Raw genomic sequence first — 230,707 nt, 5'->3', positions numbered from 1 at the left:
ACAGCAGCTCATACTAGACGGTTAAATATCATTTGCCACTTATTGGCCCACCTACCCAACTGATTTAGATCCTGTTTTTCTTGTTATTTATTTAAGATATACAGCATATTAACAGGCTCTTTTAGCCCATGAGCCCATGCCACTCAATTACTCCCGATTGACCTACACCCCAGGTACATTTTGAATGGGGGGTGGAAACTGGAGCCCCTGGGGAAAACTCACACAGACATGGGAAGAACGTACAAACTCCTTACAGACAGCACGGGATTTGAACCAGTCCCGATCGCTGGCGCTGTAACAGTGTTGTGCTAACCAATAAGTTAACCATACTGTGTTGTCAACTTACATATCGTTCCTCACTGTCCACACCACCAACTTTTATGTCATCTGCAAATTTACTAATCTACATTTCTTTGGCTTGGCTTCGCGGACAAAGATTTATGGAGGGGGTAAAAAGTCCATGTCAGCTGCAGGCTCGTTTGTGGCTGACAAGTCCGATGCGTTTACAGCATTGTTATCTATACTAACAATTTGGATGGCAAACAGCAAGAAACAGAAGAGTTCCTGTCAGGACCAGGGAGAGATATTATAAATGTTGTTGTGTCTCTGTGGACCTAGATAGACAAAGTTTAAAAAAATATTCCTGGCCCAGGACTTCCCATCTTCTATATATGATCCTCTAATGTCCTTATGACGTTTCTTGTAGTAGTAGGCACTGTCCAAAGCAGCCATTCTCAATGGGGGCCCATCACTCTGGAGACCACAGCACATTTAAGTAAAAACCTTTGTTTCCCCTCTTCACGTTACATAAATATTTTTTTTGTTTTTATGTAGTTGGAAGGAGATAATTTCAGAAGAAACTGTGACAGATTATGTTGTGTTTGTATTGATTATAGTAGGTCACATACAAACACTTTAAAACAGATCTTATTTAAAATACTGGAGCTTTGCTCATATTAGACAGGCCAATTCCAAGAGCCTTTGCAAAAGCTTTGGAGAGTGCCCAAGAGACTTCACTAATGGATTATTATTTACAAAAAGGCAACAGATGAAGGAACTTGTCGGAGGCGCAGGCTGTCTGGGGGGAACATGCTGTTCTAAGAGGATCATGTGGTTTTGTAAGCAGAGAGAGTAAAGCAGGCTTTTTCTCAGAGAGAGGAATTTTACCATCAGCAGCAACAGCTGAGACTGGAACAGGAAAAACTGGCAAGCTTGTGAAAAACTCCATTTGGAAGATGGGTTGTGAGTGCTAAGTTCAGCCTGGTCAAAACCCTTGTGGTTCATGCAAGAGGAGAGGATTGGTTGCCTAATGTTTCACTTGAAATAAAAAGGAACTTTTAAAGTGTGATCCTGTTATCGTGTTTAAATATAATTAAAAACAACTTTTGTTTAAGTAACCATTTATGTTGATGAATATCTATTAATGGTGGGTTTTGGAGTCGTCTAGGCTCGTAACAAAACCAAAGTGACTGCTTCACAGGAAAGGGATAAAATCAGCCAGTCTCGCAGCATCCATAGGAAAAAAAGGGCTCAGGCCTGGAACATCATTAATATATCTTTGCTTCTTATGGACACTTCGAAACTGGCTGAGTCCCTCCAGCATTTCTGTGTGTTTCACTTATAGGGAAGGAGGCCCATAAACGTTGAGCGGAGTCCTTATGGGGCCATAGCAAAAAAAGATTGAGAATGGCTGATCCAAAGTACTTATACCAGTCGACAAGAAAGTCCAGAATACTGCTCAAGTTCTTTGGTACCCAGCTGTAGAAATCTCATGAGACCCCCTCTCCTGGATTAACTTGCTGCCAGAAAACTGCTGTTACAGCCCCGGCCATGGCTCACAGTCAGTAGTTAAGATATGCATTCACAGCTGATCTTGAAATTTGACCACAAAGATTAAAAAGGCCTCATGCACATGATTTCCCTTTTCCAACATGATCTGCAATGAAACAACTTCAACAGGGGATCAATAGATTTCTCTCCTCTAGATCCCAATAAGTAAGAACATCTCCACAATCTCTATCAGTACCGGAGCACCACAGGGCTGCATTCTTAGCCCCCTGCTCTACTCACTTACACCTATGACTGTGTGCCTTGTTGTGACAACACTATCTACAAATTTGTTGATACCGCAGTTAGTAGGTTACATAAAAAGGAGTGATGAGTTAGCATACACATGGGAGATTTAAAACTTGGTCGAGTGATATACTAACAGGAGCTGATTGTGGACTTTAGGAAGGGAAATCTAGAGATATATGATCTAGTGATCATTGGGGGATCAGAGTTGGGGAGGGTGAGCAAATTTAAATTCCTGTGAGTCACTATCAAGGACGACCTTTCCTGGGCCCAGCACATTCATGACATAGTGAAGCACATCGGTGCCTCTACTTCCTCAGGAGTTTGCAGATGTCTAGTATGACATCGGAAACCTTGGCAAACTTCTACAGTGGAAAGGATGTTGACTGGCTGCATCACAGCCTGGTATGGGGACACCAATACTTCTGAGGGGAAAACCCTTCAATAGGTATGGATGCAGCCCAGCACATCACAGGAAAACTCTTCCCACGATCGAGAAAATCTATTTGGAACGCTGCTGATGGAGAACAGCAGCAATCATCAAGGATCCACACCTCGCAGGACATGCTCTATTTTTGCTGCTGCTAACAGGAAACAACCTTCGTAGCACCAGGTTCAGGAACAGTTGCTACCCCTCCCCCATCAGACTCCTAATCTGACAATGAACCTAAACTTTGAACTTTGGTGTCCAGTAACAGAGGTGTCATGAAGCTGGCTGAATAAATAGACTGAAGAATTCTCATGGAACAAAATGAAGTAAAAAGAGTTCATTTTATTTAACTTATTACATCATCAGAAAAACTAAGATCAGGTCATACACATGGAATTAAAGTACAAATAAATATTAAACATTAATATTATAAATTAATCTTTGTTAAATATTTTTCCAAAGGAATGACAATCACATATTTATACTTTCAAACCAGGAAGGTTTTCTCAACTGTAGATTTGCTAGAACATAGCATTTCACAAACTCATCTGAAGCTCAAGATTTATCATTTTACAGGAAAAGCATAAAAAATATTTACATTTAATTATTAAGTTGACTGCATCAGACAAGAAAATGCAAGCAATATTTTATTGGAGAAAAAAAAGAGTATAATTTATAACAAATAGTAGATTTATACATTTAACTGCCCATGGTTTCCATTCTATAGATTAACGATGATAAATTCCGATAGCTACATCATTATTAAAACAGTACCCTCACTGATACATCTGCCTGTCTTCCAAATGTTGTCAGAGAAATCCAACGGAAATTTCTTAAGTTTACTGATTGCCGATTTATTCAAATTAATTCTACTAGTTCAACAGGTTAATACACATTAAATGACAAGTTATCCATTAAAACAATTAATCATCACACACCACCTTCAGCATGTTGGAAATTTTTGCACAATCGCACTTGATTACGTCTTTCAAAAAACTAAAATGTTAAATACAGTTCTAGAAGTAGCACTTCATAATATATCCCTGAAGGTAAGCATGGAACTAAAAACTAAAAGAGTAATGTTATTGATTAGGAATAGTTGAGATGGCTCAATACCTCAAAAACATAAATTAAATTTATATCATTTTTAAAAATGAAATAAAATTGTGTTACTTTGATAGCTTTAACTTGCACAAACTTTGCTCTTTTTAATTACATAAATGAGGTCTGTCGTTTTGCAATTTTGTTACTAAAATATTTTAGAAATAGTGGAAATAACCGTTAAGATTAGAAAACACAATGAAAGGAATTTTCTCTTGCACTGATCAACCTGTGAACTTTCTCCCATTGACTTTAATGGTTAAAGATTTTAAGGCTTGCAAGCTTAAAACCATGAATTACAGGTAATATTATTTGTACAGAAAAACCTGCTTAGTTCAGCTTACTGAAAAATTCATTTAAAACTGGATCAAGAATTAATCTAGTGTTGGCACTTAATCCAGAAATTCTGCACACACTGGGGAGATAGTCATTATACTCAATCTATTCTACAGCAATTTATTTATTTGTAAAAACAGTAAACAATGTTTGACAGTACTAAAACTGCGCCAGTAGTGATGATACATTTTTCTGATGGTGCATGAGGTCACTTATCATGAGGTCAATGGAACAAACCCAAATGTTCTCACTGTATGGTGAGCATTGAATTAAAAACCAAAGAATGAATGTTTTGATATTGAGTGGCCTCCAACCACAACAAAAAGTGTTTAGACTGAAAAATATAACAGAAGGCTCTTCATGCACTAAAAGGCACTGTACCTTTCTTGTTCATATTCTACCTTAATGTCAAACAAATTAGGAGAGAAAAAAAAACAATGGCATTAATGAACAACAGCTCAAATTCCAGTTTTATTAAAATAATGGAAAAGTCCAGCCCAGAGGAGGTCACCACACAGCAGCTTTAAAATTCAATGAACCATGTAATACGGTGTGTGCTGAAAGTACAAACTGAATTTAAATGTCATTCTCATTTACCTTCAATAACATCAAAGCAGCAGGAGACTGATCAGCTCTTTGTCCATTACTGCATGCAGAGCTGCTAACTCTTTGAAGTAGCGTCCACTTCTGGGGCAGCTTTTGTTCTTACTCCTGCGCAACAAGCACATCGCCAGATTGCTTAAAGCAGAATTGCTTATTTACAATGACGAGTCCTGTCACATTTTATTAATGCAAAGGGGGTTGGGCATTACGATGTGAAAATTGTACAGCGTGAATGTCTCCAGAATGACTCTCTTCTAATATTTTTTTTAGTCGATCAGGCGCTTGTTGGGTTTGGAACTTGGATCCTACCTTTGCATTACTGAGATATACGAAACCTCATGGAAACAAAAGAGAAAGTTATTTATTAGTATTCTTGTCAATACAATATTAAACCTAATAACTGCAGAAACATCATCATATAGGTATGGAAGTAGCAAAGTCTTCTAATCTTTGACCTACTCTATTGGAAAATGGACCATGCCATGTTATTCACAAGCTGAATACTCAACTCGGAAAAATCAATAAAAATGTGCCTTGCTATAAAACCCATATAAAAACTACAAAAAAGCTACCTTACAAAAATGCCCAAACTGATTTCTTGCTTTCCTATTGTTTTCTATTATTTTTTGAAAGTATAATTTATTGAGTCGCCTTAAAACACCCAAAGACACAATTCTAGCTTCACTCATCAACACAATGAGCTTTTCCTGTTGAAATATTCCAGGAAGAAAGTGACTCTGATTAATTCAACCTATCAATTCATTTTTACAACTACACTAACTCTCTCTTCAAATACTAACCCTCCACACATCCCACAATGTACCTTCTGTTTTACAGTTTTGTATTGAATAATTTTAGGTTCATGAAACAAATCTCCAATGAAAATGGAAATGCAAAAGGCCAAAGTTGGTTTCAGAGAACTGTATAAGCAGACTACAAACAAAATAGGCCAACAGGTCGATTAGTACAAGAGCTGACATCGGGTAAAGCAAAATAACAGAGAACTGAACTTAGTTAGGTTTTGCATATGGTAATAGAACAAAGTTATTCTAATACACGCTGACCCCACAAATCATTTAACTTGAATAAGATTATCTGCTTTAATGATGTTTATTGAGTACAATAGTCAGGACATGAGAGATAATTCCAAATAACATTATTGGATGTTATAGATCCACCTGAAATGTTTAGCATCACATTCTCAAAAGAGCATCTCCACAAATTCTATCGTCATGCAATACTCATGAAGTGATACCTAACGTTCTTCTTATCAGGTATCTGGGGGAAGTCTTGAAGCTAAAACATTTTGACACCAGTATACAGTGGGAACCCGCGAGACCTTTAAAAAGGAAAAGTCAGTATATTTTTTTTTCATTGTAAAAGTAGCTCATATATTAAGGAGAGTGTATAGAATAAATGAGATCAATCACAAGGAGCTACAGGTCCAAACCAGTACTTCAAATTTATGTTTCGGATAGGCAGTAAATTCTTTGCACTGGCTAACTAGTTTTTGGCTAGAATATTTAGTTACGTTGTTTACAAAGTTACATTAAAAATATTTACCATCCCTTCATCTTGAAAGGACCTATAGTTTACATGAGTATATAACTGAGGCCTCGTGATTTTGGTTCACCCATCCTTCCAGAGACCTGCAGGATTTTGAAGAGGGAGGGTTGGTAGTATTTTCCCAGTGCCTCGTATGCCTGAAGGAGGTCATCCAAAACTCAGGAAGATTAGGGAAAGGCAGGGATCATCACTGCTTGATAAATCAGCCATTTTGTACTAGGCCTGAGGTCTTGTTCTTCAAATATTCCTTTCCATAACAGACAAAGGTGGCATTGAAGGCAATGTTGCATTTCATGGTTCTTATCTTCTGAGAAGTAGCCCCGAAGATTGAGGAAGAGGCCCACCTTTTCCCACTTTACAGTTGGACGGCTTTATGTTGCAGCAGTGGGGAAGGGGGAGAGGTGTTTGTTTTTGCAGATGTTGAGTGTAAGGTCTATTCTCTCATATGCTTCGGTGAACCAATCAACATTGTCTCGGCACTTGGCCTCCAACCATGCAACAAGCATTGGCTGCACACTGCACTGATGCTTGGGTGATATTCCTCCATGTCATCACTCCATTCTTAAACTCTCCATCCTTCTAAACTACCACCCTACTTACAGTCATGTCCCCTTTTTGACAACTCCTTCAAACTTTCTGTTCTACCCCAACTGCTCTTTACCAAAGACACAAATATTTTATATTCATCTGATTAACTTTCACTCCACTTCTTTTTCGATCTGACTGCAGTATTAACATGTCTCACAAAATAATCTTTGTCTAAATCCTTTCTACTTTCCAAATTGGTGGAAGTTCCCCTCTCTGGGTTTAGTTTCCATTTATCCAGTCATAATCAGATAATCACCTGCAAGTTGTTCAAGTTGAATGGGCAACAAAAATTGTTTCATACCAATCTGACACTTTCTGTGCAAATTCAACTTGAACAGTTATCTCAAACACAATTTTAACAAATAAATATAACAAAAATACAGCACTATATAAAAAATGTAACAAATGTCCAATGGCACCTGACCATGCTATTGCACCAAATCTTTGGCTACAGTGAGCTCTTCTGGTAAAAATAGGTATTGCTAGCCTATGCAAAAAGTCCAGTAAAGCCCAGTAAAACCAGTGTCAGTACTTGGCAGTCACTGCAACCACCCATTTTAAAAAGTAGACGCATAATTTTTCTTTCATTAAAAAAAATTCCTTAATTTTACAGTTTTATTACGAGGTTCAAATATAAATACTTCAAAGATTACAGTAGCTTTGTATGACACAGAAGAACTGTTGCAAAGGATGAGCAAGGAAATCCAGTTACTTAGTCCGAATTTACATCTCGTTATGATGTAACAATGCAAAGTACCTGTAGTTGCCTATTCATAGCCTTTGATAGTAAAAGGATTTAATGATATTAGATACATATTTATCAAATGACTTAACTGCAAAATGTACTAAATTATATTGATCAACAAAGTCACTTGCTTTCTGCCTTCGATTATAACTAACAATTACAATATTGTTCTGCAATTACTAGAACATCCAGCTATCTTAACACTGGAATGAAACAGGCGCTCTTGTTCTTGGGATCCTAAAAAATTTCAAAAGACAGTCAATTATCAAAAAGACAAAAAAAAATTATTCCATAGAATTAGCTTAATTCTGGTTTAATAGCAACATCTTTTTGCCATTCACATTCTCAAATATACAAGGAATGACTCGTGTTGCCTGACAGAAATATTTAAAATTAATTATTTGATGTTCTGACAGGATAAAGCATAAGTTCAACTGCAAAGCAGAATAACAATGGTAAAGAAATGTTTGGCCCCCCCAAGAATAACTTGGGACACTTAGGATTGTTTGCACAATTGGATATCATTCTCAAAAACACTTCTATTTCACCTTTTATAAAACATGTTAAACAGTGGTACAATCACTTTTGTAGTGACCTGTTGAGTTTAGGGATACAAGTTCTCTGGACTCCAACTCCAACTGCACACCTCATTCATCCGATAGTGGGATATTCAAATAAATGTTTCTGAATTAAGTATTAAGCTCAGGTGGAAAAGCAGAAATAAATTAATGACATCTCATACTTTCCAGGATGCTGTTAATTACCAAATAATGTAGTTCCAATTATTTTTGCTTGATATACAAATGGATATACAGATGGATTTCTCAAGAAAATAAAAGATCTGTCATACCTCATTGATTATTCGTCCCAAGTTCTCCTGACATCGGAATGGTTTCCTATACTCGTATAAATATAGCATTATTTCAGATCAAATGGTCTATTAATTATTATCTATTATAAAATTATACTGATTATGAGAGTTAAAAAAAACAGTAAGCACTGACTTTGATCCATTCAATTTGCAGTAATGCAGAGCTCTGGGGGGGTCTGACAATCCACCTCTTGGGCAGAAAATAGGTAAATAAACGGAATTCAACCCATCCTATTCCCCTGAGGCAAGTTTAATGAGGAGTCAGGCTAAAGTTCTTGAAATGTTGAGGCTTGTTTGCAAAAGTGGTTTCAGTAAGTAAGGATAGTAATTAAGTTTGTGATCTCCCCATTGACTCCTTTTTGAATTTAAGACCAGCTTAGATTACTATCTCTTCTCAATGAAAGATATTAAGATCATAATGTATTGCTCTTAGAAATGTAGGTGTAAATCTATGAAAGATGCAACAAAATGAAATACTCATCTCGACCTGAATAGCTGGTTGAAGCTAGATGATCCTTTCTATTACTAATTCTTATTTTTGTAATCCAACAGACTATTTCATGCGGATTTCAAATTAGTGACTGCCATTTGTACATAATTCTATAATGGAAAGATACCAACTGTTTTTCACATTAACAAATTGAGGGAAGTGTAATAACCTAATTTTTGAACAACATTTAAGAAATTAAAACCAAAAACAAAAATAGAGATGCAATAACATTTGTATTCTTACCTATCTATTTTTATTTCCACAGTGACTGTGAATTGTGCCTCACTATCAGGCAGATATGTGGAAGGAATGATCACATAATTTCCTTCTGTCAGACTGCAAAGCTGGGTTACTTCTTGTGTATATCGATGAGGGACACAATTCACTACTGGCTCCTTAAGCTGACAAGATACTTGATTTATATTGTTAGTGTTGTGGACCTGTGCAAAATAAGCAAAACATATGAAAGACAGCATCAGTGATTAATATTAAAGCTTCAGAAAACAAAGAGGAAATTGTCGCTTACTCCACAATAAGACCACAAAAAATATAATGGGTATCAATGGTGCAGATCTCCATAGATATTAAATAAAGTAAGTTTTGAAAGAATTATAGATAAATTATTCAATGTAGCCCTGATCAGAATTGCCAGAAAGCTGGCTGGCAACACAACAGCTGTAATTTCTGATGCCAACGAAACAAACATTTTTATTGTAATTAACTTGAATTTGGGATGGGATGGAAATAAACATTTTATCCTAGATTCCTAACACTGGCAACCTCCAAAAACTGGCACTTTTATCCGGTAATGAAAATGACCGCCTGGCTCCTAGCGCCCCCCACCCCCATGTCCATCAGTCGCCCCCGCCCCAGTCGGATGTCCCCCTGCCTGCCCCAGCTGTCTGTCGGTCACCGCCCCCCTGCCCCCAGCCATCTGTCACCCCCTCCCCCATCTAACTCCCAATGCAGCAGCAGGGGTACAGTGCTGCTAAGCCCGGAGTTCACTTGTGGTGGCAGCTGGCGACAGCTCAATGAGGGAGCAATGGCCATCTTCCTTCCCCATAATTCCCTGGCAGAGCGGTTCCAGCTGCATTGGGGATTATGGGGAAGGAAGATGGTCATTCTCCCTCACTCCGCCAGCCGCTGCTTTTCTCCCACTGGGTGCTCAGGGCTGGGAGTCGACTTTCCATCGAAGTGAAGTGAGGGCACCCACGGGGTAGGGGATGGGGGTGACAGGGACAGGGTTCTGAGCCAGTTTTATTCTGGTCTTACTTTCAAATTTAAAAAAAAAACATGCTAGTGATATTATGGCGTTTTATGGTCTTTATTTGTCCAAATTCATTTCACACCCCGCACCCCCATTTTGTGCATTTTTGCACGATTTTGAAGCATTGCATTTGCTTAAAGGGGCTGCCATTTTAAAATTATTCTGAAATCTGGAAGACTCCAAATAACGGCAGGTGTCCAGTCCCGAAAATCCTGCATATAAGGTTAGGCACCTGCATTGGAAAAATGAGGCAAAGTCATGATTAAGGTAAACATTAGTGTTATTCATTGAGAGTTCACCAGAGTTGAAGATGACTTACTTCTACTTTAGTTCTGTGGGCTCTGAAGTGACCACAATTCCAAAGCAGGACTTACTCATTCTACTACAAGTGAAAGAAGTGGAGCTTGACTGAGTGGGTTGGGTGATTTGGTTATTGCATGCTCATTTCACTGTTTGTGGAATGAAGGATTCAAGAGCACAGTGTCTCCCCAAATATTTTAACAGTCAATCCTACCCTTCTTGGGCCAGTGATTGCTGTGCCAGAGGAGGAGTTGCATTTTTTTTAACCCCAAAGTGGTCTTGGGGAGTCTTTAAAGTGCCTTTTCTGTCCTACTGAGAACTTGCTTGCTGTGACAGAACTTGGAATAGAGCGATTGCTTTAAAATGCCAAACATGCAGAAGTTGTAGCCTGTCCAGCAGAGCTCCATGACTATGATCTGAACTTCCTTTATGAGGTTGGTGACTTGGGAAAGGATGCTGACATTGGATATGTGGAGCAAGTACAGGAACCTCTCCTCCACTGCTCTTTTGTGAAAATTATGGTGTGTCCTTTTAGACTTGAGGACATTAAACTGAGGGAGATATATTGGGAAAAACAAATATGGATGCGAGTATAGATTTCATTGTGAACATGAGTGTTGGCGGTAACTGAATGAAGAGAAGGACAGATACAGTGGTGTCCCACTCACTGAACTAATCTATATAATTGGGAATTAGCATTAATGTTAAAATTTGTTGATCCCTGGTCTCTCTCTTCCTATATCTGTAATCTCCCAATGTATTAAACCAATCAAAAGTCATGGCTAATCAGGCCAAGTTTTAGAAATATATTTTCATAATGCCAACTTATTTTCAATGAGGAAAAGGCGATAGAGTTAGTGTAGCAGTTAACACCAGCGACTGGGGTTCGAATTTGCTGTTGTCTGTAAGGAGTTTGCATGTTCTCCCTGAGTCTGTGTGGGTTTCTTCCGGGTGCTCCGGTTTCCTCCCACTCTTCAAAAACATACCAGGGTTGTAGGTCAATTGGGCAGCATGGGCCTGTGGGCTGAAAGGGCCCACATTACAGTATGTGCTGTATGTCTAAATTTAAATATAAAAAAAAGCAAATAGGCAGTAAAGATGCATCTGATCAATACTGATGCTCAATAAGCAAATCAAAATAATAGCAATATCAATGCAAAGATACCAGTAATAAATGCAAACAAACTGATGTCTATTCAAAAACAAAACCTTGTTTTTCTTGAAAAATTTCAAAGAATTTATAATTTTCTGTAGAAATACTTAGCAATTTTCTTTTACCAATTTCATTTGGTATTGTTCGGAGGGATTACTTTCAATCAATGATGCATTCAATTCTGATCCACGGCCTCTTTTCCAGCCTCATGTAAACAATATTACCTGATAAACATGGAATCCTATTGGCAGAAACTGTCCATCAAAATATTCCTGGCACAGTGTTATTCTAACGTTTCCAGTGCCAGTACTGGAGAAGACTGAAAATGACAAATGTGGATTAGTGCTGTATGTTGGGAAGTTCCTGCTTCCACCGGCACTCTTTCCTTCCATCCATGAGTCTGTGAAATGTATTATCTCCCATTCCCCTTCAGCATTTTCCCCAAACTTGGCAAGTGGATGAGATGCTTTCACGGCACTATGAATAGAAAGCATTTTATGAATATTACTTTTTAATGCCATCATGAATAATGATACATGCAAAACAGGACAAGTTGTTGTGAATTCATATCCCACTTGTTAAAAATAAATAAAATTTACATTTCCTTCCATTTCTCCATTAAAATCCATTTTGGCGGCACGGTTAGCGCAACACTATTACAGCGCCAGCAACCTGGACTGCACTCCAGCACAGTCTGTAAGGAGTTTGTACATTCTTCTCATGTCTGAATGGGTTTCCTCCAGATGCACATATGGAGGAGGGGGGTTGTAGGTTAATTGGGGTATTTAAGCTGCATGGGCTCATTGGCCGGAAGGACCTGTTAATGTTCTGTTTATCTAAATTTAAACCATCAAAAGATTGCTAATCTGCATTAGTTTGCCATAATTCTGGAGTTGACACATTTAAAAAATAAGAACTGGCCTGACACATTTATCTTTCATAATCAATATAATTAAGTCCTTTAATTCAGTTTCAAAAATACCAAATCAGCCCATTCTGAAGAGAAGTTGAATTTGATTTTTTCTTTTAAAATCCACCTACATAGTTTATAAAATACACAATTATTCCACCCCTGCTATTTTATGTCTGTGTAAATGGCTCTCTGTGTTCTTACCTCAGTGAAATTTTGGATGTGGAAAATGCACGTAGTAGAAATTCTCCATCTTCATCTTTCATGAACGTACTGGGGATTACTAGGTAGTAGCCAGGTGCAAGATCGCAATGCAGCTTTGCTTCTCTGTCATACATATGGCATTCTGTTGCAATTGTGGGTGGTTTGGCTACGGTTTTTTGCAAATTAAATCGCTTTTTATCCACCTAAAATATCACAGAGAACAGAAAATCAAAGCTTTTCTGCTGCACTCAAGTACAGTGGGCAGTTCTGGTTGCCACATGATAGGAAGGATACCATTGCACTGAAGAGAGGACTCAGCAGGATGTTGTCTGGATTGGAGGACTTCAGTTATGGGAAGAAATTGGATAGGCTCTGCTTATTTGTCCTGGAGCAAAGGAGGCTGAGGGTGACCTGATACAAGAATATGAGAGGCATAAAGTGGGTAAGGTAGATGTTTTTTTCCCCCCCATGGTAGGAATATCAAAAGGAGGATATAGTTTAAGGTGAAAGAAAAGTGTTTTAAAGGGAATGAGAGGAATATGTTTCCCCTCTCCCCCCCCCCCCAAAAAAAAGAGTAATTGATATCTGGAACGCAAAACTGAGGAGATGGTGAAATCTGATGCAATCATGGTGTTTAAATAGCATTTAGACAAATAAATAACATATGGAAGATTAGCGTCCCAGTGTGGGCAAATGGGATCAGCGCTGGTGATATAGCATGGACTTGGTAAACCAAAGTATTTGTTCCTGTCCAAATATAATTCCATGACTCAAAGTCAAGAAAGTTATTTTCATTTTGTGACTCTTATCAACTTATATACAGCAAATTTAAATTTGATTTCAAATCTTCAGGCAGGAGCATTTTATTGTTGCAGATTATGCCATACAGTAAGAATAAATGACCAAAATGTCCAATACATATTTATGACTGGCATGAACCATTTAGTTTGAGCTGCAAGTACCTTCCACACGTGCAGTCCTATTGCATGGTAACAGTTCTGTTGGAGGACATCAGTGATGAACCTTTTGTTATCTAGACAATGTATAGGAGTATCCCGAGTCCGAAGAGTCTTGCCATTTTTATTGCCCGAATCATACTTTTTTTGTAAAATTGTGATCACTATTTCACCTGGATCCAGAATTCGCAGCCAGAATTTCGGATTACTGCAGAAACTGCTGTTATTGCGGCAACCACCAGCAGACTGACCTTTGACCCAGCCTCCTGAAATTTGTAGTGTATGGCACAAACTTTTACCTATACAAAAAAAGAGAATACTAAAAACAAACACGGTCATTTGCACGATAAAACAAAATAAAAGTGTGCGTCAATAAATTGATCATACACATAGTTTGTACAGGGGCACTCACTGCAGACGAGCTCCTTTTACTGATCTATTAATGGTATTATTGCAAAATATTTACACAACTGTCATCACAGTATTTACATAGAACAGAATATTTGACTAATAATTTGCATTCATTTAAATATTTTCATCATTCTTAATGCTAATTATTAAACAGAAGATGATTTCACCCATTATACTGATGCCATCTCTTATAGATATACAATTTGTGACATTGACTCTGCAATACTAACCTGTCAGATAATCACTTGCAAACATTTAAAGGTATAATTTGTGACACCAGCAAAGATATATCCTACAAGAAGAGTAACGACTCTTAAGACGAGGATGAGCCAACAATTGCTAACTAAGGAAGTTAAAGAATTTGATAGGTTGAAAGAAAAATCTTATATTAGTGGTTGACTTTGAGTCTTTGATAAATCAGAATTCAGAAAAGGACTAAAAATAATCTAAAATAAACCATGAGGGCAAATTAGCAAGAAATGACATTAAAAGCTAATTTAAATATGCAAAGAAAAAAGTCAAACTGAATATAGGACCCTTTGAGAATGAAACTGGGAGTAAAAAGTATGACCTAGAGTTTAATCAAATATTTTTCCTGTCTTTTACACAAAAAAGTATCAGAGATATCTCATCAACACTTAAAAGTACAGAGGGTGGAACTAAAACATCATCTCTTTTACTGGCAAATAAGTATTGTGCAACTATTGAGGCTAAAGACTACCAAGTCCCCAAGAACAGATGCTTGGATCCTAAAAGTAGTGAGAGAGATAGTGGATGCAGTGGTTGCAATCTTCCATTTTTTTTTTAAATTAAGCTCATGGTCCAGAGAGTAGCACAACAATCATTGCCCTTCTGCATTCTTTGGAGCCATGTAAAGCTAAAGTAGGCTAATCAACATATAGAAAAAAAAAATCAGCAAATCTGCCACTGTAAAATCCTCCAAACCCATTGACAGGAAAAGCGAAATAATGTCTATGTCCATTCCCAAGCCGACATCAAGACTGTTCTCACTCAAATAGATCAGGTGAAGGGCCACTATGTCCATACGTCCAATGCCAGTCCCCCAAAACAAGCTCTCTATTCTGAGCTCCAACACAGCCAGATATTCCAATGAGGAGAAAAAAAAAATGTTCTTGAAGCCTTCTTGAAAATACCACATCCTCACCAACTCATAGGAGCCTCCAAGCCTATGAGCAATCATGATGTAGAATCTGAGAAGTCATTTCGTACCCTGAATTTCAGCAGGTAGCACGCAATAGTCAAATGCAAATAGAAGGCACCAGTAACAAACTTAACAACCCACCCGTCCACCTTATCAAAGACCACCTGCCTCCACTATGACTGGGGTGCAGTGAAAGAAAATATATTCAGTCCTGAAGACTTGGTGGGAATAAGTCTGAAATGACATTTAAGCAGCAATGTTTTTCCACATTCAGACCTGCATAGCTCTCTGTAATGTAACCATATTCATGAAATGTGCTATGAGGCTTTTAAAGAGTTTGGTGATAAGACTTAAAGCAACTTATTGGGATTTATTTCTATTTTTTAATGACCTATTAGGAGTTTCAGATGGCTTGGTGGCAGCTTTCTATAAATGTCTTTGTTTTTAGTTCCGCACACTAACATTCAACTGGTTGCATCTCTGAAAATGGTTTCTACAACCTTAAACTGCTTCAGCATTAGCACATGTCCACATTTGGTGAATCAACAGATCTAATTAATGACCTCTGAGGTCAGTCTCAAAGATACGACATGGGAAAATATATTGAAATACTTGATCTTTACAAAACTGGCAATGAATTAAATATCTAAACCTACCTGTTAAAAGGCTGAGGAGGTATCCTTCCGGATTTATAGGATAACCAACCGTCACCTCATCAAATTCATTTAAAAACTCTTGTTCCTCCACCCAGAACTCTCCTTCCTCCGCCAAGGACTGCAACTGTGCAGCCACAGCTACGTCAATTTTGTTCCAACCATCACCACTATTAAAAATAGCACACATTTTTAATCAGGACATACTTACAATAAACCCTTGGTGAATTGCATTTAATTTTAAAGTGTAGTATCTAGAAAGTGTAAATGAGATGGAGGGTTTAAAAGAATTTGAATACCTGTAACCAATGTGATTCAATTTCAACTATCATTGAAACTCTGTACTTTTAACTAATATTTGAGTTGATTGTATTTAGTCAATCAGATTATAAAAATCCTGCACCTGTAATGGGCGGCATTGTTAGCACAATACTGTTACAGCACAAGCGACCTGGGCTCGTATCTGTAAGGAGTTTGTACGTTCTCCCCATGTCTGTGTGGGTTCCCTCTGGGTACCCTGGTTTCCTCTTTCTCTTCAAAACATACTGGGGTTGTAGGTCAATTTGGGTCTAAATTTAAACATTTTAAAAATGGGAAGGGATAATAATTGCAGAAGAATTGGAAACTGGGCAAGTGATAGTCTGAACACTAAGTATTATGCTCTGTTGAATAGCATGAGTACATGCTGTTCAGTGTAGATAGAACAGCTTTCAAAGTTCTATGGCTATAGGAATGGATAGGGGTCTGTAGGGAAAAGAAATTCCAATTCTGGTTCTGAACCTACTAAATCAAGCAGAACAGTTCAGGTTGTCAATTATGTACTTAAAGAAGGGAGGGGAATGGAGACAGTTGCTACTTTGGAAGGAAAAGATAAATTATCTATTTTCTTTACAGTAGTCCAGTGAAATTAATTCCTTCGCTTATCAAATCATTCACTTTCAGGTCATTTTCTTGGGTGGGTTTTAGCCCAGCAGAGCTTTCACTAATTGTAGAACATTTAGTTTTCACCAGGAATCACAGCAAACATCAAACAACTCAAGCCTTAGTAAGTGCTACTGATCACCTTTGTTTTACAAATACAAATTAACTGCCTTCAGGTTATATTGATAAGCAGGAAATATAATTTAAACCTAGAGATTCCACGACAATTCATAATTTTTCGGTGCAGAAATCATAATGTCAATAGAAATCACTCAAATATTCTCTAAATATTAGTCAAGTTATTGTATTTACTGCAGAATGATTTGCATCAGTCAGTTGAGTCTTTGACAATAGTCTACTGGCTTTAATAAACAGTAGCTTACGACGAAAAAAAATCAGGTTCCACACAAGTACTGACTGCTGATTACGGTTGTAATCTCCCAGCATGCCATGCTGGGAGAGTTCAGGAGTGAATATGGCTTATAGTGGTACTAGAAAATGGGCTAAAAACTTATTTTACTCTATTATTTCAAATTTCAGCTGATATGATTCACATTTTCAAACTGTATTCAGATTCGGAAAGAAAGAGAATAAAATTAAAACACTGAATATCAGGAGTAGAATTTTCCAAAGAAGCTATTAGAGTGTCAAATACTGAAGGAGGAAGATCATCGCCTACATGACATGAGATTTCAGCTCTCAATGGAAGCTCATCAAGTACCCCAGTAGTTCAAAGGTCATTTGATAATTTAGAAATCTTTGCAAAGAATATGTGAATAATCATACTCTTATCATGCTTGATTTGCTTTAAATACATCAATAAATTCTGTCATTAAAGCACTAAAGTTGTCAGGCATATAATATTTAATTTGATTATAAGTGTCGATGAGAAGCAATTGCTTCAACCAATATGTAAAGATTCTACTCTGCTGGTAAAATGACAGATTATGATGGTGGTTGCAGTACCTTGTGGCTTCAGAAGCTTGATTTGCACTATTAGTGAAACTGGTAATGTTTTTGGAGACTATTAATAGTCTCCCAGAGTTATGTCAGAACAAGGGTGCAAAATGAGATGAAGTAAACCTTCAATAAAATCTTACTACAGGTACATGATCCTTCATCCGGACATCTAAAATCCGGAAAGCTCCAAAACCCAGTAAGTGGGGAGAGAGGCAGCCAGCGCTTGGGGGAGGCGGCTGAGGGACTGGCGCTTGGGGGAGACGACCAGGCGGCTGAGGGACCGGCACTTGGGAAGATGGCCAGGTGACTGGAAGGGGGTGAGGGTGGATATGGCAGCACAATTCAGGTGGGCTTTCCGAAATCTGGAAAAATCCAAAATTCGGAACACACTGTCCCCCAAGGGTTCCGGCTAAAGGATCGTGTACCTGTACTGAGTATCCCCAGAAGAGCTTGTCAAGATGAGGCTCAAATGTGCTCAACCACACGATATTCAAAATAAAGCCCTCGTGCTCTAACTTGATTATTGTCAATAATGTTTTTAAGCAGATTGCACGATAATTACCTTTGATGGGCTGAAGTAGCATTGAAATGAAATGAAAGGCAAAAACAGCTCCACTGAGCTCATATCATTTGAAAGACAATATTAATGGTGTTACCCTTCCTGCCAGGAGCCATTCCAACATCTTCTATCCCACAAGTTTCTTATCCTTAGCAAACTGACCACATCATCTTTGAGTCCACTAATGTTCTTCATATCTACAACAATGAAGGCATGAAATTCTGCGTGTTCATTGGATCCTGGAGGTCAAATAGCATAAAATCATATTATACACAAATTAATTTATGCCAATCATCACATTGGTTTATCACAATATAACTCTGGTTATTTTCCATTTTTTGCAACTTGTGGCTTTACCTTTTGTGGACCCATGAACGGAGCAGCTTATAAAGCTTTTATCTATCAAATCCTTCATCAACTCAAATGTTGATTTTTCAGAGAAACTGACATGATTATTCTTCTCATTGTTTTTTCTATAATTCTTTAGAGTCCATCGATCAACCAGGCCTCCTGTGACGTCTACCAGAGCTTCAGCCACTTGTCCAGCCCAAAGCTTTTCATAGCAACCATGGAATCTTTGAAAAGAGCAATAACTACCTTTATCAATGTCCTCACCAAATACAATGCAATTTAAATTCATCTTATGTTTGAATTATAGACACAAAATACTTTAAAAACAGTAAACAAATTGCTGATGGATAAAGATTGGTCAAATTTTACCTCAACAGTTAAAAGAATCTAGCTTCAGGCTTTCAAGTCATTAACAAGACAAGGATTTTTAAAACACCCATGTTCAGATTCATCTTACACATCAATAGATCTTGTTCATCGAGGTGGTTGGTGGGGCCAACAGATAAACTGTTCTTTGACCATAAAGCCGAGCTCAATAAATCAATGAGAAATTGAAAAAAAAGTGAGAGTGAAAAAAAGAAAAGGAACAGAGGAATTACTTTTTAATAAGAGCACAGGGTTCAGAAATAGCAAAGGCAGCCAAGAAGCCTCGAAGATAAGGAACACTTCCCTTAACAAAGACAAAATAAATAAAATTCAAAGATGTTAAAATTGCACATTTTGGCCAAAAATGACCATAAGCCAGTGTGTAAATAGTTCAATACATCGGTGCAAGTTTTGGCTTAATACTCAGGTAAAATTAGTGAAGAGCAAATTCAGTGAACCAGTTTGGCATCCGTCCCATTTTATCCAGTAAGACTATACTTGACTCATTGTAAACTATCCCTTTATACTGAGCACACGACTGCTGCTTGTATTCCCTCATCAGGGCATTCTGATGCATGCATGATATCTGGCTAGTCCCCATGTCATAAGATTCTTTATTCTAACAAATAGCTCACTAAAACAAGCATTCCTCTGGTTTACAAGAATTACAATAACTCGAAAAGCTGGAGTACAATGTTATTTTCTCATTTATATAATGAATGAAAACAATGCATATATGGAGAAAATGCAAATAGAAATATGAATTTTTTGAGAAGTGCAGTGAAATGTCACAATTAAACATTACTTTAGATCACTTAAAATTCCTTACTTGGCATATGCTTTTTCCAATAATGGTAACCAAAACACCTCTTCAGAGCGACAAGAAGAAAGCCAGAGCCTACGACCGATACATGGCAACCGATTGTCTATTATAACCTCAACCCATTGTCCAAACTTCCAAAATCTACATTTTAAACATCCTGATTGCATCCACAAATCCTGGCCTGGGGGTATTACCTGGGTTATACATAAAGAGGTTAAGATGTAGCAAAAACAAAGGTAAAAAAAATAATGTTACCAACATTGTATAGTAAAACTCCCGTTATCTGGAATTCAAGCAACCAGCCAAAAAATAAGCACAGAAAATTAATAGGTAAAAAAATATGTAAATTTAAAATTGGCACCCCACCGTGGTTAGTTCACCAATCACACAACATACAATCTAAAGCAACTGGAAAATTCATTTATCCAGCATCTACCAATCCCCACAAGTGCCAGATACTGGGGGTTTTGCTGTATTATTAAAAGTTGAGTGAGGTCTTTAAGGGTAAAATGATTTAATCACAGCAGTCTGGGATGTTAGTTATCTCCCCATCTCCCATATTTTCTTAATTAATGTCTATGCTTTCACTGATAAAATAATGCCCACGACATCACTGTCTGTCTAAACTCGGGCCATTCTATTTCTTCCAGCATGTCCTGGGTACAGTCTGCCATTGGCTATCTGGCTCCCAGCTAATTGATGCGATTCTATTATTGTCACATAATTCTACATTTAGAATGCAACATACATGAAATTCTTTAACTTTTGTCTGCCATAAGGCAGACAGAGTCGTCACTTTGTCCAGCGCTCCCTCACAGAAACCTACAGCATCTGATGTTTTTAGGTGGTTTCCCCTCCAAGTCCTGAGCCAGCTTAGCATCCAAGATCAGACAATCTTAGGTGTATTCAGGCTCTTGGGTGCTGAAGACTGTGTCCCTCTTCACTAACTGTCATGTTTTGACAGCCAATGAACGTCCAGGACATTCACAAGCATTCAAAATCATTTGGGGCCTGTTTAAAAACAATATTAAATTAATAAACATTTTGGAAGTTACAACACTGAAAAGTGCAGAGACACAAATGGATATATACACATAAAAATTTCAATGTATTTCAAAATATGAATTTAAATCAAATCCTCAAATCACCTACCTAACCCAGAACAAGCTCAGTGGGCACATTTCCCTCTGTGAATGCTGGGAAATCTGCAGATGCTGGCTTGGGTCCATTGGTCCATTCAGCCTAGCACTCGGCTAGGCTGAAAATTCCACATCAGCCTCTATTCATGAATAGCTAGTTATGGGCCTATCTGCCATCATGTTTAGCAAGATATCACCAGTAAGTTTCTTTATAAGAGATTGCAAACTACTGGCAGGACCCAGTCTGATAGCATATGTATCATGGGAAATTTTTTAAATTTAGACATTCAGCCCACAAGTCCATACTGCCCAATTTACACCAACTTAACCTACATCCCCAGTACGTTTTGGAGGGAACCAGAGTCCCCGATGAAAACCCACGCAGACATGGAGCGAACGTACAAACTCCTTACAGACAGCGTAGGTTGCAAACCCCAGTTCTGATCACTGGTACCGTAAAGGCTTTGCGCTAACTGCTACCCTAACCATGCCACCCTACCTTCTCTCTGGTGACTGACAAATGTGGAATGCTGTCCATATTCTACGAATGAAGTGGAAATCTCGGTCATCTCAAAGGCATTCTGGGCCTTTTTAAAGAGCTTCAAAAGCTAACGACACAAGGCATTTCCTGGCAATTCAACTTTATGATATTTCCGATCAATATTAAAACATATGCCATACAAATAAGTAATTAAATTTGGATGGACTTGCAGGAAATTTGAATGGTTTCTAAGCTAATTGTGTATTCTTTAAGGTTAAGTCAATTCTGGTTTCAATAAATTATCTAAAAATATCTTCCTCCTGTTTTTAGACCAAGCAGTAGCTCTGTGTAAGCTTGTATTTCTGTCAACACTAAGTGAAACAGCAAGGAAGCTACAAAAGTGCTCATTGAATAAGCGGGAACAAGTAATGGCACATCACCAATTTCAAATTAGAAAAGGAAAAATCAATGCAAGATACATTGGGTAAAGTTTCATGATTTTATCTCAAAGAATTTTGTTTGACAACCATGCATTTTGCACTGAAACATGAAATTTTAGACAGAAAATATGATCACTGAATGCACAGACCATTATGATCTATATTATTAGTTGAATTTTAATGATGAAATGTCATTGGAAACATTTATTGTAAATTCAAAAGAGCAAAATTAGAACTATTTTTAAAACTAATTATATAATGCCTGCACTATACAAGGGGTTCTGTATCAGTAAGAGACATAATTACCATATATACTTGTGTAAAAGTTGATCTCATGTAAAAGTCGACCACCTATTTTTGGTCAAAAAATCTTGAATTTTCCTCATCTCTCATGTAAAAGTCAACCCCAGTTCTTCACCTGTACATAAACATCACGAAGAGGAAATGAATGGCTTAGGATGACGAAACTATTTGTAAATCCCAATCACTTACACTGTAACAGTGTGTGCTAACCATTACCCCTACTGTGGTGCCCTAAGCCATTTTTTATGTTAAATTTAAGGATACTGTATCTGAGGGGCTGAAATTCACAATAGAATCCACAATCCCATATCAGTAGCAGAAGTCCAAATGATCTCTAAACAAATAAAAAGCAAAAACATAATGAATTAAAACAATAATACAGAGTGAGAGCTTACTTGTCCCTCAAGCAAATGCCAAATTGCAGTGTGACATGGATGCGTGGTGACATTGGTAATCGATTGTGAATTTCAACATTATGCAAAAATTATGTCAGGGCAATGATTTGACCTCTGTAGCATTTACACTCTCTCAACTGCTTCAGCATATCCATGCTGTAAAATTGCATTTCACAAACCACCACTCTCTCCCCCCCACCCCCCATTACATGCCTGCAGTCAAAAAGCAATCCCCTCTTGTTATAAGGGTGAATCACACCTCCCTCTCTGGTTTCAGCGTCAATAGTAAAGACACTAATGAGATGCTGTGAGGATGCCCATTAGGAAGCAGAATTGATTTTAAAGGGATAGAAAATAAAACTGTTGACATCAAACAATTGGAGGCAAACACACATTTCCTAGCATTTTCAGTTATGCCCTAAAACTGTGAACGCTTTAGAGGAATAAACATAATGATAAAAATCGGCAAGAATTCTCTAGCGCTTGCATTTACAAATAGTTTCGTCATCCTAAGCCATTCATTTCCTCTTCGTGATGTTTATGTACAGGTGAAGAACTGGGGTTGACTTTTACATGAGAGATGAGGAAAATTCAAGATTTTTTGACAAAAAATAGGTGGTCGACTTTTACATGAGATCAACTTTTACACAAGTATATATGGCAATTATGTCTCTTACTGATACAGAACCCCTTGTATAGTGCAGGCATTATATAATTAGTTTTAAAAATAGTTCTAATTTTGCTCTTTTGAATTTACATTAAATGTTTCCAATGACATTTACATTTAATTTCATCATTAAAATCCAACTAATAATATAGATCATAATGGTCTGTGCATTCAGTGATCATATTTTCTGTCTAAAATTTCAGGTTTGTCTGTGAGGAATTTGTACGTTCTCCCCATATCTGTGTGTGTTTTTCCCAGGGGCTCCAGTTTCCTTCCACCTTCCGGGATTGTATGTCAATTGGGTGTAATTGGGCAACATGGGCTTGAAGGCCAAAAGGGTCTGTTACCATTTGTATATCCAAATTTAAATTTAAAAAAAATTCTTAAATTTAACTTTTACTCGAGTATATATAGTGCTTAGCTGAGTTGGTAAGACAAATTCTACATTTCACTGGATAGAGAAGAAACACAGTGAGTAGGCACTTATGACCACAGGAAACCTTAAACTACTCTGCAGCTAAGTAAGTATTTTTAGAAGGGAATACGACAGACTTGCAGTAAACAATCAGCGGGCGAGTGAAAAAGGACAAAGCAGAGAGAGGAAGCATGTTAGTTTTATGCACAGATGTTGGGTGCGTGGCAGATAGCACAAAGAGGGTACTTGATAGAGTGAGGCCAGGCAAGATTGATGAGTTGATAAGCCGTTGATGAAACTTCTCAGTTAACAGGATAACCAAGGGACATGATGCTTGATTAACAGAAACAAGTTTTTCAACTCTATCAAATAGTTTATTGTCACATCTACTGAGATGCAGTGGAAAATGTCAGCCCCTGTTTAGATATAATAGCGAGTACAAAATTAAAAATACAGAGTGTTACAGAACAAAATTTATTAAAACAATGCATGGGTAATTTTATTAATGGGAGGCCGGTTCAAAAGTCCAAGAGCAGTAGGGACAAAACTGATCTTCAATTGTGTGGTGTGTACTCTCAAACTTCTACCCACTGGTGGAAGGAGAAGAGAGTGTAACTGGGGTAGGATAGGTCTTTTAATATATTGGCTGCTTTCCTGAGAAATGTAAAATGTAGACAGTAAATTGTGGTGCTAGGGAGAGCAGTTCCTGTGGTGCACCCATAAAATTTGATGAGGCATCGAATTACTTTAGGCTTCTTAGGAATTAGAAGTGCTGGCGTGATTTCTTGGCTGTAAAGTGGTTGGACCAAACAGACGGTTGGTGACATTCACACCAAGAAACTTAAAGCTACACTGTGTACATTCAAGAGGGAAATGTATGTGTGTATTTTGGTTAATATGGTTCATAGTGTGAAAAATAAAAAATATTAAAAAAAAGAAACTTAAAGCTGTCTACCATCTCGACTTCAACGTCATTAATGAGTAAATGCTTCACTTGCTGACATTGTTGTCCTGTAACTCTCAATGTGTATTCAAATTTCAAACTTTGTCAAGCTCTAACCTGATCCCCGATAACATCTGACAGCCAGGAATGTCACAAAGCACATTCCAATAGACAGATCTTATATCTCAGCCATATTACCATTGTCACATGACCTCTCACGATTGAGACTGTGAACTGGATAGTAGAGGCAGCGTGTAAACTTGTGGTGGCACTCACTTAATGGGCCAGTCACAAGAATGTGTCACTTTAATTCTCCACCCTATTTCCACAACAGCTTCCTGCAGTGTTTTAACAAGGTCCAACATAAACTTGAGGAACAGTAAATCATCTCCAGATGAGCGCACTGTAGGGTACCTTGACTCAAAAATTAATTGAACAAGTTCAAGTCACTTACTTTCTCTGAAAGTATCAGAACGGACTAGTTCTGCTGCAAGTCATCTAAATAAAGCATTGGCTTTATTTTCTCTTTCTACCACCATAGCCTGGCCTGCTGGACATTTACTATTGGTCTGCACTTCACAGCTTCGACATGTTCCAATGCCTGTCACTTGTTTCTCTTTTTAATCACGTGCATTGAAGAGTCTGAAATTTTACTTGAAGAATCTGTATGGCCTGTTGATTGTTTCAACCATGTTCTGTTTTCATTTCAAATTTCAAGCAACTGTAGTTTTCTTGATTTTTACTTTTGAAGGGTTGACACTTACAGGCCAGCATGACAACATGGGGCAGCATGGTTAGTAAGCAACTGAGGTACAAATCTGTCTCTCTCTGCAAGGAGCTTGTACGTTCTCCTCATGTTGGTTAGTGCAACACTATTACAACACCAGCAACTGAGGTACAAATCTGTCGTTCTCCTCATGTCTGCATGGGTTTCCTTCGGGTGCTCCAGTTTCCCCCCACCCTTCATAAAACGTATCCGGGTTGTAGGACAATTGGGTGTAATTGGCCAGCATGGGCTTGTGGGCCAAAAGGGCCCATTACCATGCTGCATGACAAAATTTTAAAAATTAAAACTAATGTTCCCATGGCAAAGTAGTAACCATATAATCTTTTGTAAGGGGATAGGTGTACAGATCAGAGAACGAAAAAAAAACAAAATGCTTCTCTTTTCATCTTCAAGATTAACCACATCCACCCCTGAAGTTAGATATCTGATATGAGAAAAAGACCCTCTAATAAATAAAACATCCTTCAATTCTGGCTTGAACTATCAGCTTTATTATTTTAGGACTGAACCACGCCGTGGAAGAATGATGGTAGAGAATGACCCTCGTATACACTTGTTCTTTTGTTATTTTTAAATAATTCACCTCCATCCACCACCTGTGGCATTCAAACGTTTTGGAAAAAATGAAGTCCAGGTGCCTTGCAGCATTAACCTATTATTAGATTTCAAATTAAAAAATGCAGCATCTCAAATAGAGATTTATCCCCAGTCCAAAAATAGCTGTCGTAGCAGAAGGGGCAGTCTGGTTGGTGTAGTAGTTAGCGCAATGCCTTTACAGTGCCAGTGATTGGGACCAGAGTTTGTATCCTGCACTGACTGTAAGGAATTTGTACGTTCTCCCCATGTCTGTGTGGGACATGGGGAGGGGTCCAGGGGTTCCGGTTTCCTCCTACCATTCAAAACGTACTGGAGGGTTCAGGTTAATGGTGTGTAAAATGGGCATCACAGACTCATGGGCCAAAAAGACCTGTTACTGTGCTATATGACTGTGATAGTACAGATCTATCACCAATGTACATAGTGTATATAGTTACTGTATCTAGACTGTGCTTACAGCGATTGGCTGAGAGCTAAGCCACACCTATTGTTTGGGCCTTAAAGGGTTGTGTCCCTAGCCAGGTCGGATCATTCCGGACTGGTCGGCCACCTGTGAAGAGCTCCGGTCTTTTGCTAATAAAAGCCTTGGTTTGGATCAACAAGTCTTTGGTTCTTTCGACGAGCTCTACAATTTTATTAGCAAAAAGAATTTTTTTGAAAGTGATGGAGCGTTTAACTCGGCCAGAAAAACTTGATATCGACCCACAGTCAGCTACAGCCTTCAAAGCCTTTAACTTCTGGCTGCTGAACTTTGAAAACTTCCTGAGATTCATTCAGGTAGAGGAGGATAACCAGCGTCTAACAGCATTGCTGTCTATGGTGTCCTTGAGAGTCTACGAGAACATCCAGGATGAGACCACTTACACCGCAGCCATAAAGGTACTGAAAGGACTGTATGATCAACCGGTGAACAGAGTTCATGCCCGGCTCATGCTTGCGTCGAGGAAGCAACAGCCCGGCGAGTCCAGCAGGGCATATTTACAAGTATTAAAGGCATTGGGCAAGGACTGTAACTGTGTGGACAAAACTGCTGCCGAGATCACTAGCGACCTCGTCCGGGATGCCTATGTGGCCGGGCTCCGATCGAACGAAGTGAGGCTGCGTTTGCTCGAACAAGGGGTAGAAAAACTAGAGGACGTGGCCCGGATTGCAATCACAATGGAGGATGCAGCCTTAAAGTCCACCGAGCTCTCTAGGGACTGGACCCCTCGTTCTGATGTGAGTAGAGTGCCCTTCTACCCTACCACCCCCCGAGTTACTGACGGCCTGTCAGCTGCTGCTACCCTGCCCCCTGCGAACCCAAAATGTTATTTCTGCGGGAGGGACAAGCACAGCAGGTCCCAGTGCCCAGCAAGAAAAGCCAGGTGCCAGAAGTGCCTTAAAAACGGCCACTTTGCTGCAGTCTGTAGGTCTAAAATGGCCGCCAGCAAACACAGTGCCTCGTGTGAAGCTCAACCGCCACTATCCCATTCAAACTCTTCTTCCCCAGAGCTCTCGTCCAATGAGAGCGAGGGCTCCCCTGCACGGCAACGCCTGACGTCACGGAGACGCCGAACCCGGAAGGGGCAACCCACCGTCGCAACCATGGTGATGGCCTGCCTCTCGCCCCCGTGCGGAACACTTGACACTACCGCCGCTGCTGCCGCCGCCACAACCACCCCCGGGGCCGACGCTACCGCCGCTGCTGCCGCCGCCGCCACGGACACCCCCAGGGCCGACGCTACCGCCGCTGCTGCCGCCGCCACGGACACCCCCGGGGCCGACGCTACCGCCGCTGCTGCCGCCGCCACAGCCACCGCCACAGCCACCCCCGGGGCCGACGCTACCGCCGCTGCTGCCGCCGCCGCCACGGACACCCCCGGGGCCGACGCTACCGCCGCTGCTGCCGCCGCCACGGACACCCCCGGGGCCGACGCTACAGCCGCTGCTGCCGCCGCCACGGACACCCCCGGGGCCGACGCTACCACCGCTGCTGCCGCCGCCACAGACACCCCCGGGGCCGACGCTACCGCCGCCGCAGCCACCCCCGCGGCCAACCAGGTGTTCACCCTAGCGTCCATCGCTGACGACCGCCAGGGCCCGACCGCCGATCGCGAGCAACTACAAACCCCACTACTTACCATTCACCCGCCACAACAGCACTTCCGGGAGGTTCTCCAACCTGCTCCTCGAGCGTTGACTACGTCATCCCGTTGCGTGACGTCATCCCGTTGCGTGACGTCATCGCGCAAAACTCGCCTGTCAACTGCTTCAATAACATTAAACCAGCAATGCTCTCATCCCCTCACCAGAGCAATGGAACTGATTAAAGTGCATGGACACTACACCAATTGCTTATTTGACTCTGGGTCAACTGACAGTTTTATCCAGCCAGATCTGGCCCTCCGTTGGGGACTTGACATTATCCCCACTACCCAGAGGATCTCATTAGCGACGAGGTCGCACTCGACTGGGATAAAGGGGTATTGCATTGCCACGCTGGAAGTACAGGGCGTGACGGTCACCCACTTTAAATTATTCGTCCTTCCCCAATTGTGCGCCCCAGTGTTGCTGGGATTAGACTTCCAGTGTCAGTTCCAAACGGTGTCCCTACACTTTGGGGGACCCCACGCCCCCCTCTCGGTCTGCCATCGCCCCACTCCCGAAGCACCCGAGCAACCCGCCCCCGTGCCCCGGGGCCAATCCTGCGGCCTTTCCACACTCCGGATTGCCCCGCCAGCACTCTTCGCAAACCTCACCCCTGGCTGGAAGCCTGTGGCCACCAAAAGTCGGCAATATAGTTACGAAAACAGGCAATTCATTAGGAGTGAGGTGCGTAGATTGCTGGATGAGGGCATCATCGAACCCAGTTCAAGCCCCTGGAGAGCCCAGGTGGTGGTTGTCAAGAATGGGGAAAAACTACGGATGGTGGTCGACTATAGCCAGACCATTAACCGCTTCACACTCCTGGATGCGTACCCCCTGCCACGCATCACGGATGTGGTGAACCAGATCACCCGGTACTGCATTTTCTCCACTATTGACCTACGTTCGGCCTACCACCAGCTCCCGATCCGCTGCGAGGACCGACCATTCACGGCCTTTGAAGCGAATGGGCGGCTATATCAATTTCTCAGGGTACCATTCGGGGTCACAAATGGTGTCTCGGTCTTCCAGCGGGAAATGGACAGGATGGTGGACCAGAACGGGCTAACCGCTACCTTCCCGTATCTGGACAATATCACCATCTGCGGCCACGACATGCAGGACCATGACGCCAACCTAGACAAATTTCTTCAAACTGCCCGTCAGCTAAACCTGACTTACAATTTGGACAAGTGTGTTTTCCGGACCACACGACTCGCTATTCTAGGTTGTGTGGTGGAAAACGGGATAGTCATGCCAGATCCTGACCGCATGCGTCCCTTAATGGACTTACCCCCCCCACATACCCAGAAAGCTCTCAAACGCTGCCTGGGCCTTTTCTCGTATTATGCCCAATGGGTTCCAAACTACGCCGACAAGGCACGTCCTCTTATCAAGACCACCTCTTTTCCCCTCTCGACCGAAGCCACAGCGGCTTTCGATCGAATCAAATCTGACATCGCTGCTGCGACGCTGCACGCGATCGATGAGTCTGTCCCGTTTCAAGTCGAGAGCGATGCATCCGACTTCGCCCTGGCAGCCACCTTGAACCAGGCCGGTCGGCCTGTAGCCTTCTTCTCCAGAACCCTCCAGGGTCCGGAGAGTAGACACTCCTCGATCGAGAAGGAGGCCCAGGCCATAGTTGAAGCGGTACGTCGTTGGAGACATTACCTCGCTGGGAGGCGCTTTACACTGTTGACTGATCAATGCGCGGTCTCCTTCATGTTCAGCAACACCCAGCGTGGTAAGATAAAAAACGACAAAATCGCCAGATGGAGAATCGAACTCTCCACCTTTAACTATGACATCCTGTACCGGCCTGGTAAGCTCAACGACCCGCCTGACGCGCTCTCCAGGGGGACGTGCGCCAGCATACAGATGGACAGACTACGGAAACTCCATGAGGCGCTCTGTCATCCAGGGGTCACTAGGTTTGCTCACTTTGTCAAGGCGCGCAACTTACCCTACACAGTTGAGGAGATCCGCTCCATGACCCGAGCCTGTTCGGTGTGCGCCGAATGCAAGCCCCACTTCTTCCGTCCGGATAACTCCCACGTCATCAAAGCCACCCGCCCTTCGAGCGTCTTAGCGTAGACTTTAAGGGACCCCTACCGTCGACCAACCGTAATACCTACATCCTTACGGCCATCGACGAATACTCCCGCTTCCCATTCGCTGTGGCCTGCCCAGACACCACTGCCACCTCAGTGATACAGGCCCTTCACAGTATTTTCACCATCTTCGGGTACCCCAATTCCATCCACAGTGATAGGGGGTCCTCATTCATGAGTGCAGAGCTGCAACAGTACCTTCTGGAGTGTGGTATTGCTTCAAGCAGGACCACGAGCTATAACCCACGCGGTAATGGCCAGGTCGAGAGGGAGAATGCCACCATATGGAGAGCGGTTACACTGGCTCTCCGGTCTAAAGGTCTCCCCACCTCTCACTGGCAGGAGGTTCTCACTAGTGCCTTACACTCCATCCGCTCCCTCCTATGTACTGCAACAAATGCCACCCCCCACGAAAGGATGTTCCTTTTCCCGAGGAAATCCGAATCGGGAACCACTGTACCGGCATGGCTCACCGTCCCTGGCCCTGTCCTTTTGCGACGCCACGTCCGGCACTCAAAGAACGACCCCTTGGTCGACCGAGTGACTCTACTCCACGCGAACCCACATTACGCATACGTGGAGTTCCCAGACGGGCGGGAGGACACTGTTTCGGTGCGGGACCTAGCTCAGGACGCGGTAGACCCAGCAAACCCCCCAACTCCTTATGCTCCAGGCCCCGTGCCGCAACAGAAGGACCAACAGCACCCCAATGACTCGGGCCACCCTGCCGACAAAACGACTGGGGAATTGAGCGACGGAGCAGTCGCACCCGATGAGCCCGCTGGCGACACCACTCCAGCGACCCCAATCCCGGAACCACGGCGGTCACGCCGGATGGTCAGACCCCCTGACCGCTACAGTCCTTGACCTACCCCTTCCTTTTCATTCTCTCCCTCGTTTTTGTTTTTTTTTTCCAGGGTCAATTCTCCAAGAAGGGGTGAATGTGATAGTACAGATCTATCACCAATGTACATAGTGTATATAGTTACTGTATCTAGACTGTGCTTACAGCGATTGGCTGAGAGCTAAGCCACACCTATTGTTTGGGCCTTAAAGGGTTGTGTCCCTAGCCAGGTCGGATCATTCCGGACTGGTCGGCCACCTGTGAAGAGCTCCGGTCTTTTGCTAATAAAAGCCTTGGTTTGGATCAACAAGTCTTTGGTTCTTTCGACGAGCTCTACAATGACTAAATTTTTAAAAATTAAAATCGCAAGTGAATGTTTTACATTCATTTTATCAATATCAAAATTTGCTTTATATGCCTTCAACTGAAGTACCTTTTCTAACAGCAGTCTGTTTTTCTGCAAAGCTTCACAAGCACATAAGAACCAGCAATCTCCCAAAAGGCCTTGCTTGATCTGTCCATCCTGCACTTTGTCAGGAAATAATTTAGCAGATTTGGAAATTTCCTAAAAATTCAATAAATCAAACAAAAGATCAATTCAGCAGAGGATTTAGACTCTAACTCATGCAGAAAAAAATCTGTTCGTTGTTTCTTAAAAACTTGCACAATAAATTAATGCAGGTTCAGGATTAGATTAGAATTAAGATCATTCACAGTTCAAAAGGGTTATGTCATTCAGGTATTCCAAAAATAAGCATTGTACTTGGTCAATTACAGTGTTATAAGGTCACCCTCATGAACATAAGCCCCTGTCTTTCCAGTTCAAGTGTTTCATTCATTTTCATTCTCCTGATAATCCCATAACTCTTGCAAAATCGTTTTGTAGATATACTGTACTACTTTCCTTTCTCAAGTTCCTGCTGAATCTGCCCCAAGCATCCCAACTCAGAGTACTTTCCTCCATCGTCACGGATTCATTTGCCAATTCTGTTTGCGGAACAGAAAGAGCTTACCTTGATTTACACTAACAAAACGTTTTATGAATTTGAACATGAATAAATTATTCTTAATCGTTTCAACTGTATGAGATCAACTACAGCTTCCCTCATTTTATCACATGTTGAAATGTCTCATTCTAGTGCTCAAATTTGAATACTCCACATGATACAAACTCAAATGATTTATAAAGTTTCGTATAAGTTTCTCCTTTTCTTGTTATATTTGCTTCTTTTTATTGAAGCATACTGCTTTAATGGTTTTATCAACTTATCTTGCCATCTTCAAGTACCTCAGTGTTTGAAGCCAAATCTCTGTTCCTGCTCTCCTTGATGGTGCCATTTAATTTTATTCATTTTTCCTTCTTTGTCTCCTTCTAGTAAAGGATGTTATCAGCTATTCCACCCATCTGTCCACAATCTCTTCAAATACACTGCAATCCTCCTTTATATTTGTCTCAGCAGGCAGCACAATTAACGCAATGCCATACAATGCCAGTGACCTAGGTTCAAATATGGCACTATCAGTGGAAGGACTCTGTATGTTCTCCCTCTGTCTGCATGGGTTTCCTCCAACCTTTCAAAAATGTACAGGAATTTAGGTTAACTGGTCTTTTTGGGGGACGTGGATTTGTAGGATAGAAGGCCCTGTTACTGTGCTGTTTCTCTAAATTTTACATTTTTATCTATTGAATATTAATTTCTGCACGTACATGGGTGAGGATGGCGAGAGATCTATCAATAGCACAGTATAATTAAATTCTTTCGATGTTCTGCAGAGAAAAGTATCACAAACATTACAATTTTAAACTTTTCTCCATTTTCTAGGGGAAAGTGTATTCAACTTTCATAATATTCACAGATTTTATCTGATCTGAAACAGTTATTATGCAATAACATACAAAATAATACTATAGTATATTTAAAAGTCTAAAAAAATTATTTGCATGTAAGCAATGTAACCAGCCAACTGCAAGCCTTTAAAAGCATTCATGAAGCATTTTCAAAGCAAAGAGATTCACACCTGTGGTCGCAACCATGTAATTTTCTCACTGAATTTGGCAATGGGTGTAGAATAACTGGAAAAAAGAGATGTGTTTGTAGCAGGGAAGTCAGGATCTTCAAACTGCAAATTCTTTATGGTCTCCATTTCCAAAATTATTATCACAGAAGCTTTCACACATATTCAAAGAAGTCTCAGTAGAATGTGATTTTAGTTTAGTCAGTTTCTTCTTTCAACTGGATTCAAAATCAGAACATTATAAGGTTAGTGGTAGAAACATTTAATGTAATATTTTTCAAATATGGATGAATGAGTAGAAAACATATCACAATGGTAATTCACAAGGCAGCAATGGATGAGAATACCTATTTTGCTCATTTTAGCTTAACCATCTTGAAAGAGCAATAATATCCCTCTGTTTTAGATAAATAATTCCACAATTATCATCTCAGCTATATATCAAAGCCGCACCTACCTTTTTCATCTTGCATCTTTCAGGTGTGACAGAAAATCTGGATCATTGACCCCAAATATTATTCCCTTCAATAGAGTGTATTACTGAATGATGAGGCAGAATGACTTGGTACAGGGATCTCTACAGCAGAAGCCTCAACTTAGGTTAGTTTTACTGTCTAAAATCCTCTGTGATTTGTTTTAGTTGAACACATTAACTTGTACCAAGAACTGGAGAAAGTTTGAAATGTTTATATTTTTTAATGTTTGCATTGTGCATGTGGGTACAAATGTAGAATGTTGTAGTTATAATGTTAAACATGTGCAATTACGAAGGGATGAATGGTGGAAGAGTTGTGCAGAGTGGTCAGGGAAAATAGGCTAAAGAAAAGGTCAACAGATGAGTAGTGGCAGATATTTAAACATTACTATTTCATAAGACAAGTATTTATTCCGAGGAGAAAAAGGCTTGATGAGGAAAATTAATTACTGTGGTTAACAAAGGAAGTTAAAGAATGTACTAAACCAAAAATTAAACTAGTGGGAGATAAGAGAATGGAGAATTTTTCAGGATCCAGCAGTGGAGATCTAAGAGGGGAAACAAAATCTGAGGGAACAGATAAATATTAAAGGAAGAAGATATATATATATGTAAAGAGGGTAGCCAAAGTAAGGGTCACAATTTTTACAGTTAAAGACACTGCAAACATCCTAAAGATGAAAAGTGGACTAAGTTTAAGTAGGGGGGGGTTGGAAAAGGTAGGTGGCACCAAGTAAAGGAAGTGGCTGCCAAGATAGTTAGAACCAATAGATGAACATTTTCAAAAGTCAAAGGATCATTAAGGTATCAGTAGATTGTGAAACCACAAATGTGATGCCCTAGTTCAAGAGTGAGGGAGAGAAAAAGTAGGAAACTGTAGGGTGGTTAACAGCTGTTGTTGGTGAGATATCAAAGCCTATTATCATGAAAGAAATTTTAAAAAAGCTAAATACAAACATGATTTAATGAAAGGGATATCGTGCTTGACAAATTTGCTGCTCTTTGAGGATACTTATTAGAGGGAAACCTATTAGAGGTGCAATCTATTAGAAGACATTCAATATGGTTCCAATAAAAGGCTAGTGCATAATACAAGAGCTCGTGGTGTTAGAGGAAGTATGCTACCTTGGAATGAAAGCTGGTTATCACATTGAAGATAGAGTCAGAATTTGTTGATCTTTTTCAGACTAGAAAGATGCAATGAGGATCACTCCTTGGACTTCAACAATTATTGACATGGTAGAGAGGGCACAGTTGAAGCATCCACGATTCCAAAAATTATGAAAATAGCGGGCAAAATATTCTGCAATGAATATGCTATTATCCAGAATTCAAGTAACCGGCAGCCTGAAGTAACCATCAAAAAAAAAATTACAAACATTTAAAATTGGTGCCCCTGACCAGTTAGTTTCCCAATAATGCAACGTGCAATCTCAAGAAGATTGAATTGAAGGCAAAAAAAACACATGGTTAATGGCAGGATTCTTATCCAAGTGGATCTTTGGATCCAATTCCATAGATCCCCCAAGGTGATAGGGGCTTGGAATACATTACTGGGGTTGATGGTGGAGGATGATACAATTAGGATATTTTAAAAACTCTTCGAGAGGCACATGGATGAAAAAAAATGGAGAATTATGAGTTGAGGAAGATGGAAGGGTTGATTGATATGGGGTAAATTTGTATCAACACAGCACAACATCAAGGGCTGAAAGGCCTGTTGTAAGGGTTAAAAAAGCAGATGCTGCAAGAAGTATGTGAAAACATTGTTGATATACTCCATAGAAACATTTCCTTAGCCAAAGTCTCTTTCTCTCTCTGTTTTAAGATAAAGTTTAGTTTTGATTTTCTTTTGTAAAGATGGAAGGTCTTGGAATAGGCCGAAAACTTTTACTGACCATTTTAAGTATCTTTTTAAGCATAATTGAATCATATAACAAAGTTGTAATAATGTAGTAACTCAAATAAGGTTTAATAAACCTTGGAAAACTCCATTCAACTTTGGTACAGATCTTTTTTCAACAAGTCATAAACAAGATAGTTGTAACATTTAGTCAATAAAAGAGGAACTATTGACTCATTTGTCAATGACAAGTTGGAAATTGGATTTGGAATTCGGACTAGATCGATTTGGCTTTGTTTAGAGCATTTTGAACAAGAAGGCACGATCATTGACAGCATTACCAAGGCTAATGAAGAAATGGTAAGCCTTACTAAAGGCTTTGAGGACTGTTTTGGTTTTGGAGTCATTGTTGTGAATGTTTGATATCTGAGTGCGAAGGTCGGCTGATTGGATAAGATGGCAGCTTTCGCTGAAGCTGCTGCACCTAAGGAGCCTATGTGTCGAGAAGATGAAGAAAAAGGAACTTGTAGAAGAGTTGCAAAGGCAGCAATTAGATGCAAGTGGAAACAAAGCAAGGCTAAAAGAGGAAATAGAAAAGCAGAAAGTTTCAGCTGCAGGGATAACGGGTCCCACAGAATTACTGGGAAAAAAAACATTAATAGAAACAAAGATCCGCCACAAGGAAATGGCTGAAACTGTGCCACAAGAAAGTGGTGAGGAGGACAGGCAATCCAAATTAGAGACAAAGTCAGATATTAAGGCAACAACTGACTTATAGAATGAAATAGGATCTAAGTATAGTGTATCAAATGCTGCAAGCAGGGTAGGTAAGAGGAATTCTACATCAGGCTTCAGTGTTTCTGCACGCGTAAAGATTAAGGCTGATATGGCAGCTCTTGAAGCAAAAAATAATTCCTTCTAGATAAATTTGACTTAGAAGAACAGAAGAGACAAAAGGAGCAGCAATTGTTTCAATATAGATATGCCTTTGAAGATCAGGAGGAGCAGTTAAGGGAGGCAACAGAAGATGCATGATCAGGCCAGGCCAAAGACACGAGAGGGCTCAGTGGTATCTGCTGCTCGAATTAAATTATCTGAAGTGTCACATTTTGAGGAAGGACAACAGAAAAAGAAAATATTTAATACCACTGCTACAGTCACAAGACATACTTGGTCATGAACAAGGCAGGTTAAGGCATGGTGCTGAGCCAGTGCTAGTCACAAGACGTGCTTGGTCCTTAGCTAGACAGGTTAAGACATGGTGGTGCCAGATCACAAACCCCAAATATGACCCCATTGGACAGAGACGCAAGCCGAATGCCATCTTGTGAAACAGAATACCACTGGCTCTCGGCATGTAATAGATATCTGGGTGATCAAAATGGCAAGATGAAATAGTTGCATCATTAATTCCCTCTTCTCTGCCCAAGAGAAAGATTCCAGTTTTTGATGGTGACCCAGTTGAATTCCAAGCATTTATGAAAAGCTTTGAATGCAGTATTGAAATGAAGTCTCAAAAATCAGAGGGATGTTTATATTATTTGCAGCAGTTCACGAGTGGACAACCATGAGGTCTTGTAAAGAGTTGCCAATATATGGCTCCGAATGAAGGATTCAAACAGGCTAAGTCGTTACTAAAGAAGCATTTTGGGAAAAAGTATAAAATTTCTACAGCTTATGTACAGGAGGCCCTTTCATGGTCATCAATAAGACCGTATGACGCAAAGGGTTTACAATCTTAAGCTCTCTAAGCGGATGTTGCGACGCCATGACAGAGATTGACCATCTTCGAGAGCTTGACATACCTAATAATATGGTAATCATTACAAATAAATTACCCTTCCAAATGAGAGAACTATGGAGGTCAAGTTGATGAATACCAAAAATGAAACTATGTGACACCTACTTTTAAGGATTTGGTTGAGTTCATTGAAGGGCAAGTGGACGTTATCATGGATCCAATATATGGAATTGTCAAAGGTACTCAGTTAGTAAAGAAGTTGAGAAGTTCAAATTGTATCCTCAAAACCAGAATTTTTAGTAAGTACATTTACCACCTCACTGACCGTGGAGGATAAAGAAATTATGGAAAGTGAAAGTTTGCCTGTTGAGAAGAAAGGCTTGTTCTGTAAAGATAAGCATGATTTGGAAAAGTCTTCACAGATGGAAAAGTTGATAAAATTGCTTTTTGAAGGAAAATGGAGTACGTTTTGACTGCCTGTGTAAAGGATACATTAGCAAAAAGTGACTCAGCTGCGAAATATGTAGTCAAAAGCATCCCAAAATGCTACACATCTTCCAGGAAAAGAAGAATACAGAAAAGGAACAAGAAAAACAGATGAAAGCAGTGCTGAGGCTTCAGTGTTGACAAAATGGTCTTGCTGGGGCCAGTGAAAATAAGCAGAAAGCTTTGATAATTGACTTTCACTTTCTTTTGAATACTTAACCGATATATACTACTATATTTGAGGTTTTTTTCCCTTGTAATGGTCATTATTATTATTTTTTAAATATAGTGATTAGGGGCCAGTATTGTAAGGGTTAAAAATGCAGATGCTGCAAGAAGTCAGTGATATTCTTTTCAGTGTCTCCCCAGAAACATTTTCAGAGACAAGGTCTTGCTCTCTGTGTTTTAAGATAAAGTTCATTTTTTATTTTCTTCCGTTCTGCGAAGATGGAGGGTCTTGGAGTCGACCGAAAACTTTTATTGACCGTTTTATGTATAGGGTTAGGGTTAGGAAAATATTTAACAAAGTTGTAATAACCCAATTAAGGTTTAATAAACCTTGGAAAACTCAATTCAACTTGCACTGATCTCTGTATTTTATTTTAATGATAAGGAAGTGTGATAAGGTCGGCACTTCCATGACTGAGAGTCTTGAACAGTCAGTCTCAGTGACAAGGTGGTTGTGTCAAACTTTATCTCTCCATCAGTGAATCTTTGAAATTCCCCCACCCAGAGATGAGTGCAATCTGAATCAAAAGAGAGGCTGAAGGACAAATGTGGAACCTGCACACAAGAGATGAGGCTCATATTCCATTGGCAAGGCATGCCTGATGGGGGTCAGGTGGGCTACTGTATCATTTCACTTCAAGGCAACAGGTAGCCGTGCCTCCGCCCTGATTACTGTAACATTGTAACCATTCTCTTCAGCCTGCGATATCCAATAGCCGCCTACTCCGTGTGCTGTCTGGTGCGAGACCGTCTGCGGGGGCAGCAAATGAGCCTTCGTCGCATTTTGCAGGGTTTATTGCAAAGGGAAATGCTCTTTCGGTGAAAACATTTTCAGGAATGTTCTTAATTTGTCCCGTTTTTTTCCCCCTCCAGTGAACGCTGCTTTGGGGACGCATTGAATTGCGCTCAGAGAAGAGCTTCGGAACCCCATCAGCCTTGGCTCGCTTGTTGCCCGCCCCCCGTCGGCTTCCATTCACTCGAGCGCCGGGGATACGGGGCCCGGGTTCCCCGCCCAGCCACCCCAGTGTTCGGTAGGTGTCAAGGCAAACATGCTAATGCAATGGAGGTGCCGAATGTGGAACACAAACCCCGTTACCTGAGGCAGCGGGCCACTGCGTGCAAACGCCGCTCCGCCTGAGCCGAGCTTCCTTGGCTGGGCGGACGTGATCATCGATGCTGAGATGGAGCCTCCGCGATGCCCTCAGTCGCCCCGCCTGTTGACTCTGCCCACAGCCAGTGGCTCTCAATGCTGATGCTGTGGGAACACTGGAACATAGATAGCACTGAACTTCCAAGAGCAATTCATCTAAAAAAAACTTTTTTGAGGGTTAGTCACTACTGTAATTAGAAAATGTGGCATCTAATTTGTGGACAGCAAGTAGCAGTGAGCTCACCTAGAGGGCCAAAAACAGTTTAAATCTAAACACAGGCATTCAAACCCATTCGAGGCGACAAGTGCTCATTCTAGTAACGTTATAAAAAGTTTTTTGAACCCACCCCACAAATTTAAGATGTCCAAACTCCATTCGAGTTAAAATTATCAGTTCAATGTTCTTGGATCAAGTCTGGGGCAGGTTCAGTGAACCAGTCTGAGGAATTGTAGCAAGTTTGTGCTCTGCCACAAAACTCGAAGCCAATGTGGGAATACAATCACCAAACCCTCAGCTTGGGACTCGAGTTTGCATGGGTATCCCAAACATGGTCCAATTGTGGGAACTGTGGGTTACTCCCAGTTGGACGTGGCTCAATTGACTTCTACTTTTTGAGATAAATTTCCTGTGCATTATCAAAATTATTTTCACATCACTGAGGGAGGAGGTGAGATCTGTCTGATACCTGACTGCAGCTGCATTGTTGCAATTACTATTTTAAATGTAAACATACACGGTAACAGGCCATTTCGACCCACAAGTCTGTTCCGCCCAACTTAAACCCAATGAACCCCGTACATTTCGAAGGGTGGGAGGAAACTGAAGTCCCCAGGAAAAACCTATGCAGACACAGGGAGAACATACAAACTTCTTACAGAGCATGGGATTCAAACCCTTGTCTCAATCACTGCCTCAATAAGAGAGTTGTGCTAACTGCTACCCAATAATGCCACCACTATTTTACAAGAGAAAGGGTTTAAGGCAGCTGATGGACTTCAGAAGTCTTTCTGCTTCTGAGAAACTGATAGAAAACCCATTTAGTTGAATAACCTGGAGAATGATATTCTTTTATTTTCAGCCTCCATTTTGTGATCATGGAAGCTAGTGGCTTTCAACTGAGTAACACTGCAATCTTTGCAATCCCAATTCCGTTCAACCTGAAAACCGAACAACAATGTTCTCCAAACCTGTTGTCTTGAATATTCAAGTTTTTACTTCTACCACTTGAATTTTTTTAAGGCTACCATTTTACTCAGTTGTTATTGCTTGATCAAGTTTTGTTATGTACTTCAATATCACTAATTGAGTGACAAACTTTCTCTATAACTGTCTTGTGAATTGTTCTGAAACTTTATTTTAGGTGATGTGCAACTAGAAGACATTGTTCATTTACCCTTTTCTTCAGACTTGCAATAATGCAGTTGTTTTGTGCTGAAGCGGAGGTTAAAGATGAAACAACAAACTCAGCCCAGCGCTGTATAAATTCATTGTGAAATGCGGGGAGAAATGGATGGTGTCGTTCGATTTTAATGCTCATCTTCGATTTTCACAAATTTGTGAATGTTAAATTTTTAAAAATAGCTCAACCTTCATATTCAAATCACTGCACCAAGCCCAAAATTGTCAGCTTTTTTTCTAAACAAAGTTAAGACATATCAGGATAAACAGGAAAGTCTGCAGAACCTATGATTGTAGTGCAATGCACAAAAGTACTGCAGGCCCAAAACATTGCTATTTACTTCTTATAGATGTGGCGTGAGCTGCTAAGTTTGTCCAGCATTTTTGTGCATTGCTAAACAATGTTCCATTAGAAAATATATTTTGTGTAAAGGTGCATTGCAACAATTATTAGGTACTTATTTCAATTCCATGAGTGGAGTGATATGGCAACTCAGATTGATTCAAAACTATTAAAAATTATTCTGGTAAAGAAGCAAATTGAATTATTTGGTTAAAGAATTTGAACTTGAATTTAATAGCACTGCAGATCAGTTGATGTGCCAGTGGAGGTTGTGGGGATAAAGATGAACTCCATGATAGCGATTGGCTTTATATTTACAATAATCTCTCCAATTTTCAAAAAGTGTAAATATTGTGAACATGGCACTGAGAGTTACAATGCGAGGCTTCTACAAAGAGGATATCTTGGAAGTATTAACATTTGTAAAACAGAAAATATGGGGAGAGACCACAGTCCGTGGCTGTTTAACAGAGGAAAAAAAATAAAAGGACCAAAAAATGTGCTTTTGGTCACTAGCACGAATTAACTGTTCATTGTACGTCACCCCTTGTGTTAACTACAACTGCTAAATTACAGAACATATCAGAACACAATGAATTCAGGACAAACATTTCAACCAACATAAAGGGAAGATGATGTAAAATAAGCTTCTCAAAACTAAATTTTAAAACTGTGAGGAACATTTTCTTTGAATGAAGCCTGCAGGATCATGCAGTAAGATGATTAGTTCCAATGACACCATGGCAAAGTATCAAAGGGACAACATGGTAATGATGACCAATTCTAAAACATGAAGAGTTATAAAAATGAGCTGTTCTCCAAGTCCACAAATAGTACGTTCATATCTATTTTCATCAACATGAGGAAAAGCATAACATTTCAAATACTGCATTAAATTTCCCAATAATAGAGAATTCATACATTTAGTGCCTATGTTAATCATCCCCATTGTTTATCATCCATTGCATAATGTTTCATTTCTACCCAACTTTCACTTTTAACACTTGTTCTGCAGACAATCAAGTTAAAACATTTGAGCTTTGCTTATACAATTAAACCCAACACCAGCAAGTTTTCACATATCCCTGGCAATTACTTTTAGGTACTAATTTTAGTGCAAAAGCTTCACGGACACCAAACATTTGAACGAGTTCTGATCACATTGTTAAAGCAGGAAGGGGGACCAAATCAATTTGTTTGAATTGTTTAAGGACTGGCATTATCTGCTTCATGGTTACCTTTTTTTTTATTTTTGTGAATAGTCATATTTTTCACAAAATTGGTACTGCACTTAAAATATATTGGATTATCAGTTGCCCTCTTATAAGGTGTAAAGTCCAGTTTAAAAAAAATCTGTAGTCATGAACAATTTTAAGTTTTTAGTTTATAGACAGTTTCATCAGTACAAATGCAAGTCAAAATCAAATGCTGGAAATCTAAAGTAACAGAAAATGCTGAAAAACCACACCAGGTTAGTTTGCATCTGACTGTGAAGTTGTGCTATAACTTTTTGGGTAGACAGTCTTGATTGGAATTTAAAATCCGTTTTGTTTTAGTTTGCATCTATCGTTGACAACTGTTGTAAAAACAAAGCTGAAAACTACAAGCCGTTTGGCAAATGATTTCTTCGGTCTAGGGAAACAATTTCTGTGACGCATGACATCTTGACGCCATGAAGGACATTGCGGTCTGTCCAAAGAACAAAGCTGAAACATTTTCTGTGTAACAAAGTGTGATATTTGGAACATAATAAAATTGTTCTGACTTGCAAAACAAGATTCTTGTAAACAGATTAACAATATATTTTCCAAGGAAGTGTCTTGTTTCACCCTTTACTGAGAACTCTTCTGCTGGAAAGGACCAAAGTTTACGGACCCTGAATCCGCACGATGTTGTCGAGAAAGGCACCACTGGTTGCACTTCCTGAGGAAGGCACAGTCACAAAGATTCTGTGCAAATCCATGACACAGTTGTTGGCCCCTTTTTTTTTTGCATACACTTGTGAAACATAATATGAACAAAAAGCAGGAAATTTTTCATTAGATCATTGAACTTTTTGCTAATGTGATTCCAGTGTTCATAAATTACATCTCTCTTAAATTCATTTCAATCAAATTGGATCTTGAGAGATGGGAGTCCCTGCTGACTCCAACATTTCCATGGTAAAAAGCAGTTCACATCAAAAATAAGAATTCTATGCAAATTCTAGGATGACAATCAGAAACCAAACTAAAAAGAGAAACTGGAAATAGTCAAGACCAACAAATTGATATAGCATTAATCATTACCAACTGCACAATGTCCCTCTATTTTAGTCAATGAGCCACATTTGGGGATTTAAATGAGCAGGCAGTCAGTGAAGGCAGAAATCAGCATTGAACTTCAAAACATTCCATCCCAGCTCCTTAACATCCTGCTCCATCATGGTATAGCTACTCAGGTGTGTCAACTAACACACACAGTTGTTTAAATTGTCACACTTGAAACAGAAAAACAATGGAATTGGAAAAGAAAGGCACATAGATGAAAGATGAGCATCTTGAAGTCAACAATGCAAGGAGCAAATTAAAACTAAAATAGCACAAGCCATAGCATTCCCTTTTAAAATACACTATTACTGATGATACTTTTCTAGAAAACATACTAACAGTCACTAATTTGGATAAAATAAACATGTTCTTAATTTCACGAGAGTTTTCATTTTCAGGGGCCCACCAATTAAATCTACAAATTCAGCCCTGTACTTTCTGGAAAAATATCCTTTGCGATAATTTTTGGAAAAAATATATTCTATAAGAATGCTAGATTGATAATATAACAGAGAGGAAAAAAAAACTTTTTCATTCAATGTCCACCACGAAGACATGAGAAAACTCATCTTAAATTATTTTTAAGCAAAATGAAAAATGTTATCAGAAAATGTTCTGAAACAACCAAGATGTGAAATACTCTAGGCATTTCGCTTCAAATGTCTATCTTAATTTGATCCTTGTATGGGCAGGATTACTTGAAATTAATGCAATGAATTTACTTTGGGAAACCCAAGGAGAAACAAATGAATAAATCTACAAACTTTGCCTGGAGTAAAATGCTGAAGCTAACAAAGTCTGCATTGGCTAAAAACCTAATTAAATTTGCACTGTAAAACCCACATCAACTAATCAAATTTGTTTGTTCTGCATTGGTAAAGATTAGAATTGACATACTTTGTGCAGATGTCTTCATCAGAAATCTTGTTAACTACCATTGCATTTAACAAAGTATAACTAAAAGGCATGGGGCAACCAACTCAACAATACCATTTGAGCAATTTTATCAACACCAACCATTTGGCTGTGCCTTGTTTCCTGATTACTTCATTAGCACCAACAGTTTCATACTGTATCAACTATTCTGTCAGTTAGAAAATGTCTGTTGTTCCAAGCCGCAACTCTCACTAAAGAGTCCGAGTGCCTGGATCGGTGAGAATGATCCTCAAACTATGATTCTAGAATCTCGATTTGAGATGTATGAAACATACAAGGGTGACAAGATTTCTACAACAGGACCAATGTTTTAACAAAATGCTATGCAATAAGAAACATTTTTGGAATGCTGGTTCAGGCTTCTCCATTTTCTAGATCAGGTCCTTTAGGTAACCATAATTCCTGTGAAAATAGTTGAATTGGAAAGTCACAACTTGGAAATATTTTAGATTGTTTTCAAGCAAGGACCTCAAATATTTAATTAAATCCATTCGACAATATCATGGGCTGGTCAGCTATGCAGAGACATTCACATCCCTGAGTGAGATGGGGTTGGTGGTATCTGATGGTTTATCTTCAAGCAGTGTCATAACAGCAGCAGGGTTAGCACTGTGTGCAAAAATCTGTTGGATTGCTCTTCTCAAGTTTACATGCAGTCTGTTCTGTGTCAGGTAAAAGGTCTCCATGGCAATAGCCTTCATGGTTCCGGCACACAGATCCTCGTATAAAGGGCCAGTGTACATTCGTGAGGTCTAGAAGAGATACAATGCGAGTTAGTGGACCTCTTGGCTATCAAATTAAAGACAATAAATAGAAATATTTTTTAGAAAACAATCTTGAACACATTTAACGAACTCTAGCCCATCCAGCCCTCTAACTGTATGGGCATCCCAATCAATGTGAGGAAAGTTAAAATCTCCCATGATCACTACCTTATGATTCTCACACATATACGTTATCTCCCTACAAATTTGTTCCTCTAATTTTCGTGGCCTATTTGGTGGTCTGTAATACACCCCTATTAGCATCCTCATGCCTCCTTCACCCCTCAATTCCACCTAAACAGCCTCACTGGACGATCCCTCCAGACCATCCTGCCACCTCATGGCAGTAATGTCCTCCTTAACAAGCAGAGCCGTTGTCATACCCACACTCCTGTTCGGCTCCGAATCATGGGTCCTCTACCGGCATCACCTACGGCTCCTAGAATGCTTCCACCAGCGTTGTCTCCGCTCCATCCTCAACATTCATTGGAGTGACTTCAACCCTAATATCGAAGTACTCGAGATGGCAGAGGCCGACAGTATCAAATCCACACTGCTGAAGATCCAACTGCGCTGGGTAGGTCACGTCTCCAGAATGGAGGACCATCGCCTTCCCAAGATCGTGTTATATGGCGAGCTCTCCACTGGCCACCGTGACAGAGTTGCACCAAAGAAGAGGTACAAGGACTGCCTAAAGAAATCTCTTGGTGCCTGCCACATTGACCACCGCCAGTGGGCTGATATCGCCTCAAACCGTGCATCTTGGCGCCTCACAGTTCGGCGGGCAGCAACCTCCTTTGAAGAAGACTGCAGAGCCCACCTCACTGACAAAAGACAAAGGAGGAAAAACCCAACACCCAACCCCAACCAACCAATTTTCCCTTGCAACCATGTCTGACAGTCCCGCATCGGACTTGTCAGCCACAAACGAGCCTGCAGCTGACGTGGACATACCCCTCCATAAATCTTCGTCCGCGAAGCCAAGCCAAAAAACAAGCAGAGCAACTCCTCCCCCTTTTTTACCCCCGATCTATCACGTCTAAAACAAATGTATCCTGGAATATTAAGTTGCCAGTCCTGCCCCTCCTGTAGCCAGGTCTCACTAATTGCCAGAATATCATGACCCCAAGTATCTGTCCATGTTAAAAGTAAACCTCAGGTTTTTTATTGCTTTCAGTATTCTGTTTTTTAGCACAGATTTAACCTTGAACATTCTCTTTCATTGTTTGGAACCTCTAGTTAAATGCTGAAAATGCATAAAAGATGGTTTGGATTGATGAAGATCTTAAAATGAAGAAAAGTGGAGGTGCAGAGCAGATTCTGAATTGTATCAGCATCGAGCCACATGGCTAAAGATGCTGGTGCGACAAAGAGTAGATGAAATATGTGAATGAGTTCTGAAGGACACTAAAACCACCTGACAATCCACTCCCAAACAAATCTTAGCATCATGTTCCTAAAATCCCTTATCAAATGCCACTTATTTAAAAAAAATCTATCTCATGAGCCACAGGCGACAAGAACTCTTGCTGATATACATTGTTGTCATTGAGTTGCATTCAACAGCAAAATAGTCAATAGCATTTTCAATAAATGGATAATTATTAATCAGTTTAACTTTCACCCAAATTAATCTGTAGCTTCAAGAATTAGGTATCTTACATGGTTTTCCAGGAATCGTCGTACTTTGTAAAAATCTGGTAAATAGTTATTTCTGACTACAATCTGTAACCACCTAATTCTTATTTCAGCATTCATTGAGTCAAGCAGTGCAGAGTAACTCTTCGATAGCTTCATCATAACTTCTGACGAGAGATAAAAGAGAAAATATAAGGCATTTAGCAGCATAATGTCAGGCATTTTAATTTATATAACTACGTATTAATGGAACAGACAGGCCTGAATAAAAGAAATTCTCTAATTTGGGTGTGGTCACTGCAAGTTTCCAAGCTATAGGGAACAACTTTTAAAGATTACATGGAAATATCTGTATGCAATCAATAGTTGTAAATGTGCTGATAAAAATCATAGGTTTCAAATTTATTATCGACTTTCACATACATCAGTGTCTATTAGTAACAATAATTAAACTTAGATAAAATTAAACTTAAAGTTATCTGGGGAATTCAATATACTTCATGGTTGGTGTTTACTTGATTCAACAAACTTTTGATTTCTGAGGCGTTTTGCCTGATACTTTTTAGTTGCTTTCATAAATGGCATACACTTTGAAAAATTCAAACTTTAAACAATTCCTTTGTCATTTTCTCATTTTGTTAGCTTTTCTGATTTCTGTCAATCAAATAATTAAAAGGGAGACAATTACAAAGAAATTTAACTACACAAGCCTCCTCCATTCAATATTATGTACTGATTTATTTTTTTTCCAGACACATTGTGCATGTACTTGTCCTGAGGCATAGCCCTAGCACACATTTTATGTTGTTATATTTGGCTTTGAGAAGAAATCAAACATTTTAGTTTGCAGCAAGTGGTGAAATGACAGTACTTGTTGCTGACCCAGCAGAAAGCTGACAACAAATATCAAGTGATCCATGTGCATGTGGTTTGGACCGCCTCCTTTTTCAACAGATTCTTGTCAGGTGTCTTCCAAGTGATTTAGGACCAGAAGTTAACCAGCATTCCAGAAGTTAATTTTACACTGGGACACTTGCTCAAAATCCATCCTGTCAAATAGGCATTCTCCATACCTAACCCCTCCAATGAGATGCTTTACTCCTACATGTCATAACTTCCAAGAGGTGCCCTTGAGCTATATGTCCCAATGCCCAAGAAAGACACCTTAGAGATCACCCAGAACACTTCTGCATGGCTCAATATTCTAGACTCCTGCACCTCTCAAAATCAACATTTATTATGGATAATTCCCCTTCCCTGCCACATTTCCACAAGCCTTTCAAATAAAAGGAAGTCAACCATCAACCACTCACTGTCACAATTTATTATGACTATGAATGACAGTAAATCACAATGTCATAAAATTTGTTCAACAACCAATCCTATCGAACAATTCAACAAAAATAAGTTTTCTCTAATATTTAGTTGAATACATACGAGATTAAGATTAATGCTGAACTATCATAAGCTTGCTTCAAAACGGACTTTCTTGTTTCCAAGTCAAATAATTCAAAACATTCGGCAATGAGGAATTTCAATCTATATGAATATAATTTGATCTAAAAGTCAGAGAGCTTATTTAGCAATAATTATGGCTAGCAAATTATAAAATCATCATTTACCTGCAGGTGTCAAAGCGCATCACTTTCAGGGTATCTGACAAAGACATTCATTTATACCAACATTTTTGGAAACCGACTGAAATCCCTGAAGGATTTTGTAAGGACAGCAAGTATTTGAAGAAATGCTGAATCACTGAAAGCAACATTAGGATTCCTGAATTAAACTACCCAGACAGTATGATCTTTCGGTTGCTGTGTATTTCAGTGAAATGATGGTGAATACTAATCAAAAATATCTGTATTACAACTTGTCCAATTAATGCTCAAAACATACTTGTTCTTATTTACATTTTAGGGTTGATTTAACTGCTGTACAGATAAGTTATATTGAGAATTCAGGTATTGTTTTAATTTCTTTTTGTTTTGTACTGTTTACATTTCCTTATTTGATTACATATGTACCTTGACTACAGTTGCTTTGCTCTACTAATAAGTGGTAATTCTGCCTGGCTCGCAGGAAAAAGAATCTCAGAGTTGCATGTGATGTCATGTATGTACTCTGACAATAAATCTGAAATCTACCCTTTTTGGAGCAACAATCTATCAATTTGGTAATGCCAATAAATGCTCTTTTACTTGGATAAATAAGTAAATCCATATTATAGATTGCCGTGTCTCATTTGGCTTCTTGTCAATATTGAGCTCCCTAAATAGACACAAAAGTTTTCTTTTTCATTTTTCCCTGTTCCACTCAATAAGCTCAATGTTATGAACTAGAACTAGTCATTTTATTATTTCAACTATAGATAGATATTTGATGATTTTACTGTAAAAAAAAAATGTCAAAATAGATGAAACACTTGAATGTAAAGCTCAGTTGTAATAAAAGTATACAATTCTGTGAGGCTGGGTTACCAAAACAAGGTGTGGTTTAGTTAATGGTACGAAAATGTTACACAATTGTGGGTTCCACTTTAACAATGGAAACTAGAGCACAAAAAAGCTGAAATTCATGACTTTTCCAAAAGGGGTCATTCAACCAAGATCCTGTCAGAGATGGACCGAAAGGATTCCATGTATACTTTGTTCCTTGTATTGTAATCAATATTTCTCTTTCAGTCTTTCAGTCATGGAACTAAATTCTTCACTATACAAGCCTCAATGTAGTGTACAGCAATCAGGTCAGATTTGTTAGGACACATTTTGGATTCATTACACAAAAGTGGTTTACAATACTGATGTGAACCAGAACAATAAAGAGGCAAAGAGTTCCATGGCACAAACAGGTCTACTTATAAAAATAAAATTGCTATGGGATTTCTATAATAGAATGATTAATGAAATCATTTCACAAGCAAACCACATTTAAACAAAATATCAAAATAAAACTCTTCAAAAAAAAGCATTTATCAAATGTATAAGTAATTATGAAATTTTTCATATTTAACATTGAGCTCTAATAAAAATGAGATATGCCAACATGTCATCATACCATGGGGCAATGGAGATCTGTCTAGGAGTTTGTCCAATAAATGGACTATTTGAAATGTTTTCCATTTGGATATATCAATGTTCGTAATATGGTTTCCATCAAGAGTTTCTGAACTCCAGAGCTGGTACAGAGTTTCCACTGGTTTAATTAAACTGGATCCCCGAGACAAATCTGGTTCCAGCAGCGGTGGCCCAGACGCATTCAGCCAGCGCTCAAATTCTAACCCTTAAAACAGAAAAAAAAATTCAGCTGAAAGCAAAATTTGATCACAGAAATTTTTGCTGAAACACACATGGTTTCTACTCTGATTTTAAAAAAAGACAAGCTCATACGAGAATGGAACTTATGAAGTGCACAATTTATTTCTGCAATCTCTTCATTCAAAATAATATGAAAATAAATAATACTGATTGTATCTACTGACTCTCAAGTTCATACCGTTAAGTTGCTGAAATTGGTAAGATAATAAAAACTCCCCTTCTGTTTCAGTAGCAAACTCTAACCTTTTTCTACTACAGGTACACAATCCTTTATCCAGAACCGTCGGGGGACAACGTGTTCCGAATTTTGGATTTTTCCGGATTTTGGAAAGCCAGATTTAAACCCACCCAAATTGTGGTGCCGTATCCACCTACCCCCCCCCCCCCACCACAATCCAGTTGCGCTGCCTGTCTCCCCCCCACCCCCACCAACCCTGCCTGACCAACTCGTGTGCTGCCATCTCTCTCCACACTTGCCGGATTTTGGAGCTTTCCGGATTTTAGATGTCCAGATAAAGGATTGTGCATGCTAATCTTAGTAGAATTACTATCAATAAATCATGAATTGAGGCAAAATTTTATCACTACCTAAAAATTTGATTGAGTTACCTTTGTTACTTCAGAAACATTTCTTTGCACAGAGCATAAATATATATTATACATGGCCCCAATTGGGAGAGTGGTTTATTTGACCATTTATGGTAAACCTCCAATGCACAAATAGAATTGATATACAAATTACAAAGAACAAAAAAACATAGCTTGATGGGAGACAAGAAACCTGCAGATGGTGGGATTCAGCTCAGTACATGAAGAGCTGGAGAAACTCAGCTGGGAATGCAGGATCCATGAAAAGCAATAGGCAGGCAATGTTTTGGGCATTATCCTTTTTTTTTGAATATTTTAATTTTCCTAGACTCACACAAATCCAAAACAACAATTCAATCTTTCTCCACAATTTCATATTACATTCAGGGTCCATTCCACTCCCCCCCCCCCCCCCACCCCTCTCCTTTCCCTCGCATACCCTAGTACCACAAGGAAAAGATTATGTAAATTAAACAAACAATCAAAAATCTAGAGTCACCAACCCTTAAAGGAACCAAATATAAACCAAAAGTAAGAAAGTAAAATGAAAAAAGATAAGAAAAAAGAGCATGTCATCTGTGCCACGACCCACTTTATTTATCTCAATCGTTCTACTACTAGTACGGATTTTTACCTTACTTCTATTTAGAAGGGATGTAACTATATCTGCGTACCTATATGTTGCAGATAAGGCTGACATATCTTAACGAATGTGTCATATTTTATCCAGGGGACTACAACTCTGTATCTCTGTATTCCATCATGCAATGTTTAGTTGGGTGACCGCTATACACTTCCTGGCTACTGACAAGGCAACCATCGCAAACTGAATTTGGCATCTGGACAGTTTAAAACTCTTATCCATAATGTTTCCCAGATGGTACAATTCCAGATCCTGTAGAAAATCCACCTTTACATTTTTTCAAAATGTCCCCCAGGTCCTCCCAGGAGGATCTCACCTTTGTACACAAAGGTTTAATCTCCACACCACATCTAAAGCACATTTCCAAAATTTTCGGTTTAGATTTATAGTTTATGTGGTTTGAGGAATAATTGATGCAGAAAATTGTATTGCACAGATCTGTACCTGGCATTAATAAGTATTGTCATGCTGTCCAGACACCAGTCTGACCAGCACCGCTTGTGGGTTGTTGTGCCCAAGTCTGTCTCCCACCTTGACCTGTGTAAGCCTGGCTTCGGGTCCTCACTTTGGAATAGGAGATACATCATAGAGATTAACTTGAGTGTATTCCCCTTTTGAATTAGAATCTCCATGTCACTACACACAGGGCAGGGCCATAGTTGGTCCCAAATTATCCTTTAAGAAAGATCTTAGCTGGAGACAGCAAAAGAAAGTTTTATTGGACAGATCATATTTAATTCTTAGTTGTTGGAAAGACACAAGCTAACAATCCTCAATACAGCTGATTCCCTTCCGGCACCTGGTGTCCATGATTTTATTATCCAGAGTCTTAAGTATTAATTTATTCTGGGTCAAGGCTCCTTAAGAAGATATCCCCACCTTTATTCAAATGCATTGATTTATTTTTTGCCATGTCTGAATTACATGAGGGGTCCTAATGCCTGGTTGTTATGCCAACAGCCACATGCTCGTTTCAAATGGCTGACAGAAAGGGCTAGCGGTGCTTTTGTTAAAAAGGTTAGGCGAACTCAGATGTGTGCCCAAGATGGAGGGTGCCTGTGTTTGGTAGGAGACCAGAGTGGGAGAACACCACCCTACTGAGGAGAAGCCTGGGAAACAATCCAACAGGGAAGTAGATCAAGCAGTGAACAAGCAAGGGCCTTGAAGGACTCACACCAGACTGTGGGCTGCTGGAGACTGGTTTATGAGAACCAAGTGCCCCTGGAGTGAGATTCATTAGGGTATCAATGGTGAACACAGATCCTGAAGAGCCTTGTGTGCCAACAGCTTCCTAATTGTATTGGAAAAGGTTGGGCTCAATGCTGTTCATAATTGCCCTGTCGTGGACTAAAGAAAATTTAGAAAATTTCGTTCAAACATCTCACCAACCTTCCTTGTTGTCCACACATTTCTCCCTCAGCTCAGGAAAAAAGCCCAAGAAAAACTCCAGTAAATCACCTGCAACCACGCTTGTAAATTTGAACTTCTCCACATAGGCCTAAGAAGGAAGTTATTAATGTTAGAAATTTGAGTCTTATGGCAATCATATGAACTATAGAGGCTAAGCATGTGACAGGATGCATTCTATATTTATATTAATGTGACGGTGAACTAATCCTATTGGCTCATAAAAGGCCGAAAACTACAGGATGAACAAAAATATGGGAGTTCTATACAAAACAGCCAGAATTGCAGAAAACATTAATTAATTCGTTTACAAAAATCAAGAGACAGATTTACATTTTGTGACCATGTGTGGGGTACAGCTTGGACTACTATTATAATTTTTTTTTTAAATCAAAAACATTTCAATCATACATTAAAACATGCCTGAAGCATGCTCTACCTTAATGAGCATCACCTTTAAATAGAACTCTGTTTCACAGGGGTCAGTGTTGAGGTGGTTATTTTTATATTAATGATGTGGATTGTGGAATGAATGGTTCTGTGGTCAAGTTTGCAGATGACCCAAAGGTAGGTGGGGGAGCAGATAATGTAGAAGAAACATGGAGACTGCAGAAGGACTAAGATTAGGAGAATGGGCAGAGGAGAGGCAAATGAAATACAATGTTGGAAAGTGTATGGTCATGCACATTAGTAGTAAAAAAATAAATGGGCAAATGGGGAGAAAATTGAAAATTTCCAGTTGCAAAGGGACCTGGCAGTTCTTGCACAGGATAGCCTTAAGGTAAATTTGCATGTTGAAATGGTGATCAAGAAGGCAAATGTAAGACTGGCATTCTTTTCAAGAGGAATAGAATTTAAGAGCAGGGATGTGATGTTGAGGCTTTATAATGCACTGGTGAGACCTCACTTGGAGCATTGTGAGCAGTTTTGGGCTCTTCATTTCAGAAAAGATGCGCTGAAGTTGGAGGGTTCAAAGGAGGTTCACTAGGATGATTCTGGGAATGAAAGGATTATCATTGAGGCTCATTTGACACCTCTTGGCCTGTATTTGTTGGAAATTTAGGAGGATGAGGGGGATCTCCTTGAAACATTTTGAATGTTGAAAGGCATGAGCCTTTAGATATAGAAAGGTTGTTTCCCATGTTGGGAGAATTTAGGACAAGAGGACTTCAGGATTGAAGGGCGTCCGATTAGAACACGAATGCATAGGAATTTCTTCAGCCAGAGGGTGGTAAACCTGTGGAAATTGTTGCCACAGTCAGTTGTGGAGGCCAGGTCATTGGGTGCATTTAAGGCAGGTTCTTGATTAGTCAGGGGATCAAAGGCTATGGGGAGAAGGCTGGACAATGTGAATAATTGGGAAAATAGATCACCTCATGATTAAATGGCAGGCCAGACTCGAATGGCTGAATATCTTATTTCTGCTCCTATGTCTTATGGTCTTAATTCCTGACTGTTCTACAGTTATTGCCACAATCTGAGGAAGAGACTTGTTTGTTTCTCAGGGAAAGCTGTGAAAACAGCAGTCAGAGGCTGAGAGATTAGGTAGATCCAAGAAACCCCAAAAAGATTAGATACCACTGATTCCACAATATCACAATTTAGGTACGGCCTTGTACAAAAATACTTCTAACGGCTTATGGAAGGAGTTTCCCTCAGCAGCTCAATATTCTGATTGGTTCCAGTTCTCAATACATCGAGCTTGTCCTTTTCATCTTTGCAATAGAAAATTCATCTCTGAATTGGGATTATGTTATTCTATTGGGCAATGCAGATAGCAATTTACTCTTGACTTCAAATTCTATTGGGCAATGCAGATAGCAATTTACTCTTGACTTCAAATTCTATTGGGCAATGCAGATAGCAATTTACTCGACTTCACAGAGCTTGATATGAGTGAGACCATATAGTTTCCAACATCTTTTCACTTGCTTTTTATAAACCAGTCTTTAAAAATAAAATGATAAAGTTCAACAAGTTGCTGAACTTACTCGAAGAAAAGAGTCAAAGCACTTTGTATCACCACAGAGCTGTGACAGGTAGTACACAAAGCAAAATCCTTTTTCGTAGGTGAAAAGGTTCATCAGACTGCTGGGATTGACTCCTGCAAGGGAAAATGGAAGAAATATCACGTAGTTATCTTCAATCACCAAAACATTTTACTAATAAATGTTTCTATCTACTTGTATTTTGGACCATTGGCTCAATAACGTTTCCATCACAGTGAAGGGCAGTTTACAACCGCTTTCTATACTTGGTTGTATTGGAAACTGATGGATAATTCCATCCCACTTTTCAACTAACCTTTCAAAACTGCTGTAATCAAAACAAAAGTGAATACAAGTACAGTATCATGATGAGAAAAATTATTTTGATTAATTAATGAAGATTAAAATCAACCAAAGATTTAATCCATTAGCTATTAAAAACTAAAGAATCTGTCAAGCAAGTTTATCAACCAATAGTCTATCATTAGGATTGCACAGTAAGTGTACCGGGTTGGCACAATGCTGTTACAGCACCATCGACTGGGTTTGAATCTAGCACTGTCTGTAAGGAATTTGTATGTTCTCCCCAGGTCTGTATGGTTTTCCTCCGGGGGCTCTGGTTTCCTCCCACAATTTAAAATGTACTGGGGGTGCAGGTCAATTGGGTGTAATTGGGCGGCACAGGCTTGTAGGCCAAAAGGGTCTGTTACTGTGCTGCATGTCTAAATTTAAAATTTAAAATTATTCTCGAGCGAGTCTGAAAGTGCCAAATAACTGAATTTTTGTAAAAAAAAAAAATCATGTTACACTCTGAAATCAATGAGTTTGTTCCATTAATTAGTCAACGGAGCAGAAGATTTCATTTTGGTTACAAACAGATAAAATGGAGACCTGGCTCAAACTTCACTTGTAGTCTGCTGACAGGACTCTCATCTCCAAGCAGTTTTAGCTGACGATGTAGTGCTTCCAGTCGGAAAGTGGTTTCAAGACAAGTAAAAGCAGCCCCTGAGAGGTAAAGAAAAAGGAAACCAGTATTTTTTCTGTCTCTGAAAATAATTGCTTTCCATGTGCTAACTTTTGGATTTTCTGCATTTGGCATTGTAACTTGAATAGGCAGGCAACTCTAGAACACATCCTTTCACTGTAAATCAGACTACGGAGACTCGCAATGGCTAATCACTCAAACATTTTCCTTTCACCTTGCAAGATAATACCCACCTTTATTTTGAGATGTCTGATGGTATGCTCTATGAAATGTGTGTGAATAAAGCTTGAAAGAAGTGCAATAATGTGCCCTCGTACCAGCAGGTGAAAAGGCTTACTCATTAACAGTGGTCCGTATCAAAAAGGATAATATTTCAAGTAGTATTTATAGGCAAGTCATCTTTGTAGCAGAAAAATGAAAAGGATCTTATTTTATGTTACGGATTGTTAATCACAGAGTAACTGCTGCAGCCCTCATAAAAAAAAAGCACTTTCAAGGAGTTTATAAATATTCAGATCAGAAACGTGCCAGTCTATTATAATAATGATCAAATCAGATGCCGGACAAATATACAATATTTTACCATAAAAGAAACATTAAAAAGTCAAGCTTATTTGAAATAACTATATTTTAAACTTTATTTTCTCCTTGAAAAAGGGTAAAGTAAAAGATAAATAACAGATTCACTCTTGGCAGACATCGTTCCCAGCATTTCCTAAGGCTCCACAAATAGTTTTACCCTAACAACCATCAGAAACAAACACATCATAAATCTACTTGGGATTTGTGACAAAACAGAAGTTTGCCAGAATGCCAATGCCTGCTGTGCATTTTCCATCGACTTTCAGCTGACAGTGAAAAATCTCCAAAATGGACAGTGGCTTTAAGCAAAGCAAATGTATGAAAAATACCATTCATATCATTTACAATCGCATTCTGCTGAGCTAGAACAAAATAGATCTCCCGCCTTGTCGGATGGAAGATAAAAGGTTGAAAGGACTGACCTATTGCTTTTTCTAAAGGATTTATGGTGGGCATATTTCTCAGTTGATTTGATTTTGTTTAATTTTATCACTAACCACAACTGATTTCCTTTTGTCTTCAATGATATAGGTATTTCCAATCATCCATTTTCACACATTTTAAACTGGATGCCAAAGGTCTTCCATTGTAAATGTCTTTTTGAAAAAAGAAGAACTGGATGATCAGCTGTTAGCCTGTTAAAGGACCTAACACTGTTCCTGGTCTCTATGCTTGTGTGGCCCAGTACCATTCCTATTTTCCGTGAAGGAGGCCCAGACTTATCAGACTTTATAAATTAGATAGTTGTCACTGAGCTGTCAGTTTTCACCCCATCACAAGAGGAGAAAGAATTAAGAATTCTTTGTAAGCTTCTAGAAGAATGAGGGCAACTCTCTGTCGTCGACACTGAAAGAACCCTTTCAGCTTGAGAATTGCCACTGAGAACTGCTTATGGGGCAATCATCCACCAGCACTTCAATTTTGTAAGCTGTGGTCTTTGAAGGCACTTCAAGAGAATGGATCCCTCGAGGATGGTCTGCAGCGCAGTGTTACAGAACCTCAAGGATTGAACCACTGCACTACCTGCTCTATATGTACTCAAGGTGGCACAATGGTAGCTAGTAGAGCTGCAATGGATTTGGATGTTCTCAGTCTGGGTGTTCCTATTTCCTTTCAATCTCAAAGACTTCTTTAAATGGTTGCTGTAAAATGCTGTTCATTGTTGGTGAGTGGTAGAATATGAGGGAGTTGATGGGAATATAGGTAGAATTAAAAAAAAGGCTACAAATGGGAGATTGATGCTTGGCATGAATTTAGAAGGCCAAGAACTTATTTCAATACTGCATCGCTTTATGACACTATACTTCATCTTTTTAAGATGGCTACTCTGTGAAGATACTAGAGAATGGCAACCAAGAGTTGCAGAAGCATCATGCAGAATAGCACAAAGATATTCATGCGAATCTGATGACAGACCAAATCTTTATAAGCACATCTCATTAGTTTATGAACAATTAAGTTTCCCCCTTTCTATATCAGTTATTGCATTTATCAACCTTATTGATATAAACATGCTACAGCTCAGTGATACTGTCTGACATTTGATCCAATGTTCCTCTTAGGATGGCCTCATGGAATGTTATGACTGATGGTTTTATGAAGAAACTTCCTGTGACTTCAGCAGGGTGTAAGCATTTCAAGAAGATGGGAAAGGACATTTATACCGACTTCCTGTGCAACAGCACCATCCTCAATCTGACCATCCCATTAGCACCAGGTTCTACGACCATGCTCTTAGTTTAAATAAATAATGATATTTGCAGCATCACTGAAACCCTAAAGTCCCAATGTCAATGACTGCAGATGAGAAGAGAGAACCATTTATATTACATCACCTACGAAACCAATACAGGAAGTTGTGGAAGGAGAGTAAGCTTTCAAACTTCAGATCAGCTGAACATGCCATGCAATCAGAGTCGCTAATTGTTCCAAGTCCAATTTATTGGCAATCTTTAAAAAAAATCTGCTGATGCCAGAAATCTAAATAAAAACAGAAAATACTGCTGATTCCCTTTCTCTTCCACAGATGTGACCTGACTTGCTGAGTATTTCCGGCACTTTTTATTTTTGTCTCGATTTATTGGATGCTCTTATCTTGATAGCAGATTCTTGCGTCTAACCTGCCACATTTTATTGGAGAATCCGATGTCTGCAAGAATCTGTAAGTTCCATCTTTTAAAAGCAAGACTCACAAGGTCTTAAGCAAAGGCAATTGGTCCAGAGGAATTACACAGTGTGTTGCATAGAACATGCAAGCAGGAGGAACAGAAGTAGCTTTAAATGTAACATGAGGCAAATCTAATTTTTTATTAGAAGCTAATGTTTTATTCTTCTCAATTTACTTGGTAAAGTCATTAAACTCTTTGAAGTACAGAGGCAACCAGAATGGGATCAGTCCATATACCTATTGCTTCCTTTAATAGGCTGCTTGCTGTTCCCTTGCCTTAGTTGGTGCAGTACCATTTCCACAATTGCTGGCAACCTGGGACTTCTGTAGCTCAACTGGTTTCCATATAGTTCAAGTGTGGCTCTGAAAGGGTTAAACAATGGGTGATAACAAGACTTGCTCTCCTCCTGACCACAGCCACTATATCCACATTTTACCTATTTACACTCATGCAAAATTAGACCTTATAAACCCATGATTTTCAGTCAACATTTTCTGCCGATTGAATCCTATTGTGAATACCTACAGGGAGAATCCTATCCTTTGATATTAGAAAAATATAATAATAAAAATATGCCCTCACCGTAAGTTTCCGTGGTAATGCGACGTTGTGCATATGTTGCCAATCCCTCACTCAGCCACATTTCTTCCCATGTAGCGTTGGTGACTGCATTTCCAAACCAGCTGTGAGCAATCTCATGAATGACATCAATAATGAGAAACTCATCACTTTCCAATATACAGGAAATAATGAATGTCAAACAGGGATTTTCCATTGCAACAATTGGAAAAGAGGGCGGAAGGAAAACAACATCATACCTGAAACGAAAATACATGGTTATCTTCTACAAAAAGTTATTTTCTTTCACATATTTAAAAACCCCACGTAAAAAAAAACGACAAAGTTCTGTGTTCTGGGTTAAACTAAACATGGTTTGATTTAGATCAATTAATTTCATTAACTGAAAATATCTAGTCAAGGAAATGGTCTCAGCTTGGTACGGGAACTGCTCTGCTCAAGAAAGCGCAGAGCTGTAAATGCAGGTCAAACCATCATGCAAACCAACTTCCCCTCCATACTTCTCGTCTCAGGAATGCTGCCGACATATCAACAGACCCAGCCCATCCCTGTCATGCTCTCTCTCTGCCCTTCCTTCGGGCGGAAGATACGTTTTTTTTTTGAAAAGACGAATCTTTGGATTCAAGGACAGCTTCTTTCTTCTGTTATCGGATCCCATTGAACCATAATTTCTCTATTCCCAGCACGATGACTTTTTGTAAATTTCTCTATACTTTCCACTAGTTAAGACATAGAAAACATACAGCATAATACAGGCCCTTTGGCCCACAAACTTGTGCCAAACATATCCCTACCGTTGAAATTACTAGGCTTTCCCATAGCCCGCTATTTTTCTAAACTCTATGTACCCATCCAAAAGTCTTTTAAAGGACTCTAATGTAGCCACCTCCACTACTGTTGCCGGCAGTACATTCCACACAACCATCACTCTCTATGTAAAAAAAAACTTTCCCCTGACATCTCCTTGGCACCTACTCCCCAGCACCTTAAACCTACGTCCTCTTGTGGCAACAATTCAGCCCTCGGAAAAAGACTCTGACTACACAATCAATGCCTCTCATCATCTTAAAAACTTCTGTCAGGTCACCTCTTATCCTCCGCCCACTCCAAGGAGAAAAGCCAGAGTTCACTCAACCTTATTTTTATAAGGCATGCTCCCTAACCAGGCAACATCCTTGAAAATCTCCTCTGCACCCTTTCTATGGCTTCCATATCCTATTGGTAGTGAGGTGACCAGAACTGTGCACAGAAGTGGGGTCTGACCAGGGTCCTATATAGCTGCAACATTATTTCTCGGCTTCTAAATCATGAAAGCCAATACACCATATGCCTTCTTAACCACAGAATCAACCTGCGCAGCTGCTGTCAGCGTCCTATGGAGTTGGACCCCAAGATTCCCGCTGATCCTGCACACTGCCAATAGTCTTACCATTAATACTATATTCTGCTATCACATTTGACTTATTGTAACACTATTCTATATGCTGTTGTCTTACTTACTTGTGGATTTGTTATTATTACACTGCCGACTGACTGAGTTGACATGCCTGTGCAGCATGCAAAATGAAGCTTTTTACTGTATCTTGTGAACTTAAACAATTCAATTCCATCACCATGCTAATGAACAAAAAGAAATCAACCAGGTTTCTAGCTCCCAATCACTATCCTGTGAGCATTGCTCGTAAATGACTGGATGCCAAGGACAGATAAAATTTATATCTTTTTATTCTTCAATGATTCCTGCCTCCTCCAAACAGTACTGTCTAGTTTTCTAAGTGACAGGTTACCAAATAGATATATAACTGAAGGTTTTTGGGCAACCTTTGAAATTTATCAAACCAAAAAACCGACTCTGTAAGCAGGTGGGGGAAAAAATGGGGGAAGACGGCAACAGCATATTAATGTTCCTTTGCAAATCATTTTTGTTTGCATATCTTGCCAAGTTCAGGAAATAGGTTGATTTAGTATATGCATATTTATCTTGTGGTCAGTCAATGGGGAAATGTCCCTTTGCACGTAATCATCCAGACAAGAATTACATTCAAATAAAGCATGCAAGTTCAAGGGCAAGCTCCTTTGGAACTCAAATCTATGACCATCTGGTCAGGAAACAAACCATCCTTTTTGACATTAAAAAAACTCAAAACACTATTTCGTGGTTTAATCTTATTTTACTTTTAGGGCGCAATTAATTTATTAACTGCAGGAGAGATAGGAGAGGACTTTTTCCCAGGAAGCCCTGGTTTGACTTTGAAACCAGCTACCTGGATTTTGCTGTCATTTCTTGGCTGTGCTTTGATAATGGACTTTCTGAGTCCTGTGCTGGAGCTGGGTCTCAGTAGCATTCCTCAACATTTATACTGGGAAATATGCTCTCAAATTGTGTGCCAGGTTAGGCAAGGCATGGAATCCTCAAGTGCACTCATTTTCATTGGGCCTTTAGAGCTGTGGGAAAGGGAAGAATAAGCTCAGAATCAGGTTTGTCATCATGAAAGTGTGACAGTAGAATTGGTCATTCTTTTTAAAATTATGTTTATTCCCGTTAATTGTTTATATATAGTGCAGAACGTTTAATTGTTTAAAGAATTTAATTGTTTTTGTTTATTTTTTAAAGATTTTTTTTCATTGTTTCTGAAAGGTAGAAATGTTGCAAAATGTTGTCTGTTTTGATAATGCCTGAACATTTTCAGGTACATTTGGTGGAGCCCAATTGTTCTGGCCTGCTCTTATCTGTGATGTTAAAAGTTCTTGCAATGCTCAGGGCCTTGCCACTCAATTATGGGAACATCCAGGCAACAAGATCAACATTTCATACCTTATTGTTCGGTTAAGGAAGAAAGGAAGTGCATGGATCATACTCAGAAAAGTTAAGGCCATTATATCTTCTTCTTCGTGCAAAGCATTGCCACCACCTCCTCTCTCCCACCCCCCCACCCCCCCCAGTGTTTACCATTCTCTTCGACCCCCTGGTCTACTTGCTTCATTCCTACAACTATGGCTCGGTTCGACATCACCATCTACAAATTGGCTGATGATACCATGGTAGTGGATTGTATAAAAAGATGTGATGAGTCAGCTAACAGGAGGGAGATTGAAAACTTGGTCAAATGGTGCACCAACAATAACCTTGCACTCAATGTCACCAAAACCAAGGAGCTGATTGTTGACTTCAGAAAGGGAAAACCAGATGCAATAAGCACTATTTAGTGATTATTGGGAGAACCAAAAGCGGAGAGGGTGAGCAAATTTAAGTTCTTGGGAGTCACTATCTCGGATGATCTTTCCTGGACCCAACACACTAATGGCATCGAAAAGAAAGCAAGTCACCACCTCTACTTCCTTAAGAGTTTGTGAAGGTTTGGTATGACATTGGAAACCATGGCAAATTTATACAGATGTGCGGTGGAAAGTGTGCTGACTGGCTGCATCACAGTCTGGTATGGGGACATCAATACTTTTGAGCATAAAGCCCTGCAAAAGATAGTGGACATGGTCCAGGACATTACAGGTAAACCCCATCCCACCATTGGGAACATCACGGGGAACACTGCTGTCAGAGAGCAGCAGCAATCATCAAGGATCCACACCATTTAGCACACACTGTTCTCGTTGCTGGCATCACGAAAGAGGTATAGGTGCCACAAGATTTACACCACCAGGTTCAGGAAAAGCTGCTACCCCTCCTCCATTAGACTCCTCAACAACATACTTAATCAGGGACTCATTTAAGGACTCTTACTTATGCACTTTATTGATTTTTTAAAAAATTCTCTGTATTGCACACTCTGTCTGTTTATATTTGTTATCTGCTTACAGCTCTTTATTTGTTAGCATGTATACCCCATATCAGATATTTTTTTTGCATGACCAATAAGTGGTAATTCTGCCTGGCCCACAGGAAAAATAATTTCAGGGTTGCATGTATTCTGACAATAAATCTGAAATCTGAATCTGAATTTGGAACATTTCAAAAGTATTCCAAATCCTGGGAGCTACATAGCCTTTACAACTTGGAATTTATGTTAAAATATACCTATTTCCATCACACAACTACTTCCCCACAATGCAAAGCAAAAACATTTTTACACTTTATTAGTTTCCTTAATTACCTTTCCCACATATAAGGTCCAAAGAGATTCTCTGCAGCACTCAGCCACCGTTCCACTGTGCCATTGAGTTTTGCAGTTGCAATTTTTAATAAACAAGGTTCAGCCCAAACTCTGCTTCTGTATGTACAATTGCATAATTTATAAAAAAAATGAAAAGATGAGCTATCAGAAAATCTATCGTACACCTTTGATGAATTAATATACAAACCAAACAGAAAGCCAAGGACCATAAATCAAATCATCAAATTTACACCTCGGACTGTTTACAATTCTTAGAAAATTCCACAGGACTTCATCAGGTTTTGTTGATAACATTATAAACACAGAAACCACTCTAACATTTCTCATAGGCAGTCTGGCTCAGCTGGGAATACTCTGGCTAGAGTTTGACAGTTCTTGGCTCAAGACATAGCTGTTCTCGTGCTTCTATCTGGGCTGATACTTCACTGCAGTGATCAGACAGTTTGTATATTTAAAGCTAAATAATACCCATGTGCCATTGAACAGTGAGATATCACAAATGGGAGCATTAAACTTGAGAGTCAACAGATGGTAACATTAACATCCTATGCACCAATTACAAGGTAGGAGCAATCTTGTTATTTGGTTCTGAAAGCCACTATAAGGAAGGAGCAAGAAGTTGCACGATGAAGTACTGACATGCAATTGAAGAGGAACGTGCAAAAATTTAGACAAGCTGTTGGGTTGCAACCCAGAGCTGGGAAATAAGAAAAGCTAGGCAACAGAGTCTATAGTCTGAAGTAGGGTTGGAGAAGCCCTGTGGTGACACCAAGCATTGATATATTGGACCAAGGATTGAGCTATTGGAGCCCTGGAATGTTGGAAATCTTTAGACTACCATTTTAATTAAAACTTGTGGAACATTTCTGGTTCCATTGCATAAAGGCAGTCAGAGCCAGTTACATTGAGGGAAAACTACTGTTGAAGCAGAGGTGTACCGTAGGGAAGGAGGCCATTCTGTCCAATTGGTCCATGCTGGCTGTGCAAAAGTACAGTGCATAAAATGTTTAGCAATGTGCCAGGTGGCACACATCCAATTGAAATTATGTGCAAAACCACTGCTAGGAAAAAATGCTAGGAAGTTACAGAAGTAAAAAGCAGAACATCAGTAGAGACACTATGGATTCAATAAACCCTGCTGCTTCTGCGTCTAAATTTCAATCAGGTTATCTATGAATAATTAATTGCAAATATATTAATACATAGGGTACACCTGTTTCCAATGTACATTATTGACTTGGAGGAAGGAAACAAATATTATGGTAGCCAAATTTGGAGACAACACAAAATGGTGGAAAGGCAAGTTGTGAAGAGGTTACAAACAGTTTGTAGAGGGGTATTAAGTGATTCGGTAAACAGTTGGCTAATGGAATATAATATGGGAAAATGTAAAGTTCATTTTGGTAGGAAGAACTAAAGACAGAGCATTAGATAACTGAAGAGAGCAGCAGCACCAAAGGATTTGGAGGTCCTCGTGCACGAACACAAGAAGTTGAATTAAATAGTTGAGAAGGAAGAAACACTTACCGTGGACCTATATCTGCAGAAATGAGGTCTCCTGCTACCAATGCCAACAGATAAGCAGGTACTGGATATTCCATTTGGAATCGGTATATGTTCTCTTGCTCATCAAACGAGCTCTGTGTTGCACTCATTAATACTTTTATACCAGGTGGAACCTAAGAAACAAAATAAAGTAAAAAAGGATTTTTTTCCCACCAGTCTTGTATGTTCTCATAATCAAGGGTATGGAGCAAGCATTTAACAACATGGAGGAACAACAGAAGCTACAGGAACAAAGGAAAAAAAACAAGAAAAATTCAACCTCCTCCTTCAACATTCAGCACTTGGAAATGTGCCAAGAACTGTCAGTATCAGAACATACAAAATAAACAAACATGTTTAGATATTCAGCAAAGAAGACCGGCTGTGGCAGATTAAGCCTGATACTTGCGGAACAATTCAATCACCAAGAATTAAGGTGGATACAAGAACAATGCCAACTTGATATTTTTCATGGCTACATTGTCCTCCGTATTCCCGCTCTAATATTATGTAAATTCATGATGAAGTTGGCTTTCTTCACATGCAAAGGACATTAAGTTGGGCTCTGATACAGTATGAAAAGAGTCTAATTTAAATATGGCGAAAACACTTTTCGACCCATTGTATTTCTTGCTTTGCACAAATAAGCACTTGGCTCTCACGTGACTGCTAATTTTTCCCCTTTTGTGACTGCCTCTGTCAAGTTCATTGTCACCCAATTGTACAAGTAAATCCCGATGAAACAACATTCTCCAGTCCTCGGTGCAAAAGACATAGATGTACATCCAGACATAATACAGACAAACAACACATACGTAGGACAAGTATTCATTGAAACAAATATATTCGTTCATGGATGAGTCTCGAATGGTTAGTGTGAGCAGTTCCTTTGGTCATTCTCACTGCCTGTGGGAAGTTCCTCAGCCTGGTGGTGATGGCTCTGATCCTTCTTTATCTCTTTTCCTGATGGGAGAATCTGAAAGATGCTGTGTGGAGGATGGAAAGGGTCCTCAATGATTTTGTGCATCCTCTTCAGACAATGATCCTGGTAGATCATACTGATGTTGTGGCGGGGGGGGGGGCGGCGGGGGGGGTTGCTGCAGGAAGGAGACTCCATTGATATTCTCTGCCATTCTTATGGTCCTGTAGATTGACCTCTGATGCATTTCTCTGCAGCAACCATATCACTCTGTGATGCAGCCGGCACAGACGGTCTCAATAGAGCTCCTATAGAAGGATGACTTAATGGTGGCTGGTAGCCTTGCTTGCTTCAGTCTTCTCAGGAAATGCAGTAGCTGTTGCACCTTCCTGACAAGTGAAGAGATGTTGAGTGTCCATGATAGGTCACTAGTTTAGTGAACTCCATGGAACTTGGTGCTCTCTCCTCTTTTTACTCTCCTCTTTTTACTATAGAGTTGTTGATGTGCAGTGGAGGGTGGTTGTTCTTGGTACCCCTTAAGTTCACAATCATTTCCTTCATCTTATCCACGATGAGATTCAGGTTCTAACTCCTGCACCATTTAATGAGATATTACCACTTCTTCTCTGTAGTACAACTTAAAGCTGTTCCTGATGAGAGCAACTACTGTTGTGTCATCTGCAAACTTGATGACACTGCTGGAGCTGGCAGTGTTGGGTGGGTCAGTAGCGTGAACAGCAGTGGGCTGAGCCCACAGACCTGAGGTGCACCAATGCTCAGCACGATGGTGCTCGGCGTTCTGTTACCAATCCGGACAGGCTGTGTTGAGACCCAACAAGGACAGCTTCTCCACCAGCCTCTGGGGAATGATCGTATTCAACGCCAAGCTGAAGTCAATGAATAGCAACCTAGCAAATGAGGCGTTGTTCTCCAGGTGGATCAGGAAGGAGTGAAAGGACAAAGCTATAGCATCGCCTGTGGAACGGTTTATTCTATAATTCTTCTAATTAATGAGTTTGTCACATACACAAGTACTAAAATTCTTACTTGCAGCAGCCAAACAGGTACGCAAGATACACCATCAGCAATAGTATACATTTAATTATCACAATAAATATAAATATTAAAAAAATAAATGTTCACAGTTGCAATTACTGCAAGAAAAAAGTGCCATCTCAACAGTGCATAGAGATCTTTTGGTGGTCCTGGATTAGTTTATAGTTAGGGTTAGGAGTATGGGGAGATTCTCTAGCCTGATAATTGTATGATTTAAAAAACTTTCTTAAACCTAGGGGTTCTGGACTTTAGGCTTCTATACCTTCTACATGAAGGTAGCAGCAAGAAGAGGTTGTGATGGGGATCCTTTATGATGTTGGCTGCCTTCTGGAGGCATCATCTCATATACATAATGACATCAGAGACGGTGAGGTTATTGATCAAATGAACCAGAAAAATTAAGAAACCAAGTTGTAGATACAAGTTGAGTATGAGTATGACAAGTGATTTAGATCTTATGAGAAATCTTATAAACTTCCTTTCATGCTTGCCTATATCATTTGAAAAGTTAGATGATAAGATTTGACACTAGTATTTCACAATCTGAAATGCTCTAGCATCAACTAATAAATTTTTAATGCACATTTTGCAAGAAAATCCCCGAATTTCCACATGGAACTGTTGGTATTTCTTGTCTCAAGGTGCAATCAAGTTTAGGAAGTCGTATACTTCCAAACATCTGTTCACAAATAATTTTGCAACTTCTCTTAGCTATTGGACTCCTCCTGGAATCGGGCAGTGGAGTGTAAATTACAGAAGTTTTCCATACTAACACAGTGAATTTACCCAAAAATATGCATCAGTGAGGACTTGACCCAGGGACTTCTCTTCTGATTTCAATAGAAGTGAATGTGAAATAATAATATTTCCTTAATTGAGCAGATAAAATGCATGTTCATGGTTCAATGTTTTTATTTCTTTAAAATTTTGAAATAATCTTGCATATTTTTATAGTAAGTTATTTAACAGTGTCTGAAAGTCAGGTTATCCATAGAGCTGAAGTAGTTAAGACAGCAGTTGGTTACACCACAAGTAAAATACTTCTTTCAGCATCTTCATGGAGGTCTTACATTGGCCTCCCACATCATGGGTTTTACAATTCTGCCCAAAGCAGTACCTCACTGTTAATCTTGAAACGGTCACTTTCCATCAAGTTCTAGAGCCAAGGCATGTTTTTTTTTTGTAGGCGGCCACAACCACGGGAAATTCTGGACAATTGCTGTCAATTTGCGTTCAGACCCACAAGGTTGTGACTGCCATTTTTTTTTAAATTAATGAAGTTATCACACTGTCACCTATGCAATCAAAACCGCCATACAAACCGTCTATTAAACTATTGCAAAAGAAACGGGGCAAATCCCTGAATGGAAAAACTGAGCATGACTGCCAAGTAAAAATAAAAGTAGCTTGCAAGTAGCCTATATACAAGCTGAAGGTGAGTCAGGAGACTTGAGGACTATTTAACCTGACAATTTCGTACATTTAATGATTAATGCCGTAATTTTCAATTTTTTAAAAATTCAATACATTTTAAAAATAATATTGGATGAGTGGCTGGGTGGGGGGGGGTGGGGGGGGGGTCAGTGGTATGGTGTAGCTATTATGGCTATAATCACTGACAAATCCCAGAAACAAGTGAAGAAATTGCTGCCTGCTCATTTGGTTTAGTTGTGCACACTGTAGGGTACAACAATACTGAAGAGAATAAACTGAAGTACTGTCTGACACTTTGGTTCTTTGCCAAACCACAACTTTTACTCAGCCTGTCGGGTTTCTGTCTAAATACTAAACTGGCTGCCCTTCATTTGATGCCAGCAGATTATAAACTGTGTACCTTCTAATTTTCTTCAACTGTTAAGGTGGTGAAACAGCAAAAATATACCTGACGTGAAAGCGTTTAACAAGAACCAACATTTGACACCAGTCACAATTTCACCATTTTTTTTTAGAAAATCACTTACTTTTTTTTACAAGTCCCTTTAATGAAAGTATTATTTCAGATACAAGAAGCAATTTTAACTTAGCCTTACGCACAGAAACAAATGAGATCAGATATTACACAGTACTCACCAATGAAGCCAATAAAAACTTGTGTTGTGCAGGAAGAAAAACAATGTTACACTTAATCTCTTGGTTTCCCCAGAATCAAGTTATGTTAATAATGATAATAATAGAGGCTGAGAGTTTGAATGAATTTTTAGTTTATGCAAGACCAATCAGCACACCTCAAAGCACAGTGAAAATGGAGCTATGTGAAATGGTAGAGGCAGAACTGAGTGTTATCTGTCTACATGTGGAACTTGAGCAAGTATATGATGCCATTAAGGAACAGAAGTGTTAGTGATTTACCTCTGTAAAAAATTAAGTGGAAACAATGGTGTATTTTTTCAATAGATAAGAACATTTGTCAAAGAATCCATTATTGCACATTAAAAAGTGAAAACTCATTTTTGTTTTAAAACAAAAAAAAACTTCTGTGAAGCTCACTGCATCAAACCGAATGAATAAAAATCCTTTGCTTTGATGAATAGGGTTTCTCATTCCAGTTGCCATTGGATCCTCTGGATGTTTAAATCCACTCCTACCTCTCAATAGAAAGCAAAGCAAAATGTAATCTTCATCTGAAGCAGGGTTGGAGGTCAGTTGTGGTTGCAAATTTTAAATGATATATTCCATCATTGTTATCGAATACATTTTTAAAATAAGTATTCATTATTTAATACAAAACCTGAGACAAAACTTGTGAAATTAGCAGTATCATTTAATTCCAGGCTGAAGAGCAGCAAAGATACAGAACAAAGAAAGGTCAGATTTTATATTTCATCTGTACAGAGAACATACAAGCTAATGTCTTGCAAATATTTAAACTTTTCCACTCTCACCTTAAATTCATGCTCTATAGTACTCTCTGAAAAAGATTCTGTCTACCCCATTTGACCCTCTCATTCTTGTACACTTCTGCCAGGTTTTCCCTCAATCTCTGATGCTCCAGAGAAAACAATCCAAGTTTCTCCAGCCTCTTCTGGTTGTTAATATTCCCCAATTCAGGCAACATCCTAGCAAACTTCTTTGGAACCCTCTCCAAAGACTCAAAGTGGCAATGTTATAGGTTTAAGATGAAAAGGCAAAAGTTCAAAGGAGATTTACAAAACATTAGAGACACAGGAAGCAAGTTTTGCTTTTACGTAAAGTGACAGGTTCCTCGTAGATGATCCCAGATGATGTAAAATGTTTAAGAGGTATTTAGATAAACACATAAATGGGCAAGGAATAGACAGAGCAGACAATGTGTAGACAGGTGGGTTCATTTGGACTGACATCGCTGCTGGTACATGTTTCTGTACTGCATTGTTCTATTTTCTAAGTTGTTTTCAGTCCTGACCCAAAGTTCTTATCCTCTCATTATTTCACTTTTAAAATTGACTCTGCTAAAATAAGTAGAAATTTTGAATGAACCTTTTAAATCTTTGTGCACTGATGGTCTAATTTTAGCATCGATCCAAACTTTGATTTAATGCACTGTTTCTTCAACCTTGTGACCTGGCCAAAAACTATTGGTACTTGGGAAAAAATATTTAAATTTTATTATTGTATTTTTTATAACTATTGAAAGGGTGCAATACTTTATTTCAGTGGTTCCCAATCTTTTTCTTCCAACTCACATACCACTTTAAGTATTCCCTATGCCATAGGTGCTCTGTGATTAGTCTTTGGCTTGGCTTCGCGGACGAAGATTTATGGAGGGGGTAAAAGTCCACGTCAGCTGCAGGCTCGTTTGTGGCTGACAAGTCCGATGCGGGACAGGCAGGCACGGTTGCAGCGGCTGCAGGGGAAAATTGGTGGGTTGGGGTTGGGTGTTGGGTTTTTCCTCCTTTGCCTTTTGTCAGTGAGGTGGGCTCTGCGGTCTTCTTCAAAGGAGGTTGCTGCCCGCCAAACTGTGAGGCGCCAAGATGCACGGTTTGAGGCGATATCAGCCCACTGGCGGTGGTCAATGTGGCAGGCACCAAGAGATTTCTTTAGGCAGTCCTTGTACCTTTTCTTTGGTGCACCTCTGTCACGGTGGCCAGTGGAGAGCTCGCCATATAACACGATCTTGGGAAGGCGATGGTCCTCCATTCTGGAGACGTGACCCATCCAGCGCAGCTGGATCTTCAGCAGCATGGACTCGATGCTGTCGACCTCTGCCATCTCGAGTACTTCGACGTTAGGGATGAAAGCGCTCCAATGGATGTTGAGGATGGAGCGGAGACAACGCTGGTGGAAGCGTTCTAGGAGCCGTAGGTGATGCCGGTAGAGGACCCATGATTCGGAGCCGAACAGGAGTGTGGGTATGACAACGGCTCTGTATACGCTTATCTTTGTGAGGTTTTTCAGTTGGTTGTTTTTCCAGACTCTTTTGTGTAGTCTTCCAAAGGCACTATTTGCCTTGGCGAGTCTGTTGTCTATCTCATTGTCGATCCTTGCATCTGATGAAATGGTGCAGCCGAGATAGGTAAACTGGTTGACCGTTTTGAGTTTTGTGTGCCCGATGGAGATGTGGGGGGGCTGGTAGTCTTGGTGGGGAGCTGGCTGATGGAGGACCTCAGTTTTCTTCAGGCTGACTTCCAGGCCAAACATTTTGGCAGTTTCCGCAAAGCAGGATGTCAAGCACTGAAGAGCTGGCTCTGAATGGGCAACTAAAGCGGCATCGTCTGCAAAGAGTAGTTCACGGACAAGTTTCTCTTGTGTCTTGGTGTGAGCTTGCAGGCGCCTCAGATTGAAGAGACTGCCATCCGTGCGGTACCGGATGTAAACAGCGTCTTCATTGTTGGGGTCTTTCATGGCTTGGTTCAGCATCATGCTGAAGAAGATTGAAAAGAGGGTTGGTGCGAGAACACAGCCTTGCTTCACGCCATTGTTAATGGAGAAGGGTTCAGAGAGCTCATTGCTGTATCTGACCCGACCTTGTTGGTTTTCGTGCAGTTGGATAATCATGTTGAGGAACTTTGGGGGACATCCGATGCGCTCTAGTATTTGCCAAAGCCCTTTCCTGCTCACGGTGTCGAAGGCTTTGGTGAGGTCAACAAAGGTGATGAAGAGTCCTTTGTTTTGTTCTCTGCACTTTTCTTGGAGCTGTCTGAGGGCAAAGACCATGTCAGTAGTTCCTCTGTTTGCGCGAAAGCCGCACTGTGATTCTGGGAGAATATTCTCGGCGACACTAGGTATTATTCTATTTAGTAGAATCCTAGCGAAGATTTTGCCTGCAATGGAGAGCAACGTGATTCCCCTGTAGTTTAAGCAGTCTGATTTCTCGCCTTTGTTTTTGTACAGGGTGATGATGGTGGCATCACGAAGATCCTGAGGCAGTTTTCCTTGGTCCCAACAAAGCTTGAAAAACTCATGCAGTTTGGCATGCAGAGTTTTGCCGCCAGCCTTCCAGACCTCTGGGGGGATTCCATCCATACCTGCTGCTTTGCCACTTTTCAGTTGTTCGATTGCCTAATATGTCTCATCCAGGGTGAGGACCTCAACCAGCTCTAGCCTTAGGGGCTGTTGAGGGAGCTGGAGCAGGGCGGAATCTTGGACTGAGCGGTTTGCACTGAAAAGAGATTGGAAGTGTTCTGACCATCGGTTGAGGATGGAGATCTTGTCGCTGAGGAGGACTTTGCCGTCTGAGCTGTGCAGCGGGCTTTGGACTTGGGGTGAGGGGCCGTACACAGCCTTTAGAGCCTCGTAGAAACCCCTGAAGTCGCCAATGTCCGCGCTGAGCTGGGTTCGTTTGGCGAGGCTAGTCCACCACTCCTTTTGGATTTTCCGGAGTTTGCGCTGAAGATGGCTGCATGCGCGACAGAAGGCTTGTTTCTTCTCTGGACAGGACGGCTTTGTAAGGTGAGCCTGGTGGGCAGCTCGCTTCTTTGCCAGCAGCTCCTGGATTTCCTGGCTGTTTTCGTCAAACCAGTCCTTGTTTTTCCTGGAGGAGAAGCCCAGTACCTCTTCAGTGGATTGCAGTATGGTAGTCTTCAACTGATCCCAGAGGGTTTCAGGGGACGGGTCTGTGAGGCGGGTTGCATCGTCGAGCTTTGCTTTGAGGTTTGCCTGGAAGTCTCCTCTCGCTTCGTCTGACTGCAGGTTTCCAACATTGAACCTCTTTCTGGGGGCTTTACTGTTCCTGGGCTTTGGCTTGAAGTGAATGTTGAGCTTGCAGCGAACCAGCAGGTGGTCAGTGTGGCATTCCGCGCTAGGCATGACCCTGGTGTGGAGCACATCTCGTTTGTCACTTTCTCGCACCAGGATGTAAGTGTGATTAGTAAGGGATTGCTTAAGGTGGGATGTGGGTGGAAAGAAATAAATTTGAAAACCACTGTTTTAATCATGCCTAACTGACTCGTTATGTGCACGGTTTCATCTTTTTCTTTGGCTTGGCTTCGCGGACGAAGATTTATGGAGGGGGTAAAAGTCCACGTCAGCTGCAGGCTCGTTTGTGGCTGACAAGTCTGATGCGGGACAGGCAGACACGGTTGCAGCGGCTGCAGGGGAAAATTGGTTGGTTGGGGTTGGATGTTGGGTTTTTCCTCCTTTGCCTTTTGTCAGTGAGGTGGGCTCTGCGGTCTTCTTCAAAGGAGGTTGCTGCCCGCCAAACTGTGAGGCGCCAAGATGCACGGTTTGAGGCGATATCAGCCCACTAACGGTGGTCAATGTGGCAGGCACCAAGAGATTTCTTTAGGCAGTCCTTGTACCTTTTCTTTGGTGCACCTCTGTCACGGTGGCCAGTGGAGAGCTCGCCATATAACACGATCTTGGGAAGGCAATGGTCCTCCATTCTGGAGACGTGACCCATCCAGCGCAGCTGGATCTTCAGCAGCATGGACTCGATGCTGTCGACCTCTGCCATCTCGAGTACTTCGACGTTAGGGATGAAAGCGCTCCAATGGATGTTGAGGATGGAGCGGAGACAACGCTGGTGGAAGCGTTCTAGGAGCCGTAGGTGATGCCGGTAGAGGACCCATGATTCGGAGCCGAACAGGAGTGTGGGTATGACAACGGCTCTGTATACGCTTATCTTTGTGAGGTTTTTCAGTTGGTTGTTTTTCCAGACTCTTTTGTGTAGTCTTCCAAAGGCACTATTTGCCTTGGCGAGTCTGTTGTCTATCTCATTGTCGATCCTTGCATCTGATGAAATGGTGCAGCCGAGATAGGTAAACTGGTTGACCGTTTTGAGTTTTGTGTGCCCGATGGAGATGTGGGGGGGCTGGTAGTCTTGGTGGGGAGCTGGCTGATGGAGGACCTCAGTTTTCTTCAGGCTGACTTCCAGGCCAAACATTTTGGCAGTTTCCTCAAAGCAGGACGTCAAGCGCTGAAGAGCTGGCTCTGAATGGGCAACTAAAGCGGCATCGTCTGCAAAGAGTAGTTCACGGACAAGTTTCTCTTGTGTCTTGGTGTGAGCTTGCAGGCGCCTCAGATTGAAGAGACTGCCATCCGTGCGGTACCGGATGTAAACAGCGTCTTCATTGTTGGGGTCTTTCATGGCTTGGTTCAGCATCATGCTGAAGAAGATTGAAAAGAGGGTTGGTGCGAGAACACAGCCTTGCTTCACGCCATTGTTAATGGAGAAGGGTTCAGAGAGCTCATTGCTGTATCTGACCCGACCTTGTTGGTTTTCGTGCAGTTGGATAATCATGTTGAGGAACTTTGGGGGACATCCGATGCGCTCTAGTATTTCATAACTCCAAAGGAAATGGGCCAATGACAATTTTTCTCAAGCAAAATATTTTGGTAACGATTGGGTCTTGAGCAGTGGTTCTCAACCTTCCCTTCCCACGCACATACCACCTTAAGCAATTCCTCACTAATCACAGAGCACCAATGATATAGAGAATACTTAAAGTGGTATGTGAGTTGGAAGAAAAAGGTTGGGAACCACTGCTCTATTTCTATTCCAAACTGGGATTTCATTTTTCATCTTTCAACATAGTTCACTTATTTCTTTCTGTTCTGCCTCTTACTCAAGTGGAGGAAATCAGGGGAACATGAATAAGGACCTCAAATCTCTGGGTGTTAACATCTTTGAAGACCTGTCCTGGGGATTCCATGTCGATGCAATCATGAAGGCTCGCCAGCAGCTAGACTTTGTAAGTAATTTGCAGAGCTTTGATGTCACCAAAGACACTTGCAAATTTCCACAGGTGTACTGACCGTGGAGAGCATTCTGACTGGTTTGCATCACTGTCTGGTATGGAGGTGCCATTGCACAGGACAGGAAAGGACTACAAAGTGTTGTGAACTAACCCATTGACATCATGGGCATCAGTCTTCACTACAAGAGAAAGTAGCCTCTATCCTCAAGGATTCACTAGCTAGGCTATGCCCTCCTCAGACTGCTACCCCAGAAGGAGGACTGGAGCCTGAAGACAAACACCCAGCAACACAAAAACAGCTTCTTCCCCTCAGCCATAAGATTTCTGAATGACACGACCTCACTTTCTCTTCTTTTCGCACCAATTTATTTATTTTTGTTAAAAAATGTAATTTATAGCAGTATTTGCACTTGTAATGCCTCAAAACAACAAATTTTGTGACAAGTTCATGACAATAAATTCTGGTTCATTTTTGATGCTACTTACCAGTTTTACACTACATTACAGTTTTTTCAATCGTCTTGAAGTTCGGTTTACACTTTGACTCCATCTTGCCATTAGATTTCTCCACAACTGTCTGCTTTCTTGTCATTTTTTCTACTTGTGTTGTTCACCATCAAAACCTTGTTTAAAAAGTTAATATCTGAAAATACTCACTATAACTATGCCTGTTATGAACTGGACAGAGCTTCAAACATTTGGAAGAGGAAGAAACCAATTCTAAAATCCTTAAATTGAAAATTAAAATACAGCCACTCCAACTATTTCCTTTTTATTCTTCCCACCCCCCCCCAATCCACCTCTTTGCATTTTAAAATCCTATTTATACCTAATTTTTCTTGGTTTTGTTAAAAATTCATTGATTTGAAGCATTAATTCTTTTCTCTCCATTGATGGTGCTTGAATGAGTATTTCCAGCATTTAATGTTGGCATTAATTTGGTCAGATCTCACTGAATTTATGTTTCTAAACCATGAAAAATAGAACTGCAAGATTTGAGAGAACAATGAAATTTGACCCAAATCATAAAAGTTGTGGCATAGAAATTTAGTCTACATGAATTTTTTTCCCCCTTTGAATTGAAAACAAAACTCTAGTGTTAGACTTTTAGTGCCCACTGAAAATAACCAAATTACCCTAATAAGATAAACCCTCAATTAAATAGTTTTATCTGCACACAACCAATTCAAAGCTTCAGGTGAGGAATTGGGCGAAAGAAGCCAGAGTATGAAATGCAATAACTGCATTTTTTTCATGAGGACATGGAACAGTGGGTGCTTGGGACTATAATTTAGCCCTAGGACTGGAAGGGGAAAAGGTCACACTCACTGCTCATGAATTTTGAATGAGAAAGACTGTTTCGAACTCAGGGTACATCAACAAGAACTGGAAAAGCTTCCTTAATATTTTGAGTCACCCTGAAGAATTCTTTCAGAAAGCCAAAAATCAACTATTCTGCACTGCAGGCTTTTCCCACTCACTTTCAATTGCGAATTAAACTCAGATGGTTCATTTGTTGATGCCAATCTAAAAAAAAGTTACTGGACCAAAGGAGAGAATGCAAGCAGTCATCACTGATTGGTGAAAGGGACAGGAAAAAAACAATGTGAAACATTGTTGACTTCAATTAGTGTTGCTGATTAGAGTTAAGTGGAAAGTACTGACATGCTGTATTGTCAGTCAACAGTTATATAGTGTCATTTTACTGACAGACGGCACAAACAGTGGTCGACTGGAATGTTAATATACAAAGGCCCGGACACCACAACATCTGAATGTTGCCATTGGAGGTCACAAACAAGCAGAAGACACAGGCATGAATGTCAACGTCCTAATGGAATATTAGAAAGATAAATCAAAGTAATGTTGCGATATTTCTCCAATGAGCAGAATCAAGTCACACAGGGTCAGAATGATGATGATCTGGGACAGATTTGGAGAATGTTAGTTTAAAAATAGAGACAAATGATTTAATGACTAGCTTAACTTATCGCACAGGAAATTGGTGCAATACTGAAATGTTTCACTAGATGGCAAAGGATGCATTAGAATAGTGGAAATACAGGTGTGCGCCATTTAACGTCCATTGGGCGATGTGGACGTTATACAAAAACCATATTATATTCTTAGCAAAGCAATATGGGATATTGTAGTGTACCTGTAAACTTTTTATTTGTAAGTAGGGATCAATGTGGGGCTGTGGGGACAGAGTGAGGCAGTGTGGGGTTCGGCTGTGGGAGAGAGTGGGGCAGTGGAATCAGTGTGAGGACCGACATGGGATTAGTTGGGACTGATGCAGGGCTGTGGGGAGTGAGCAAGGCATAGTATACAATTTCCAATAGTCAGCAATCACTTTTTCTAAATTGCTGCAGACTTGCTCTCAGTAACTGAATAATTATGGGTCCATGGATGTATATGTGGTCGGATGTTACCTGAATGTGTTAAGCCGGGTATACTTATAGTTGAATTAAAATTTAAGCTAATGAATTTTGGAATCTTACCAAAAGATATGGTCAGGCAGTGAAAGACTTAAAATTGTTAAATAAAGGCAAATTCACAACTTGTAATGCCTAATGCTCATTACTACAAGAGCTATTTGTATCATACTTAAACACAGATGCTGGAGAAACTCAGCAGGTCTCGGAGCATCCATAGGAGGTAAAGATATACAACACTGAACATCTGAAATGGTTGGGACTGGGTCTATTACGGATAAATGATATTTTCAGATAACTAGTCATTTTTAAAAACAGCCCAGTAGCAGCAGCAAATCACTTGTAACAATGTTTAAACAACAACAAGGGAAGGTCTTTTAAGCATGAAATAAGGTTTCATTCTCACCATAAAACAACCTGAACAAAATAAGATAAATCTAACACCCGGAACTCAAGAACATCATCAACAGATTTGAAATGCAATTCAACCAAAAGAAATTTCTTGATAAAAATCAAAACTTTAGCAACTAGATTATAGCACACATTTCTGCTGCTGTGTCAGATGATACTGTGTTTATGAACAAAAGACTTGGATCAAGTTATAGTTTCTCTCTTCAGAGTCCAGAGGCAGGCTAATAGACAAAAAAAAACAATCTGTTCTTATTAACAGGGAATCTTCCAGCATCAAAAGATTCAGTTATTCATATGGTAGCAATAATTAAAATAAAGTCAATGGCAACTTTCCTACCATGACTGTAGCAGAGTAAGTACTCTTGACTGCAGGTGTATCGAAACAGGGGAAGAAGGATCTGTTGCACACTGAGTGACCGTGGGTGAAAAGGAATGGTTTGGAGTTTCCACTTGTTAATTCTGGATCCAGCCACCAAATCTGTGTGAAAGAAACACAAAACTGCAGTCACAAACTCCTGAATACTTTTTTTCAATGTCAATTATTTACAAAAACTTTAATCTCCATTTCACATTAAGGAGGATCAGGCACACACTTGTTATTTGGCAATTGCTCTTCAAATTAGCTGCTGTTCAGAGAGTCAGACTACGAACTCATCATTTTATATCCACGCCATTAGGCTATGGACAGTCGTCGTCTTTTTCTGCTTGTATGCTACATGTTGCTATTTCTTTGTAGGCATATCATTACCAGCGCATCATTAATCAGCCAGTGGAAATAAGCTTACATAGTGCTTTGAAAGCAGGCAACAGACACTATAAAAAAAAGATCTGGTACCTTATCTGGTGACCCCAATGATTCATGCACTTTATCATCTCATCTTCAATGGGGACATGAACAAAACAACCAGCATGGAGAGCAGATGTCAAAGACTAACATTGCGCATGATATTGGGAGTGATACTTCAACAGCAGGAAAATAAACTTCAGCTCAATCACATCCTGGGAAAATTGAGTCAAAAAATTCACACATGTAAATAATTTAAAATTAACAAGAGCATTAGGAAGGATGTGGAAGCAATGGAGAGGGTGCAGAAGATGTTGCCTGGATTGGAAAATAAATCTTACGAGGCAAGGTTAGCAGAGCTGGGACTTTTCTAATTGGAGCAAAGAAGGATTCTGAGAGGCAGTATCTTTTTCCCAGGGTAGGAACAACAAACACCAGGGAACACCTCTACAAAGTGAAGGGATGAAAGTTTAGGGGTGACATCAGGGGCAGGGGTTTTTTTTTAAAATATAAATACAAAGAGTTGTGGGTATCTGGAATGCCTTGCTAGGGATGATGATGGGCCCTGGAACGTTAAGAGCATTTAAGTGACTCTTAGGCAGGCCCACTGTGCAACTTCGACATCACTGTCATTGCTCAAGAAAATAATGATATAAAAATGATTTCTAGCTCAAGAATATAATCAAAATAATACTGATCTATGTTCCAATAAGAGCATAAAGTACAGAATGAGTCAGAAATTAGTACAATGAATATTTTCATTGTTATATTTAAATTACAAAATACTGTGAAATAAATTTAATTTTGAAGCATTTTGCCCCTTTTTTTGAGAAATTAATCTCTCTCCTTTTTTTAAAAAGCAAAAGCAACCAAAAGTGTCAAAATATCTACCAGCATTAACCTTTTAATGAGCAATTATGCTGCTTTACCAGAGTCACAGTCTAATCTTTTTTTCTGTCCCGAAAAGTTAGATGTTATAACATAGACCTGCAGCAATTGAAATTCACCAAAACAATGATGTCTTCAAAACAATAATTTTTATTAATAATATAAAATCCTTACCTAACTCTAAACTTAATCACCAACTATGCACAAATATATACGTGTGTGTGTGTGTGTGTGTGTGTGTGGCAGATCCCAGGCACAATTCTAAAAATTCAATTTCAAAGTTCAGTCATAGAAATCCTTTGTGTTGAAACTCAGAATCTTTAAACTGTTGTTCAAATGTAATTATGAAGTAGTTTGAGACACTGAGTTATCAAACTTTCAAAACTCATGAATTCTTTTCAAGTTGCTTTTTAGAGAAATGTTTCTTCACACGAATGCTTTCACAATTCCCCTCTTCCGTAGAGGTTACAGAACTTGTGATTTCTGTGATGTTTTCACAAACCCAGGCAAGGGTTAAACTAAATAACCATCAGAATGATAATGGTCCAACTACAAGAATCATCTTGCTTTCTGTTACCCAGATATGGGTTAGTCAACAGTGGCTCTCTCTCTCTCTCTCTCTCTCTCTCTCTCTCTCTCTCTCTCTCTCTCTCTCTCTCTCTCTCGACAAAGAAAAGCAGTCTTAGTGGCCATTCACTCCAATTCTGTGCCCCTCCCCTGACAAGGAGAACACAACAGAATGCCAATGCCTCTCTGACTTCAGATGAATCTCTTTGATGATACTAAAATGCTGCTTCGAGTATCTTTAATCATATAACTGCTTTGATCATTACTGGTATCAGTTTCAATTCCCAAAAGCACAACTCAAGGCAAATGGCCTCCTGCTTGTCTATACAGATCATCAAAGCAAATAAATGCCTGTTTGTTTACACTTATCTCTTTTGGGGGGGGGGGGGGGGGGGGAAGGATCTATTGTTTCAAACTTTCAATGGAACAATCCACTCTGTTTTTATGACTGATCCAGCTCCAGCTTATCTTCAAAATGGAGTTTTGTGTTTTCCCTGTTCAACCCACAAAGTAACCTGACTAAATGGAGTTTTGTGTGTTTTCCCTGTTCAACCCACAAAGTAACCTGACTAAATGGGAGTTTTCCCTGTGTTTTCCCTGTTCAACCCGCAAAGTAACCCGACTAAAAATATAATACTTTATAACAAAGTTTAATAATAGCATAATTCTCGGACACAGAAAATATTGATTTGCAATTAATGAGTTTGGCAAGATATTAGACATACAGCACGGTTACAGGCCCCTTCGGCCCATGAGCCTGTGCCACCCAATTAACCTAAAATCCCCGTACGTTTTGAACGGTGGGGAGGAAACCCACAGACATGGGGAGAATGCACAAGCTGGAACCCCAGTCGCTGGCACTGTAACAGCGCTGTGCTAACCTTTACACGAACTGTACTGCCCATAACTATGCATCACAAAAAATTTCCAGCTTTAGTCATGATTCCCTAGAATTGTGTGTATATTAAATCAAACCGATTAACATCAATTTGAATTTAATAATAAAATAAATTTTCTTTCTTTTCGAGGATTAGAGTTCTCGAGCCCTGAAACGGGCCCCTTGTGCATTTTGACAACGATGTCCAAGTTGATTCCCATTTTCCTATACACAGACCTGTCCAAATGTCTCCTGACTGTCCCTGCTTCTTCCATATTCCTCCCACCCTCTGTGTGAAGAAGGTGCCCTTCAGATCCCCTTTAGGACCCCTTCAAATTTATGCCTTCCAATTTTAGTGCCACCTACTCGAGGCAAAAAACTACAACAGATTATGCCCCTTATAATTGTATAAATCTCAATGAGATTCCTTTTAGTCTCCTATGATCCATGGAGAAAAATTGCAGCCTATTGTTCATGTAATTCAAGTATCAACAGTCTCGGCAACATTCTCGTGCATCTTTTCTCCATTCTTTCTAGTTCAATTATAACGTTCCTTCAGCTAGGTGATAAAAACTACACACGATACTCTCAAGTGCAATCCCACCAAGATCTTGCAAAGTTGCATCATGACCTCCCAGTTCTTGTACTCCATACCCTGATCAACGTGTGTCCCAAATGTCTTCTTCACCAACCCATCTACCTGCATTGCCACTTTCATCAAATCTTGTACCTTTTCTCAATTCCCTTTGTTCCAAAACACTCCCCAGGGCCTGATCATTCACTGTGTAAGTCCTGTTCTGTTATTCTCTTGACGTCATCATATAGTTCAGCAAACAATAATGAAGTTGAATCGAAAGACTCCTTCACGTATTATGGAAATAACAAAAATGTGACTTTCAATTATGTGGAACAATGAATGTTCTCTTAAACACCATGAGACTCCTGCACTAATTGTTGAAATATTTGCTTTAAACTCCACTACAACTGGAAATGATATTCATTTTTTTTTAATCATGAGAAAGGGGGTGGAACACAAAACAGAAGTGGGTCAATCTATCACACAGTTGAGTTAGGTCACGTTAACATGTACCTCTTCTTCATTTAGCCAAGCACATCTCTCAGATCAGCATGGTTTATGCACTCTTCCTTAATTAAAACATGAGGATCACATTCTGAACTCAATCAAACAACAGCTTGCTATGACAACACAGCAAAGAACACCACATTCAGTCTCCATTGCAAACTTCACTTCCAAGACATTGATCCATCCTTCTCCAAGGCAACTATCAAACCTCCATATCCTATTTGGCCCAGAGCAGAGTTTTCATTAACTGTACACCTGATCATTCTAATGAATTTCTGGCCAGTCTCCCTCATTCTCATTTTAAATAATTTGAGGTTATCCAAATCTTTCTCATCACACCATTCTATTCCCTCACAACCTACACTGGTTCCAAGTTATGCAACATTCAGATTTTAAAATTCATTCTTGTTTTCAAATCCTCCCAGGCACTTGGCCCTTCCTTTATCCAGGATTTCCCCCTGGCTTTATAATGCTCCAAAATAATTCTGTCTCAAAATTTAATCAGTTCACGATTGGCAGCCTTTATCTCAGAAATTTCCTCCCGAGAGCTTGCTTCTTTCGTTATTCCACTTTTCACCTCTACAGTTCCAACAAAAAGCAACCTTTCTTTTAAATTTTCCCCCCAATAATCCTTTGAGCTTGCTGGTTGAAAATTATCCTGAACTATCCATGACATTTTCTTATTTCCCATTGTATAATAATTATGTCAGAGAAAAAGGCTGTTTTGCTGATTTAGTCCTTATTGGGTCAATTTTCCAGCTTTTTCCCTATAACCTACTGTGTGTAAAAAAAACCTTGCCCCACACATCTCCTTTAAACTTCTTCCCTCGTGCCTTCTAGCATGTGACATTTTTATGCTGGCAATAAGATTCTGATTGTTTAACCACATCAAAGCCTTTCAAATTTTATAAACTTCTATCAGGTCTCCTCTCAGCAACATCCTGGTAAGTCTCTCCTATCTCTGATAATGGAGAAAAAAGAAACGTCGGATGAATGGAATTCAATCTTCATTGTGGAAGACACCAGCAACAGGCCTGAAATTTGAGTCTTGGGGGGAAGAAGTGAGTGTCAGGAGTTTGAGAGGCTGAAAGGTCTGAAGGTGGAGCTTCTTTCTGTTCTGCCCTCCCACTTGTATCCACCCATTACTTCTGACCTGCTAACCTGTGCTCCACCACTTTCTCCCTCCTTCCCCCACTTTCTTATTCAGGCATCTACCTGGTTTTTTTTGTGCCAATGTCACTCCACTCTTTAAGAAGATGGAGAGGCAAACAGTAGGAAATTATAGTATGGTCAGCTTGACTTCAGTGGTTAGTAAGATTCTTTTAGTTCATTATTAAGGTTTTGGAATACTTGCAAGCACATAAAATCAGCCGAAGTCAGAATGGTTTCCATTAGGGGAGATCTTGCCTGACAAATCTGGATACAATCTTTGAGGAAATAACAAGCAGGACGGACAAAGGATTGTTAGTGGGTGTTGTTTACTTGGATTTTCAGTAGGCTTTTGATAAGGCTGCTAAGCAAGATAATTGCCCACAGTACTGCAGGAAAGGTACTTGCATTGGATAGAAAATAAGCTGACTGGCAGATGGCAAAGAGTGGAAATAAATGGGGCCTTTTCTTGTTGGCTGACATTGATGAGTGGTGTCCTGCAGGGGTTTGGTGATGATCCACTACTTTCCACCTTGTAAGCTAATATTTTCAATGACAGAATTGATGGCAAAGTTTGTGGCTGATAAAAAGATAGATGAGATTGAGAGAATGGGCGAAGAAGTGGCAAATGGAATACAGTGTGGGGAGGGTATGGTCATGCACTTTGGTTGAAGGATTAAAGGCAAAGACTATTTTATAAGGGGAGAGCGCAGGATTCCCCAAAGGTTAATTTGCAAAATTAATCCATAGTAAGGAAAGCTGATACAATGTTAACCTTTATTTTGAGAGGACCAGAATATAAAAGCAAATTTGTAAACTTCGTAAAGCGTTAGTCAGACCACATTTGGAGTATTATGAGTGGTTCTAGGCACATCTCGAATAAAGAATGGACTGGGATTGGAGAGGATCCAGAGGAAGTTTACGATAATGATCCTGGGGATGAGAAACACCCGAGGAGTGTTTGATGGCTTTGGGCCTGTAGCCACTAGAGAATCATAGGGTTGAGGAAGGAGGGTGCGGGGAGAGGGGAATCTCCTTAAAGCCTATCAAATATCAAAAAGGCCTGGATGGAGTGAATGTGGAAAGGTTGTTGCCAGGAATGGGTCTTGGACCAGAGGGATCTCCTTACTATTGTAAGGACATCTCTTCAAAGTGAGAGGAGAAATATCTTCAGATGGCTTCTTTGCTGGCCAAGTTTAACCAAAGTGCAGAACCTCAAGCTTGCCCAGGTCAAATTCCATCTGCCATTCCCTGGCCAACCTTTCCAATTAATATAGATCCTGTGGTAATCTCAGATAACTTTCTTCACTGTCCGTAATATCACTAATTTTTGTGTTATTCATAAACTTACTAACCTTGCTTACCACATGGTCATCCAAGTCATCAGTAGAGATGACAATAGTGGATCCCTGCAGCACATCACTGGTCACAGGCCTCCAATTTCTGCAACAAACCCACACTACTACCCTGTCGCCTACCATCAAGCCAATTCTGTATCTAATTGATCAGCTCACCATGGATCCAATGCAATCTGACTTTCCAGACCATCTTACCACACTGGCCTGTGAAATTCCACTGACACATTATCTGGCACCCCATTCTCAATCTTCTGGTCACCTTTTAAAAATAAACAAATGTGCAAGACACTATTTCCCATGCACAAAGACATGCTGATCCTCCAAAATTAGCTCTTGCCTTTTTAAATGCATTTAGATCCTGTCCCTCAGAATCCCATTGAGTAACAACCACCATTCAGCTCACTGGCATATAGTTTCCAGACTTGTCCTTGTACACTTTTAAAAGTAAAGGCACAACATTAGCTACCCTCCAGTCTTCCAGCACCTTAACTGTGCTTAATAATAGAAATATTTCTACCTTAGCTCCTGCAATTCATTTCCTAGGTACAATGTTCTAGGGAATACATTTAATCGGTCCCTAGGGATTTATATTAAGTCCTTCAAAACCTCCTCCAACGTGCACTGAGATAGATACCTTTACTTTCTCAGTTGCCATTTCATTCTCCACAGTAAATATAGATCAGAAAGACCTCATCGATCCCCTATGAGCCTATACCTTTAAGGAGTCCTTAATAAGAACACCCTCTCCCTATATTTATCTCACTGGAACCAATAATGATCCTGTGCTCATTTATTGGAACTCCTATCATTCTTTTTTTTACTTCAGGAAGAACAACAACCACCTTCTAACTGAAATCCCTCATTCTGGAAATTTTTTATCAAAGTCTTCTGCCATCTTTCCAAGGCATTCACATTTCCTTCCAGTGATATGAAAGGGGAGGAAATTGTATTTCATTTGAGTTGAGCTTTGTTGGGACCAATGTGAAGTTCCATATTCTCTGAGCACTGCATTTTGAGTAAACCATTAAAACCTTGAAGTGGATACAATGCAGATTCATCAAAATTACAGATAAAATGTAAAGGCAAAATGCATGAAATATAAAGAAAGGTATGACCCTCATGAATTTAGGAAATGGAAAGTTGATCTGAAAGTTGTTTACAATTTTAAAAGCAATAGAGCAGATAATATACTGAAGATTTATTTCCTCTGGTACAAACCACAGAAGTATGGATCTTAAAATTATAGATTGGGCAAAGAAGAGCAAGATTTGGAAGTGCATGTTCACACAAAGACTAATACAAGTTGAAAGTACCTCTCTAACCCCCACATCCAACCAATGGATGCTAATTAGTCTATAAAGTACATGATTTGTTGTTAGGACAGACTAACCAGAAATGGTTCAACAAGAGTCAACAGAATTCAAGCAGAAATAAACTGTGCTTTATTGATGAAACAGGCATGAGGGGCTGCAGACTTCAGTTATTCCAAGAATTCAAACAGAAGTGTTTCAGTGTTGTTGCAGGGTGAATTTAAAGCAACGAGTTCAGCACAATATCAGTTAGCATGGGACTATGAAGGGAAGTTGGCTGGTCAGCAGTTTAATTGGACTTTAAAGGTAAAGGTTCCATTGTCACATTTTAGAATGTAACATAGATGAAATTCTTTAACTTTTGTCTTCTGTAAGGCAGAGAGTCGCCACTTAAAGAAGAGCAGCCAAACGATATAAATTAACAAATATAAATTCTATCAAATTATTTAGTTTGTATTTTAATCTTAATTTCAAATCAGTTTCCTGAGAGTGAAGAAGGGAGAAAAGTCCACAAGATATCCTGATAGAGGATAAAATATGCAGTACAGTTAATTAAACTGGATAACAATGTTTTATAGAAGGTTTGCTTCCTGAAATAAAATTGGGGATTATAATGGACAACCTCAAGAAAGATAATTTCAGGTTTTCTGCATCAGATAGGTAGTTGAGGAAATATTAAATTAAATTAACTTTTATTATTTTATTAGTATGTTTAAAAGCATAATGATGCTGTCACATGGCATTATGATTAGATCAACTGACCCAAAAATGTTTTTCCACTGATTTTTGTTTGTACTCAGCATCTGATGCCTCTCCTATCAGTGTCCAACAATAGTCGGCCAGCACTGATGGACTCCTGTTGCCCTGATACCGCTTTTCCGTGGTCACAATGTCCTGGTGAAACCTTTCACCATGTTCATTACTCACTGAACCAAGATCAGCAGGGAAGACGTCCAAGTGTGAAAATGTAGAAAATTAATTTTCAATGACATGTTGCACTTCGTGGTTTTGTCTCCTTGAAGCATGTTCAAAATATGAAAGGAAACCACAAAAATAGGTTATATCTAAAAAAATGGTACAGGATAGGAAATTTTTAAGGTGATTTTTGTGATCAGCAGCCCAAAATCCATAAAATACACCCAGAAGTGTTCAGGAAGCAAAATCTTCGTTGTCCAATGTTGTCCCATTGTCACTAGAAATACACTTCATGCTCAACATAGTCTAGAAATATTTACACAATTAAAAATGCTTTTTAAAGTCATAAATACAGACTGATATTCAGTTTAACATAAAATAAAATTCAAGGATGGAATGACTGCATTAGAATCACAAGGACCAACAAAATATAAACAGAAGACCATCTGGCCCCTTCTACCTGCTCCACTATTCAAGAAGGTTAATCTCTCATATCACTTTAATCTGTATCAAAAAATCTTGAATTAAAAATTGAACCATTGAGGGATGGGGAACACGTAGCTCCAAAAGACTACAGAGTTGCTACATTTATTATGGGCTTCATATTGCACCTTGTTTTCACTTAAATGTTAGCTGAATATGCAAATCCATCCTTACCAAGGGAAAAAGAATTGTCAAAAAACTAACCATTACCCAAATTCAGAACTTTAGAAGTACAAAGGCAACTTAATAAAGCTGCTAAACTGGGATTTAGAAATTGACCATAAATACAAAAGCATCGTGTAAAAATGACATTCAGCACTAGTTAAGCAACACATGCCGAGTTTTGGCCATCTGATCAGAGAAGATGGCAATGTCATGAACATAGAACATAGAGGAATTACTGCAAATGATATCAAGGCTGCAAAACAAAAGAAACTTCAGTTTATTCCTAGAATAGAGCAAGTTAATAGAAAAAAGTAACAGGCATTCAAAGTTGCAGAGCCATGCAACAGAGTCAGGCCCTTAAGTCATCCATGCAATTCTGGGATGCCTCATTTGCCTGCATTTAGCCCATATTCTTCTAAACCCTTCCAATCCATACATCTATTCAAATGTCATTTGAATGTCAAAAATCAGGCCTGCTTCTTTCACTTCCCCTGGCAGTTCATTTCTGGTACAGATTAACTTGCCAGGTGAAAATGTTTCCCCTCAGGTCCATTTTAAATCTCAGCCCTCTATTTCTTGATCATCAACCCTTAGATAAAATGAATGTTCACAGTCATTTTCTATGTCTCTCATGATTATTTCACATGCCTCTAAAAGGTTACCCTTCAGGTTTCTACACCTCAGGGAATATAGACTCAGCTGACCCAGCCTATAACTCAAGCCCTGGTTAATTTCTTCTGAAAACTTTCCAACTTCATCACAAAGCCGTTGTCCGCAATCAAGAGGATAAAGGAGAAATGATCAATTACATCATGCATAGGCCATGGAATCCCAGTATTGGGACTCTAAACTGAATTTTCAGCAACTTTGAAAACAGATGTAGGTAAGTTTATTCCAAGGTGAAAAAGAAAAATAGGTATGCGGATAAGCTGCCAAAAGTGTGAGTGTGTGAGTGTGGGGTTAATGCGGAGGGAGCCCACCGGTCATTATAGATGAGTTGTGCTGAATGGCCTGTTTATATTGTGTATAATTCGAGGTCAAATAGCTTCTTCCACTGTTGATATTGCAAATGGTACAGAAATGCTGTAGAATCACTAGCAAAGCCGCAGATTTCCTATAGACATGACCCATCTAGGAACCCTGCTTGCATGCTTAAGCAGAACTGAAAAAGCCTGCTCAGTGAGTCAAATACACTCCACCGCTGAGACTACCTATCCAGATGGATCAAAGACAGGAAAGTCTAGACCCCAATCCACCTTGTGATTCTTTCATACAGTGCTCGAATGGCAGATAAAACCCAACTTTCAAGCTCTGTGTAAAAGGGGCTTCTGATTCATGTTCTGACATATTTTGAACATTACACCCCATTACAAAATAAATTGCCATATCAAATGTTAATTCAGCTCGTAAAATTAGTCACGTATCCCAATGCCACATTCCATCACAATGCAAAATGCATATTTTTAATTCCCCTAAGATCAAGGATGCAAGTCAGAAAAAGAGGATTTATTCCAGTTTGTTTCTAAATGTCAACTGATGGAGCAAATGTCGGTACAGATAAAGTATCCTCACAACAAAACTGGGTTTCCTAAACTGCTAAACAATTGAACTTGGCAATGCGATAGCAAAGCACCGCAGGTCATGATTTGGCACCCAAGTAATAGAGCAGGACAGTGATGCTCTCAGGGCACGAGACAAAATTAGCAGACGATAGACTTTAAGAAATTTTGCCTCAGTGCTAATTATTTTTTTTTTAAAAAACAGGGTCAAGTAACTTGAAACCACATACTGATTGAATAACCAGGAGGCAAAACGAAAACGAGCTCCTCTTTCTCTCCCTGCCTGAAGTATTTTTTTTTAAAAAAAAACAATACTGGAGGAACTCATCTGGTCAAACAGTGCACTTCACGGGGCAAAGAGAGATGCATGGGCAATATTTCAGGTGTGAGCCCTTCACAGGCTTGCTGGTAGTTTCTCCCTCCCCCCTGGAGTGGCTTTCAACCTTCCTTGGGTGCACGTTTCAACCTGCTCGTCCACTCGAGGGGGAGGGAGAAACTACCAGCAACTCTTCAAGCCTGTGAAGGGCTCACACCCGAAATGTTGCCCATGCATCTCTCTTTGCCCCGTGAAGTGCCCTGTTTGACCAGATGAGTTCCTCCAGCACGGTGGGGCTTTCAACCTTCCATGGGTGCACGTTTCAACCTGCTCGTCCACTCGAGGGGGAGGGAGAAACTACCAGCAACTCTTCAAGCCTGTGAAGGGCTCACACCCGAAATGTTGCCCATGCATCTCTCTTTGCCCCGTGAAGTGCCCTGTTTGACCAGATGAGTTCCTCCAGCACGGTGGGGCTTTCAACCTTCCATGGGAGCACTCGAGGGGGAGGGAGAAACTACCAGCAACTCTTCAAGCCTGTGAAGGGCTCACACCCGAAATGTTGCCCATGCATCTCTCTTTGCCCCGTGAAGTGCCCTGTTTGACCAGATGAGTTCCTCCAGCACGGTGGGGCTTTCAACCTTCCATGGGTGCACGTTTCAACCTGCTCGTCCACTCGAGGGGGAGGGAGAACCTACCAGCAGGTGCAAAGATAAAGACCCAGAACCTAGGTTTCGGGCAAAGGAGGTGAGAAAGTCAGCAGGTCCTTAACTCCTCCACCCCACCCATGCACCCAAGCCACGTTGCGGGCTGGAGCCCCTCACGCAGGGGGCTCGGCCGGCCGCAGTGGGACACGCACTTACCGCCGGCCCGTCCGCCGTCGTGTACTTGATGGTGATCTGGAAGTTGCTGTGGGCTCTGATGGCAGCCGGCAGCGTGATGACCAGCGACGAGCCGTAGTCGGTGAAGGGGTCGAGGCGGTGGCTGAGCGGCCAGCTGCCGCCCCGAGCCGAGCCGCACGCACACTTGGCGCTGACCGAGCGGATGAGCAGCGACGGGTGCGAGTCGAGGACCAGGCTGCGGGCGGCGGGCTCCAGGCTCGCCAGCTCCAGCACCTCGAGCGCCTCGATCTGCCGCCGCGCGAAGTCGATCTCCAGCTCCAGGTGCAAGTGCCGCAGCTCGAAGCGCTGGAAGTTGGAGGCGGACGCGATGTCGACCGGCCACTGGGGCGCCGGGGGCCGCGGGCAGCTCCGCTCCTCGCTCCGGCTCGGGCCGCTCACAACTTTCCGGCAGCAGCAAAAAGTTGGCCGCTCGAAGGCAGCGGCCATGGTCCGGGTGAGAACAACGGGATGCTGGGGGGGGGGGGGGGGGGGGGGGGGGGGGAGAAGAGTCACCCCCCGCCCCGCTGCCCGCTCCTGAAACAGGCCAGGACCCTGCAAAAATGGCGCCGCCACCTCCACTACGTGAAATCCATGAGATCCCGGAGTCCCGGAGACGGCGGCGACGACGACAAAAAAGAAAAAGGCGGCCGATCCAGGAGGCACAAGACGGAGCCCCAGCCAAACAGGAAGTCAGGGAGAGGCTGAAGCCGACGGGGCAACCGCCAGAGGGCGCCAGGCAGGGAGCCGGCCAATGGGCGGAGGGCACACGCTCAGGTGTCGGAGAGGCAAGGGGGGGGGGGGGGGGGCAAGGCCATGGATCGTGGAGGGCAGTGGGGCAAGGCCATGGATCGTGGAGGGCAGGGGGTGCAAGGCCATGGATCATGGAGGGCAGGGGATGCAAGGCCATGGATCGTGGAGGGCAGGGGATGCAAGGCCATAGATCATGGAGGGCAGGGGGTGCAAGGCCATGGATCATGGAGGGCAGGGGGTGCAAGGCCATGGATCATGGAGGGCAGTGGGTGTAAGGCCATGGATCATGGAGGGCAGGGGGTGCAAGACCATGGATCATGGAGGGCAGGGGATGCAAGGCCATGGATCATGGAGGGCAGGGGATGCAAGGCCATAGATCATGGAGGGCAGGGGGTGCAAGGCCATTGATCATGGAGGGCAGTGGGTGAAAGGCCATGGATCGTGGAGGGCAGGGGGTGCAAGGCCATGGATCGTGGAGGGCAGGGGGTGCAAGGCCATGGATCATGGAGGGCAGGGGATGCAAGGCCATGTATCGTGGAGGGCAGGGGATGCAAGGCCATGGATCGTGGAGGGCAGGGGGTGCAAGGCCATGGATCATGGAGGGCAGGGGATGCAAGGCCATGGATCGTGGAGGGCAGGGGGGCAAGGCCATGGATCATGGAGGGCAGTGGGGCAAGGCCATGGATCGTGGAGGGCAGGGGGTGCAAGGCCATGGATCATGGAGGGCAGGGGATGCAAGGCCATGGATCGTGGAGGGCAGGGGGGCAAGGCCATGGATCATGGAGGGCAGGGGATGCAAGGCCATGGATCGTGGAGGGCAGGGGATGCAAGGCCATGGATCGTGGAGGGCAGGGGATGCAAGGCCATGGATCGTGGAGGGCAGGGGATGCAAGGCCATAGATCATGGAGGGCAGGGGGTGCAAGGCCATGGATCATGGAGGGCAGGGGGTGCAAGGCCATGGATCATGGAGGGCAGTGGGTGTAAGGCCATTGATCATGGAGGGCAGGGGGTGCAAGGCCATGGATCATGGAGGGCAGGGGATGCAAGGCCATAGATCATGGAGGGCAGGGGGTGCAAGGCCATTGATCGTGGAGGGCAGGGGGTGCAAGGCCATGGATCGTGGAGGGCAGGGGGTGCAAGGCCATGGATCATGGAGGGCAGGGGGTGCAAGGCCATGGATCATGGAGGGCAGTGGGTGTAAGGCCATTGATCATGGAGGGCAGGGGGTGCAAGGCCATGGATCGTGGAGGGCAGGGGGTGCAAGGCCATGGATCATGGAGGGCAGGGGGTGCAAGGCCATTGATCATGGAGGGCAGGGGGTGCAAGGCCATGGATCATGGAGGGCAGGGGATGCAAGGCCATAGATCATGGAGGGCAGGGGGTGCAAGGCCATTGATCATGGAGGGCAGGGGGTGCAAGGCCATGGATCGTGGAGGGCAGGGGGTGCAAGGCCATGGATCGTGGAGGGCAGGGGGTGCAAGACCATTGATCATGGAGGGCAGTGGGTGCAAGGCCATTGATCGTGGAGGGCAGGGGGTGCAAGGCCATTGATCGTGGAGGGCAGGGGGTGCAAGGCCATGGATCATGGAGGGCAGTGGGTGTAAGGCCATGGATCGTGGAGGGCAGGGGGTGCAAGGCCATGGATCATGGAGGGCAGGGGATGCAAGGCCATGGATCATGGAGGGCAGGGGATGCAAGGCCATAGATCATGGAGGGCAGGGGGTGCAAGACCATTGATCGTGGAGGGCAGTGGGTGCAAGGCCATGGATCATGGAGGGCAGGGGGTGCAAGGCCATGGATCATGGAGGGCAGGGGATGCAAGGCCATGGATCATGGAGGGCAGGGGATGCAAGGCCATGGATCATGGAGGGCAGTGGGTGCTACTTGCACAGGAAGGATTGATGGCATAAAAATAACTTTTGTCCATTGTGGAAGTCAGTAGGTAAGGAAAATACAAATAAGATGGAAAATTAAGGAAAATTCAAAGTGAGCAGCTTTCTCAGTAAATTTATTGTTCTTTATTTGTGTAAATGCCAAATGCTGAAAAGCTATTTTTCTCTGTAATATAATTGCCTAGTCTGAGAGTATCTTGACAAAATTGAACTTATAACTTTCAGCAGAAGGCAAGACCAAGAGGTTTTGATTATATTGATAATTCTGCTTCTATTTTTCTCTCTGACAACTTAATTGCCCTTTCTGCAATTGGCTTTCGTTAGTTGTTTCTGCAATAACTTCACCAACTGTAGCCACTGAGAAAAATACATCTTGTTAACATAGAAATATCACCACACAACTTATACTGAAGACAAAATAGTGTCATATATTAGATATTAGATTTGCATTCTGAAGTTAACCATTCCTTGGGAACCAGACAACTGTTTTGCAGCATTACTGACTTTCCTTCAAAGTCTTAACTGTAGGCAGATCCACACAAATGTAAAGTGTAGACAAGAAAATAGGAGCAGAAGTTATTCCTTCAATCCGTCATGCTATTCCATATGATCCTGGTGGATCTGTTGTCACCTCAACTCCTCTTCAAGTGTCACTGTGAAGAAAGTACACGTCAAAGAGCAGTAGCAATCATCAAGGATTCACACCACTAAGAACATGCTCTGTTCTCTCACTGCTGCCATCAGAAGAGGTACAAATGGCACAAGACTCCCACCTCCAGATTCAGGAACACTTGCTACCCTTCACAATCATCTCTAAAGAACAAACTCAATCAGAGATTCATTTAAGGCCTCTTACTTTGTACATTATTTATTATTGAATATTTATTTTCTGTATTGCAGTCAGTTTGTTTAAGTCTTTCTTTGTTTACATTTATCTCTTTTGTATACGTCACTTTTCTTGAGTAGTTTTTTGCACTTCGAAAAGTGCAGATTCTGCCTGCACACAGCAAAAAAAAAACTCGGGGTTGTAAGCAATGTCATGTATGTACTCTGACAATAAATTTGAACTATGGCTTTGAATTTTTCTTCTCTACCTGCTCATAACCATCAATACTTCAACCTTTTACCACCCTGGGTGGGTGGGGGTGGGGGTGGGGGGGGGGGGGCGGGGAAAGAAAGAATCCTAGAGATTTCAATGCTCCTCAGTTTTAAATGACCAGTTCCTTATTTTATAGTTATGCCCATTTATTGGTGACTCCCCCACAATGGAAAACATCTATCATTTACCTTATCAATTAGGATCTTGCATGTTTGAATAGATCACCCTTCATTCTTCAAACTGCAAGGAATACAAACCCAAACTGTCTAGCCCCTCTTGAAAGGGCATCCCTCTCATCCCAGGAATCATGCTGTGGAATCTCCCCATTGCTGCAAAATCCTCTTTTAGGCAAGGAGACCAAAATTATGTGCAGTATCAATGTTATTTGTGTGGAATATTGGTAACTAACCTTTGTTCACTTTTTTATTTTACTTAATTAACAAGTTAGACCATTCAAAAGCACGGTTAGCACAACGCTATTATAGTGCAGGTAGCTGATGTTTAAATCTGGCTTTGTCTGTAAGGAGTTTGTATGTTCTCCTTGTGTCTTCATTAGGTCGTCTCCAAGTGCTCCAGTTTTCTCCCGTGTTTGTTGTAAGTTATTTGGGGTATTTTGGTGGCACAGGCCTGAGGAGCATGTTACTTTGCTGTATGTCTAAATTTAAAAAAAATTAAATGATCAGAGTGGTAGCTTGCAAAGCACAGGTGGGTTAAATTTGAAATTAAAAAGACCACATAGATGCTGAAAATATGAAATATAAGCAAAATGCTGGAAATATTCAGGCAGTATCTGCGGAAAGAGTAAAAAAAATGTTTTGGGTTAAAGACTCAAGTCTGGTGACTTCAAGTATTTTGTTTTCATTAGTTTAAATTTTAAGTATTCTAATCAAGACAAAAGCATGAATCTATGTTGTAATTTTTCCCAATCCTCTTTCAAAATATGTATTTTTTTTTAGCAAGCAGATTCTTCAAAATGGAATTTATGTTTGTAAAGCTAAAAATGCTGGGGAGATGAATTGCTGATCAGTGGCCATCCAATATGGATCCTGCAACTGATGATGGCAACAGGAAACCACCAGTAATTTCCCCTTGTATAATTATGAACTCAACATCAATTGTGGCAGTGGTTCTCAACCTTTTTCTTTCCACTCAAATACCACTTCAAGTAATCCCTATGCCATCGGTGCTCTGTGATTAGGAAGGGATTGCTTAAGGTGGTGTGTGAGTGGGAAGGGAAAGTTGAGAACCACTGGGCTCAAGTATGAGATGTTTAGGTGGATTGCTCAGAAAACAAACTTCATCACTGCTTTTTGGTGCATGTGACAAAAACTTGAACTCAAGTTATAGAGAGGACCTTGGCAACTGGATCTCCCCATGTCTCCGTCACTCCCATTTCACCAGCTGCAAGCAATGTTCTTCATCCTACCAGTGAGTTGGAAACACTTTGGGCTTATACTTTCTGCTACAGAGAAAAGGATCCTCCTGACTATACTGTCCCTCAATATCACTATATTCCTTTTTATTCCTGTCCCACTTGATCAGTCTGCACCAGAGTACTTGGTCAAATGGTCCATTCTTCCTCCAGTCGTTGTTCATAGAATTCAGACAGCACTTGCACCCATTGGGCTAAATTTTGTATTTTATTTAAGCAGAAAATGTTGACTTATTTGAACACTTTCACCACATAAACAATCAAAATAAGTTGTGACTGGATGCAAGAGTTTTATCACATTCCTCCCTCCCCCCCCCCCCCCCCCCATATTATTCCCAGCTCATGCAATAAGAACCAAATTGCAGGCTTGCCAATTAATCTCAAATCTGTATATTCCCAGAGTGTCATCTTTTCTGGGGTATTTTCTTCATTTATGCACAAAATTGATCATAATTATCCTTTCTGATGAAAATTAATAGCATTGCAAATTACACATTTTCACTAAATCCTACCATTTTTGCAGAGAGATGTTGACAAGTGTTATATTTTAGTGGTACATTCAAATATTGGCCCTTTCGATGTAAGCTTTTGAAATTAAAAGGACTTGCTTTCACAAAAAAGAACATCTAATCAAGGTTTGTACAACTAAAGAATGAAGCCTAATTATCAGTGCAAGATTGTGCCATTCATAGATTACAAAATAGAGGACATTGAACTTCAGAGTATATTAAGATGGTCAATAAAACAATAAAGGAGTGAAATATTAAAGTCTGCAGGTGCTGTGATTGTAATAAAAACAAAGAAATGTTGGAGGAACTCACCAGGTCTTGCAGCGTCCACAGGAGATAGATATGTGTTATGAGCCCAGAGGACTCCAAATACAGCAATAGAAATTCACCAAGACAATAGTTATTTAAACAAAAATGTTTTAAATTTTCTTCATACTTAATAATCAATATTTAACTTGTTACTATTAACCTCCTTCTAATTCTAAGTGCACGTGTATGTAATGTGGATGTGTTCAGTAAAGTTCTTTGTTTCATTGTCCAATCATTCACTTTTCACTTCTCCAAGTTCACTGGTATCAAGCAATTTTCCATACTGTGCACAGAAATTAACACACACAAACTGATCTCCTTCAATCAGCCACTTCAGTGTCTTGCCGAAGAAACTTGCCAGCTTGTGGGTTTTTCCAAGAGATAACCTCTTCTTCTAGGTTACCCCAAAGAGTTCTAGTTTTTCCCCTATTTCAGGAGAAACATAATAACCAGCCAAAGCCTCTTGTAATTGACAATAAGGATTTAGAATAGGCTGAAGCCCAAACTCAAAACCCTTCTTGAAATTGGGTTTTGCAGCAGGTCTGCAAAACTTGCAGACCTTAACATCAACTGCTGTAGTCAACCGACTCTCTCTGTTTACAAAACCACATGACCCCTCATAGAATAGCAATCTTCAACCAGTGTTATGGATTGAGTTAATAAAATTATGATTAAAATAGGTCTTTAAAAGGTATAGATTGTGGGGTTTTAGTTGAGGTACACCTCAAACAGACATCTCATTTAAAATGCAAGAGCTGTGCCTAAGGTGGAGCCCACAAGTCTACTGTGACTTTGCAGAGACAATGGAAAAGTACTTGTGACAATTTTACAAGTAGGTGTTCATGGATCACCATGTTTACACAGTGTCTAGTCTCAAGAATTTAAAAACTTGTGCTATTAAGGCTGGTGCCGAAAGTTTAAATTGCTGGTTGAAGGTGGCTGTTCTGAGAGGAGTCATGTGGTTTTGCAAACAGTCCTTCACTTGGAAGAACTGCCTGGGACACCAAATGCTGGTGATGAAAGAGGTGTGGGTGCAAATGAAGCAATAACCATATGACAAATAGTTCACCAATATGTAGCAACGTTTCTGCTATTAAATCGATGAGAATGATTACAGCTGGATGCGCATATAAATATTTTCAAATGTGATTTCAAAAAACACTGCACATCATCATATTTGACTTTTTCAGTTTTATTATCTAGTGTTTTACAAGTATTCAAGGTCTTATTGGCAATATTTATTGAGGTACAAAGAAAAAATAAATATATTAGGTGGAAAATAGTTTACTTATATTTAAAGATTTAACAAGGTAGGTTTGCTTAGGCTCTAAAATATACACAAGGCAACAAATACATGCAACATTGTCTGGACAGGTAAAATAAGCTTCTATGGGAAAAGGTATGGCCACTTTCATGTGGACTTCAGAAAATAATGTTTATCCACAGCACACAGGGACAGTAATCGCTGACAGTGCAAATCATACAGTAAAATGCAAGTTGTACCTGAGATATATTTTTATTCAAGAACAAAAAACCTCACTGAAACCAGTGCCATTCTAAAATCAGAGTTCTATTAGACATGTCCATTCAATTCAATTACCTAAGCAACATTCAACCTTGTTTGGATAAAACAGTCATGTATTTTAATATGTTGATTTAAAGGTTCACTCTTTATTCTATATAAATATAGCGTGACATTGACAACTGTCTCACAGTTAAATAGCAGACTGATACAGTACAAAACTGTACAGGATAGAATATAAAAGCACAATATTAATAGTGCAAAAATAGAATACAAAGTAAACTACAGCATGTATGCATTTCAAATATTTCATGTACAGATTTATAGATCTGAAGTGTAAAGCTTAATGAGGCATATGGAACTATCAGTATCTAAGGATCTCTGAACCTTGAGTGCATTTACCATTAAGAGAATTACCTCAGCATTTTGTGGTGAAAATATTTAAAAAAAAATTTGTTAGAGCAGTTGAAACCTTTTTGAAGGTGCTGTAAAACAACTCAGATGGTGCGGTCCTGGAGAGTCAATTGGAGGCAACGTGCCATAGTTTCTGATTCTGGAGAAAATTCCACAGATGGTATTAGCCCTTTACAGCGATTTTATTTTCAGCAAACATTGCACAAAATCTTGAATTCTCATTGGCTAGAAGAATAGACGGCTTATCAAATTCCACAACCTGAAAGAATACAAATACCAGCATTACTTTATTAAATCTTAGTACTAAAAGATGCTCATTAGCCAACTCTCCCTTAAAAAATGTATAAATTTAGCTGATACCAATGAAAAATGTAATGAAAAGAAAATGCTAAATGCAGTTGCTCAGCATTTATTCCGTATTGATCAACTTAACAGTATCTTCATATTACCTCTAATGTTCACTTAATCACAGAGTCAAAGTTACTAACTTTCCCTGATCCTGCCCCATTTGAAATTCTGTGGTGGCTCTGTGAATATTACTTTTGCTTGAGTCAGAATATTGTGATTCAGATTCCATTGCACAGTGTGAGGAGAAAATCTAGGCTACAGTCCAGAGTCAGTGCTGCAGTGTCAGAAAAATTCATTCAGCTCAGGCATTTAAACTGTGCCTTGCCTTCTTCCTTTGATGGTTAGAAGATCTCAAGGAATGATTCAAAGAAGGGCATAGTTTGTCACACCTCGCACTCCATCAACATCTTTAAAAAGTATTATTTTGCCATGCTGTTGTGGCACACTGCATTAAAAACCGGGTGCTGAATTTAACAGTGAATGCATAACAAAATGCAGCATTTGACTTTGGATGATTTTTCCAATAAAATGCAAACTTCTCTATTACCTGGCCCTGACTTAACACCATAACACGATCACAGCTGAGTACTGTATTCAAACGATGTGCAATAGTCAACATTGTACAGTCAGCAAATGATTCCCGGATTGTCTCTTGCACCAAAGAATCAGTTTCTGTATCCATAGCAGCTGTAGCTTCATCCAATATCAAAACCTGTAATGTTGAGAAACCAAATTTTACACATGGACCAAAACACTCGAAGACAATTATCCATGCTGGGATATTCAAGTTAAAAATGTTTTAAAAAATCATTTCAAATTTATTGTCAGAGTACAATTATGCCTGTGAATCAGGCATAATTTCTACTTATTGGCAATGCAAAAAACTGTACTCAAGAAAAGATGTGTATATGCAAGAGAGAAACAAAAAGAAGTAACTGCAAACAAACTGACAATGCACCAGAAAATAAATTTTCAATAATAAATAATGTGCACAGTAACAATTTTTAAACAAGTTCCTGTTTGAGTTTGTTGCTGAAGTGTCTGATGATGGAGAGGGAACAACTTTTTCTGAACCTGGTGGTCTGAGTTTTGTGGCACTGAGGCCTCTTTCTTGATGGCACCATCCCTCCCTCACCTCTCTGCAATTTAAAACCATATATTTTCTCCTTTTTCCAGTTCTGATGAAGGAATTTTGACCATAGACATTAACAGTTTCTCTTTGGACAGCTAAGGCACTCAGCTGCCTCAGCTGCTGAGTGTTTCAAGCAATAATTGATATTGTTTCAGTTTTCTAACATCTGAATTTTATTTTTTTTAACTTCTATGGTGTAAAACAGAATTCTTCCCACCAATACTTAGTGATTTCCAACAATAGCATCACCAACTACTGTAGCTGTAGAGGAGTACAAAGGAGTTGGAGACAGAGCTTGAATGCCATGTTTGGGAAATACAAGAGGGTGTTATTGATCAGTCTGTGGGACAGGCCATCATAAACCCAAATGTCTGTTAAAAGGACTCTGTTTAGTAGCACTAAACACAGGAACAAGGTAGGAATCCTAAAATAGCTTCATTATTAAAATTGATAGTATAGTTTGTTTTATTTTTAAAAAAGGTACTGTTAAGGACACTCCCTTTGGGAATAACTGTATATGCACCTATTGTCTTTCATTATTGTACCATGAGTTTCTGCTAATAAAATTGAAGCGCCAGTTGATGAAGTAGACAAAGACGATGTGGTCAAACAATAATCATGGCTTTTATTAGCAGAAACTCATGGTACAATAATGAAAGACAATAGGTGCATATAGAGTTATACCCAAGGGGAGTGTCCTTAACAGTAGAGATAATGCACAGCCAATGTTAGTACAGCAAGGCTCGCCAGAGGGGAGACAAGCAGCTTGGCAGACATTCACCACACTCAGCAAATTAATTACCTTGACGTACTTGGAAACAAGTTCATCCATTGAGAAACGGTCTTGCCCATCAACTCTTACCTTACACCTCCGTAGCAGTGTTCTTGCCACACATATCAGCTGTCTTTCTCCAACTGAGAAATTCTCTCCATTCTCCATCACTTCTGATTCCAATTTTAAAGGCAGCTGAGAAATCTATATTGAGTGTAAAAACAAGCACCGCAAGTCTGAAGGCATCTTATGACAGAAATTTTTTTTTCTACTTGCCATTGTAATGTACAAGAGCTCTGCAGCTACAAGCTTCATAAAAGCTAGCTGTATTAAAAACAAAATCTTGGAATTTAGCTTTACTCCTAATATAAGTATTTATCAAAGCCAGTCAGATATAGCACTTCATGAACATGAATTAAACGTTCCCCACACTCTGCTTCAAATTCATGGAAAATGTATTTGACACATCATTGCTGCAGATCAATTCCCAGTAAGAACCAATTTGAAATTAAGTAAATTTTTCTTGAGTACCAAAGATCCAATCTTTCAATCAACTTTGTATCATTTGCAATTAAAAAAAATAGAAGTGCATGCAAGACCAAAAAAAAATGGAATCAGTGTTAGATTTGACCTAAAGCACAATGTTGTTATATCCTGAACAAAACGACGAGGTAATATCATTTTTGATTCCCATTAAAAGAGAGACTTGGATTGCTCACTACCTTTAGTTCAAATACTTTACAATTACACATTATTCCCATGCACATTTCCAGTCCTTTACGTTGGATGCATTTCTATGGCTAATTACCAAACAAATTCTCAGCTGTACTTACACATTCTTTCATGTGTGTTCTCTCCAGTGCATCCCATACCTGCTCCTCAGAGAACTGCTGAAAAGGATCCAGATTAAACCTACCAAAGCAAATTATAAAGTTTTTATTTCAGTACCTACTTATAACCCTAGTTAAGGAACCACTGGTATGACAATAAAACAAACAAATTATAAAAAAAAATGGTCTAATCCCAGATCTACAACCTTTTCTCAGTTGTGAAGTTTCTGTGTCGAGCAAATTCATTTAATTCTACCACCTATAACTAGAAAGAACATGGAGCTGCTTTCAGGACAATCTTCTTCAGACAGAATTTCAGCCTGTTACTTTGGAAATTTTGGAATTATTTCTGATAAGAGAAATTTATGCACATTCCATATATGTTCATGCATAGCAAGATTATGGAAAGCTGTTTCAATCATCAATAAGAGGCTTTCCCTGCACAAAAGCTGCCAATTAGTGGTCAGATAAGAACTGCAGTGAAGTTTAGCTATCAATGATAATGTCACATATTACACTTACCAACTGAAAGTACTGCATGAGCATTTTGACTAATGTTCTAGTGTACAAATGTTAATTGTAAATACAGAAAGGTGAACACACGGCTATTGCCTTGCTTCTCACAATGCACTCGATCCAATAGCATCTATCGGAAAGGAAATCCTTTGAAATGCTCCAGCAAGGAGAAAACTGATGACACTGCCTAATTGTAGACTGGAAATCACAAATGAAATGTTCTCCCATCAGCAAGGTGGAATCATAGCAAAATTTCATGAATATAATTGACATCTCTGCTTGAGAAGATTTTGTGAAAGACTGCATTGACTCATGTCTGGTAGAACATAGCCCCGAATGTCAGAACTGTACCATAAATAGTCATCCTAATTTCAAATGTATGAATGGACTGGCCAGCTGCTAACCTTGTTTGCCAAGATTAGTCGGCTTCTCTTAATCTAAAGCAACAAAACAAAAATGGAATCCATGATAGCTAAAGAATGCATAATCAGAATAATCAAGGCCAGAAATATCAAAAGGAGTCGTCAACCAACTCTTTCAATACTGTGGAGCACAGATCTGATTTCCAATTCCAATACAAAAATGGTGGCGCCGCCGGAGCTGCTGTAATGGCAGTGCTGCAGCTGATGCAGACCCGAGGGAGTGTGTGCACAGTGCTGCTCTGCAGGGTCCTTCTGCCCAGTCCCATTGTCAATAGCTCCATAAAGGCTTTAAAAGACCTGTTAGTTTTTTCTTCTTTAATCCTTCAACAACAGTCTGTGCCCAAGTTAGTGGCACTTTTGCTGGGTATTGTAATACGAGAGGATGGAGAGTCCAGGGGTGCAGCAGAAACAGGGAGAACACCCGGTTTGAGAAGAAGCATAGAAAAAGAGCCAACAGGACAGTGACCATGAGGGCGGACCAGTGAGGGGCTCACCAGCTGAAGGACCCATGTTGGCTGTGGGCGACTTGAGGTCAAAGGATTCATGCAGGCTCTGGGTTGCTGCAGACTGGCTCATGGTAACCAGGTATAGAAATTGAGATTTGAGAGCATGGTGAGGGCAAGAAGGCTTCCTGATCGTATTGGAGGTTTGGATGTGGAGCTGAGATTGACAATGGTTTGTCCTGGAGTCTGTGCGGCTGCAAAGACCATGGGACAAATCAATGGGCACTCAATATCTCTGAAATATTGCTTCTCTTTTTCCGATTGTTCAGGATATCGGGCAATGCTCCGGGAGACTCTCTTTGCCCTACAGTAGACAAAAGTTTAAATCTATCATGTATATTACATTCCTAATGTATTATTTTTCTTTGGCTTGGCTTCGCGGACGAAGATTTATGGAGGGGGTAAAAGTCCACGTCAGCTGCAGGCTCGATTGTGGCTGACAAGTCCGATGCGGGACAGGCAGACACGGTTGCAGCGGTAAATTGGTTGGTTGGGGTTGGGTGTTGAGTTTTTCCTCCTTTGTCTTTAGTCAGTGAGGTGGGCTCTGCGGTCTTCTTCAAAGGAGGTTGCTGCCCGCCGATCTGTGAGGCGCCAAGATGCACGGTTTGAGGCGATATCAGCCCACTGGCGGTGGTCAATGTGGCAGGCACCAAGAGATTTCTTTAGGCAGTCCTTGTACCTCTTCTTTGGTGCACCTCTGTCACGGTGGCCAGTGGAGAGCTCGCCATATAACACGATCTTGGGAAGGCGATGGTCCTCCATTCTGGAGACATGACCCACCCAGCGCAGCTGGATCTTCAGCAGCGTGGACTCGATGCTGTCGGCCTCTGCCATCTCGAGTACTTCGATGTTAGGGATGAAGTCGCTCCAATGAATTTTGAGGATGGAGCGGAGACAACGCTGGTGGAAGCGTTCTAGGAGCCGTAGGTGATGCCGGTAGAGGACCCATGATTTGGAGCCGATCAGGAGTGTGGTTATGACAACGGCTCTGTATACGCTAATCTTTGTGAGGTTTTTCAGTTGGTTGTTTTTCCAGACTCTTTTGTGTAGTCTTCCAAAGGCGCTATTTGCCTTGGAGAGTCTGTTGTCCATGACAATAAAAGGAACCTTTGAATCCTTGAACAATTGTCAATTAAAAACAAAATTGCAACATGGTAACGGTCCTTTTGACCCACGAGCCCATACTGCCCAATTAACCTACAACCCCCAGTATGTTTCAAACTAAAGGCCCCGTGGAACATCCACGCAGACATGGGGAGAACGTACAAACTCCTTACAGACATCAAGGGATTCGAACCCCAGTCCCAATTGCTGGCACTGTAACGGCATTGCATTAACTGCTATCCCAACCATGCATGCCTACAGTAGGGATTCCAATCATGTAGGTAAATGAATTTTATGGGGTTTAACTCAGTAGGTTGACTTCAGATCCACCCAGGTTATTTAAAAAAATTATGTTTCAATTATACAAATAGAATTTACATTTTTATCATGAAACCTGGATGTTTCTCAATCAATCTGCTCTGGCGTTTAAAAAAAAAGTTTATTCAATGGGAACAAAATTGTAAGTCGTTTAACCATGATAAGAAGCAATGTCTGTCCTGTTCTTATTGAAAATGTCAGGTTAACATCTAAGCTCTTTTCCATTGTACAGGTGAAGATGATGATGTTAGTGTAACGTGATATAGAGAAAGATGAATAAAGGATAAAACTTTTCCAGTCCCCGTGCTGCAGATGTATCTTTATTTTAAAAGTCACTTATGTGAAACGGTTGTTTTTAAATAAGATGTCAATTCAACACTCAGCTTCACACAACTTCAAATTCCACACAAGCTTGGAAACATTCAGCATGGAAACAACATCTGTGAAAAGAGAAGCAGGTTCAAAATGAAGATCTATGGCCCGAAGTGTAAACTGTTTCCCTTCCCACAGGTGCTACTTTTGGATTTTCTATTTTATTTCAGAATGCAATTTTTTTTGAACTTCCATAAAAGCCATTTGAATCAGTTAAAAAAAAAACATTTTGTAACATTATGGCTCTGTGATGCACAAATGAATTAAATTACCAAGTCTCTCTGCAATCTGGAAATGGAAAATGGGCAAAATGCAAGAGGCTTACCTCACAGTACCAGTGAACAAAACTGGCTCTTGGGGAATAATGGATAGTTTGCTGCGAAGATCAGCCAAACCCATTTCAGTGATGTTCACCCCATCAATGATTATTGAGCCGCCTGAGAGCTCAACCAATCGGAACAGTGCTATTCCTAGCGATGATTTTCCTGCCAAAAGACACACACTTTAATCAGCATCAGTTTTAAGAGCTGGTTTCAAATTTTACCTCAATTCAAGCTGCTGTTCCATTTCTCCTGATGCCATTTGAAAAAGTCCCTTTTATGACAGACCAAGCCAACCCAACTGCAAAAACAATATTTGATCATGGTCTGATTGGTGATACATTTCTTACCTGACCCAGTTCTCCCCACAATACCAATTTTTTCTTGAGGTTTAATTGTGAAGGACACTTTCTTTAATACCAAAGGTAGATTTTCACGATATCTCATCTCTACATTTCCAAATGTCAGTTGCCCATGCTGAGGCCAGTCTGCTGGTGGAGTTTTATCCTTAATATGAGCAGAAGCTTCCAATTCCAGAATCTAAATGAAAATTAACAAAGTTAGGAGATTTCCTACAAAAGTTAAACCGGGACGAGAACAACTTTTGGAAGGGCATTAAATTAAATTAAGATCATTAGGAAAGGAATCCCAGATGATTTACATCTCAACCCATTTTTGCCACAAAATTTTCTGAATCAGAAATTAAAAATATTCTTTTCCCCCATTATGTTTTGTCAAACATGAAAAAGAAGAAGTTATGACAATTTTTTTTGTTTAGAATACACGTTAAACTAGACTCCCTTTTTTCCTGTAATGCCCAACTATACAAAGTGCAGAAGAGGATTATCGACATTTTCCCATACCTCGATGAAGGGCTCAAGCCTGAAATGTCAGTTATGTATTTTTACCTTTATTATATAAAGGACACTGCTTGACCTGCTGAGTTTCTCCAGCTTTGTGTTTTTACACAAAGTGCAGTGCTTGCTTCTCCAAGAAATACATTCAACTGAATCACCACACAAAGAAAAACAGCCAGTAATTATGATGAAGGAATTCTTTTCGAAAAATATCAGATTTCTGATTTTCAGAACCCAGATTTGCTTCTTTTAAATTTAAATTCAATTAAAATTTAGACATACATCACATTACCAGGCCATTTTGGCCCACGAGTCCGTGCCACCCAATTAACCTACATTCCCAGTACATTTTGATTGGTGGGAGGAAACCGGAGCCCCCATGGAAAACCCATACACACACGAGAAGAATGTACAAGCTCCTTACAGTCAGTGCGGGATTTGTACTCTGGTTCCGATGGCTGGCACTGTAAAGGTGTTGCGCTAACCGCTATGCCAACTGTGTCACTTCTGGTTCCATTATCTTATTTATATTGAACAATCCCTTCTCACAGGCAGTGACTGAATGATTGATGAACTGCTCACACAACCCTCGTGAGGATTATTTATTTTAATATCTATCATATATAATATATATCTGCATCGTGTGAGTGAGTGAGTGAGTGAGTGAGTGAGTGAGTGAGTGAGTGAGTGAGTGAGTGAGTGAGTGAGTGAGTGAGTGAGTGAGTGAGTGAGTGAGCGAGCGAGCGAGTGAGCGTTATGTCTATATATGTGTTTGCAGTGTTTTGTACCAAGGACTGGAGAACACTTTCATCAGGATGTACTTGTACAATCGGATGATAAACTTGAACTTGTACCATTTCTTTTGCCAAAAGCCTTTTCTTTAATGCACAGTGCATACATTTCAATTTCAGAAAAAAACCCATTACTACACAAAAAAATCTTTTTTTTAAAAAAAAAGTTTTCTTATCAGGGTCTTGGAAACCTGTATTTCCAAGAGACAGAAGTTAAGGCAGTCCCTCAGATCTCATTTCACAGAATCAGCACTTGTGCTTTCATCGCAGATAAAAGAAACCTTTGAAAGCAAAAAAATTAGTGCCAATATCAACTCAGTAAAATGAATACCTGCAACATATATACATTCTCATTGCACTGTACCAGTGGAAATCTGTTAACTGCAAATCTGAAGTTACATCCATGGGTTTCAGTGGTGAAACAAGGCAGGAAAAAAAACCCACACACACTTCTGTTTTCTTTCTTTTGCTTCCTCTCATCTACAAAAAACACTAATAAAAATGTTTTCTGAGTCGTAGGCCCTCATTGGCAGCAAACAATGGAAAGGAAAATACAGGTCAAAGGTTTCATACACTAGATTTGCTGCCAATGAAGGATCTTATATTTGAAAAAGGTTTCATAAAGCTAACAAGCATCAAAGCAGGGGTGGCCAACCTTTTAATTTAGACATATAGCACAGTATCAGGCCATTTTGGCCCATGAGCACAGACGCGTGGGTAGAAATGGCCTGTTCCTGTGCTGCATGTCCAAATTAAATTAAAAAGTTGGTACTAAAAAAGTTCTATAGCTTTCTGATAAACAGTTTTCAGCTTGAAGCCTCGATGTTACCCTCCACTGACCCTGCTGAGCTCTTCCAACAGCTTCCTCATTGCTTAAAAATCATGTATTTTTCCAAAGAAGTGTTACCATGGATCTGACCCAAATACTGGTAAAATTGTAATAAATTTCCACACACTGTTTTAAATTATTGCGGTTAGATATTCATTCATACCTTTATATAGTGATGTATTCTTTCCACAGAAGTGAACCGAGCTTCAGTCTCAGAGGCAAGTCGGACAGTAAACTGAAATAAACCAGTCAGCTGCAAGAAAAAAAAAGGACAAAATTAGACTAATTTTCTTTATAAACTGTGATAGAGAAAAAATAACATGTTTTGCTTTATTGTTGATGGCTCTGCTACAAAGCAGACAAAATTCAAAGTTAAAGAATTTAACGTTACATATTGAAGAACAGTATATCCTAAGGCAATTTTGTTGACTCTTATACAAACCTGAATAGCATAAGAAATTGCAAGTCCTGCATAAGCTGGAGGAATATGACCGTGCATGAAAACTATTATCACTGCAGTTGTCCCAATAAGAATAATACTAACTACATCCAGTCTCACAGCCAGCCAACGCATTGCACAAGTAAATAGGAAGAATGGAGCCTGATTTGCATCCAACAGCTCCTGGTACCTGAAAACACAGCAAGAAATTCAGATCAATTAAACAGCTGTAGATGTGCCATGCATTTACCGACATACATGAGGACAAAACAAATCAGTCTCTTGATGTCAAATTATTTATAATTTGCCGTGTAAAATTTGTGGAGTGAGCTGCCGGAGGACGTGGCAGAAGCAGGACTATTGCAACTTTCAAAACATACTAAGGTACATTGATGGAAAGGCTTGGAGAGATGGGCCAAATACAGATATAAAGGATTAGTTTGGATAGACAACGTGGTTGACAGCACAAAATAAAGGAACAGAAAGAGGCCATTCAGCCCATTGAGTCTGCTCTGCAACTCAACTTTGAGCTAAACCATTCTCACATCTAGTTCCAAATTCTGGATTTTTTCCCCTATCCCTTGATACCATAACTAATTATATATCTGCGAATCTCCTCCTTAAACTCCCCCAAAGATCGGGTCTCCACAGCTGTATGTGGTGACGAATTCCACAAATCCTTTGGCTACAATAATTTCTCCTCATCTCTGTTTTAAATGGGTATCCACCAAGGGAAACATCTTTATCACATCAACTCTGTCCATTCCTTTCAGTATTTGGAATGTTTCTATGAGATCCCCTCTCATTCTTCTATACTCCAAAGAAAACAATCCAAGAGCTGACAAATGTTCCTCATATGTTAGCCCTTGTATTCCAGGACTCATCCTGGTAAATCTTCTCTGTACTCTCTCCAACATTATTACATCCTTTCTAAGGGGCCCAAAACTTCACACAATATTCTAAATGAGATCTAACTCGTGCCCATAGAGCTCATCAACACCTCTTTACTCTTATACACTATTCCTCTTGAAATGAATGCCAACATAACTTTTGCTTTCTTTACTGCCGATCCAACCTGGTGGCTAACCTTTAGGTTATCCTCAATGAGGCCCCCCCATCCCTTTGCGCTTCCAAATTTTGAATTTTCTCCCCATCCAAATAATAATCTGCCTGTTTATTTCCTCTTCCAAAATGTACAGCCATACATTTTGCAACATTGTATCTCATCTGCCCTTTCTTTGCCCACTCTCCTAAGCTGTCCAAGTCTCTCTGTAACCTTTTGGTTTCTTCAAAATTTCCTACTCCACCACCTATCTTGGTGTCATCTGCAAACTTAGCCACAAAACCATTCAATCCATAATCTAGATCATCAATATACATTATAAAAAGCAGCCCCAACACTGATCCTTGTGGAATACCACAAGCAACCAGTAACCAACCAGAACAGGATCCCTTTATTCCAACCCTTAGCTTTCTGCCTATCAACCAATGCTCCATCCAATCTAATATCTTTCCTGTAATTCCATGGGCTCTCATCTTATTAAGGGCTCTCATCTTATCAAAGGTCTTTTGAAAATCCAAATACACACATCCACAGCCTCCCCCTTGTCCGTCCTACTTGAGATTTCCTCAAAAAATTCCAATAGGTTGGTCAGCCAGGATCTTCCCTTCATGAAACCATGCTGGCTTGGACCTATAATGTCACGCACCTCAAGGTATTTCATAACCTCGTCCTTGAGGATCAACTCCAATAACTTTCTAATTACAACATTAGACTAATATGCCTACAATTTCCTTTTGAGCTCTGCCTCTTTTAAACAGCAGATCTACATTTGCGACCTTCCAATCCTCCAGAATTTCTGGAAATTTCTCCAGATTTCTGGAAAATCACTTCCAATGCCTCCACAATCTCCAAAGCCACCTCCTTCAGTACCCATGGGTGCACCTCATCCAGTCCAGGATACTTATCTATCTTTAGTCCACTTAGCTTACTAAGCACATTCTCTCTAGAAATCTTGACTGCACTTAATTCTATTCCTCTATCAGGTATATTGATATTGTCTTCTTCAGTGAAGAATGATGCAAAATATTCATTTATTTCCTCTGCCATCTCTTTGTTACCCATTATAATTTCTCCAATAGGTCCTATATCTACCTGTGTCTCTTTTACACTTCATACATTTTAAAAGCTCTATGTGTCCTTCAGAGTGTTATTTGCCTCTTCCTTTCATAATTCATTTTTTCTTTTCTAATGACTTCCTTTGTCTCTTTCTGAAAGCTTTTAAAAGTTTCCCAGTTCTCTGATTTCCGCTAATTTTTGCTTCCTTGTATGCCTTCCCTTTTGCTTTCATTTTAGACTTAACCTCTCTTGTTCGCCACATTTATGCCATCTTTACATTCATAATTTTCTTTTTTCTTGGAATTTATCTGTCCCGCACTTTCTTTATTTCTTGTAGAAATATCATCCAATTCTGCTCTGCTGTCCCTCCATCCAGTTCTTCTCTCATACCACCGTAATTTCCTTTGTTTACCAAAATATTGACACACCTGATATCAGCTTTTCCTTTTCAAATTTGAAACTGAACTCAATCATATTATGATCACTACTTCCTAAGGGTTCCATTACCTTTAATACCCTAATCACCTCAGGCTCATTACACATCACCCAATCCAAAACTGCCAATCCCTTGGTGGGCTTATCGACAAGCTGTTCCAAAAAGCTATCCTGTAGGCATTCTAGAAACTCTTTCTCCTCAAATCAAATATCTTCCTGACTTTCCAAATTCCCTTTCATGTTAAAAATTCCCCATAATAATTTTGACATTTTCCTCTGGCATGCTTTTTCTATTTCCAGCTGTAACTCATAGTCTACTTCCCGGCTGCTGTTTGGGGGCCTTTTTATAATTGCTCATAGGGTCCTTTTACCCTTGCCACTTCTTAATTCAACCATTAAGGATTCTACCACTTCTGACTCTATGTCCCTTCTTTCTAGTCATTTAATACCATTGCTTACCATCAGGGCCATGCCACCCCCTCTACCCACCTGCCTACCTTTCCTATACATTGTGTACCCTTGGGCATTCAGCTCCCAATCATATCCATCATTAAGCCACATCTCGGTGAAGGCCACAATGTCATATCTTTCAATCTGTATCTGTACAACATGGTCATCTATTATTCCTAAAGCACCGTGCATTTAAGTACAGTTCTCCTAGACCAGTATCTGTAACCAATTTTGCTGTATTTATATTGTACAGCAAACTATCCAGTCTTTTCACCTTCCTGTCCTTTTTTGTCATCTTTGCTGCACATTATTTTTGACTTTTTTCTATTTTCTCAACCCTAACACCCTGGTTCCCTTCTACCCTAATCTCTGCACACATATTGATTCCCACCCCCCTGACAAACTAGTTTAAACCCTCCCCAACAGCTCCAGCAAACCTGCCTGCCAGGATATTGTCCCCCTCCAGTTCAGGTGCAGACTGTCCTTTTTGTAGAGGTCAGACCTTCCGCAGAAGCGATCCCAATGATCTGAACCCCTTCCCCCTACACCAACTCTTCAGCCACGCATTCATCTGCCATAACTTTCTGTTCCTTTCCCCTTTGGTGCGTGGCATAGGCAGCAATCCTGAGGTCACTTACATGCTGCAAAAATGACTATATTTGATGTTTAATATTTACCTGTGTCGATATTCTGCTGTCTTGTTGTAGGCATGTATTGTAGTTAACCCTTGGATACTAGATGCAACATGCGACAGGAAAGGAGACAGAGTGATGTTGTCTAAACGCTTTAATTCTCTGATGAAAATCCTGCAGATTTTCAGCAATACAAAAGATGTCAAATATAGACTAAAAGTTCTTATGTTTTCTATAAATTAATTCATTCTTAATCGTTCTATATCGGGAATGTTCAGCTATGTATTAATATTGATTTAAAAGTTGTTATGCAATGCACAATGATAATAAATTTCTGACCACTATCATCGCTTCAATTTCAAATGTTCTCAACCACGTCCAATCTAAAGCTCTTGTAATCCAAACACATTGCAGCAAGTATAATTTTGGAATTGGTCTGTTGCCAAAATATTGGCCAGACACACTTACACATGGGGGACCATGATTGCATGCAAATACTGTGCTTGCATTGTTTTTCTATTATTTACATTTTGAATAAAACACCAAATTAACGTTTTTAAATATCAGTCACAAGGCATTTTGTATAAAATAGACTGTGCCTTTTTAAAACATGGTTCATAACAGAAAGAACTCTCTTATTCTTTAATGTAAGAAGCAATCACAAAAAGATAGGTATGTTGACTTTCCATTGCACATCTACATTAGACACTATTGTAATTAAGGTTTTGTGCGAGTAGGACAATGCCAGAATAGTGAATATTGAAGTTCATTTTCGCTGTAGAATTATTTGACATTCTGTAGTGTTGAAACAAGTGTAATTCAAATGAAATGCAACTTAAGGGTTAGGGTTCAAATATTTTAAAGTAACATATTCTGGTTATTCTAAATTATATTTAATGTGAAATGACCGATAATATTATTATCATTTTATACCATTCAACAGTTCCTGTCATTTTTTTCCTTTATCAGTTCCCATTTATCAATAGGTAATATGCACGACCAATGTAAATACTTTAATTAAATCCCCCTCTAGCAACAGCATCATTTTAATTCAAATACAAGACCAAAAATGCTTGTGACAAGTTCTTCTTTTCTTCTTCTTTGGCTAGATAGAAATCACGCAAAAATGGGTCATTGCTGACAAATAGATTTATGTCAGTTGCCTGTGATGCAATATTGGTCAAAAACGCCTGAATTTACTTATCTTTGCCACTTCACCCTATTCTCTATGCTCCTGATCAAATTCATTTAATTTTCTAGCCTCTCAGCTCTTTCTTCCAGCCATTTCTGTATTTTTTCTCTATCCCCTTCTGGTGTAATATACTTTTGCAGACAAAAAAAAAGAATTATGTAGTATAGTGTGATTTGTAAAGGAGCTAGCAATTGTACTTTTAAAAATGCAGTCTTTAATTTCCTCTCACCATTACTTACGGATTCACATTTTACTGTTAGTTCCAATAATCCATTTCCACACCATTTCCAAAATATAAACCTATTAAAGACCCACATCATACATCTTGTTTTAAAATTAATTATTATTCCACTGAACAATTGAAACTTTGTGTTACATCTCTCAGTAGGTGAAAAATAAGTATTTGTAATTCTGGTCAGAAATTAGAACAGTGAAAAACAATAAACAAAAGAACATTGAGAGTGGGTAAAAATATGACAAAGCATCTGGCAGCAAAACAACTTGGGGTGATCAGAATCTCAAATGAATGTGATGAAGATCACACAACAAAAGAAGCCAATCATCCAGCCAATTTTTGGTGTGAGGATGCAGTTTTCAGCCATTCATGTAATCAATTTTATTAATATTGTTCTACAGATCAATCGGCCATACCCATTTTATTACAAATTCCATAACAGTTTTTCAATTAAAAATCTGTATATTGTTAGCATATTTCAGAGTTCCACAATTCAATGTGAGAAACTGCTTCCTGATTTAAAGGGGCCAACTGTAATGTTATGATAATCCCCTCTTGTTCCTTCCAATTGGAGGAAGCAGAATCTTTGGATCGACATGATCAAAGCACTTGATGATCAAATTAGTCTCAGTCTTGTCATCTCAAACTGCTAGCTTTGTTTCCCAATATTAGTTTTATAAATTTGCACAATATTTCATTCTCAACATTTCCTCCTCAAGATGCAATAAGTTGTCCACAAATGGATGCAATCTTCTGAACAAGGTCCTCAAAGAATCATGCAACTGAAGCACAAGTTCCTCCTTTTGTTATTCCAAAAGGAACGTTATATTTCGTACCCATGCATTCATTTTTATGATCAATTAAGTAAGTCAAATCTCATTGTTTTTATTCTCCCAATATCAAGTATTCCAAACGGTCTTGCCTCAAAGGTGAAACAATCCAGCATTTTCCAAAACAGGAAAGCATCATGGGAGCAGAAATCATGCTGCTGGTTTCAAATTAATTTAGGCTCCATTTGATTATATCCAGAAAGGGAGGAATTTGTAGCCATTTGTAGGCTGAACCCTCATTATAGCAATGTAGATTTGCTAAAATTTGCAGTCCCATAATAGCAGATACTGTAGGACCCCACATTAGTCCATGCTACAGTATCAAAACTTGAAAATAGCATTGATCCAGTAATATTTCTCACAGCAACATAGGTTTCATTGCAAAAGCACATGCAAACTATTAACAGGTCATCAAGGAAAGGTCTTATTATCTAGTAACCAGTTTGTTTTTGTCATGGGGCTCCAACATCTATGTTATTATAAATGATTGCTGCCCAGATTCCAGGAACTGATTAACATGAAGCACAATATTAGGTGGATTTTCAGGAATTCAAGTTCCTTCAGATTGTACTACATCTTCAAATGATAGGCAATGCCACCTTAACATTGAGTGTTAAGGTCAATGACATCCTGCACTACTAGGAAGCTTACAACGTTGCCAAATACACCAGTTCACTCCACTTACTTGTAAAGAGAAAAGTCCATTTAGCTTTCTTGAAACAAAGTGCCCGTGACCTCCCAAATGCAAAAGTGTTTTGAACGCTGAGGTACCATGTTGCCGATATCTCTAGCTCCAGCCAAAAAGGAACCAAACACACAACTCATGGCCACTGTGACTTCAACAGCCGATGCATGTAAGAGCAGTATTCAAAGCAAATTCTGTAATTGTTATGTATGACTGCTGACTATACAATGGGGTCCCATTGTTCTTCACTGAGGGAAATGAAGGAGAACTACTTCCAGAAGATACTCAGTGGGACGTTGCCTCTTGCTACTTCACTTAAACCTTCCAATTCAAGTAACGGTACTTGCTCTGAAAATTAATTCCTTATTCTCTGTCAAATTACAGAATGAAATGGTCATAAAAGAGCTCACATCAAAAAGCAAAATTAGTGAAGGAGAGATCTTGAATTCAACACAACTTCCTTTTTCTCAGTAGATTTGTTGCACTTGTAAGGTAAAACATCATGAGATGGGAATGTGTAGGGAGTTACCCTGTACAGGGCAGTAACAAGAAGGGGAGGTGTCCTTGTACTCCTGTTAGGTAAAACATCATGAGATGGGAATGTACAGGGCTGTAACAAGATGTGAATGCATCCTTGTACTTACAAGATAAGAGAGACATTGATGGATTGAGAGGCAGGAAGCTAGCAGGGAAAGGATAGCAACAGTTTTAGTCATTGGACAAGTAATGATATGATGATGTTCTAAGCACATATCCAAGGGTATAAAAAATCACCATTTTGCTGATAACGGCAGAATGCATTCTCCGACTAACATGTTTAGTCGCAAGTGTTACAATCCGGTAATAAAGAACAAAGAACCCTGATTTCGACTCAGTCTGGTGTTTGTCTCACTCATTCATGAACAAAGCAGACCTAACACACTGCAGATCTAAAAATCAGCAGTATAGCTACAGCTTTGTTATACCCTGACAGTCTTGATGACAAGCTGCTCTGCACAGTTTCAACAGGCAAAAGCAGTGAAGAGAAACACAAAAACTGTAGGTGCTTGAAACTCAAAACAATGAGGAAGCACTCAGTAGATCAGGCAATATAAATCAAAGGTTAGAAATGGGCCTGAGAAAGGGTTCTGACCCAAAATATTGACTGACCATTTCTATCCATGAATACTGTCTAACCTGTTCAGTTCCTGCAGTGTCTCTTCGTTTGGGAAAAAGTACCGAATGGGCCTTTGCCCTTCCCAACATGAGATCTGGTACAATTAGACTGCAAATGTGTCTCCATGCAACACATGCCAAACTAAAAATAAATTGGGCATCCACAGAGCTCACATAATTAGAAGTGAGCACCTAGAAAACTCAAAATAATATGGATAACCGATACAGATAATTGGACTGGAGCACATGGACACAAAGAAAGTGTTTAATGTATAATCACACCCTACAATTGGAGACTACAGTTCAAAAAGATTCACCCATTAAATAAATCAGGTATTAGAGAAGGAATAAAATGTTATGAAATACCTCAAGCACTGCATACATCGCAACTATCATCAATTTATTGGAGTCACAGCTGGTAGCAGAACTGCACCCAAAGTTACTTGGCGATTATAAGAGATAAATGGCTCACTGATGAACCATTATAGATGATCAGTGTAGCGACCTCCTTCCTATTGCTTATAGAATCACTTGTAGGCTAAGTTAGAGGGTTGTCTGTGATGTGTTTGTTGCATAAATCAGGAACGAAGTCCAGTTGAGTTTTCTCACGCAATCTTTAATATTAAACACAAAAGGGCTAACATCTATACCATACTGATTTATCTTAACAAGTAACTTTCCATTATAATGTCACTATACGTTCCATTAATGGTCCATAAACAGTAACGTTATTTAACGTTGCTTAGCGAGACTGTCAACAGAAACTGTCAACCCATAATTCACTCTACTCCTGGCTTCCAACTGTCCAGACTGGCTGCAGAACCTCCTTTTAAACGTACAAAGATTCCACCTGCACATGCTGGCCCCAGCTCCCACCACTATGCACCTGGCGTGCATGCCTACCACGCTCCCTATTGCAGCTGTTCACTGCCGGGCCTGAACCAAGCGCACATGTTGATCCAGTCTATGGCACAGCTGAAGCCACCACCACTGAGCCAACAACACATGCGCGAGCCGTGCTCCAGTTCCATAAGCAGTGCTGGCCCTCGCGCATGCATCGTTTGGGAAGAGGCCTAAAGACGTCAGGACACTGCAGGTGCCCACGGCCAAAATAGCAGGTAAGTAATGAGCCTAAGGCTCTTACAATGGGGCTTCTGTTTAGTCGAAGAACTAACAGGTGAAATATAATTGTCATATTGTCTAAGATCAATTTATTTTTAAAATAAGCAATCTAGTGTGAAGTATCAATCTGGACAAAATTCTACTCCACCAACATGAATAGTAAAGAATGGGATAGATCCAAGACTAGAACAGTTGTGGCACCGCCCTGGTTAAAAGCACAGACAGAAAATATGCTCATTAAAAAAATATATTATCTCTTGATTATCTTATATTCAAGTCATTAAGCAAAGGAGGGCATAAACAATGGATATTGAATGCAACCTATGTGACCAATAACCATTGCAATTTTATGTACTGCATACGTATCTGCTTTATGTCTGGTTGAATGTTTGGATGATTTTACACCAAGGACTAGAGAACGCTGTTTTGTTGGGTTGTACTTGTACAATTGGATGATAATAAACTTGAACTATTCAACTTGGAAGGACGAGGTAGTGATAGGGAAAGATTTGCACTTTATAAGAGGCTCTGTTACAAACTAAATAAATCATGGATGTTAACAAAACAATTCTGTACAATCACTGTAGTTTGATCCTCATTAAAAATCCTTAATGAAGTATCTTCAGCAGCAGAGAAAAATTAAATAGTATGTGTGCATTACTGAAACACAAATGTATTCTTAAATGTACCATTTTCAGATAAAGCACAAGTACATTTTTTGATGTTGTCTAATTTTCATTGGGCAATAGTTCCACTTTTAATGGCAAGCAGCTGAGAAACAACCTTTCTGACCAAAACACAACTGGATCAATATAAACAATACATAAACAACAAGGTTATAATCTCATTGATGTGATCAACTTATTGTAACAGAAGGAAACAAGTGTATAAAAATGTTATAGCTTTATTACCTTGAAACCTGATTAAGAATCATGAAGAGAATGGCAAGTGGGCCAACAGCAACCAGAAACCATGGAAAGACAGAACCAATAACACCTGTGCAGCAAAACACCAGGATGATGTTCTGAATAAGCATTTCTGTTTGAAAAGGAAGCCGTGTGTCCACTAAACAAATGATTTAAAAAAAAATCAGATTTAGAGAAAGCCACGTGAGGAAATATTTAATGCACCATGCAAGCTTTCATGGCAAAAATAAGATTAAAGCACAGCAATGTGAGATTTAAAAGCAAGGTTTTCTAAGATATTAACACAAATCAGACATCGCTGAGCGAGTTACCTTCATCCATATCCTTCGAGAATCTATTGAGAATTCGGCCAGAGGGAGTAATGTCAAAAAATTTCATGGGAGCTCTGAGGATTTTGCGAAAGAGTTCATCATGAAGCCTGGATGAAGCTCTGAGGGTTCCCTTCAAAAAATTAAAATTTATTTTCACTTATTTCAAATATGTTTATTTTCTGCATGATGAGACTTGAGGTCTGACATAAATTTTAACAAATCAATGCACAGAAAACCTTTGCAAACAGCAAGCACATAGGATGTGCTCAGCACGTGAGACTAAATGGATAGAATAAAAACTAAGCCAAAACAGTTTTTTGAGGAGGTTACCTAGAAGGAAGATAAAGGAAAGCCTGTGGAGATTGTCTACGTGGACTTTAGTGAAGTCTTTGTCAAGGGAAGTTAGTTCAGAAGATTAAACACTAGGTATCCATGGAGAGGTGACAAGCTGTCAGATAAAAACAGAGTGGTAGTGGATCTGTGTTGAGACCATTGTTATTTGTTGTCTTTTTCAATGATCTGGATGATAATGTGGTAAATTGGATCAGCAAATTTGTCGATGACACAAAGATAAGAAGCATTGAGGACAGTGAAGAAGGTTTTCAAAGTTTGCAGAGGGACCTGGACCAACTGGGAGAACGGGCAAAAAAAAAGGCAGATGGAGTTTAATGCAGACAAGTTGAGGTGATGCATTTTGGAAGGACAAGCCAAGGTAGGACATACACAGTAAATGATAGGGGACTGAGAAGAGCAGAGGAGCAGAGAGATCTGGGAATACAGATATACTGTTCCCTAAAGATAGCATCAAAGGTAGACAGGGTTGTAAAGAAAGCTTTTGGCATCTTAGCCATTATAAATCAAAGTACTGAGTGTAGGAGTTGGGTTGTTATGTTGAAGTCGTTTATGACATTGATGAGGCCAAATTTGGAATACTGTATGCAGTTCTGGTTGCCTAACTACAGGAAGTATGTTAATGAGATTGAAAGATTGCAAAAATATTTACTAGTATGTTGCTGGGTTTTCAGGAGTTGAATTACAGGGAAAGATTAAGTAGATTAGGACTTTATTCCTTGGAGTGAAGAAGAATGAGGGAAGATTTGATAGAGGTTTACAAGATCTTGTAAGAGGTAGAGACAGAGTGGATGCGAGTAGGCTTTTTCCACTTAGATTAAGAGAGATAAATATGAGAGGTCACAGTCTGAAGATGAAAGGGGAAAGGTATAGGGGAACATTAGGGGAAAGTTCCACTCAGAGATTGGTGGGAGTGTCAAATGAGTTGATGTTTGATGTAGTGATTGAGGGCTCGATCTTGTGTTTTAAGAATAAATTGGATAGACACATGGATGGGAGAGGCCTGGAGGGTTATGGAATGGGAGCAGGTTAGTGAGACTAGTGAGATAATGGTCAGCACAACTATAGAGGCCAAATGGCCTGTTTTGAGTGCTGTAGCATTAATGATTCTATGAAGAAAAGCACAAATGGATATGGACATACAGAAAGAGTGAGATACCTTAAGTTGGACTACACAGAGTTCGAAAGGCTGTCTAGTCATCCTATGGAGAGCAGAACTGCACACAATATTCCAAATTTGGCCTCATCAATGTCACAAAACACTTCAACAATAACAACCCAAGGTGAAACTCTAATCCATTTGCTCATATTCTAAAATTGGACATTAGCAATGTGGTTTCCTCTTCAATTGAGAAGCAAATTGAAGGCTGGGTGTTTGCAGAACATCTGTATTCAGTTCACAAGTGTGTCTCTGGACTTCCTGTTGCCTGTCATCCTATTCTCATTTTGATAATTTTGCCTGCAACTTCCTAAAATGTCACAACGAAGCCCTATGCAGCCTTGAGGAAAAATACCTTGTTGTGTCCCAGGGAACTGCAGTTTCCACTTAAATAAATGTCAGAATAACCATAATCCAAAAGCAACCTGTTTATCAAAAAGCGACTGAGGTGCATCTTGAAGGACCAACTAAAGTTCTCTGAAGATTTAAAAATATTAAGTACTGCACTGCACCGCACCTTCATATTGTAAATTTACATACCTTAACAAATACAATGCCACGCACTGCCTTGAGGATCAGCATTGCTACCATAGAAAAAGCATAGATCCTTGCATAGTAATGCATGTGTGGATTGTCTTTCATGCTCTGACCCACATAAGTTTCATTTTTTACAGTCACTGATGTATTCTGAAAGATGAGTACACAAATAACATTTTTAGAAATGTTTCCATAAGGGTACAAGGATGCTAGAGAAAATTTTATAGAGTTTAAGGAAAACTTACTATATATATATATATATATATTTATATATATATAAATTGATGACCACACCACCTTGTTTCACTTTGAAGTAACAAGAAAGAGGCTTCCAGGCATAGTTATGGATGGACAGCATAATATCACATTAATACATTGCTGTAAAGCTTTAACTATTTGTTTTGGAACTAAAAAAAATATACTACAGACTTAATGATAGGCCACTTTTAATGATGAGTAATGTAAAGAAAAATAAAAATGCCATATCTGACTAAGCAAAAGGGAGGAGCAGTAGAGCTGGAAATGAACAATCTTATTGAAAAGATATTTGATTAAGGTCACATTAAAATCCTTGATGGAAACATATGCACAAAAGGCACATTGATATTTAACTAGCTTGGGAAGCAGATATAAGTCGACAAAATATCTCTGACTCATTCTTTCAGACTTAAGAAAAACATCCAGTGGCATTAGTAATGTAAACATTGCTTTTGTCAGGCATAAATCTTTTGTATTTTAACTTTTGTCTCATCAACAATTCCTGCATTGAATAAATAATAAATAGAATTGGATTTGAATTCAGGAAGAGAGATTCAGATGAAATGGCAGACATGTGGCAGATGCAATTTAATATACACGAACAGAATATGATAGAGCTTGAGAGAAAGTAGCAGTAATCTAAATAGCACTATTCTGAGGAGTCACAAGAGCAGAAGAATCAATCTATTGTCATGAACACGTCATGAAATATGTTGTTTTGTGGCAGCATTTCATTGCAAATATTGCTATAAATTACATTTAAAAATAAATTAGGGTGTGCCTTGATATATCCTTGAAGGTTGTCAGGACATTGTTTTTGGATTTGCAATTCAGAGCACTGAATACCAAATAAGAATATCACACAAAAATTATTGGCTCTATCTCAACTAAAGCATATATTGCACACAATTCCAGGTACAATTCAAGGCCTTGGAAAAGAGTCAGGGGTGTTTATTTTTCTGGAAGACAACAGGAATGAAAGACTTCAGTTATATGGGGAGATTAGCGAAGTTGGCCATTCCCTTTTAAGCACTGCGGTAACGCAAAATGAATACCAAAACATACCTAAAATCTTCAAATCATTAAAAACTCAGAAGCTTCAAAATATATTTAAGCATCTCAAAAATGATCAAAATCATTAAGCAGATGTGCAATAGAAAAAAATCATTCCCCTTGCAGTTCAAAGTGCATACATCTGAAGTGCCATATCTGAAAATAATTCACATCAGTATATTTGCATTCTGATCATTGGATTTGGCTATGAATTTTCTTGATTTTGAATATAATTCACAACTACTTGGTATTTGAGGTCAAATAATACTCTTTTCTATCTGACAGCAATTTTAAAAGCTCATGGGAAGAATTAACCAATCATATGGGACTAGTTGAGGTCAAATAATACTCTATTCTATCTGACAGCAATTTAAAAAGCTCATGGGAAGAATTAACCAATCATATGGGACTAGTATTAACTGAGGTAGCTCACCAAAGCCGGCAATGTGAAATAAGCTTTCATTTCACATCTCAAGGCTGACTTAGTAAATTAAAAGTACTTGCGTAATTCTCAGAGAGTGTCAAGCAGCAATAAAAACCTCTCCAATAGATGCATGGAATACAAGGTTATGGAATGGGTGCAGGTCAGTGGAACTAGCAGAATTAGGTTTTGGCACAGACTAGAAGGGCTGAATGGCCTGTTCTCTGTGCTGTACTGTTCTATGGTTCTAATTGTGTTAGCAACAAAATAATTCTCTGCTGTCACAGAAGTAACAAAGAGGTGTTGGAGGATCTGGATGAGACCTTAAAGCGATAGTTCTTGGACAAGTTAATAAGGTCCAATGGTTCCAATAAAACAAGTTTCTATGGATACAAATTTAAATGTTTTTCCTGCTCTGAAAGGTTATTGATTGACATGTGGTGGATGACTGGCAAGGGAAATTGCCACTTCAAGGATAGCCGTTACTTGAAGCAATATTGTTGAAATTATTCAAAAGAGTGATTGCCATTAATTTAAATTTATTTTGTTTTAAACACATTGGCTAAGATAATTTTACATCTCAGTTCTTACCCCACTTCCTGCCTTGATCCAGTAACTAAGCCACCAGTTGTTAAAGGCAACACTTCCTACATTCATGACAAAAAGGATCATTACAAAGAAAAATGTAAGTGGACCTCCTGCTGCTTGGATGTACACTCCATACACAGACCATGGGAGAGCACCTTTCTCTTTATCTTCTGATTGTCCAAGCAGATCTAGACATAAAATAAATATATTATCCATCGTCAAATGTAGTGCCAGCATACTTTCCGCTCCAAAGAGAAAAATAACTTTACAGAACACTATATTCTTTGTGAGATTATGTAGTTCTGTTGAAAGGTCATCAATCTGAAATGTTAATTCTGTTTCTCTTTCGATAGTGATTGTCTGATCTGTCCAATATTTCCAGCATTTTCTAATTACATTTCACATTTCCAGAATCTGTCATACTTTGTTTTTGGATTCCTTCTGATAATTTTACCAATACCAAAACAATTTAAAACATTATTTTTGTACATAACCTTCACTACACATGCAATACTTCATTTTCTTAAATATAAATAGTCTAATATAACATAGATAAAGCTTTGCACACTCAGATCTGATCATAATTTTGGAGAAATATTATCTGCTTTAACAATTTACAGAATAATTCTGTTATTTGTAAAAAAGCACACGTAATTAATTGGTGCTAGAAATATTGCGCTAATAACAATTGAAAGGGTTATGAAGAGAATCTCTACTTCGTATTCACACCTGAAACGTCACCACACCTTGTGCAATGATCAGTAGGCTTAAGCAACTCCAAGGGCATTTCTTTTTACAGTTCCCACAGTAACCAGAAGTAATTTCCTGCATCCTGTATGGAGCATCTCAATAGAAGCACAAATGTAAAGCTCGAGACTGCATCTTCTTGTACTCATACAAGTTAAACATACCTTATGAATTGCTCTCTCCATTTAGCAAACCCACACTGATCAGTTCTCATCCTGCATTTCTTGTTTTGGACTCTATTTTTGACCACTTTTGCCAAGTTCTCTGTTCTTGACATTCTTCATGTTAAATCTGTGATAGCTTTTGTGATGGACCTTTACACTAGTGACATTAAATAGCTCTTGTTTTGTAGTACCTGTTTCCTTCTTTGCATTTCTTTCCTTCTTTACTGATCCAGTCTGGCCTTTGTCTTGAGTTTTCTTCAAGGAACTGTTCACATTTTTTTTGTTCTTTACCTGAAAAAAAAACCACAGAATGGAGAAACAAGTTACATCTCTCTTCAGATAAACTAGTCACAATACAATTATTAGTGTTCCTTGTAAATTTACTGTCATTCCAATTTTATCAGTGTTAAAAATTACATTATGACCAAGTAACCATGTGCAACTCTATGTGGAAATTCAAATGTTGCTCCAATGTACCTTATTTCACTTCTCAGCCTTTTGGCTAAGATCAAGTGTAGAATGGCAATTTCTTTTTTTTTTTTAAATTTTTTTATTTTTCACACCATAAATCACATTAGCCATGATATACACTATTTCTTTTTCACACATATACAGTGACTTTTTCTCCCCCCCCCCTTTCCTCCCAAACCACCCCCCCACCCCCCCCTCTCATCCATTTTAGGTATACAATCTAGGTTGCATTAAGCCAGTCAGACAATGTTGTCATTCAACAAAATTACACCAGAAATTCTACTGAGTCCATTCTTTTCTTTCCTTCTCCTTCCATCAACTTAGGTAATGTTTGTCCCCGGTAGGTTTTCGCTATTGTATTTAATGTAAGGCTCCTATACTTGTTCGAATATTTCAATATTATTTCTTAACCAATATGTTATTTTTTCTAATGGAATACATTTATTCATTTAAATTTGGTAGTTTCTTCCTTTTAATTTGGTTATGTATTCCATTAATATTTAAAGACATATAGTTCAGCGTAGCCCTTTTATATTTTGTTTATCTTCTCTTTCCGTTTTTCCATCATTACCTTTCCTCCTTTTCCATTTCTGTTTTCTTATTTTCAACTCTTTATAAGACAACATTCCTACAACATCTAACATTTTCCTTATTCTCCTATTTCTATCTTATTTATCCCCAATCTCCCCTTCACCTCCTGAGTTGTCCTTTATCCCTTGTCGGACAACCACATCTCCCCTCTCCATTTGGATTTGCGAATCCACTCGCAAGCGTCAACTGATTTTGCAGTGACCGCAATTTCCCCCCACCCCGCCTCCCCCAGAAAAGATTTCACTTTTCATATGTCACAAAGGTCCCTCTTTTAATTCCCTCCTTATTCTCTCTATTCCATTACCTTCCCTTATTAATTCTTGTCTATACTATCTATATTTTCCTCTAAGTACAGATACATTCATGTATGCTCATTGTCTCTATTCACTCTTATACCTCTTTACCTGCATACATATCAATCGTGATCATTTTTACTCTCATTACCCGTCTTCATCCCTCAGTCTATTTTTGTCTTTACCCACATACATATCAGTCGTGATCATTTTAACTCTCATTACCCGTCTTCCTCCCTCAGTCTATTTTTGTAATTGTTCTGCAAATTTTCGTGCTTCTTCTGGATCCGAGAATAGTCTGTTTTGTTGTCCTGGAATAAATATTTTCAATACCGCTGGATGCTTTAGTATAAATTTATACCCTTTCTTCCATAAAATCGCCTTTGCTGTATTGAACTCTTTTCTCTTCTTTAGGAGTTCAAAACTTATATCTGGATAAATGAAGATTTTTTGCCCTTTATACTCCAGTGGTTTGTTGCCCTCTCTTACTTTTTCCATTGTCTTCTCCAGTACCTTTTCTCTTGTAGTATATCTTAGGAATTTTACTACAATAGATCTTGGTTTTTGTTGTGGTTGTGGTTTAGAGGCCAATACTCTATGTGCCCTTTCTATTTCCATTTCATGTTGTAGTTCTGGACATCCTAGGGTCTTAGGGATCCACTCTTTTATAAACTCCCTCATATTCTTGCCTTCTTCATCTTCCTTAAGGCCCACTATCTTTATGTTATTTCTTCTGTTATGGTTTTCCATTGTATCTATTTTTTGAGCTAGTAGTTCTTGTGTCTCTTTAGTTTTTTTATTAGATTCCTCCAATTTCTTTTTTAAGTCTTCTACCTCCATTTCTGCTGCTACTGCCCGCTCTTCCATCTTGTCCATTTTTTTTCCCATTTCTGTTAAGGTCATCTCCATTTTAATTATTTTCTCTTCTGTGTTGTTTATTCTTTTTCTTAAATCCTTAAATTCCTGTGTTTGCCATTCTTTAAATGACTCCATGTATCCTTTAATAAGAGCAAGTATATCCTTTACCTTGCCTTTCTTTTCTTCTTCTATTTCCCTGTACTCTTCCTCTTCTTCTTCCTCTGGGTTGGCCATCTGTTGTTTCTTTGGTGCCCTTTCCTCCTCTTCTTTCTTGTTTCTATTGTCTTCTGTGGTCTCTTCTTGCTGCAGGTGTTCTGCAGCTGTCGTTGCCGGCTGTGGAGATCGACTCCCCAGCTGGTCCCCCCTCCCGTCGGTGTGTTTTTTTTCATTCGCATCGCGCATGCGCGAAGTATCGCGCATGCGCGGTTGCGCACTTTTACTCGGCTCTGCGAGCCATTTTTGTAGTCCATTATTTACCGACCTGAGGGAGCGGGTTTCTCTCTCCGCAGCGGGCCTCTTCGGACAGGTAAGGCCTTCACCTTTTTCCTCCTTTGTCTTCTCTTCCTCTCTTCTTACCGTTGCTTTCGACTTTTCTTTTTTTGTCGCCATCTTCTTTCCACCTTTATACTCACTTTTCTGTAACTTTTATTTCTGTGCCTTTGTGTTTTCTCTTGTTTTTCCCGACTTTTCTGGAGAGGGCTGGAGTTCACCGTCCGGCCACTACTCCATCACGTGACTCCTCCCGAATGGCAATTTCTTGAAAATATTTATAAAATACATTTCTAGAAATTATTGCGACATAAAAAGGCTATCTCCAGAAGTTGCCACACTTTTGTAGGTGGGTTTGTGAAGTCAATAATAAATGCCGTTGTTTTCCAAGATAGTTGTTCACATTTTTGCATCAAAGAAACCATTGCCACTGATGTTCAAAACAATTTTCTTTAGTCAACCTTCAAAACTATGTGATTAGATTGACATTAGAAGGTTTTTTCATCTGCACTATCTATAAACTTTAAATGACGCATTTGAAATCATATGCTTACTGCTCGGTCCTTATTGCCTTTTTCAAGATTATTAGTTTTGCTTTATGAAGCATGAATTGCTGGTAAAACTGGCATTTATTACCCATCCTAGTGTCAGAATCAGGATTTATTGCCATGAAATTCGGTGTTTTGAAGCAGCAAACATACATATTATGAACATTTAACGATATTACTATACAAAGTAAAATAATAACAATAAGAGAACACGAAAAGTGACAGCGTCTTTGGTTCATTAATTTTTCAGGAATCTAATGGCAGCGCTGAAGAAGCTGTCCTTGTGCCGAGTGCTCATCTTTTATTCGTCTTGTTCCTGTGAAGTTGAGCATGTCAGCTTCTGAAAGCCAAAACAGGGCTACAGTTGAAGGTACTCCCCCAGTGCTGTAGAAGTACTAGGATTTTGATCCACTAATGAAAAATTGGTGAAAGCTTTTAGGATTACATGGAATTTGAGATAAACCTACAGGTAGTGAATATAAAGTCAGAGTTGTACAACACAGAAACCAGCCCTTTGGCCCAACTCACCCGCGCCAACTACGATGTCCATCTACATTAATTTTATCTGCTACTTCCTCCAGATAGCTTGTTCCATCTCACCACCATCCTGTGTGGAAACTGGCCCCTCTGGTCCCTTTTAAACCTTTCACTGCTCACCTTAAAAATCCATGTACTCTAATTTTAGATTTCCCCCCCATCCTAGGAAAAAAAGAACTGACCATCTACCCAATCTCTGTTCCAAATAAACTTCTACAATGTCACCTCTCAGCCGCTAACGTTCCAGTATGAATAAAGGTAACATTGAATCTTTCATTGAAATTGAAGCCCTCCATTCCAACCCTAGTGAATGTCCTCTACACTCTTTTTCATTTTACCACAGGTTTCTTGTAGTGCGGTATTCCCAAGCACCGCGGTGTTGCTTTTATTCTTCTTGGTGGAAGGTTTGGGATGTACTGTCACAATAGCTTTGGCAGGTTAATGCAGTATACATTGTAGATGGTATGTAACAAAGCCTTCTCTTCATTGAAGAGTCTGGGAGATCATTTTGCTGAGCTCCTCCACTCTGTCCACATTAGTGACAGGGCTCTCTTGGTGCTCAACCATCTCAATTCTGCATCCCACTACCATGCTCACATCTGCCCATGGCCTCATGTACTATCCCACCAAGACCAGCCATAATTTGGAGGAACAATTGATTTTCCATCTGGGCAGTCTCCAACCAGATGGCATTAAAATCAACTTCTTTGGTTTCTGCTAGCCTACTCCCTGTTCTCCCTCCCTTTCCTTTCCCCTTTTCTTCTTTCCCCAAACTCTCCACACTCTTCCCTCTCTGTTATCAGAGCCATCCCTCCTCCCTCTGCTTGCTGCTGTGTCCACCCTTCCTTAAGCTTCTAATACCTCCTGTCTGTGGGACTGTGCTCCTCCCCCTACCATTTTGATCTGGTGCTAGGTGGCATTTTTTCATACCTTGATGAAGGGCTCAAGCCAAAAATGTTGGTTATGTACCTTATCTTTGCTATATAAAGTGCATTTTTTGACCTGCTGAGTTTCTCCAGCATTGTTTTGTTAGTTCAACCATGGTGTCTGCAGACTTTCATGTTTTACTTTTGTGATAAAGCTATGGTGCACTAGTGGTGGGAATTAACGGCTTTGGTAGTGAAGTGTTGTTAATTCATTAGTCTGTGCTTCCTGAACTTAAGAACTTCAATATGGAAAAAAAAGCTCAATCAGCTTGATGAGTTTTAAATGGTGAAAAGGCATGAGGGGGGGGGGGGGGGGGGGCGGGGGTGGATGTCAGATGCAAATCGTTTGCTTCAAAATGTCCAACCTGACCTGCTTTCAAAAACATATTATTTACGTGGGTGGTCCAAATGAGCTTCTTGTCATAGCTGTGCACTTCTCCCAGAATGTTAATCATAAGGGGCACTACAATGGTAATACACTGTTGTCAGGGGTACTCAGTCATGTTGAAGATGGTTACTGCCCAACACTTTACAGTCTTATTGAAAGATGACTGTATTGAGTGATGGACCATCTTGGGCAAGTTGGGGACTGATCACTATTCTTATTTAATTGCAATTTTTACCATCTGGTCCAATTGTTGTCCTGTGAATATTCTCTAATTCTCATGCTCAGTTTTTAAAAAAAAATATTGGTATCAAACATCTTTTCTATTACACTCACTCAAGCCCAAAACTGCTTTTGTGTTTGAAAGTCTGCAAAGCAATATCTCCTATTGCTGAAGCATGAAAATTAATTATATCAAAGACAATCCTTCATCCACTACTCGCCTACACTCCTCTACTTGACTACTAAAAACCTGTTTGAAGAGATATTATGTCAGTTAATGGTGACCTATTCACCAAGTACTGTTCTATGTTATAATATTGCCCTGCACAAATCCTCCAAGACTATGCCTGTTGTCTTCTCTTCCAAAAACGAGTTTTACTTAAAAATGTATTTAATAGCAGACAAATATTATTTCTTAATACAGACTTTTCTGCTCTTCTCAACCTTAGTTTAATTTAAAACTTTAAGCAGAGTTTATTAAGACTTCACTTACCACCATGTGCAATAAAAACAAAGTACTATCATTTGATAATTTTCTAAGCAAAAAGACTGGAACATGCTCATAACATTTAAAATCCCTTCATATATATTATATACTGAATCTTTTGCGTCTAAATATATAGGAACTGTTCTTGGATGCCATACTCCATATGTAAAACTGAGTGAAGAATGCAACTTTTTTTATATATTAAATAGGTTTCCTGCACAGGTACAATAAAAGTCTCAGGAGGTGTACCCAGCTGTATCTAACTTTGAATTTTAAATTCTGGGTAATGAAGAAACTAGTTGAGGTGGCACAGTAGTTCCTGCTGTTTCCTCAACTCTGGGGAACCAGTTTCAACCCTTACCTCTGATGTTTACCATGATAAGAGTGCAAGTTATCTCAGAAAACATACAGGTTACCAGCAAGTGCTGGAAACGTCCCACATCCCAAATATATGCTGGTAACTTAACTAGCAGTTACCTTTTGTGCCATTTCAATGGCAAGAAAGAATCAAGCAGTTGTGTGCATGTGTGGGTGAAAATAAGTTGCAGGGTAGAAAAAAGGGCAATGTTCCTCAAGGAGCTGGAGAGATTGAGAGGGGGGGGGGTGGGGGGGTGGCTTGGGAGGAGGGGGGGGGGGGAGAAAAAGTCACTGTATATGTGTGAAAAAGAAAAAGTGTATATCATGGCTAATGTGATTTATGGTGTGAAAAATAAAAAAATTAAAAAAAAAGGAGCTGGAGACACCAGTTGGGCCAAATGGCTTATGACATAATAAATGCAAATTCAATTGTGTTTACTCATTTCAGTCATTTTAAATGCAATATCAACTTTATTCAAAGCATGGGGAAGGAGAAGTGATTGCTTTTCCCCCCAAGTTCTGCTCATTATGGGCAGAGGTACATTTTATTTCACTCAGTGTCAACTTGAGTTGAATTTTGGGAGTGATTTGTCACTATTGTAGTCAGGTTTGTTTGCTTGAAATTATATTTCCAATGTTATTTTCTTCCTGCTACAGATTTATTTTTATTTTGTCTTTGTTATTTAACTATTTCTCGCCAGAAATGCAGCTATTACAAATTAACATTTGTAGCAACTGGTTCCTTTACACTTCAGAGACCTTCTTTGCCAATAATTTCCAATAACTGAAAACACATCTTCTTAATTTCTTTTCATTGCATCAATATACGGTTCTGCAATTTGGAATGATTATACTCACTGCCACATCCATCTTGTGTGCCCAAGACCACAGCTTATTTCCTAAATAGGAAACATTATGCACTGAGCTTGTACACTCTCCATAAATTAGTGAATTTACAACTCCTTCATCAATGGTATCTGCAAGATCACTTCAATATAAATGAAAATACCGAGCTCTTAAATATATTATACTCTAGTCGGTGATAAAATTACCTCAATATGGGGATTGTCTCCCAGCTGCAGATTATTGAACATTGCTGCATAATCTCCATTCAAGACCATCAACTCTTCATGAGACCCTCTCTCAGTTATAGAGCCATCCTTCATTAGGAGAACTTCATCACAGTTGACCAAATACTGCTCGAGGGAGGCATACAATTAGTTTATTCTGCATCTTTACATCTCAGAAGAACTGATGATCAATCAAGTTTCTTAGAATATTTCAGGTGTCAAAATTATTACTGCGCAATGCTCCGCCGACATAATGCTAAACAGAAAAAAATCTATACTTAACATGTTTGCAAAATAAAATCATAGAAATTTACCAGTTTAAGTTTACCCCTGAAGTGTAAAACAATCACATTTTCTTTTCTTGCTTTCCACCTCTACTTGCCTAATGTATCATATTCTCATCTAGCTCCATCACTATAATTGCAATACATGTTCTTGATTTTTAAAAAAAATTCTGATTAAATGATTAAAATTCTGGTTAAGAAGACATATTTCAAGACCATTTCCAGCAACAAATTTCTGAAATAGTGAGCTACTAAGGCAAGTCTGCAAAGCTTAACAAAAACATCCAGAAAGTTCCAAGTCACCACTCCACAAATTGTATTAAATTGTACCTGGCATTCAAGATTATTTTTGGTCCAAGAATTAGAACTACACAAATTAATTGAGCTATTTTGTACATTTCACAGAAGGAATTAGCTACATCAGGAGACAAAGAGAAATGTACTTGCCTGTTTGATCAATAACACACATTTAAAGTAATAACTTGCATATACCTGGGCCAACGAACAGAAATTCTTCTTAAATGAGATGATTGAAAGTTACAAAATTTCTTAAGTATACTATCCTTCCAATTTTATTTATTCTTGATTGATATCCAAATTATTGGAAGGAATGAACATTCCCTTGTTCAGTAACAAATCAGTAATTGGTCACTTGGAGAAATCTAGCTGCATTACCCTATTTTTAGGGTTCCAAGAATTAACTATTTCATTTGTAAGTACAGCAATGATCTGAGGATTACTTTTCTGTCTGTTTTCCCTAAAAATATTGAGATAAACAGTACAAACATGATCACAGTAACACATGGAGTTAAAGGCTCTGCAATGAAATAAAATTTAGTGTCATCTCTTAGCATTCTTAATATCACCATATTACCATAGTCCTTCCATATTTATTCTACTAAATCTTTTCAGTTTTCTGTTCAATATCAAACATTTGTTTTTTCCCCATTCAACTCATCTTTATTTTGCTCATCCACTCAACATTTAATTCTATTCCTGTGTTTTAAGAGTCTGTCAATTAATCACTTCAATTGCTTAACAATCAATTAATTTCTATTTGTCTTTACAAAACCTACTTAATTTCAATGCATTTTAGGAAACACACACCAAATATCAAACAGTTAACAAAAAGCAGCATTACAGTGATCAATGTAAACCTTCCCTTGATTAACACATGAAAAATCGGAGAAGGAATTTAATTCCTATGTGCTAAATTTGAAGATTAAAATTTCAATTTTGTAAATATAGGTATGCATTCATAATTTAAATGACCTGAAGTTGGTGGGTGATAAAGAGAACAGTCTTCAAATTCAGTTGCTTCTTAATGGCATTGTTGAAGATGTGATTTCCAACATGAGCATCTAATGCACTGAGTGGATCATCCAAGATATAAATGCTTCTTTCACTGTATAAAGCACGTGCCAAACTTATCCTCTGACGTTGACCTCCACTAAGATTAGCACCATGCTCACCCACCTGTGTGGCACAGAAATGGTGGAAAATAGTCGGTACATGGTAATTAACTTCTACTATTTATTGTTGGTGTATTTTACACATAAGTGGGACTGCAGCAAGTTAAGATTTTGTTGCATCTATATTTTGTACTTGTGTATATAAAACAATTAACTCTCATTTCATATCATGTCACACAGTCAGAAAATGTTTCAATGCTGAAACAACAATTAATGGCTTCATTTTGGTATCTCTCTACAACTATGACATACTTCAGAAAAACAAACGTGTCCAATTACAGATTCAATTGCATGTCAGGAGACAGAAGAAAGATTTTTGAAAACGTTTTGTAACTGTAATTTTAGTACATTGAAAAAGCATATAAGCAGTATGTGATTAAAGTAATAAATTCATATCCAGGACTTGAGACTATTGAGATGTACTTAAATGTAATCAGAGCATTTGGGGAAACTTAAATACAAATAACTTAGAACGGTGACCATGAAAACTTGTAGAAACAGCTCATATGGTTCACTGGTGTCCCTGCAGTCTAGCTCCAGATCATCAAAGAAGCAGAGCTCTGTTCAAGGTGCAAACGAGTAGATAGATAATGCATCCGAGAATTGCCTGCAATATCTACACCCCATGAAAAAAATTGAAACAAAAGAATTCTAACATCTGGGAAATATTGCTGGGATTGACATAGGACATGTTGAAAGAACATTTACTTCAGCTATAAAATCTAGAACAGATTGGGCCCTTTAACAATTTGGTGGAGGAGAAATTTCTGTCATGACGATGGCAAGACTTTGGATGTAAAAAAAAATGCAGACCCCGAATGAGTACGGTAGATTCAAAGCCGAAAAAAATACTGTAATATGCTGGACACTAAGATCAGGGGATAAAGTGATTGGACAGGAATGAGCAGTTTAGATAAAACCAGTCACAACCATACTCAATGGCAAAGTCGATGCACAAGGACATATAGACGTGTCAGCATCTATTTCTTATTAGGAATAATAAATTTGCATTTGTAGAAAATACATCATCCCAAAGCACACCGCAGCCAATAATAATGAATACAGTTATTATTAAAATGTAGGAAAATTGTAAAGAATGTTTGTACATCCTAACAGTTGCTTTTTAATATTGGAATAGTAAAATTAGTATGTTAATTTATAGCTGCAAATCAAAGACAAATCTGAGACAGAAATTTTGCTGAAAGATGTGCACATTTCAAGGAGATGATTTGTATTTTCAATAACTGATGTTCATTATAAGGATATAATGTTTCTTAAATTATGCAATTGAATTTTGCGCAAATCAAAAGAGAGCTTTTATTTTAAAATATGAATTACTAATCAAGAACATAGCATATGGAATTGATAAACCAGGTAGAGGCGAAACCTGACAGTGAGAGGCTCAGGATTGGCAGATGCCAGTCAGAGAATCATAGATAAGAGACAGTGTGTCATACAGGATGGAGTAGGTGATTAGATTAGAAGACAAAAGTTTCCAGAGCTGGGATCAAATAAGTAGAGAAGTTGAGAATAGTGATATAATGAGAGACCACATGGAACTGAAAAAGGGAGGGAAGTGATAAAGAGAGAGCAGAAGAATCCAGTGGGGGAAAACAGGGTGGAGGGGGAATGGAACCAAAGAGAAGGGGGATGAGAATAGTTGAAGGTGCATGAGAAAAGACAAAAAAAGGGGTGGATTGGTGAAGGGGTACAGAAGAAGAAAGGGAGTCTCATTAGCTGAAAATTCTAGAAGGCTCAGGACAGTTATGTTGGTGTGGGAATGGGAAGGAGAGATGAAATGGCACATTATCGGATAGACATTGCAGATAGAGCACACATGCTCTGAGATATCGTCCTCAAGTCTGCGTTCAGTCTCACTGATGTAGAGGAGGCTACATTTGGAGTAATGAATGCAGTGGATGAGCTTTGAGCAGGTACAGGTAAATCTCTGCCTTACATTGTTTGGGCCCTAGATAGTGGTCAAGGAGGATGTGCAAAAGCAAGCATTGCACTTCCTGCAGATGCAAGGGAAAGTGCAAGGGAGTAACGAAGAGGTGGGTGGGGAGAGATGAGCGAACAAGGGAATCATGGAAATCGATCTTTATGGAAGGTGGACAGGGCTGAGTTGGAATTGGCTAAAATAATGGAGGATATGTTGAATGAGGAGGCTAGTGGGGTGAAAGGCGAGGACAGAGAAACTATCAAGAGTTCTGCGTGGAAGGAGGTGGAGGGAGGGTGGGATGGTAAGAGTGTAACTGAGAGATGGAAGAAATACAGGTGACTCAACTGACCTTAATAAGGGGGAAGTGGCATTGCTTGAAAAGGGAAATTTTAGATTTCAAGTACCAGCTATGAGACCAAAGAATGTAGCATATTCCAATTAAATTGACTCAACGGGTTTACTGAAATTCAAAAGACCTGCTTCTTGTGTCAGCCCTGCAAGTGCTAAGTAGAGTATGACACTGAAAGATACAACAGCAATAACTGTGGAATCAAAGGAATGATGCATGAACTTGGACTCTTCCCTTGAGGAAAATAGTGTTATTGCATTCATCAATAATCTGGCTAACCATTTGATTACCATTTTATCCCAAATCCTTGCATCAAGGTGAATAATTATCTGATATTGGCCACATTCCAGTAAATAGACAAAATTAATTTAGATGGAGCAAGTGCCTTTTCTGGCAGCATTGAATGTCAGGCAATCAGACCACTTAGAGACAGTGGCTAAGTTAGGAGAAGTGATGAAATTACAGAAATGGCATAGAGGTAGAGCTGGGAATTGTCAGTGCGAAAATCCTTGTGTCCATGCCAGAGTTTGGCTTAAAATACATTAAGATGTTAACACTCAGGGTATCACTTAAATTGTTCACAGAAAGTGTTGAGATAAGGTCCTGCAAATAAATTTTAATTTGCTTTTCCAAATAGAGGCAAAAACTTCCAAAGCACCATTGAAAGATCAGTAAAGTTACTACTGATCCAGTTATTATTTCTCCTTCAACTATCCTCACCAAAAGATCAGTTGGTATTGCAAATGCTTAAAACTCAACAGGCAGGTGTAAATAGTGTATTTTTTTAAAAAACTTGATTCTGATCAGTCTGTGAATGTGACTTGGTTCCACATAAATGGAAGTTATTTTTATCGTTTGGCAGATTAATGGATGAAAGGATCCTGATCTTCTTCAACAGTCAGAGAACCATGTGTGATATCTTTGGGTTTGGATACAACATTTGAACCTGCCTTAACTACAAAGGGAAATGTTCCTTGTAGGCAATGAAGTTGTCTGGTAAGCATCCAATGTCAATGAAATTGATCTGCCCATCACGGCACCGAAGAAGTATACATATAGAGTGGACAAAAGAGGATGCATTTCTATCCCCAAGTCTTTCTTAAAAGTATAGCTTTACATTCCTTATATCATCGCATGTCACCATAAGTAGTCACACAACTTTTGTTCTAGCTATTTATCCCAGGGAAAATGTAATATCTGCAGAAATCTTTAAGATAGTTCAAAAGTGGATCCTTGGCTTGTTCATGTCTTCAACTCTTTTATTGTAAAACCATAATCATCAAATTGAACTTGGCCATCTCCAAAAATTACCACCCTATTAGTCTACTCTTGACCATCAATTAAGTGATGGAAAGCATAACTGATGGTTCTATCAAGTGGCATTTCCTTACAACCTGCTCCCAGAAGTTCAAGTTGTGTTCTGCCATTCATTCAGCTCATCCCAAGGACAAAGGAAGATGGTGTGGGGGTTGATGATCAATCTTGTCAGTTATATGACATCTCCGCAGGAGTTCTCAGTGTGGAACCCAAGACCCAACTATCTTTTGCTGCTTGATCAATGACCTTCCTTTGTAAGATCAGAACAGATACATTTGCTGATAATTGAACGTTCAGCAAAAGTCACAACCCCTTAGATAAAGAAGCAGCCTTCAAACAAGACCTGGGCAATATCCAAAATTTTTGCCAACTTTCAGCCCACTCTCAAATCCATTACTAACGATACTCTCCTCTTTCTCAAACCCTCTGTCTTCATCGCGGGAGACAAACTTTCTACATATATTTTCTGCAAGCCCATCAACTTGCACAGTTACTTCGACTCCACCTCTTCACAACCTGTCCCCCTGTAAATATTCTATTCCTCTCTCTCAATTCCTCCTTCTTTGTTGCATCTGGCCCCAGGACAAAATCTTCCATTCTGGAACATACGAGATGTCCTCTTAATCTTAAAAGAAAATGGCTTCCCCTGTACCACCATCAACTTAGCCCTTATATGTACCTCCTGCACATCTGCCCTGGTCCTCTCTGCCCCTAGATGCAACAAGGACAGGATTCTCCTTGTCCTCAACTCCTATATCACCAGCCTCCACTTCCAATATTTGGAGGGGAACTCTCAATGGCCAACCTTTTCAATTCCGCATCCCTCTTGCATGCATGGCATCATGCACTCTCAAAACCAAGGCCATCCATAAATTGGAGGAGTAACACCCAATATTCTGTCTGGACACTCTCCAATTGGATGGGATTAACAATAACCTCCGGTTTCTGTTAGGCCATCCCCTGTCTCCTTTCCTCTAGCCCCCCACCCCCTTACCTCTCCATTCAGAGAGCTATCCTCTTCTCCTAAAACTTATCAGGTTTTTTCTCTGGTGCCTTCTCACCCATATTCACCGATGACCTCTTGCCTGTGCTCCTCCTCCTACCCCTCTCCCCCACCATTTTATTCAGGCATCTGTCTGATTTTTGCTCATATCTTGATGAAGGGCTTAGACCCAAAACATTAGTTATGCATCTTCATCTTTGCTACATAAAGTACACTATTTGACTAGCTGAGTTTCTCCAGCACTTTTGTGAAAACTGACAATATCCAGGCCTGGGAGTGCAAGTAACAAGCAATATTCACATCACACAAATGACAGGCTATGGCAATATCCAATAAGAGAAAATCCAGCTATTTCCCCCTAACATTCAATGGCATTGCTATTGTTGAAGCCCTCACTAACAATATCCAGAAAGTTACCATGGATTACAAACTAAAATGGAAAGCCCACGTACACAATGTGACTACAACAGCAGGTCTGAGGATAGAAATCCTGCAGCAGGTAACTCATCTCCCAACTCATAAAGCCTGTCCAGCATCCACATCCTCAAGTAAGGATGCAATACTCTTCTCTTGCCTGGGTAAGTGCAGCTTCAACAACAGCCAAGAAACTCAACATACAGAACATAGCCAGCTTGATAAGAACAATTGCTGCAGTTTGAACTGCATCAACTCACCAAGGCTCCTTAGAGAGCACCTTCCAAAACCACAACCTGTGCTAGATAGATAGGACAAGAGTATTAAAAAAAAATCCACAGAACACCACTACATAGTTCTCTGAAAGTGGCAAGATAGATTGACAAGGTGATGTAGAAGGCACAAGGTGGGTTTGCCTTCATTGGGCAAACCACCGAGCACAAGAATTGTGATGTTATGTAACAGCAGTAAAATAGTGTATGTTGGAATATAGAGCACAATAGGAAGGGCATGATTAACCAAGAGAGTTGATAGAAAGAGAGGGCTTGAGTTATCACAAGAAAATGGATAGACTGCAACTGGTTTTCACTGGAGTGAATAAGACAGAGGGATGACTTGATACCGGTTTATAAAATCATAGTGGGCCTTTTCCAAAGGTAGGGGAGATAAAAATAAGGTTGAGATGAGGGGGAAAAAAAAATTAAAGGAGACCCAAGAGACAAGTTTTTCCACATGAAGCCTGATGGGAAATGGAAAAAAAACTGATTTAGGTGGGTACAATTACAAGTTTGAAAATATATTTGAGAAGTACATGAATATTTAAGGGGATATCGGTCAAATGCAAACAAATAGTATTATCTTTGGAAGAGACAAACAGCCTGTTTCAATCCTGAAAAACTATGATTCTGCAACTCTTCTCATACCTGTGTCATGTCTCCGCTAGACAATACGGCAAGATCTTGCCTAAGGCAGCATGCAGCAAGAACATTGTTGTATCTGTTTTGAAACAAAGAACAAATTTAATCTCATGAGGTAACATATAACAACAGGTTAAAAGATGTTTCAGATTTTCACAAAAATATTTATCATGTATTACACCAATAAACATTCACAAAAATTGCATGCATTAAAGGATTAGTTGAACAAGCAACAGTTCTTGAACTACATGCTGCTCGATGCAATTAAAAACACAAGCCAAGTTACATTATTCTAGTGTTTTCACATTTGTATCTGAATACCTGAGAAGTTACTTCAAATAATAATTGCAATTAAACCATTGGGATGCATCGTATGATCAACTGGTTTTTGCAGATGATGATAAAGCTAGCAAGTGCAACTACAACAGTTGTAGAAAAGTTAGAAGTTCATGAATCAAGTTTATTGAGCAGATTGAAAGCAGATAAATTGCCAAATTCTTCAAGAAATGTGAAACAGCTGGCTACATTGTTCTTATGTCTGTCTGGAATTCAAAACGAAGGATTTATAACCATCAGACTGAACATATTTAAGCAGTGCCTTATTACGGAGAGCAAATTTTAAACTCTAATTATCGATTGAAGTATCCACCAACCATAAGCTAACCTTGCACATTATGACCCTTCAGTCTTTTGTGCTCTTTTTAACAGTTAAAATTCTGCTTAATTTTCAATTCCTATCTCTTGGATTTTTCCACCAGCAGGACTCTATATTGTTGGCTGAGCTGTATGAAGATTGATCTGATCAGCTACTCGTTGCTTCAGTTTAAAGGTAACATTTTCAAACCAATGATCCACAAACTAATCACGGTTGTTCAGACAGTGCATGAAATCTCAGCTTTATTTTTCTGCTGAGAGATCCTGGATCAAAATCTATTTTTTCCTGCAAAATCAAAGTGCTGCAGTGCTCTAAATCAGGGGACCCCAAACATTTTAGACCATCAACCCCTTCAGGGACTATGTAGTCCCTCATCGAACCCCAGGTATGGAATCCCGGTGCTGGACAGACAGTGGGTGTGCTGGGTAGGGTGACCAGACATCAGATTTTAGGCTGGACAGTCTGGCTTTTGAGCCCTCTGTCTGGCGCCACCTTTTTGCCCTCCATTTGGGGGTGTGGGGAGGGAAGCATGATGGCGACACACGAAGGTTAATGGCAGGTAAGCCTCCCCCACACCCCCTTATGGATGGAGTGGGGGGAAGGGAGGGTCGATATCGACCACTTTGGAGACCCCTACTCCAGATCTGAAATGTTTAAATGAAAACAGAAAATGTTGATAGTACTCAGCAATCAGGCAAATTTGTTGAAAGTTCTGATAAAAAGGTCAATAACTTGGAAGGTTAACTGTTAGTTCATCAGTGCTCAAACAAGACTGTCATTGCCAGAACATTTTTGGATTTGCACTTAGTTTCCACCCAATGTTCCATCAACAAGTTGACATGAATTACACCTGAATTACTCCACCTGCATTCAAGTTCATTACTTTTATTTCCTTTGCTTTTGCTTCTTTATTTACCTTCACCTCTCCACTCTCATCTCTCCCACTTGATCGCTGTATTTTAAAAATTTGTTTCTTATTAGATGTTTCGAACACCCCTCTTTCCACCCCACACAAATCTGAGTCTTATAAATAGCAAAGTAAACTATCTTTATTGCCCTTACTAACCATTTCAACTAAATTTGTAAGCTGAAAACATTTCTATTTTAGTGTATGCTTGAAAGACAGATTCAAGAACTGAACACCAGCAAACAAGATTCTCTGGCTATAAGTGGAAAGAAAGGAATGAAAACAAGTAAAGCTAGTAGCAAACAGGCAGGCAAGTATGGAAGGAGAGTGTGAACAAGCATACTAAATAGTGCATAAGGCAGAGAAGAATATATCATATGACCAGATTAGAAAATTAGACTAGATTGGAAAATTTATCAAACATGCATTTTTTTAAAGATATTTACAAGTTAGACATTTTGTTTAATCTCAGAATCCCGACTCCACAAATTCCTGAGGGAAATATCTAGATTTACTTTTTGATTTACAACTTTCTCATCAAGGTTCAATATCTCCGATTAATAAAAATTTGCTTGATTTAAGAATGGCCTGATGAGTTATGATCAAGATAGATTGGGAACAGGATTTGAATCTTTCATTCTCTGATGAGGTTTTGTATTCCATTTGTAATTTGATTAATACGACCTCCCTTTGCTTATTGCAATTTAAAGTGGTCCATTGGGTACACATATCTAAAGTTAAATAATCTCATTTTTATTTTGATATAAATACTCTACATGACAAATGTAAAATTGCTGAGGCTTCTTTAATTTATGTGTTATTGTCTTGCCCTAGTTTAGAAAAATGTTGGAAAGATATTTTTCAAACATTATCGGTGATTCTTAAAGTTAAATTGGAACCTTGATCTTTAATTGCTCTTTTCAGATCATTTCAAGATGACAACGTTTTATCGATTTCAAAACCAATTTTATCTTTTACTTCATTGATAGTCAGATGTTCAATGTTGATTAAATGGATAACGCTCCATCTACCCACCCTGGTTAAATGATATTAAGTCTTGTTTAAATTTAGAAAAAATTAGATATACAATTAAAAATTCAAATACTAATTTCCTAAAGATTTGGGGGCCTTTTATGGACCATGACCACAATCTAAAGTTTTAGGGCTTATAAGCTTAGATGCTGTGCCATCTATTTCCAGGTTGTCATCACTTGATATCCACGTTCAATTTTTTTTCCAACCTTGTATAGTGATAGAGGTTTTGAATTAATTGGGTGGTTTTTTTTTCTTGTAATTTGTATTTCATTATAGAATTGTATTGTTTAAATTTTTGTATTATTGCAAACTTCAATAAAAAATATCTTAAAAATAAAAAGATTTTTATAGATTAGGGTCAATTCTATGTTTTATAATTGTTCCAGATCTTAGTGCACTTACACGCTTCAAGATCTTAACTTCTATCTCTGAATTTAAATTTTGCGAAAATAATGAAAATAAACATTCTCGAAATCTTGTTTGATATGCCTTTATCCTTTCTTGCCAGGTGAAAGACTAAAAATCATGTGCCTGGCAAGAAATACTCAGTGGACTTTAAGAATCACTGCCATGAAAAATATCCTTGAGCACTGATGCCACCTAACTTGCCGGTTATTTATTGCAACTTGAGTTTAATGTAGCCAATTGATGACCTTGTACTTGGAAAGTTTACCAATAAATTCCTTAACCATAATTTTTTTTTTACCTTTCTTCATTGTATGTTTTGTTAAACAGAATATTCTCTCTGATAGTGGTACTTTGCATCCATGCTTGTTGAGCCACATAAGCAAAATTCCCATCAACTGCAATACTTCCTTCCATCAGGGTCATCTGGATAAGCAATGAAAATTCATGGTTTCATGGGAAAAGAAAACACCTCTATCATTTATAAATCACAATTTCTCCATCATCTTGCTTTCTTTGCCCATCCTACAGCTGCTGTAAAGTTCTAAAGAACAATAAATGAGTTTTCTGAAATTGCATCAGTGTTAATCACATAACAGCTTTTCATGCTTGCTTAATTTAAAGATTTAAATTACAGCATCTGTGCAGTTCAAAAGCATTAAATAACTCCAGAACAAATATTGAAATGCAAACTATAACTGAGCAAGAGATCTGCTAACAATAAGACAGGAGCTCAACCTTTTTTTATCCATCTAGTTCAAGTATTTGTTGTTGTAAATGTCTGAATTGTCTATTAAGCCTGACATTAGTTTTCTTTTCAAAATGAAGCCCTTCAAGTGGCTGGCATTCTGCAGGTAGGATCACTGCATAGCTGAGTTATGGTTATAATACTGAGTTTCTTTCCTCCATGTAAGTATTACAATAAAAAAAATTAAAGAAAGAAAAATCACGCAAGTATCCCTATTGAACTTTAAAATCATCTTCTTTCAACATTCAATCACTCTTGCAATTCTATTTTATTGGTCAAATGGGATTGATTACCGATTTGGCCTTGTTACCAAAACAGATCTCATCAAATGTTTACTCCTTCAAAAGCAATTTTAGAGACTTCATCAACAACTACCAAGTACAATCCTTCTTTCACTTTGTTGAACTCTTGAATCCATCAATGAATACAGGCATCAAAACTTCATCCTGGTAAATCTTTAGTCTGTTTGGGTGGCCGACTTTGTCGGAGTGGGAATGGCATAGTCACAGGGTGTACCAGGTCAAGGTGCACTGGCTTGAGGCAATCAATGGTGAAGGTCTCCTCATGGCCGCTCATGGTTTTGTTCTGATGCATCCCCTTGTATGGTCACTGGAGTCCAGTGCTTGCCCCTGCTGACAAAGACATAGTCGCAGTCCTGGAGGTTCTTGGGAACGAAGGAAGGTGTCAGGCAGTGGCACAAGGTTGGGACAGGAGCTAGTGTTCCTACCTTCTCTTGGAGTCTTGTGAACACTGCCGCAGGTGCCTCCTGTACCACAAGCTGCTTGCACAAACTCACCTGGAACAGTCAGTGTGGCGCTGCATACCATCTCTGATGAAGACATGACTAATTCTACTTTGGGAGCTGTGCAGATGCCAAGAAGCACTCCAGGAAGCTCATCCATCCAATCTGGGCCTCAAAGGCACCATCAGGGCCATCCAGGTACTGGTGGAAATGCTCTACAAGGCTGTTGGACTGTAGATGGTAGGCCATGGGGCGGTGCAGCTGGGTCCCAAACAGCTGTGCCAGTGATAACCATAGGCTGGACGTGAACTGCGACACCACACTCCACCCATCCCCTGCTTGTCTGAGGTGATGTTGGCAGGCAGGCAAAAACGTGCAACTCAGCTTGCAATGATGGCTCTGGCGTAGGATTCAGTGGACGTGTCGGCGACTGGTACAACTTCTGGCCACCTGGTGAACCTTGCCCCCAGGAATCAGGCAGCAGACCGCTGATGTCCACATGGACATGTTCAAACCTCCTGTGTGTTGGCTGGAAGGGTTGAAGGGGGGGGGGGGGGCCTTAATGTGCCTTTGGACTTTGGAGGTCTGGCAGTGCCCGATCTGCTTGCACAGAGTCCAAGTGTGGGGCCGGTAATTTGGCTTCGCTGAGCAAGAAGGTCTGGAAGGTCTTGGGATTCACTAGGCACCATACCTTGAGGACCACTAGGAGGCAGTGCACCTGGAGGAAATCTGCACCCATAAAGGCTGCAATACTATTGCCACATAAAAGACCAGGTAAAACATCTGGAATCAAACTGTATTGGGATGGTTTGTGTGAATACTGTGATTGTTGGTAGTGGTGAACACCAGTCCTGATTTCCTGATGCTAACCTCCACTCGTGTTTACGAGGAACTTTTATCTGGAGTGTCAGTCCCATAAAGAAGGCTATCACAGTGGCCAGCCGCTGTAGCCATTAGCGATGGCTGTCCCTGGCATTTCCCAGAAAGGATCAGGGTGGGCAGCAACGGTAGGCTCCTGACCCCACTTTTGGTGGTAAAAACACCAACGGTCCGAACAGTGCTGCGGTTTAGTTGGTGGCATGGGGAAGGCCCAGGCCTAAGGGCGTGACACAGCAACTTGGTCAATGGAGGCCCCACCATGCTGCTTGGTGTACCACAGGATATCTGCACGGGCCACTACTTTGCATGGGTCACTGAAATCGTCGTCAGTGACGGAGGTGGTTTTCTTCTGACATCTGCTTGAACAACACTTGTTTGAACAGTAAACATGTCTTATAGCTGTCTGCTAGTGCCAGCATCTCGTTTCATTAAGGCCGATGGTGTGCAGTCGCCTAGGTCGTCCATGTTGAGCAACCGCGCTGCATGCACACGGCTGGAGAAGCCAAAATTTCAGATCAGGAGCGCCTTGATTGTTTCATACCTGTCCTCAACCGATGGCTGGTGTAGGAAATTAATGATTCGGCCTGCTGTTTCCTGGTTGAGTGAACCAACCACATAGTAGTACTTTGTAGCATCCGAGATGATTTGTCTGACCTGGAATTGGGCTTCAGCCGGTTAAAATCAGATCTACGGCTGCGAGGTCCAGAAAGCCAGCAGTTTCAGTGAAACTGTATTCTGTGTGGTTGGTTCGGTCATTGCTAGGACCAAATGATGTTTGGACCATCGGTATCACCAACGTAGTTGCACTAGGCACGCAGTAAGCGAAAGAGTCAAGCAGAGTTGATAGTGATTTGAACCATTGACTTTCATAGAACTCTTATCGTGCACTTAAATCTCTTGCAACCTGATGATGCTTGAAATTCCCAGGACCGTTATAGCATCAGCCGCCAGGCTGTGGGCTTGCCTTGCACCTGGAGCTCTCACAGTCAGATCTGCCACAGACTTGCCCATAACTTCATGAGCCGGTTCGCTTGTTGCGTGGGTGAACTGCCACAGCCTACAATAGTTGAGAGCAAACTCCTATTTTCCAATAGTGCATTATCTTTCCTCATAGTACAGTAGTTTAACTTTTTGTCATTTAGATATATCCCTTTTCCACAGACCTCATCTTCTCTGCTTATCAGGCAAGAGGAACTTTCTTCAATGTTTTTGAAACCCTAAATGAACTAAACCTACACAATCATATTTTTTTTCCTTTAATACAATATTGGTGTCACTGACAAGGCCTATATCCAAAGCTTGTTTCAGAGTGAATTGTTCATTTTGAACTTTATTCCAGGACTTGCGCAACCTTTTCAAAGGATTGTACAACGCTGAAGGAATGACTGTAACTTCAAAATCTATTGCATTTTTCATGTTGCCTTCCTTCCTTATATGTTGACTCAGAGCACTTTTAATTGTCTGAATCACGTTGAATGATAGTCAGCCAAAAGCTGTCCAGGCTTTGAGTGCTGCATGTCTTAGGGAGAGAAATATGAGATGTAATGGAAATCGGATGCCAGCATAGCTTGCTAGTTGTTCGATTGCTTGTCTTACCATTGACCTTGTGATGGAGCACCAACATGAAATAAAAGATGCTGATGCACTTCTCTCCCTTCCCTCAACTTCATAAATACTGAGGGCTAGTGTACCAACAGCAACTCCATTCATTTGACTCAAAAGAAAAAAAAAAGCCAAATGTTTTATTTTACTATATGCCCATGTTTCTAATCATGTATTGAATATTTAATATTCTTCATGTTGTTTTATTCTAGTTTCATTTAAATCTATTTGATCAGGGAACAGGACTGATAGGGAAGCAGATAGGAGAGTGAATATAGGGGTGTTTCCGTTAGAAACAATAAGGAAAAAGGGAACTAAAAAGAATAGGAGAGTAGGGGCAAGTGCATCGAGAACAAAGGTGGAGGGAGAAAGGAGATATGGTATCAAGGTATTGTGTATGAATGCACGGAGTGTAAGGAATAAAATGGATGAGCTTGAGGCACAAATGGCAATGGGAGGTTATGATATTGTCGGAGTAACGGAGACATGGCTGCGGGAAGGGCAGGATTGGGAAATAAATGTTCCAGGGTACACGTCCTATAGAAAAGACAGAAAGTTAGGAAGAGGAGATGGGGTAGCTCTGTTGGTAAGAAATGAAATTCAGGCGTTTGAAAGGAAAGACATTGAAACAGGTGGGGTAGAGTCTGTTTGGATAGAACTAAGAAATTGTAAAGGCATGAGGACCATAATGGGGGTCATTTACAGGCCTCCGAAAAGTAGCTTAGATATCAGTAGAAGTATAAATCAGGAATTAAGAGTAGCATGTCAAAGTGGTAGCAATACAGTAGTTATGGGGGACTTTAACATGAAGGTGGACTGGGATAATCAGACGGGGGCAGGAGCACAAGAGACTGAGTTTATTGAATGTCTACGAGATACTTTCTTGGAGCAGCTAGTGGAGGAACCTACCAGGGGGAAGTCGATTCTGGACTTGGTGCTGTGCAGTGACGCAGAGTTAATAAGTAACCTCGATGTAGGGGAGCCATTAGGGAATAGTGACCATGGTATGGTTGCTTTTGAGCTGTAATTAGAAAGGGAAAAAGAAAGGAAGTCGGAAGCATCTGTACTGCAGTTAAATAAAGGGGATTATGCAGCTATGAGGGAGGAGCTAGCCAAAATAAAATGGAAAGATACACTAGCTGGGAGGACAACTGGGGAAAAATGGCAGGTATTTTTGGACATTTTTCACATGTTTCAGGACAAATTTATTCCAAAGTGGAGGAAAGGCTCTAGGAGATGCAAATAGCAGCCGTGGCTAACTAATGAAATCAAGTGTAATATCAAATCCAAAGGGAGTAAGTATAGGATAGCGAAGCGGAGTGGGAAGTTAGAGGATTGGGAAACCTTCAAAGAGCATCAGAGGGTAACTAAGAAAGTCATAAGAGAGGGGAAAATTAAGTACGAGAGGAAATTAGCAAATAATATAATGGAGAATAGCAAAAGCTTTTTTAAATATGTGAAGAGGAAGAAATTGGTTCGGTCCAAAATTGGTCCATTAAGAATGGAAAAGGGTGAAATTATTACCGGAAACAAGGAGATGGCTGAGGAATTTAACAAATACTTTGCAACTGTCTTCACCAAGGAGGATATAGGTTATGGTCAGTTAGGGGGTAATGGTCATACGGTGTCAAGAGACTTGGGGAACTTTCCTGGGGAAGTAGGGGATCTAATGGATATCCGGATCCAGAAACAGGAGGTTGTGAGTAAATTGTTGGGACTGAGGGCTGATAAATCCCCAGGGCCTGATGGGCTGCATTCCAGGGTGCTTAAAGAAGTTGCTATGGAAATTGTGGAAGCACTGGTCGACATTTTCCAAAGTTCCAGATTCGGGGGAGGTCCCTGAGGATTGGAGAGTGGCTGATGTGGTGCCGATTTTTAAGAAGGGAGGGAGGGAGAAAACGGGAAATTATAGACCGGTCAGCCTGACGTCGGTGGTGGGGAAGATATTGGAGTCCATCATAAAAGGAGTAATAGCAGAACACTTAGTCAGTAATAATAGTATAAGGGCTAGTCAGCATGGATTCCTTAAGGGTAAGTCATGCTTGACTAACCTTCTGGAATTTTTCGAGGATGTGACAAAGAGGGTGGACTTGGGAGAGCCTGTGGATGTGGTGTATTTGGACTTCCAGAAGGCCTTTGATAAGGTACCGCACGGGTGACTAGTGGGCAAGATCAGGGAGCATGGTATTGGAGGTAAGGTGCTGACATGAATAGGAAATTGGTTAAGAAATAGGAAACAAAGGGTTGGGGTAAGTGGGTCTTTTTCAGGATGGCAGGATGTGACAAGTGGAGTGCCGCAGGGATCGGTATTGGGTCCTCAGTTGTTTGTAATTTATGTAAATGATTTGGATGAGGGGATTATTAATAACTTGAGCAAATTTGCAGATGACACGAAACTGGGTGGCGGTGTGGGGTGTGAGGAGGATGTCAGGAAAATGCAGAGGGACTTGGACAGGTTGGGGGAGTGGGCTGCTGAATGGAAGATGATGTTCAATGTAAGCAAATATGAGGTTATCCATTTTGGGGGCAATAATAGGAAAGCTGAGTATTATTTAAATGGAGACAAGCTAGGGAGTGGGGAGGAGCAAATGGATCTGGGAGTACTTGTTCACCGGTCACTGAAGACTAGCAGAAAGCTGTGAAGAAGGCTAATAGCATGTTGGCTTTCATAAAGACGGGATTGGAGTATAGGAACAAAGACGCCCTTCTGCAGTTGTACAGGGCCCTGGTGAGACCCCACCTGGAGTATTGCGTCCAGTTCTGGTCTCCAATTTTGAGGAAGGACATACTAGCTATAGAGGGTGTGCAGCGCAGATTTACAAGGTTAGTTGCAGGGATGGCGGGGTTGACATATGCTGAAAGGCTAGAAAAACTGGACTTGTATCCGATGGAGTTTAGAAGGATGAGGGGGGACATGATTGAGGTATACAAAATTATCAGGGGGATAGACAGGGTGAAGTCGGATTACTTGTTCCCAATGATGGGGGAGACAAGGACTAGAGGGCATAGTTTAAGAATACAGGATAGGCCCTTTAGGACGGAGATGAGAAAACATTTTTTTACCCAGAGAAGTTGAATTTGTGGAATGCTCTGCCACAGAGGGTGGTAGAGGCAGATTCGCTGATTATGTTCAAAAGAGAGTTAGATAAGACTCTAGTGAGCAAAGGAGTTAAGGGTTATGGGGATAAGGCTGGAAAGGGGTACTGATGGTAGTGATCAGCCATGATTTGTAAAGTGGCGGTGCTGGCTCGACGGGCCGAAGGGCCTACTCCAGCTCCTATTGTCTATTGACTGTATCAGGAACATTTAATAATGTAAATAGCCTTTGACAACCAGTAAGCAGTCAAAGACCAACAGGATATCAGGATATGAAAGGAGGGTTAATTGCCGCAAGGTCATTCCGCTTCACAGGTGCCTATTGGTCAGGGGAGTCGTCACTTCTCGTAACCTAATATATCCAGTAAAAAGTGCAGCACTGTCGGCAACAAAACTGGACATTATTGATTCCAGAATAATCTGACTCAGTATTTACAGATCTATGCTTCAAACTCAATTTATTGTGATACCAGATATCTTAAAAGAAGGGCAATGATCAAAACTAAAATGTACCATTCCCTTCCAATGATGCAGGATTAAAATGCTTATTTTCCACACTAAAATTATTATGACAACCATAACTTTACAAACATGGAGTTATGTTATAAAATGAATTCAAGGGAACAGCACGAGGTCAAATAAGTAGCTTTTTAGTACGTAACCTAATTCTACAAGTAATAACCTTACTCTATTGAAAGAAATTTTGAAAATACGTACCTGGCCCAATACAGCAGAAATCAAGGATGTTTTGCCAGATCCCACACTACCACAGATTCCAACAAGCTTCCCCTGTTGGAAATTACACTGATTAATTCATGATCAATATTTTTGACATGTTTTAGGAAACAATTTAAACAAGAAATTACAAAAAAACTTCACTAAATTAGAATTATAATTGTGCAAACTACAAGATGCCTCAAGTTCAGTATATATTTAATTAAAATGCACTAATTATGTATTATAAACATATCAACTATCATGACAATTAAAACTATTTTGATATTTTTCTTACCTTTTCTATGCTAAGGTTGATATTGTGCAGAGTCCTTTGCAGCCTTGGATTGGTCAGAGATATTCCCTTCTCATCTGGACTGGGCTGTTCATCACTGTTTGTTAGGAGATATCCATTCTGCTCAGTTAGAGGACCATTTTGTTCATTCTGTTTAATTTTCCTTGTCCCTTTCTTCCCTTTGGATTCATGCCTGTCCTTTTTCAATTTGGGCGTCATCTTAGGTGAGGACTGAGCACTGGTGTTCAGGAAGTCCCAAGCCAGAGTAGCACTCTTCAGCTCTATGGCGATTTGAGAACATTCTGGCTTTTTTCTTATTATGTGAAACTCTTCCATTAGAAATAAACTCTGAACAAGTTGAAGAGGTGTAAAGTTATGCACCTGGTCAATGTACAATAAGCCAATGGCACAGGCAGCAATATACAGCAGCAGGTTAAAGGAAGAGATGCTGAAACCAAATGCAGCTCATTAGGAGCAACTAAATCCAGGTCCAATTACACTCTAGCAAAACTCAAACAGATAGAACATAATTAAAAATAATACATGTTGATTTACTTTCTCCATTTTAAAAGAACATTTCATAAATCTAACTGCAATTAAGAATAAGGTGCACAGTCCTTGTGGATACAAGGACTTCTTCATGTTGTGTGGCTCTACACATCTGCTAAATGGGTTAGTCTCAGAAGATTTCTGGCAACTAAAAACAGAGCACCCACTAAACTTCTTCCTGTGCTCCTGATTCAATCTCCTCTACATTAGAGGTTGGACACTGATTGGGGTTCGCTTTGTTGAACACCTTTGCTCTGTCTGCTACAACAGCAAGGATCTCCCAATAACCAGCCAATTCGAAAACACTTACTATTCCCACACTGACATTACTGTCCATGGCCTAATGTACAGTCAGGTGGAGGCCACACAGAAATTAGAGGAACAGCACATTGTATTCCGCCTTTGCAATCTCCAGACAACTTCAATATCAACTTCTCCACTTTTCAGAAGCCCCTTTCATCCACCCCACTTTTTCACCTTTTCCCCACAACCCTTGAGCTTTCCCTCATCTCTCTGGCACCATTCTTCCTTTTCCCCTCCCCACTCCCTTACCTTCCATCATTCTCATCCAGGCCCTCCACTCTCTTCTCGCTATCAGATTACACTTTTCTCAGCCCTTTTTTCTTTCTCCTTAGCTCCATTATTTTCTTCCCCTGCTCAACTGCATTCACCGATCACGCCAGCCAGAGGTCCTTCCCTTCCCCTCCCCTCCACCGTTTTATTCAGGCACCTGCCCAGCTCTTGCTATTCCTGAAGAAGGGGTTTTGGACTGAAATGTCAATGATCTATTGCTTTCCACAGATGCTGCCTGACCTACTGAGTTCCTCCAGCACTTTGTGTTTCATCCATGAAGCTTTGTGGACAACCAGCAGTAGCAGAATCAGCAGAAATAACACCATAATAAAGCTAGTCTACAAACCCCGGTGTACAGTAGGGCACGACAGTTATATCAGGCATACCTAAAAATACTCCAATTTCAGTCCCATGCACACTTAAAAACAAAATCAGCATGCAGTAGGTAGAGCTGAGTGAAATCACAGCTGACAGATCTACAGTTCCATCATATTGAGCCATGAATGGTGGTGGATAATTAAAAGGCTCCAAGAGCATTCTCATTCCGAGCAATGGCAGTACCCAGCAAGCAAGTGTGAAAGAAAATGTTTGAAGCATTCACAATCAATTTGGCATTTCTGATTGAATGTAGTTATCTATCTCAGTGACCTCCTAAGATACCTTTATGGAGGCCACTCTTCAATTCATTTTATTCTCTCGCTATATCAAAAAAGGCCAAGATCACTTGATAAAGAAATGATTACTGGACCAATTAATATCGCATCTGTAGTACTGCAGGCCCAAAATAGCCATGCCTTCTGCAAACTTGCTTTAGTACAATTATTACACTGGCATCTACTGGTTTGTGTGAAAATTTGCCCACTTTATCTCCTGATGGCCAATGACAAATTCAATCCTGTGAATTACCAGCCAATCTACCTTTCTCTGCAAATTACTTCAATGAGTGAAGAATTTTCTCATATTTCAACTGACTGGTGCCACACTTGTTAGCTTGTAAAATAACCATTATCAATACATTTTAAGTACCTTTGACAATGAATTTGAAATACTGCCTTGATATCATGGATCTTACCTCTGAAATTCAGCTTGTTCATCACTGTTTGGATCACTGTTTGCGTCGAAAGAACCAAAGACTTGTTGATCCAAACAAAGGCTTTTATTAACTAAAAGGTTGGAGCATATCACAAGTAGGTCGACCAATCCAGAATGACCTGGTCTGGCTAGGAGCAATCCTTTAAGACCTGCCAGTAGGTGTGGCTACACTCTCAGCCAAACACAGTCATCCTATACTACCATCTGTACATATACACATTGGTGATAGAATCTGTACTATCACAGGCCTAGTGATCCTGGCAAAACCCCAAAAAAAGGACCAATGAGCACCTTGAAGCTACTGTCCAATCATTCCCTCCATGACATGTCTGAGCATAGACTGATGGGAAAGTAATGGGCAGAATTCAAATTTGCTTCGAGTGGCCAGGCAAACAAATAAATTTGCACAAATTTCAGGGAGATGCTACTGCGGTAGTTTGGCAGCACATAAGCAGTTTTAGCGAGTGACAAAGTATGTTCCAGAGCAGGTTGCTAAAGCCTTTGGTGTATCCAGTGTGTTTCATCATTTCCCTCTATCGCATATTGAGAATAAAATTGACCAATGATGGGGTAGAAAACTTAGGAGACAGCATTGCATCATCCACTTTGCATTTCTGATTGAAAGCTATTTCAAAACTCTTTATCTTTGCATTTGTTGTGTTTAAGAGTGGTTTCTTCTTTTTGTTAATTTTTTTGTTGCCCACAGACAGAAATGACAAGACTACAAACAACATTGATCTGACCAAATGATGTGGGATTTCTTAGTTCTCTCCATTACATTCGGGCCACTACTGTGCTTCCCTCGATGATTCAATGTTGGTTCTTTCAGCTCGCAATTAATGGTGGAGTGAGAGATTCCCTGGGCAAAGTGGAGATTCCAGAATATAATGGAATCAAAGGATACCCAATAACTGTGCCTAAAATGACATAACCTGCTATGAAGCTAAATCCTGCAAAATTGGGGGCAGCGAAGCTTCAATTCCAGATGAGCTCAATGCCTTCTATGCCCACTTTGATCACCAGAACAGGAGGAACCATTGCATGTCCTATTTCTTCTGAAGATCCTTTACTGTCAGTATCTATAGACAGGCTGCCTTCAGGAGAGTGGATCCAAGGAAGCATCTGGTCTCGATGGAAAACCTAGCCGGAAAACCTGGGCTGTGAGTGCATTCACAGGTATCTTCAAACTCTCATTCCAACAGTGTAACATTTCACAGAAGTCTAGTTTTGAGGAGCTGGATCCATCCTGATTCAATCCCTTTCAACACAATGGTAGTTGCACATGACATTGACAATTGTCTCAAATCCAGTCAGGCAGCCGTGTCATTTAGTTTTCTTTGGCAGAGGTGCTGGCTAACTATTTCTTCTGAAGGAAAATAATTTAAATTTTAAATTTAAACATACAGCACAGTAATTGGCCCTTTCAGCCCATGCTGCTCAAATATGCCAATTAACCCTGTACATTTTGAAAGGTGGGAGGAATCCCACGCAGACAATGGGAGATATAGCGCTGGATTTGAACCCGGGTTACTGGTGCTGTAATAGCGTGGTATGACAAACATTCAAATTGAATCATTTTTTTCAAAAACAAACTGTTTTCCAAATAATCCTGTAACCACAATGTCTGTGCCCAAGATTGCAGCACCTATGGTCAGCAACCACCCTGAGGGGTTTTCCAAATCTGGGGGAGCAGCAGATTGGTGCAGGGCACCAGAAACAGGGAGAACTTTCCCTATTGAGAAGGAAATGGCCCGACAGGACAGTGATCACGGCAGCAGACCAGCAAGGGGCTCAGCAGCTGAAGGACCAGACTGGGAAGGTGACTGTGCCAGCAGACCAGCGAAGGGCTCAGTAGCAGAGGGACCCACATCCATGCCAGAATTCAAGACAGACTAAGGGCAAGAAGAGCTCCTGGTGAAGGTTTCCTGATCACGTTAGAAGTTTGGATCTGGAGCTCAGGTTGCCGATGAATCGAACACAAGTTTGTGCGGCTGTAGAAACTCTGGAGGTGAATGCATGGACACTCTGACTCTGAAGGGACCCTCTTTTGCTTCCCTTTTTCATATTGTTCAGGGTGCCAGGCAATGCTCATGGTGATTCTGTTTGCCTTATATGGCAACAAAAATTTAAGTATATCATGCATGTTAGATTTTTAATGTATTATTATGTGACAATAAAAGGAAGCATGAAAGGAATAAACGAAACTGCAGTTTTCTCAATAAAATCTCAGGCATCTATGGCCTTTCAATTTAACATTCATGATTCTCCATGCCTGAAGTTCAAGCAAACTATGCTTCACTCATTGAAGTCCTGCTCACCCATGATCCCAATCTTAAGAAAAAGTGGAAATTCAACATCTTGATTTTTTTTTAGTATAAATACTTTCATGATCTTGCTCCTTCCCAACCCACCTCAGTCTGAAAACCCTCAGAACTCCTTCAGTTATAAATAAATGGAGTTGTTCAAGTGAACCGGTACGGACTTGAAGGGCCGACATGGCCTGTTTCCGTGCTGTAAACGGTTGGGAAAAAAAATAAACAGAAATTCTGATCAAAAAATGTCAAAGACATGAAGTTGTAGTATCTTCTTGCTAAAATGCACGAATGTAACTTTTTAAGCCCAAATCTTTCAAATTTATCCATTTTGAAAAATTCTTGATTTCACATTTCCTCACAGCAATTCAATTAACATGGCACCAAAAATTATTTGCGACGCACTGAAATCTGTCCCTCTCCTTGTTCCATAATTGTAAATTTATCAAATAACAAATGAGTTGAACTTCACTTTGTAAAGGTAATGGCATGCAAAAAGACAAAATGTCAAAGACCTTTAATAAGATTCCACAATCCTTTAAATTCACACAATATAATCAGAACACGAGTGTAAAACTGCACAAAACCTTTGAAATGGTTATTTTTACATGTCTGTCCCAATTCTACTCAAATCTTGACTGATAAGCAGGATGACTGTGATGGATTCCTCACCACTCCTCAGACCACAGGATGGGTGCAAAGGTTATCTCACATCCAGGAATATGTTGACTAACATAGTCAAAAAAATCATTCAGCATAGAAGCCCTTTATTCTAGCAAGCCTTCAAGCATCTACAATAACAATTCCACCTCATCCGTGCTCCCCCCAATTTCCTTCAATTCTCTCTAACCTATTTCTCAATGGTATAATTTGAAGGATCAGTTCAGCTCTACGTATCAAAACCTGTTTTACAAAATCTTCATTGTGCTAGTAAATGCACTATTTGTATTCTAAACTGATTCTGCTTTAACAAATAATTTCAACTAATTCTTTTTTAAATCATTTTTGGTTTAAAAAAAGTAGGTTTTGTTCCAAATGTAACATTGAATTGATAAAAAATAATACAGATAGACGATCCTTTATCCGGAACCCTTGGGGGACAGTGTGTTCCGAATTTTGGATTTTTCCAGATTTCGGAAACCCCACCCGAATTGTGCTGCTCGTCTCCCCCCCCTGACCCCGCCCGCCTGACTCGCGCTGCCATTTCCCCACCCCTCGATTTGCGCTGCCGTTCTCCCCCCTCACCCGCCTGAGTTGCGTTGCTGTTCTCCCCCCCCTCACCTGTTCGAGTCGCACTGCTGGTCTCTTCCCCCCCCCACCCCCCGACTTGCGCTGCCAGTCTCTCCCCCTTCCCCCCGACTCGCGCTGCCAGTCTCTCCCCCTTCCCCCCGACTCGCGCTGTCATCTCTTTCCCCACTTGCCGGATGTTGGAGCTTTCTGGATTTTAGATGTCCAGATAAAGGATAGTGTATCTGTTCTTGGATTTAAAGGACTTCAAATTGCATTTTTTTGAGAAAAGAACAACTTACTTTGAATCTATCCACAGCTACAGATCCCTCGGAAAGCGATCTCACAGAGAATGGAGTGACTTTAAGGGAAAAAGTCATAGCATTGAAAACAGTCACCACAGTAAAAGCCTGAAATTAAAAACACTGCATGATAAAAAGCCGAGAATTACAACCACAAGTCAGAAAGCCTTTATCGTGGACAAAAATTAAGTGTAAATATCAATCCACCTTTCATAGTGCCATGAAATAATGTTTGATGTCACAAACTATATGGCACACAAATGTGCATGTGGTTTGTTATTCACTGGGAAAATAACTAAGATTTTCATGAGTTGCTGAGTAAAACTTAGTACAGCCAGCTATAATTAACAGCACTCTGCTGGACATGTTTTTTGGACTTGGCAATAAGCTAGCTTAAGTTAATGAATTTAAAAAATTTATTTGCTGCAAATCAACTCTAGCTTTCAAGGGCAATCATCTCAGAAATGGAAGATGTGTGTATGAGTATTGCTCATATGACAGAAGGAATGCAACCTGGAAAGCGCTTTAAGCACAAATTCATACACTGAAACGGTCACACAAAATGGATTGTGGGTATTTTAGCACCATGCATTCCTATTGGTGGAGAATGCCATGCTATTTATGATAGTGAAAATAGTTATCCAAATGGAAAACAAGTACCCTAAATAGACAATGGCACACACACACACACACACACACACACACACACACACACACACACACACACACACACACACACACACAACCTTTTTTCCATTTATTCATGGAAGAATACGCCCTCAATATTTTAAATTGGTTGATTCCAACCAGGTGGCTCACATCTGAAACAGAAATTTTAAATCCCTCCCGAAGTCATTTTAAAGTCAGGTAGGAGAGTGCCTCAGCAAATATGGTCATCAAAATGTGCAAAAATTCAGTTTTGTCACTTACAGTAATTTTCAGCTCCCGCTTGTATGCACAATATTATGTCATCACATTTGACTGACCTTGCTAGACACCTCCACCAAAATAAAATTGGTAGCATTGTAAGTGCTCTGGTTTTGATCTTTTATGAAATAACAGGGGTGCTCTTAGGATTTTTTTTGAACACAGATATCACGCAATGTTTAGACAATAATTTCAGGTGGGATGCCATGATCAACCCTTGTGCAAATATGGAATGGTTCATGCAATGTTTAATATGATTGAGATTTGCCTGGTTCAATTTTAAGGAAAGACAAATAGAACAAAACCATTTGCCAACGAGCATGGCTTTGAAAACCAACAAAATCAACCACACAAAATCAATTCATCAGAGAAAGTGACCCTCTTCATTCTACCACTCGAATCATGGAAAAAAATTGACCAATTATTGTCCAAAAATGAGAGAAATGGAATCAAATTCATTCACACAGAATTTATGCAGTTATAAAAAAAAAGTAAATAAATGAATGCAGTTTCTTTTTATCAATTTGCATTTCTCAATGCATGCGTTGATGATGCAACATAACTTTACTGAACAATGGGGAACCTTTTCTTGGAACACAACTACCTTTACCTCTGTTATGCAAAGATCACCTGTTCCTAAATGCAGAACCAAAGAAACATTAAGTTTGTGTCTTTCCTATAGATATCGTATAAAGACAAATTTTATTCTCATTCACTTAAGCATTTCGATTTTTTATGCTGACTGACACCACCAAATACCCAAAATATTCTGAATATTTTGAATACCAGAAATCTGAAAGAAGAGAAATACCAACAGGTCAGGCAGTTTCTATCAAGAACAGAATGGTTGATGGTCATTCTCTTAAAATATTGGATTAGATCTTCCAAGGATAGATAAACTGCCTCAGATTGCTGGAAATATGGCTTTTGGCCTGTTTCCGTACAGTAATTGTTATATGTTATATGGAGTTCTCCATTTCTATTAGTGGATCAATGAACATGATTTTTATTAGAAGCTGCCTTCTGGTGGCTTGGCCAGAAAGGAGTTCTATGGCTGTCGGTGCCTAGCGCCATTTCCATATTTCAATGCAGCTCTACCAAAGCCAAAAGAGGCAGCTGGGTAAGATGCTAAATATGGTGGGGTGTGAGAGAAGGACAAAGAGAAATGAAATCAAAATGACCCAGGTTTTCTGCACATCTTGGCAAACCATTGAGCTTGCTGACATAAGCAATAAATTGTGCCCAGTTACTGGTGTACTCCAATGCAGATAAGAAGCAATTATGGGTCTTCACAGAAATAGAATGCTTAAAGACATTTTAGAGAGTTGCCTGAGGCCACCATTAAGAAGCAGTCGATGAATTCGGCTTAGGTGCTGGAGTGAGACTGTTTTTCCTCCAGCTAAGAATAAGAGAAAGCAAAGCAGCTCCAACCTTCAAGTGTTTAATGCTGCACCTCTCAATTCCTGATTGTCACAAAATAATTGCTGAAGGTTGAGCAAGGGTGGCAGTCACCTTTCAACAGCAACTGTTTGAATTTCTTCTTTTAACATTAAATTATCATTTCTAATTTTGGTAGATGACAACTGGACATCTTTCTCCTCTGTTTATTTTCATTTCAGTATTTGAAAAGGAAATTGGATCACTATCCTATTAGCTTGCTCTGCCATTCGATGAGATCATGTTAGATCTAAATGCAACCCCTCAACCCAGATTCCTATCTACTCCCACTCTTTCTCTATACATGTGTTATGCATCTTTCAATCTCTGTTTCTACCGCTGCTTGAGGAAGAAACTATTGAATAAATAGATAGATAAATAAGTTTCTTCCTCAAGTGGTGGTAGAAATAGAGTTTGAAAGATGCATAACCATCTGAAGAAAACAATAATTTAACCACTTTTTTTTTAAAAAAGCTCCTGGTGTCATATTCTCCCACAAGAAGAAACAATCTCCAAACCCACATCATTTTTGACCTTTAAAACATTCATTTTATTCAAACTCTACAGAAAATAGAACATGTTTTTTCTTTAAAATTTATAAATTTCCAACATGCAAACTAACCTCAGCAGCAGTGAGATCATAGCCCAAGAGCAAGTGAACAGAGAATGTTAGGACACTGGCAATAACCACAACAATTGGAGCAATACCCACACTGATGCTTTGAAAATATCCGGCATGTTCTAAGATCTGGTGTTCCAACTCTCTGATTTCTAGCAAAGAAAGAAAATCATTGGAAGTAAAACCAGATATATATTTAAATTGAAAACTAATGCAAGCACACGGAAATTATTACTGCTTAACAAGATGCATTTTAGTGAAAACACTAAATTGTTAACTTTCTTTACTTTTACAAAGTTAATCATAACACCATCTTTTTTTTTCCTTGTGATGTGACTTGTGATTATGCTGTACAATTTCTGGAAATCATTTTTAATGTTTCTCATATTTTCACTCTGCTCTTATAACATAAATGAGGCCATGCAACCCATTGGGCCTTTGTTGACTTCCATAGCTATCCCTTTTATCCCACTGCCCCCAATTTCTATTTCTGCCTGTCAATAACCCTATGATCTTCCTGCCACTCAGGGTAATTTATTCTAGCCTATTAATTGATCAACTAGCACATTTTTGTTACATGAAAGAATATGCAAACACCTCACATTTTGCACGAAATGTCAGATTTGGAGCTTGATTTCTTACACGACGTGCTGGACCAATGCGCCACCCATGTTGGTTAATATGATAAGAAATATCATGCACAAGATTTACTAACATAAAAATCAAGTTAATCAATAATCTATGATGTTAATGTTATCTAATATTTGTACTTCACACCTCTTTTTAATTCAATTAAGTATACAATAGTTTTTTTTTAAAAGATGTTTTTGCATCTGTTCACCTGCAGCAAGAATTTCAGTGCATATGTGCAATGTACAACAAACTTATTATCATTAAACACAAAGAAGGGGTGGAATAGAAATCTTTGCACAAAGATCTAACAAGCTCAGACTTTTTTTCTCTCAAAGGGTGGTCTGTATTTGGAATGAGCTACCAGAGGAAACCAGAGATGCAGGCATAATAATTCAAAAGCCATTTGGATGGATTTATGGAAAGGAAGGACTTAAGAAAGGCACAGACCAAATGGAATTTGTCCAGAATGCCAACTTAATTGGCATGGACAGGTTGGATCTGCTCTATGCTATGTGACAGAAGCCTTGAGACCAGCACAATTCAGTTCAGGAACACTTTCCAACAGACAACAGTGCTTTTGAAACACACCTTGTTCCGCTAATCATGGACTGCTCTCACACCAGAGGACTGGCCGCACTACTGTAACACCATTTTATTCCACCATGGTAACTGTGAATAATTATCTATCTTTTGTATTCATCATCTATTTTTGAATTAGATTTAATCTGTACAATTGTAGTTTTCTGCATGAAGTACCTGTTCGGCTGCAGCAGGTAAGAATTTTGATGCATTTGCACATTTTACATTTTTAACAAACTTACTATTGTTATTACGACAAAAAAAAACTCAGCATACTTTACAAGTTCACATTAATTCAAGCGATTTCCTGAGAGGAGGATGAAAAAAATTCAGCTTCCATTGAATCATTTTCAGCAATATTCTAGATTTCCATTTTAAAACTGTGCACGTTTGGGAAATCCCAAAGAAGCTTGGAGTAAACACAACAAATGTTAGCTGCATTGCTTTCATTACTACAGCATTAAACTGGAAAGGATATTACCAGGACTGAGGGGATTGAGTTATAAGGAGAAGCTGACAACTGGTCTTCTGGAGATGTATTAAATCAAAGGGGGAATGATGACAATCTTTCTCACTCAGGGTAAGAGAGTCTAAAACCAAGAGATCATAGATTCAAAGTCTAAGTGGAAAGATCTGAAGGCAACCCAAGGAGAAACCTTTTCCACAGAGGGATGTGTAAATGGAATGAGCTGTTGAGGAAGCTGTTAAGGTGGGTACACAATTACCATGATTAAAAGACATTTAGACAGATGTATAGATAGGAAAGGTTTTGAGGGATATGGGTAAATGCAGACAAATGGTACTAGCTTAGATAGACAACTTTGTTGACATTAAAGGCTAAAGGGCCTGTTACCTTGCTTTAATACCCCATGACTCCGTATCAGAATACCGATTTGCATCCAGTGATCAATATCCTATTCTTCTATACAAGAGGCTGAACAAATAAGGATTAATGGTTTAAAGGTTTTAAGATTTAAAACAAGAGGAAACCCACTACAAAGTACTAATATTCAAAATTTGGACAGACAGCTGTAAAACAGACACTGATAATCCCAACAGGGAATAAATATAAATCATCGCGAATATATTATAAATTGATCAACTCAAGTTCTTTGATATGCCATACTCACTGAGGATGCTCTGTGAAAATGCCTTCACCCAAGCATACATTTTAATAAATTTAATGAAAGAAATGACTTCATTCATTCTTTGAACACGTTCATCTGTTACAGAAATACACTTCCTTCTGAAGTATACAGTCAGCCGGGATACGAACATCTTTTACAAAATAAAAGAAAGTTTCAGTGTGGAATACAACTCCTGATTCATAGTTGTTGTAATTCGCTCCGATAGAAAATAGGACAAAACTATAGGTATATCCTGAATAGTAAGTGAAAGAGCAGAACATTTTTGAAGGCTTTTTTTTTTTTACGAACAGAAAATTACTATAAAAATGATCTGAAAATGTGTTGAAGACAATGAAAGCAGAATAAAGCAATCATGGAAGCAAGGAATACATTTTCTTCAGTATTTTATTTGAATCGTATAAAGTAATACCTTCCATGAATGACTAACAGCAATTACACAATTTATTTCAATGCTGAAAATGTGGAAATGGGAAAGACAATACAGATTGCTCACTACAAAGAAACAAATTGAGGTACCTCCAGTAGAGGATGAGTACAATGGATTCTTTCATTCAATGCATTAAGAGAACAGCTGACATCAAAATATAGCAGATAAGGGTTATTGTCTCAAATTAATATCCCTGATCCCTGTGCTTACAGAGTAAAAAAGAAAACTTCAAATTAAAACACCAATTTATACAAATTCTACACTCTCAAATGGTACCAAAAATTATAAGAATAAAATTAAAAATCTTTAAAGTGTAGCATTAAACAACCAACATTCTATTAAAAGAAACTATATCTAAGCTGATATATGCTTAACCATACCTACACCTTCAGAAATGGGTCATACACCATAGCAAGAACAGCTCATCAAAACAACCACATCATAGCACAATGCCCACCTCAGTGCCAATGACTGTTTCATTAAATTGACGTTACTGCACAATTGCTCTTAATTTTAGGCTTTCAAAAACTGCTGATAACTTACCATCGCAGGATAGAAGAGTACAAAAATTGCTGAACCAAGGAAAGCAGTGGGGCCAAGCAATGTTGCATTATAAATCATGCCCAAAATTGCAACAAGAGGTCCTCCTGCCAACAAACTTCCAACAGCAATAGCTTCAAACAGCCGCTGTCCATCACTGGAGCAGATATTAATAAGCTGGACGGGAAGAAAATCAAAATATCAGATTGGTTTCAACAAATCAAACAATGTACCCAACATGTCCAGTTTCATTTTGCTACTAATCTTAAAGCACATTTTACAGGTTTCTAATGAACTTACCGGTTACATTTCTTCATCTGCTGTCTGACATAATGGAACAAAGTTTGCTGGTTAAATGTCTAAGTTCATAAAGGAAACTGCCACATGAAAATGGATCTTTCAGCCCAACTTATCCATATTTGTCCAAGTTGTCTTCCCAAACCACCCCTATTAGCTTCTGTTTATCTCATATTCCTCTAAACTAGTGGTTCTCAAGCTTTTTCTTTCCATTCACATACCACTTTAAGCAATCACTATGCCATAAGCGCACTGTGATTAGTAAGGGATTGCTTAAGGTGGTATGTGAGGGGGAAGGGAAGGTTGAGAATCGCTGCTCTAGACCCAATTGTTACTGAAATATTTTGCTTGAGAAAAATTGTCATTGGCCCATTTCCTTTGGAGCTATGAAACCGTGCACATAACAATTAGGTACGATTAAAACAGTGGCTTTCAAACTTTTTCTTTCCACCCACATACCTATGTTTCAGGGATTAAGTCCGAGGCTATGCAGCCTTTCCTTATAATTCAAGTCCTCCAGTTCTAGTAACATCTTTGTCAATCTTTTCTGCAACCTTTCCAACTTAATGTCATCCTTTCAACACATATTTCTATGCAGTCTCAAAAATATCTTTTACAATTGTAACATGATGTCTCAACTCTAACCTCAATAACCCAACTGATGAAGACAAGTCACCACAGCCTACCTGTGTCACCATGTTCAAGTAATTGAACACTTGTACTCAAGAATAAAAAGCAGGCAGGTGGCGAATAAAAAGGAAGAGGGTAGGAGGGAAGAAGGGGTAGGGGTAGGAACATAGGCCAACTGCCAAGAGCCCATAGGTGGACATGGATAGGAAGGAAGAAGAGAAAAGCTGAGAATTGATCAGGGGATGGGGATAACCCTGTAAGCATAGCTGGAGGAAAGAAGACAGGAGGATACGAAAGAGAGAGACTGGGGCAGGGGGAATGCAAAATTGTTGGTTATGTATCTTTGCCTTATGTGGACAATGCAGGCCTGCTGAGTTTATCCAGCACTTTTGTACATTAACTACACCACAGCTTCTGTAAACTAGCTTGTTTCACTTAGAAATTTAAATGATCCTCAAAAGGTTTTACATTTGGGATTGGGCTTTGTTCTCAAGAAGAGTGTTCACATATTGTTTCATGAGAATGTTGCTCATTCTCTTGCAGGGAATTTGGGAAGCATTGTACCAGGAATAACATAGTAAATACAGGCTTGAAGAGTTTCCATGTTGTCAAGACCAAGATATCACCCATTATTATTTTGCTGTCAAAATTGTACTGTGCATTTTATTGTCCTTTAACAGGATTATGATTCAGTTAGTCCATGCCCCAATCCTCCCACTTCATAAAAATTGATAGAAGCTGAAACAAATTTCAGTCTCTTACTGAATCAAAATGATTTGTTTTCTATTTGGAGGCAAGACAGGGCAACATACCTCACCCAAAGTTTTCTCCTTCATGTTCTTAAGTTTCAAAATTTTGTCAAATGCCATAGTAAGAGCAGCTCCTCTAAGCCTGGCAGCAGTGCGGTAGTTCAATGCCCAGGTCATTGCCAATGACCAGGAACGGATTATTTCTGTCAAAAACAGCCCAAGACTCAACAGCAAACCATACTGCAGATTAGATTCATTCAGTGATGCATAATCAAGAAGACGTTTCACAAGAAAAGCCTAAAAAAAGGAAAATACTGGTGTGAGTACAAAATTGTTTTTGCCTACTTTTTCTCAAAAATTTGTAGAATGGACATACTTTGAAATTCACATTGCTTATTTTACCATTTTCCATTGTGTTAATTGTACCTACAACTGAGTGATGAAGTGACAGTATTTGCAAAACACACCAGAAAATAAATAGTGGGAGTTTAATGTCACCTAACCAGGAGAAAAACAAATGATGCTCATATTAGAATACTTTGAGGTAATTACTTAATCTCATCCAAAATATTCTGTTGCTACGCAATCTACAAAACAGATGTCATGATTGTGAATATAAAAAGAGGAAATGGAAACCACATAAGTGGCAATTTATCACATCATGAATTCAACTCATTTTGATGGGTCAATTTTATTGTTATTCCAATCATCGCCAAAACACACAGCAACAATTAAGCCCTAAATCAAGTACATAAAATGTATATAAAGACTATAAAACTGCACAAATTGTTTTCTTCTGATAAATTAAATCTGTTCATTTACACTAGACTGTTGTAACATAATGGCATAAACCTACAAATATCTATTGTGATACAATTATTTCAACTAAGTACATCACAAAAGCAATGGCATTTAATAAAACCTTAAGAATTTTGAGGAAAGTTAGATGCCTCCAAAACATCGACACTGTAATACATGATCTACATTGCCATTCCAGATCATGTAATGTTTTCTTTGAAAAAGAGCAAAGATATTCAGTACTGAGCTCACATGATACAGATTATCACAAAGAATACAATTCTTAAATTGTGCTGTGAGAAATAAGTTGTACAACTTACGATTGTTGCAAATAATAAAACAAAATCCTATGAGAATGCCATGGAAATTTCAAGCATGTAATATCCATTCAAATTCTTAACAGTTTTGAACATTGTAGAGTGGGCGGCTCAATTTTACCAGGAATTTATTTTCCTCAGATATTCTTTCAAATTCAAATCAAGGCAAGTTGCAAAAATTTCAGGATTCGTTTGGAAAATGCTTAACTGCAGAATTTTTCTTGCTACTAGAACACAAGTAATTCAAGCTCTTAGGATTGGGTAATAAAAAAAAAATCTTGTTATATTTTTGAAATGCACGCAGTTTACTATGCCATCCATGTATGGAGTAGCTCAAAATTCACTTCGAGTTTTGCATATCAATAATCTACATGACCATTTAATTACTGATGATACATTACAAATTATTTTAAAATGAACAGTTCCCACTGTACATTGCCCATGACATTCCTTTCCTCTGCTACCATTAATTTGCTTAATAATTTTAGACATCAGAAACATTGAAACTTGCAATTCCTACTGATCTGGTTATGCAGAATTCCAGCAAGCTAGGCCTATATTTCTGAAACAGCAGTGAAAAGTTTAGTAATGCAATATAGCTAGAGTACAGAGCTATGCAGTTATCCTGAAATTTCACAGGCTTACTTGGCAACTACCTCAACTCCAGAATTCTTCAGCTCACATTACAAAATTGCTTCACTAAATATTTGCACGGTCATATCTGGCAATCTTCTTCTAAAGTTTTAGTAGACACATAAAATACAAGATCAAATTAGCTTTTAAATTCAAAATATATTTATAAATACATTTTAAATTTGAGCAGCCCTTTAATTTCATTAGTTCGTTAATTTTTAAACCAGGCTGAGTAGGAGTTGGAGGCAATGCCAAGCTCTTGTATTGATAGCATAGTGTTCATTTTTTAAAAATCCAGTGAACAGAAAGCAAGAAAACATGCATGTACATGCACCCAAATATTGGAACTCTAGGCAATGAATCAAGGAAAATTTAAAATAAAACTTCTTGTAAATATTTAGAAAGACAAATTACAAATTGCATCCATCAGTTCAATCAAAGTCTCATTAGCAAATCAATCATACCATCTTTAAAATGCTAATTTGCAAGTTATACATTAACTGCAGTCCCAGCAATTCTTTCTGATTGATTCACACAGGAGAATCAAGCCCTAGTTAGAAGTGTGCTGTGATGCTGAATCACTCGTTTCACTTTTCACTCCATAGCCGATTCCATTGGGTTTTTTTTTCCAGTGGTGATTCACCATATGAAAGCAACAGTCCATTTCTTGGTCGACTCACTGCACGCATCAAATGTGTGATGTCTGTTCTCAAAACTTAGTCAATGTTTTATAAAAATCACTTAAATGCTTTTGCAAGAGTGCAACTTCAATGGAAGACTCAATTTGTGAGGATTCAAACCTTACACCTCAGCAGCTGCAAATAATGAATTAATAGGGTACAAGGCAAGAACAATTCTTTGAGAGCAGTCCAGCGGTGTTCAGACTGCACAAACCTTTGTCCAAGACTGTAATAGGAATGGTTGATGTTTCAGGTCGAGACCCTGTGCCCTGATGCAGCGTTTCAACCAAAAACATCAGACATCTCTCTGGCTCCACAAATGTGCTGCCTGACCCACTAAGTTCCTTCATTTTTTTTTGCTCCAATTCACAACATTTGCAGACCATTGACTCCACTGTAACAGGAATATCCCAACTTAATCAGAATCAAGTTATTGTCATTCATGCTCAGAATTATATCATGCAAATACTATCCCATATTTGAAATATGTTTGCCTTCTTAAAATGTCTACTTTTAGAAAAAACAGCATACCAATCAAAACATTTGCACATAGCATGCATTGAATTATCGCCAAATCAACTTCACGAAGATCACATGGAGGACATTACTCCACAAGCATTTCAAAAGAATAAATGAAACTAAGGTTTTCACCAATTAACATAGTGAGAGTCAAGACAAATCCGTTGTTTCTCTTCTTCCACAGTTATTTTCTTTTCCTGGAATACTTATTACCTATGAATATTAAGCCTAAGAGTAATTGCTGGTATTACAAAATTTAAAAATGAAAATGCTGACTGAGCAGCTTTAAATTGCACTGTGAATGCTACTACAGTATTTGTAATCACTACCTTACCTGAAAGCATGATGACCATTTGCGAATGACTTCTCATTTCATTCCAATGCACCTTTACATGGTAATCCTGCGAATGCTAAGAATAGCTTCTTTTGTGCATTTCACTAAAGAGATCTTTTGAGTTGTAAATAGATCATTCACACTATTAAAATAACCCAAAACAGCAGGAAAATGCAGTGGATTTTCCAGAGTAATTACTCTTTTTTTCTTCATCCTTGTTCCACTAATTAGAATCCTAGAAAAGGCCATAAAATTCTGAGAATTGATTTAACAACCATCAGAAAGTATCCTCCTCTGCGCTAACAATGCAGGGTTAAAAAAATGGTGAAACCTATCCCAAACAGGTTTTCTTCCATCTTCCATGGCTTATCTAGAAAGTTTCCAAGATTGAGAGATTTCAGTAATGTTTGACAGTGGAAACCAGGCTTTGTTTCTTTGCAGCAAAAGGTGGAGAGAAGATTTGATAATAGTCGATCAAGATTTAAAAAAAAAGCTTTTCCTATTACTGGAGAATTCAAGGCAGAGAATTCAAATTTTAGCTAATGATCTAGAAGTCCTTTACTACAGAGGAACAGGAGCAGTGCTTTCAATGTGAAAATCACTTCAGAATTAATAATTTGCAAGGCCATGGAAAAAGGACAGAAGGATAGGACTGATGTGGTTGGTTACTAGGAGCAGAAGATATAAATTTGATGGGCGAAGTAACCTCTTTCTGACAATTCTATAGGTTTCTTTTAAAATGCATCTATAGCTTGAAAAATGTTAAATGCAAAATTTAATAAACATTTCCATAATACTTTCACAAATTGTTTTTATTTTTTATGGCAAATGAAATCTAAATATTAAAAAAATCTACACTACAAGATCTATTTGTGTGGCATGGGTTCATGGGCCAGAGGGCTTGTTAGCGTGCGACATCTCCAAATATAATTTTTTTTAAACATCTAGGAATTATTTTAATCTGTTCTGTTGGTAAAGAGGACTTGCATCCAGTTTTTTGGCATTATTAATTCAAAGGTGCACCAAAATGGACTGGGTAAGAAAATATTTATCAATACTTCAAACCCACTTGGTTATGTAGCTGATTATACTGGGGAAAGAAAAGTTAAATTTCTCATTCTTAAATATCCGTGGTTTGGTTTATTTTATTTTTAACAAACAGAAACATCAAGTATTTCATGACTAAGTATTTCATGCTGTTTTTAAGATATCATAGCAATGCAATCACTTATAGTAAAATGCACAAAAACTCTTAACATATTTAGGAAAAAACTGTAGACTTTGTTTCAAGAGTTAGAACGTTGTTGAAGAATTCTTATGCAGGTTAGTTTGATTACAAATTATAAAGTAGTCTTTTTTCTACTTATGAAAATACATTCAAAGTAATCTGTTTCTTCCCTACTTTTCATTTCGAAATGTCATTTAGGGCAGCCATTTCTCAAGAACCTTGAAACAGATCTTAAGATATTGTTCAAAGGTAAAAGTTCAAAGATATTATGAAAAAGGTCAGAATCACCAATAAATTAGTTCCCATCAGTAAAGCTAGATGGATTGATGGATAACGCAGAACTCATATAACCATGAAAAAGGATTTATGACATAATCAACTTTCCAAGCATTTAAACTTAGCTGCACCCTTCACTGTTTCTCAGAATTCAATACATGAGCAAACTATTAAGTTACAAAGAGAAATGTTCCCTCCATTTTTGCTAATGCTGATTTCCTTGGTGTACACAAGAATATCAAATTGAAAAAGGGAGTGCTTAGGAGATATTTTCCATCAACCCAGCTAGATATGAAGAAAACCAATTTACTTCCTTATCATTCAGCACTTTCTTTTGATCTTTAACTGAAGCTATTATTTAAATACAAAATAAAAACAAATATAAACAAGTTCTTTAAGTCTTCTGTTGTCAATACAACCAACATAGTACATGCACAGAAGAATTGATCTGCTCAACTTGTAATTTACAAAACACAACTGTAAGTTATCGTTCTCTTGAGCATTGTTGAAATATAGAACACATCAAATTTTATATTAAGCTGTTCGGCAGAATAGTACAGGAAACAGACACATTCACATGCCAGTTCTGAATTAAGAAAATTGCCCTAACTTACAAGGTTTATGCAGAGGACATTCTGAGGAGTCAAGAAACTTACAAGTAAAGGTTTATGCAAAGAGGACATTCTGAGGAGTCAAGAAACTTACAAGTAAAGGTTTATGCAAAGAGGACATTCTGAGGAGTCAAGAAACTTACAAGTAAAGGTTTATGCAAAGAGGACATTCTGAGGAGTCAAGAAAAATAATATTGAAGCTCAGCAATTCCAATTTGCAAAAAGTAAAGATTTAAAATGGATCCAACTGAACAACTGTGTGGCTGATGGAATTTTCTAATGCTCATTATGGTCAAATTTATGACTCACTAAAATTACCACTAACATTCTTTCTGTAAATCTTAATCTGGTAGACAATCTAAAATGAAATAATTTCTTAAAATAAGGTGCTAATTTCAGAAAGAAATCAAATTCACTTTAAACAAAAAGCACAGAGAAACAACCATTTCAAATAAGAATGGTTTGCAGGAAATCAAGTGAACTTAAATTTTTAAGCTTCTCTTTCTTGTCTTCTACCTCAATCATCTCCTGATTTGGTTTCAGGATTAAACCATTTCAATTCAACTTCTGAAATCAGAGGTGATGGAGTGCACTTTGAATGCATGTCAACAGACAGCATTTTCAAATTTATCTTCATAGTAGTTGAGTTGAGCAAGTTCTGTCTTTGTGAAAATAAGAATTCCTACTAATTCTACTTCTAAAATTTAAATATTTTGCTCACTATCCAGCCTTTACCTCAGAAAATAAAGGGATTTAGCCAATGTTTGGCTTCAATTCCTCAACAGCATTCATACTTAACCCACACCCCAACTTAACCCCATTAAAAAAAATGCTGAAACTTCTTTTCCTACAGCAATAGTTAGTTAATTCACCCTGCTTCTGTTAAAGTACAGTACTATGAAACAAGCAGGATCGCCTAATTTAGTTTTCTGAACCCCAAACTTCAGCCAGTCCCTGCCAAAATACTGCTAGGTTCCTTTTGTTTTATTTCCAGCTTCCAACTTTCCCACCCCAGTAAAATTGATACATACTGTACTACATATTTCTGGAGAGCAGCTTTCTGCTGGAGGAGATTCCTTTTCCACAGAACTTTAAAGATGTCCTTCCAGAGCAAAAACAACATAGTTAGAAGATTCAAGTAACACATATGTGTTCACACACACAAACACGTACATACACACACATGCACAGCATTAGCAAATCAAGAAAAATAAGCATTCTGAATACAAATATTACACTTTTCCTTAAATAATTTCCAATCAAATTCAAACATACATTTGTTTCCTTCAATAATAATTTGTCATACTCTCGGGAGGTATTCCACATACTGCATTAAAAACAATTACATTTCAAATTTCAAATGAACCACACTTAAAAGCACAATGAATTTGTGTTTATTGGCATATGACAGATTCTAATTTACTCAGATATTTCAAAAGCAATGCCTCTGGATTAGAAAACAAGAAATGTAGCAATTTATGAGACATTACAATTCCACTATGTAAACACAATTCAGATGTTGTTCCCAGTTATCCTCCTATCATCTGAAGTTGATTCAGTATCTACATCAATATCAAAAAACTTAACAGTTCAACAATACCTTCAATTAACTCAAAAACAGACAATTCAATAGATCGTCAATAAAAATAACTAGAAAAACCCGTTGTTTCTTTTATGCTTCATCTTTAACTCCAACAGTTCGTCTCTTAGACAATATACATTTACTTCAGTGGCTATTCTAAAGCAAGGTCATGGGAATGATAGAAGAGCTATATTGTAATGCACAGCAGGTTTAGAAAGTTATTTCCCTCTTTCAGTGCCAGAAAAAAAAATTCATAGAAATTCACAATTCTGAAAATAACTTACTGGTCCACAGAAGCCAGCCACCATTGTAACCATCAAGCAGATCACAGAGAAGACCAGCCTTGTCCGGCAAAACCTCCAAATCACTCTGTTTAGTGAGGCCTTTTCCTGGCCATATTCTTTCAACTCTCTTTGCCACAGTCGTTCTAATCTGGGGAAACACGAAATATTGGATTTGAAGATGTGAATAAAATAATCACTCTCATTTCCTTTAGCCAGCAAGAGGAAAATAATTCAGTAACAAAGCAATAAATTTATGTTAAATTAGATCCAATATTTCAGTTCCTGTTGAAATTCAAAAAAGTGTCCTGTTCTGAAAATCCTTCACAACCTTCAACAGTTGACTACTAATGAGATGCAACTTGAAAACTTTTTATTCCCTATTTTTTTTTAAACTCAAGTCTTATTATTTATACAACGTTTTCATGGAATCCCAATTATTTCCGGCAAATGCTATCCAATATTCATGATTAATAATATCATCGAGAAAAGTACATTGCCATTCAGCCCACTGGGTTCCAACAAAATTCCACCCCTTCCTCTTTTCCCTGTAGCTCTTCAATTTGTTTCCTATCACATGACCATCAGCCCCCACCCCTACCACTCTCTGCTTTTGATTTTCTAGCTATTTACTGCAGAGCTAAGCACAATTCCAACAAGGAGCATGAAAGCTAACTGGAAACGCCACTTGGTCATCTGCTCATTCCCATTTTTATAAAGGATAAGAAAAAATGTTGGTTGAAAATCCATCAGAATTACATAAACATACAAAACTCACATTTGTTTTTCATTTGACATTGAAAATGATAATTGTACAATGAGGAGGTGATCTACTTGAGCAAATTACTGCAGGGTGCTTTATGAACATAATCTCCTAAATTTGGATCCTCAGTTCCATTGATCAGACATCAAGAAATGTCAATAATTTCTCTCTCCACTGATGTACTATGAGCATTTGTGCTTTTAATCCTCTTCTTTACCGATCAAAGATTGAAACAATGTTGAAATTCCATTAGATCCTTAGCTACATCAACTTGCAACACAATGTCAACCACTTGGAGGTGGGATTGGTTTATATCTTATGTCACACTGAGCAAAGCCAATTAACTCAAAATAATTTACAGAGAAAATTAATTTAAGACAAAAAACTGTAACTCTACAAAAACAATGCAATGAATCCAGAGGGGGGGAAAAAAAATCACAAAAATGTGTCATCGAACACAGTAAAATCTATGACATTAATTTGTTATTTACAATAGTTATTTAATGGCTTGTTTGCTGAGTATTGCCCTATCACTGACACTCCCATTGACATGAAGTAGTATCTCAATTTTGATCTCTATTTAATTTCAAACAGCAGCTATGATTTTTATTTCAATATTTTTTCCTTTTAATATATTGTTTCCTGTTAGCTGGTACAACATCACATCTCAAAACTTATTTTGCTTCATTACAAATTGCGTTTTTCAATACCTACAGAAAGATTTAATGAATCAATACTTCAGTTATTTTAGTCAACACAATCCTGCACAGAGTGGAGCACCTTCAATGAAGAGTAGAAGATGACATTTCAACAGGTGCTTTTTAATTTTTTTGTTTGCAGTGCTTGGACTTTGGTTGCAAATGCCACAATCTGAGCTTGCTGCAAAGTAATAACAGGTGCCCACAATGGTGGAAATGAAAACTGGACAAGACGGTGCACTTGATACAAGAAGTGTGCAATAAAGTCTTACAAATGGAGAGGGTGCTATGTGTTGACATTGAAAAATAAAAGCCATTCCAAACAGTCTCCCAACTCCAGTCAGATGAATTCAATCCTGAATCTGGAGTTTGAACATTCTGTTACTGCTTGGGTTTCCATTGAGTGTTCTTGTTTCCATTGAATTTTTGATAGGTTAATTGCCAATTGTAAATTCTCTGCAGTCTGCAGGAGAGTGGCAGAACTTGGGCAGAGGCAGGGCAAGAGAAAACATTTTTTAGGAGTGAGAATAAAAGTTGGATAAGTGCAACTGGATGGATGAAGGCCAATTTGGAGTTGGCAGTCCAAAACATCTCTTTCTATGCTGTTGAAAGACAGTCCCTGACAATACAGCACTGCCTCATTACTACATTATATACTACCCAAAATTACATTCTCACATCTGGTAAAATGCAAAAAAAAAGGAGATTACATATGCAAGATAGGCCTGTGGTGAAAATCTTATTCCAGATATCTGGCTTAACCTCATTTAAGCATTTTCTAGTTTTGAACTCCTGAAGAAGAGGAAGGAGTTCAATACAGCAAAAACGATCCTATGGAAAAAAGGATATAAATTTATGTTAAAGTACCCAGCGGTACTTAAAATAGTTATTCCAGGGCAACAAAACAGACTATTCTCGGATCCAGAGGAAGCACGAAAATTTGCAGAACAACTACAAAACAAGCAGAGAGATGAAGACATGTAATGAGAGTAAAAATGACCACGAACTATATGTATGTGTGTATATGGGTATATATATATGTGTATGTATATATGTGTATACATGAGTGTATCCGTATTTAGAGGAAAATATATAGAGTATAGAAAAGAATTAATAAGGGAATGAAAGGGAAGAGGAAATTAAAAGAGTGTCCTTTGTTATATATGAAAATTGAAATCTTTTCCGGGGAGGGGCTGGGTGGGGAGGAGTTACGGTCACTGCAAAATCAGTTGACGCTTGCAAGTGAATTCACAAATCCAAATGGAGAGGGGAGATGTGGTTGCCCGACAAGGGATAAAGGGCAACTCAGGAGGGGGAGGGGAGAATGGGGTTAAAGAAGTTTTAAATAGGAGAATAAGGAAAATGTTTGATGTTTTAGAAATGTTGTCTTTATAAAGTGTTCAAAACAAGAAAGCAGAAATGGATAAGAAGGAAAGGTGATGATGAGGAAACGGAAAGGGAAGATAAATAAAGTATGAAATGGCTACGTTGAACTATATGACTTTAAATATTAACGGAATACATAACCAAATCAAAAGGAAGAAACTGCTAAATTTACTGAAAAAAGAAAAAATTGATATAGCATTCGTGCAAGAAACACATTTAACTGAAATGGAGCATAAGAAATTAAAGAGAGATTGGGTAGGACATGTAACAGCAGCGTCATATAATTCAAAAGCAAGAGGAGTTGCTATATTAATCAGTAAAAATGTACCAATTAAAATAGAAGAGGAAATAATAGATCCAGCAGGGAGATATGTAATGATAAAATGTCAGATATATTTGGAGTTTTGGAATCTACTCAATGTATATTCACCTAACGAAGAAGATCAAAAGTTTATGCAAGATATTTTTTTGAAGATAGCAGACACACAAGGGAACATATTAATAGGAGGGGATTTCAACCTTAATTTGGATTCAAATATGGATAAAACTGGGAAAAAAATTAACAGAAGGAACAAAGTAACCAAATTTATAATTAAGTCGATGCAAGAAATGCAACTTTTGGATATATGGAGGAAACAACACCCAAAGGAAAAGGAATATTCATATTATTCGGGTAGACATAAAACATACTCAAGAATAGATCTATTTCTGTTATCAGCTCGTATGCAAGATAGAGTAAGAAAAACAGAATATAAAGCTAGAATATTATCGGACCATTCACCCTTGATTTTGACAATAGAGTTAGAGGACATCCCTCCAAGAATGTATAGATGGAGATTAAACTCCATGCTACTTAAAAGTAGCACTTAAAAGAGGTCGACAGCATCGAGTCCACGCTGCTGAAGATCCAGCTGCGCTGGATGGGTCACGTCTCCAGAATGGAGGACCATCGCCTTCCCAAGATCGTGTTATATGGCGAGCTCTCCACTGACCACCGTGACAGAGGTGCACCAAAGAAAAGGTACAAGGACTGCCTAAAGAAATCTCTTGGTGCCTGCCACATTGACCACCGCCAGTGGGCTGATATCGCCTCAAACCGTGCATCTTGGCGCCTCACAGTTTGGCGGGCAGCAACCTCCTTTGAAGAAGACCGCAGAGCCCACCTCACTGACAAAAGGCAAAGGAGGAAAAACCCAACACCCAACCCCAACCAACCAATTTTCCCCTGCAGCCGCTGCAACCGTGTCTGCCTGTCCCGCATCGGACTTGTCAGCCACAAACGAGCCTGCAGCTGACGTGGACTTTTACCCCCTCCATAAATCTTCGTCCGCGAAGCCAAGCCAAAGAAAAACTTAAAAGGCAGGATTTTAGAGAATTAATTGAAAGACAAATTAAAATGTACTTTGAAATAAATACGGAATCAGTGAAAGATAAGTTTATACTATGGGACGCAATGAAAGCGTTCATCAGAGGGCAAATAATAAGTTATGTAACCAAGATGAAGAAGGACTACAATCAGGAAACAGAGCAGTTGGAAAGGGAAATAGTAAATATAGAAAAAGAATTAGCAATGAAGGAAGACACAACTAAAAGAAGAGAATTGGCAGATAAAAAAATAAAATATGAAACACTACAACCATACAAGGTGGAGAAGAACATAATGAAGACAAAATAGAAATATTATGAACTAGGGGAAAAAAACGCACAAAATTCTAGCATGGCAGCTTAAGACAGAACAAGCTAAGAAAATGGTATTGGCATCAAGGAAAAAAGACAAACAAATCACATATAATGCAACGGAGATTAATGAAAACATTAGAGAATTCTATGAGCAATTATACCAAACTGAAAACGAAGGGAAAGAAGACAAAATAGATGAATTTTTAACTAAAATTGAACTACCAAAATTACAAATAGAGGAACAAAATAAATTAACCATTTGAAATAGTAGAAATACAAGAGATAATAAAAAAACTACCAAATAATAAAACACCAGGAGAGGATGGATTCCCAATAGAATTCTATAAAACATTTAAAGATTTATTAATTCCTCCCCTCCTGGAAGTAATTAACCAGATTGACAAAACACAAAGCTTACCAGATTCATGTAAAACAGCAATAATTACAGTAATACCAAAGCAAGGGAAAGATCCACTCGCACCAGCGTCATATAGACCAATATCATTACTTAACACAGATTATAAGATAATAGCTAAACTATTAGCAAACAGATTAGCAGATTATGTACCTAAAATGGTAAATCTAGACCAAACTGGATTTATTAAAAAAAGACGGACAACAGACAATATTTGTAAATTTATTAACTTAATTCATGCAATAGAAGGGAGTAAAGCGCCAACAGTAGCAGTTGCTTTTGACGCAGAGAAGGCCTTTGACAGAGTAGAATGAAATTATTTATTCAAAGTATTGCAAAAATTCAGTTTACCAGAGAAATATATTAATTGGATTAAAGCATTATATAAGGGGCCATTGGCGAAAGTGACAGTAAATGGATATATATCAAAGCAATTTAATTTAAGCAGATCAACAAGGCAGGGATGCCCACTATCACCCTTATAACTGGATACACAGGCTATAGAACCACTAGCAGAATTGATAAGAACAGAAAATAAAAGGGATAAAAATAAAAGACAAGGAATATAAAATCAGTTTATTTGCAGATGATGTTATAGTATACTTAACAGAACCAGAATTATCAATAAAAGAATTATATAAGAAATTGAAGGAATATGGAGAAGTGTCGGGTTATAAGATTAACTCAAATAAAAGTGAAGCAATGCGAATGAATAATGCCGATTTCTCAAAATTTAAGAAGGAATCACCATTCAGATGGCAAATGCAAGCAATAAAATACCTAGATATACAAATAAATAAAAACCTCGGCCATCTATATAAACTCAATTATTATCCACTAATGAAAAAATTACAGGACGATTTAGAGCATTGGAAAGATTTACCACTAACACTAATAGGAAGGATAAACTGTATTAAAATGAACATTTTCCCAAGGATACAATACCTATTTCAGGCATTGCCAATACACTTGACAGAGAAATTCTTCAAGGAGTTAAAGAAACTAATAAGGAATTTTTTATGGAAAGGGGGGAAACCGAGGATAGCACTAGATACATTAACAGAATGGTATAAACAAGGATCCTTTGAACAAATGAAGGATAAATATAATATAACTCAAGATACAGTGTTGGCATATTACCAACTGAGATCCTACTTGAAGGACAAATTAGGAAGTAGTCTGAGGTTACCAGAGGGAAGTAATTTTGAATATGTGATTACAGATACAATGATAATCAAAAAATTTATAACAAATATGTATATTAAACTGCAAGAAAAGGAGAATGAGGAAATAAATGGTAAAACTAAACAAAAATGGGAACAAGATTTAAATATAAAGATAAAGAAGGAAACATGGGAGAAGTTATGCTCTGGAACTATGAGAAATACAATAAACACGAGGTTACGTATGATACAATATAACTGGATACACAGGCTATACATTACACCTCAAAAGTTAAATAAATGGGACCCAACAGTATCTGACAGATGTTTTCGTTGTAAAAAATGGGAACAACAATCCATGCAATTTGGACATGTGAGAAAGTAGAAAAATTTTGGGAAGATCTAAACCAAATATTAAATAAAATTACAGAAAACAATATACCAAAAAACCCAGAGATCTTCCTCCTAAGTAACATAAAAAACAAAGAATTTGGACTTGATTTGGATGGTGCACAAAAAAGATTTGTTAAGATAGCTATAGCCGTAGCAAAAAAAATGTATTATGTCAACCTGGAAATTAGAAGATAATTTGAGAATACAATAATGGTATATAGAAATGAATAAATGTATTCCATTAGAAAAAATAACATATAATTTAAGAAATAATATTGAAATATTTGAACAAATATGGGAGCCATACATGAAACACAATAGAGAAAACCTACCGGGGACATCTACCACCTAAAATACCGCAAGGAGAAGGAAATGAAAAGAATTGACTCAGTGGAATTTCTTGTTTATTTTTATTGAATGACAACATTGTTTGACTGGTTTAATGTATCTTAGATTTTGTACTTTAAATGAATGGGGGAGGTAGGGAGGGTGGGATGGGAGGAGTGGGGGGGAGAAAATGACACTGTATATATTTGAAAAGGAAAATGTATGTATCTTGGTCAATGTGGTTTATGGTGTGAAAAATAAAAAAATTAAAAAAAAAATTTAAGCATTTTCTGAATTGTTTGTTTTACTCTGTCAATTGCACATCACTATTTAAAATATAAAGCTTCTTGGCACAGTATTTTGTCAATTGACATCATGAAATAAAGCTTAAAACAGATAAATATTCCTGATTTGCATGCTTTAATCCTCCTAGCCCATTCTGCAAGGATCTTGGGAATATGCTTCAATTATGAATTCTCCACTGTTGTGGAGTAAACATGGGAATACAAACTTTGTGATGCTCCACTACACAGAGAGCCTATACCAAATGAAAATCTCATCAACACCTTTCTACAACTTCTGATTTAAAAAAATCACTTGGATATTCAAATTGTGCATGATTAATGTATTCAGAAGTAAGTGCAACTTTTAAAAGTATAATAAGCTTACCCGCACGTCAAGTTTCATCACATGTTAAGATAATGTTTCACATCCATGAAAACTATGTAAAATCATTGGCAAAAAACTTGAATGGCATGGGAATTAGTCATGCCAATTCCAATACAATTGTTTTGAGGCCACACTCTTACCTTCTGCTATTGACTTCAGAAGATTCATATTTTGACAGGGGCCAAACATCTTCCAGCAGGAGCTGTCTTTTTTTATAAGCCAATAATGCCAAAGATGTCAACCAACTGAAAGTCATGAATGAGAAGAAGCCTGCATTGTCCACGGGATGCTGTTGTCTAAATATATAGGAAATGGCAAATTATAACAACTGAAGTAAACACAAAGATTCTATTCCCTTCTTCAAATTCCTTCCTCATGCTCTTCAGGATGAATCGCAATTTAAGTCTGCTTTCCTCACTGGTTGATAGGTCTGAATATCCTTTCTCCGATAGAACATTCAAAACCACAGAAAGATCCTTCCATTTCTAATCACTGCCTTACACAACTTTGTTACCACTTTCAACTGACAGAAATTAAAAATATAACATTCCAGCTGTCTTCTTCAGACTTTAATTTCCAGTACCTATAACTCCAAAGCTTTCCAAATCATTACATTGGACTTAATTTCCTCAATTTTACAGCTCTTCTAATTTGCCAAATTTGTAAATATTTCTTATTATTAATTATAAATAAAGTAATCCTGATGGTTCAGCACCTGGCTCCATTAGAGATGTACACTGATCTCCCTTGCCACTTGCTATGGTCCCAGTTCCCTTGCTCCATTTATAATTAGTTTATCAGAAATTGTATTATAATACTATGCAATATGCAAGAAGATGAACTAAAGGATTGTTGGGGTATTAATAATCTAAAAAATCTGACCCCAAGTCAATTGAATCATCTGACTTTTACATCATCATTATACATAGCAGATATTGGGAAGGAAAGAGGAACATTGCATGGAATCAACTTGCTGAGATGTTCTTGAGAGGAATTTATGTCCAATTTTACAACTTTCCCCAAAAAATGTGATACTAAAGTAGAGTTGCAGAGTTTTAATCTCCAACCCCAGTTGTACTCAAATTTCACTGCTGAACCTCTGTCCCTAAATCCAATTAATTTAAAACATTAAGTTGAGCCATAAAGTTGCACAAGAAAGAAGTTAAAAAATGTGGATCTATTCAGAAAATACTTCTGAAAGATTACCCACTGATGGCTTTGTACTTTAACATAATTATTACTAAACTTGCATTGACTGAGACACTCACTTGGTGGAACTGCGAAAAGGCTTGAACAGATGTAAGCTTTGGTGATACTTTCCCTTCTGATTTTCCTCATCCCGGATTTGCATACAGGAATGTGAAAAAGGATCCAATGACAGGCCTTCCACCCGACCTGCTGTTTCCAAAGGATTTTCACACAACTCCCTCTTCCATATAATAAAATAGAAACAAACAAGCAAACAAAAAAAATCAATAAAGCAGTTAAGTAGTTGGGAGACCCAAAGTAACCATCTTTGGCTCTGATCATCCATTCCTCATCACAAATTCCAACTCTCCCTCTCTCAGGCCACTTTTTCAGACTGAACCAGACTGCTTCTTGTTTCATTTCACCATAACCATGCTTCAGATTTTTTTTATTATTACCGTCATAAAGACCACTTTAGTTTACATCACCTTCTCCCAACATTGATTATTCACTAGTAAAAAAAGATTTAGCCTTCTATATTGATACAAATAGTTTGTTGTAATATACCCTGCAGAGCCCCCCACCTTTGACACTATAAATTTTAGCTCTTCCAGAGATCTACTGCCCATAACCTGTACTGTCATTGTTACCTACCATTGTTAAACTTTATGATCCACTTTGGCTAGAGGCCAGCAATGGATTTTAAAATTCCATTCTACTGTTCAAATCTATCCATGCCCTGATTTATCCCCATCCCTGTTTTCTCCAACTACCAAGGCATCTGCACTCCTCCAACTGTAAATTTTCTCTATCCTTAATTAATCTGATCCTTCATTTGGCAGCTAATTGCCCCCAATCTAAAATTAGCTTCTTTGCTACCTCAACTCTTAATTTTAAGATGTTTCTTAAACCCTTACAATTCTTCTGTATCAAGTTTGAATCCAATCTTTTGGTAGCATTTTTTTTTAAAGATTCTTAGAATTTGGATGACTGTAGTATCATAGAATTATTTTTCTCTTTGGTTGATGCAGCAGATTTATATGCTTGGACTGTCGCTTTGAAAAGCTACACCAAACCCAGGAAAAATGTCATCTTGAAACAACAAAGGCTGCATTCCTCAAACTGCAAACCCATGATCCAATTTGTATCTATTTCCACTTAACCTCCTGCTGCATGAAGTGAAATCAAATCTATGAGATGCATTTGTCCCATTTACTTGGAAGAGCTACAAACAGAATGCTAAGATCAGTTGTCTGAAAAGGTAGCATCTTACCAATTTCCACATTTAATTGTGTATATGCATTTGGCTAAATGAAGATGAGACCCACAATTTTTAAAACCCCAAGCCATCCAACACAAAAATGAGAGTTCACTATAACACATAACTGATTTTAGATGCCAATTTGTTCCTAACCTGAACAGATTGATTATTGGCTGTGTTTATTTGTAATTACTCTTGTAAATATGTTATTTTTTTCTGATCTGAGCATATGGGAGAACATTGGAAGTGATGAACAATATCAAATATAAACTTTAGGGAATAAAAGTACAGCAGAAGGTTAATCTAAAGCAGAATTTCTTTTATCCATTCACTGAATAGCAGAGGAATAGAAAAGCAGATAAGTGAGTGGCTATGTACATGGAGCTTCCAGTTCATTTATTTATCCACCACCAGTTAAGATAGGCGTTCCAGGATGACGTAACTGATTATTGACCGTGTGCATTTTAGCTCATTAACAATATTCAAGATTTCATTATTGTCATGTAATAGTACAGAACAAGTAATCTTAAGTAATATTTGCTTATAAGGCAGGCAAAGCCTGGCCAAAGAGTTAGAGAGAAAGAGAAGCAAAAGAGAGTCCTTGAAGGCATTTAAGCATTCCCTTGACATAACTTTATCATATTGGAATCTCATTTTTCAGAACTACTGATTCTGTTTTGCTCTTCTTTTCATGGAGTCTGGAATGATAGAATGGCACAATGATGAACATGTCAGGCTGTGACTTTATGGTTATTCATGGAATGCAATTACGTGGCTACTGATAGCTCACAGCACATTCAATGCTGAATCTATCCTATTTATTACAATGATAATCAGATCAGATACTATTTAACATGTGTGACAGATTATTTTATATTGTATATAGATATATTTTAAAGGAGATAAATTGTGGCAGGTTTTTTTAGTTAGGTCACAAAAAGATACAAACACTCACAACAGATCTCATTTAAAATGCCAGAGCTCTTCTGAAGCCACAGTCCAGACTCTGAGTGCCTTTGCAAAAACCTTGAAGAATGCCTATAAGGACTTCACAAGTAAGTGTTAATTGGACATGCCGTGGAGTAATGGATTATTGTTTTGGAAAGCAACAGATGAACAAACTCGGAAGATTAGGTCTGGTGCCGCAGTCTGTCTGAATGCAGTTTGCTGTTCTAGGAAGGTCATGTGGTTTTACAAGCAGAGAGAGTCAAACAGGCTTTTTTCTGAGATAGAGGGAGAGAGAGTTCTACAGTTCAGCAGCAGCAGCTGGGACTGGAACATGACAAGCTGGCAAGCTTGTGGAAAAACCCCATTTTGAAGATGGCTTGTGAGTTCTTAGTTCAGCCTGGATAAAGCCCTTGTGGTCCATACAAGAGAGGGCTGACTGTATAATGTTTCACTTGAAATAAGGGAAACAAAAAGGATCTCTGTGGTGACCTGAATTAAAAGAAGTATTACTGCCTGAAAGAAGTGAAATAGAAACTTTGATTTGAAATAGATTCCCTAAGAAATTTACATCAGCTATGTACACACTATTGCAAAAAGGAACTTTGAAACAGGGAATACATAGATTTAGACCAACTTTTTTCTTTCCACTCACATAACATTTTAAGTATTCCCTATGCCAAAGGTGCTCTGTGATTAGTCAGGGATTGCTTAAGGTGGTATGTGGGTGGAAAGAAAGTTTGAAAACCACTGTTTTAATCGTACCTAATTGACTCATTACGTGCATGATTTCATATCACCAAAGGAAGTGGGCCAATGACAATTTTTCTCAAGCAAAATATTTCACAAATAATTGGGTCTAGAACAATGATTCTCAACCTTCCCTTCCCACCCACACTCTCTTTGGCTTGGCTTCGCGGACGAAGATTTATGGAGGGGTAATGTCCACGTCAGCTGCAGGCTCGTTTGTGGCTGACAAGTTCGATGCAGGACAGGCAGACACGGTTGCAGCGGTTGCAAGGGAAAATTGGTTGGTTGGGGTTGGGTGTTGGGTTTTTCCTCCTTTGTCTTATGTCAGTGAGGTGGGCTCTGCGGTCTTCTTCAAAGGAGGTTGCTGCCCGCCGAACTGTGAGGCGCCAAGATGCACGGTTTGAGGTGATATCAGCCCACTGACGGTGGTCAATGTGGCAGGCACCAAGAGATTTCTTTAGGCAGTCCTTGTACTTCTTCTTTGGTGCACCTCTGTCACGGTGGCCAGTGGAGAGCTTGCCATATAACACGATCTTGGGAAGGCGATGGTCCTCCATTCTGGAGACGTGACCTACGCAGCGCAGTTGGATCTTCGATGCTGTCGGCCTCTGCCATCTCGAGTACTTCGATGTTGGAGATGAAGTTGCTCCAATGAATGTTGAGGATGGAGAGGAGACAACGCTGGTGGAAGCGTTCTAGGAGCCGTAGGTGATGCCGGTAAAGGACCCATGATTCGGAGCCGAACAGGAGTGTGGGTATGACAACGGCTCTGTATACACTAATCTTTGTGAGGTTTTTCAGTTGGTTGTTTTTCCAGACTCTTTTGTGTAGTCTTCCAAAGGCGCTATTTGCCTTGGTGAGTCTGTTGTCTGTCTCATTGTCGATCCTTGCATCTGATGAAATGGTGCAGCCGAGATAGGTAAACTGGTTGACTGTTTTGAGTTTTGTGTGCCCGATGGAGATGTGGGGGGGGCTGGTAGTCTTGGTGGGGAGCTGGCTGATGGAGGACCTCAGTTTTCTTCAGGCTGACTTCCAGGCCAAACATTTTGGCAGTTTCCGCAAAACAGGACGTCAAGCGCTGAAGGGCTGGCTCTGAATGGGCAACTAAAGCGGCATCGTCTGCAAAGAGTAGTTCACGGACAAGTTGCTCTTGTGTCTTGGTGTGAGCTTGCAGGCGCCTCAGATTGAAGAGACTGCCATCCGTGCGGTACCGGATGTAAACAGCGTCTTCATTGTTGAGGTCTTTCATGGCTTGTTTCAGCATCATGCTGAAGAAGATTGAAAAGAGGGTTGGTGCGAGAACGCAGCCTTGCTTCACGCCATTGTTAATGGAGAAGGGTTCAGAGAGCTCATTGCTGTATCTGACCCGACCTTGTTGGTTTTCGTACAGTTGGATAACCATGTGAGGAAATTTGGGGGGTATCCGAGGCACTCTAGTATTTGCCAAAGCCCTTTCCTACTCACGGTGTCGAAGGCTTTGGTGAGGTCAACAAAGGTGATATAGAGTCCTTTGTTTTGTTTTCTGCATTTTTCTTGGAACTGTCTGAGGGCAAAGACTATGTCAGTAGTTCCTCTGTTTGCGCGAAAGCCACACTGTGATTCTGGGAAAACATTTTCGGCGACACTAGGTACATACCATCTTAAGTAATCCCTTACTATCACAGAGAATCGATGGCATAGGAATTACTTAAAGTGGTATGTGAGTGGAAAGAAAAAGTTTCAGAACCTCTGATCTGGACAGAGATGGGAAATGGATTTAAATACAAATATTGTGGAGAAAAATTGGCAGGAATTACATTATGGTAGCTTGACAAATACAATAAATGCTAGATATAGATTGGTTCAATATAATTTTTTTATATCAATTGTACCTTACTCCACAAAAATTAAATAAAATGAAAGCAGATGCAGTCAAGACACAGGCACTTTTTTGCATTCTACATGGTCATGTTCAAAAGTGAGACCATTTGGATAGAACTGGGAAAATTTTTAGGTCAAGCTCCAGGAGTTAAATTTCTGCAAGATCCAATTTTTTTTTTAGCTTGCAATTAAATTTTTTCTAAAAGGAATTTATGAAAATTGCAAAAGCAGTTGCAAGAAAATGTATAGCAGTGACATGGAAATTAGATTCCTATTTAGGAATGGAAAGATAGAATGCAGAAATATGTAGTTGTACACCTCTTGAGAAAATTACATATAATTTAAGGAATAAATATGATATTTTTCTGAAAATCTGTAGGTATGAATTTATAAGAGTTTTCCCTGAACCGTACAAAATCTTCTTAACTCCTTGGATAAATAAAGGATGATACTGAAGGCAAAGCTATGTAAATGATTATGCTATTTTGCTATACAGGTTTTTTTTGCACTTCTTTGCATTTATCTTTTCCTTTTTTCTTTTCTTTCTTTTATTTTGGTCATTATTTGGGGAACGGGGTTGGTGGGTTTTATTGGGGTATAGTTTGTAGTATGTATAATTAACTTCAACATCTGATTGACTTTTTCTGTATTTGGATACTAATACATGTTTGAAATTTTTTTTTAAATATTCAAAAAACAGAACAGAAAAAGTGATAATAAGAACTAAACAGAGGTATTATGAATTGGGTAAAAGGGCACATATGCTTCTTGCATGACAGTTAAAAACAGAACAAGTATTGAGAACAATTATTGCAACTAAAAAGGATTCTTATATAATTATATATAAACCTCAAGAAATTAATGAAGATTTTAAACAATTTTACACAAAATTATATAAATCGGAATCTTTAAATGATAATAAAATAGATAACTTTTTGTCACAAATAAACTTAGCTAAATTAAATTTGGAAGAGCAGAGAGAATTGGCTGCCCTCTTCACCTTAGCGGAAGTTAGGGAAGCATTGAGCTCATTACAAAGTAATAAGTTTCTGAGAAAGGATGATTTTGTTTTAAAGAATTTAAGGATTTATCAATTCCTCCATTTATGTAAGTATTAGGACAGGCAGCTGAAACACATACCTTACTGGAGTCTTTTAATATGGCAATAAAAACTAATAGCAAAAAAAAAGTGACCCTTTAAAACCATATCATATAGACCAATTTCCTCGTTAAATGCAGATTATAAAATAGTAGCAAAATTATTAGTGAATAGGTTGGCAAAATATTTGCTGAAATTAATAAATATGGACCAGACTGGTTTTGTTAAAAAGAGAAAATTAGCAGATAATGTGACTAGATTATTGAAAGTGTTTTATGGACAATATCAATCTCAATTTTTTGAGAAGGCTTTTGCTAATTCTTTGCCAGATTCAAGTTGAGCCATGTCTTGAAAATGAAACCTTCAGTGAACATAGTCAAGACTAAGAACAGGAATGGGAATTGGATGAAAAAGTTGGAAACTGTGCAACTGGTTGAACTAGAGGAAGATATTTAAACTCAATCTGGACTATAAGATGATTTAATGTATTTTTTTGGGGGGGTCTGGTCTGGGGAAGGTAGATGACCCTGTTGAATTTGAAGTCATCTGCCACTGGTGGTATTGTCCACACCCAGTCAATTGAGGGGGGTACTGCTTTTGCAGTTTTTTTTAGGGTTTTTTTTTTCTTTTTTTGTTGTTGATTTAATTTGGTTGAGGGGGGATTTTTTTTTATATAAAGTTTTTTTGGAGAGTTTGTTTTTTTTATATTAGTAGGTTTAGGGGTGTTTTTTTAGGAGTTTTATTTAGTGTAAGGGTTAGCTGTGTAGAGTGTCACTCTAAAGGGAATCATGAATATTTCGAATTTTGCAACATTTAATCACTGATAAAACGGAAACCTATACTGGATTACATTAAGAAGATGAAGGTGGATATTTTTTTTTACAGGAGACTCAACTGATTGAGAAAAAATCATTTGAAATTGAAATGAGATTGGCTTGGTCATGTGATTGCATCATCTTTTAACTCTAAAGCTAAAGGAGTAGCAATTTTGATACACAAAAAAGTGCCTTTTATTTTGGAGTTTTTTTCTGCCAGTGTTGGTAGAATGTTGAAGGTTAATTGTAAAATATTTTCAGAAGCTTGGACCTTGATGAATGTGTATGCACCAAATGAGGATGATGTCGAATTTGTTACGGACACATTTTTGAAGTTGAATCAATCGAATGAGAATATTTTGATAGGAGGGGATTTTAATTGATGTTTGGACCCATTACTGGATAAATTTCCAAAAACTATGAAGAAAACTAAAATCGCTAAGAGAATAACTGAGTTGATGAGAGAATTAAATTTGGTGGAAATATGGAGGCAGTTGAATCTGACTGAAAAAGATTTTTCATTTTACTCTGCCCAACATGATTCGTTTTCAAGAATTGGTTTATTTATGATATCGGCATGATTGCAAGGTAGAATTACTCATGCTGAATATAAGAGTAGGATATTGTCATACCATTCGTTATTGTTAGTTTTGTGTGCTGGCTCTGAGGTGGTAGAAACTACTTACCATTGGAGATTAATGAAATGTTGTTAAAGAATCCTGAATTTGTTAAATATATACGAGATCAAAGTCATTTTTATTTACAAACAAAATGAGGGTTCAGTATAGAGTAAATTTATTTTATGGGATGCTTTAAAGGCATATTTAAGGGGACAGATTATAAATTATATAGCGAGAGTGCAGAAACAGTATTTGGCAGAGAGTCAAAATTTGGAGAAAGAAATAGCACCGTTAGAGAAGAAATTTCAGAAGAATTCAATTGAGGATAAGGTACAATTATCCAAATCAAAAATACGTTATAATACTTTGCAAACTTATAACTATGAGAAAATTATTCAACGATCGAAACAACATTATTATGAGTTTGGTGAGAGGGCTCATAAGGTATTAGCCTGGCAGCTGAAGACTGAACAAGTATCTAGAACGATTAATCCAGTTAGGAAGAATTCAGAGATAACATATAAACCACAGGAAATTAATGAGGAATTCTTTACATTTTATAAAAACTTATATACATCTGAAGGTACTCAAGATACGGATCAGATTGAGTCTTTTTTTTATCTAATTTAAATTTACCATTGTTAAATGAAATAGATATTAGGGACTTGGATAGTTAATTTACTGATTTGGAGCTTAACGGAGCACTGCAGTCTATGCCCAGTGGGCAATCTCCTGGAGAGGATGGATTTACAACAGAGTTTTATGAAGAATTTCATGACCAGACTGGTTTTGTTAAAAAGAGGAAGTTAGCACATAATGTGACTAGATTATTGAGTATAACACATTTGGTGCAAAAGAGAGGAGATATAAATACACAAATGAGATTTCTCTCTTTTTTTGAAGAGGGAGAGAAACCAGCATGGATTAAAAAGATAAGAGAAGATACCAGATACCAGAAGATTTCATATATAAATGGGAACTGAGATTAACATCTGGAGACAGGGATACACCACTGTTGAAGCATTTGATTAATATATGGAATAAAGTAAATAACGAAATGGACATGAGGAATTTTGGGTTAATTAAAATGCTTTTGATTCAAATAGACCAATACCTTTTACAATGAATAACAGACTTTTTAATATTTTATTTTCCTAAAGGAATTATAAATATAGCACAGATTGTTATGAAGGATGAAATTTAATGTAATTTGATCAATTAAAAAATAAATATGGGATATAAAATAATACAAGATAAATTGGATTCAACAATGTTATTGCTAGAAATAAGTGAAATTGAAGCTTTGTTTGCAACAGATCTATTAAGAAATTTATTATTGTTATATATATATATATGTATATATATATATATATATATATATGATTGCAAAAGGGAACTTTGAAACAGGGAATCATAGATCGAGACAGAGATGGGAAACAGATTTAAATACAAATATGGAGGAGAAAAATTGTCAGGAACTATGCTATAATAGTATGACAAATACAATAAATGTTAGATATAGATTGGTTCAATATAAATTTTTACATCAATTGCATCTTACTCCACAAAAATTAAATAGACTAAAATCAGATTTCTCAGACAAATTTTTTGGTGTAGTCAAGAGATAGATCATGTTCAAAATGAAGCCATTTTGGATAAAATTAGGGAAATTCCTAGAAAAAGTCACGGGAATTAAATTTCCATAAGATCCAATGGTTTTCTTATTGGGTAATATTTTGGCAATAAGACCAAAATTGAAATTAAATTTTTCCCAAAAGGAATTTGTGAAAATTGCATTAACAGTTCCAAGAAAATGTATAGCATTGACATGGAAATCAGACTCCCATCTGGGAATGGAAAGATGGCACACAGAAATATAATTTAAAGAATAAATACGATACTTTTTTGAAAATCTGGTGCCCATACTAGCATACTGTAGGTATTATTTTATAAAGAGCTTCCTTGAACCTCATGAAACCTTGCTACCTCCTTGGATAAATAAATGATGATACTGAGAAGGCAAAGTTGTATGAATATATGATTATATTTTTCACCATATGAATATATGGTGATATTTTTTCTAACCAGGTTTGTTTTCCTTTTTTCTTACCTTTTCTGTATTTTATTTCTATCTTTTTTTTTGCCTTTTAATTTTTTTTTCATGGGAATTTTTATTGGGGGAGGGGGTTGGTGGGATTCATTGGGGTAAAATATGTAGCATGTACAATTGATTGAAATATATGACTGTTATTTTCTGTATTTGGATATTAATACATGAACAGAAGTTTAAATTAAATATTAAAAAAAACACAAATCAGAATTAAAACCCAAAAAAGTGCAATATACAAGTCTAACCTGTGCTTTTTCCTGTTCTTTACAGTTTTCGAAATCCAGGGATTTTCCATTGACCGTTTTGCATTCAGGCTCAGGAATGACGTATTCTGTTCTGATATCAACATCCTTCATATTTGCATCTTTAATAAACAAAACCAAAAACTATTGGGTCAGTTTTCTACTTTTTCAAAAAAGAGAAAGACAAATAAAACTAAGGCTCTCCTTAAAGATAAAAAAAATGTTTTGCAACTAATGCTCAGAAAAAAAGTTGAAAGATTGATGAGAAACAAGAGTTTATGTTGAAAATGTCAATCAACATTTTGGGTTTTAAGTCTTCCAGCAACAAGCCCATCCTGCTTTGAAAGGAGAACGTAGCACCAACATGTCTATCCTTGTTACAAATTCAGCACACAAAATACAAAGGTCAAAAAAAGGGAGTTTGTTCTCTTGCTAACCAACTTAACAGCCCAGTTTTCAGTACAATTTTGCCATATTTTTGTATTGTTTTAAATATAGAATACCAACCTGTATTTTTAAATCTTCACAACATTTTTTTAAAAATAGCATTAATTGCTAAACAATTCTTTCTCATTAATCCACATTTACACAATCTACTATTTTTAATCCAACACTATACTAATTACAAATGCACTAAAGCCAAACTATGAACATGCACAACACTTTCAAAAGAAATATTAAATAATGCTATTGATATACATGGTATTCCAAATTACATTATATTCCTTGAAATTTGAAGAACTCCAAAACCCAAAATGTTACAAAAGGAGAACTTCCAAACCTGGCTGCACAGAGTTTAACAACCAGCAGCTCTTGATAACATCAACAATGCTATCAATTTTTTAAAAACAACTACTGTAAATTAGAAAGTAAAAATAGAAAATGCTAGAAACACTTAAAGGCTCAGGATCTATTTGAGAGAGAGAGAGAAAAACAGAATTAGTATTTCACGCTGATAACCTGTCACTAGAACCAGGAAGAAATAAAAAATCCAACATTTTCATTTGGAGTGATTGGGTTGAGATAATAAAGGCAATCATGATGCAAATTGTGATGAAAAAGTGCTGCAAAGTCACATTAAATCACAGCTGATCTCTGATGGTCATATAAACAGAGAAAAATTAGGATAAAAGGAAAGTGAGGAACAAAACCCTGCTGAAAATCTAAAAATAAAATCAGTGGAGGGAGCGAAACCAACATTACTGGAATAGTAAATCAAAACATACTTTCCACACAAACTGGGAAAGTTAGTGAACAATTTTTTTTATTCTGAAGATGTAGTAAGTCTTATCAGAAAGCAAAATGTTGGTCTTTCATCAAACCTTGTACTTTATTAGAACAGCTTAAGTGAGAAAAGAAATTCTTGCACTCCAGGTCAGTCACCCTAACAGAAAGAAGTACTGCAAACTTATCAATCTGCATTTGATTTCTCCAATGCGTGGTGACACGACCACCAGCCTACTGCAGGGTCAATCTCTGAACACCCAGGAAGACCACCTTAGGGAGTGACTCCACCTATCTGGCTGTCAATCAGCTGACCTGACTATAAACCTGAGCTTGGCCCCTCCTGAGCAGTCACACAGGGAGCCACCAAGGCTGGAACTGGTGTTCAGACTTTTGCTAGAATAAATTGTGGTGCGCTGAGGTAGCAGCAAAGCCAGCACAAACTCAAAAGACTATACAACAGGCTTTATTCCAGTGAAAGTCTGAACACCAGTTCAAGCCTTGGAGGAACAAACACCTAATATTCTGTCTGGGCCCTCTCCAAATGGATGGGATCAAGACTAATTTCTCCAGTTTCCCCTGTGTCTCGCTCTTTCCCTATTTTGTCTCCTTTCGTCCAGCTACCCATCCCTCTCCATTAAGAAAGCTAACCCCTCCCCATCACCTCAGCTTCTTTTCTCTTCTGCCCTCCAACCCACATCCATCCATGACCTATTGTCCGCTGGTCTGCGCTCCTCCCTTTGCTCCTTCTCCCCCCCCACTCAACCCCTCCTTTTTCATTCTAGAGTCTGCGCCTTCTTTTTGCCCCAAACTTTAGTTCCAAATCTTTGTTTTCGGATGGATACTGCGTGACCTCCTGAGTTTCTTTGTGTATTAAACTACAAACCCAGTGTCGGCAATTTCCTTCGTTAACTCTCTTTCCAAATTTGTGTGGTTATCATCGGGATATACAAAGCCGTCCGCCTTTGAGATTGTGCCGATCACTCATTTACACTGCCCCTGCGTTTTTATTCCTTCCTTTCCCTCCTGTTCTCATTTGCTTAACCATTCCCCCACCCCAGCCCACCCCACCCCTCCCCACCCCAGCCCTCCCCCCAGCTCACCCTGCCCAGCCCTCCCCTTCCCCCCCCCAGCCTCCCTTCCCCTCCCCCCTCCCCTCCCCCTCCCACTCCCCCTCCCCCTCCCCTCCCCTTGCACGGTTCGTCGATCGAGGTGTCAGCGACCGACGGATGCTCTGGAAGCCGGCAGCGGCCGACTTACTCCGGTTCTCGCTCGAGGTCAACGCGCCCCTTCTGCTGCACCAGTTGCTGGATGTTGCTCTGATCTTGGAATCGGGGGCGAGATTCTTTCAAGCGGCAGCGCGAGGACGGAGTTGATCCGCGACATTCGGAAATGCGGGAGCCGGCCTTTCATTCAACCTCCGGCTTGAACCCGCCGATGACGCCTCCGTCAGAAATTCCGCAGCGACCGCGGCTGCAGGAGGAGGGGAAGTAAAATCCCTGCCGCTACGTCAATCGTTCGCCGCCTTGCATGCCGGGAATTGGGAGGAGAGGGGAAGGGGAGGGGAGGGGGGAGGGGAGGGGGAGGGGGAGGGGGAGGGGAGGGGGAGGGGAGGGGAGGGGGAGGGGAGGGGGAGGGGAGGGGAGGGGGAGGGAGGGAGGGGAGGGGGAGGGGGAGGGGGAGGGGGGAGGGGAAGGGGGAGGGGGGAAGGGGAAGGGAGGGGGGAGGGGGGGAAGGGGGGAGGGAGGGGGAGGGGAGGGAAGGGGAGGGGAGGGGGGAAGGGGAGGGGAGGGGGGAAGGGAGGGGAGGGGGAAGGGGAGGGAGGGGGGAAGGGGAGGGGGAGGGGGAAGGGGAGGGGAGGGGGGAAGGGGAGGGGAGGGGGAAGGGGGAGGGGAGGGGGGGGAAGGGGAGGGGAGGGGGGGAAGGGGGAGGGGAGGGGAGGGGGGAGGGGAGGGGGGAGGGGGGAAGGGGAGGGGGGAGGGGGGAAGGGGAGGGGGGAGGGGGGAAGGGGGAGGGGGAGGGGGGAGGGGGAGGGGGAAGGGGAGGGGGGAAGGGAGGGGTAGGGGGGAGGGGGAGGGGAGGGGGAGGGGAGGGGGGAGGGGAGGGGGGAGGGGGAGGGGGAAGGGGGAGGGGGAGGGAGGGGGAAGGGAGGGGGAAGGGGAGGGGAGGGGGGAGGGGAGGGGGAGGGGGAAGGGGAGGGGAGGGGGAGGAGGGGGAGGGGAGGGGGAGGAGGGGGAGGGGAGGGGGAGGAGGGGGAGGGGAGGGAGGGGGAAGGGGAGGGGAGGGGGAAGGGGAGGGAGGGGGGGATGGGGGGAAGGGTGAAGGGGAGGGGGGAGGGGAGGGGAGGGGGGGAAGGGGAGGGGAAGGGGAAGGGGGAGGGGAAGGGGAAGGGGAGGGGGAGGGGAGGGGAGGGGGGAAGGGGAGGGGGAGGGGGAAGGGGAGGGGAGGGGGGAGGGGGGGTGAGAGGGGTGGTGAGGGAGGGGGAACTGGTCAGAATGCGTGCTCATCTGCCAAAATGTTCTCGCTCGGCCAGCGCTGGGCTCTGGGTGACGCCCCGGGATGCAAGTCTTGATTTCCCTTTTCATGGGCGATGAGCCCTGCTGCAGCAAACTGTGTGGAGAAGCAAAATATTGGGGATTCTGGAAGCCCCAGGGTGATTAAGCAACATTATTTCATCAGAGTTAAATGTTTCACGTTGGTAAAACACAAGATTCTGTTGACACCGTGGTTAAATGGGGGGGGGGGGGGGAGAACATGCTGGAGAAACTCAGCAGATGAAACATTGGCTTTATGTAGCAAAGGTCAAGATACATCACCGACGTTTCTGGCTTGAGCCCTTCATCCCTTGTATCAGAATTTTAGATTATTTCCTTTCCTCCTCCGCTTCCTGGCCTGTCCTCATTTTAACTAGCTCTCCCACACTCACAGTCCCTGATCAAGGTTTCCAGCCCGTAATGTTGACGGCAGGCAGGGTCAGATTAAGGCCAACTGATGCCCTCAGCACTGCTCAACAATGGTTCCCCCTCAACCCTTCCATTGTCAACTGGCACGACACAGGACTCAAAAGTGCAGAATGTGAAATAATAGATTAAAAATTCAGTTTTCTTCCAGACCAGACCTCTCAACTATATAACCTGTATATACAGTATATGTTTTCTTTTCATTTATTGCGGGAGGCCCCCTTTTTGTGGGGTCCGAGTTCAGCTGCACCATGGTAAATCCTGCACCGGAAAATTCTCTGTGATGACCCCTTCCCTTGGTGGCCTATTTTGCTTAATGGTTCATCGAGGCCTGGTTGACAGTTTGTTTTTCTCTTGGTTAATCTCGGCCTGGTTGACAATTTGTTTTTTTCCCACTGATTGCTGCTTGAACCGCTGAGTTCCTCTAACAGATTGGGTGCTGTTTTAAATTCTTTAATATCTGAAGCTTGTGATTCAAGTTGGGATGAGTTTCACTTTCTGGCACTCAGTTGATAAAACACGAACATCCTCTGTGCATCTTGTGATTCTCCTTTGTAAATGGTTTTTTTTTGCCAGGTGCATTAGGCAACCAAAAGTACCTGCACAAATTTTCAATCAACTTCAAAACATCAAAAGCTAATAACATCACCATGACACCACCTCCACCTTGCCAACAATGAACACAGGGGCACTTCAAGGCTAATCTGAGTTCTCTGGTCTCTTTATTTAGAACTACATTTGTTGACAACATCACCATTGCTGACCATTGAATTGGAAATGGTGAATATCACATAGAGATTGCAATAATGAATAATCATTATCTTTGTCTCAATATCACCAAGACCACGGAGCCTACTGTAAATTTTTGGAATAAGAGGCCGAAGGATGACACATCTGTCCATATTGATCAGATGAAGGTGGTGAGAGTTAGTATTTTCAAGTTTCTGGGAGTCTACTAGCACATCGAGATAACCATGATGAAGGCCTCTCTAAAATGTTCAAGGACATTTGGAATGTTGTTGAATATGCAAATTTACACAGATGTACTGTGGAAAGTATACTGACTGGTTACATCATGGCCTGGTTTGGTAATCTAGATGTCCAAGAATGCTGCAAAAGGTATCATGCAAAGCTAAGTCTATTTCCATCCTAAATTTCATCTTACGAAAATACCTGGATCCTGCACTCCGCAATTCCCATGAATGCCTGATAGACATACCTAGTTAACTGGAAACCCTATTATAATGCAGTGTGACATCTAAAATAGTGAAGTAAAAGCATGTTTAATTTATAGAAATAACATCCAAATATATCATAAAATCTGTCAATCTGGGACAAAAGTCCCTCGTGTGTTGGATTATCAGATGCCACTTGAAGTTCTGTGTGACTTTGTGCTCAAAGCATTGGATAAAGTGAAAGCAGAGACTGTAATAAAATCATTTAAAAAGTGCAGTATCTCACATGCAATGGATGGTACAGAAGATGAAGCCACCTCATCAGAAACAGACGAGGATTGTATGATGACTGTTTAAACAGTGAGATTATGGATGTGCTTGCTGCAGTCTTTGCCTCAGACAATGATAGTGATTTTGAAGAATTCTGATTATTTCCCCCCCCCAAATTTTTGTTCTAATATATAAGTAGCATGAAAGTTTGTTGTAGATGCATTTTTGTTTTTCCAAGGATTGACTTGTAGGCCAAATATGCATTGAGCAGCTTTTTGAGTTGATTTTAAGTTCTCAAAATTGGATCTGAGATAAAAATTGACCCCCTATTTTTGAGAGATTTAAATATTGATATATATATATTTGTATTTACAGTATATGTTTATATATCTCAATATAAACCTTTATATATATAGATATATATATATGTATATATCTATACAGATATCTATATTTATATATCTATATAGAGATATATATAGATCTATATATAAATATATATACACACACATACAAAATCAGTAAGAGGACAATTGCTTTCTGAATTAGATTAATCAGACCTTGTCTGTACACCGTATGACTTTCATATCTGTAAAGGATAAAAACTTGGGACGTAATAAAGTTGGGAGCACAGTACTTCAAGGAGATAAAAATGTCAAAATAGCTGACAGTGGCAGCATGCAACTATACTGAGAAATCTAAAGTGCTGTATTTTTTAAAGAAGAAAAAAATCAGGAAGCAAATGGGGTCACAAACCTAAAAAAGGTGCACAGAAAAGTCTGTTGACAGTGGCAGGACACTTTTTTTTAAAGATCTACCCTTCTCCACATCTACTTCTGTTCATTTCCCTGAGAACATCCCGGCTCAAGGGATGCGGTCCCTTCTCGTCCTTCCCTTGGGTGAAGAGCTCACCGTAAACGGGAACAAGGGGGTGGGGGGGGGGGTGAGTCGCAGCAGAAGGGGATGGACGGGGGTGAGTCGCAGCAGAAGGGGGGTGGACGGGGGTGAGTCGCAGCAGAAGGGGGTGGGGGGTGAGTCGCAGCAGAAGGGGATGGGCGGGGGTGAGTCGCAGCAGAAGGGGATGGGCGGGGGTGAGTCGCAGCAGAAGGGGATGGACGGGGGTGAGTCGCAGCAGAAGGGGGTGGGGGGGTGAGTCGCAGCAGAAGGGGATGGGCGGGGGTGAGTCGCAGCAGAAGGGGGTGGGGGGGGTGTGAGTCGCAGCAGAAGGGGGTGAGTCGCAGCCGAAGGGGGTGGGGGGGGTGTGTCGCAGCAGAAGGGGGTGAGGGGGTGAGTCGCAGCAGAAGGGGGTGGGGGGGTGAGTCGCAGCAGAAGGGGGTGGGGGGTGAGTCGCAGCAGAAGGGGGTGGGGGGGGGTGAGTCGCAGCAGAAGGGGATGGACGGGGGTGAGTCGCAGCAGAAGGGGGGTGGGGGGTGAGTCGCAGCAGAAGGGGATGGGCGGGGGTGAGTCGCAGCCGAAGGGGGTGAGTCGCAGCCGAAGGGGGTGAGTCGCAGCCGAAGGGGGTGAGTCGCAGCCGAAGGGGGTGAGTCGCAGCCGAAGGGGGTGAGTCGCAGCCGAAGGGGGTGAGTCGCAGCCGAAGGGGGTGAGTCGCAGCCGAAGGGGGTGAGTCGCAGCCGAAGGGGGTGAGTCGCAGCCGAAGGGGGTGAGTCGCAGCCGAAGGGGGTGAGTCGCAGCCGAAGGGGGTGAGTCGCAGCCGAAGGGGGTGAGTCGCAGCCGAAGGGGGTGAGTCGCAGCCGAAGGGGGTGAGTCGCAGCCGAAGGGGGTGAGTCGCAGCCGAAGGGGGTGAGTCGCAGCCGAAGGGGGTGAGTCGCAGCCGAAGGGGGTGAGTCGCAGCCGAAGGGGGTGAGTCGCAGCCGAAGGGGGTGAGTCGCAGCCGAAGGGGGTGAGTCGCAGCCGAAGGGGGTGAGTCGCAGCCGAAGGGGGTGAGTCGCAGCCGAAGGGGGTGAGTCGCAGCCGAAGGGGGTGAGTCGCAGCCGAAGGGGGTGAGTCGCAGCCGAAGGGGGTGAGTCGCAGCCGAAGGGGGTGAGTCGCAGCCGAAGGGGGTGAGTCGCAGCCGAAGGGGGTGAGTCGCAGCCGAAGGGGGTGAGTCGCAGCCGAAGGGGGTGAGTCGCAGCCGAAGGGGGTGAGTCGCAGCCGAAGGGGGTGAGTCGCAGCCGAAGGGGGTGAGTCGCAGCCGAAGGGGGTGGGGGGTGAGTCGCAGCCGAAGGGGGTGGGGGGTGAGTCGCAGCCGAAGGGGGTGGGGGGTGAGTCGCAGCAGAAGGGGGTGGGGGGTGAGTCGCAGCAGAAGGGGGTGGGGGGGTGAGTCGCAGCAGAAGGGGGTGGGAGGGGTGAGTCGCAGCAGAAGGGGGTGGGGGGTGAGTCGCAGCAGAAGGGGGTGGGGGGGGAGTCGCAGCAGAAGGGGGTGGGGGGGTGAGTCGCAGCAGAAGGGGGTGGGGGGGTGAGTCGCAGCAGAAGGGTGGTGGGGGGGTGAGTCGCAGCAGAAGGGGGTGGGGGGGTGAGTCGCAGCAGAAGGGGGTGGGGGGGTGAGTCGCAGCAGAAGGGGGTGGGGGGTGAGTCGCAGCAGAAGGGGGTGGGGGGGTGAGTCGCAGCAGAAGGGGGTGGGGGGGTGAGTCGCAGCAGAAGGGGGTGGGGGGGTGAGTCGCAGCAGAAAGGGGTGGGGGGGTGAGTCGCAGCAGAAAGGGGTGGGGGGGTGAGTCGCAGCAGAAGGGGGTGGGGATGAGTCGCAGCAGAAGGGGGTGGGGGGCGTGAGTCGCAGCAGAAGGGGGTGAGTCGCAGCCGAAGGGGGTGAGTCGCAGCAGAAGGGGGTGGGGGGTGAGTCGCAGCAGAAGGGGGTGGGGGGTGAGTCGCAGCAGAAGGGGGTGGGGGTGGTGAGTCGCAGCAGAAGGGGGTGGGGGTGGTGAGTCGCAGCAGAAGGGGGTGAGGGGGTGAGTCGCAGCAGAAGGGGGTGGGGGGTGAGTCGCAGCAGAAGGGGTGGGGGGGTGAGTCGCAGCAGAAGGGGGTGGGAGGGGTGAGTCGCAGCAGAAGGGGGTGGGGGGTGAGTCGCAGCAGAAGGGGGTGGGGGGTGAGTCGCAGCAGAAGGGGGTGGGGGGTGAGTCGCAGCAGAAGGGGGTGGGGGGGTGAGTCGCAGCCGAAGGGGGTGGGGGGGGTGAGTCGCAGCCGAAGGGGGTGGGGGGGTGAGTCGCAGCAGAAGGGGGTGGGGGGTGAGTCGCAGCAGAAGGGGGTGGGGGGGTGAGTCGCAGCAGAAGGGGGTGGGAGGGGTGAGTCGCAGCAGAAGGGGGTGGGGGGTGAGTCGCAGCAGAAGGGGGTGGGGGGTGAGTCGCAGCAGAAGGGGGTGGGGGGGGTGTGAGTCGCAGCAGAAGGGGGTGAGTCGCAGCCGAAGGGGGTGAGTCGCAGCCGAAGGGGGTGGGGGGGTGTGTCGCAGCAGAAGGGGGTGAGGGGGTGAGTCGCAGCAGAAGGGGGTGGGGGGGTGAGTCGCAGCAGAAGGGGGTGGGGGGTGAGTCGCAGCAGAAGGGGGGTGGGGGGGTGAGTCGCAGCAGAAGGGGGGTGGGGGGGTGAGTCGCAGCAGAAGGGGGGTGGGGGGGTGAGTCGCAGCAGAAGGGAGGTGGGGGGGTGAGTCGCAGCAGAAGGGGGTGGGGGGGTGAGTCGCAGCAGAAGGGGGTGGGGGGGTGAGTCGCAGCAGAAGGGGGTGGGGGTGGTGAGTCGCAGCAGAAGGGGGTGGGGGGGTGAGTCGCAGCAGAAGGGGGTGGGGGGGTGAGTCGCAGCAGAAGGGGGTGGGGGGGTGAGTCGCAGCAGAAGGGGGTGGGAGGGGTGAGTCGCAGCAGAAGGGGGTGGGAGGGGTGAGTCGCAGCAGAAGGGGGTGGGGGGGTGAGTCGCAGCAGAAGGGGGTGGGGGGTGAGTCGCAGCAGAAGGGGGTGGGGGGGTGAGTCGCAGCAGAAGGGGGTGAGTCGCAGCAGAAGGGGGTGGGGGGGGTGAGTCGCAGCAGAAGGGGGTGGGGGGGGTGAGTCGCAGCAGAAGGGGGTGAGTCGCAGCCGAAGGGGGTGAGTCGCAGCCGAAGGGGGTGAGTCGCAGCCGAAGGGGGTGAGTCGCAGCTGAAGGGGGTGGGGGGTGAGTCGCAGCAGAAGGGGGTGGGGGTGGTGAGTCGCAGCAGAAGAGGGTGGGGGGGTGAGTCGCAGCAGAAGGGGGTGGGAGGGGTGAGTCGCAGCAGAAGGGGGTGGGGGGGTGAGTCGCAGCAGAAGGGGGTGGGGGGGTGAGTCGCAGCAGAAGGGGGTGGGAGGGGTGAGTCGCAGCAGAAGGGGGTGGGGGGGGTGAGTCGCAGCAGAAGGGGGTGGGGGGGTGAGTCGCAGCAGGAGGGGGTGGGGGGTGAGTCGCAGCAGAAGGGGGTGGGGGGTGAGTCGCAGCAGAAGGGGGTGGGGGGGGGTGAGTCGCAGCAGAAAGGGGTGGGGGGGGTGAGTCGCAGCAGATTCAAGTCACGACAAGGAAAGAATACAAAAGTGAAACGGACGATGCAGCCACGATGAACATCAACAAGAAGAAGCAATTGCAACTGGAGAGAGACGTTGACTCCGGGGTTTCCACGAGGTCCGCCGCCCTCCCGGACCCGGACGGCGCGCATGCGTGCCGAAGCGCGAGGCCGCGCGCACGCGCATCGCGGGCAGGCGGCGACCTGCTGGGCCTCCGCGGCCTTGCCCGCTCTTCGATTGCCAAAGGGAGAATGCGGAGGAAGGAGCACGCTGAGCGCGAGTTAAACTGACGCTGACTATGAACAAGGATCTTATGCGCCAGTCGATGGGTTATCATGGGCCCGCGTTGTTGTCCCTTTTGAAAAGTGAGCAATATGAGAACCCAGACATTCAAAGCGTTTCGGCCGAGTTCTTGAGAACAGCGCTGCATCACAGGTAAACGGGATCCGTTTAACTGGGCTCCAGCCTCCACACGGCTTCGTTCGCCAGCAACACCGGAGCCCCACGTCGGGGGCCATGCAAAAATAAATCGTCGCAGCGAAGCAGGGCCATTGCTCGTGGCTCCGGCCTATTGAGTTGGCGTAAACTTACACTAGCGCAGTCCCAATCACGCAGACTCTCCCAGCCCTTTTTGCACCCCCACATCTTGCTGCAGAGTTAACGAAGTACTTTGCTTTAAAAAAAACTCTAGAGGCAAATCGTTTTGCTGCTGTAGGTCAGTGCTCTACTAATTCATTCAAATTCCCAATTGTCCATTTTTTTTCCCCCAAGAACTGCTGGGCGAACAAATGGGTGGAAGGTTGGTTGGTCGGTGACTGAAGACAGATCGGGATTCTCTATTAGGATGTATCTACTGTGTTGTTGTTTTAAAGCCCTTTGTATTGTTTTGAAACCTCCATCTCTCTTGGATCCACCAATTAGAATTTGTGATTCCAAGAATCTGGGGAAAAAAAATCCCTTCTTTTCTTATCCTGGTCACACTTCTCTTTCCTCCTAAATCTTCTCTTGTCGTCAGCATGATTCTTTTATTGTCAAGTAATTTAAAAAAAAATGTGATCCGACACAAAATTTCCTTTTGTCTACCCTAAGGCAGACAAAAGATTCACCATTAGCAGAAAATACCTGCTTCCTCTCTCTCTCTCCCCCCCCCCCTCCCATTTAGAGAAAGAGAAGCAAAAGAGAGTCTCACCTGAATCACTGAGTGTCCATGGATTCGCCTTCAGTCCGAACCAACAGCAACCCGAGCTCCAGATCCACACGTCTGACGAGATCAGGAAGCCTTCAGTGCATTACAACCCCTCTTCCTTCTTAATCCGTCTAGTTCTTGACACCTACTCGTGTCATCTCCAATGCGATGCCAACCTGATATCATTTTTAACTTGTCAGCAAATGTTCTCAAGTTTTGCCATTTATATATCAAAAGATTCCCAAAAATGTATCCAAGGCCTTTTTGTTTTACATAATGGAAAGGTATGGTGACTGTTTCACGATGTAAGGTCTTTTTCTTGCTACTTTTCTCTTAATGCCTTTTTGTTGTTGGAAATTTTCTTCTATTCATCCATATTTTTATCAATTTAAAATAAAATTGTGAAGGAGATTTATGGATAACGTCAGTACTGGAAATTTTTAACTGAAGAAGGACTGAATAGACTATCAATTGGTAAATAAAGATTGATGTTGCTATATTGAGAAGAAGATTCTGTTTTCCATTGAGAGAACAAAAACCCAGAGGATGTAAACAAGTAATTGGTAAAGGATTGGAAAGGCAATAATGGAAGTGTTATGGCAATCACAGTGTGGAAGGATGTAAAAGTTAGGATCTCACCAATAAGAAAATTGTTTTGTTATGTACTTAGGGCTGTGACTTCTACAGATCAACTGTAGAATTGGAGATGTTCGATTGATAGTGGAATATTGTTGTTTCGGTTGACATTACATTGTGTTGCTCTACATTCTACTTTTATGAGGTCTTCAAGTTCAAGCTTATTGTCACAAACAAGGATGCTGTATGAGGTTGACATCTCAGTACAATAAGTTCAAATATGCAGAGTTACAGAGAGAGAAAACACAAGACCACATAATTTTACTATTTTGCGGTCCATTTAGCAGTCTGAAAATAGTGGAAAGTAACTGTCCTTGAATTTGGGAGGTGCATTGTCTCTTAATTTTGAATCTCCTTCCTGATGGAGGTGGGGTGAAGAGAGTGTGGCCAAGGTGAGATGATATATTGGCTGCTTTTTCATGGAAGCGAGAGTTATAGAAGAAGTCAGTGGAAGAGAGAGGGGTTATGTGTGATGACCTGAGCCACATTCACAACAGTTTCTTGTGGACTTAGGTGGAGCAGATATTGTACCACACAAATGATGCACCTTGATGGGATGATTTCAATGGTGTATCTGTAGAAATTGAGATATATATTAATTATTTTGGATCATGTATCCTGCAGTATGAATTGAATTAGTACTTTGGATAGTGTTTGTTCTCTGCAGATTTCTGATTTGTCTGAATGACTTAACTAACATTATTTGTGTTCCATGTGGATAGAAATGGATAATGTGCAGTGGATGATCTTTGACATTGTCCTTCGAATGCTTCGGGTAATATTTACAAAACCTCCCTTGAAAGGAGACTGCCACAAAAGCTTAATTATCCATCTACACAAGAATTGTGTATTCTTGTGTAAAGTACAGTTTCTGGTTGAGGCAATTTTTTAAAGATCTGAAATTTTGGATGAATTGCAGTAACTGAAAATGTATCACATTTGATATATCCTGTTCTCTAAAACTAGATTGTAGTCTGATAATCTAAACTTCTCTACATGATGAGAAGCCACGAGTTCATCAGTGTTGTGGGCATTTATGTATTATACTTTTTATTGAACCTTTGTATTTTGCATGTTTAAATTCAAATATTTTTCTATGATATCAAACTGCAATTTTGGATAAGCTGATATTAAAAAATTATGCATGGTAATTATGCAGGATAATTTTAATATGAAACACTACTATTTTGCAGAAAGGATAGAAGAATTGGTAATATTGGTATACAGCAGTTCATTGCAAGAAAAGCTGACCTTCTTTTTGCTCCATCGTGGAAATCATCTGTTGGCACAGAACTGAATGACGAAGAGACAGAAGGTGATTTGTATACAAGAATTGCCTGAGCTTTTTTTCTTTTTGGTGTTTCCTAGCATTGGAAGAATTTTTTGTTTTCCATTTCATGACAACAGCCTATCACAGGTCCTCAACCTTTTCTTTCCACTCACATATCACTTTAAGTATTCCCAATGCCATAGGTGGTCTGTGATTAGTAATGGATTGCTTAATGTAGTATGTGGGTGGAAAGAAGAAGTTTGAAAACCACTCTTTTAATCGTACCTAATTAACTCCTTATGTGCACGGTCCCATAACTCCAAAGGATATGGGCCAATGACAGTTTTTCTCAAGCAAAATATTTCAATACAAATTGGGTCTAGAGCAGTGGTTCTCAACCTTTCCTTCCCACTCATGTACCACCTTAAGCAATCCCTTGCTAATCACAGAGCACTGATGGCATAGGGAATACTTAAAGTGGTATGTGAATGGAAAGAAAAAGGTTGAGGACCACTGGCCTATCATATTCTTTAAATGAGCAGACATTTTTTTTCCTTCAACTCTTTTGACAAATTGTCTTTCTTCCCTTGTTGTCAGAGGCTTTGCAATATTTTTTTCTAAAACTGTGAGAAGAAATGGTCTTCTGCCTCTACCTTCCATGTCTTGAAGTAAATTAGTGGTCATGCAAGAACATTCTGAAATAATTTTAGTGTTGGAAGTGATTCGATTGGCTTCACTTTCAACTTGGAGACATTAATATGTCAACTAGATTGGTATTTGTTTTGATTATTGAGGGAGTGATGGTCTCATAGAGTCATAACTTTACTGAACAGGCCTTTCTGCCCAAGTTGTCCATGCTGATCAAGTTGCTAGTCCCATTTTCCTGTGTTTGGCTCAAATCCATCTACCCTGGTCCTATCCACATACCTGTTCAAGTGACTTTTAAATGTTAATTTTGGTGTAATTAGCAAACTTGCAAACCAAGCCACTGACATTTTCATCCAGGTCATTAATATAAATGACAAGCAAGAGTGGACTCCACACTGATCCCGGTAGCTGACCACTTGTCACCAGCCTCTAGTCCGAATTGTTTTATATAATTAAAAAAAAAACTTTTATGATCTGTTTTTATATTTTGTGCTATTTTACTCTGATAATATATCTTCTCTTCCTTTATTCTTGCTTAGTTGTTCTATGTTACTTTTTAATGTTTTTCCTATCTTTTGATTTCCCATTGCTCACTGGCTTTGAATCCATGAGCATTTAATTTGATGCCTTTCTTTCTTTTTCCCTTGGTTGTCCAAGGCTGGCTCTCTCCAGCCTTTCACCCTTGGTTTTAACTGGAATATATTTTTGCTGAGCACTGTGAAAATCTCTTTGAAAGTCTTCCACTATGTAGCCTTTGTTCCCAATCTACACTAGCCAACTCCTACCTCATCTCCCTTATTTTAGTATATTATGCCAGTTTTGGGTCGAACTAGTGGATCTTCCATTTGTATGGGAACTTCATTCAGTGATTACTATTTATGAGAGGATTCCTCATGACAAGATTGTTAATTTTACCCATCTCGTTGCATAGGACCAGATCTAAGATAGCATGTTCCCTTTACGGTTCGATAACATACTGTTCAAGAAAACTAATGCAGATGGATTCTTTGAGATCCTTCTCAAGACTACTTCAACCAACTTGATTCACACGCCTAAACATTCCCCATGAAAACTGCTGTCTCAATCTTCCATGCATCAGACATTTGTTGGTTTATTTTCTGTGCCACTGTAATATATTGTGGCCAGTGGACAATTTCTAGCAGTGATTTTTTTAAAAATATTTTATCTTTATGTATTTCCTGTATAGCAATGTAGACAACTCTTCAGAAAGTACTTAATTGACAGTGAAGTACTTTAAGCTATGCAAGCTATTTGTTGCATTTCCACAGAATAAATACAATTACGAATGTTGTGAGATATCTGCCCTGTCTGATAATGAGGGGCTTGTTCTGACATGGTTTCTGAGCAACACAGGATCATGTATTGAGATCGCATTTTTATCTTCCAACATCGAAGTACTCGAGATGGCAGAGGCCGACAGCATCGAATCCACGCTGCTGAAGATCCAACTGCGCTGGGTAGGTCACGTCTCCAGAATGGAGGACCATCGCCTTCCCAAGATCGTGTTATATGGCGAGCTCTCCACTGGCCACTGAGACAGAGGTGCACCAAAGAAGAGGTAGAAGGACTGCCTAAAGAAATCTCTTGGTGCCTGCCACATTGACCACCGCCAGTGGGCTGATATCGCCTCAAACCGTGCATCTTGGCACCTCACAGTTCGGCAGGCAGCAACCTCCTTTGAAGAAGACCGCAGAGCCCACCTCTCTGACAAAAGGCAAAGGAGGAAAAACCCAACACCCAACCCCAACCCACCAATTTTCCCTTGCAACCGCTCCAACCGTGTCTGCCTGTCCCGCATCGGACTTGTCAGCTACAAACGAGCCTGCAGCTGACGTGGACATTACCCCTCCATAAATCTTCATCCGCGAAGCCAAGCCAAAGAATTATGTGAGGTTGAGAGAAGTGGAACTCAGAAAATCAGTATTAATTTGGAAATGTATTTTGAAACCATTTTAAAATGCCATTTCAATTAACTAACTTTTTAAATGTATATTCTGCTCATTATTTCAAATACAATTGGCTTTAGGATAAAAGTAAAATTAAAGGATTTATGTTGATTGAGTTAGAAAAAAGTAGTTCTAAATGTTTCAAAATATTTTTTTCTTCAGATTATTATGCCATCATGCCTCCTTTGGAACAGTTGATGGAGGTTCCAAGTGATGATAAAAGACAGTACTTCTTCCGTGATATTGAACGAGGGGATATTGTGATCGGACGAATTTCATCTATTCGTGAATTTGGATTCTTCATAAAATTGATCAGTCTTGGAGGGGACCTTGAGCGGGACATTGAATCCTTGGAAATAACAGTAAGATAATGATTCCCTTACCTTGTATCGTAAAACACAATATTGTGAAAAGTATGCATTAAAGAATTAACATTTATTTGACAGGGATGAGAACAAACTTGCAGAATATATACGCATTTAAAATCCATTTTCTCCTTGACTTTCATTTTTATATTACAAGCTATAGGAGTGTTTAATTGAGGAAGAGCCAATTAGAATGGTGCAAGGTGGGAACTTGGGAGAGTAAATTGAGCCGAGCTGTTCTAAGGGAAATGAACAGCAGAAATATGGAGGATCTTTGGGGACCACCTGCATGGGGTTCTGGATGAATTTGTCCCACTGAGATGGGGAAAGGATGGTACGGTAAAGGAATCGTGATTGACAAGAGAGGTAGAAAAGTTTGACAAGAGGCATGTGGAGGAATACAAGTTTACAAAGCAAGGAGAGCTAAAATGGGATTTGAGAAAGCCTTGTCACACAGGATTAAAGAAAACTCCAAGGCATTATACATGTGAAGAACAGGATGATGACTTGAGTGAGAGTAGGAGGATTCAGGGATTAAAGGGGGGGAAACGTGCATGTGGTAGGGCAGGTCATTCATTGTTCACCAAGGAGAGGGACATTGGTGGATGCAAGGTCAGCAAAGAGCTGGCAAATGCGAAAGCAAGTTGAGGTTATAAAAGAGGTTGCGTTGGAGATCCTGAAAAACATTACGATAAGTCCCTGGGGCTAGACAGGATATAACCCAGGTTATTAATGTGTCCAGACATTGTTTGAATCAATCAAGGTAGTGGCATTAGATGCGGAAAATGTGTTTGATCGAGTTGAATGGTACTTTTTATTTAAAGTACTTGAAAGATTTAAATTTGGACCTTTTTTTACTGGTTGGGTTAAAGCCTTGTATAAAAATCCTTTGGCTAGGGTGGTGACGAATGGATACATTTCAGATATGTTTAATTTAACACGTTCCACTAGGCGAGGTTGTCCTTTGCCAACAGTCTTGAACCGCTAGCCCAGGCAATAAGATAAAATAATTCCTAAACTTTGTGATGAAATTTATATCGTTTTCATTTACCTGTACTTCTTTTGAGTTGCACAGTCAGTTGGCTGTAGTTAATATATTGATGATCCAAGTTCTCCTGAGGCTCTGGTCTTAAACACACCTTGTAATTCTTTTTTCAAATCTTAAGATTTTATATGGCCTCTAATTATTTGAGGAAGTTGCAATTATCTATTTTGTCTTCCGAAAGATGTGAAAATGTGAGGACACAGCACTGATATTTAAGTACACAAAACCTTTATTTGTCCAGCTGTAACTTTAGGACATCTAAAATACAGAAAGAAAACGGAACAATATATGTGAATTAACTGCTTAAAATATTGCTATTTCAGGCACTTTGTCCCATAAGAGATGTACCTTCACATGGAAAACACGAAGATCCTTTGTCTTACTTTCAAGTAGGAGATCTTGTAAGAGGTACTGAGAGTTGATATGAATGTTGAATGGAAAGTTGTTGTCAACTGAAATGTTGAACTCAACTTTTACCATGTATTTTTTTCATATTTCTGTTTTGCAGTTGTTGTAAAAGATGTTGATCGTTACCATGAAAGACTTGCGGTAACTTTGCGCCTTTCCATTCTTCCATCTCATCTTTCTCATTGGAAACTAGGTGTTATAAGTAGTGAAGATCTTCCTGCGCACTACAGGTACAAAAATATTTCTTTTCTCTTCCATCAAACTGAATGAGAGAAAACTTGAAGTTTGTTTCTCAACGCAGTATGTGTGTTTCTGTTTAGTTTTAAACTGTTTTTCACCCCCACAAACCCAACTTCAGCAACCACACTACCTGAGACTTGCGGCCTAGTGGTTACAATATGTAGACGAGGCCCTAGTTCGCAATGAAAACAAGTTAATCTTCTAAGGTAACTTCACTGTCAGCACTGGAAACTACCTCTAGGTTTCTCTGGCAAGGAGATGCTCTTCCTGAGGGAAAACGTGGAATGTGGCCTTCTCGTAGTCAATGCCCTGTGTGGTCAGAGAAGGTTCTACAAGACCTGTGAAGAAGATATTGCCAGCTGCTTGTGTAAGTGATTAAGGGCTGCAATGGCATCACATCACTTACTCAGTGACAGGTACAGGGAACCCCACTTTGTAAATCTGTTCCAGTTATGGAAAATAATTCTTGGAGAATTCATAAATCACTACCCAATAAACCCGCAATGAGCTTATCAGCTTCATCCACTTTGTGTCCAACTTCCACCCCGATCTCAAAGTCTCCTGGTCTCCCCTTCTTGGATCTCTCTCGTCTCCATCTCAGGAGACCAGCTTTCCACTGATATATACTCCAAACCCTCCATCTCCCACAACTACCTGGACCACACTTCTTCACACCTTGTCCCCTGCAAGGATCCCCCTTCTGTCAATTTCTCTGTTTCCGCCGCATCTGTTCCCAAGATGAGTTCTTCCAGTCCAGAGCTTCTGAAATGTCTGCCTTCTTCCACAAACGTGACTTTCCCTCCACCACTCAGCCCTTACCTGCATCTCCTCCATTTCCCATTCATCTGTCCTGATCCCCTCTGCCCCTAGACGTAACGAACAGAATCTCTCTCATCCTCACCTACCATCCCACCAGCCTCTGCTTCCAACACATCATCTGCTGGAATTTCTGGCACTTGCTACAGGATCCCACCACCAAACATTTATCCCTCTCGGCCTTCTGCAGGGACCGTCACCTCCGCGATTCCCTTGCGCACCCATCCCTCCCATCCATCGCACCCCCACCGGGACCTTCCCCTGTATCCGCAGGAGGTGCAACACTTGCGCTGACACCTCATCACCACGGTCCGGGATCCCAAACAGGCTTTTCATGTGAAGCAACACTTCACTTGTACATCTAGAGCAGTGGTTCCCAACCTTTTACTTTCCACTCACATACCACTTTAAGTATTCCCTATGCCATAAGTGTTCTGTGATTAGTAAGTGATTGCTTAAGGTGGGATGTGAGTAGGAAGGGAAGGTTGAGAATCACTGCTCGAGACCCAATTATTACTGAAATATTTTACGAGAAAAATTGCCCATTTCCTTTGGAGTTATGAAACTGTGCACCTAACGAATCAATTTGGAATGATTAAAACAGTGGTTTTCAAACTTTTTTTTTCCACCCGCATACCACCTTAAGCAATCCCTTATTAATCTCAGAACACTTATGGCATAGGGAATACTTAAAGTGGTATGTGAGTGGAAAGTGAAAGGTTGGGAACCACTGATCTAGAGGATCCTTTGTGGTATTCTGTACATTGGAAAAACCGGTTGCAGACTGGGAGATTGCTTCGCTTAGCACCTCCGCTCCGTTCGTAACCACAGTTACCTCCCAGTGGCCAACCATTTCAATTCTGGGTCACCTTCCCGCTCCCACATTTCTCTATGGTCTTCTGTTCTGTCCTCTCCTGACCACCCACAGATTTTTGACTTTACTGCTTTACATTAAATCTGCTTGCCTTTTCTTCCCCCTCCCCCTTTCCTGTCTTTCCGGTTCTTGCACCCATGCAGCCCTGCCATCCCCTCCCCTCCCCCTCATTGCTGCTGACCCATCCCTCCTTTCTCCAGCTATTATCTCCGGCCTTGCCAACCCCCCTCCCCCCCCCCCCCTTCCCCCTCCTACTCTTTTGTTCGGACACTTGCTGACACTTTCTCATGCTTTGATGAAGGGCTGAAGCCCGAAACGTCAGTTATGTATCTTTAACTTTGCTACATAAAGGACACTGTGACCTGCTGAGTTTCTCCAGCATCTTGTGTTTTTACTTGACCCAATAAAATTTGTCGTCACAGGATTTGTATTGGGGTGGGGGTGCGTGGGGTTAGGTGAAAGAGTAAATAGATAAGCATGAAAGTTTATTTTTCTTTCATCTTGCATTACTTGACGCAAGTACGGATAACATGGATTAATATTACAGACTTCTCTGCCAGAAAAATAGACCCTTTATTAATTCCAGTTCACCTTTTTGATCAAAGGATATAAACTTGAAATGCTAATTATTTTTATCTTTCCATAGATGCAGCCTAACCTGATGTCTCTCTTCAGCATTTTTGTTTTTATTTCAGATCTTTCGCATCTGTTGTTTTTGCCTCTCAGGAAGTGTTGAAACTGGGTTCAATTATATGTTTGGAAACCCAAGACCTAATTAACCATAAATACAAATTGTTCTTGGGCTTAAATACACTGGAAAGGGGAGAAAAACCATCTACGAACAAATAAAGCTAAGATCCAACAATATTGTGTTACCTAGATAACAGATTGATTGGGGGGCGGGGGCGGGGGAGAGGCACGGGGACAAATTATGATGATAAGGATTTCCAAGATTAGTCAAAGCCCAGTCACTCAAGGAATCATTCCATTGAGCCAAACATGGAGGATTGGTCACTGCCAGCTGGAAAGGTCTTTTGCAATGAAAACATAGTCTTTAATTCCACCCAGAGTTCACCATCTCTCGCAATTGCAGCAAAATCCATGTCCTTTGCATGCTCTGACCTCCCATCCATTGAAGACGAGTGTGACATGCTGCCTCAAGAAGGCAGCCAACATCACAAATGACATTTACTAAATTATCCTGGCCACAGTCTCTTCTCACTGCTAACTGACCATTCACCTCTAGGTTCAAAAAGAGTTACCTTTCAACAGCACTTGAGGACTTGAAGTTCCCTTGGTCTACTCTGACACGACAAAAGGACTGTATGCATAATTACAAAGTTACTTTTTTCCCACAAAGAAAACTGATTATTATCTCTCTATCTTCTGTGTTTATTGTCTAAGGTTCCTTTATTGTCATGCAATAATACAGAAAATGCAATATTACACAATTTACTTTTGCCTGCCTGGTGGCAAGCAAAGAGCTGCCAATAGTATTGCCCAGCGTCCCTTACAGTAAGAAAGAAAGAAGAGCAAAGAGAGTCCCTTCAGATACAATGAGTGTCTGTGGATTCGCTTCCAGTGCACACGCAGCCTCTCCAACTTCACAGATCCCTGTTCAACCCATTGGCAACCCAAACTCCTGATCCAAACCTCTGATGTGTTTAGGAAGCCTTCAGCGACCGAGGCCCTTCAGTGGCAATTCCGGAGGAAGCTAGAGACAGAGTTAGATGCATGCCAACTATGGCATGGAGTGCAGGCCGTTAAAGCCTACAGAGGGTGAACACCATAGATGACTGTGATGCTTCACTACCCATTGAGCTGAACTTCAACACCCACCTTGAGAAGGAGAACCCAACAGTGCCTATGAGAATCCCTGCAAAGGCTGAGGACCCTCTGATATCTGTCTCTCAGAGCATCATTCAAGAGGGTGAACCCTCACAAGGCATCAAGCTCTGATGAACTACCTGGCAGAACAATCTATGCCAACCAACTAATCAGAGTGTTCACTTTGCTGTAGTCAGAGGTTCCCTCCTACTTGAAAAGGGCATCAATCATCCCAGTACCCAAGAAGAACAGAATGAGCTGCCTCAGAGTATTGCCCAGTAGCACTAACATCTACTATGATGAAATGCTTTGAGAGGTTGCTCATAGCCAGAATTGAATCTAAGCAAAGATCTAGACCCACTGCAATTCGCCTTTTGTCACATAGGAAGACCACAGTCAATATGAATTAGAAATGTCTCCTCCTCACTATCAACAAAGATCCACCTCAAGGATGCATGCTTAGCCCACTGCTGTACTGACTATACATCCATGTGTGGCCAGGTACAATTCCAAAGCTATTTACAAATTTCCCAATAACGCAACAGTTGTCGGGAGAATCACAAATGAGGAAGCGTACAGGAGGTAGGTCGATCAGCTCGTTGAGTGGTGTCACACCAAGAAATTTGCACTCAACATTAGCAAAATGTTTTGTTTTACTTCAGGAGGTTATGGTACCTTACACAAGGACTCCTAAGTCCCTTTGCATCTCTTAATTCAAATAGTTTGCTCTTTTATTCCTTCTACCGAAATGCATGATTGTACACTTTCCAACATTGTCACTTCTTTGCCCATTCTAATCTATCCAAGTCTTTGCCCCGCCACCTATTTTTGTTTCATCTACAAACTTGGCCACAAAAGCATTTATTCCCCAATCCAAATCATTAACATACTACGTAAAAAGTGACCCAACACTGACTCACGTGGAACATCACTAGGCCACTTGAATAGGATCCCTAATTCCCACGTTCTGTTTCCTGCTAATCAGCCAATGCTCTTCCCATGCTGGTATCTCCTGTAGTTCCGTGGGCTCTCATTTTGTGAAGCAGCCTCATATGCAACATTGAGATCGCCTATCAATTTTCTAAATTCTGGAGTGCAGACTTGATCTGATAGGTATCAGATTCCAGTGTTCAGTTTGATCACCTTTGTTTCATTCTTTTAATTGTAAGTATATCCTACTTTCCGCAAATGGACCAGATACATGATCTCAAGTGTATACTAAACAGAGCACCATGTAATTACAGTAGCAGCTAATGGTTCCTTTGTTGCTTCATGCTGTTGCAGAAAAGTCCAGTGTATTGTTTGGTCTTATTGCCATGTTGTACAGGCATTGTAATTTTCAGTGATTCATGTATGAGAGCACGTAAGAGATTCCTCTGAAAGCTAGTACCTTTCACTCTCTCACAATTAAAAAAAAATCTATTTTGTAATTTTTTTCTATAAAGTAAATGGCTTTGAATTTTTCTGCATCCTATTCCATCTTAATTTTAAAAGACAATATCAATGAAATTATAATTTGGATGATTTAAAAAAAATAGTGAATATCCTAAAATATTCAACTACCGTGCTTTGGTTGGTTTTGTGTCCACTCGCTCACGAGGACAGTTGTGGCCTCTTGTAACATCCCCTCCAAGAGAAAGCGTCACCAACAGTGAAGCCATCCTTAACTACTGGTGTTCAGTGTGAGACATTTGGTACTTTGCACATTATTTGGTCTCATTTGATAAGATGTTGTTTTCTATTCTAGTATCACATTCCTGGTCTCACAAGTACAATAGGCAAGAAAAAAATACACTTTTCAACTGATTCCGACTGTGCATTTCAACAGAATAAGACTTTGCTTTTTTATCAACAGGCGAAATTCCCTGCTGAGCAGTCATGGTACAGAAACGTATGATGATGTTTTACACCAGACACTTGGATTTGCTAATCCATCAACAGTTGAATATTTATTAAGTAAACTTGGAATTAGTGAAATTGAATCACCATCACTGATGAGAGGACTGCAGAGGTGATATTTCATAATTCATATATTTTGAGACTGTTTCAAAGATGAAATGTGAGATGTAGCGCTCAATTTAGAATTGCAATATTTTTCAATTCAGTTGTTCGACCATTTCTTTCAATCTGACATCAGTGAAATATTTGTCTCCATCAGAAACTGAGGTCAGAAGTCCTATTTGTCACAAGCACTTTCTTAGATGAAGTATCACCTAAGGCACCACAAATGGGTGTTTGGGAGGGATGAGGCTGCATTGCTAGAAGCTTGATGGAAAAGAAATTTTGACAAAAATTAATTTTTGAATGGAATTTTATTAAATAGTGTCATGTTGGAGAATAACTTTAATTGCAATTGATGGGGTGAAGGAAAGTGAAAAATTTGGAAGCTAGAGGATAGTTGAGGCTGTCCAATTAGATTTTAATGGAGTTCAGAAAAGATTTTGCAGATATAAATAGAAAATGTGTTGAAGAGCATGGAGTCAGTGAAGATAGGGCAGAACATGAGTGATGAATTTTTAGGCAACTTGAAGTATGTGGATGATGATGAAACAAGGCCATGTTGAAGGCATTTGAATTTGGAGATGCCAGAGCAGCTGCTTAACTGTAAACAATTGAGAATAAAGTTAGATGCCAATGAAAAATATGATTAGAATTTAATGCTTCAAACATGAGTTTTCAGGTTTAAATGAGAAACCAAATCTCGACACAGTCCTTTCTCTCGTTTTCTGCTCTCATTATTTCCACAATGCCTCTGGGATCTGCAGAGGTATCATTTGAAGACTAATTTTAGCATTGTAATCGACATTAATCCCAAATACTGTATTAAATCCTTGTTTAATCTTCCCACCCAGCTTGCTTACAGGAGATAAACCTTTCAACCTATTTCCCATCCATCTCTGATCATGATCACTTGTCGCCATCACCACTCTGTGAGCATCTCCTTCCAAACTCTTTTCACTATGTATAGAAAAAGACTTTCCAACTTATGAGTTAATTGTGCTTAATTGGATTGATACTATTGAATGATAGGAACTTGATAGATGGGTGGTAACACCTTCACCAAATACACATCCCCTGAAATGAAACTTCTGCACCTTGTAATACCTTTTCCACCAGTTATACTTGAATTTTTCAAGTTGGCCATGTGAATCTCTTCCAAATCCTATTCCCTATTCTTGTGGCATTTATCCCATTGCATTACTTTAATCCAATTCCCTTGCCATTATCTGGTGTCCAACAAAGAACAGAAAACCCCTGGTATCCAGCACCTATGGGGATTGGTAGATGCCGGATAATTTTACTTTCTCGTTGCTTGAGATAGCATGTGGCGTGTATAGCAAACCAAAGGTAAAGCACGCCAATTTTAAAATTCTGTATTTTTTACCTATTTCCTTTTTTTTAGTCAGTTGCTTGAGGTTGCCTTTTGTTTGAATTCTGGATAACAGGTGTTTCAGTGTTGTTGACTTTCACAACATTCCCACTTTAACCTCAGTACTAAGCATTCATTCTCAGTGATTTTTAAATCCCCATACTACCCTCTGAGTTCATTAGCTGTTTTCCAACGTACATCCATGGTGAAATCTTTGCTTTTTGTCATTGAATGAGAGCTTGCTATTCCCATAGTTTTAATTGTATTACTTTTATTGTTCTTTCGCTTGCTCTCTACCAACAACTATTTTTTCCATACCAATTCCTTTTTCTTGTGCATCTGAGAGAAAGAACTCGCTCCTTATTTATAATTGTCGCAACATTCCTGCTCATTTCTACTTTCAGTATCTGATTCTTCTTAATGGCCATTGCTATTACCCATTCTGCTACTTTTTGCTCATTCCCCATCATTTCTCACAACACAGGAACACAAGAAAATAGCAGGAGCAGAAGCTTTGGAACATCAAGATTTTTAAATGTTACGTTTTCACTATTATAACTGCAATTTGTTTGGTGATCTGGGACATTAATGACTTCATTTGTGCTGTGGCCTTGAAAGCGAAACAGAAATTGTACATCATTTTGCTATTGACGATACTTGTTCCTGCAACAAAATGTAGATGTTGGAACACTCAAAATAATAGCAGAAAATGCTGGAAATATTCATTTTTAATTACTGATTTCCAGTATTTGCAGTTTATTGATTTTATTTTAAATGCTCTGCCTTCTGTTTGCCCTGAAGTCGAGACCATTGAATAGCCATGTAAAATGTTCAATTTAAATATTTTATCAGGTTGTTGAAAGTTTGTTCTTGTCCTGCCCAGACACTGCTACTACAGTATTTATGAACTCTGAAACAATTCTGTTCAGCTGATCTGAAAGTTGATAAATTTGTGACTGTTCATAGATTTTCAGTTAAATGTCTTAGAATAACAAAAAAGTTTAATGAATCTTTCCTTCCTTCAATAGCAAAAATTTCCTGGGAGATGACTATGCTGCTATCTTAAGGAAAAGACAGTCAACATCTTGGGCATTAAAGTGGTACGTATTTACAATTTGCTTAACTTAATCCAATTCTAAAGTGTTTAACTGTTCTCTGTTCTGTCTGCTCTCAAGGAAGGAAATCCAAAGCTTTTTCAAATTTTTTTTAATAGAATGCTCCATTTGGATGTAGCAATGGCGGATTAACTACCATCTGGGCCCTTAGGCTGAGCTTTAGTAAGGCCCCTCCTGACTTTGCCCCCCCCCACCTCAGGTGACGCAATCTACTCACATATTCTAAATTTATCCGCTGGGTACGTACTCTAGGTGTGCGTGTGTACACTGTTCTTGGCAATGGCAGGATAGAATTGATGGGCTGGGTGGCAATAGCCCATTAGAAAGGGATACATAAGGAGGGGTGCCTTGGTGCTGGGCCGGCTGCTGACATGGACCTCATCACTGGGCTCTGACACAGGGCAGTATTTGGGGCAGTTTGTCCAGTTCTTGTTTATCCCCTTGGCTTACATCAGCCACAGCTAGTCGCCCTGCCTATCAAGCATTTATAATGACCATTGCAATTTTCAAACTCTGGGTACAGTTTCTAGAGACTGTCATTCATAATTTAAACAACATGAATAATTCAAGTGAACACTTACTCTGCTCCCATGGCGTAGAGTCCAGGGTTAATTTAATCAGTTGTCCTTGACTTTTCCGTGAGCGACGCTGACACTGCAGGAGCTGAGCTCTGCTGCAGGAGGCAGACCTCAGACTCGAAAGGGGTTTTACAAATGCGAGCATTGATTGACAGGTAACATTTGGATCGGTGGAGCCAGAATTGATAGATGGGACTGAGACCCTGCTGCTATTGTGTGAACGCGGTATTTCTGCGACCACGAGGTTCAAGCCTTGATTGAGCAACTAGTACGACTATATCATATTACTATATATAATGTTGTACTCGTACTACATACAAAATAAAATATCGTAAAGACAAGTTATATGAATTAATCACAGACCTTTTTCTCCCATACTCGCAACATAAAAGCAAATTAGCACCTGTTTGGATCATGATAGGGGGACACGGCTATTTGTTAGTGATTTATCCATCACATCATGCTGCCCCAGATTATTTAATAGATGTATTCCCTTTGTATGGAAAGTGAGTGACTTGGGGCCCAGTTGGGGGATAGGTAGCTTTGGTGCCTGCTGCCGGCAGTGCCGGGTCATGTCGTGGGGGGCTCCTAAATTATTCTTTGTTATCCAGCTTACTGGAGATTATGGGCAGGATTCAAACCTCCCCCCCTCCCCACCCTCTCCAATCCTCCACTTTCCCACAAAATGATGAGATTTTTAACATCTCTCCGACCAAATGTTATGTTAAAAATCTAATTGTTTGGTGGTGGGAAGGTGGAGGACTGGAGAATGGGGGTTAAATTAAAGCAGCTCACCCAGAGCACCTGGAGGCAGTTAATGGCACTCTGGTCAGTCTGTTGGGCATCCACCAATCATGCAGTGGTGCCCACCAGAAAATATACAAAAGTTAAATACTGAAATATCTTGGGGGGGCTTGGGCCCCTTTACCCTCTGGGCCCCTAGGCTTCAGCCTACTCAGCGTAAGAAGTAATATTGCAATTATATTTAAAATATTGGATGTTTCTTCCAATGAGTAATTAAAAATCATCTGAGAGGAAGCATTTTTTTAATCTACTTTGTATTATCTTCAACATTTGTTCATAATTTTGTGAAGTTATTTATCTTAAAATCTATGCATTTGTCGTATTTTGGTAAAATGTTTTTATTTAAGGTTAAGGATTGCAGCTTTTAAATATTTGTTCCATTTTTGTGCTCTTTGGAGTGGAAGGTGGTTGAGCACAGGAAGGTTTTCTCAAACAGTACTTTCCTATCAATTACACAAAACTACCCAAGCACAAAGTTACCAATGGCCTTTGAAAACACTGTCCAATACTGCATCCCTTTGATGTACTCTCACTTTCGGTCGGTACATTTTTATGATTATTTGTGTGAGATTAAAATGTTGTCATGTGGTGAAGTTTTGAAGCATTTTTCAAGTTTATCATCCAATTGTGCGAGTACAGTCCCAATGAAAGTGTTTTCCAGTCCTCGGTGCAACACCCTACAAACACACATAACACACATACAGACCAACGAAACATATGCACAGAACGTATCAAGAATTATTTAAATAAATAAATATTATTACATCTAAAGTGAGTCAAGAAGGGTTTGCATGAGCAGTTCAGTTGTTCAACAATCTCACTGCCTATGGGAAGAAACTGCTTCTAGCTTAGTGGTTCTGGCTCTAATACTCATGTATCTCTTTTCTGATGCGAGTGGCTGGAAAATGCTGTGTGCAGGGCGGAAGAGTCCTCGCTGATTTTGCAACCCCTCCTTGGACAACAATCATGGTAAATCCCATCAATGAGGGGGGAGGGAGATGTCCTGTCCTGGAGGAGATGTAACTTTCTGCCATTGGAGAGGATTGTTAGGGACAGGGTTTGCTTAATTTTGAAAACCAGATCTATTAAGGATATTCATCATGGCTTTGTGCAGAAATGTTCACATGTTACAAATCTGAGAAGGTGATAAAGGTGATTGAGGGTGAAGTAGTGGATGTTGCCCACACAGACCTCTGTGAGGCATTTGACCAAGTTCTTTGTGGCAGGCTCATCCAGAAGATTAAGGCATATGGTATAGATGATGACACAAATATGATCAGACATCAGCCATCTGGCCCATCAAGCCTGATGATCTGGTCTTGGACTCTTCTCCACTTATCCACCTGTTCTCAATCACCCTTAATTCCATATTCATCAAAAATCTCAATTTACTGGAGTGTGTGATATCCATCCTGCCCAATCCTACCATTTAAATCCTAGCTCAATTTACTGGCTGAAAATCATCAATTTACTTTTGAAGGGATTCGAATCCATGGATCACTAACACGGAAATAAATTGGAACACTGAGGGAATCAAGAAGTAGGAAGATCATGAGGAAGATGATTTTACAGACCTCGAGTTTCTGGTTTCCTTATTGTGTATTGATAGAGCCCAATAACATTTTACACAGGATTGTTCTAAAAGAGAGTGGAATACAGTCAGCCTGCTTCAGCATATCATAAAAGTGAATTCTAATCCCCAGTAATGGAACTTTAAAATTATTCTTTTGCTATGATGTTTTTCATTCAATCCTCCTTGCATGAGTGTTGAACAAAATGCTGTTAATGCAATCTATCAGCACCTCTATTTGACTTGGAAAGAAGCAAGTTAATGCTCATCTGATTCAACATTGAATTGAATTTGTACTTATTTCCGACAGCGTCAAGACTGGAGTGGACCATTTTAAAGCAGGACAGTATGTAGATGCCATGAATGAGTACAACAAAGCTCTAGAGATTGACAACAATAACGTTGAAGCTCTTGTGGCTCGTGGTGCTCTGTAAGTATATGAGAGATTGGGGGTGCACTTAAATGGCCTTGCTGATCTTAACATCTAGATATTTTAAGAGTTTTAGATATAATCTATTCATGATCCATGGCAAAAAAAAATCTTACCCTAATGGTGTTGACCAAGAAATTCATGAAGTTTGAGCTCCTAAATCAGAATAACTCATAGAGTTGTGTAGGTGGCTTCAGTGGCTCTGTTTTAGAGAGATCGGGATTCTTATTGCTACTCAATGACCTCTGTTAGCACTGTGAACATGGGTATTAAATAATATTGGGCATTGCTGTGAAGTGGTGCTGCAGTCCACTTGTTCTAGGTTTCACTTGAATGGCCTCAGTTAAAGCACAGAATGCTGGAGGAACTCAGCAGGTCCAACAGTGTCTATAAGAGATAAAGATATATCACCGAAGTTTTGGGCTGGAGCCCTTTCTAGATAGGGTTTCCTGTGTTTTTACTCCAATCATAGTGTCTGCATACTATCTTGTTTCAGTTCACTACCTTCCATCAGATGAAAGGTAATGGTGAAATGCAGGAAGGGAAGAGAAATCACATTGTGGTTTGTCAGTAGTGTGCACAACTGTTATGAGCCCATAGGACCCCAAAACCCAGCAGCAATAGGAATTCACCAAGACAAATGGATACTTAAACAAAAGTTACTTTTAGTGATCTTTAAACATAAAAACAGGATCAAACTTTAACTTATTACTATTAACTTAATCCTCTTCTAATTCTTAGCACACATGTATGTGATGTGTAAAGAACTTTTCTTTAATTCACAGTCCAATCTCACTTCTCACTCCTCCAAGTTCACTGGTTGCAGGCAATTCTTATAATGTGCACAGAATTTAACATTTATTAATTTCACCAGGCTTTGGTGCTTGAAAGGTAATGTTTACCGCTCAGGAAGGTTCTTGTTGGCTTTCAGAGAGAGAGAGATTTGTTGCTTGTTGGTCATCCACAACTGATTCCTTCAGTATTCAGTGTCTGTCTGAAGAAACTTGCCCCATCAGGGTTTTCCAGATGATAACCTCTTTCTTTCAGTTCACCACAGAGTTCCTTTTTGTTTCCCTTATTTCAAGTGAAACATTATGCAGCCAGTCCTCTCATCTTGTATAGACTACAATGGGTTTGACCAGGCTGAACTCAGAACTTACAACATGTCTTCAAAATGTTTTTTTTCCACAAGCTTTCCAGCTTGTCCTGTTCCAGTTCCTGCTGCTGAACTGTAGAACTGAATTCTCTCTCTCTCTCTCTCTCTCTCTCTCTCTCTCTCTCTCTCTCTCTCTCTCTCTCTCTCTCTCTCTCTCTCTCTCGGAACAGCCAACTGCACTCAGACAGACTGTGGCTCTGGACCCAGTCTTCTGAGTTTGTTCATCTGTTGCTTTCCAAAACAATAATCCATTACTCCCCAGCATTTCCAATTACTTGTGAAGTCCTTATAGGCATTCTTCAAAGTTTTTGCTTGGAGCCTGAACTGTCTGTCTTGAGCAGAGCTCTGGTATTTTAAATGAGATCTGTTTTGAAGTGTTTGTGACCTACACTTAAAAAAAACCTGCCCCAATTTACCTCCTTTAAAACATATCAAATACAATATAAAATATAACATAATCTGTCACACAACAAAAACAGGAAATGCTGTAGATAATAGGTTAGGCAACGTTTGTGGGGAAAGAAATAGTGTTAATATTTCAGAGTGAAGACCCTTTACCAGAATTGAGGAAAAAGAGAAAATGTAAGTTGATACAGAGAGGGTAGAGGAGGGTTGGATAGCCTATCCTGTCATATTTTGGAATGTGAGCTGTGAGGCAGACACATGCAGTTTGTTAAAAAAGATATTAACAGGTAATGGAGGAAAATATGTTTAATGGAATAAAAGAATTGTTCTCTTTGGGGAGATTAAGACTGAGCTGTGTTGATTGGAATTTATAATGTTTGTGAGGTGATCTCATTGAGATTCAGAAAATCCTGAGAGAAATTGACAGTGATTGTTGAGAACATCTCCTAGCTCATAACTTTTGCTGGAAAGTCCAGAAGTCAATGACATAACCTTGGGGTAAGAGTTTGGCCATTTACTTTGTGGACTGTTGTGTTTTACTCACAGCTTACTTGCCAATCCACCACTGGATAATTTTTTGTTGTAGAGGGTTTCAAATATCTTGAATTCTCTTTGTGAGCTTTGGATGCTCAAGTTGAGGTAGTATATTCAAGTTGAAGTAGTATGGAGGACTGAGAGAACATGAATATCAGGCCACAGTGCTGCTTTAAGGCATCGGATCAACCACTGCAAAGCAGGCTTATTGGATCATTGGTTTACTCTTCCTGTGTCTTGTGTTAATGCATCTTACAATTTGGTTAATGTTCACTTCTTCAGGATTTAAGTTCCCCATCAATTTCCACAACTTATTTGTAAGTCAGAATTTATTCTCTTTTTACTTTAGCTATGCAACAAAAGGAAGTCTAAGCAAAGCCATTTCTGACTTTGACTTGGCTTTGGAAACCTGTCCAACCCACAGGAATGCAAAGAAATATCTCTGTCAAACCCTAGTGGAAAGAGGAGGCCAGTGAGTGTGAAATTACTTATTTCGTATTGAATGTTATGGTTGCTAAGTTTTGTGTTCCGTAAAGAGCTCCTATTACATTCACTGAACTAAAACCATGCATACTTTTTCAGGTGCGGAATGGGTTAAGGACGGTATGATTTTACTGCAATACAGACACCTAATTAGATTTTTAAAAAAAAGTAATATATTTTGTTTCTCCATTTGGTCTAGTATTCCAGTTTTTCATCATTTATAGTTAAGCAGCAGGAGTTCTGGCAATTGGCATGGATGGTTAGCGGTGAGCAATAAATGTTGGCCCATGCTGTGACTGAATACAAGAATTTAAAATAATTTTAATACACAAAATTGCTGTAGAAACTCAGCAGGTCCTGCAGCATCCATAGGATGCAAAGATATATTTCTGGCCTGAGCCCTTTAAGGTATGAGCTAAAAGCAGGTAGGTGTCTGAATAAAAAGAGGAGGGAGGAGGGAAGAAGGGGCAAGAAGAAGAGCATCGTCCAAGAGGTCGGTGGCCATGAGAGAAAAGCTGAAAATTTAATGGGAGAGTGGGTACTCTGTGAATGTAGTACTGGCAGAAAGGAGACAGCTTTAGGGAAAGAGAGAGACAAGGGGAGGGTGGCTGGAGGAAAGGAGACATGGGGATAAGGAATGGGGGGGGGGGGCGGGGGGGGCACCTTAATGGAAACTGGAGAAATCAGTGTTAATGCCATCTGGTTGGAGGATGCCCAGAAGGAATATGTTGTTCCTCTAATTTGTGGGTGGTCTCAGTTGGGCTGTGCACGAGAGCATGAAAAGACATTGGCATGTGAATGGGGTGGGGAATAGAAATAGATGGCCACTGGGAGATCCTCCTATCTTATTGCAGCAGACAGATCAAAGGTGCTCATGAAGCGATCTCCCAGTCTGTGTCCAGACTCCGATGTAGAGAACACACCAGATGTAGTAGATGACCGCTGCAGATTCACAAGTAAAGTATTGCTTCATCTCATTGCCCCACCAGCCTCCACATCAACATCATCCACCACCATTTTCATCACCTAATATGTGATCTCGCCACCAAACACATTTTCCTTTCTCCTCCTCTCTCTGCCTTCCACAGGGACCACTCCGACCATGACTCCTTGTCCACTCCTCCCTTCCCACCAATTGTTCCCCTTGGCATCTCCCCCTGTGACCTCTGGAAGTGGCAAACTTGAGCCAACACCTCCCGCCACCATTCGGCACCCTCCAACCAGCTGGCATTAACATAGACTTTTCTGGTTTTTGTTAGCCTCCATTTCCCCCCCCACTCCCATCTCTTCCCATCCCCTCTCCTTATTTCTCCTTTTCTTTAGCGTATGCTTTCTCTTTTTTCCCCTGTTTCCTTTCCTCCAGCTCTACATTCACAAAGCCACCCCCTCCCCCAATCAATTCTCACCTTTCCTCTCCTGTCCTCCTATTCATGTCCAATGATCACCCTTTGCTTGTTGGTCTGTGCTCCTTCCCTTGCCTTTCTTCCCTCTTCCCCAGCCTTTTTATTCGGGTGCCCATCTGCTTTTGCTCATGCATTGAAGAAGTCTCAGGCCTGAAACAATGGTTAGATATCTTTACCTCCTATGGAGGTAGTTCAGTCCTATCCTTAATACAAATGGATGCTGCAAGACCTGTTGAGTTCCACCAGAATTTATCTGTTTTTACTACAATCACAGCATCTGCTGACTTTCATGTTTCATCTCCTGAGAGGGAGGTGGAGAGATTGAGAATGAGGAGAGTATTTCTGAAGATGGACCAAGTGAATTTGAGGTCAGGATGGAAGTTGGCAGCCAAATGGATGAAGTTGATGAACTCATCCTGGGTGCGTGAAGCAGCATCAATGTAGTGGGGGAAGATTGAAGGAGCCTTATCTCTGTAGGCTTGTAGCATGGATTACTCCATGTGGCCAACAAAAAGGCAGGCATAATAGGGCTACCCTTTTGACTTGGAAAAGTGGAATGAGCCAAAGAAGAACTTGTTGAGGGTGAAAACAGTTCTGCCAGTCTGATGAAGGTGATGGTAAAGGAGGACTGGTTGGGCTATATTTAAATAATTTAATTATTCATATGATTTTTAATATCTTTGAAATTGGTCAGAGTATCGACAGTGTGGAGTTTAGCTTGCTGTCGTGTCTCTGAAGATCCTTGATATGCTCCCTGTCACTAAATCAGAAAGCATCTATTTTGTATTCACAAAATAAACTGATGATTTATTCTTAAAATATTTTAATATAGATTGGAAGAAGAAGAAAACTTGGTGAATGCTGAGAATTGCTACAAAAAGGCATTGGCTCTTGATGAAACTTTCAGTGAAGCTGAGGATGCTTTACAAAAGCTAAGAAAACACATGCAGGTGATTTACTTAGTTCAGTCCTATCCTTAATACAAATGGTTCTTATTCACTCAGAAAACACTTGGACATACTTACTACCTCAAACAAAACAAATAGCAGATTTGTGTGATAACCACATTATTGCATTTGGACATGCAGAAGTCTTTGATCTGCTATTTAATCAAGTCCTACCATTCTTAGCATTATTCATTGAAGGGTGTTTCCCATTTGTCAGAGAATAAAAATAACATTTTGGTCATTTCCTCTTGATCAATTTTCAGGTTTGTTTTTTTAAATGCTGAGTATTGTGCAATGGATTTTGAATAATACTAAATTGTTGTGTTAAATAAACATTTAACGTTTTAACATTTGAATTATGAAAGAAAATTTCTATTTGTGTAGAGAGATTGTTGATGTGGAATCAACAGATTGGCACTATTTTCATGTTGTTTACATTGACAAAATTGTTCATCTATTACTGACACAGACACAACATGAGTTGTACTTTCCTCATTATAAATCTCCTATACAATTCAACCAATGAATTGTTGCCGAGAAGCTGGAGGAACTAAATTTGAAGATATTTTTAAAAAGGAAGTTGAACTTAATATTATGATGAATTAAAATTTTAAGGAATTAAATGCATTGTCCAATTTTTAAAGTTTTTTTTCTCCAAATTAAATTACTTCCATTATAGTTTTCAAGTTTTCAGGTGTTTCTACACAAATTTTTGGAGATCTGACTGTCTATTTCGATAGATCTAGAAGAATCATGAATGAAAAGTTAGAGAATAGGTGAGAACAAAGAACCTGTTAGTGTTTGGAACAATCTGAAAAGTCTGGATTGTTTGAAGCAGGAGCATTCAAAGGATTTGGGGTGGGTGGGGTGGGGGGGGGGGAACTTATAAGAAGAAATTTTATCTAACATGATCAATATTACTGTGCATCTGTGTTTGGAAAGACAGATGCTTTCAATTTCACTTCAATGCTTTTCTTGAATTTAACTTTTGTGGAGGCATGGTTGGTGTAACGGGTTAGTGCAATGCCTTTACAGCACCAGGGGTTCGAATCCCACGCTGTCTGTAAGGAGTTTGTATGTTCTTCCCATGTCTGCATGGGTTTTCCCTGAGAGGTCTGGTTTCCTCCCTCTGTTAATTGGGTGTAAAAATTAGGTGACATGGACTCCTGGGCAGAAATGGCCTGTTTCTGTGCTCTATGTCTAAATTTAAAAATTGGAACTTTGAAGTTGGCAGGTTTTACATTGTTTTTGTTTTCTTATGAAGCATATTCAAAGTTCTGTGAAAACAATTTTAAATGTCATTGCTTAAAGGCAAAATTTTGAAGCTTGTGATATAATCAAATTAAATGCCTATTTTGCAACTGCAAATACGCTCTCTAAAACCAATATGTGTGTGTGAACGCATGTATGGTTAAGAGACAAAAACATACAAATGTTTCAAATAATTCAGCAGTATCAGTTTAAAATTTGAAGTGCTTGCTTTTGTATTAGACTTGAGACTAATATTTGTACAGTATATTGCATTCAATGATATATTGAAGGGTATTGTACTGTAGGAAAGGCAGCAACCATTTAGTGCACAACTGCATGAAGGAGCTTTGATAAACTAGATCACTTTATTTAATGATATTGATTGAGAGATCAGTGGGCCATTTCTAAGTTCATTCCAAGACAAATGTTTTCCATATGTTGCAAAGCCTTTTTAGTGTCATTTGCATATCTTTTTCTCTTTCCTACAGAAAACACATGAGCTGTTCTGTTAAGTTTAACATATAAATTACTGACAAGATGTATCAGATTTACACATTTTTGTATTTTTGCTAAAATCATTAAGGAATAATCTCCTCAACAAAATATTTAATATTTGACATAAATCATTGTGAGTTGGATAGTTTTGTGTTATTTGTAAGTTTTCTTGCATTACTGATTTTTGTTTTCCCTTGTTGTGTGCATTTTCTTTCTGGGGCAACGGCCTGCTGAAATTTATTACACACCACACCTGATCTGAACTGGATTCTGCTGCACAAAACTTGGTTTGTACTTTGGTCATTGGGGAACAACTGGTATGACACGGTGATTTTGGTTTGTTATCTGAAACACATTTGACAAATTCTACAAAATCTTTTAAATGTTCACGATTAAATTTGTGATGTTCCACAACTCTTGGTTTGTTTCTTTTGCTTGGTTTACTTTTCCATTATTTGAACTTGATTGATTTTGAATTTTTTTGTTATAAAATATTTTAACTTGTTTTCCTTTCTGTTTTTATGTGAACTGCTTTCTGCCCCTTTATTGTTAATCTGTTTCTTTAAAATTCATATTAATTATCAATTCTTTCGTTGAACCTAACATGTTGTTCTTGTGCTCCCCTGATTAACAACTCTATGCAATTTTATTACAATTTATATTATTGGATTAATGGTTTAATGAATGAAATTGTTGCTTATTGAAAATTAAATGCAATGTTGCTGAATTTCATGATGACTGGGTATAAAAGAAATCACTTGAAAAAAAAACAAAAGAAACTAGAGAAGAGGAGAAAAAAATCGAGGTGTCAAGTGCAGAGAAATTGCGTAAGCTGTTAAAAGAAGAAAAAAGGTAACTTCCTCAAAGTGTGTAGATTTTGCAGTTGTGCAGTACCCTTTGAGAAAATGAGAAGCTGAAGTTTCTCTGGAAAGGTAGAAAATATAAGATCTGTGAAAAAATTGCATTTTATTTTCTAATCACTGAATCTAGACTGTCTTTTATAGACTTAAATCTGTGCCAGGTACTAATGTTTACTAATTAGCAACCATGCCTTTAGTCTTCGAAGCCTTTGAGATTAAAATACATGACCTATTTTATAAGAAAATGAAATGGGATCAGGATTAGGCCATTCAATAGATCATGGCTGATCTGGCTGTGGATTCGATTTCTCCTACCTGCCTTTTCTTTATAACCCTAACTCCCCAGCTATGCAAATTTTAGTTACATCCAGAAAGGATCAATATGCTACTTGCTTGATTATTCCTTACTTTTAAAAGGGCTCTCACAATAAACTAGAAGCCAACTGAAAGATATGGAAGTGCACTTATTTAAAATCTGTACTTGTGCGTATCTTAATAGTACAGGACATATTTTACCCTCTACCAACAGCTTTGGGTATGTAAATCTTTTTTATTTTCCTCAAAATTGAGAATTATTCAAACATTTCTTTGTTGGTAAAATGTTCAATTAATTGAAATGATAATGATACCATGATTGTAAATTTGATAACTTTGGAAATAACATTTAACAGTTCAAACCCTATTCTCTAATGAGAGTGAATTGTTAAGTGGTTTGATGGGAACCTATTGTGCAATTATTCAGATGTACAGAATTCTTAATGAAACTCTTATTAGTTGCAGCTCATTCAAAAATTAATGGCTTAGGTTCTGAGTTAGCAAGATCTTGTATCATAATAATGTTTAAAATTTCTATATCATATAATTTTATGATGTGTACATTTCCCATCTAGAATGAAGAAAAAAAGAATGAGGTCAACATCATCATCTTCATCTGATTTACCTGAATCTTCATGGTCTAGTTCATCTTCATCTGAACGTTCTAAGAAACACAAATCAACAAAGAAGCGTCAAAGAAAACGATCAGGTTCCTCACGTAGTCAGAAGAGGCGTTTAAGTAAAAGTTCACGTGATGAAAAAATTCATCATTTGCACAGCAACAAAAATGAATGGTACACTCCTCCAGCTGACACTTCTGCTTCCTTTCTGAATCAGAAACAGGAAGTTGCAAAGTTGCTGGAAAAAAATGAAAATTCAATTGACCAGTGGTCAGAATTCATGGAGAAAAGAAGGTACTCTTCAATTTCTTCGTCTGTTGAAATTTTAGATCCTCTTGAAGGTAGGTCTGAAGATAACAGAAATTCTTTGTGTAGTTCAAAAATTCATGATAGTTTTTGTCAGGATGACAAAAGGCAAAAAGCAGACAAAGGCAGGGAAGTGTGTAACAAAAAATCAAATGATCAAGACAAATCTAGAAAGTGGAGTCAAGAAAATGAATTTGGTATTGAAAGCATTAGTAAAACGTGTGAAAAAGGCCACTTTGAGTCTTTATGGTCAGAATATTCATGTTGGACAGGTGGCAAGTATCAACATAAGAGGAAAGTTTCAGGGTTGGTTAATTCCAATATCAAAGATGAAGCATGTGATTTGAGGAAAAGTGAAGATCGAGGAAAGGACTATATTCTTGTAAATAGCCCCGAGGACTGGAAAGAAGAAAGTGTAAGTAGCCATTACAGGGAAGTCAAAAGAGAGAATTCCAAAGAGAACCCTCATGATCCTATCTCTGTAGCAGGAAAGGCAGTGAAAGGTATGCCTCAAAACCTGCTGGAGATATTCAACCAGATTGCAGAGTTTGAGAAAGGGAAGGAATGTGGGGGGGATTGTAAGCAGAATGACAAATAAGTAGGCATTGTGAAATGTTATTTTACAAACATTTCCAAAATTCACGTTGGAGCGAAAAGAAAGCACACCATTTGGAGAGGCAAATGCATCTTTTTAAAATAAGCTTTACTGATTTATTTGGATTACATAGTAATTGTTGGGGTCTTTCTTAATTATTGAGTGGCTTAATAATTTCTTTACATTTACTTTAACAACTAATGTAGTGATGACTAAGATGAGGATCGTGTTTTTCATATTTTTCTTTAAATTGGTTTCAAATCTAGTTTATTTGTATTGGGTAAATGTACTACAGAAAAAAAAGCACCAAGAGGGAGACAGATGGAGGAAACATTTTGAGTCAAGGGGCCCTTTTTCACAACCAAAGTTGCAAAGAAGTAGAGGGGGTGAAGCTTGCTTGTGCGAATGAGGCAGATCAGGTTTGTCAAAGCAACAATTTCTTGAAATTCAGAGTGGAGGCAGAAGGGGGAAAAGAAAGAAACAAATTCCAACAGTTTGAAATGAGGAAAAGGGTTCCTGAAATTGTTGTGTCCTGACGGTCATGGGTTTCATTTTAACAAAGGGAAAGATTTGGCTAAGAATTATATTACAGGATTTTTCTTATAGGATTATTAAGCATAATCCCATTCAACCTCTATTAAATGTGCACCCCTCTGGCTCCAATTTGCTTTTAAATATGAGTCTTTTTGGACCTATTGGTATTCAAGCAGGAAGGTAGGTAGGACAGGAGTTCATCATTAATAAATATTAAGGCAAATTTGGTAAGAGTTTGGGAGTTCAGGGGCATTTGAATTATTATCATTATGAAGAAATGGGATTCATTTTGGATTATGGGAATGGATTTCCCAGACTCATTCTTTATTTATGTTTGCCATATAAAACACAAGAAAGACATACTTAAAGCCTTGCAGAGTAAAATGAGAGGAATGAAGGGGAAAAGTGAAGAGAATTAAACAGCAATTTTCTTTTTATGCAGGTCAGTGTCTTTAAAAAAAAAAGGTGTTAACTTCCATTTCAGCACAGCACAGTTGGCATTGTGGTTAGCGCAATGCCTTTACAGCGCCAGCAATTGGAACTGGACCAGGGTTCGAGTCCCGTGCTGTCTGTAAGGAGTTTGTACGTTCTCCCTGTGTCTGTGTAGGTTTTCTGCAGAAGCTCTGGTTTCCTCCCGCCATTCAAAACGTACCAGGGGTTAATGGGGTGTAAATTGGGCAGCACAGACTCGTGGGCTGAAGTGCCCTGTTACCGTGCTGATTGTCTAAATTTAAATGTGCCTCTAATTTTGGTTCTGATATTGCACCTGCAACAGGCCCTGGTTTTGTACAATATTGCTGCATTCTGTGAAGTAAATCATTTGAAATTAGGAGTTGTCCTTTACTCAGAATAGACATATTTCAAAATACATCAGTCTTTGTGTTATTAGCATCACACTTGGCTTTGGATGGATTAACTTTATTGTCTTAAAATATTCTTGCATAATGCAGAATATATTGTGCCATGCTAAAGGTTTACTTTCAAACGTGGACTGTAATTAAAATAATTTGCACTGTGTGCTTATGATGGCAGTCATAAAAAGAAATAATCAAATCGTGTCTTTCTCTTTCATTTTATGAGAGTTTATTATTTTCAATTTTAAATCATAAAGTTGTATCATTTTAGTGCCACTTGGAATTGTATGGACCGCGAAGTTATTTAAAAAAGTGAAAATGCCATATTGAGCTGTCGTTGCATTTTTAAATAATGACTCCATGGAGAACTGTCCATTCGGTATATGATTAGAATCAGGTTTGTTATGAACATGTCATGAAATTTGTTTTGTTGCTGTAGTATACTGCAGATCAAGTTGCAAAAATTGCTATGAATCACAATTACGTAAATGCAAAATAAATAATTTGTGCAAAAAAAAAGAGAAAATGTTAGGGAATATCCATAGGTTCATTGTCCATTCAGAAATCTGATGGCAGAGAGGAAGAAGCTGTTTTGAAATGTACCTTCAGGCCCCTGTATCTCCTTCCTAATGGTAGCAGTGAGAAAAGGGCATGTCCTGGGTGGTGAGGGCCCTTGATGATGGATGCTGTTTTCTTGAGGCACTGCCTCTTAAAGATTTAAATTTAAATTTGGACATGCAGCACAGTAATCGGCCCATGAGCCCATGCCCCCAATTACATCCAATTGACTTGCAATCCCAGTATGTTTTGAAGGGTAGGTGGAAACTGGAAGAGTGTACAAAACTCCTTACAGTGCCAGTTTCAAACCCTGGTCGCTGTAACAACATTGAACTAACTGTGCTGCTCATTAATGGAGGGAAGACTAATGCCCATGATGGCACTGGCCAAATTTACAATCCTCTGTAGCCTATTCCTGTCCTGTGCATTGGCACCTCCATACCAGACAGTGATGCAACCAGTCAGAATGCTCTCCACAGTACTCCTGGAGAAATTTGCAAGAGTTTTTGGTGACAGACAAAGACTTCTTAATTGCATCAACATGATAGGTCTTCAGAGATGTCGACAACCAGAATCTGAAGTTTCTTGCCCTCTGCACTGCTGACCCTTCATTGAGGAATGGTTTGTGTTCTCCTGGCTTCCCTTTTCCAGAAGTCCACAATGAATTTCTTTGTTTTACTGGTGTTAACTGCAAGGTGGTTGTTGTGACACCACTCAACTAGCTGATCTATTTCACTCCTGTACGCTTCCTCATTGCCATGTGATTCTGCCAACAATCGTGTCATTGTTAATTGGTGGATGGGATTTGAATTGTGGCTTGCCACACAGTCGTGGGTACAGAGAGAGTAGAGTAGTGGGCAAAGCACGCATCCTTGAGGTATGCCTGTGTTGATTGTTAGTGAAGAGGAAATTTTATTACTGATCTGCACAGACTGTTGTCTTCTGATGAGAAAGTCAAGGATTCAATTGCAGAGAGAGGTACAGAGGCCCAGGTTTTGAAGCTAAAGTAGAAGCTAATTCTCCAAAAAGTAATTGTCTTTTAATTTTTCAGTTTGGACGTTGATAACAGAAAACCAAAGATGTGCAGATATCAAAAGATTGACAGAGCCAAGACAAATATAGTGTGAACTAAGTATTACTATTTAAGATCAAGTACATTCCCTTTTCTTTGTTCTCCAAGATGGAGAACTTGGCCCCCTCTTAAATGCAGCTACATTATTTGTCTCCCTGTGGTAAGAGCTCCACATTCAATCCACTCTCTTGCAATCATTTAACACTGTAATTTTGCAGACTTTCTTGTCGCCCCTTAATCTTTCCCCCCACCCCCCAGAGGAAAGTGATTCAGATCTAGCCTTGTTACTGCCCATCATTTCAGCTGACCCGAACTTCCTTGGCCCAGAATCAGACAGTGAACTCTTAGTGATGATCAGGTCTCAGGCAGTATGGATCAGAGTCTGTGCCTCCGGAACAATCATGACAGTTTTTGGCAGAATACAATGCTGGATGCAGGGCTGTGGTTTCTGTTAAAGATCTGAGTATTTTAAACAATTATATTTGTGTAAAATATCTAAAGTAAAACAATTAGAAAATGTAAAGTTAATTAATTGAAAAAAATCATTAAACAAAATAATCATAAGACATCAGAGCTGAAATAGGCTGTTCAGCCCATCAAGTCTGCCCTGCTATTTAATCATGAGCAGATTTACCTTCCCACTCAGCCCTGTTGCCTGCCTTCTCCCCATAATCTTTGATGCCCTGGAATCAAGAATCAATCAATCTCTGCCTTAAATACACCAAATGGCTGCCTCCACATCCTCCTGTGACAACCAATTCCACAGATTTACAACCCTCTGGCTAAAGAAATTTCCCCCACATCTCTGTTTGAAGCGGACACCTTCTTGTCCTACACTCTCCCACCATGGGAAACAACCTTTCAACATTCAAAATGTTTCAATGAGATCCCCTTCTCCTAAATTCCAATGAATACAGGCCAAGAGCTGTTAAACAATCCTCATGCGAT

General features: G+C 39.8%; 4 protein-coding genes across 19 annotated transcripts; 1 reads left to right on the top strand and 3 right to left on the bottom strand.

Moving 5' to 3' along the window:
• Positions 1-2,864: 2,864 nt before the first annotated feature.
• On the bottom strand, positions 2,865-39,389 carry capn10 (calpain 10). Of its 2 annotated transcripts, XM_069897151.1 has the most exons (13): positions 38,931-39,389; positions 33,065-33,279; positions 31,479-31,610; positions 19,806-19,993; positions 18,617-18,834; positions 18,357-18,498; positions 15,823-15,989; positions 13,600-13,892; positions 12,638-12,840; positions 11,748-12,000; positions 9,047-9,243; positions 8,293-8,338; positions 2,865-4,878 (listed from the first exon to the last, which is right to left on the bottom strand). In XM_069897151.1, exons 2-13 carry the CDS (start codon positions 33,188-33,190, stop codon positions 4,849-4,851), a joined length of 1,995 nt encoding a protein of 664 aa, XP_069753252.1. In that variant the 5' UTR covers positions 33,191-33,279; positions 38,931-39,389; the 3' UTR covers positions 2,865-4,848. The 2 variants fall into 2 exon arrangements, with proteins under 2 accessions (XP_069753252.1, XP_069753253.1); XM_069897152.1 differs by lacking the exons at positions 31,479-31,610; positions 33,065-33,279; positions 38,931-39,389 and adding an exon at positions 22,166-22,265.
• A 2,151-nt stretch (positions 39,390-41,540) lies between these two features.
• On the bottom strand, positions 41,541-90,283 carry rnpepl1 (arginyl aminopeptidase like 1). The gene is made up of 11 exons (XM_069897149.1): positions 89,553-90,283; positions 77,575-77,715; positions 64,285-64,436; positions 62,737-62,853; positions 58,631-58,866; positions 55,205-55,318; positions 54,317-54,429; positions 52,308-52,416; positions 49,428-49,652; positions 46,398-46,540; positions 41,541-44,723 (listed from the first exon to the last, which is right to left on the bottom strand). Exons 1-11 carry the CDS (start codon positions 90,015-90,017, stop codon positions 44,487-44,489), a joined length of 2,052 nt encoding a protein of 683 aa, XP_069753250.1. The 5' UTR covers positions 90,018-90,283; the 3' UTR covers positions 41,541-44,486.
• A 6,450-nt stretch (positions 90,284-96,733) lies between these two features.
• Positions 96,734-190,876, bottom strand: abcc5 (ATP-binding cassette, sub-family C (CFTR/MRP), member 5). 10 transcript variants are annotated; one of them, XM_069897138.1, is made up of 30 exons: positions 190,600-190,873; positions 188,119-188,237; positions 178,494-178,654; positions 177,366-177,521; positions 169,735-169,882; positions 162,536-162,769; positions 160,800-160,973; positions 159,812-159,959; positions 157,473-157,621; positions 154,487-154,594; positions 148,435-148,779; positions 148,140-148,211; positions 140,657-140,781; positions 137,360-137,432; positions 131,212-131,415; positions 129,638-129,781; positions 122,613-122,712; positions 121,514-121,698; positions 119,194-119,340; positions 117,144-117,273; positions 116,818-116,971; positions 110,733-110,861; positions 107,055-107,241; positions 106,776-106,865; positions 104,486-104,675; positions 104,141-104,300; positions 100,584-100,662; positions 99,841-99,954; positions 98,394-98,558; positions 96,734-97,757 (listed from the first exon to the last, which is right to left on the bottom strand). In XM_069897138.1, exons 2-30 carry the CDS (start codon positions 188,227-188,229, stop codon positions 97,662-97,664), a joined length of 4,278 nt encoding a protein of 1,425 aa, XP_069753239.1. In that variant the 5' UTR covers positions 188,230-188,237; positions 190,600-190,873; the 3' UTR covers positions 96,734-97,661. The 10 variants fall into 10 exon arrangements, with proteins under 10 accessions (XP_069753239.1, XP_069753240.1, XP_069753242.1 ...); XM_069897139.1 differs by lacking the exons at positions 177,366-177,521; positions 178,494-178,654; XM_069897141.1 differs by lacking the exons at positions 154,487-154,594; positions 157,473-157,621; positions 159,812-159,959.
• Positions 190,877-198,378: 7,502 nt separating this feature from the next.
• ttc14 (tetratricopeptide repeat domain 14) lies at positions 198,379-228,328 on the top strand. Of its 6 annotated transcripts, XM_069897135.1 has the most exons (13): positions 198,379-198,657; positions 201,238-201,359; positions 204,092-204,291; positions 205,663-205,747; positions 205,848-205,977; positions 211,360-211,515; positions 213,903-213,974; positions 217,252-217,371; positions 219,816-219,938; positions 222,185-222,302; positions 224,797-224,897; positions 225,796-226,181; positions 227,718-228,328. In XM_069897135.1, the coding sequence occupies exons 1-13, from the start codon at positions 198,521-198,523 to the stop codon at positions 227,729-227,731; spliced, it is 1,764 nt and encodes a 587-aa protein (XP_069753236.1). In that variant the 5' UTR covers positions 198,379-198,520; the 3' UTR covers positions 227,732-228,328. The 6 variants fall into 6 exon arrangements, with proteins under 6 accessions (XP_069753236.1, XP_069753233.1, XP_069753237.1 ...); XM_069897132.1 differs by having other exon boundaries at positions 198,380-198,657; positions 225,796-228,328; XM_069897134.1 differs by having other exon boundaries at positions 198,500-198,587; positions 225,796-228,328.
• The last annotated feature ends 2,379 nt before the right edge of the window (positions 228,329-230,707 follow it).

Source organism: Narcine bancroftii, chromosome 9 (assembly GCF_036971445.1).
Source record: "Narcine bancroftii isolate sNarBan1 chromosome 9, sNarBan1.hap1, whole genome shotgun sequence".
Classification (NCBI taxonomy): domain Eukaryota; kingdom Metazoa; phylum Chordata; class Chondrichthyes; order Torpediniformes; family Narcinidae; genus Narcine; species Narcine bancroftii.
This window is presented reverse-complemented; position numbering and strand designations above follow the sequence as displayed.

Bases quoted from the DNA above. Each gene is read 5' to 3' on its own strand.
- ttc14 (XM_069897132.1), top strand. From the start codon at position 198,521: ATGAACAAGGATCTTATGCGCCAGTCGATGGGTTATCATGGGCCCGCG. The intron at 198,658-201,237 runs GTAAACGGGATC...ACTATTTTGCAG, and splicing joins AGAACAGCGCTGCATCACAG to AAAGGATAGAAGAATTGGTA. The intron at 213,975-217,251 runs GTACGTATTTAC...TATTTCCGACAG, and splicing joins ACATCTTGGGCATTAAAGTG to CGTCAAGACTGGAGTGGACC.
- rnpepl1 (XM_069897149.1), bottom strand. From the start codon at position 90,017: ATGGCCGCTGCCTTCGAGCGGCCAACTTTTTGCTGCTGCCGGAAAGTT. The intron at 58,867-62,736 runs GTAATTAAGGAA...TTTTCGTTTCAG, and splicing joins GGACCTTATATGTGGGAAAG to GTATGATGTTGTTTTCCTTC. The intron at 55,319-58,630 runs GTGAGGGCATAT...TTTACCTCTCAG, and splicing joins CATTACCACGGAAACTTACG to GGGCTGCTTTTACTTGTCTT.
- capn10 (XM_069897151.1), bottom strand. From the start codon at position 33,190: ATGGAGACCATAAAGAATTTGCAGTTTGAAGATCCTGACTTCCCTGCT. The intron at 31,611-33,064 runs GTGTGAATCTCT...TTGAATTTTTAG, and splicing joins TTACATGGTTGCGACCACAG to GAAATTTCCAAATCTGCTAA. The intron at 12,841-13,599 runs GTACTTGCAGCT...GTGATATTTTAG, and splicing joins TAGGACTGCACGTGTGGAAG to GTGGATAAAAAGCGATTTAA.
- abcc5 (XM_069897138.1), bottom strand. From the start codon at position 188,229: ATGAAGGATGTTGATATCAGAACAGAATACGTCATTCCTGAGCCTGAA. The intron at 116,972-117,143 runs GTAACTCGCTCA...TCATTTGTTTAG, and splicing joins CTCGAAGGATATGGATGAAG to TGGACACACGGCTTCCTTTT. The intron at 98,559-99,840 runs GTAAGAGTTGAT...TCAACATTACAG, and splicing joins CACTGCTACGGAGGTGTAAG to GTTTTGATATTGGATGAAGC.